The 288358-nt window shown below is 37.6% G+C and overlaps 4 protein-coding genes and 1 long non-coding RNA gene across 14 annotated transcripts; 3 read left to right on the forward strand and 2 right to left on the reverse strand.

Moving 5' to 3' along the window:
- The first annotated feature begins 212 nt into the window (after window positions 1-212).
- RCBTB2 (RCC1 and BTB domain containing protein 2) lies at window positions 213-38490 on the forward strand. 6 transcript variants are annotated; one of them, XM_068526331.1, is made up of 15 exons: window positions 213-369; window positions 8268-8367; window positions 11298-11365; window positions 12615-12665; window positions 17092-17247; window positions 17474-17624; window positions 19859-20025; window positions 20810-20968; window positions 21086-21193; window positions 22260-22402; window positions 26800-26990; window positions 27506-27632; window positions 29346-29485; window positions 33547-33677; window positions 37236-38490. In XM_068526331.1, the coding sequence occupies exons 3-15, from the start codon at window positions 11312-11314 to the stop codon at window positions 37374-37376; spliced, it is 1719 nt and encodes a 572-aa protein (XP_068382432.1). In that variant the 5' UTR covers window positions 213-369; window positions 8268-8367; window positions 11298-11311; the 3' UTR covers window positions 37377-38490. The 6 variants fall into 6 exon arrangements, with proteins under 6 accessions (XP_068382432.1, XP_068382436.1, XP_068382434.1 ...); XM_068526332.1 differs by lacking the exon at window positions 213-369 and adding an exon at window positions 787-1506; XM_068526335.1 differs by lacking the exon at window positions 11298-11365.
- Window positions 38491-40681: 2191 nt separating this feature from the next.
- On the reverse strand, window positions 40682-171994 carry RB1 (RB transcriptional corepressor 1). 4 transcript variants are annotated; one of them, XM_068526980.1, is made up of 28 exons: window positions 171546-171994; window positions 168642-168768; window positions 144575-144690; window positions 140599-140718; window positions 133459-133497; window positions 132378-132445; window positions 129906-130016; window positions 127379-127521; window positions 125123-125200; window positions 122682-122791; window positions 121654-121731; window positions 118418-118505; window positions 112644-112760; window positions 111313-111369; window positions 111201-111232; window positions 111045-111121; window positions 109805-110001; window positions 62612-62730; window positions 59615-59760; window positions 56887-57032; window positions 53981-54085; window positions 53094-53207; window positions 52832-52995; window positions 50896-50926; window positions 47937-48079; window positions 47375-47424; window positions 41989-42206; window positions 40682-41062 (listed from the first exon to the last, which is right to left on the reverse strand). In XM_068526980.1, the coding sequence occupies exons 1-27, from the start codon at window positions 171686-171688 to the stop codon at window positions 42031-42033; spliced, it is 2895 nt and encodes a 964-aa protein (XP_068383081.1). In that variant the 5' UTR covers window positions 171689-171994; the 3' UTR covers window positions 40682-41062; window positions 41989-42030. The 4 variants fall into 4 exon arrangements, 3 of the variants coding, with proteins under 3 accessions (XP_068383081.1, XP_068383082.1, XP_068383083.1); XR_011071092.1 differs by lacking the exon at window positions 40682-41062 and adding an exon at window positions 44638-45252 and having other exon boundaries at window positions 42066-42206; XM_068526981.1 differs by lacking the exons at window positions 40682-41062; window positions 41989-42206 and adding an exon at window positions 42957-45252.
- On the forward strand, window positions 84949-86860 carry LPAR6 (lysophosphatidic acid receptor 6). Its single transcript, XM_068526556.1, has one exon. The coding sequence runs from the start codon at window positions 85635-85637 to the stop codon at window positions 86667-86669; it is 1035 nt and encodes a 344-aa protein (XP_068382657.1). The 5' UTR covers window positions 84949-85634; the 3' UTR covers window positions 86670-86860.
- On the forward strand, window positions 171913-185494 carry LOC137752221 (uncharacterized). Of its 2 annotated transcripts, none has more exons than XR_011071093.1 (4): window positions 171913-172342; window positions 173294-173422; window positions 177452-177560; window positions 185193-185494. It is a non-coding gene; the product is annotated as an uncharacterized lncRNA (long non-coding RNA). The 2 variants fall into 2 exon arrangements; XR_011071094.1 differs by having other exon boundaries at window positions 185197-185494.
- Window positions 185495-214296: 28802 nt separating this feature from the next.
- Window positions 214297-238775, reverse strand: ITM2B (integral membrane protein 2B). The gene is made up of 6 exons (XM_068526983.1): window positions 238464-238775; window positions 219427-219555; window positions 217741-217947; window positions 216840-216950; window positions 216200-216350; window positions 214297-215079 (listed from the first exon to the last, which is right to left on the reverse strand). The coding sequence occupies exons 1-6, from the start codon at window positions 238578-238580 to the stop codon at window positions 214994-214996; spliced, it is 801 nt and encodes a 266-aa protein (XP_068383084.1). The 5' UTR covers window positions 238581-238775; the 3' UTR covers window positions 214297-214993.
- Between the last annotated feature and the right edge of the window lie 49583 nt (window positions 238776-288358).

Here is a 288358-nt window from a genome sequence, read left to right on the forward strand (position 1 = left end):
CTGGAGAAGGTGGGGGTTTCCCACGGCGGAATCCCCGGGGAAAGGGCGGAGATGGACCCAGCGGGAGAGCCAGTGTCCAGTCCTAGGGGTCCGATCGGAGCCGAGAGAGAGTCGGCGAGAAAGGGGCGGGGGCGGCAGGGGGCGGCAGGGGGCAGCGGAGAGGAGGGGCGAGGCGCCGTCGCCCGGCCCCCTCCCCTCCCCTCGGGCGCGCACCCCTCCTCTTTCCCTCCCCGCTCGGTCACCCGAGCGCGTCCCGCCGAGGCCGGGCTGCTTCGAGGGGAGGCGCCAACTCATCGCGGCGGCGGGCCCCCGCCGAGCAGTAACGGCGACCTGGGAGGCGGAGCGGATGTGGCTCGGGCCTGCGCTGTGGTAAGAACATAGGGGATGGCGTAGGAGGTCGGGGGGGGGGGGGGGCGCCAGGCTAGAAGCTGGCCGCTCTCAGACCCCCCCCCGCCCCCGCAAGCGGCGAGCCGCCTCTCCCCACACCGCCCCCGCCGCCCGAGCTCCGGGCGAGGTATTGGCGAGGAGTAGCCCCTGGGGCGACAACCCCTCCCGAGCCGCGAGCCCAGGCGTCTCCGCGCGTGCTCAGGTCCTCTGGCTAGGGCTGGGAGGGAGGCTCTGGGGCGACACCCTCGCCCAGGCCTAGGGCCGAGGTGTCGCCGCGCGTGCGCAAAGCCGCTGGCGGGGCCTGGGCGCGCGGCTCCGGGATTGTACCCTGACCCAGGCCGCGGGCCGAGGCGGCGCTGCGCATGCGTGAGTCGGCTGGCGGAAGTGGCGCGCCGTGCCGAGGGTTGCGTGTGGCGTCGCACCAGGGCTATTGCCTTCCTAGAGGCTTCTCCTCCTTCGGCCAGCGCTGGGGAGGCACCTGCCTCGGAGTTCCTTTCCCACTCTCCGCTCCCCGTTAGGCTGCAGTTTTTATTTATGTCGCCTAGACCCTCGGCTCCCGTCCTGTGTATCTATCTCTATTCACCCAGCTTCCGGCCCCGAACCGGCTCGCTAAACTCATTATTATGCCTTCGACATTTGGTCCTGATGTCGAGGGATAGCGCAGAAAGTTTGACTAAGCTCGGCGAAGCTGTTTTGGAACTGCTGTGGAGAGATGGGGAGAAACCACCACAAATCTTTATTTTAAACCGGAAGATACTGCCCTGCTCAGTCCCGGAAATAGGGATTTTCAGACGCTGAAAACTTTCCAAGTGCTCTGCCCTGGCGGAGAAAGAGCTTCCTGCCTGAGTTGGAAGGCTAGTTCAGAGTGAACTTTTTGCTTTTGTTCTTTGGGAAATTACATAATAAGTCGGAACAGTTGGAGCCCAGGACTGTAACAAAATGCATGTCGTAGAGCTGCCTGATGCCTCGCTTGGCGACTTAATTGGAACGACGCTCTTTCCCCCAGACTGGGAAGTGACAGTCCCTGTTTAATGTTTATTGAGCCTCCTGGCTTTGCACCCTTCTAGTACTACGTTCCTGCTTGGCTCTACACCTTCCTGGGCAGTGGTACTTAGTTAAGTAAGTTTCGTGACTCCTGGGGATGTTCTTGGAATGGTTTTTAACAATGTCATTACTGTGTGCCTTGTAATCTTATATGATGTGATGATACGGACATTTGGAGGCTAGAATAGAAGAAGCCCTTAACTATCAGAGAATCTGAGTACTCAGAGGTGAAATGTAATCTCTCTTTCCCAGGGCACTAGGCAATATACACGTTATTAAGTAGTAGGTAAAGGCAGGTGGAATGCTATATTCTTGCACACCCCACTCCTTCCACGCAGGCCTTAACTGCTGTTACTGGGTTTACCAAGCTGGCCTGCACCCTTAGGCCTGTGCATTTGCTATTTTCTCCATGCTCAAAGCTCACTTTCCCCCTCCACCCAAATCTGCATGGCACCCAACTTCATTCAGATCTCAAGTTAATTGCCATCACTTCAGAGGTGACTGCCTCATCTAAAATAGCCACTTCTGTCACTCTCCATCTCCTTATCCTGCTCTATTTGGCTTTGTAGCACTTATCACTATCTGATACTATGGATTTGTATGTGTATGTGCTGTCTCCCCCATAATGGCAGCTCAGTAGATATTTGTTAACTGTATAAATGAAATTGGTATTTGGCTCCAGAAATACTTTGAACTGAAGTCGCAATGTGCATTCATTCAGTCATTCAAAAAACATTTACTGAGTGACCACTTTGTATCAGGTTGTGTCTAGGTGTTTAGAGTATGTCATTGAACAAAATAAACAAAGATCTCTTCCCTGTGGAGCTTACATTCTAGCAAAGAATGATTAACAGTAAACATATTTAATTATTGGATTAGAAAATTATAAGTGCCATAAAATAATGAAAAAAGGAGAGCAGAGAAAGGGGACTGAGTACAGGTGTGCGTTGCAATTTTAAACAGCATGGTGATGGTGGGTCTAAAGGATAAACTGAAGGTGATGTTCATGATGGAGAACTGGTTTTTAGAATTCAGTATCTTTCTGGGAGAACTTTGTTTGTTTGTTTTACCATTCTCTGCTATGTGTTTCATGGGGCCCCATAGCATGTCCATTGTGACAAATGTAACTGTCCTTTGCAGTATATAGGTGAAAAAATATTTTTTCCAAAAAGAGTTCACTTTATTCAGGATTTTAGTTTAATGCAGCAAATCAAATGAAGAGACTGGGCTCTTGAATGGAAAAGACTAGCCAAACGAATACTACAGATGGGTTGGAGAAAAAGTGTATATTTTCTTCACGTTTTACTGTACTTTGCAGTTGCTTCTTAATGTCCCTCTGACTGTGAATGACTAGGTGAAGTTGTTTTCTAAGAGTGGTTGTTGATTTTCTTTATTTGGAACTGTGTTGAAGATTCACCTGGTGATGTCATGCTTTAAAGTACTAAACTGTTGCTCTTTGAGATTTCTGAATGAACCAGACAAGCCTAGCCAAATTGCACGCTGTAATTAAAGGATGCTTAGTGAAAGAGGCTGATAGAGAGGAACAGTTTTAGAAAGTGAAGTGTTTTTCCCTTTGGGTCCTTAAGTGGATTACAAACACTGTATTTAAATATCAAAAGCTATTAATCTAAAACTATAAATGTAGAGTACCCATGGGATTTGCTTATGACTTTAGGAGTTTGTCATATTTAATTTTGGTTTTATCACGTGGTTAAAGTGAAATTAAAATGCCCCTAAGATGCTGTTACTTTTGAGGTTTACTGGAGCTGACTTACTATAAATCAAAATTGACCAGGAAAGAGATATGAGAATCTCTTTGGAAGAGAATGGAATTATGGAATGGAATGATCAGGGTTGCAGGGTGGCATCAGGGACTCCTGTTCAAGGCTGAAAATGGAGGGCTAACTGAGGATACTTACTTAAAAGGAGCAAATAGCTTGTCTCCCTGAAAGGGATATTCATAGTGTCCTTCAATGGAAGGCTGATGTGATCCTTCTCGCTTTCATTATCCAGAAGGAACATGTGTCTAATTCACACAGTGATCTCATCTTAACGTGAAAGTCTCCAGGGAATTTAAGGTGTAATAGTTTCTTTCAGCATGACTGTGACACTGGGGTGTGTCTTCTATGTGTCTTCAGCCTTGCTAATCTAACCTGAGCTCGTATCTATTGGGTTGGCCAAAAAGTTCGTTTGGGTGTTGCTGTAACATCCTATGGAAAAACCCGAATGAACGTTTTGGCCAACCCAATAGTACCTCTGTCTCCCCTTGCAAGACATTGACAAGTACCAGTATGTGAGTAAATCATGAATTGTGACCCCATTGTAATATGTTCTGTATTACGCTGAATGTATTTGACTGAACAGTTTGAATCATAAATGGAAATGAGCCAAGACCAAGAGGGGCTACCATGTTGAATGAATATTTACACTGTGGGGCAGAGATGGTTAACAGTTAGTATTCTATTTAATAGGCATGTTAAGGGCTTTAAAAAAAATTGTATTAGATACATAAGGATCTAAAATTCAAATGGATTTACAAATGTCTCAAGTATCAGTTCATTTTAGCTAGTATAACAATCTAAAAATATTTGTATAGTTTATGTTGATTATTTTTCATATTTGAAAGTGACACTTTTGCTGCGCTTGGCCGGAAAGACCAACTTTAATGAGCTCAGTAATATTTTCAAACTAAATGCAACTTTGGTTTGGATTGAAGGTCTACTTCATCACTCTTGGCGAAGTTTGGAAACCTTTGTACAGTGAAATCATTAAAATAGTAACTATGTTTCTGTGTTCCATAAATCAGTTTGCTGTTTATCATACACATAGGGCAATACCATTCCCACTGAGGTTGTGCTTTAGTTTTAGTTCGGCTTTTAGTTTTTTAGTTTTGTCCATCCTGTTTATAATTGTCCCACGTTAGTTAGCAGCTGTGTAGGGTATCTTACCGTTATTTGTCATTGACTTATGGCAGCTCATTCAAGTGGAGGTAAATTATGCCTATCATCCTTTTTTGCAAGCGATAATTGGGATCATGTTTAATTATTTTATATTACATTTATACATATTTATATTATTTCCAGCTTTCTGATGACATACCATTTAATGACTCAGCTAAGCATATAGGTGGGAACCATCATTATCCCACTGACATGTACTTGGTCTGGAGCTCGTTAACACACTGATACTGTAAACTGTATGCTGGTGTCCTAAAAGACATTGGTTTTCCTTCATGCCTTGTTTCTTTGATTATAAAAGCATCATCAACTGTGTTGCCCAGATGAGAGAATTTGTTGAAAGCATTGAGTTCTGTATTGCAAGAAAACGTTTCTATACATTATGTGTCTCAAGCATAGCTTTAGATTTGACCTCATACTGTTAAGTTGAATTTTAAAACATACATGACATTGGACTTTCTCTGCAAAAATTCTTCTTTTTTTTCCTTCTGGGATCACTTCTAGAAAACAGATACCAGCATTTAGAAGCTTCTAGTTAATTGCAAGATAACAATTTCCATGGAAAGTGCCTTCTCTCAGATACAGTGTATCTAGTTTATTAGCTCTTGAGGCCCCTGCATACTACTGGGTTGGGGTAATATTGACACAGGCAGCTACCAGCTGGATATCCTTTTGCTCCAAGTTACTTCTATTTTTATTTTTTACGTATTTGCTTTCAATTTAGTGCCCATTGCAGGCACTAAGTCAATATTTGTTGATTGAATTAGGCAAATGAATGTCCTATAATCAGTTTAACTCATTTAGGTCAGAAGTATTATCAAGTAATACGACACATTGTCATATTAGCAGACACACTGATTAATACTGATTACTTTACCATTACTAACATGTAGAGACTGCTTATTATATGCTTTGTACAAGGAAATGAATTATTTGTTCTTCAAGAGGATTAGGGATGGGTATGTTTATCTTGTTCAGTTACTGAAAGACTGTCGTCTTGTCCACTGATCTTCAACTGTGTAGTTATTAAGAGTATAGGGAAAACTCTCAAAATACAATATGTACGAAAAGGAATTATCTGTCTCAAACAGGGATAATATGGAAATAAATTACTGAACTCTACAAGTTTAGAGAAACAGTCAAAATAGGAAATGTCATGCAAAAGATTACCTTAGTTGATATATGTTTGGTTCTGAAAATTACTCTTGTGGGAAGTCCCTGGCGGCCCAGTGGTTAGGAGTCTGTGCTTCCACTTCAGGGGGCATGGGTTCAATCTCTGGTCAGGGAGCTAAGATCCTGCATGCTGCGTGGCATGGCCAAAAAAAAAAAATCCTCTGAAGGCAGAGGTCAGTGTCAGGAGCTTCTGGCTGAAGAAGGTACCTATGCTCCCATTTCTTTTTATATTGTAAGGCAAATATCAGTACAGTAAGATTCTATAATAACATAGTTCTTTTTATTACATTTAAACAAAATGAGGAAATGCATAAGAAACTACTTTTCAAAACACGAGGCACTTTTTTTTTAAAATTAATTAATTAATTTATTTTTGGCTGTGTTGGGTCTTCGTTTCTGTGCGAGGGCTTTCTCTAGTTGCGGCGAGCGGGGGCCACTCTTCATCGCGGTGTGCGGGCCTCTCACTGTCGCGGCCTCTCTTGTTGCGGAGCACAAGCTCCAGATGCGCAGGCTCAGTAGTTGTGGGTCACGGGCCTAGTTGCTCCGCGGCATGTGGGATCTTCCCAGACCAGGGCTCGAACCCGTGTCCCCTGCATCGGCAGGCAGATTCTCAACCACTGGGCCACCAGGGAAGCCCCAAGGCACTTTTTAATGTGAGTAATTAAGTATATATATGAGCCAAGTTATGTATCCCAAAACACATGTAAGGAAAAAAAACAAAGCAACATACAGTACGTATCATATGGGATGATCTTATGCCATGACACTGTCACTATGAAGAAGAGCTTCCCAATACAAATGCCAGCCTCTGCCCTGGGTCTCCCTCCTGTGCAGAAAAGGGGGAAATTTGTAAGCAGATTAAGACAAGAAGTAAAAAACACATTCTGATACACTTTTTTCTATTTCATATCTTTCTTACATGGTATTTAAGATACTGTACTTTTTCTATGTTATTGAGTTATTATCTTCCTATGGTGTTGGTAAAATTTTATTTTACCGACGGTGAAAGAAATTGTGGTTTATGAGTTGTCATTATCAAGCCTCTATTGAATTCCTATGTTCGCAGTAAAGGCAGTATTAGAATGGTGGTATTCTTATTCTACAATTTTGTTTTCCTTAATATTGGGTAACCTTATCCTCCCATACTCAGATGATTAACTTAAGCTTAAAATCTTGAGAACTGTCTTGTCAATTGGAAAAGCCAAATCACACCAATTCATTGATAGAATTACATGGCAAATTTTGCCTTTGGCATTACCTCCGTCAAAACTTTCTTATGAAACATTTCCATCAAAGTCCAGCCATATGTATGTCAGTATCCATTACACATTAAAATAGTATTGTTTTCTGCATGTTTTAAAATTTTATCAAATAGTGTATCATATGCATCATTCTATGACTTAGTGATTTTTGATCAGAATTGTTTTGGAGACTTACCTGTGTTGATTCTAGATAATTTATTTTAATTGCTGTGTGGTATACACATTCCACAGATTATAAATTCCGTTGATGGAGCCTGTTGATCAATTCTAGCCACTATTTCTAGTGTTTTGCTATTGCAAACAATTTTGTATATGCACTAGAGCTCATCTAGGCCAATGTTTTCTAAACTACAAGACATGACTTATTAATGATATTGAAATTATCTTAGTGGGCTGAAACCAACATTGAAAAAATGAAATAGAAAAGGACAAAGTAGGGTAGGGTAGAACAGAATAATGTAAAGTAGAAAAAAATAGGAAAGAGGATATCCCTTAGCATCTCATATAGGAAGGGTAAGAATTATTTTTTGAAACTCTTGTTTCAGGTACATATAAGTATCAAAAAAGATTGAAAGACACTGCTCTGGCCTAAACATTGTTGAGTTGCTCTAAAAGTGATTGTACCAGTCTACATTCCTTGAGCTATATGAGTGTGCCTTTTGATTTTCATCCTCACAAACACTATGTATTATCTCCTTTAATTTTGCCGATCTGATTGGTGAGATCTATCTGATCGTGATTACATTTCCATGATAAATTCCATGGATATGTTTGTTAATTTCTTCTGTGAATTGCCTGTGTGTCCTTTGTCCATTTCTAAATTGGATTGTCTTTTTTGTTCTAATTTTTAGGTGTTCTTTTTATATTATGGATGCTAATTAGGTATCAGTTATATATGCTGAAAATATCTTCTCCCATTCTGTGGCATGTTTTTCCCTTTGTTCATGTTGTCTTTTATTTTGCCAAAGTTTTCATCTTTAATGTAGTAAAATTTACCAGTCTTTCCTTTGTGGTTTATGCTTGTGTGTCTCATTTAAGAAATCTTTCCCTGCCCTGAGGTCATAAAGATGTTTTCTATACTTTCTTCCAAAAATTTGAAAATTTTGCGTTTTTCCCTTTCCATATGGTTTCCCTTGCATTTTTTTATGTTGAAATACTATAGATTAAACGTTGTGGTTTTTTTGTAAGTTTCAGCGTCCAAGTTGTCGAAGCCCTTTCCCAAAACTTATAAAATATAATATCTGAAAGTTATATTTTATAATATTAATTCTTTTTATAATTGAGCACCTCTGCTGCTGACTTTCTAACAGTAAATAGAGCTGATACAATTTTTTAACTGTATTTTTCTCAGATAAATACTGGCTTGTTAAAGTTTCAAGGTGGTATATTCTTTTCCTTTTCTTTTGTTCTCTAATAGAATTTATTTATGTATTTCCATTTTCAGTCACATTAACCTTACCCTAGATGACAACTTCACAAGGATCTAGAAGGAACAGGGTTAAAGATGACTGAATACTGGGCTCCAGAAATTTAGAAACAATCAGGTACAAACATTTTTGGCGGGAATGTTCCCAAACAGTCAGTTGGGAAAACTTAAAATATCCCTGCATTACAGCGGAGGGTCCAAGAGCAAGGACTTTGGAATTAGTCCTGGCTCTGACCCTGACTGACTGGTGACTGTTAGTCAAAGTATTGAAATATGTCCATTAAACAGAGGCAGTGATTATACCGGTTTCTTTTGGCTATTGTAAAGATTAAATGAGATAATATAAGGCACTTAGTGCTTGGCACAGGGTAACTGTTTATTTTAACTGTTATTATTGTCGCTGTTGTTTAGAATTCATGTTTATCACATCATGGATGTGGTATTCTATATGCGTATTATGGATTTTTAAGAAGTATATGTTGATATATTACTATAACATTGCTATAATAACAGCCTGGTGATATCACATAGATAACAGGATGAGATAACTATAATCCTCACATATATTCTGCAAACTGTATTCTTCAAGTAGTGCAAATTGGGAAAGCTAGTTTTCTCTATTTTATTTGTATCACATTGGAATAATGTTAAAAAAAAGCCAACCAGCGAATTCCCTGGCGGTCCAGTGGTTAGAATGCCGTGATTTCACTGCCGAGATTGCAGGTTCAATCCCTGGTCGGGGAACTAAGATCCCCGCAAGCCAGCCGCGCAGCACAGCCAAAAAAGGAAAAAATAAATAAATAAAGCCAACCATTTTCCACAATGCTACAGATTTTGACATCATTTTTTTCACAGAACTGTATAATAGTAATTAATCATGAATCATTTTTAAATCTTCAAGGACATTCTGACTGACAAAAATGAAATAATGTTAATATTATATTTAGTGTTAATTGAATTTTACTGAATGATATTTCTTTGAATATGGTAATTTTCATGTGTCATACATTAATTATGTCTTAACCTGATTAGTCAAATAAACGGAATGACCTGATTTTCACCATTCTAATTTTTAAAGAGTTACTCTACTTGAAACTGATCAAAGACACTGAAAAGAGCTATTTATTTTTCTCCTTAAAAACCCAAGATATTCAGGTGTTAAAAAATTTCTATTACCTGATATAGAGTGCTCTCCAGGATACATTATTAGGTGAAAAAAAAAAAAGCTTGCAAAAGGGTATGTAAAGTATGCTATATTTTGTACAAGAAGGAATTGGGGAATAAAAACACATACATATGTCTGCTTATTTTTGCAAAAAGAAACAGAAGAAGAAACCAGAAACCAGTGAAATTGGTTACCTACAATGGTAGAGGGATGGGGTGGGGAAATGAAGCAAAACAAACCCCAGGATTACTGTTCAGTGATCTCAGCATATCAGCAAGATTTCCCTTCTGCTAGGGACACAAAGGGGTCCTAAAGTCCAGCGAGGGGCAGTCACTTCTCTAATTAGATCCCTTTTCCTTCTCTTGTTTGTTTCCTTTTTTGCCTTTGAATTCCCTTCCTCTACTCTTCTACTTTCTCTTCTCTTCCTCTTTCTTCTCTTCCCTCTCTTATCTTTTTATTTTTTATTCCAGTAAACTTGGGGCAGGTATGGAAAAGGTATTTCCAGTTAAGATGAGGCAAAAAAAGAGAAGAATCCCCAATATAGGCTGTCTGCAATCTACAAAAAGCTGTATTCAGAAGATGCTTTCAACGAATACCTTGTGTTCTACTCTGAACCAGGTGTTGTGGTAGTTATAGCAATGAATGAGTCATGGTGCTCTCTCTTAAAGAGCTTGAAAATTAATAGAGATGACAGATGATATAGGAATAACTGCCACATGAAATTATTTTTCCATGTTGGCAACCAGATCAAGTTTTAGAAATTTATAAGTGAGAAAAGTCTAAGTGATCCTTTTCACAACAAGCATATCTTTTCCAAACATTAGAAATAATGATTGGTATTAATTGCCATAGTTTGAGTAATAATTATTCTGAGTATATTATTTATTATTCCTTATATGCTGAGAGACCTTTTACAGCTGAAGAAAACAGAATTTTACCCGTATCCTCAAGTGAATATAAATCATCGATAAGGAACACTGTTAAGACTTAGCCTTGTTTTGGTTATTGTTTTTATCTATTGCAAGGCTCTAACTGCTTGTAGGTAGTATTAGATAAAATGTTCTCATGTTAGGCACTTGAAATGTGGGTTGTATTTGAGTAAATAGAAGCCAACCTAATGAATCAGAATATCAACACTATTAAACATGATTTCATTAAATTGCTTCTGAGGGGAGAGAATATTTATTCATATTTATTTTTAGTGATAACTGTGTAATGATTTAACCACAGTCCAGACATACTGCCTATTATCTGATAGGGCTGCTTCTGTTGTTACTTGTATGTGGTAGAAGGTAGTCATTGTGGAGCTGGTTTATTAAGGCAAGCACATTCAGTGCTATAGCTACATACTTGATGGCTGTTGTTTCAGATTTTTTGTTAAGGCAACAAGTCACATTTGTTCATTCATTCTTTCATCCTTTTATCCTTTTCATTCATTACCCCCCTCCCTCCCCCTTAGCAAATCATACACTCTTCAGTAGAGCTGAGAATTGATAAGTCTACTCTTCACAGTGATTTGGAACTTTCCAATCCCAGGGGAAATTTGACCAAGGTCTAAAATTTAGTTTTTCTTATCTATAGGAAGTCAACTCTGAAGTGAAAATTTTCTACTCATTCCCTAATAGATTTAAGAATATAGGTTTATCCTGGGATGATTTTTCCACACCTCAGCAGGAGGATTCTCATAGGAGAACAACAGTTAAAACATCTTTTGGGTTTTACAGCTGTTAACTCCCATGCCCCAAACTTAATTCCCTTATTTTCCCTTCACCATATTTGAGCTTAGCTTATTTTCTCTGTTAATTAGAAGTAAAGTAACTTTAACCTGCCCAGTTTCACTCGACATGTGGGATATTGATTTTACCACATACTTTTTCCCCAAGGACTGCACAGGACCATGGAAGACCATATGGAAGAAGAACTTTTCCTTCTCTATGGAAAAAGTGGCAAGGTTAGAAAAATCATGCCCTTGGAGCATGTATTTTCTGTCACATAAAACATACTTCATCAAACCTCTGTTGGTCATCCGATAGGAAGATCAGTGAGATAGTGTCTGTCTTTGAGGGGCTCTCAGTATAGTGACTAAGATGCTGGCCGATCACTGCTATGGGTGTAGAGAATGCCAGAGGGACCAGCACGGGACTCTGGGGATCATCTGAGGAGTAGAGAAAGGGTTCCCAGAGGCGGTGACGTTTGAGCTGGATGAGGAGCCACACCACCCCTACTTTCACAGAAAATGCTGTCCTGCAAAAGGGTCTGAGTTGAACAATGTTTGCTCCACTGCCAGAGATTTAAAAAAAAATTACAAAATACTTAATCTTAGATGGCATGTTCTTAATTCATCGCAGATATTCTTTATTTCGTTTCCATCACATCTGAATATTACAGTCAGACAGCTTAAGTCCGGTCAGCGTCCAATTGATGTTAAAAGTTTCACATCTCTCAGCATGCACATCGATCTCTTATCTTCTGTTGATTTTATTAAATTTACAAAATATCTGCTCTTCACTGTTGACAGCTTCATATTAACTGCCACCATTAACTTTCATTTTTCTGTTTTCCACTTTTTAAAAAATAAAATATGGTCAAAATCCAGTAAAAGATGTAAATCATCATCACAGCCAGCGTCGTGTACAAAAACAGCACAGCTTCTGAACCTGAACCATAGTATTGCCGCGTGCTGACTTGAAGTGCTCATTTGTGAGCTCCTGTAGGAAAGTAGCTTACAAAAGCAATGTATAGAACCTGAAAGGCTTATAGAATGTTCATAGAAAATTTCATTATTTTTTTCTGGGAACAGATTTTGTAAAATAAAAGACTCAAGGAATTAGCAAAGAAATTACTGTATTACATGGTGTTATGCTGCCAGGAAATTCTCAAAACGTGAGGTGTTGGCTGTTGTTCTTGAAGAATTTTTTTTTTTTTTGGTTAGGCATGCCCAACATGTGATTTTAATTCTGTGTTTATATGCGGTATTTTAAATTGAATTGTGACAACTTAATAGTTGTCCATAGTTAAATGAAGTATCATAATCCACTTGGTTCTTCATACGGATGGAGAAGCAGAGTTAATACAGGGAGCACACACTCAAAGGAATGATACAGTGCATTTTGGTCTCTAACTTTATGGAGATGTATTTCCTTAATTATGTTTTCCTTGAGCTAATATTAAAATTTTACTGCTTTGCATTTCCCAAACAGATGCCAGTGAAAGATGAGAGAGGTGGCTTGGATGTGAGCAAAGTAGCGAAGGTAAGCTGGCCTGGGGTTAATTCTCACCTATGCTGGTGACAAGTGCAGGAAGGAGGCTCCAAGCTAGGATGCAAATTCCGGGGACACGATCTTGATGACGTATGTTGCCAAGCTCTCGCTCCCTGGTAGTGCTTTTTTCCCCTACAGTTTTTTTATTGCCCACTCTTGGCTCCTACTCAGCCAGTCCCTTACTTAATAGTTGGGCCCAGAGGTAGTTGGGTGCCTTCTGCGGAGACTCCTGCTATCATGCAGGCTGGCTGTGGTGTGATTGAGGCTCCTAAAGTGTGTGCATCCTTATGTTATGTACACTCTTACTATATACAATGTATATATATACAGAGTATACATATATGCTATATATGTACATATGTATACAGTATGTACAATGTGTATAACTATATATGCTCAAGATTATGCCAGACAGAAGAATGTATTTTTCTTCTGTGAGAGAAGATACTCAATTCCTGGAGACTGATATTAAATATTTACTTCAAAAAAGTATAAACATGTGCATGTCATAAATGAAGTCATTGGTTCCCTGTGAAGAAGTTTCCCTGCAGACTTAGAAACATGAATTTTTGAAGTAAAAATCTGTACCTTCTGGCAGAGATTTAAAAAGCAATGTATTCACACCTGTTGTATTTAGGTTATATCGTAATTATTTGTTTTCTATTAAATTGTGAGCTCCATGAAGGAAGACAACCCACGGTGGGCATTACTGCCCTGTTCATGAAGGACTTCATGAGCACAACAGCCAAAGCCCTACAAATGCAAGCAAACACTAGGCCTGCCAGGAGTTAGCACTTTTTATGTGAACTTTTTACTTAGCAGCAGATGATTTGTCGAAAGAAATCTGGCTTACCCACTGAGCAGCTGGTGATCTTGGAGTATTTCTCAGTCTCTCTGGCCCTCAGGTTCCTCATATGTAAAATGACGATAGCAATGTGTATGTCCTACACTTGGGAAGATTAGAAATAATATGTAAGAACTCTTTTAACTAGCACGTTAGCACGTCTACATGAAATGTTTGATGCCACATCCCAAACATTGTTCTTTCTGAAAATTATATAGACTTAAATAGGAAAAAAATATTAAAATGAACACCTCACAGAAAATAAGATTCCTTCATAATATAAGGAGGTGGGTAATTTAAAGTAGAAGCTTAGACTAAAAGGTAACAACAAGATTCTGTCATTAGCCCCACAGTGGCCTTAGGTGCTGCTCAAAAGATAATAGAAGACATCATTCTCCAGACAGGGTCTTACAGTTTGGTGGTGTCATGGGGGGAAGTGGCCAGATTTGGCATTAAGGGAGCTTCCCCTGGTTCAGGCTATGCCACTCACTGAGGGTGATGCTGTTAGCAGTGACAAACTGCTTCCCCTCTGTGTTAGTTTCTTAGTATTAGTTTCTGCCCTGATGAAGTACCACAAACCAAGTGGTTTAAAACCACAGAAATCTATTCTCTGACAGTTCTGGAGGCCAGAAGTCTGAAATCAAGGTGTCAGCAGGGCCACGCTCTCTGAAGGCTGGAGGGAAGAAGCCTGCAGCTTCTTGCGGGCTCCCAGCATCCTTGGTGTTCCGGGACATATAGCTGCATCACTCCAGTCCCTGCCTCCATCTTCACTGTGTGTCTTCACATAGTTAGTTAACTTTACATGACAACTTGAGTGGGCCCCTGGTGCCCAGGTTAAACATCGTCTCTGGGTGTGTCTGTGAGGGTGGTTCCAGATGAGAATAGCACTGGAACTGGTGGACTCAGTAAATGGGTGGCTCTTCCTGGTGTGGGTGGGTATCATGCAATCTGTTGAGAACCTGAATGGAACAAAAGGCAGAGGAAGGAAGAATTCATCCCCTTTTTCCTGCTTCGCTGATTTACCTGGGACATCTCATTTCATCCTCTGCCCTCAGACTGGGATTTACATCATTGTCTCCTCTGGTTCTCAGGCCTTTGGATTCGGATTGAATTATTCCACCAGCTTTCCTGGGTCTCCAGTTTACAAATGCAGACATAGGACTTCTGAGCCTCCTAATCTTGTGAGCCAAGTCCTATAAATGAATGAATGAATGAATGGATAAATAAATAATTTTTTCCCCTGACTCCTAAGGTGGAAAGCACAAATATCCTTTCTAAAATAAGTAGCTAGGGGCATCCCTGGTGGCGCAGTGGTTGAGAATCTGCCTGCCAATGCAGGGGACACAGGTTCGAGCCCTGGTCCGGGAAGATCCCACATGCCGCGGAGCCACTAGGCCCGTGAGCCACAACTACTGAGCCTGCGCGTCTGGAGCCTGTGCTCCGCAACAAGAGAGGCCGCGACAGTGAGAGGGCCCGCGCACCGTGATGAAGAGTGGCCCCCGCTCGCCGCAACTAGAGAAAGCCCTCGCACAGAAATGAAGACCCAACACAGCCATAAATAAATAAATAAATAAATAAATAATTAAAAAAAAAATAAGTAGCTAGTCTGATCTGCTCTCTACTAGACATATATCTGGTAAGACTGATTTAATATCTGATGGGAAACGTAGGGCGTAGAAAATCCTTTGCTCCCTTAAATTAAGCTAGAGTTTGGTGATTATTGAGGGAAATGGCTAGACATGCCATTTGATAGGCATGTTGGCTATTTATGCATTTTATTATAATCTTAAAAATTTTTGGAAGTTGAAAAGTATGTAAGTAAAAATGTTTCCAGTGCAGCAAATAAGTAAAAGCTCTCTTTAAAACAACTTTATTGGGACTTCCCTGGTGGTGCAGTGGTTAAGAATCTGCCTGCCAATGCAGGGGACACAGGTTCGATCCTGGGTCCAGGAAGATCCCACATGCTGTGGAGCAACTAAGCCCATGTGCCACAACTACTGAGCCTGCACTCTAGAGCCCGTGAGCCACAACTACGGAGCCTGTGTGCCACAACTACTGAAGCCCACGTGCATAGAGCCCATGCTCTGCAACGAGAAGCCAACGCAATAAGAAGCCCACGCACTGCAACGAAGAGTAGCCCCTGCTTGCTGTGCACAGCAACGAAGACCCAATGCAGCCATAAAAAATAAATAAATAAAAACAGCTTTATCATGTCCACGTTGAATGCTCTTATGGGAGTGCAGATGTTCATGATCTTAATGCATCCTGTTGTGGATTTGATTGTATCCCCCCCAAATTCATATGTTGAAATCCTAACCCCCAAAGGTGATGGTATTAGAAGGTGGGGCCTTCAAGAATTGTTTAAGTCCTGAGGGGAGAAACCTCATGAATGGGATTAGTGCTTTATAAAAGGGGCTCCAGAGAGACCCTGAGCCCTTTGCAGCACGAGAGGACACAGTGAGAAGACTCCGGCTCTGAACCAGGAAGGGCACCTTCATCAGAACATGATCATGCTGGCACCTTGATCTCGGACTTCCCAGCCTCCAGAACTATAAAAAATAAATTTTTGTTGTTTATAATCCACCCAGTCTATGGTGTTTTGGTTTAGCAAATTGACTAAGATACCCCATTATTTTCGAAGGTGACCTTTTTTGGAAATGGGGTCACTGCAGATGTAAATCGTTTAGTTAAGATGAGGTCATGAGGGTGACCTAATCCAGCATGACTGGGATCCTTATAAAAAAGGGGAAATTTAGACACAGAGACAGACGCATGTGAGGGAAGATGATGTGAGAGACACAGGGAGAATTTGGCCGTCTGCAAGCGGAGGGGAGAGGCCTGACAGATCTTCCCCTTACAACCCTTAGGAGGAACCAGACCAGGTGATACCTTGACTCTGAACTTCTAGCCTCCAGAACTGTGAGAAGATAAAGTTCTGTTGTTTAAGCCACTCAATTTGTGGTACTTTGTTACAGCAGTCGTAGCAAACGAATACATGTACTTTCTGGGTGTTTTTGTCCTACCAATCCCCAAATCTGAGTGGGGGGATGAGGGAACCCACCAGTTGCTCAAACTGAATGGTCAGAACTGACCCGTGAACTGAAACCTTCTGGGACTTTTTCCTTGGTGTCACCTTTGGCATTGTTCTTTCCCAAGGACTTGTTTTGCTAAGACTTAGGCAGCAGATGAAACAGCAGTCTTCTCACTTTTTTCCTGCTTTCACAAGCAGCTTAGTTTCCAGAGCTACATTTAAGACATAACAGACACTGAAAGTGCTTGCCAGACATTCACCTCCCCAAAGTTCAGCCTTGGATGATTCCTGTGTCCTTGAGGAAAATTAATAGGTGAGATCTGATTCCATCCAGGACCTCTGGCTCTTGGTTGCAGTGAGAGTGGTCCTGAAGCAGTCAAGCTTGTAAAGGCAGTTCCCAAAATAGATAGGGTTTGTTCCTCCTCAAACCAATGCTAACTCTTCTACAGAAATGAAGGGGGCAAAGAAAATGTATTTTTTATTATTAGTCAATATATATATATATTTATTTTATTTACTTATTTTTTTAAATTCTTTTTCAGCCAGTACAGGCTACTCTGTCATCTTTGAAGATGTTAGATGTGGGAAAGTGGCCAATTTTCTCCCTTTGTTCTGAGGAAGAACTGCAGTTAGTTCGTCAGGCCTGTGTCTTTGGCAGCGCTGGCAATGAAGTTTTATATACTACAGTAAATGATGAGGTAATGTTGAAGAAAAAATTATATTTTCAGTAACGGATTTGCTGAATTGAAGATCTTGGGGGAACTAAGGAGTTAAGGAAGGAATTAAGGTAAAAAAAAAATGCACGGAGAGTAGATTCTTATTTATTAAATAATGAAGCAGTTTTCCTAGGGGAACTGTGCCTGTTTGAATGTACAGGTTTGTCAGAAATAGAACTGCTTGAACTAACTTTGGTTTTTCCCACAGATTTTTGTGCTTGGCACAAACTGCTGTGGCTGTTTGGGATTAGGTGATGTCCAGAGCACCATTGAACCTCGGAGACTGGAGTCTTTAAGTGGCAAAAAAATTGCCTGCCTCAGCTATGGGAGTGGTCCACATGTTGTCCTTGCAACAGCAGGTAACCTAGGAACACAGGGTGGAATTTTAGCCATTGCTTTCTTTGTGGAGAAACAAGACTAGGACCACCCCTTACACTGAGAACATACTTTTTGATTGGCTTTCTGACTCTGCCCTGGGAACTTGACTGTGCTTTGGACAATATGAAATATCAATATCAATATCAAAGTAAGATAATGTAGCAGATGGAATCTAGCAGTCATTGGCACTTTGGGTGTAAGAATGACAGTGCGATAAGCCCAGTAAACTCCTTTTGTTTATATGTGTAATTATTTTGCATTAGAATGCTGAACTCACTCAGGACTTTTTGAACTTGAGATTCTGGATCTATGAACAGAGCGATGAAAGCTAGATTCCAAGATCCCCTCCTCTAACTCTTGGCGTTCTGTGATGCTGACTTTAAACAGTGACTGATGGCTCTAGTTGGTATTAGTAGTATAAGGAATTAAATATTCTCATGGCTATTTCATGCATTCAGACTGATAAGACAACATAATTAAAACATACCTTAGAGTTTCCCTCAAGCTGGGTATTCATTTTATTAGTGTTCTTTAAATGGAAAATAAATTTTATAAATACTCTCGTATATTTATTTCACATTTTAAAAATAAGTTTTAGGGATTTTTGGTTGCCAGTAGTAGCAGGCTGGATTATTCACACCATTTCTGCACTGAAAACAAATACAAATTCTAGATAAAATATTTTTAAAAATTTTCTGAAAGCATCAGAACACTGATAAGGCAGAAAGGAATTATTAGACCAAATATATTTAAGAGAAAGTATGAACTAAGAAGTTAGAGGGGACCTTGAAGCTAATTTTGCCTTAAAGCCATCTGCCTGTGCACTTAAACAGTGTTGTGGTCTGATGTACTTATGAGGTGAAGGGGTCACAAGTCAAAGACCTCACATGTTAGGCTGGGACCACAAGGGGCTACACTCTTAGGGCAAGGATGAGTCATTTCTTTCATCTCTAAGGAACTCAACAGAAGAATTCCTTGGCTCTGAGCAAAGCAAGGAGAAAAAAAAGAATGAAAACCTCTCCCTGAGGTGTTGTATCCGTGGATTGGTATTCCAATTCACCTTAGATTGGATGGTCCAAGAAATCTCAAGCCTTGGATTTATTAAAGAGGTACCTTTAAAGTGCCTTAAGAACATGAGAGAAGTTAATGCAAATTCTTTCTAGATGAAAGTACCTTCATTCTAGGCCTGAAGGAATATAATGCCATCAAAAAATAATTTTTCAATGGCAATTAGTAGCACATAGTCAAAGACAACCAGGTACAAGGAAACAAGGCACCCTGAATAAGAACCTGCAAAAAAGACAGCGAAAAAACAACTACTAAATATCAGATATTAGAATTACCAGACACCACTTATAAGATGGCTGTAGTTATTATGTTTGAAAAAATAAAAAATGAGCTTGAAGATACCTGAAGAGGTCATAGAAGACTTGAAAGAGAACCAAATAAACAATATAATTATCAAAATGAAAAAATCAGTGGACAAGTTTTACAGCAGTTTGAACACAGCAAGATAAAATTAATAAACTGGAAGATAGATCAGAAGAAATTATCTGGAATATAGCACAAAGAGACAATATGGTAGAAAAATACAGATGAAAGGAGTATATACTGTATTATTCCATTTATGTTAAGTTCAAAACCAAGAAAGACTAAATCCTGTTATCCAGGATGTATATGTGGGGGTCTTTTGGGGTGATCATAAGATTATATTTCTTGACTTGAGTGGTAGTACATGGATGTGTACTTTGTAATTATTTATAAAACTGTGTATATATTTTAAGAACTTTTCTGAATATGTATTATACTGCACAATAAGTAATATAACAAAGATTCAAAAAGTTAACTTGGAGATCATTTTATAGATAAGGAAATTAAGGTTCAGAGAAGTTAAATGACCTTACAGTCTTTTGAATTTCAATCTTTTTTTTTTTTTTTTCTCTTACTCTTAGCAGCCTTTTCTCTGTTGTTTATTAAAAACCTATCTTCCAGCTAGTATAACTGCATCCATTTAAATTTCGTCTTGTTGCTTTGAGGTAGAATGTAGTTAAACTTTCCAAATGTATTCTTTTATAAAATGAGTTCTGTGGAATAGGGAAGTTGATTAGCTTTTGCATATGAAGTTTTAGTTTCCTTTTGTGGAAGTGTGTAATATATATATTTTCATATAAGAACAGACGTTTTGAAAGTTGGTTATGTTTCTTTTTCTTTTCAGAAGGAGAAGTCTTTACCTGGGGTCACAATGGTTACAGTCAGCTGGGCAATGGGACAACTAATCATGGTCTAGTGCCCTGTCATATCTCTACTAATTTGTCAAACAAACAAGTCATTGAAGTGGCCTGTGGGTCTTACCATTCTTTGGTGCTAACATCTGATGGAGAGGTGAGAATCGTTGGCATAAATCTCACTGATCATAAGATTTCAATAAGATTTTAATTTCAGTACGATTATATAGATTCCTGTAGCAGTCCTGGAAATATGATCATTTGATTAAAATAACCACCTACCTCAAATTCAGTCTTAACTCTTGTTAGCAGTTCATAGTCATGGTGTTTATATTATGAAGTATGCCTGTATGTAGTAAGGATTTCTATAACTGCGAAATTTAAAAGGATGTATTGTTACTTGTATGTTGCTATACTCAAGGGGGTTATTTGCAAAAAGAAAAATCCCAAAATGCTGGAAAATATGGCTGAAGCAAAGTAGATATAAATTTTATAAGGATTATATGCTATTTGATTATAATCATTGCTGTTTGTGTAGGTAAATGCCAGTAACCTAATTTTATAAAGTAACATGCGTTGGGACTTCCTGGGCGGTCCAGTGGTTAAGACTTTGCCTTCCAATGCAGGGGGTGCGGGTTTGATCCCTGGTCGGGGAGCTAAGATCCCACGTGCCTCGTGGCCAAAAAACCAAAACATAAAACAGAAGCAATATTGTAACAAATTCAATAAAGACTTTAAAAATGGTCCACATCAAAAAAATCTTAAAAGAAAAATAAAGTAATACATTTTGTAAGAATGCGTTCTATGAAAACCTCCCTGCCTGTGTTGTGAGCATTTATGGATATCAGGCATTTTGAGGGCAAAGATGAGGCACCGTAAGTGCCAATTGAGACACTTTATATATTAGTGTGTTTCATTTATTGATCTCTTCTTTCAAATAGGTATTTGCCTGGGGTTATAATAACTCCGGGCAGGTAGGGTCTGCATCAACAGCTAATCAGCCGATCCCTCGAAGAGTCACGGGCTGCTTACAGAATAAAGTAGTTGTGAACATAGCCTGTGGGCAGATGTGCTCCATGGCAGTGGTGAACACTGGGGAGGTAAGAAAGTTATTTCCTGTGTTGCTTAAAAAAGCCTGTCTACCTTCTCGGTGTCATACCGACATGGAATGCTTCTTTTCGTCTTTCGTGGGCATTGAGTCTCTCATCTTCTCTCAGGTCTATGTCTGGGGTTACAATGGAAACGGGCAGCTGGGACTCGGCAGCAGCGGTAACCAGCCAACCCCCTGTAGGGTAGCAGCTTTGCAAGGCATTCGTGTCCAGCGGGTACGTCCACTGTTGGTTCACGTGCTGCCTGTTTTTAAGGCTACGGGGGCAAAGATACCAATGTACTAAAAACTCAGTTATCTTAGCAGGATGAAAAGGTAAGCTGCTTGGCTATCTTGACTGAAGTAAAGGTTAAAGCTCTTTTCCTGAATTTAGTTGTAGATGTTTATCAGAAAATTTATATTTCCAGTGCACTCTCATACATAGCTGTTGGGATGTAAATTTTTATCATCTTTTCCAAGGAAACTTTGGCAGTATGTATCAAGAGGCTTAAAAATATTCATACCCTTTGATCTGTAATTCTACTTAAATTTAGGGCATTATCCTAAGGAACCAAAGAGAAAGTGACTTGCAGAAGGTATAGTAAAGATATAGCAAAAAAAAAAAAAGAAAAAAGAATTGATAACAAATAATAGTAGCACAATTTGTCTAATCAAACAGTAAGTTAATGGTTAAATAAATTAATATCAATACTAAATCTATATTAACAGAAATGATGCTTACAAAGGATTTTTAATGGTAGGGAAATAATGCTATATGCAACGTTAAGTAAAAAGAAAGATACAGGACTGCTTATACAGATATGATCATTTTTTTAAAAAGCTATCAGTGCATATCTCTATATTTATATATAAATAGAAAAAAATCCAGATCTTGAGATGACTTTCATAATTATATTTTCCTATATTTTTTTCACATTGAACATCTTTTACTTTTATAATAAAAGGAGAAAATAATTCTTAAAAAATAGAAGCGTCTATTTCTTATTCACTTCACACCCCTTGATCTCTGTGAGCATAATGAATGCCGTATTAAAGGTGAATAAACTGCACTCTTGTCACTGAAGGACTCATGTTGATCTCACTGCAGTTTTCACCACACACGGGGCCTAAGCTAGATCTGGAGGGATGTTGGTTAACTTAATGCCTGCCTCTCTGGCAGACTGCCTCTTCCCTTTTTTCTTTTCTTTTTTTTTTTTTTTTCATTTTTTGATTCTTAACGTATCTTGTGAAACATGTTTCTTTCTGTTTGTAGGCCTGAGTGGATTTGGTTTTTCTCTTTCCAGGTTGCCTGTGGCTATGCACACACATTAGTATTAACAGATGAAGGTCAAGTGTATGCTTGGGGCGCAAATTCTTATGGCCAGTTGGGCACTGGCAATAAAAGTAACCAGTCCTACCCTACTCCTGTTGTTGTGGAAAAGGACAGGTAATATATGCGTTTTCAAAATAAGTTCCGTGTTCTTTCGTGATTAAACTAAACTTAGGCATTGTATAGAATTATGGGCAATTGACTGCTAGTATTAGAATATCCTTGAACAATACCATTCATTCCTGTTTAAAATTAGCTTTAGAATTTTGGGGCAAGTTGATTGATGTTAAATATTTTGTTTTCACATACCCATATTTCATCTATACCTCCAATAGCTACTTTACACCAACTACAATGACTAATCCTCCAACAGCTTTTCCACATTATTCTTCTCACTCAAAAAAGACCTTTTCCCCCCATTCTCATTGTTTCCTATTTCACATTCTTAAGAAGAAGTTGATAACATTGGAGGTCTATCTTCTATGGTTTAGGAAGATGAAAGTATCTCAGATGGGGGTATAAAGCCATTCACGCAGCTACTCATAAAATTTGCCAGTTGAAAGGAATACGGCTGTTTCATTACTTCAACTCCCAGGCTATCACTGTGAAGCAGAGCAAAATGGTTAAAAAATTAAAACTGAGTGTGTGCACTTGTTTGCAAGGTTGTATTAAGTGAGTAGCATATCCAGAGTTTTCCCCCAGATTATCCTACTATTTTTCAAGGTCTCTTGAAGTTTCTCAAACATGGATATATCACTGCCTTTTCACTCTTCATTTCTTGACACAGGAGCATGGGACAAGAACATTTTATTATCTGTTCCATTAAGCCAGGGTTGAAATCATTGTGGAAATTAATATTGCTGTTTTCATTTTTATTTTACATATTAATTTTTGCTATATCTGATTTTAAATAAATATATGGATAAATTATTTTGCATTTGTAGCAGTTCTTTTATATGTTTCTATTGGAATATTTAACAATGAAAATGAAGAACCAGATGGTCATTTTCAGCTCCCTTGATTTTCATTTGAGTATTGTGAACCTGGCTGCTTTTATTTAACCTATGTTAAATTGGTTAAAAAACCTTTTTTTCCCCCATATCTTACAGTAAGACCCTAGACTCCTTAAGAATTGGGGAAGAGGAAAGATAGTGAAGGTCACGAGCTGGCAGGCACACAGGAGATGCAAGCAGCTGTGTTACTTTCATTTCTCTTAAAGGTGGTTCAGAGCCGCTCAGTAAAAAGAGAAGAGACAGTCTTGAGGCTTTGAACAATCACAAAAATGCCTCCGGCTAGCAAATCCAGTCAGTGGGGACTTGTAGTACTTAGACAAAATAGCGAAGAAGTGTTAAAGGATCCGAGGTAACATGGGTATAAAAACAGACTATCTGTATGGCACTTTACCATTTTTCTCGTGCTGCCACATTTAACATAAACTTGAACTCCTCTGTCTGGACTCACAGAGCCCGCTGCCATCTGCCCACCAGCGACGCGCCCCACCTTGCGCCGCTGGTCCTGACAGTACGAGAGTGAGTGCCAGGTCTTCTGACTGTGGTCACGCTGGGACAGACAGCCTGTAGGGCGGCTCAGTGGGAAAGAGCGAAAGAGGCAGAGAAGCAGGGCACGGAAGTTATGTGAGTGTCAGGGCACGTGGCACTGGAGAGTTATCTATTGCTTTCTGTCTTTTTAAAAAACTTCATAACTCAAAACATTTTTTTGAATTATATATGTAAAAAAAAGTAGAAATAGCTAAATACTTGCACACTTGGTCTTGTCCACGTAAACATGATTTTGGCTATGGATATCAGGGATGAGTTTTGAATGAGATGGTCCTGCTTTTCTCAGTTTTCCGTGCTTGAATTTCAGGTGGTGATTGCTGAGCTTGCAGGCTCTCCATTGCACAAATATTGCGAGGGAGGAACCTATAGGTTTGCTGGGACTTGTTCGGCACCTTCCCGCCCTTTTCAATGACTGAAACTTTGCAGATACGTTATGACTTATCTCTCAGGAACTCCTGACTCTTGGGGCCCATCACGGGGAGCCTTGGCTAATTAGAACAAACAGGATTGAACTTGGGGCGGGGTGGGTCGTCAGCTCTTGGTTACGTGTTCACAGAAGCGGAAAGGGGAAATCTGTCTACGTGGGATTATTTGCTCAAACAACAACCCAAGAAAAACCTGATTAAGTCTGTTTATGGTGAGGAATGCTAACACTTTATGTCACTGTTTATGTTCACATAGAAGTGATTTTAATAATTAAAATGATTCTCTTCTCTAAACCAGTCATTCCCAATCTTTCTGAATTTTCAGGACTTTGATTTACCAGCATGTCTTTAAAGTTCCCTAAAAACACAGTTTAAGTTAGATTGATCTAAAACTAACTTTGCCTTGAATTTTTGTGAATTTTGTGACTTCTTGAGGTCATTAATCATGTGTTGGCCTCTTACAGAACCAGGATTGGGAAACAGTGCTCTGGATCTTTTTATAATCATGATTTCTTCTCCATTATTCTCCTCCCTCACAAACTACCTTTTTTCTTTCCTCATTGTTTTCTGTTTTGCCTTCTGTCTCACTCTCTGCTGTTTCATTTCTAGTACTTCTCAGACATTAAGCTGTGCCATTGTTGCGGATCATTCCGTTGAGGTGACACCAAACCTATTTATTATGAACATATACTAATTTTTTTCCATTAAGAATGGCTACAAAATAAAGTGTGAAATATGCCAGACATCCTGACAGTAAAGGTTAGCGCAGTTTATAGTCATTGTCTATTGCATGTATGACTGGAAAATCTGAACTTCCACATTTGCTTCTTGGTATGAATCACATGTAAGGACAGATGACATCAGGCAAAGGCAGGGCGCCTTGGCTGATGGTCGAGTCCCAAGCTGAGACCTGAAGGTTCCCTCTAAACCTTCTCCATTCTCGTTGCTGTAGCAGCTGCTGCAGTCAGCCAAGCCTCAGCCCCACCCCTGACTTCCCGAGTGGCACTGGGTGTTCCAGGTAAATGCCCCAAGGCCATGCTCAGGGAGGGCCAGCTTTCCCAGCTTTTCTGCATCCTTAAACCCTGTGCTGTGGAAGCAGTGTCTCACCTCCTCTAATGAATGGCAAAGGCCGTTCCCCTCTCCTGGAGGCTAATGGTAAACATTTCAGAAGTGAATGTAGGAATGAAGTTGTTTTGATTTCCTGATGTTGGGTAGTTTAGCATAGAAGGACACGATTGTGTTCCAATCAGTTACATTTTTCATAGAACATTATCAGGGAAAAGAGAGGCTGTCATTGTAAGTGGTCTCCCAAAGTGCTAAAGAACATTCCTGACCAAGGGCTTTGTGCATAATGACATTGAGGGGCAGTGAGTACATCTGTTGATTGGAACAGAGAGTGTGTGGGCAAAGGTGATTTGAGAGAGTGCTGGACATAGATGGAAGGCAAATTATGGAAGGCCTTAAGGTCATGTGTCTGGATTTTTGTCTTATGGGAAGTCAACGAAGGTTTGAAGTAGTGATGAGAATGGTGTTTCAAGAGGATCGTTAACCTGCCAGCATTGTGCGATTTAGGTCGGGAGAGAAAGTCTGAGGCAGGGAGCCCTAAGAGTTGCGTTGGTCTGGGTATGGGTGTCCTTGATGAGGGTGTGGCAAATGGGAGGCACTACAAAGAAAGAATTGCTGTTATTTGTCAAGCGGATGTTCTGAACAAAGAGATACATGAGGAGGGAGAAGTCAAAGATGACCCTGAAGTTCTGAGCCTAAGTCACTGGGGATGCTGGTACCATTGCCCGAGACAGAATCAAGATGGTACTTCACTTGGGGAAATAGTTTTTTTTCTTTAAATCTGTATGGTGGCTTAGTCTGAGAGAAAATAATTATTTTCAACTCAACAAAACAGTGGTTTCCACTAGGAAGTGTTCTGAGAACTACCTGCCTGTCAATCATGAACTTAACTGAAATAGGGTCTAACATGTGGTTGATCCCAGAAAACTGCTCTCTTGGGTTCCAGATGATATAGTCCAGTGAGTCAGAACCACTGCACTTACTGTTTGCAGTGCGAGTTGAGGTGACCCACAGCATGCTTCATTTAACCCTAAAATTGGTAAAGTTTTGATGAAAATATTTATTGACCCTGGGTCAAGATGGCCCAAATCTTTCTGATCTGCTTTAGTAAGTAATGTTTTAAGAAAACAATTACATCACTTTTTTTTTTTTTTTTTTTTTTTGGTCTTTGTTTTTGGTCTCTGCTCTCTTGGATTGTATTAATACTTGAATTTCAAAACAGGATGGTACATATTTTTATGGGCGTACTGGCTGGAAGTGGTAACAAGCAGACCTTCATGATACATAAGTGCCACTGAGGCATAGCTTACATATAAATAACTGTTGGGTGCCTGACAGTTGAGAAGCTTAGGTGTCTTAAGTCTTGTTTTTGTTTTTAATCAGTTAGACCTAAGGGAAGAAAAAATCACCTTGTTTCTTCTCCTGTTTACCGTGTTTATTACTTGGTGTGTGTTTGTGGACCTAGAATTACAGAGATTGCGGCCTGCCACTCTGCCCACACGTCTGCAGCCAAGACGCAGGGAGGGCACGTGTACATGTGGGGCCAGTGCCGGGGCCAGTCGGTGACCCTGCCTCACCTCACCCACTTCTCCTCCACCGACGACGTGTTTGCCTGCTTCGCCACGCCCGCCGTCACCTGGCGCCTCCTGTCCGTGGGTGAGCTGACCGCTGTCCTTCGGGGTGGTGGCCTGCAAGCCAGGAGGAGAACTTCTGGTGTTTTCATTTTTTGATAGTGAGGACTTTGTTCAGTGCAGTGTCAGGCAATTTATGTCCCTCTAATGAGCTCCTGTGAAAGGGAACTCATTGGATCGATTCATTTTTCTCAAAAGTATTAGAAATCAGCATCTCATACCAAATTAAAAGTCCTTTGGATTGCTTTCTGATGTGACTGGGAAACTATAGCTTTTATTTTTAGCTGGTATATTTACTCAGACGTTCAAAAATTTTATTTAGTGTGGTGGTTTGGGACTTTAGTTGTTTTGCCAGATTTATAAGCAGATGTGTCTGAGGTTCTTATCCTTAATGATTGCAGCAGCGGGAATCTGTATTTGGGAAAAGAGCGCATAGCTCAGTGGGGCAGTTATTTGGGGAACTGGTGTTTTCGTGTCAGCAGAGCCGTGCTGGGCCTGCGTCCTCCTTAGAAAGCGCTGGTGTCGCCCCCCGCCCCCCAGAACCTGACGGCCACCTCACCGTGGCTGAGTCCCTGAAGAGAGAATTTGACAATCCCAGCACCGCAGACCTGAGATTTCTGGTGGATGGAAAGTACATTTATGCGCATAAAGTCCTTCTCAAAATTAGGTAAGGAATCATTTATTCCAAGAATTGAAATAAATATGTTTGTTGTTTGCTAGTTCCAAGGAACTATGTTAGGCACGTCTGTGATTCTGAAAAAAGGTAAGGCTCTCTTTGCCCTTATGAGCATGCCCTGCAGCGGGGGAAACACATTATATACGTGGCATTTCTTCTGTACTCTCTGTTTTCTTTTTTTTAATATATATCTTTATTGGAGTATAATTGCTTTACAATGGTGTGTTAGTTTCTGCTGTACAACAGAGTGAATCAGCTATACGTATACATATATCCCCATATCCCCTCCCTCTTGCATCTCCCTCCCACCCTCCCCATCCCACCCCTCTAGGTGGTCACAAAGCGCCGAGCTGATCTCCCTGTGCTATGCGGCTGCTTCCCACCAGCTATCTATTTTACATTTGCTAACACTGAGCATTTAGATGCTTGAAAAAAGAGAAGAGCAACAAGGTCGGGAGTAAAGCTAACACAGAGATTTTTAAACATCACTTTTATTGATGTATAATTTTTGAGCAACTGCATCCATTTAAAATGTGCGGTTTGAGGAGTTCTGACATTCGTATACTCGTGGGAAACCACTGCCCCAAATCAGGACACAGAACCTTTCCATCACCCCTCAAAGATCCCTGAGGCCCCAGCCCTGGGGCAAGCACCATCTTCTTTCTGTCACTATAGATTAGTTCGCATATTCTAGAAGTTTAGGTAAATGTAATTATACAATATGCATTCTTTTCTGCCTGGCTCGTTTCTCTTAGCATAGTGATTTTGAAATTCATTTCGTTGCTGTGTAACAGACATTTAAATCCTACTTCAATGAATCACAAACTCAATATGGCATTTTAGTCTCAAGTTCACTTCTTAGTAAGGTCAGGCTGTGCAGTATTTGTTCACTCTCACTGTAGCCCATAAACCTTCATAGAAGTGGGGAGGTTACGGTTTGCTAGGGCTGCTGTAACGAAGTTCTGTAGACTAATCTGTTGCAACAACAGAAATTTATTCTCTCACGGTTCTGGAGGCTAGAAATTCAAGATCAGGGCTGTGCATAGAATGAGTTCTTTCTGAGAGCTCTGAGCAGGAATCTGTTGCATGCCTCTGTCCCAGCTCCTGGTGGTTTGCTGGTAGTCTTCGGCAGCCCTTGGCTTGTGGCAGCGTAACTCCAGTCTTCACACGGCATTCTCCCCGTGTCCAAATCCCCCCTTTTGTAAGGACACCGGTCATATTGGATTAGGGTCCACCCTAATGACCTCCTTTTAACTTGATTACCTCTGTAAAGGTCCTTTCTCCAAATACTGTTATAGTGAGGTTAGGACTCCAGCCTATGAATTTGGGGGATACAATTCAACTCATAACAGGAGGAGAAGAAACAAAATTACTCAAGAGTTTATGAAAATAAACCTACCTGATTTCTGTAAGTGCTGCCCCGCGGACGTGGTGTGGGAGGGCCCCTGGGAGCTCGTGGTGGCCGCAGAGGCAGCTGCCCCGCAGCAGGTTAGCGTTTGCAGCCTCCTCGAATAAACGACCGCAGACTTCCGGCCGGCAGGGGAAGCCAGGGGCCCGGCAAGGACACGGAGTTGCGTGGTGCTGTGTTTTTCCTTTCTCCCTGTTAGTTGTTTCCCCTTTAACCGCCACGAGCACACGTTCCGCAGGAAGGTCATTGGCTCTTGCCCAGAAGCCAGGACATGACGCGCTTCTTTCTTCCTTCAGGTGTGAGCATTTTCGCTCTTCGTTGGAAGACAGCGAGGATGATATTGTAGAAATGAGTGAATTTTCATATCCTGTTTACCGAGCCTTCCTGGAGTACCTGTACACAGACAGCATCAGCCTGTCCCCCGAGGAGGCCATAGGTAATCGCCACCAGACTTGACCAAGAGATTGGCAGAAAGGTGCTTCGTGTAGAGCCTAAAAGGAAGTGGCTGTGAGGGTAGTCACGGAAGCAGTTCTCTTTTTGTGTGTTGAACCCAAATGCTTTTCCCTTGTTCCCACTTCACACAAAGGTTGACTGGATGGATAAAATGAGACATGGATGAATTATGAAACCATCAGCACTGTGGGACAGGTGCCATTCTTCCTGAATTACTAGATAACTGTACCCGACTTTTTAGCTACCACACAGCTGCTGCCTTCAAGATACTTACATTATAAAAATGATAAAATGCATGTAATAGGCAGCCCTGCTGGTCTCCATAACGGTGACTGTCCCTTTGGGACCACCCACTGTGATCTGGCGCATCACTGCACCTCAGGTTTACTGACGGTAGGAAAGCAACCCAGGGCGTCCAGCGGGCACAAGGTGAAAACATACTAAATTTCAGTTTACAGCTGTCAGCAATATTGTTGGCCCATGGGACAGAGAATTAAGGAGTTACTTCTGTAGGAACTGGAGAAAGAGTTCAGCTCTCAAATTTTTCAATTAAATATTCATTTTACATGTATAAATCCAATAACACTTTTTTACCAGATCAGCATTTAATTTTCCTTAGGTTACAAAAGTCTGATTTCTTAAGTTTTATAGTTTTCCTTCCTTTCTCCCACAATACTTGAGCGCCCGGGGCCCACTATGTGCCGTGCTCCCCTCGGCACCTATGAATGAGACAGAGCGACGCCCTGCTCCTGTGGAGCTGCTGCTCGGAGGAGGGAGGCCAGCCCTAAACAAAGAAAGAAAAGCAGTCAGCTGGGAGGTCAGGGAAGGCCTCTGTGAGGACGTGTGCTGAGCAGAGAGCTGGGGGAAGCATGCAGACGCCCAGGTGAAGAGTGTTCTAAACAAGGGAGATAGCAGGTGCAAAGGTCTGAGACAGGAACATATGTAGCACATGGAGGAGGGGGAGGGGGAGGAGGACGAGGAGGGGGAGGAAGAGGGAGGAGGGGGAGGGGGAGGAGGAAGGCCCGGGTGGTTTGGAGGGAGAGAGAGACGGGCAGTCGGAGGAACTGAGGCCAGGCAGCTGGGTCTGGGCAAGACCAGGTACAACCTTGGAGGCCACTGTGAAGGGCTCGAGTTTTATCCTTGGCGTGGTGGATAGCCTTGGAAGGTTTTGAGCACGAGGGTTGCATTATTTAGGATTTGCTTTAGCAGTAAAATGAAAAAAGGAAGTGGCTTAAGACAGTTTCTCTCTCTGTCACACAGGGATACAGTGCAAGGCATCCTTACATATGGCCCCTGCACTCATGGCCAAGACCACATGTGCATTACAGGCAGCAGGATGGAGGAAGGGACAGTGACAAGGGGCAAAGGGCAAATCCCAGTGTTGGTTAAGGAAGTCCGACTTCTTTTAAACCATGGACCAGAGATAACCAAGGCCTTAACTCAGCTGCACAGGAAGTTGGGGGGAGTGGTCATTTCTAGATGGTCATGGCTCAGCCACGTAGTCTGTGATTTTGGAAGAAAGGGAGAATGGCTTTGTGCATATGTGAAGGGAGAGGCGAGCAGCTTCTACTCCAGGGGTGAGAGGATTTGTTTTTAAAAGATCAGTAACTGTGATGGTTGAGGTATAAGATGGTGGTGCCCTGCGTTAGGGTGGTCTAGCAGTGGAGGTGTTGCAAGAGATCAGATTCTGAGTATATCTTAAATAGGGAGCTGACAGGATTTGTTGGTGGATGGGATGTGGGTTTTGAGGGAAAAAGAGAGAAGGATGATTGCTCTGCGGTATTTGGCTTGAGTGTGGAGAGCACCAGGTTTTGCTCTTGAGTTTGAAAAATCAAAGGAGTCTGAGCTGCTTTTTAGATGTCTGCGTGGCAGGTTTTTTTTTTATGGGCCCGCCCCTCAAGTTTGCAGGGCCCTGGGCAAGAGTCTAAATGGAGGCCTATGCACCATTTGTCTAAAAATTTAAAGTTATATGTCAAGCTAACAAGCTTCAGATAAAATATGTTCAATCCTCATACCTTGAAAAATATACCTTCGTCAAGAACTGAAAGGCCAGGTGGGAATTTCAGCTGGAATTTAGAGTTATAGGATGCTTGGAGTTCTGTGCGGGGACACAGTGGCACAGGAAGCACAGGCCTCTGGCCTCCAGCTTAGGACCTGCTGTCTTCCTTTACCCACCCCCAGTTATATCCTGCATCCCAGGGGTGTGTGGGCATCCCAGCCTGCATGTCCGTGTCCCAGTCAACCCCTCCGGCCACCCCTTGGGGCTGGGGGTCTGCACATGGTCTGGAGGGGAGGAAATACCGACATATGTGGCTTCAGGGCTGATTATTCAGGGAATCCCAGGGTCCCAGGAGCACAGAGTGTGGTCTAGGAGTGGGCACTTGGCTCCTTGGCCAGCCTGTGGAGAGGGGGGTGCCTAGAACGGGTGCAGAGCTGCGCCCCCTGGAGCAGAGGCTCAGGGCAGTACACGTGAGTACACGCATGCGTGAGTCTGATGCTCGGAGTGTGGGGCTGTTGATGTGAACTTGGGAGTTGTTGAGAACTGACCAGAAACAATCAGGCCATTCACGGCTCTCAAGATTTCAAAAGATTTCAGAGGGCCATAGGCCTTTCTTCTATAATTTTGATAATATTTGTCATGTTACAATGAAAGCAAGTTTCTACCAAACTTAGTAGAAATTTCTACCAAACGTACAAAACTTATTAGCAGATATAAAAACGGTTAATGTTGTAAGGTTGATGAAATCCTGGCTCTCTGTCCTTTGGGCCCTCTATGAAGTACCTTCCGTGAAAGGTTATTGTGAAGTAAACCTGACAATATTCCAGAATCAGGATTCAGCTAGCCTTTTGATCAGGTGGCAACCAGGACTGGATTAGACCCAGCGAATGTACCACTCCAAGGGTGTAGTAGGACTGCTGAGCCCATGGTGCTTGAACCCCGATCACGCAGGGGCCAAAGGCTCCCTCACAGCATCTCTAGCCAAGCCACATAACCTGAGTGCCACTCATTTCACCAGTGACAAAGTGTTTGTAGCATTCTTTATGCTAATTAACACGTCCTCCAATGAAGATTTAGGTAGCCATAACTGAAGCCCCTGACAAGGGCCTTTCAAATGCAAACTGACCATTCTTGATTAGAGTGCTTCATAGTGTCCCTTGGGGTAGATTAAAATTAACTTAAGCATCTAAATCGCTCTATGTTGAGTTATTGGAAAGCAGATGACATAATGTAACAGGAATCATCAGTTTTTACAGATGGTATTTAAAACTGAGGGGCTGGAGATCATTTAGGGAAATAAGTGAAATAAGAATCTGAACATTGAACTCTGGGGCATTCAAATACTTGGAAGTCAGGAAAAATGGTCCAGCCAGGAGACTGAAGAGTAACTCATGAAGGAGAAGAAAACACGAGCAAGTAACAAGGCATTTCGAGAAGGGGAGCCTCCTCAACGCCATCAAATTCTGTGTAAATGTTGAGTAAGATGAAATCAGAGGATAGCCCCTTGGATTTGGCACCATGGGAGCCATTAGTGACCATCACAGGTGTGGTGTCAGGGAGCAGAGGGGCTGGGCTTCTGCTTAAGGTGAGGACAGGAGGTGAGAGAACAGAGGCAGCAAACAGAGACCGCTCTCCCCAGGAGGCTCGCTCAGGAGAGGAACAGAGAAACGGGGCAGGGTCGCAGGAGGCCTGAAAGGCGTTTCTTTTCTTTTTGAAGATGGGCACTATTACAGCACGTGCGAATGCTGCTGGAGAAGATGTTGATAATTCGGGGGGAGGGCTAACTAGAGGAGCATTTCTGAGGAAGAGACGGGGGCCATTTTCACTTGCTCCTGTTTTTCCACAGCTACTTGTTTGTGTACTGCACTCGCTCAGTGCAGCTGCGTTCTCAGGTAGAGCCACATGCTCAGAGTGTAAGTAAGCCCAAGTCTCTATTTCCACAGCCCTTCACTGAGGATTGTATTCAGAATCATCTCTGACAGGCTGAGTGAGTTTAAATCAGGGTGCTTGAGATCACTCCCCTAAGAAACATCTCTTTCCACCAGGATTGCTAGATTTGGCTACATTTTACAGAGAAAATCGTTTGAAAAAACTCTGCCAACAAACTATCAAGCAAGGAATCTGTGAGGAGAACGCCATCGCGCTGCTCTCGGCCGCCGTGAAGTATGACGCTCAGGTAAGAAGGGCATCCTTTCGAGGAGCTCACCTTCTGGAAGAAATGGTTAGCTGTCTCCTTCCTGCCTTAAACTAAAAGAAAGTCTAAGTAAATTAAAGATCTAAGGTAAACAAAGTACCAGAAAAAATATAAGGGAATGTTTATATATATACAAAGTTAGGGTGGACCTCAAGGGCAGAAACCATAAAAGAAAGGATTGATAGATCTGATCTCGAAAAAACAAAAATGTTTATACACAAAAAAATAAACAGAAAAAAACAAAGTAAATGATACTCTGGGGAAAATATTTGTAATGTCACGAAGCAAGTTCACCATAGTTAATGTATAATTCTTAAAAAAAACAAAAAGAAAACATGAGCAGTTTGATGGAAAAAAATGGACCAAATGGATTTATGAACAAATGAAAAATATAAATGAAAATAAGGTATAATTTTTCAACTGTCAAACCAGGGAGTCTATTTTTAGAAATAGTTATAGGCTCAGGATAATGGGTGTTCTCCTAAACTGCTGAGGAGAATGCAAATTAGTATAACCAGTCTGGGGGGCTGTTTGGTATAATATGTATTAAAAGCTTTAAAAATGTAATTCTTTAAGGAATTCAGTTATAGAAACTTATCTTAAGGAAGTAACCATGGATTCAGACAAAGTTTTAGCTTCAAAGATGTTTCCTGCAGTGTTGTTTATAATTTTTAAAAATTGGAAAAAGTCAGTGTGAACAGGAAAGGATTGTTTAAACTAAAAAATGTTAATACTATTCAACATATATCATTGACTGAAGAACTGTGCTCCTATTTTTAAAATAAGTATATTTATTTTTATTTTTTAAATAAAAATAGTAAAATAAATTTTTTTTAAGTATAAATAGCTGAATTTAAAAAGACCAAAATTTATTATCTACATAGGAAAAAAGACTGAAAAATACAGTCAGTGGTTATCTTTGAATGGTGGGATTGTGGATGATTTTTATTTCCTTATCTTTGCTTGTTTTTCCTGAACTTTCTACAGTGACCATGTATTGTTTTGATAATAAAGAAAGGAAAGAAAACTTGTCTTAGAGTTAAATCTTTAGGAAACAGGCCATACTTTTTGGAGTCGATTTCCTTAAGGATATCCTTTCCTTTGGTCAGAAAACAGGGACGTTTTAGTCGTGGGCAGAAAAAAGGTTATAACTTCTTTTCTGCTTATATAAGTAATAATGTGCTTATTAAAGAAAATTTGTAAAATACAAAAAGTATGAGGAAGGAAATGACTCCTCAACCAGAGGACACTAACATTTTCATACAGCTCCTTCTGATTTTTTCCTAGGTTATGTATTGCGTTGGCCAAAAAGTTCGTTTGGGTTTTTCCGTAACATCCTATGGAAAAACCGGGACGAACTTTTTGGCCAACCTAATATATATTTCTAAATACTAGATTTTTTTCACTTAACATTTAAAAAAATCTTACCCACCTTGAAGCATTGACATTTACAAGCATAGTGAATGTTTGTCTTTCATCAAGGTAATAATACTTTGGGCACTTACAACACACAGAAGGCTTCATGGCCAAACAGTAACTGTGCTTTTTCAAGAGTTTGTTAAAGTCATGCTGATAATACTGGACTCTGGTGGGCTGCCTCAGATGATGAGACTGTGGGCACATAGTGTTTCCATCTGAACTAGAATTAATGTCCAAGACTTCTTCATATTCCCTGTTTATGTGAATTATTTGTATGGTTACCATTCAGCCCTGTTTTCTAGAAAGCAACCTCCCTGAGCAAATGGCAAGGACTTTGTTTTGCTCACAACCATATCCCTGGTGCCTAGGATAGTGCCTGACACATAGTATGTGCTCATTAAATATTTGTTTAATGAATGTTCAACTTTGCCTGTAGAGGCAATGTATTTTACTACAGGCTGTCTAACTGTGGTACCCTAAATTAGTATAATAGACCACAAGTAAAATAGACTCAATGTATACTTAATATAAAAGTTTTTATAAATAAAGAACAGTATATTTGAGTTGACTAGTATTGTTACTTGCTGACTCTAATAAGCAAGAAACGGACCTTTTCAGCAAATTATCCCTCATGCTTGACTACACTTAATACGTAATTAATACACACCAGGGATTATTTGAAGCACAGTTCATATCTCGTTTAGTTCTCAAAAGAACCTTATTAAGAATATATGTATTATTATTTGTTCCAGTTTACAAATGAGGAAGCTGAATCTCAGAGAGATTAAGTAAATTCTTAGTAAGCTAATAATTGTAAAGCTAGAATGCAATCCAATATTGGACAAATTTCAAAACCACACATTTTACTACAATTCTCTATTGCCCCCATATTTTAAAATCAGCAATGTTTATTCATTGATTCAACAAATATTTCCTGAGTGCCCATTAAGTGCCTGGCATGGTTCTAGGCACTAAGGGTACAGGAAGTGAACAAAACAGACCAAAATCTCTGCCTTCCTGGAACTTTCTGGTGAGGGCAATAGATGACGAATACAATATATGGTCTGTTAGGTGGTGATAAATGATATAAAATAGTAAGTTAGGGAAGGGCAGTGGGGCAGTGGGGGGCAGGCTGAGATTAAAGCTGAAGTTTTAAATCGTGGTCCGGGAAGGAAGGTCTCACTTAGAAGGAGACTTGAGCAAAGACGTTAAGGAGGCATGGCAGGAGCTGCGTCAGGAGGGCAGCATAGCCCAGGGTCGGAGGCATATCAGAGTCTCCGCAGGCTGGCCTGACTTTAGCTCTCATTTCTCTCAGACCAAAAAAGTGTCCAGCCACCTTATTTCTGATTCTCAAGTTTGCAGATCTAATCAAGAGAATCACTACAGTACTATTTTTTGGCCTGGCGTACATCACAGTAAGCCAGAAATCACCAATCTGTGGAGTTTCTCTTAGCAGAAAGTCATGATTTCTTCAAAGCATTTTCCCACTTCAGATTATTGAAGCTATGTGTGATCTGCTGAAATCTAATCATCCCAGCCTTTATCTTCTTGTAAAGGAAAAAGAGCAGTGGCCTGTTAATGACTTCAGAGAAGCATTTCCCAAGATGACTGTTTTATGGCTTAAGCTTTTCTCACAAACTCTTTACAGGTAAAACTATTTAAGCCCCTAGAAGAATATAAAAGAGGAGTGTTGGGCTCAACATAAAGAAAATCTTTTAAACAATTTACTCAATGCATTCATGCAATAAATAAATATTTATTAAACAGACAAACAAGAGGAGTGTCGTACTCTGCATAAATATTGAAAGTGGAATGAACAATACATCTAGGTGCCTATCTCTGGGAAGAAAAAGTCTCATTTTTTGCATTGGTTAGTGTGGAGGCACTTGAATGCTTTACTCTGTTATTTAAATTTTTACAAGCATAGATTCATATTAGCTATATAGTTTTACAACTATTCTTTAGGCATTGCTGTCCCAACATTTCTTTCTGCTGGCCATCAAATCCTTTTTCCTTGCCTATGTGTTTTAGGAATTTTTGTGCTACATTGCATTGCACTGGGATATGTGAATTTGTTAAAACAAATTTGTTTATTTGTTAAATTTCTGTTGTCATTCCTAGGATTTAGAAGAATTCTGCTTCAGGTTTTGCATAAACCATTTGACTGTAGTAACACAGACGTCAGGCTTTGCAGAAATGGACCATGATCTCTTGAAGAACTTTATCAGCAAAGCAAGCAGAGTTGGAGCCTTTAAAAATTAATCCTCACCTGCAGGAAAGAATTTTTAGCATTTCCATTTTCCCTGCAAAAGCCAGAGAATAATTTCTCTTTAATAGTATTTATGATGAGCTACATTTGGCTGAATACTTAATATTCTGTCAAAAGAAGGATGGTGGTCAGTCTTCCCCACCTTTTGAAATCCACAATCTAGAGAGAAGGCATTAAATGCTCTCTGAACAGATGGGACTAAGCTCAAGGGAAAAAAGTTGAAATGTCTTACTATACTTACCATTTCCTCTTTCGAGTCACTTAAGTTGGAGACTTTTGGTAGGTACATGGGTCTAAGTATATGCTATTCTGGCCGAATTTCCATATTCAACAGGCTGATACCACACAGATAGCTTGACAAGGAATGCTGTCACTAGCACACTTGCAGCATCCAGCACAGTGCCTTGCATAGAGTAAGGCACTCAGCTTATTATATAAATCTTAATTATGCCCCGAGAACAGCTTTACTTGTGGGATACTGGATGAAGGAATAACGTTCACGAAACGAATTTAAAACATCTGAGGCTCATATTCTTCTGTACCTCGTTCTGAGAAATAGCGGCTAATTTAGAGCGTTAATTGGAATTCACAAAGGGCCTTAGCAATTAAATTGTCAAAGACCCAAGGGCTAATTTTAATTCCCTCTTTACTCTGAGTCATTAATTTCTCACACGGGGTTATCGAGTAAGAAGTGTACTATCTTTGAATGAATGTTGTTTCTGGGCTCATTTGCCTTACATAATTGCATAATGTCCTTTACTTTTGTGTGAAGAGAGATTTGCCTCTGTAAGTAAAAACGATTTTGTTTTTCTTGTAGTTGACTTTTATGTCACTCACTGTAAGGTCTTTTAACTTGGCACAGTGTAATTACAAAGTACTAGCCGAAAAGGAACTATGCTTACATTTCATGGACAGCCACTAGTAAGAAAGAGATAAATTTATACTGTTTAGATCAAGTTACCCAACTACAAATGAGAAACTGGAACAGGATGTAGGATGTAGAGTCTCCTAACATGTATTTTCACAATATGATACTATGTAGAGAAAACCTCTTTTGGAAACCTTGTTCTGATGCTGAACTGTTTGTTTGATAATAAAGTGCTTATTTGCAGATAATAGAACAAATGTGTGTGTGTGTTTTAATTCTTCAGAAGCAGCAAGATTCTGTCAACCTTATGTCTCTTAGATATACACAAATCCATGTGATATAAGCTTATTTTTTAAAGCAGTTACTCGGATAAGGCATCATAGCGAAGCCTACCCTAAAACGTAAATGGCTTCTAAACAACTAATTCTAATCAACTGTTCATATGATTGCCCATGAATGTTCTTTATTGGTGAGGTCACTTTTGAATCCTTAGTTTCTTTTTGTTTATCCGTTTTTGCAGACCTTGTCTGGTAGAGGCAAAGGAGTCTGGATGCCTCCAATTCTAAATCAGAATCCCATTTTTGGAACTGTGTAGTATTTGTTATTTTATTGGGTTGGCCAAAAAGTTCGTTCTGGTTTTTTTCCGTAAGATGTTACAGCCTTACACCATTTGTCTGTATGTTTTGGTAGGTTAGCTGTTCTCTCCAGCAAAGAAACATTGAGGCCTGGGTATTAACCAGTCGCCATCAGTTCTCACAGTCAGACGTCCACAGGCTTCATTTCCAACTTGTTCTCCTCACCCCACTGTGCTCACTGTCACTGACCAAAAAGCCTTTATATTTTAGTGTCTTCCCAAACCTTGTCTTCCTCTTTCTTGCCCTTTTCTGACAGGGTCTTCTGAAGTTCCTCAATGCCTTTTTCTTTTATGAACTCATTTCATGGCAATATTGGACCACCCAAAGGGAACCACCCAAAGGTAAGTTTATTTAGGGATGAAAAATGGATTACCCTCCACGAGACTCCCCAGTGGGTCACTGCTCTGCCAGAGTACACGTTAGTAAGAAGGGGTGGGTGGAGTTTTATCTAGAGTTCCTCTAAGCTTGTTATGTGTAGGTTGCACTGCTCTGTATCTCCGTGCTGCTTATCTCTGGGCATAGAATAATCTATGAAACTTTTACAAAATATAGATTCAAGGATTCTAACTCAGTATGTTTACGAAGCTCCACAAGTAATTTTGATGTTTAGCCAAGGATGAGAATCACTGGTTTAGCTCTTAAAACCTGGGATGCCAAACAATAAGGAAGGGCTAATTTTAGACCAGTTGGAGATGACAGACGAGTCCCGTGGTTACATCTCTCTGAAAAAAACATGCTCTCTCTCTGGTCTTTGAGGATAGGCTGGCCATCAGTGCTCCTATATGAAGGATAATATCACTTTAGTTCCTTCATTTCTTTCTAACAGATGAGTGTTTGTAGAGCTCAGAAACCCTAAGTTTAGTCAGGGATATGTGAGAGGGAAGGTCCATTTTCATGATGACACTACATCAGAAGTCAGTGGCTCCGTTAAGTTCATCTTACATTTTCCATCCTTAAGTTTTGTTTCCTCTCTGCTCACACAAGAAATTCAGTGTTTTAGTGCTTCCAATATAATTTCACCCCAACTTACACACAGAGAGGTTTAGATTTTACAGGAATTAAGTAGCGTCCTCATCTGCTGAGAGAGGTTTGTGAAGATACCATTCAGTGCTTTTTAAAAAGGGTTAAATGTTTTCATCTGAGACCTGAAGAAACTGCCAGTCATTCTAGACCATAACCTGGTGAGTGTTAGATGAATTCTTGACCAGTGATAATGAAAAAGAGGCAATTACAAACTACACAGTCTTATCAATCTTATGAGTCCTCCCTGTGCTATTATCACAACAAACAGGTTGGGAGAACTGTAAAGAGAAAGGAAAAACCATACTGTACTGTCACTTTTAATTCAGTCTTTGCCAAAGCATAAGAACATAAACCATAATGATTTTCTCTCACTAAATTCAGTTAAAATCATAACATTTTCTGTTTAGAAAGTAACTGATAATTGGTCTGTGGAATAAATTTAACTTTCATAGTAAATTGTCATCATACATCAATACTAAAGTGTAAGTATAGTTCCAAGATAATGGACACAAAAAAGTATTTCTAAGAATAGATGACTATTCCAGCTTCTTATTAAAAGAGTTGTTTTAATTCCTTTCAGACATATAGTGTTACTATATTTCTATTTAAGACCCCATATTTGTGGAAATCTGCTATGTCTAGAGGCAAGGTTTCAGGTTGTCCTGTAAAACATTTATTTAGTCCAAAGGAAAATTCTACTGAATAAATCCTTGCCAATGCCATGTACGCTGTCTGGCCCAAAAATGAGGAACAAAAATATGCTTCTACAGGCAAGTTTCTAGGAAATCATCCGGACGGTAATAGAACTGATACTCCCTGCCGCCCACCATTCGTACCAGAAAACTGTAATGAATAAAGTAAATACTGAATTTGAGCTTGTCCCTTTCATTATAAAGAGCTTTAATTACTGGAATACTAAATTAATCTCCAGAAGTGATCAGTTTTCTATCATCTAAAAATTTTTAATGTTATAAAGGCTGCTTGATTTTTCCCTGACCTAAGAGACTGCATTTCATAGAAGATCCGCATCCAACATAAATTCAGTCCACTGAGGTATGCTTGCTGCTTTTCCTGCTGGAACTTCTTTATTTGCCTTTCTTCCTTCAGGGACAAACATGCTGCTGTTTCAGAAGGAGGGACTTTTACCGTCCACCTGTTTTTGAGAAATCACATTACTTAAACTCAAGATTATCCTTTGGTACCAGATGTGTTTCTTAATTTTTTTTGGAGTTTAATATGATCATATGGTACATATATTACATAATACGTGATACCTAAGCAGGGCCTAGGTTAGATCCCCCAAATCAGTGCATTAATGGTGAAACAAGAATATTCCCACTAAGTGGGATAAAGCCTCTCAGTAGCTCTATGCCAGTTTAGATACGTTTTTGATGCCATATGACTTTTGGTACCAAACACACAGAACCACTTGGTTTTAAAAGCTTTTTGGATTTCAGAACTGCAGATAAAGGACTGCAGACTTATAATATATATATATGTGAAGGATGCTTGGAAGGAAAGGCCTTTATAAACTCTGTGTTAGATGAAAAGAGATACTTGCCCCCCCGCGCCGACTCCTTTTCTTAAAACTCTCCATCTTACTGTGACATCTTACGTTTCCTCAGACACCCCTGACGTACACCCACCTCTGAGCACTGGCTTTTCCTCTCTGTGTTCTGTTTTACCCCCTCTTGTGCCTGGCTCACTCCCTCACCCTCTTCAACACTTTGCTCAAATACCACCTCGGCAAGTCTTGCCCTGGCCACTCTCCTTTAAGTGTAAAAACTCCTCTCCCTACCGGTACTCCCCGTCCTCCTCCCTGGCATGTCTTTCTCCACAGAACTTAATACAATCACATATACTATATTCCTCGTTTATTTATTCGTTTGCTCTCTTTTCCCGAAACTAGAATTAGAATGTAAGTTCCACAGAGAGGGGGAATCTTCATTTTATTTATTTGTTGTTGTATCACTTACATTTAGAATGTGCCTGAAATACAGTAGGTACTCAGTACATGGCATTTTCAAAGAGAAAGAGAATATTGTTTCTACATACTTGGAAAACATACAGGAAACATACCTTTTTTCCCCCCTACATACGGGCTTCTTCTAGATGCTAGAACTATAGTAGTAGGTAAGGCCAGCCAGGTTGATGCCGGGGTGGGTAAACAGGCAATAGGCAACCCGAGTAAGGCAGTTTCTGACGGTGATGAATGCTGTTACACTTTTGAAGGAGAGTGGCACAGTACAGAGGAAGGATTTTAGCTTGGGTGTCAAGGAAGGCCTCTGAGCTGAGCCCTGAAAGACAAGAGGAAACCAGCTAAGCAAAATCCTGGGGGAGGAGCACCCTGGACAGAAGGAACAGCAAATATAAAAGCCTGAGGTAGGGATGGGCTTGGCGTCATAAGAGAAAAAGGCCAGTGGGGATAAAGCACAGCAAGCAGGGAGAAAGTAGCCTGAGAACAGGACGGAGAAGAAGGCAGGGGCCGCTTCCCAGGCCGCGATCAGGAGTGTGAATACTTCAAGGAGAGGAGCAAAGTGAATCAATTTATATTTTAAAGGGGTCTTTAAGGAGTAGAAAGGTAAAGAGGAAAGAGAGGGAAGTAGAGACCAGTTAGAAGTCTTTAACAGTGGTCCAGACAATAGCTAATAGAAGACTCAGGTTTTTATCTTGAGTAAGTAAGTGTTTAGTAACATGGGAAAAGACTAGGGTAGAAAAGGGTGTTTTTGTTTGATTTCGGTTTATATTTTGAGAAGTTGGGTGGGGAGGAGGGGTAGGAATCAACAGTTCTGTTGGCTATGAGAGCTCTGACCTCCATGAAGAGGTCAGGGCTGGAGAAATAAATTTGGGATTCATCAGCATATAAAGCCCATTCTTAAAGGCTAAGAACGGATGAGATACTAGGAGAGAATTTAGATACCAAAGAGAACATTAGTGCACTTAATACAAAGACCACATCAGACCATTAAGACTCTTAACAACTAATTTATTTAAAAATAGACAAACTATTGTTAATTGTAGAAAATAGTAACATAGCGATTTTAAATGTACAGTTTTAACCAATACAAAAAGCAATAAAGCAATATCTGAAGCCTTATTTAAGAAATCTCAATACACGATCTCTGAAGTTCCTTAAGTTCTGACACTAATCCTAACATGAACTTATTAGCAAAAGACTCAGAAATGTGGTAAGCCCTTGACCTAAAAACTAACTGATTTGTTTGATATTCATGCAAAAATGAATGAGGAAATGAGATAAAGCTTTCTAGTGCCTTTGTTATCAAGATAACTGTCAAAAAAAATAAGTTTGCAACTTAACTGAGCACAAAATAAAGTTTTGTTTTCTAACAAATAAGACCAGGTTTCTTTTTAAAAAGAACTCTGAGTTTAGACAAAGTAATTTTCCTAAAAGCTAGTAGATGCTACCTTAAATACCACCTATTTTAAATTATACCATCTCTAAATAAGTTAATCACACAAGATATTTAAATACACCTTTAGGTGTTGGAGGGGGGAGCGCCTCTTTTCTAATGCAGCTGTTTTAAATTGAAGCTTTTGCACAAAATCAGAAACATTAATGCCTAACCCAAAGACCTTTCATTACCTGCATTTTGGATGAGAAATGATGCGGCTTTGAATATGCCAGTGTTAGACCATGCTGAATTAAGGGAAAAAAAAAAAAAAAGACAACTGCTAGTTCAAAAGATACATGGAAGACATGTACCATTCCAGAACAAACACACCCTCTTCCCGCATTCAGGAGGGCAGAGTAACTGCTGAGATGTAATTATATAACTCTCTAAGAAAAAAATTAAGGCTCCTATAGTTAACAGTCTGTTTGTGGAGTAAAATTATTTTGTATCTTGATGCTTCAGGACCCAGAAATGTTAGAAAGTGCACTTGAGATATACTGTATTAGGGTCCTCTGCAGCAAAGCTCTAGCTGAACACTTTATTTTCCAAGCACTAGATGGGTACTTCATGAATTCAGTGATCTGAACGGTATAAAAACCAAGAGTACTATTAATAACTCTTTATTTTAAAACATGAGTTGGATGAAGAAAAGAATAAATTTTTACAAGTCCTGAGGTATGAAATCTGTATCAGTAGTATGACAGTATCTCATATGTTTATACTTTGCTTTCTGTTTGCATTTAAAAACTAATATTTATAAAACAAACACACAGTACATCCATTTAGTTTCCATGAGTAAACTAAAATCTAATGTGTAAAAATTAGTAATTTTTCCCTAGTTTCTAATATATGTTTTAGCACAAGAGCTCAGGATCATTTGGGTGAATGGGGGCGGTCAGCCAAATTGCATTTGGAAGACAAGACGCATTTTCTAAGGGTGTTCATGTTAAGTTAAAAAAATAAATATAAATTAATAAAAATAAGAGCAAACATCACATACATGCCACAAGAGAAGACAAAGTACTCAGATAGGCACAGGTTGTGAGGACTCTCACTCCCAGGGGATCCTGCCACCATTTGTAAAGCAGAGCAATTGTAAGTAAAACCCCTACATACGAACGAGTTCCATTCAGAGAGTGCTTCATAAGACCAATTTGTTTGTAAGTCCAGCGAAGTTAGCCTAGGTACCCAACTAACACAATCGGCTATATAGTACTGTACTGTAATAGCTTTATAATACTTTTCACACAAATAATACATAAAAAACAAACACACAAAAAATAAAGAAAACATTTTTAATCTTACAGTACAGTACCTTGAAAAGTACAGTAGTACAGTACAACAGCTGGCACACGGGCTGGCATCGCCTGAAGAGGCAAGAAGAGTTACTGACGGGAGGAGGGAGAGGAGGTGGGAGACGGCAGAGCTGAAGGATCGTCAGCAATAGGAGACGGAGGGCAAGCTGCAGTTTCACTCACGCCTGACATTAATGGCACAGGTTCTGGTTCCTTGCTGGATTCAATTGTTCGCATCTTTGAAAGTTCATATCTTGAAGGTTCGTATGTAGGGGACTTACTGTATTTTGGAAATGGAAACATCTGCTACAGCTTTTTAAATGGCAGGACTGGCACATGATTTTCAATCTTGTACAATAACAATGCATGTTCTAGTGACTACAATGTTGCAAGTGGCTTAGGAATCCCCTGCACAAATACCCAACTGTGCTATCCACAAAAAGAGCTGAAGGTATGTATCAAATGTGGCCGTAAACAGAACCTGGGAGAGTTCTACAGTCAGATCTGTGGGAGACAATGAAGCCGGAGGTGTACAGGGTGCCCACCAAGGTCGTGAGGTCCTCACTTTTCTTCCCTGTTTGAGGTATCCGTGCTATCATTCATTTTCTGCTTTTGCATTCGTGTTCGAGTAGATGCTAAAACAAGGATGAAGAAATGTTAATAGCACTGACGGTGCTGGGTAAGCTGGTAAAGGGCTGCCACATATGTTATGCTTACGCCAAATTGATGGAGCCCAGGGCCTCGCAAAAGCAGTGGTTTCGTTTTTTAAATCATACATCCCCATCAGCAAATTTTTTTCCAAGCATGTACCACTGAAGTATGTATGTATGTATGTATGTATGTATGTACATGTGTCTAAATTATAAGACACACATACCCCAAACATTAAAATAGATGAGATAATGATAAATATTCTAATAGTCTCTTTATGTACCCCCAAAAGGTGGTCTTACACACACCCAAGTGTGCCCAACTTTGTAGACCACTGTTCTAGAGATGATACGGTTAAGTTTGGCACCTGAGCAATACAGAATTCTGGGCTGGTCTGCTGAAGTGAGTGTTATTCTTCATAAAGCCAGGAATTCCCTTGTGTTTGGAGACACGCTGCAAGTACTGCAAACACATCAGCTCACAGCTCATTTAATTTGGACGTGGACATTTAAAAATACATTATTAATTACAACACAAAAACAGAATGCTTCTCTTAAGTAATTTTAAAAATCTTAACTTGATTTTAGAGGTGGGCAAAGGCTCTTCATAAAGAAGCACAAAGAACACTCACGCTTGGTAAAGAAAGGAGTGACTCTAAGTCTCCCTTTCTGGCCCTTCCACTCTGAGCAATCTAGCACTGTGTAATGATCTTTTTCTGAATACAGTTTTTTTGAGGAAAGCTGGAGCAACCTGGAGAATTCCTTATCCTTACGGGTTAAAACTCCTGCTACCTCTCCTCAATTTTCAGCTGCACAAAGGCCCTGAACTTCAGCCTGGCAGAGGGAATTCATGGTCATAGCTAAGTGTGTCACTGCGAAATGTACTGACTACAGCAACTGAGCTCTTCTATAAGAAAATATACATGTTTTTACAGCTTTGTGCTCCTTTTAAAATGCATATTTGTGGGTTCCAAAATGCTTCCACATGTTTTTAAGGTCTGGTTTTGGTTATAAGCTTCATGTCTATTTTCATGTACTGGGGGGAAAAGCTACAACTATTTAAAAGTTGAAACAGGAGTATATTAGTTAATGTAAAATCCAAAAAGAGATCCATTTATAACCACAAAATTTAATTTAGTTTCAATAGTACTCTTCAAAATAATACACATAGAAATATGGTTTAAAAAATCAAAAGTAATTTTAAAAACACTTTATATTTCAAAGTTAGTATCTACAGAGACATATTGAGAGAAAGTCCCTTTTTAAAAAGTCACATTTTAATTGGTACTGTTCTTATTGATATGTCTTATGACCTAGGAATGACAGTTTTAATTCTTATTATCTCCTAAATATTTGTCTTCTTTCCAAGACCCAGCTCTGTTTCCTGTTAATGGGTCTGGCACCAGATTATCAGGAAATGTCACACTCACCCTCATGGCTACCTCTCTAAGACAACGCAGTAGCAGTTAGTGCACACTGATCTTTTTCTTAATGTGCTTCCCATCTACTATACTTGGGTTAATCTTTCATAGTGTCAGAGTAGCTTAGGAGAGAAGTCCATTTGCCTTAACATTCCAAACTTACGTCACTCTGTATAACTTGGAAAATGCTCTAGTGTTCTTTATCAAAATTCTGATTTCCAGTAATGGAAAACTTTTGTTTAAAATAAGTTCTAAAACTTGCAAATTAGGAAAGTTCAGTAATAGCAGAATAAAAGATTATTCTTTAAATAAGGGTGATGATGTTTATATATGCTAAGTTTATTACATTCTTGCCTACATCCAATATTCTTAAATAAAGAGTACCTCATTACAGTTCTGCTACCTAAAATATTTTCTAACCACAGCCATTCATGTTGACGATTTGGTTTCACTTCTTGGTCTTCCCACACAGATTTTAGGAAGGATGAAGATGACCTTCACTTTGCATCACACATCTAATCCATACAGGCTTGTAAATAACACATGCTTGACCGAATTATATCTTGAACGCATAAGCAAGTCACTAATTGAAGAGATTCTATAAATTTATTCTTTTATAATGTGAAAAGGCTTTCTGCAGTGTAAATGACTGTTCATTTACATAAGGTGAAATGATAAGTACTTACTCATTTCTGCCAGTTTCTGTTGAAATTTGGACTCCCCTGGGAGATGTTTACTGCAGATTTAAAAAATGCAAAATATTTCATACGTATATGTATAAATGAAAACCTCAGATTTCCAATAACTATGTTTTCAATGACTTTTTATGCTCTTATTTTAGTGAGTAGCTTTTAATTTCAAAGGTTTATAAATCGAACATCTAAAATATAAATGTCACAAATTTATGATCCTAGATATTTTTTCGGTGGTTCTTATAAAACACAGTAGCATTTTTCAAGAGTAAGCATTTAAAAATCTAATGTTAATCAAAACTAACAAAATTTTATCAATAGCTTTGTAAAAAAATGACCAGATTTTTAACATCTGATATTTTCAATGAATTTCAGTAGATTTACATGGTGCTTTTAGCTTTGGGATGCAGTCACACCTATTATTTTGAGCAATCCTCATAATTTCCAAATAAAACTGGCATGAGAAGGACTGGTGTAAGCCGGGAGTAGGGTGGGCACTCTGGGTTCTCCCGATGACCAGCTCAGCTACTGAAAGACATTCGAACACTGCTCCTACCTTCCATCTGCTTCATCCGATCCTTCAATGTCAAAGCGCAGTTTTTTCAGTGGTTTAGGAGGGTTGCTTCCTTCAGCACTTCTTTTGAGCACACGGTCGCTGTTACACACCATTTGATTTATTTTCTGGAACTTCTCAGAAGTCTGCAAATTATGGAATTCTTTATTTTAAATCATTAAATGCCACCACTTTGCAGTTAGCAACCCCTAATTGTAGGTTTGAGGTGGGTCAAAAATCAGGCAGAGGTAATATCTGCATTTTAATTTTCTGCTTTTATGGACCAAATAAGAGATATGAAAAATGTTAAAATCAGACTAACTGCACCTAACTCTGCCCCAATTAAATACCTGCTACTTTCAAACCCCCCTGTGTCTTCCCAACAACTCTGATGACTACTCCAAAAGTCCTAGTTCCTCATTTTCAGAACCTACTCACACACAAAACCAGGGCTACTTCTCAGAAGCATGCAAAGTTGGAACAGCTTCCTGGAACCTTATTTTTGACAGATTTTTTTTCTTTTTAGAGCACAGCATAACCGGAAAGAATGTCACAGGAATTTAATAAGCGATGTTTAGTGAATAATAATTTTGGACTCACTTTATGGGTATCATGTTGACAAGTCATACTATATATTTGAAGCCATTATTGATGTAGTAGTATTCGTTGATATCCTAACTCTAAAAGTTTTAAAATAAAATATTAAATAGCCAAAAAACTTAAGCATTTGAGTCCATCCAAGTATTACTAGAGATGATCTGAGATATTTATCTCCTGAGGGAGAATCCTTTCACAGCAAAGAAAGCTTTGGTAAGAAATACCAAAGGGGGCGCAATACCTTATTTTATCCAAAGGACAAACATATGGAAAAACTCTATGTCTTGTCTATCTATTTCAGAACCAGGGTGAGGTGATAATCTCAGTGATGTGTATTAACACATTTATTTGAACTCAAGAATGAAGTCAGACTTCCTGATAGAAATTAAATGTGATTTGACTGATTTGACAGTAAGCATTAGCTTTGCTAACTATGCTTTATTTTCCAAAAATTAAATGAACTAAGTTTCAAAAAAATTAAATGCAAAACCAGATTTTGATGGAAAATATAGTTAGAGCACATGTACAATATGATAGAAACAAAATTCTGGGCACCTATTAAATTTATAAGATTTTCAGTTATCAGCTTTAAAATATGGAAGTACATATAACATTTTCTCAATTCTTTTAGAGGCTATGGCAAGCAAAACAGTTTGAAGACCACTACTCTATACTTATCCAAATCCAATCCTATTTAATGTGGTCCATATCCCCTTTGTGAAGCCTGACAGCTGCAGCCTATGTTGAGCTAAATGTCACAGCATTTACTATTTGTAACAAACATTTTAACATTTGGTCTTTTAGTATACAAACATTTATGGTTCTCTAGTTATTTCATTTGGGGCAGTGCAGCAGGCAGATGCTAGAATGGCTCTCATTAATCCTCATCTCCTTGAGTGTGGGTTGGACCTGGTGGTGTCTTGCTCCTGACAAAATAATGTGGCAGGGGGCTTCCCTGGTGGCACAGTGGTTGAGAATCTGCCTGCCAATGCAGGGGACACGGGTTCGAGCCCTGGTCTGGGAAGATCCCACATGCTGCAGAGCAACTAGGCCCGTGAGCCACAACTACTGAGCCTGCGCGTCTGGAGCCTGTGCTCCACAACAAGAGAGGCCGCGACAGTGAAAAGCCCGCGCACCGCGATGAAGAGTGGCCCCCGCTTGCCACAACTAGAGAAAGCCCTTGCATAGAAACGAAGACCCAACACAGACAAAAAAATGAAATAAACAAACAAACAAACAAACAAAGTCAGGAGCTCTTTAAATGTGGCAAAAGTGATGGAAAGTCACTTCCAAGATTACAAGAAGACTGGCTTTCATTTTGCTTGTTTATCTCCCTCCTTCCCTGCCTCCCTCTCTTGGAGTCCTTGCTCTGGGAGAAGCAAGCTGCTATGTTGTGAGTAGCCTGTCACCCTACGGGAGAAGCCCACGTGTCAAGGAACTGATGGCTTGGGCCAATAGCCATCGAGGATCAGCCAACAGCCATATGAATGAGTCTGTGAGAGGTCATTCTACAGGTGAGCCCGGAGATAACTGCAGCTCCAGGTGACACACTGACTGCAGCCTTGTCCGGAGAGACCCTGGATCCTAAGCCATGCCTGCTCACTGACCCACAGAAACTGAGATGAAAAAACGTTTAAGTTACTAAATTTGTGGGTGATTTGTTATGCAGCAATAAATAACAAATACAGGCAGAGGGGTGGGTGGTATGAAACATTAATAGTAATGCACACTGAATACAGGACTGCTGATTTAGTGATGGTAATGAAAGGCCAGCTAGAGTAGTGGGTTCCCAGACTAGAATAACCATTTCAAAGCTAAGCTTTCCCCTGCATTCCTCTGGAACAAAGACCACCACAGACTCTGTCACTTATACTGGGGCATGTAACCAATTCCTAATCAATTTAACAGGGAAAGAATATCCTAGAATTTGGAGAGGAAGAAAAGCAAAAGTGTGTACATGTATAGAAGGAGACCAGTAGGTAAGGACTGGCTGGTGACATCTGGACACAGTGATTACATTTTGGAGTATCTTATTTCAAATTAGTGAATTTCAAAGCTGTTTTTTAAAACATTCCTTTGAGATTATACAATGCATATATCTGTATGTATATACATGAATGTATACACACAAATATTATATAATCTCAAAGAAATGTTTAGAAAACAACTTTGAAATTCACCAATTATGAATATGATTTAAAATTAAATCTGATTTGAAAATAAATCTGATATGTCTTCTAAATTCTACGCAACATGCCTGAATGAGGTGCTTGAATAATAGCATTTGTAAATTCAATTATAGAAATTCTCGATTTCTTTTATAGTTATAGTGCATACTACTGTATTTCACAGGAAAAATACTCACCCCAAATGATTCACCAATTGATACTAAGATTCTGTCAAGTTAATATAAAATGAAAATTAGTAATGCAAATCATATACAACTGTGCAGAGGTGAACATACACACGTCATTCTGAACTATCAGGAATACCAAATCAAAGGTTTCCTCTACCCCTAGAACCACTGACAAATTATAGTCACTAGAGACTTATTCTGGTAGTGCTAGTCTAGTCAAACACTGAGCTGGTTCCTTAGATTTTTTAAAGCAAGACCTGCATGTCTGCAAGAACATATTCTGCCATTGTTCACATTTAAAAAGGGTAAAAGAAAATTTTAAGTTTATCCATACTTAATTCTTCATAAATCAATGACTAAGTTAATTAAAATTCCTTTCACATTTTCTCATTAAAAATTCAAGTTACATTTGGTAAAAACTTATAAGTGATCATCAGAATTCTAATTAGGATCTATATATAGTATAGTAAATATATTTACTATATATAGTAAAGGCTATTTAACACATATCCTAGAATCAGAAATCTCTTATTAGTTTGTCCTTGTTTGAACCATATAATTTACGCTCCTGATAATAAAGATGAAGAACAGCATTAGCCTGACACAACAAAGATTGGATCATATGTACATGGAATCAATAAATATATGGATTTTATTGTCCTCCAATTCTTTGATAAGTGGCCATCATTCTATATATTGATATATTTGATTTAACGAAATATGCTGAATATGCAGAGTGTTAAGATGCTCTCTTAATACCTGATCAATGATTTATCAGGATTTTCAGAATGTGACTTTTTTGCTGAAGGACTCCAACCTGGAAGTGATTTAACTAAGATCAGCAAAAAGCCATCATTATCAGCATAACATGGGTTAATTATCACCATTAAAAATTTAGCTAAGTACACATTTTCATGTGTACAAATTAGACATGGTGTGGCATCTCAGCAGCTTATAATGTAAGTTGTAGATATCAGTACACAGATACTCAACTATAAGAACACCAAATAAACAGAAGATGATACAGGGGCACATGAGAGCATTTATATCATTTGCCAATTATCTTCTACTTTTTCTTCTACTGTAGAGTTTGAAATTTTTATGAGTGTGCATTATTTACACAATTAAACACACCACATGAATGTTTTCTATAGGGTTAATATATCCCCTTCTTGTTTTTCTTGCCCATTAAGTACAACTATATGGGCTAACATTTTCTGAGACTTTACAAGCTAATCTGCCTCCACTTTATTCAAATAAAGTCAGTTTTAAATAGCCCACGATAACACATAATGAGTCAACTGAAGTACTTCAAAAGCCAGAGAGCACTTGCTGTTGGATGTGGAAGATAATATACTGATTTGTAGTTGCACAGAACCTTTCATCTGAGAATTTAAAACAGTTTCACACTCATCATTTACCTGAGCCACAGCACCCTGAGACCTGCTCAAGTTAATACAAGGAGGCCACAGGCTGAATTAGGGATGGACTTCTAAAGACTTAATTTACAGTCACCTACATTTAATCAGTCATCTACATTTTTATAAGCAAGATGAACACATCCACAGAAAGAGTTCACACGACATTCAATAAACTCCAGAATAAAAATTCTTAACCAAAAGTAATCTACTTTGTTTAGCAGACTGGCTACTTACAAAAACATGAGAGTGACTTGAAACTTATCATCAAACTGGTGCTCAGACCGTTTAAAAAAGAACAGACCCCAGCAGCCAGGAAAGCTGATGACTAAATGTGCAAACCCATCTAAGTAAACAGATTACCTCCCCCCCCGACCCCCAATTCTTATCACATCACTTAATATAAATGAGGAAATTAGAGTCTCAAATCTAGCTTATTTTAGATGAAGAAAGCTTTGTGTTCTTATGCTTGGATCAAAATAAGCCCCTCTTATTCTTTACCACTTCCCTAAAAAGAAAACACAAACCTTGATCTTGGAGTCATTTTTGTTGGCATAGGCAGACCTTCTGAAATTTTATACGGATTCTTCAGGGGTGATATGTAGATGTTCCCCCCAGGAACCCGTAAAGGTGAGCTAGAAAACTTGTAAGGGCTTCGAGGAATGTGAGGAATTGGTGACAAGGTAGGGGGCTAGAGGAAAAACAAAAAAAGTAGATTACTTAACATTTTAGTGAGATCCACTGCTTTATAATTAGACTTTCCCAAACAAAGGATGTTTTTTAACATACCCTGGTGGAAGCATACTGCAAAATATTTGTTTTCAGTCTCTGCATGAAGACTGAGTTATAGAATACGATAATAGAATCATACTCCTCTTCTCTGATCAAAACACGTTTGAATGTCTGAGGAAGAAGAGCGAAAACACTTGTTAAATGAATTTGGGTATTTAACTCTTTAGATTTTCTTTCTTTTTTTTTTTTTTTTTTAAATTAATTAATTTATTTTTGGCTGCATTGGGTCTTTGTTGCTGCGTGCGGGCTTTCTCTAGCTGCGGTGAGTGGTGGCTTCTCTTGTTGCAGAGCACGGGGTCTACGCGCGCAGGCTTCAGTAGTTGTGGCACACGGGCTCAGTAGTTGTGGTGCACGGGCTTAGTTGCTCCGTGGCATGTGGGATCTTCCCAGACCAGGGCTTGAACCCATGTCCCCTGCATTGGCAGGCGGATTCTTAACCACTGCGCCACCAGGGAAGCCCTAGATTTTCTATTTTAATAGTTCATAATACTATTTAACAGTAAAAATGCATATTTTACAGGCAAAAACAATCCGAAAAAGCCATCTTAGGCTTGGATTATAGCTGTTCTACTAGCAGTGAAATGTCATAGATATATACAATATGTTTTTTATATATTTGTGTAAAAGTTTATTACAAATATCCTGCTTATTGTCAGGGATATAGTATTCCTTATTTACTTTATAATATGAATTTGAATACTAAAGTGTGTTAACTTCCCAATTACATTTTAGTTACAAATAATTAACCAACAATACGAAAGTAAAAAGTTGATACGTAAATTTATATAATACAGTCAGAACATATGATATAATTAATGACTGAAGCTATCCATATTATAGATATGTATATATCTGGAAAATTCTTACCATGGAAATTTACCTACCTCCTGAACAGCATGAGGAAGATCTTTGTATGCTGTTACAATGATTTTGAATTTAAGGTCTATATTCTTCACTTTGCATATACCATACATGGAACACATCATAATCTAGTAAATAAAATGTGATATAAAAATAGTCAGGATTTTGTTGCATGGTTGTACTCTAAAAAACACTGTTATCTTTCTTTTAGTTTCAAAAAATGGAAATTTAATTTCCTACAGAATTATCTTTTCCCATCCTGAGCTCAGTTTGAATGTACATGTAAAGTATTTAAAGAACAGAATGCAAATAGCCAACTCTCAATTATTCAGGACTGATCATCTGGTTTGTAAGTAACCCTAACTTTGGCTCCTGTTCCTTAAATGTTTCTCAGAAGAGAAAAGTTGAAAATGGAATCAATTAACTGTGTAACTAGCACTTAAAAAAAAAAAGCCAGGTGTGAAAAGGGTTCAAACTATTAGATAAAATAATATTGACTATACTCAGTGGTGGTGTTAAGGGGGATGCAGTAACTGGAAGGGGATAGGAGACAGTCTTCTGTTGACAATGTTCTGTTTCTTGATTTGCTTTCATAGATGAGTTCAGTTGATGAATTTACATTAAGATGTATCCTTATGATATATCGATTACTCTATACGCATATTACATTTAAAGAGAAGGGTATTTTAAACATAAAAATAAAATTTGAAGTAATTTTCTGTGACTTTGAAACATCGAACTTTCTTAATTTGTCTGAATTTTACTACCTGATTTAAGAACTGATATCTTCTGCAACATTCTTGCTCCCATCTACCGCCAAGAATACCTACTCAACATCCCTTGTTTAGCATCTTAAACAGCCCCAATCCTACTATTTCTCCCGTTTAGAATGCCATCCAAGTATCCTCTTTGCTAATTCACAGTTCTCCTATTTCAATACTTTACCTAAGGTGCCTCTCACAAAATCTTCTTGATTCCAGATACCTAATCTCTTTAGAAATCCTTAGCACTACTGTCTATCTTTCTATATTATCGAAAAGCAGTAGACCCATAAGGCAATAAGTGCCTACTTAGAAAAAAAATCCAACATACTAGAATTTAGAGTTCAAATATGCTCTTGAAAAATATACATATTTGTAGGTTATACCTTTATACAATAATTCATCTTTTGCTCAAAATATCATTCTTACTGGGAACAATACTACCGACCTTACCAAAATAAAAAGATTAAAAGGGAACATTATGAACAGCTGCATATCAACAAAATAGATATCTAAGATGAAACGGAAAAATTTAAAGAAAGACACAAACTACCAAAACTGACTCAAGAAGAAAAAGAAAATCTGAGCTTCTGAAGCACTAAAGCACCAAAAGCTTCAAAGGACACAATCAAGAAAGTGAAATGACAACTCAGAGAATGAGCGAAAATATTTGCAAATCATATAAGAATTTGCATGATAAGGAACTTGCATGTAGAATATATAAAAAACCCTTTCAGCTCAACAATAAAAAGACAACCCAATGAACAAATAGGTAAAGTATCTGAATAGCTATTTCTCCAAAGAAGATATACAAATGGTCAATAAGAACACAAAAAGATCCTCAATATCATTAGCCATCAGGGAAGTGCAAATCAAAACCACAAAGAGATATCACTTCATAACCACTAAGATGGCTATAATCCAAAAGGCAAGTAAGAAGTTGGTGAAGATGTGAAGAAATTGGAACCCCATACACTGCTGACAGGAATATAAAATGGGTAGCCATGCTAGTAAACAATCTGGCCATTCCTCAAAAGGTAAAACATAGAGTTACCATATGACCCAGCAATTCCACTCCTAGGTAAATACCCTAGAGAAATGAAAACATACGTCCACCCAAAAACTTGCACATGAATTTTCATTAACATTATTCATAATAGCCAAAAAGTGGAAACCAAATGTACATCAATTGATGAATAAATAAACATGATGTGGTATAGCCATACAGTGGAACATTATTTGGCAATAAAAAGGAATGAAGTACTGATACAAGCTGTAACACAGATGAACAATGAAAACATAGTAAGTGAAGGAATCCAGACACAAAAGATAACATTATACGATTCCATTTATATGTCCAGAATAGGCAAGTCTATAAAGACAGAAAGTAGATTAGCATGTTGCCTGTGGTTAGAGGGGGTAGCAGAATAGAGGCGTGCACGCTACAGGTACAGGGTTTCTTTTTGACATGATGAAAATATTTTAAAACTGATTTTGGTGATTGTTGCACAACTCTGTTAATATACTAAAAACTACTGAACTGTACACTTTAAATGGGTAATTAGCATGGTATATGAATTACATCTCAATAAAACTGTTACAAAAATATTATTATTCCATAAACAGAAGAAAGAGGAAGATATGAGAGATGGTCTTTGTAAATTAACTCATTCATTTATTCATTTGACATTGTTTTAGATCAACTATTCTATTTTAGATCTTTTTTAGATCAACTAAGATCCCCGGGGGGGTCTTAGTTCCCCAACCAGGGATCAAACCCGTGCCCCCTGCAGCCTGCAGTGGAAGCAGAGTCTTAAGCACTGGACCAGGGAAGTCCTAGATCAACTATTCTTAAGTCTCATGCTTTTTCCACACTAAATGAATTCTGGCTTACCACAACATAGAAAAAGCCTTTGATAAAGTTTCTTCAGTGAGTTTTGCAATGAGATCTTTCATGCCATTAAATAAGTAAAGTTATTGAAATATTCTCAAGCTCTAAAGTTCTCATTTGTAAGAAATATAGCAAAAATATAAAGGGTAGCAAACAAGCAAATATATATTAAGTCTACTAAATCGATGCAGCTTCTCATTTGAATCTAACCTTTTCTTAAGAAATCAGTACACAGCTAACAAGTGAGTCGAGTAGGAAAAGTGCATAATTTTCTTACCTGGTCCAAATGCCTGTCTCTCATGAGTTCATACTCATTTTGCAGTGTGTGTTGGAAAAGGGTCCAGATGATATGTTCTAGTTCTGGGTGGTCAGACAGAAGGCGTGCACACAGGGTATTTAGTCGAAGATATGCTAGTCGACACACTGGAAAAATAAGGGTAATTAATCACATTTACTCTTAATTTTGTATCACAAGTGGATTTTTTTCAAAACATTAAATTGCTATAACCAAATGCTGTTAAATAGCATTTTAACATTAACTTCATCTCTACCACTGTTTTCCTTATGAATAAATGATTTGTAGCCTTAGCACTGTCCTAGATACTAGAAGGCAAAATAATACTTTGCTGAAAGCATTATTCAGCAAAAAATAATTCTTTTGTTAAATTATTACAGCATAAAATTGAGGTAGAGGGACTTCCCTGGTGGTCCAGTGGTAAAGAATCCACTTTCCAATGCAGGGGACGCGGGTTCGATCCCTGGGCAGGGAACTAAGATCCCACATGCCGCAGGGCAACTAAGCCCGTGCGCCACAACTACTGAGCTCCCGCGCCTCAACTACAGAGCTTGCGTGCCACAAACTACAGAGCTCACACACTCTGGAACCCACATGCCACAACTACAGAGCCCACGCGCCCTGGAGCCTGCACACAACTAGAGAGAGAAAACCTGCACGCCACAACTAGAGAGAAGCCCGTGCGCCACAATGAAAGATCCCATATGCCTCAAAGACGATCCCGCGTGCCTCAACCAACACCCGACACAGCCAAAAATAAATTAAATAAATAAAATAAAATAAAGTTGAGGCGGAGGAAGAAAGATCCTAAGATCTTGTGAAATTAGACAATCCAAATAGGGTTTGTTTCAGTTCCACTGGTAATCTCTCATCACAGATGTTGAAAATTCTCACTATCAATATTCAAGAGGGTAATTATTTTTTAAAATAATGGAATTTCCAAAGTCCCTCAATTTTTCCAATCCTAAAAACAAAAAACAAATAGTGTATTTCTCTATAAAAATGCTAGACTTGTAGATTACCTAAGTGGTAATATGACTGTGATATTAAATTTAGAGAGTTTATTTAAAAATGCTAGTGGAACACAGGTTGGAGAAAAGTAATCCACAAAACTGAATTTTCCTCCATCTACTTTAAACATAATGACCCTTGGTTTAAATTTACTTTTCAAAGACTTGCATAAAGTAATCAGAATTTTTTAGTTAATAATTTATCCCAGTGGTCCTCAACTTTGGCTTATATCAGACTTGCATTGAGGGCTTGTAGAAACAATGATTTTTTTTTTTTTTTTGCCTCATCCTAGAGCTTCTGAGTAGTTCTAGGGGCGGGGCTCAAACAAAAATTCTCATTTCTACAACTTAGCAGGTGAGGTGGATTCTGCTGGTTGGGGACCACACTTTGGAACCAACGCTCTAACGTAAGGGCTTATAACATGCCTATAAAGTTCAGTATATTTCTGACTTGAATAAAAATCAGAAAAATGATTTATCACAGAGGAATGTGGCATTTTACTTTCCTTCAAAGAGCTCCAAGTGGGTGTGCACTTGCACGTATATACACATGCACAGACACCCAAATGACCTCCCCATCCCACCACATACACACACAATCAGAGAATGTGTGAGAATACAACCTGGTTACCAGGAAATGTACCTGCACTAGGCCACAACACACTGTATAATCTCAACTCACACACCTGAACAGCAAAAGTAATGTTAGGAGCAAATACTTCCAGGCATAAATTTGAAAGCGTAACAGTAGCAGTGACAATAACAACATCTAACACTTTCTGAGTGCTTACTATGGGCTAGGCACTGTTGGAAGCGTTTTATGTATTAATTCATTTAATTATCTCAAACCCCATACAAGGTAGATTATTATTATTTCCATTTTACAGATGAGAAAACAGGCATAGAGATATTGAAGTTTTTTTTTCCTTTTTTTTTTAATTGGAGTATAATTGCTTTACAATGTTGTGTTAGTTTCTGCTGTACAATGAAGTGAATCAGCTATATTTATACCTATATCCCCTCCCTCTTGGACCTCCCTCCCACCGCACCCCCATCCCACCCATCTAGGACATCACAGAGCACCGAGCTGAGCTTCCTGTGCTTTATAGCATGTTCCCGCTAGCTGTCTATTTTACGCGTGGTAGTGTATATATGTCAATCCTAATCTCCCAATTCATCCCACCCTTCCCTTCCCCACCATGTCCACATGTCCGTTCTCTACGCCTACATCTCTATTCCTACCCTGCAAATAGGTTCATCTGTACCATTTTTATAGATTCTACATATATGCGTTAATATACGATATTTGTTTCTCTCTTTCTGGCTTACTTCACTCTGTATGACAGACTCTAGGTCCATCCACTTCTCTACAAATGACCCAATTTCATTCCTTTTCATGGCTAAGTAATATTCCATTGTATATATGTGCCACATCTTCTTTATCCATTCATCTGTCGTTGGACATTTAGGTTGCTTCCATGACCTGACTAATGTAAATAGTGCTGTAATGAACATTGGGGTACATGTGTCCTTTTGAATTATGGTTTTCTCAGGGTGTATGCCCAGTAGTGGGATTGCTGGGTCATATGATATTAAAGCGACTTGCCCAAAGTCACGCCTAGTTAAGCAGAAGAGCCATGATTTGAATTCAGTCAGCCTCATTTCAGAGTCCACGCTCTTGAGAGTAATCATCTACTAACCTTTTTTGTAAAAGAGTGAAAGGGAGGTAGATTTCAATGGCTTCTGAGTCTGGAAGGCTGAGGTTGCTTGTGCCTCTGAATTTGCAGTAGAATTTACACGTGTAGTTGACCCTTTTTTCTTTGGGGATCTTACAGGAGAAAGATACCTAGATATATTCAAAGGAAAAGACTTCATTTGAAGTTTGCTAAGAATCTCTCTCTCTCTCTTGCTCACACACACACACACACACACACACACACACACACACACGGCTGTACACATGCATCCAAACACATCTTGTCTATTTAATCTACTGTTCTACACCAAATTCCTCTTTAAATACAAGTTGGAAAAGAGAGACTAATAGGAAAACTAAGCTTGTCCTTATCATTTCTAACTCTTTTTCAATAAATGGCTTTTCTTGGGAATTACTGCCTTATTTAAAAAATAGCTGCATATGTTTATATGTTCAATTCTAATAACTAAAGTGGGACTGAGTTCATAAAATGACTCCAGCTTAAAAGAACAAGCCACTGATATCAAAATATCAATTTCTCTGATTCTTCTCCTAAAAACATTTCATTGATAACTATGGTTCATATACATAGGACTTAAGTTACACATACATACTCCCTCCTAAACTATATAGTACATGATTATATGAATTAATATTTCAGGTAACATTATCAAGGCAGATTTACACCTGTATACTAAAAATATGTTAGGCATAAATCAAGGCAGAGATATTAGTAAAATTATTTCTCAATTTCTGACCTTCTACTGCTCTGTGTTGCCCTTTATTTTAGAGGATAATCCAGGTCTACTTTCTTTGTTTTTTTTCAAGAACACTTTTTATTAAGGTCACTATTAGTAAAAGGTTTACAGTCTTTTAAAAATATCCCAGAATCTACTATGAAGAGCAAGTACTAGGGAGTAAACACCAAAGCATAACTTTCTAATTTTGTTTTAGTAGCTGAGAAATCATTCTGAGCAGGAAGTAGGATTTGTACCTTACTATGGATGTTTCTAGTACATGCAATATATTTACTAGTACACTAGGAAAAGGGAATCACCATCACAACTTTTTAAGTACCAGGGTCTAGTCTATTATCACCCTTGAATTTCCCTTCAATTCACTAACTAACAATATTGTAGACTGACTTAACTTGGGTAGAAGTTAGTCTCCCTTGAATTCTAGGTGAACACATTACCTCCTGGACTTTGCTACTTGAATCTCAGACTTAAGAAGGCCAAAGTGGAGCTCTTGACTTCTTTCCCATGTCAAGAAATGGCTCCACATTACATCCAGTTTCTTAAGTTAAAAACTTAGGAGGTATTTTAAATTTTTCCCTTTTCCCAATCTTCAAACCCAATGCAAAAGAAAGTTCTATTAAATCTTCCTCTAAAATACACCCCAGATCTTTCCATTTCTTTGTATCTCTACTGACATATCTTAGACCAAGTCGTTTACATCTCTCACTTGAACTACTGAAATTTTCTCCAAACTAGTCTTTCTACTTTCTTCCTTGCCCTGTTCCTTTCCCTCCTCCAAACCCACCTGTACTTCAAATAGCAGCCAGAAACTGACTTTAAAAATACCAATTATAGCAAGCTGCACCCCTGCTTAAAACCTTAATGCTTTCCCACTGCCCTTCTAAAACGGAAACTCCTCCCTACGGCCTATGAGAACCTACAAGGTCTAGCTCCAGTTTGCCTCTCCAGCCCCATCTTGTACCATTCTCCTCTTGTTTGCTTCGGGGTTTCTTTCTGTTCCTCAGACCAGCTAAGTTTGACCACCCAGGGCCACTGCACTTAATACTGCTGTGCCTGGAATGCACATCATGCAGATTTTGCCTGGCCAGCACCCACTTGTTCTTCAAGTCTCAGGTCAAATAGCACTTCATCAGAGAAAGCTTCCCTAAACATTCTATCACTCTCTTAGCTTCTCTTTCACATCATTCTGTTTCTTTCTATTACAGAACTTATTATATTCTAAAATCACCTTATGTATTAGTTTACTTGTTCACTGTTTATTTCCTTCCTCCAGAGAGTAAGCTCTATGAGGGGAAGGACCTAGTCCATCTTATTCGCCTTTGTATTCCCAGTGCCTAGAGCACTTCCTGGCACCTAACAGACAACTGCTTATTGAATTAAAGAAAAGATAAGGCTTGACTTATTTATATTTATGTATTACCTAGCAAACAAATTTATACATGAAGGCAGACGCTCCATATGCTAGAAATACTTTGGTACAAATTATCATGGAAATGACATCTCTGGAAAACAGTCCCTGCACTAATCACAGAACTCTGTAATGTCAATTCCTATACAGAACTGAACAGGAACATAACATTAGGCACATTTCTATGAAAGGCAATGTAGCTAGACTGCTTAAGAGCATGGGCTTTGGGGTCAGATTGCTTGGGTTTGATCTCTAATTCCTTCTTCTAGATAACAGAGGCTGATAGCCGCGTCTATTATCTTACAGGGCTGTTAGGTCACTGTCCAGCACATAGTGAACGCTTAATAAATGTTAGTTATCGCCTTCTTCTTCCATCACACCTTCATGAACTAATCAACCGTTTTAGTCTCTGATCCCACACTACTCCCTCTGCCCATCCTATGCTTCACTCCAGATGCGCTGAGCTGTACTCCCTGAAAAATGTTTCCTGCTTTCCTGGCTGCTATACTTTGGGGTTCATGCTATTTCTGTCTCTTCCCTCCTCTCCAGTTTCCATGTTGAAATCCTGCTCTGCCTTTGAGGACTATCTAAATTGCCATCTCTGCATGAAAGCTGTCCTCATTACACCAAACCTGAGTGATTTCAGTAGCACTCTGTATCACTGTATACGAACTTTATTTGGGTCATGTATCTTATATTACTGATCCCTGAAAGCAGGAAAAATGTCTTATTCAAAATTCTATTCCCTACAGCTTTTGTATAACATCTTGCATTACACTATGCTCAGAATCTATTTGCAAGTTGAATGGATTGACACAACAGATATTCTACTTACATATCTGCTGCAGTGTGATTATTCTGGAGAGGAAGGCTGAGAGAACAAGCAGGTTCAAGGTGATCAGCTGGTCCTTCTCGGTCCTTTGCTTGTTTAATAAGATCAAATAAAGGTGAATCCTATATGAAACAAGACGACATTAAAACAACATTGGTAAGTATGATTCTCCAATGTATATATCAAAATCATATGGTTTGACATGGTGAGCATTATGAATTTAGTCATAATTGACAATAGCAATTTTGAAGTCAGAATAAGATTCTTTTCTCCACCTTGAAAATAATGACTGCCAATTTTTGTATTACACATAAAATAAAGAACTAGGAATATGTATAACTTCAAATGCTTATATTAGAAAAGAAATTAAAAGTTAGGGAAAGAGACACAGAAGAGACCCAAAGAAAGTAAAAGGAAGAAAATAATAAAGACATGAACAGGATTTAATGAAACTGAAAACAAAGATAAAATACATGGTTTGATCAACTAAACTAATAATTGGTTCTTTGAAATAACTAACAAAATTAAACAAAACTCCAGTCAGATTGAGAAAAAGAGAAGAGACAGATAAACAGTATTAGGAACAAAACTGGGGCCACCATTACGAAGATTAGAAAGATAATAGGGGACTGTTGTGAAAAATTTTATGTCAATTCATAGGAAAACTTAGACCAAATGGAAAATTCCTCAAAATATAAATTAACCAAACTCAATAAGAAATAAATAAACCTCAACAGTCCTATAAACTATTAAAGAATTTGGATCAGTAATTAAAAGTCTCCCCACAAAGAAAACATCAAACACCGCTGGTTTTACCAGTGAATTCCACCAAATATTCAAGGAATAGATAATTCCACTTTTGCTCCAACTCTTCGGAGAATGGAAGAAGTAAAAACATTCTCTATCTCATTTTATGAGGCTAGTACAACACTGATACTAAAAACTGTCACAAAAAGGTAAATTATAGCCCATCCTTGCTCATGAACAGAGATATAAAAATTCTGAACAAGAAATATTAGCAACCCACAACAGCAGTGTTAAAAAGAATACATCATTTACCAAGTTGAGTTTATCCAGGTTGCAAAATTAGTTCAACGTTAGAAAATCTATAATGCAATTCACCTCACTAATAAATCTAAGGTGAAAAATCTTGTCAAAATCGATGCAGAAAAAGTTCTCATTTAAAAACCCATTTGTCATTAAAAAAAAAAAGAAAACTCTTACTAAACCAGGAACAGAAGGGTACTCCAAATTTTATAAATGACATCTACAAATAAACAGAAAAACCACAGCAAACATTATATGTAGTGGTGAAACGTTAAGAGCATTCCCCTTAAAAAATCGGAGGTAAGAGAAGGTTGTCCCATTATCCTGCTTTCTATTCAGCATTATACTTAAAGTTCCAGTCTGCTCAATAAGTCAAAGAAAAAAGACTGGAAAGGAAGAAAGAACAAAAATACCACTATTCACAAATGATTTATCTGCTGATAAAGAAAATTCAAAAGGATCTACAGTGAAATTATTAGAATAAGAGAGATTAGCAAGGTTTCTGTACTGTTACGAAATCAATGTGAAAAATAATTATATTTCTATATACCAAGCAAAAAGTTTAAAAGCATAATTTTTAAAATATCATTTACAAAAAAGTAAGACCAGCAGTAAGAACCATTAAAAACCTTGATTCAAAAATTGTAACTTTCTGGAGGTGAAAGCTTGCAAGTCCATAAAAATGGGGGCCATATATATTCTATTCTTTTAGTACTTGAACTAAAGGGCAAGAAAACAGACAGATGGCCAAGATGCTAGGTTTATTTCAAAAGGAAAAGCGGTGTATCCGTAAATAAAAATACAAAACACTGTAGAATATAAGTAGATTTTGTAAAAATATGAAGATAGTCTATTCAATAAAAAGTGAAAAATTAGCTAGCAATTTGAAAAAAAATTACTACACTTTCATAATATATAGAAAATCAATTACTTATGTTAGAAAACAAAATTGAGAAAGTGTTAGAGGTATATGAGAATATCTTTATAACTTTTAAAAAAATCTTTTTTCACCTTTATTGAAGTATAATTGACAAAAATCATATATATTTAAGGTGCACAACGTGATGGCTTCATACGTTGTGAAATGATCACCACAATCAAGCTACATTAGCATTTATTACCTCACATAGTTACCTTTTTATTTTCTTTTCATCCCTTCACCACCTTCTTTATAACTTCTTTTTAAATTTTTTCATGTTATTTATTTTTTTATACAGCAGGTTCTTATTAGTCACCAATTTTATACACATCAGTGTATACATGTCAATCCCAATTGCCCATTTCAGCACACCATCATCCCCACACCCCACCCCTCTGCGGCTTTCCCCCCTTGGTGTCCATACGTTTCTTCTCTACATCTGTGTCTCAACTTCTGTCCTGCAAACCAGTTCATTTGTACCATTTTTCTAGGTTCCACATACATGCGTTAATATACAATATTTGTTTTTCTCTTTCTGACTTACTTCACTCTGTATGACAGTCTCTAGATCCATCCACGTCTCAACAAATGACTCAATTTCGTTCCTTTTTATGGCTGAGTAATATTCCATTGTATATATGGGCCACATCTTCTTTATCCATTCGTCAGTCGATGGGCATTTAGGTTGCTTCCATGACCTAGCTATTGTAAATAGTGCTGCAATGAGCATTGGGGTGCATGTGTCTTTTTGAATTATGGTTTTCTCTGGGTATATGCCCAGTAGTGGGATTGCTAGATCATATACTAATTCTATTTTTAGTTTTTTAGGGAACCTCCATACTGTTCTCCATAGTGGCTGTATCAATTTACATTCCCACCAACAGTGCAAGAGGATTCCCTTTTCTCCACACCCTCTCCAGCATTTGTTGTTTGTAGATTTTCTGATGATGCCCATTCTAACTGGTGTGAGGTGATACCTCATTGTAGTTTTGAGTTGCATTTCTCTAATAATTAGTGATGTTGAGCAGCTTTTCATGTGCTTCTTGGCCATATGTATGTCTTCTTTGGAGAAATGTCTATTTAGGTCTTCTGCCCATTTTAGGATTGGGTTGTTTGTTTCTTTAATATTGAGCTGAATGAGCTGTTTCTATATTTTGGAGATTAATCCTTTGTCTGATGATTCGTTTGCAAATATTTTCTCCCATTCTGAGGGTTGTCTTTTCGTCTTGTTTATGGTTTCCTTTGCTGTGCAAAAGCTTTGAAGTTTCATTAGATCCCATTTGTTTATTTTTGTTTTTATTTCCATTACTCTAGGAGGTGGATCAAAAAAGATCTTGTTGTGATTTATGTCAAAGAGTGTTCTTCCTATGTTTTCCTCTGAGAGTTTTATAGTGTCTTACATTTAGGTCTCGAATCCATTTTGAGTCTATTTTTGTGTATGGTGTTAGGGAGTGTTCTAATTTCATTCTTTTACATGTAGCTGTCCAGTTTTCCCAGCACCACTTATTGAAGAGACTGTCTTTTCTCCATTGTATATCCTTGCCTCCTTTGTCATAGATTAGTTGACCACAGATGCATGGGTTTACCTCTGGGCTTTCTATCTTGTTCCATTGATCAATGTTTCTGTTTTTGTGCCAGTACCATATTGTCTTGATTACTGTAGCTTTGTAGTATAATCTGAAGTCAGGGAGTCTGATTCCTCCCGCTCCGTTTTTTTTCCTCAAGACTGCTTTGGCTATTCGAGGTCTTTTGTGTCTCCATACAAATTTTAAGATGATTTGTTCTAGTTCCGTAAAAAATGCCATTGGTAATTTGATAGGGATTACATTGAATCGGTAGATTGCTTTGGGTAGTATTGTCATTTTCACAATATTGATTCTTCCAATCCAAGAACATGGTATATCTCTCCATCTGTTGGTATCATCTTTAATTTCTTTCATCAGTGCCTTATAGTTTTCTGCATACAGGTCTTTTGTCTCCCTAGATAGGTTTATTCCTAGGTACTTTATTCTTTTTGTTGCAGTGGTAAATGGGAGTGTTTCCTTAATTTGTCTTTCAGATTTTTCATCATTAGTGTATAGGAATGCAAGAGATTTCTGTGCATTAATTTGGTATCCTGCATCTTTACCAAATTCATTGATTAGCTCTAGTAGTTTTCTGGTGGCATCTTTAGGATTCTCTGTGTATAGTATCATGTCATCTGCAAACAGTGACAGTCTTACTTCTTCTTTTCCAATTTGTATTCCTTTTACTTCTTTCTCTTCTCTGATTGCCGTGGCTAGGACTTACAAAACTATGTGGAATAACAGTGGTGAGAGTGGACATCCTTGTCTTGTTCCTGATCTTAGAGGAAATGCTTTCAGTTTTTCACCGTTGAGAATGATGTTTGCTGTGGGTTTGTCGTATATGGCCTTTATTATGTTGAGGTAGGTTCCCTCTACGCCCACTTTCTGGAGAGTTTTTATCATAAATGGGTGTTGAATTTTGTCAAAAGTCTTTTCTGCATCTATTGAGATGATCATATGGTTTTTATTCATCAATTTGTTAATATGGTGTATCACATTGATTGATTTGCGTATATTGAAGAATCCTTGCATCCCTGAGATAAATACCACTTGATCATGGTGTATGATCCTTTTAATGTGTTGTTGGATTCTGTTTGCTAGTATTTTGTTGAGGATTTTTGCATCTATATTCATCAGTGATATTGGTCTGTAATTTTCTTTTTTTGTCATATCTCTGTCTGGTTTTGGTATCAGGGTGATGGTGGCCTCAAAGAATGAGTCTGGGAGTATTCCTTCCTCTGAAATTTTCTGGAAGCGTTTGAGAAGGATGGGTGTTAGCTCTTCTCTAAATGTTTGATAGAATTCACCTGTGAAGCCATCTGGTCCTGGACTTTTGTTTGTTGGAAGATATTTAATCACAGTTTCATTTTCATTACTTGTGATTGGTCTGCTCATATTTTCTATTTCTTCCTGGTTCAGTCTTGGAAGGTTATACCTTTGTAAGAATTTGTCCATTTCTTCCAGGTTGTCCATTTTATTGGCATAGAGTTGCTTGTAGTAGTCTCTAAGGATGCTTTGTATTTCTGCAGTGGCTGTTGTAACTTCTCCTTTTTCATTTCTAATTTTATTGATTTGAGTCCTCTCCCTCTTTTTCTTGATGAGTCTGGCTAATAGTTTATCAATTTTGTTTACCTTCTCAAAGAACCAGCTTTTAGTTTTATTGATCTTTGCTACTGTTTTCTTTGTTTCTATTTCATTTATTTCTGCTCTGATCTTTATGATTTCTTTCCTTCTGCTAACTTTGGGTTTTGTTTGTTCTTCTTTCTCTAGTTCCTTTAGGTGTAAGGTTAGATTGTTTATTTGAGATTTTTCTTGTTTCTTGAGGTAGGCTTGTATAGCTATAAACTTCCCTCTTAGAACTGCTTTTGCTGCATCCCATAGGTTGTGGGTCGTCGTGTTTTCATTGTCATTTGTCTCTAGGTATTTTTTGATTTCCTCTTTGATTTCTTCAGTGATCTCTTGGTTATTTAGTAACATATTGCTTAGCCTCCATGTGTTTGTGTTTTTTACGTTCTTTTCCCCTGTAATTCATTTCTAATCTCATAGCGTTGTGGTCAGAAAAGATGCTTGATATGATTTCAATTTTCTTAAATTTACTGAAGCTTGATTTGTGACCCAAGATGTGATCTATCCTGGAGAATGTTCCGTGCGCACTTGAGAAGAAAGTGTAATCTGCTGTTTTTGGATGGAATGTCCTATAAATATCAATTAAATCTATCTGGTCTATTGTGTCATTTAAAGCTTCTGTTTCCTTATTTATTTTCATTTTGGATGATCTGTCCATTGATGTAAGTGAGGTGTTGAAGTCCCCCACTATTATTGTGCTACTGTCGATTTCCTCTTTTATAGCTGTTAGCAGTTGCCTTATGTATTGAGGTGCTCCTATGTTGGGTGCATATATATTTATAATTGTTATATCTTCTCCGTGGATTGATCCCTTGATCATTATGTAGTGTCCTTCCTTGTCTCTTGTAACATTCTTTATTTTAAAGTCTATTTTATCTGATATGAGTATTGCTACTCCAGCTTTCTTTTGATTTCCGTCTGCATGGAATATCTTTTTCCATCCCCTCACTTTCAGTCTGTATGTGTCCCTAGGTCTGAAGTGGGTCTCTTGTAGACAGCATATAGATGGGTCTTGTTTTTGTATCCATTCAGCAATCCTGTGTCTTTTGGTTGGAGCATTTAATCCATTCACGTTTAAGGTAATTATCAATATGTATGTTCCTATGACCATTTTCTTAATTGTTTTGGGTTTGTTTTTGTAGGTCCTTTTCTTCTCTTGTGTTTCCCACTTACAGAAGTTCCTTTAGCATTTGTTGTAGAGCTGGTTTGGTGGTGCTGAATTCTCTTAGCTTTTGCTTGTCTGTAAAGCTTTTGATTTCTCCAACGAATCTGAATGAGATCCTTGCCGGGTAGAGTAATCTTGGTTGCAGGTTCTTCCCTTTCATCACTTTAAGTATATCATGCCAGTCCCTTCTGGCTTGAAGAGTTTCTGCTGAGAAATCAGCTGTTAACCTTATGGGAGTTCCCTTGTATGTTATTTGTCATTTTTCCCTTGTTTCAATAAGTTTTGTCTTTAATTTTTGCCAATTTGATTACTATGTGTCTCAGCATGTTTCTCCTTGGGTTTATCCTGTATGGGACTCGCTGCACTTCCTGGACTTGGGGGGCTATTTCCTTTCCCATGTTAGGGAATTTTTTGACTATAATCTCTTCAAATATTTTCTCTGGTCCTTTCTCTCTCTCTTCTCCTTCTGGGATCCCTATAATGCAAATGTTGTTGCATTTAGTGGTGTCCCAGAGGTCTCTTAGGCTGTCTTCATTTCTTTTCATTCTTTTTTCTTTATTCTGTTCCACAGCAGTGAATTCCACCATTCTGTGTTCCAGGTCACTTATCCGTTCTTCTGCCTCAGTTATTCTGCTATTGATTCCTTCTAGTGTAGTTTTCATTTCAGTTATTGTATTTTTCATCTCTGTTTGTTTGTTCTTTAATTCTTCTAGGTCTTTGTTAAACATTTCTTGCATCTTCTCGATCTTTGCCTCCATTCTTTTTCCGAGGTCCTGGATCATCTTCACTATCATTATTCGGAATTCTTTTTCTGGAAGGTTGCCTATCTCCACTTCATTTCGTTGTTTTTCTCGGGTTTTATCTTGTTCCTTCATCTGGTATAATGCCCTCCGCCTTTTCATCTTGTCTGTCTTTCTGTGAATGTGGTTTTTGTTCCACAGGCTGCAGGATTGTAGTTCTTCTTGCTTCTGCTGTCTGCCCTCTGGTGGATGAGGCTATCTAAGAGGCTTGTGTAAGTTTCTATAACTTCTTGAAAGGAAAGGACTTTTTAGGTTTGACCATAACCCAGAAGTCATAAAGGAAAAGATGAAGCAATCTGACTATACAGAACCTGAAAACTTCTGTATAACTAAAACCACAATAAACTAAGTTAAACAAAGTCTTTAAAAAATAAACAATACTGATTTATTCTACAACCACCATAATGTGCTAATTCCTATTGTCAAGGCATTCTTTCCTGTATTCATTAGGGGCACTCTGAAGTGCAATCTAAGTAATGGCTTTCATCTGCGTAAAATAATGCTAACAATTAACACCAGCTAATGCATGTATGTCACACTCAATGTTTTACATTTTCTAGTCATTGACAAACTGAATATCTTTACATATGGGATAAATGGAACAAATTCACATATATTCAGCAGGAGTCGCCTAATCCCACTCGTTTCTCAAACAAAGACATTTCAGGAGACCTTGAGACTCACAAAGATATGCAAGTAAACCTGAGCCTTTAATAGGATTTAGGTATGCTATTAATCAGGTATGTTACTTTCTCTTCAGATATGGTTTAACCCATAGGTGGTTTACCTGGTTATGCTTTAAATTAGCACAATAGGATTATACCAAAGTGAATTCCTCTTCCAAGGATGAAGGTGGCATTTTGTTCACCAACAGTCTTCATGTTTCACTCAAGTATCACTTTTATTACTCCATCTCCCCCAACCCAATTGGTCACAGAGATATATAGATATAGGCTTATGATAATGATTATGCCATGATAATAATAATGAGAAGAAGTATGGTGCAGTGGACAGAAACACAGACTCTGGAGCCACACCACAAGGGTTCAAGTCCTGACCACTTACTGGCTGCATGACCCTGGAGAAAGTTGCTTAACCTTGTTATGATTCACTTTTCTCAACTGTAAAGTGGAGATGCTAATGACAATAATGCCTAGTTATCCATGCATCCATCCACCCATTATTCGTCATATGTCTATTCTGTAACAGGAGCTTTACTAGGAAGTAGGAACATAAAGGTAAACAACCCTCCAGTTGCCAGCTACTGATAGGGTCACTTCAGAAGCATCTGTCCTCGTCCACCTTATTCAACATGTTCATTTGAAATGAACTGTAATCGTCCTCTACCACCAAAAAATTTCCACTCCTCCTCAGTTTTTCCCGTATCATTAACACTTCTTATATACAGTTGCCCAAAGCAAAAAAGAATCATGTTTATTATTCTTTGTCTCACTCTCCACTGTCCAATCCATGCAAGTCATATTGGCTCCAACTTCAAAATATACCCCAAGTCTAACTTCTTCTCCAGACGGGACTTTTAGAGAGTTCTTAAAATAAAAGCCCAGTGCCGGCGACTTCCTTAGTGACACAGTGGTTAAGAATCCGCCTGCCAATGCAGGGGACATGGGTTCCATCCCTGGTCTGGGAAGATCCCACATGCTGTGGAGCAACTAAGCCTGCGAGCCACAACTACTGAAGCCCACACGCCTAGAGCCCGTGCTCCACAACAAGAGAAGCCACCGCAATGAGAAGCATGCGCAGTGCAACGAAGAGTAGCCCCCCTGCTCACCACAACTAGAGAAAGCCCGCGTGCAGCAACAAAGACGCAATGCAGCAAAAAAAAAAAACAAAAACAAAAAACAAAAACAAAACCCAGTGCCAAGCATATAGTGGACACTCAGTAAATATTTCTAGAATGTTATATGACATAACCATACCATAGGTTTAATTAAACACAGCAAAGCACAAAGAAGAAAGTGGATGATAAGATTTGATTTCTGACACTAAATATCAACTGTGGCACCTGGCCTCCAAAATAACCCCTATAATTCCTGCCACTGGGTATTTACACCCTTATACACTGTCTTAGGGTTAGTCTGTGTGGTCAATGGCATATAGCAGAAGTGACAGCACGTCAGTTCTGAGATTAGCTTATAAAAAACCTGCAGTTTCCGTCTTAGGCGCGTGCTCGCGTGCTCGCGCGCTCTCTCTCTCTCTTTCTCTCGCATCTCTTCTTGCTCTAGGCGAAAGCAGCTGCCTTGGAGTAAGCAACCCTATGGAGAGGTCTATGTGGCAAACAAATGAAGCCTCTGGCCAACAACCAGTGAAGGAATGAGGGCTGCCAACAACCATGTGAGTGAACTTGGTAGCAGATTCTCGAATTCCAGGAAGGATTTAAGCTGACTGCAGCCTTTGTTGACAACTTGAGGAACTTTCCTGAGAGAACTGGAGCCAAAACCACATAGCTAAACCACTCCCAGATTCCCAACCTTCAGAAATTATGTGCGAAGTAAAACATTAGTTGTTTTACTAAACTGTTAAGGTTTGGGGTAATTTCTTACACAGCAATAGATAACTAATACAGAATCTGATTTTTTTTTTAATCTAAAGAAAGTATTTAATGGACTATTTGACTTCTGAAAATTTATGCATTTATATCTATAGCACTGTTCACATTCAGGACTCAGACAGAAGTTTACTCTTGGTCTCAGGCAAGCTGTCTTATGTCATTACTGATCTACTTAAATTAACTCTCAGCATAATCACTCTCTGGACATTCCACTCTATTTTGCCATTTAATCATGTGAAGGAAACCAGACTCTCTCTGTCAGCAAGTAATATGGATAGAAAAAGTTATAAGTCTACTCTACATGATCTTTCATATTAACATACATCCAAAGCAAATGTGAACTTCTCCAGAGAGTAAAGGACTTAAAGGCTATCAGGTCAAGGTGTTCCTAAAAGAGATTCTGATTATCCAAGTACGTAAGAGTTCTCCAGTGCTAGTAGAAAAATTAACAATAGGGGAAGTGGAAGACAGGAATTGCTATTGTTTTCTGGGTATTTTAAGAAATATTATTGGCCTTACATTACAGGAAATGTTTTTGTACCATCCTAAGCCAAATCATTATAAGACCATTCTACCTTGCAAAAGGAAACTAGAATACAAAACATAAAATTTTGGGCAGGCCTTGACTTTTCTGACAGTTCTTTCCCATTCAACTTCACTACTTCTTTAATATTGATATTTCTCAGGATCCTTTTGCCAATATATATGCTGGCTGAGCCACTATCATGGCTTTAGTTACATCTCTACTTATTCCTAAATCTACCTTTCTGACTAAAACTATTCTTGCAAATTCCAGATCCAGTATTTCCAACTAGATACCTTGGATCTCTACACGTATATGTGGCAAACATCTCAAATATTAACAAGTTCAAACATTAACATGAACTTATTATCCTCATCACCAATCAGCTATGACTCCTTCAATATCCTCTTTGGTTAACTGTTATCAATCACCTAATCACCCACAGTACAAATCTTAGAATTACCCTCAGTTCCATCCAGGCACCTAACCTTTTGATTCATGCTTTTACTTTTAACATATTTATGCCTTTATATTTAAAACTGGTTTCTTGTAGATAGCATAGAGTTGGGTCTTCCTTTTTTATCCACTCAGACAATCTCTGCCTTTTAATTGGGGTTTAGGCTATTTACCTTTAATGTAGTTATTGACATGGTTACTTTAAATCCTACATCTATTTGTTCCATCTGTTCTTTATTCCCTTTTGATGAAGGTGCAAAAGCAAATCAATGGAAAAAGAATGAACCTTGACCTAAATCTCAAACCTTGTACAAAAATAAATTGGAAATGGATCATGGACTTAAATATTAAATGTGCAGCTATAAAACTTTTAAAACATAGGGGAAAATCTTGGGGATCTAGAGTCCTTAGACTTGACACCAAAAGCATGATCCATAAAATAAAAAACTGATAAACAGGAGTTCATCAAAATTTAAAACTTTTGCCATGAGAAAGACATGTGAAAAGGATGAAAAAAGAAGCTAGAGACTAGGAGAAATTATTTACAAGCCACATATCCAACAAAAGACTAGTATCTAGAACATATAAAGAACTCTCAAAACTCAATGGTAAAAAACCCACAAACAATCCAATTAGAAAATGGGCAAAGACATGAAGAGACATTTCACCAGAGAGGAAATACAGATCACAAGTAAACAGAAGAAGATATTCAATACCATTAGCCATCATCCTGATGGGCAATGTAAATTATAACCTCAATGAACTATCCTCACATGATCAGAATGGCTAAAAGAAAAAATAGTGGCAATCCCAAACAATGGCAAGGATGCAGAGAAACTGGATCACCCATATATTGCTGATGGGAATTCAAAATGGTACAACCACTCTGGAAAATATCTGGCAGTCTCACAAAATAAAACACAATAACCACATGACTCTGCAATTGCACTCTTTGGGCACTTATCCCAGAATAATGAAAACTCATGCTTATATAAAACCTGTACACAAATGTTTATGGCAGCTTTACTTGTGATAGTCAAAAATATTCTTCAATATGTGTATGGTTAAAGAAACTGTAGTACATTCGTACAATGAAATATTAGTCAGCAATAAAAAGGTATGAACTATTGATACATGCAGTATCTTAAATCTCCAGAGAATTTGGCTGAGTGAGAAGAAAGATAATCCTATCTGATTTCATTTATATAATATTTTGAAATAACAAAATTTTAGAAATAAAGGGCAGAATAATAGTGGCCAGGGGTTAGGACACGCATAGTGGGGCTGGAGAGATGTGACTGTATTTCCTTCTATGATGCAACTGTTCAGTATCTTGTCTATGATGGTGGTTATGTGAATCTGCACACTGTCCCCAGGTCAGGCTGCAGGTGTCTCTTAGTTGAGGGCATTATGCTAAGTAAAATAAGTCAGACAAAGATAGAGTTGGCCTTCCATATTGTGGGAGGTGGAACCTATGGATATAAACGGCTGATTGGGCTATGCCATTTTATATAAGGGACTTGAGCATCCACGGATTTTAGTATCTGCAGGGACCCTGGAGCCAATCCCCTGCAGACACCAAGGGACAACCTCACTTATATGTGGGTTAAAAAAAAAGAAAACGAGCTTGTAGACACAGAGAATAGATTGAGGGTTGCCAGAGGCAGGGGGCGGAGGGTGGGCAAAAAGGGTGAAGGGGGTCAAAAAGTACAAACTTCTAGTTATAAAATAAATAAGTCATGGATGTAAGATACAGCACGGTGACTACAGTTAATAACACCGTAGTGCATATCTGAAAGTTGCTAAAAGATTAAAAATGTTCTCATCACAAGAAAAAAAATTATAATTATGTGTGGTGATGAACGTTAATCAGATTTATTGTGGTGACCATTTCACAATATATACAAATACTGAATCATTATGTTGTACACCCAAAACTAATATAATGTTATATGTCAATTGTATCTCAATTTAAAAAGTTTTTTAGTCTGGAAAATTATAAACAGCTGATTTATTACAGTAGTAGAGTTATATTATCTTTTTACTGCTAATTTTATTCTATTTCTCTTATTATTGCTCTTTAAGAGCCTTAATAATATCTCTCCTACAATATAAATAAACAATTTATTCCTAAAAAAAAATTTAAAAAACAAAGCTCATGGAATGATGTCACATGTGCTTAGAAAGTAATGGAGTTGAGTCAGAGAAAACTGGTCATGGTTCCAGGTACGAGTAGGGCTGGATAATGGTCATATGTCAGAAAATGAGAGTAAGGCCAGGAGTTGGCTCTGTGAAGGACAGACATGGTGACAACAATCTGAAGGTAGGCCCAAACTTAGGATACCATGTTATCAAGGAGAAAAGACAAGTGGGATAGAACTACCTTTAAGGTCCTAGATGTCCATTCAACCAGATGTAGGATAGATAATTAACAGAAGTAAAGAAAGCTGACCTAGTTGTGTCTACTTCAAAATAAAACCAAAAAAACCCACAACAAACAAAAAAACAAACGTACAATGTAAAAGCTGTGAGTCAAGTTTATTCAGTGTCTTACTGACGACTATAGCCCAGGAGATAACCCCTCAGTTGTGTGAAACTGTTCTGAAGAGGTAAGGGGAGAGGTCAGTATATATGTGATTTTGGCGAAGGTGGTACTTGCAACCAAGCACACATTTTGGTAGAAGGTTGCTGCTAGTCATGAGGAGCACATATCTTAGTTAATGGTTTCAGTGCTTTTCTAAGTATGGAAAGATGCAAGAATCCAGGTTCATAAAAAATTTCCCCTGAAAATATCTAACTATCTGAAGGACTGTTCTGCCAGTTTTCCCAGAGCACAGAGTGCCTCATTCTGCCCTGAACTCCTTTCGGGGGGTGCTAAAGGTCAACAACTACAGTGGCCAAGGACTTAATTCTTGTAGAACCTGGTGGCGAGTGACATTTTTTAACTGGCAGTTGTATCAACAAGTTAATATAGGCTGTCAGATGTCACTGCTATTGGGAAACTGAACTCAGCAGAAGAAAATTCAGTCCCTTGAGGTAATAGGGTACTAGCCAAAACATCAAGAGAAAAAGACAAACCTAATAATTGCACAGGGACACAGAAGTCAGGGTGGGATCTGACTTGAAATGCAGCTATTGACCTGGGGCTCCTTTTAATTTACGATAGTAAGTTTCCTAGAAGTATTCAGCTTGAAGAACACTGTCAAGTAGCCAAAACCAAACCAAAACAAAACTCCCAGTTTATGATGTGTCATGCAAAACAAAAATCAGAAACCGACATGCGGAATTTTATCAAATTGAAATACTATTTAGAGATTTCCAATTGCCATGAAAATCTTGGGGACATGAACCTGGTGAGTGAAGTGATGGAAGATGAGGCTGGAAATACAGATTGAGAGGAGCCTTTTATAAGACTGTTTAACAGTTAAAGGTTAATTCTCTGAGATACCCACATGATTTATTCCTTCACTTCTTTCAAGTCTTTCTTCAAGTGTCCCCTTATCAACAGGCCCTTCCTAGAACTCCCTATATAGAATACCTCCTTTTTCCTCCTGAATGTATTTTTCTTCAGAGAACTTATCACTATACGGCCAACTGTATAACTGCTTGTTTATTGATTGCCTCTCTCTCCAAAATAAAATATAAGCTCAGGAATTCTGTTTCATTTGCTGCTATACATCTATCACCTAGAAGAGCACTTGGCACACAGCTGGCACTCAGTAAATATTTGCTCTTGAATAAACAAATAAATATCGGCATACCAAAGATAAAGATAACATAAGCAGGAAAAATAACTTAAATGTGCTTATCCTATTTACCTATCCATTTAACCAGGACAACAAGCCAGCACAATTTCTTTTTTTTTTTTTTTGGTCAGCCTGAAACAGTCCACTTCTGTTTAGCTAAAAACAAGAACAACAAAAGGCTTGGCTTTAAAGGGGGCCCTTTTGTAGAGTCAGTCCTTCCGGGCTTTGTTTGTAACCTTTCTGAGGCAGCACTGGTAACATCTGGCATTGATAGGAAATCCTCAAAATTTCCAAGAGTGTGAAATCAGTTGATTAAAATGAACACACTGGCAAAACCAATAAAAAGAAGTGATCATGGAAATTTTGTTCTGGGAATGGATTACTAGTGGCTTAGAATCTTACTGATTAATTCTTCCATATGCCTTTGGGTATTAATATCTGTTAAAGAGTCAATCTTCTTCTCTGAATTCTGGCTGGGTTAAAAGCAAAACATCTACAAAAATGCTTAAACTCAGATGTGTTTCTGCTTTTAAATGTATTTGCAATAGTGTTCACGGAACTAGATCTTAAAAATCTGTCACTTGTTAAAAAAAAAAAAAAAGGAAAAAAAGAAATTGAATCAAATGTATATATTCACTCCTCTTCTAGGAATTTAGAGTGAAACTAGTTATGAGGTATCCTTGAGAGAATTGAGGAGACAGTCACTCAAATCATCTTCTGTGTTTAAGGTTGAGAAAGACATGACTATACTAGTGGGACTATACCGACATTATTACCAGGCACAGCTCTAGTCTTTAAGACTTGAAACTGGAAACTTTTATTCAACTTTAAAGGCTAGCCTTCTCTAGACATCATCTGCTCTGAAGACCTTTTAATTGACTTGGTTGACTCTCATCTCCATGCTGTACAAACATATATTGTTAGCTGTACTGCAATTATTTCTTTGTTTTTTAACCCTAACTGACTGCATGAATATGTCTTAAAAGTGAGACATTTTAACTAAGTACTGTGGGAGTACAGAAAAGGAACTGATGAGATTGAAAGGTCTCCACAGAAAAATGGGATAAGATTTTAAGAGGGGCAGATGAAGGAATGGGGAGCAGGAAGAGACAGGAAAAAAGGAGGAAGGAACAACTCAAGTGCTGACAGTGATAAACATGCTTACTCAAGTTTTAAGTCTTAAACCACATTCCTTCTTCTCTTAATTTCCTTTATCTCTTTGTTTGAACCTGCTACAACCATCATTCCCGTGCACTTTTACTTTGCTATAAACCATTATCCATTACCTTTTAAATCTTTCTTCTACTCCTACCGAACCCTACAAGCTGATTCAATGCTTTGAACTTGGGCAGATGACTCATGCTCCAGTAAAGAGTAACATAAAGTGTTAAGTGTTTGCAGTAATGACAGAAAGGTAAATCATTTTCAAACGGTATCAGTATAGTAATACTAAGTTTGTCTAGAATTTAATAAATTTTCCTGTTAGGCTAAAAGATCTTTTTATATAAAATAAACATATTCTATCAAGATAAATTATAAATATTTTCTCAAGCTGAGAAAGTTTTGTTTCTAAATCTAAACAGAAAATTTATCATTAACAGGCTTCAGAAAAATCCAAAATGAGAAAACTGTTTTCATAGGTATAAATTTGAGATGGAAAAAGGCCCTGAAGAAACACTTCTCATCAAGGCAAACATTTGCTGCATTCAAAATGAATAAAATAAATTTAGAATATTTTTCTTACATTTAAAAATTTCACTGTTCCACACTTTCTTTTAAACTTGAACATATTTATTTCACATACTTTCTCATCCAATTTTTTTGCGTATCTCATATTCTCAACGTTATTTTAGGTACAACTCCAATTATAGCCATCAAAACTTTTAATGAGAGAATACTTTAAGTTTTGAACAATTCCTCTTTGATTGATTTTATAGTAAAAGAACATAGTATCTTGTTTGTGTTTTGGAAAAGAAAGGTCTTTTAGAGAAGAATGCTATAGAAATATAAAGGAAGGGCTTTTTTTTAATGTTTAATCTTGACACCATGATAAAATATTAACAAAGTTCTTCTTATACAATGAGCCTCCTGGCTTAAGCAAAGAATAATTCTTGTACATATACAAACTGGTTTCAAAACTAGAAATCCTTAAACATAAAGAATGAAAAATGACTTCTTGATTTGTTATACCTAAGAGTGAAAAAACCCAACCTAAAAGCTTAAGCATTCAAAGAACTGGAATCAGATATACAAACAGGAAAGCACCTTTGAACAGTCCAACTCCCTCACTGTACAGCCAAGAGGCTAGAACCCTAGAAAGGTCAAGTGAATGCATATTAAGCTTCTCTGATTCTCTGCTTCTGCTCTTAACACAACACTTTCTTACTTTCCTATTTAAAATAAAAATAGAAGACTTCCCTGGTGGCGCAGTGGTTAAGAATCCGTCTGCCAATGCAGGGGACACGGGTTCAAGCCCTGGTCCGGGAAGATCCCACATGCTACGGAGCAACTAAGCCCGTGCGCCACAACTACTGAGCCTGCACTCTAGAGCCCGTGAGCCACAACTACTGAGCATGCATGCCACAACTACTGAAGCCTGTGTGCCTACAGGCCATGCTCCACAACAAGAGAAGCCACTGCAATGAGAAGCCCGAGCACGAAGAGTAACCCCCGCTCGCCGCAACTAGAGAAAGACCACGCGTAGCAACGAAGACCCAACGCAGCCAAATATAAATAAATAAAATAAATAAAAAAGAAAAAGTAAAAAGGACAGAATAACCAAATAAATAAATTAATTAATAAATACACATTAACATTTAATTGCCTACATACACACATCTTAACTTCATTTATAAAGAATCTGCATTAGCAACTAATAGTTTGAGACTCCTTTTAAGCTATCCATAGAAAAAAACTTTCAAAATGTTTCAGATTTCCAGATACCTCAGTGGAATAGCCTACAGGATTTGCTAATCCTTCATTTCTTTAGACTGTGGTTTCTTACCTGTTCTTAGTCATAATCTTGTTTGAGAATCTAATCAAAGCCATAAGACCTGTCCCCAGGAGAATGTATACAACAGGGGTTTCAGCAATTTTAAGGTCATCAGGTGAGATCCTTTGCACTATATTGTCAAATTTGCTTCAGCATAAACCAAACTACCACAAATATTTGGACTATTTTAATCTTCCAACAAATAATACATTTTCCCAGAACCACAATTTGACATTGGGTGCTTTTCCTAAATTGAGGGCCAACAAGAAATGGCACACGTTCTACCATTAGAACACAATCTGCTGTGGTTCATGTGTAAAGAAAGATTCACAATATATTTCTGAGATAAAGCAAAGCAAAGTTTTTCCCTTGACACCCTGGAACATTTTCTTTCATTAAATGAAAACTACATAATCTACTATATTTTCCTTTTCTGCCTTGTGTCAAATGCAGCAGCTCCCCTCAGCCTAGATTTTTCTGCCCTTCTCACACTGCTCCTCCCACCCTTCTCTTTCCCATGTTGTACTGACTTTTATTCTTCTACTAATGTGTTAATGAATTTGTGTTTTAAGATTTTTATTTATTGCTTTTTGCAAACATTTATTACATTCAAAATGAATAAGTTTTAGGATAATGGATATGACTAATATTTAGAATAATTTTCCTCACATTTCTCACATTTAAAAACTTTAACTGTTCCACACTGACTTTCTTTTTAAACTTCTTAAATGCAGGTATAATTTCTATAAAATTAAAATCTTAAATATTTAGTTCCATCAGTTTGGATAGTTTTAAAATTATAATCTGCTTTAAATCCTTTTTGGAAGCAAGAAAGGTATAAATCAATGAATAGTTGATTCATTCATGACTTGATCTGTGTCTGTCTGGCAGGGGAAACTGGTGGGACTAGAAGTAAGACAAGATAAGACACCATAACAACTATATAGATAAGAGCGACAGGGTTAGTCTAAAAAGATAGCAGAGAGAATAAAAAAGGGACAAGATAAAACTGGTATTACTATCAAGGCTAGAAATAACCAATATGAAAAAGAATAGAAAGGAAGAATGGCTGAGGAGCCCACTTTACACATTATTTGTTTATAACGGGTGTTCAGCAAAGCCTATTTTGTTTTGTTTTGTTTTTATGGATGCAAAATTGCCCATGTTTTATTTATTTTTTTTAACATCTTTATTGGAATATAATTGCTTTACAATGGTGTGTTAGTTTCTGCTTTATATCCAAGTGAATCAGCCATACGTATACATATATCCCCATATCCCCTCCCTCTTGCGTCTCCTTCCCACCCCTCTAGGTGGTCACAAAGCACCGAGCTGATCTCCCTGTGCTATGCGGCTGTTTCCCACTAGCTATCTATTTTACATTTGGTAGTGTATATACGTCCATACCACTCTCTCACTTTGTCCCAGCTTACCCTTCCCACTCCCCATGTCCTCAAGTCCATTCTCTACGCCTGCATCTTTATTCCTGTCCTGCCCCTAGGTTCTTCAGAACCACTTTTTTTTTTTTTTTAGATTCCATATATATGTGTTAGCATACAGTATATGTGTTTCTCTTTCTGACTTACTTCACTCTGTATGGCAAACCAAAGCCTATTTTCAATCAGGTATGAAAAAGTCAGATTTCTTGCCTTCTCAAAGCCACAGTTGTAGCAGAACTTTAGATAAGAACTCAGAAGTTACTCAAATCCTTAAACTTATAATAGTTAACAGTTTTTTTTACACACAAAATTTTTTACACACAAAAATTAGTTATACAACTAAAACACAACTATACCATTACTATAGTGATGAATAAAACATGTACTTTACAGGCTAGCTGGTTATTGACCTGGCTTCTTGATGTAATAAAAATCTGCAAAGTGATGAGTTATATAATGAGACTCATTAAATTTCAAATCAGCTGTAGTTATTTCACCCCCTAAAAAAACTCATTCAAGAAACCAACTGATTCCCAGACTTAACTTTTAGAAGTATACAAATCTCACACTAAACTGGTTTGGCCTCTATCAAATACAAAAGCAACTATTAAATATCCTTGAGTCCTTGGATTCATTTAACTCCCTTTTGTAAGTAGTTACTCTACGATTCTCAAATCTTAACCTAAGGAATTTTAAAGGTATCTAATTTCACTTTGGCTCTGTAATTAGAAGTCAAATTAAATGTCTTGAAAAATCTAGCATTCAGGGCTTCCCTGGTGGCGCAGTGGTTGAGAGTCTGCCTGCCAGTGCAGGGGACACAGGTTCGAGCCCTCGTCTGGGAAGATCCCACATGCCACGGAGCAACTAGGCCCATGAGCCACAATTGCTGAGCCTGTGCGTCTGGAGCCTGTGCTCCGCAACAAGAGAGGCCACAATAGTGAGAGGCCCGCGCACCGCGATGAAGAGTGGCCCCCGCTCGCCGCAACTGGAGAAAGCCCTAGCACAGAAACGAAGACCCAACACAGCAATCAATCAATCAATCAATCAATCAATCAATCAAATCTAGCATTCAATGATCTTCTTCCGTTAAAACAGATAGCCCTTCTGCTATTGCTCTTCCTCAGTAGAAACAACTCTCAATAAAATTCCAGTTTATCAGTATAATTCATGCCTCAGCAAACATGTGAGTATCCACTAAGGGTCAAGCATTGTGTAAAACTGGAAATACAAACATATACTAATATACTGATAATAACAAAAAGTTTAATTCAATGAACAGTGATCTATCTATTTTTAAGCACCAGTAACTCAAACATGAAAAAACTACAAATGAACAGTTAAGTGAGTATTAAGTCAAGTGAATGACATCATCAATATGTGGAAGAATATTCCAATGTAGAATTAGTACGTTTTATGGGACAATGCCATATTCAAAATGAAGGTAAAAGTAAACAAAGTCAGGGCATATAACTGCTTAAATTTCAGTATTTAATGATGACTAGAGAAGAGATTATCAATCTGAAAGTCGATTACTGAGAAACTATAACAGAAATTTTTCTCCGTGAGAACACAAGCTCATTAACCACTCTCATCATTACTGTTCACACTAGGTTTCCACCTGTCTTCTTATATCAACACACACTACCTCTTTTCCATACCAACGTGATACAAAGAAATTCAGCCCTTTAAGGTTTTAAGTTTATTGGTTGTAAGTAACACTCATATTTTTTTGTGTCACTTGATTATAGGTAAATTTCCTAGTCAAAACAACAGAAATAGATTATAATTCAGGGGGGATTCATCAACAAACAACAAAAGTTGCTAAGCATGAGAGTGAAGCCCAAATTAAAAAGGTACAAAATCAGCACAAAACACTTTACTGAAAAATATTAGTTTTAAATTAGCTAAGTAATTTATGAAAGAAAAATAAATTGCTCTTAAATTCTCAAATTTCCTTAATTGATATCCGAAAGTAAGGGCTTCAGCCCAAATGAAACCAAACTAGAAAATAATAACAGTAAACCACAACTGGATATAGCCTTTTCTGAAAAATGGTAATTTAAAACAAAAGAAACATGTATGTGTCCACAGGTTGTGACATCCTCAATTCCTGAGGAAATAACATCTACATTCAACTACCCCTTTCCCACACATACTTTCTTCTGATTTCTTTGGGCTTTAAAAAATGAGTATACTTTAAATATATAGAAAGAAACCACTCACAGGAGCTTTTAAATGAAAACAAAATCTGACCCATATTCCAATACATAGTTAATGTCATATTAAGAGGGGTAAAGGGAGGGCTGGAGGGAATTAAAATTCCAAACCTAAAACTTAGCCAAGTAGTATAACTTTTATTTTCCAAAATTTATTTCAATGAATTTAGGGAAAAAAATTTTTTGTTTAAAAAGACACAATTTTGTTCTGTAAGATTAATACCACACCAAACACAAACATTTTAAAATTTATTCTTTGATCCGCCTGCCAATGCAGGAGACATGGGTTCAAGCCCTGGCCCGGGAAGATCCCACATGCCGCGGAGCAACTAAGCCCATGCGCCACAACCACTGAGTCTGTGCTCTAGAGCCCGCGAGCCACAACTACTGAGCGCATGCGCCACAACTACTGAAGCCCGCACGCCTAGAGCCCGTGCTCCGCAACAAGAGAAGCCACCGCAATGAGAAGCACGCGCACCATGATGAAGAGTAGCCCCCAACTCGCCGCAACTAGAGAAAGCCTGCGCACAGCAATGAAGACCCAACGCAGCCAAAAATAAATAAATAAATAAATTTATAAAAAAATAAAATAAAATTTATTCTTTGGTGGGAGTGATTTAAAAAATTGGAAGTGCTATAAAATATTAATTTAATTTTATAGGAAAGAGGTAAGAATGTGAGAAAATTGTTTATCAAAAAGTAAAGAGGTCCAGGATTGGAGCCACTCACAATGATGGGAATTAAATTAAATCTTGAGGAGCAATTATGGAAAACAGAAGCCAAGAGTGGCAAAACTTGGTCTCTCAACTGAAATCCTTTTTATAACTAAAGATTCAATTTCTCTCTTTTACAGTCAGTAAACAGATTTTTTAAATGTCATATTAAGATATCACTAACAATTTCAGTTTATAAATACACATACACATTTTAGTTCCAAAAAAAAGTCATATCCCAAACACAAAAGCAATCACATACTGATTTTTGTCCTCCCTCAATTACTACTACCAAAAAGAAAGAAAGAATAAAAAGAAAAAAAAAAAAAAGAAAAGAAAGAAAACTCCCTGAGAGGTGGCCAACATTCCAGAGGCATTTCTGCATAAAAAGAGGTAATGGGCAGACTGCTCAGCTAAACAGTCAGTGGCCCTTTGCAAGCCTCCTAGGTGTATTCCCAGCAGACACGTTATCAGATTAAAGGAACTGCAAACAAACTGGGCTGAAACCTTTCTTTGTCCAAGTCCAGCCTCTTCTTCCTGTGATGTCATATTACAAATCTAGCACGGCTTTCTTTTTCTCTTCAGAGAAAGCCCATCTCACAATACAGCTGGTAACCGAGGAAAAGGCCTCGATTCGGCAAGAGCTAACACGCTTAGGAATTTATTTCGGAACCTCTGAAAGACTCCTCTGCTTACCACCATCTGGGATCCACTGCAGGAATACGGAAGAGGAAAACTTCATTTCGAAGGAGCAAGAAGTAAACGAGACCGAACTGGGAATGTTTAAGTCTCTGAAACTTTGCGTTGAAAAGCAAAATAAGATTGCTCACTTTAGCTTAAACATTCTGGAGCATAAAGAAACTTTCATTTTGGAATATTCATCTTAACAACTGAAACAGAAGTTTACCAGACGAGTAGTTTTCTTCCATCTCAGAACACAGCTTTTATTTAAAATTTATAATCCAATGGGTTGGCTTCACTGACTGCGTTTTTTAAACGTAGCCCTGGAATCACGGATTTTCTGGAGATTTGAAAATGAAAATATTTTCTTATTGAAGAACCAAGTGGAAACTTTACAGCAACAACTTTCATGTCTCTTTTGGAGGAAAAAGAAATATCTATAAAATCACGCAAAGATCCAAAGGATTTGCAAATACATTGGAGGTTATAAAGGGGTCACAATCTGAATACCAAAGGAGACTGCAGCTGACCAAAGGACTTCAACACTGTAAACTGGACGTGCCTTTATAATGGTAAGCAATAACAGCTCCCACTGCGTCTATGATGACTCCTTTAAGTACACTTTGTACGGGTGCATGTTTAGTATGGTGTTTGTGCTTGGGTTAATATCCAACTGTGTTGCCATATACATTTTCATCTGCACTCTCAAAGTGCGAAATGAAACAACAACATATATGATTAACTTGGCAATGTCAGACTTGCTTTTCGTTTTTACTTTACCCTTCAGGATATTTTACTTTGCAACACGGAATTGGCCATTTGGAGATTTACTTTGTAAAATTTCAGTGATGCTGTTTTATACCAACATGTACGGAAGCATTCTGTTCTTAACCTGTATTAGTGCCGACCGATTTCTGGCAATCGTCTACCCGTTTAAGTCAAAGACTCTAAGAACCAAACGAAATGCAAAAATCGTTTGCATTGCTGTATGGTTAACTGTGATGGGAGGAAGTGCACCAGCAGTTTTTTTTCAGTCTACCCACTCTCAGGGTAACAATACCTCAGAAGCCTGCTTTGAAAATTTCCCAGAAGCCACATGGAAAACATATCTCTCAAGGATTGTAATTTTCATCGAAATAGTGGGATTTTTTATTCCTCTAATTTTAAACGTAACTTGTTCTAGTATGGTGCTAAGAACTTTAAATAAACCTCTTACATTAAGTAGAAGCAAAATAAACAAAACTAAGGTTTTAAGAATGATTTTTGTACATTTGGTCATATTCTGTTTCTGTTTCGTGCCTTACAACATCAACCTTATTTTATATTCTCTTATGAGAACACAGACGTTTGTTAATTGCTCAGCAGCAACAGCGGTAAGGACCATGTACCCAATCACTCTCTGCATTGCTGTTTTAAACTGTTGCTTTGACCCTATAGTTTACTACTTCACGTCAGACACGATTCAGAATTCAATAAAAATGAAAAACTGGTCTACCAGGAGAAGCGACTCCAGATTCTCTGAAGTTCAAGGCACAGAGAACTTTATTCAACATAACCTACAGACCTTAAAAAATAAGATATTTGACAACGAATCTACAATATAAGCTGCCTTCAATAAAACCACCGGGACTTCACTGGGACAGAACCTCCAAGTTCCTTCAACTGTGAAAAGTGTTTTCTTGGACAACTATTTCTCCACCTCTGAAAGAAAATAAACATGTGGACATTTTAAAGTTTTTAGTTTTAAAAAAATGTATTCGATGTGTTAAGCATTAAAATGTATTCTACTCTTGTATATACTCCATTTTATGTTTCTGAGCCATTTTGACTTATACCTTCCTCTTCATTAAAAAAAAAAAAAAAATCCCTAAAGTTGTTCAAACTCTAAAAGTAACTATGATGTAAGTCATGTGGTGACCATCTGTATGGTCTTTGAATGTCTTAGTAATTTTATACTGGATAATTAACAAATATTAAAAGTTTCATTTAAGTGTTTAATACTTTTATTCAGTATATATCTAATTTTGATTTCAATCTGAATTGAATCTACTAATCATGTTTCTTAAACTATAACAACATAAATGAGAAAGAGTAATTTGAAATATTCAATAAGCGTTTTTACAGTATTTTTCAAAAAACAGTAAAGAATGTAGTGTCCTGTAGAATGACATACTGACACTATTTGAGGCTCTCAAGCAGTCACACTTAGAGATAATATTTAGGATTTTGTCTTTGTATGTATGCAATTCGTAAAAAGCAGATGCTATCCACACAGTATAGTATGTTTTAAAATTACTCTTTTGATCCATTTTCTGCATTTAACAGCAGCCAATTTAAAAATGATATATGCCACAAAAACTGAGAAGGAGGAAACTAACAAAATGTTATTTTGCTAAGTAAATTAAAAAAAAAAAACTATTACAGGTACACTTTAAAGGTATATTTATGTCACAATAAATAACTTGTATTTTAAGTATTTTAGATCAGAGAAGCAACCTAGATAGTGAGCTATAATACCTGGCACTTAGAAAGTGATCAATATATATCTTTTGACCACTGAAGCCACTGAATAGCTGAATATATTATTTCAAGTAGGCAAAATGTTACTGTATGTCAAAATAATCTATGAAGTAAGGACATAGTTCCTTCCATAAAAAGAAGCAAAACTGCAGGGCCAAATAACTAAGTACAATTACATTTTCACTTCACTAAACATAAAAAAGGTATTGCTTTGAGCTATAATTTAGATATAAAGCGCCAATTACACTGAAACTTTTTCATTTTCCAACACATTTTTTCCAAATTCAAGCAGTTTTCCAAAGTTAGCTAAAAAAATATTCTTTTTACTTGAGAAGAAAGACATAATTAAATTTAGCATTCAACATATCTGATTTTTACATTTTCAATCTTTCAAGTCCTGAATACAACTTTGGACAAACACTCTTTGTTTTAAAGATTTAAATTTGATTTTTGCTGTTCTCTGGATTTGAGCTGCAATGACTTCAAATAAATTATAGTAAGTAAGTAAGCTAAATAAGCAAACCTGTTTTCAAAAAAATAACAGTGGGGAATTTTCTTTAGAGAGCTATAACTTCCTTTAGATAAACCTAAAGCAAAATAAATCCTTAAAAAAAAAAAAAAACTAGTGAAGAAATTAAGCATAGTTCTTTATATCCCAAGAGAAGTATATATGTTGTAAACATGTTTTCTTCAATTGATGCTGAAGTGCCTTTATTTGATATTCTTCAGAAAAAACAAATACATTAAGCACTCTAAACATATATTTTTGAGTTGGAAAGCAACTAACAACTTAACGATATGGAAGAAAGGGGCAGTGAGTTTGTAACAGATTTCTCAGAACTTTCCTCGGCTTAAATATCTGTAAGCAAGATCTCAAAGCATGGATGCTATTTTTAAAATACAAGCAAAATAGTCATCAGATAGTTGTTATTACTGTGCTCACTGGAGAAATTTTTGTTGCCCACTTGTCAACAGGAAGATGAGTCAAAAGTTTTATAAGATTCTTCACAAAGTAATACATAACAGATAAATATTAGTTTTCTCATCCAGAACTTTAAATCCTGGGTAAATCTTAACTACAGGGACAGAAAGGGTACTAACGTTATTTTCCTCTGTTAGCACTGCACTTTAAAATAAATTATACATTTAGAAGGTTTTCTCTTTCCCCTTTACCCAGAAAGCCTGTATTTATGGAACTCTGAGAATTCACTTTTTCTTTCCTTAGAGTGACAATACAACCCCCCTCCCCCCTGCAGACACTGTGCCCACTGTTTTTAACATCTTTATAAAAGAGTAGATGATTTATCTAATCTTCCTTTCCATATTAACTTCCCTCAAAGGAAAAGAAGTAAGACGGAAAAAGTTTCGAGGTGTGGAAAACAGCTTTCCAGCATCCTAATGATTGGTTCTGAACTTAGAAATGATCTTTTCTAAGAAAATATCAACCAAGTAGCTAGTTTACCAAAACAATGTATGAAAATATATGTATTCTATCCATACATTAAAAGGAACTTAAGACTCTACTTTATCAAGGAGTTTTGTCTTCATATTCTACATTTGAAATACCGAAAGTAAATTTGAGGTATAAATCTTAATTATAGAATTGGTATTTAAAGAATCAGTCCCTCATTTGAGGAACATAAAATAGAAAATTGAACATCAGCAAATTTCATATACCCAACTGAGAAACATTTAATTTATGACTGGTATGCAGCTAGCAAGAATCTGAAGCAACTGCAATTTTGGACCTCTGATGAATGAGGTACCTGGTCTTTTGTCAATGTATTAAGTTACTATCGCCTTGCAGAATCTTAACTATCTCCCAACACCCAAACTTTTTAATGCCTGCATGCCAAATCCAACCGCAGATGTCACAAATGAGGGAAGATGTGACCTGGGTGCTCTTAGTTGTGAATGAACTTTTATATATAAGATTTTATAAATAGTGCTTCCTAGTGGATGAATCTTAAGGTAATCCTAAGGGAAATTGTTTTTAAAAAGCTCTTTTGAGCTATCCTGAAAACCAAATCATCCATTTATAACATGACTTCTAAGAAATAAATTCCAAATTAAAAAGAACAAATGGACAAATTTAAGGACACAGAATATATTTAAATCAACCAGATTATTTAATGATCAACAATATTTCTTAAACAGCAGCATTTTCCAGAGATCAACATATACACTGTCCTAAAAATCACTAATTCTCAAATTTCTATTTTATCTCTTTCTTCATCTTTTTTTCTTGATGTCTGCTACCCATTTTTTGACAGTCAATTTTATAAAAGTACAAAGAATACCAATTAAACAGGGCAACAGACAGGGATAATTAAAGAGTATGAAATTAACTCCAGGCAAACTTTTTTAGCAAGTCTTTCCCCTTCCTCCATCTCTCAAAGAGATTTATTCCAGGGATTTCCCTGGTGGCGCAGTGGTTAAGAATCCATCTGCCAATGCAGGGGACACGGGTTCGAGCCCTGACCCAGGAAGATCCCACATGCTGCGGAGCAACTAAGCCCGTGCACCACAACTACTGAGCCTGCGCTCTAGAGCCCGCGAGAAACAACTACTGAGACCATGAGCCACAACTACTGAAGCCCATGCGCCTAGAGTCCGTGCTCTGCAACGAGAAGCCACTGCAATGAGAAGCCCACGCACCGCAACGAAGAGTAGCCCCTACTCACCACAACTAGAGAAAGCCTGCGGGCAGCGACAAAGACCCAAGACAGACAAAAATAAATAAATAAATAAACAAATTTATTTAAAAAAAAAAAAAGATTTATTCCAGTAACTCCTTGAAAGGGTACAATATTACCAGTGCTAGAAGCAGTGGCTAAAACAGAATTCAAGATACAGGACCGCAGAAGTAGAGATAATTCATGAATTTAATAATCAGTTTTCAAACTCAAAACTTGCTTTACTCATATAGATTCAACCAATCAGATACCTTTTGAAAATAACTAAAGTTAAATAAATATTTATGGCCAACAGGAACATGAAAAGATGTTCAACATCATTAATTATTAGGGAAATGCAAATCAAAACCACAATATCACTTCACACCTGTCAGAATGACTATTCTCAAACTGTGCTAACGAGGATGTGAAGAAAAGGGAACCCTCCTACAGTGCTGGTGGAAATGTAAATTGGTGTAGCAACTATGGAAAACAGTACAGAGATTCCTCAAAAAATTAAGAATAGAACTACTATATGATCTAGCTGTTCCCCTTGTGAGTATTTATCTGAAGAATACAAAAACACTCGTTTGAAAAGATACATACACCCCTATGGTCACTGTACCATTATTTACAATAGCCAAGATATGGAAACCACCTAAAAGCCCATCAGTGGATTAATGGATAAAGAATTTGTTATATATTTGTTTGAATAAATGGTACTCAGCCATAAAAAAAAAAGTCTTGCCATTTGCGACAACATGGATGGATCTAGGAGATATTATGCTAAGTGAAATAAGTCAGATGGAGAAAGATAAATACCAAATGATTTTACTCATGTGGAATCTAAGAAAACAAAACAAATGAACAAACAAAACAAAAACAGACTTATAGATACAGAGAACAGATTGGTGATTACTAGAGAGAAAGGGCTAAGGGGTGGGTGAATTGGGTGAAGGGGATTTACTGTATGGTGATCAATGGTCACTAGATTTTTGGTGATGATCTTTTTGTAGTGTATCCAGCTGTCAAATTACAATGCTGTACATGTGAAATTTATATAATATTATATACCAATTTTACCTAAATAAAAATAGGAATACCTACCAAAAAAAAAAAAGAATGAGAAACAAATATGTGTTTTTACAGCAAAGTTATAGTTATTAGCCATAGGGTGAATGTGCTGAGTTCCATTATCTTCCTATCAAAATGAATTCTGGTAAATTCATAATTTAAAACTGAAAGAGTCTGGAGGTCATCTGATACAACTACTTCACCTCAGGTAGAAGAAACTGAAGAACTAAAAGGCTAAGTAACTTCATAAGGTCACATACAAGTTAAGGTAGAGCCAGGTAAGAATCTGGTTTTTCTGACTTGTCTATTCCTTTAATGGTGGTAAGGGGAGTAGCACATGCAAAGGCCCTGCTGGAGAGAACGTGGTATATTGAAAGGATTAAACCAAATCCAAAGTGACTGAAGATCTAGGGCTGAGATCTTACATAGGCCATGATATAGCCATGTTAAGATCTGAGGAGATGTGGGAAGCCCTGAAGGATTTCAAGTAGAAGGAGAGACATGATTACATTTGCATTTCAAAAAATCCCATCCCTCTGATTATAAGGTAGAGATGCATTTGTCTTCAGCAAAAAGAGAAGAACAATCACAATAAGAGCTATATTTATTCAATTGAAATTTAAAGAGATCCTCTTATCCTTTATTTTGATTATATCCTTTCCCCCTTATTAAAATGGACTTTCTTTTTGAAACGATGGAGATGACGGATGGGAAGAATATTTTAATGTTGTTACTTGGCAAAATTAAGTGAGCAGCCCTGTGGAGAAACTGATACATTCATACACTGCTGGTGGGAAACAAAATGGTACAACTCTAATGGATGGGAATCTGGCAATACCTAACACACACACGCACACACACACACTTATCCTTTGACCCAGCATTTCCACTTCTAGGTATTTACCCTGAAGACACACTTTCAATAATATAAAAATACACATGTACAAGGTGCAGCACTATTTGAAACTGCAAAACACTGGAAACTCCCTAGATGTCCAAGCATAGAAAATTGGTTGAATAAATTACTGCACATGTACACAATGTAGTACTATGCAGCTTTAATAAGGAATTAAAAAGAGCTCTATGAACTGATATGGAGGAGTAATTTCCAGAAAGTGTTGTTAAATGAAAAAAGTAAAGTGTAAAAGAGTACATATAGTATGCTACCTTTTTTGTAAGAAAAAGGCAGAATAAGAAAGCATACATATATCTGCTTGTTTTACAAAAAGAAACACAAGAAACCAAAAAAAAAAAAAAAAAAAAAGGAACGGGATGGGAAACAGTGTAGAAGAGATATGGAAGGTTATGACACTTATCTATGTGTAAGATTTGGGGAAGTACGTTAATATTGTACATCAGGAATCAGAAAACCTTTTCTTCAAGGGTTACACGTAAATATTTTAGGCCTGCAGGCTACACAATCCTGCTGCAACTTCTCGTCTCTGCATCACAGTGCAAGAGCAGCCACAGACAACAGAAATGAGCGAGCATGGCTGCGCTCCAATAAGACTGTACGTGCAAAGTCGAGTGGCTGGCCTGTGGGCTGTGTGTGCCACCTCCTGTGCTACAGTCAGAAAACTAAAGATAACACAGATGGGAGAGAAAGAGAAAATACCTAGAACTCCTTCTCTATTAGTGCCGGGCACATAACAGGTCTCTGCAATTCACTGCTGAATGAATAAACCTTAAAGTTCTATTAAAAGATGGACCGGAGTTCTAGTCAGGGCTTTGCTACAAACTAGTATAACTATGTTGACCCCTTCATCTCATCTAAGAGGTTTGGACTAGATAACATGTAAGGTCCATGCCATGCCTCACATACTGTTTCTCATTCTAGTCAGTTAAGACGTCCATCCATTCCTTCCTTTTAATAACCACTATCACCACTGTTCCCATGTAACACTGGGACTACTGTGGTTACTCCCTCACTCAGCCTGCTTTCTAGTTTCTTCCCTCAACCCATCCAGGACAGATCAACCAGATTCACCTATTAAATCACCACTTTATGCTGTTCACTTACTGTCCAATTTTAAAAGGTGTCAGATTCTCCATTGACTGAGAGGAAAAATTCAGCTTTAAAGTACAAGATTGTCCAAAATATGGCCCTGACCTACTCAATTTTCTGGTTTCTGTCTTCCAAACATGATTCTTCCACTGCAGGTTGGTCCCCTACTTGTCCTGTATTTATAACTCTCACTTTCTTGACTCTAGATATTTAGACACATGACACAGTACTCGTTCCTCCCCCACCCCAGTCTGCCCCCTTCTCTGATGAAACCCTTTCCATCCTACAAGGCCCAGTTCAACTCCTAAAGAAAACCTTTGATAATGAAGGTTTTTTATTGTCTTTATCAGTTATTTGGTATCTTTTTTTCTTACTGCCTTTGTTAGCTATCTTTTTACATGGGCTATGTCTTATTTTCCTAACTAGACACCTCAAGCTCCTTGAGGAAAGGGATTATGTTTTGTACTTTGTATTTTCCATAGCACATAACATAAGATTAAAATAGAGGGATCAGAGATTGAAAGGAAGGGGCTTAGAGTTAAGAACAAATTAGATGTTACTTGCCTGCCAGACTGAAGATTCATTTTTAATAACCAATATTTACCTACACAGTACCTACTCTGTATTTATCAATGTCGTTCTAATAAATGTCGCATACGTACCCACACACAAAAATGCAAAGAAACTTTTATTCCACCAAACCTATAGTTCATTCAATTCTTCAAAAACCCCAAAAAAAAAAGGCAAATTTTCCTTTGTCAATAGTACTCTGATACAAGAATTCAACTCCTGCAGTTATCACCATAACTCTTATCACTCGATTTATGAATCTTAAACTGTATCTGTTGAATCCCCACCATTTAAATGAGGTTATACAGTTGTTAAAAGAAACTATGTCGGGCTTCCCTGGTGGCGCAGTGGTTGGGAATCTGCCTGCCAATGCAGGGGACGCGAGTTCGAGCCCTGGTCTGGGAAGATCCCACATGCCGTGGAGCGGCTGGGCCCGTGAGCCACAACTACTGAGCCTGCGCGTCTGGAGCCTGTGCTCCGCAACAAGAGAGGCCGCGATAGTGAGAGGCCCACGCACCGTGATGAAGAGTGGCCCCCACTCGCCGCAACTGGAGAAAGCCCTCACACAGAAACGAAGACCCAACACAGCCAAAAATAAAAATAATAAATAAATAATAAATAAAAAATTTTAAAACAAAAACCAAAAAAAAAAAAAGAAACTATGTCTTGAAGACATTTTTCATGGAATTATCTGACTTCTCTTTTGGAATCACTATTTTGTAGGCCTGCTGCATCCTAGGATTTTTCCAGTTTTTTCCTCTCTGCACTCTTGTGACAGATTCACTCTTTCTTAGGTCTCACGATTTCTCCCTTCTAGGATTTCTTTTTTTTTTTTTTTTTTTTAATTTGCTCAAGCATATTCTCTAGTAATTTTATTTTAAAATGGATGGTTAACAGATGAACTTTCTAAGTCCTTGCATGTCTGAAAACTGTTTCACTTTACCCTCACATTTGACATGTAGGTCAGCTACAGAATTCTAGGTTATCAAGCATCCAGTATTCCCGATAAGAACTGCAATGCTGATCTGGATCTTATTCTACTGTAAATAATTTACTTCTTCTCTCTAGAAGCTTTTTATAATTTTCTCATTGCCTATGGAATTCTGAATTTTCACCAAGATGTATCCATATTTATTCATCCTGCTTGGTACTATGAGCCCTTTCCATCTGATGCCTCCCATCTCTGACTGGCTTAGAAACTTTTTTTCCATTAATTTTTTTTTTTTTTTTTTTGGCTGCATTGGGTCTTCGTTGCTGCACGCAGGTTTTCACTAGTTCAGGTGAGCGGGGGCCACTCTTTGTTGCGGTGCGCGGGCTTCTCACTGCAGTGGCTTCTTTCGCTGTGGAGCACGGGCTCTAGGCAGGCGGGCTTCAGTAGTTGCAGCATGCGGGCTCGGTAGTTGTGGCTCACGGTCTCTAGAGCACAGGCTCAGTTGTGGTGCACGGGCTTAGTTGCTCCGTGGCATGTGGGATCTTCCCGGTCCGGGGCTCGAACCCGTGTCCCCTGCACTGGCAGGCAGGTTCTTAACCACTGCGCCACCAGGGAAGTCCTTCTTCCGTTAATTTTTTAAAAATTATTATTTTGTGTCCTCCATTTTCTCTGGTCTTTCTTTTAGAGATGAATAGATAGATACTGAACTGAGGTACCCCAAAATACCAAAATAAGGGGACTATACCCTAGCAGCACGGTAGTTTTACGTATTTTCCTTTTAGGCAGAATCACCTTTCTATTTCTTTTTTTTTCTTCAGGTCTATTGTAGAAGGCTGGATTCACCAAAATTTCTGCTTCTGCTTCTCTTGCAGGCACCAGCAGGAGACCACAGCCCTGTATGTGTACACGGAAGCTGGGATAGGACCAGGCATGCATCTATATAATTTGTGCACTACACGAAAGCACGGGGCTTCACTGTAAACTCTGCATAGCAAGCCAGGGGTGGTTGCGTCCAGAGGGGCATCTTTTTCTAATTCACTAGTACAGAGGGAGGCGGTTCATTTTCCTGATTCTTATAAGCCGGCATGGCCTGAGGTGGGGGATTGGTCCAGATGTTTCATGGACCAGTGGTTCTCAAAATGTGGTGGCTAGACCAGCATTAGCATCACCTGGAAACATGTTAGAAATACAAATTCTTGGACCCTATCCTAGAACCTTTGAGGTTAGGCCCAGGAACCTGCAATCTGTCTTTTAACAAGCCCTCCAGCCTTTTGATACATGCAAAAAGTTTGAGAGCCAGTGGCAGACAGTACTTTAGAAAAACTCTGCTGATTACTGCCACACTCTCTGTACCTTCTATCAATACTTTGAACTTACAGGCTAAGAATCCCACTTCCACTGTGGGAGTCTTCGCCTACTGTATTCAGTAGTTTTCTCTACTTCGTTGTATCCATCAAACAGACACCTCTTTTACTTTTTATCCTCAAAACTGAATTAACCCCTAAACTTCCCACTTCATAGTCTTGGTACTGCTGGAATTCACTGCCATGTGGTTTTTTTCCCTTTTCTGTCACTTCTGTAGGGTTTTGGGGGAGAAAGGAGGTAAAAATGTGTGGTCATTTTGCTATCTTAAACCAGAGATAGTCTTGTTTTTAAAAGCAATTACACAGTCTTAGTTACACAAGAAAAAGTTATACTACTTAAACCCTTTCATTGTTGCTAATAAATAACATGCAAAGGGCTTTTTCATCAAAACAAAACAAATCCTTGTATTATGAACGATAAAATCTTCAATTTAATTTTCTTTAAAAAAAATGACAATTTTCCAACTGTTTAATCAATTACTAATTGTTAGCTCATATTTTAATAGGGCATAAAAATCTATGAGTCATTTTATTATAATTCTTTATTTTAAAATAAAGAAATGTATTTAATTACATGAGTTTAAAATATTTACACTGGACTAAAATTTAGGCTTTTCAGGAAAAAGGATTTTATGTATAGTACTTGATGAAAACAGAAGCAGCCATTTATTTAAATAAAAATGAATATTACTTAAAACATAGAACTAAAAAAATTACACCTTTTGGGCTTCCCTGGTGGCGCAGTGGTTGAGAATCTGCCTGCCAATGCAGGCGACACGGGTTCGAGCCCTGGTCTGGGAAGATCCCACATGCCGCGGAGCAACTAGGCCCGTGAGCCACAGCTACTGAGCCTGCGCGTCTGGAGCCTGTGCTCCGCAACAAGAGAGGCCACGATAGTGAGAGGCCCGCGCACCGCGATGAAGAGTGGTCCCCGCTTGCCGCAACTAGAGAAAGCCTTAGCACAGAAACGAAGACCCAACACAGCCAAAAATAAATAATAAATAAATAATAAATAAAAAAAAAAAAATTACACTTTTTGGTTTATATGTCACATATGTAATTTTTGCTGATGGCCAAAATAACTGATTTCAAAATTGTTGTGGAAAAATTGTTATACTTTGTGTTGTGGTCTCATGAGACTTCTTTAGACTGAAACACACATAATATAATCTTAGCTACTTAAGAGAAGGAAAAAATATGGACATGTGCTAAAAAATAAAAAAGGCCATGTATAAATAGTTTGTCTACAAGAGATTACAGAGTTGTTCCTAGAGAAATAATTAAAAAGATCAGGGATATCATTTTTGCATTATTATGGTAATTTTTACCCATCTCCATCTACTCAGGCTATTCATTCTTCATTTGAAACTGAACTGTGAAAAGGTTTATGTTCAGACAACCCTGTTTGAATACGTGAGTTAGGTTCTGGTCTAAAAGTACACAGTATTAAAAGTGTCCAGTATGCCTATTACAAAGATAATGCAAAAGCTTATATTTTCAAGAACAAGTTTATATTTTCAGGAGTTCAGTAATGGATTAGGGAATCCTATGTTCATATTTGTTTATTACTCATGTATTAGTAAAAGATAAGTCATTTTACTTTACCTCTCTCACTTTAATGTTTAAGAGAAAAAAATCAAAATGGTAAAACTTAAGTTATAAAAACTAGCATTACTTAATCTGTAAATAAAACTTTTAGACTATTAAATTATCTTAAAACATGGAAAGGGTAAGTATAATGACCAGATAGTAATAAAAATAATACTTTTTATTACTTTATTAATGAGGATAAAAATGACCAGATATTAAATTCCAAAAAGGAAATGAAACAAAAGATAGCAAGATAGACTTAACGTTAGTCTCTGAGAATTCTTAGAGTATAATCAAAATCTAAAAGACAAATGTTAGCCTTTGAGAATTCTTAAAGAGTATAATCAAAATCTAAGAGAAATTATCTGTTATAATTTAATGGAGGCAAGAAACAATGAAACTGAGCAAGAACAATAAAAAGTTTTTTTGAAAGAGTGAGACACAAATACAGCTGTTTCCTATTCTAAGTTTTTTTTAATCATGTTCTAAATCTAGCACGTACAGGAAGACACCAAAAATACTTTTGATATTTGGGTATTTCTGACAATAACAGAAAATACTAAGAACCAATATGTAAATTAATAAAACCACAAATGCAAAGGTCACTCACATGCATTTTAAAACAGACTAGGTTGTGACAGTTTAGTTTTAAAAACATGACCTAAATATCTGGAAAAGATAAATGCCAAAAAGTTGGATCTATTTTATAATTAAAGGTAACTGAACTTAGATGGTTTAAGAACAATTGCCCTACAGTGGTTCTCAAATTTTACTAAACTCACCATTAATAACAGCCTCTGATTTGGCTGGAGGAATTCAGAAAAGACATTAAATAGAATCGAGATCTCATAAGATACTTCTACTTTTTGTTTCTTGCACATCTAGATTCCAGAGTCCTTCCTCACTATTACAGTCAGGATATGATATGATACAAGCTTAGAGACTGAAAATTCTCAGACTATATTCAGGTAATTTTCTAACATCATGACCTTGTAGAAGATACTCTCTGACCAAGAGTACAAGTGCTTCCATTTCCACAGGTTAAGTACAGAGGATATTTCCAAGCTATTCTTCTACAACTGCTATCTCCCTTCTTGTCTGTACTTGAATAATGAACACCGCCCTCAGGGTAATTACTGACATGATTCATAACTAAAGCACCATAACAAATTCCAACTGCAGTATAACAGAGAACACTGCCCACATTTAACAATGCTGGAATTCAGTTACACCTCTTTCTCCCTGAACTTATTCCATTTTGAGAAGACAGTGAGGGAGGGGGAGGTGCCTCAGGAGAAGAGAAGAGTTCTACATACTTGTAGTAAGCCGGGATAAACAGATCCAATACTGTTTAACTGTGTTCTCAGTTCTCTGTTCTTAGGAAATCACTGTATAGTAAAGACAATGAACTGAAGGAAACTAACAATTAATTGCGATGTTTCTAAAATGTACCATTCTCATAAATGTCCATTTATTCCTCACAACAACTCTGATGAGTATTATCATGCCCATTTTACAGATGAGAAAATCTGAGATATAGAGGTGTAACTTGCTCAGAATCACACCAAAGCAAGTTACCTGGCATCTTTGAATGAACCTCAGCTTTTACTATCTGTAAAACAGGAACAGCAATGTTTACCTTCTGTGAAGATTAAATGAGATACGGTGACGCCAAAGCCCAGGCTCCTTCTGCTACTGCACAGTGACACAAACACAGATGAATAAAGAAACTAATCACGATAGTGCATATACCCAACAGTAAACTAATACACACCGTGAGGCAGCATAGAGTTACGAGCACAGTCTCTGGAACCAGATAGTCTGAGTTAAAGTTCTAGCTCTGCTATCAACTTAGTTTTGCGGGTAAGGGCAACAGTCTCAATTTCTCTGTACCTCAGTTTTTTCATCTATGAAGTGGTGATCTCCTTCACAGAGTTGTGCGAAATAAATGAGTTAACACATTTCAGCACTTTTAATAGTGCCTGTATCAGCATACATGCAAAAATGTTACCTATTATGACTTCTACACTGAAATGTAATATGCATAAGTGAGGGTCATTTTGATGCAGCTCTGTATGATGATCAGGAAAGATTCCAAAGATGTAAGCTAGTGATGAGCTTTTTACAAGCACTGCTTTCTAAAGCAAGTTTCTATGAGCTACCTAAGGGACATTTCTGAATTTGAGATTTTTTTTTATATCCCTGAATTTCTTTAGTCCCTTGTGCCAATTCATGAACAAGGAGAATGTATAGTATGGACAACGGGGGAGGGGGAAGGGAGACATGAACAGACAAGTCATGAATACTTCACTGTGTCCTCCACAGTGAACTCTAGCAATTTCTCATGTGTGTCAGAGTGTTCTAAAGAAAAAAGGAGACAAGTACATAGAGAAAAGAATAGACTGAGGGGTCAAACACAGGGTTCAAGACAAGATGGCACTTGAGCAAAGGTTTAGATATGGAAACGATTTTATGCTTAAAACCATAAACAGACCCGGATCAAGAACTCAGGCTCACATAAACATTCAATACAGGAGAAGACATGCAATAATTTATAACAGTTATCTATCTCAGTTTCTTTGGGTTTTCTGTTTGTTGTTTTTTAACATATGAGGAACAACATAAAAAACCATTTAATGCCTCATTGATTCTTCAATGGCTTAATTATGAAGAAGAAAGAGAGTTATTTTATTAACTTGAGCTTAGAGTCTTACAGCTTTATAAAGCAACCATCTATTCACATTTTAGTGGATAATTATTCATATGAACTAAGTAAATTACTATCCTTATTTTTGTACTTTTTCTGCGTATCTATATTTTTTTATTTCTCTCTAGACTACTTCACTGGAGAACACAAGGTCACTATTAAAAATTTTATTTCTAAGATATTGTCTTCCTTTATTTTCCCTTCTTGGGCTTTACATTTTTTCATTCTTATAGAAGACTTTAGGCATACCTGGAATCTTTCATTAAAAACTCAGAAAAGGGCTTCCCTGGTGGCGCAGTGGTTGAGAATCTGCCTGCTAATGCAGGGGACACGGGTTCGAGCCCTGGTCTGGGAAGATCCCACATGCTGCAGAGCAACTAGGCCTGTGAGCCACAACTGCTGAGCCTGCGCGTCTGGAGCCTGTGCTCCGCAACAAGAGAGGCCACGATAGTGAGAGGCCCGCGCACCGCGATGAAGAGTGGTCCCCGCTTGCCGCAACTAGAGAAAGCCTTAGCACAGAAACGAAGACCCAACATAGCAATCAATCAATCTTTTAAAAAAAAAAAAAAAACTCAGAAAAAACTCAGTTTTAAAATTTCAGTCTATGAAAAGAGACCTGGTTTTCCATTTTACCTCATTCTCACCCTTCCCTTAAATCTCCTTGAGGGTTGATCCAAATATCTAATTTTATCAACCCTAAACTATCATGGATTCTAAAAATACTTATATTATTATATTAAAATCTCATTCTAAGAGTTACCTAAACGAAACATATAGACACAGCAGTAACTCCTTTTAAAATATAGTTTGCTCTTTTTGTAAAGTCTTCTAATCTTTTCTTCCTGAGGAATCCAGTAGATCAACAGTGAGAGTGCACTACACAAAGGAGCTGGTCAACAAAGGGTAGTACCTTCCCCCCTTCCTATTACTGACTAGCTCTAGGGCAAAACACTCACCCTGTTACTCAAGATAAAAAATGTATTATACATATTTTCACTTAGAATAAAATTTTATACTGTGTCATATGCTTGACTACATGTTATAGTGGTAATAAAAACAGTGTGAATGAATAAACAGAAAAAATGTGGTACAATGAGAGGGGTACTTTACTAGACCAACGTGGAATTTGGAATCTAACCGATCTGCGTTCAAATGCCAAGTGTGTGACCTTAGACAAATTGCTTAACCTTCCTGAGCCTGTTTCCACTTTTGTAAAATGAAAATAGTATTAGTGATGTCACAGATTATTATGAGAATTAAATTAGACAAATACTTTTGGTGCACAGCACATTGCAACCGGTCAAGGAGTATTAGCTGCCTTCCATCCATTGCTAATTAGCTGCCAGGTGGGACACAAATATTCTGTGTTTCTCTTTCCTCATACGGGAAATTAGATTCATGGCTACACCTACCTTGTGGATTTAGTGTAAAGAACCAACAGAGTATTTCATTTTAAAGCCCAGTAATGTAAGGTCATCTAGAATCTGGCTCTTCTAAAGAGTGGCCCATGGGTTAGCAACGTCAGAACCATCTGGGGGCCTGTGAGAAATGCTGAATTGCAAGCCCCGCCCTAGAACCACTTGATAAGAAAGTATATTTTAGTAAGATCTCCATGGATATTAAAGTTTGAAAACTACTACTAAGAAAATAACCCTCAGCCTGGAAGTAAGAAAAGGACTTTATCAATATCATTGTGCCAAAAATCCAAAAGGACAAAGGGCATTGACAATAGTGCATATTGATTTAATTAGCTTAGGAGAGCAAGTTAGAGGCAACAGGCATCATGGTCTGGTAGAACTTGAAATAGTGAGAAATACAGAATAATTCACAAGGAAAGGGAGGGGAAAGGCAGAAAAAACTAAAACACTAGGTAAAGAGCACAGTATTTTCCATAGGCAAATGAGGAGTCTAGCCCATGAATAATATATTAATGTTTATAATGATGTCCCTGGCTCAAAAAGAAAACGTAAAATTACTTTAAATATGCTCTTTTCCAGACGAAAGCATGTATTCTATTTCAAGATTATTTCCCTCAAAAAAGTTGTGTGTGTCTACACACACACACATACACATACATTTTACTTTCAACTAGCACATAAAATTATCTGGTACATTCACTTTTGTATAATATCTCATTTATCAAGAGAGCTAGCTCTCCACTTTTCACAAGGCTAAAAACTCTAACTTTTAAGACTAAATTACTAGTCTTAAAGCAGTACTCATCTACCATTGCCAATGCTGGGCCAGAATTCTCCCCCAATGTACCTCATGCTAGGCTTTCCTACTTGTGTCCACATTTCCACACCTGTTGTTAAGTCTTTTCCCATCCACATATGATTGATCACTTCCTCCTTTGACCCTCATGGTTTATCTTACTTCACAGTATATTACAGTGAGTTACTTTTCTACTAAGTTCCAAGCCTCTTTAAGGATAGGGGCTATTTTCCATGCCCTTAGATACCTCACAGGAGAAAGTATAATTCCTTTAAAATATCTGATGTACAAATATCAGGTATGGCCCAAAGAGAATTGAGAAAAACTGAGCTAAAGGAGAATACGGAAATGAGACCTCTGTGTTACCTTTTTTTGAAAAATATTTCTTCAAAATGTTATAAATTGTGAAGCAATCTAAAAGAATATGGATCCACCTTCAGTAGTGGCAAATAATTCTCAACACTTAAACAGTTTTGTAGACTTATAAAATATTTGAGCTAGAAATATTCAAATCTTTTGGTCTGTCTCAATTTACACAGCAAGAAACTAAGACAAAGACATTAACTTGTACATGAAAGAGCTAGGCCCTAATGCCAGGTCTTCTGATTCCACATCTCACATTAGGCCGTACTCACTCTCACTAGATAAATGTGGTTTGCTCAAGAGATGAAAGAACTCTCTGCACACAGTAAGTGTCTGAGGAATAGTGGAAGGCTAGCAAGGTAAGGCAGGGCCAGATAATCACAACCAGAGTAAAGAGGCTACATTTTTCTACATGGGAATGCAGAGCTACTGTAGGTTCCTGAACAGGAGTATGGCATGAATAAGCATTTAGGAATATTAACTTAGCACCAAAGTATAAAATAGAGGGTAGTGCCTAAGCTGGGAGACCAAGCAGGAGTCTATAATAATATGTTAAATGTAAGAACGTGATGATCTGATCTAGGGAAATGTAAACGAAAATAGATCTTTAACATAATAATGAAATAAATATAAAAGACATGGTAAAGTTTTTTGGGTTTTGGTTTCTGTTTTTTTCATTACAAGACTATATCTAACTATAGAGAAAAAGAAGGAAAAAATGCTCAGTATTCAAGCCTGGATGACTTGAAAAGTAATATAAAAATATAGATATTGGGAAGCAAAGTTGTATTTAGAACAAAATAAAATAATTTCAGTTTTGAAAGGTAAAGTCAAATCTCCTAAATCACTTGAGAAGCTACTAGTTAGTTATGGGAATTAAGGGCAAGAAATTAGGAACATGTTGGGTCAGAGTGAGAAAGGTTAAAGCCTTAGTGATATTTTCAGAAAGAATCAGACTTTTTCAAAATAAATGTTCTCTTGCTGGCAAAGAGATAAATATATGGTTTTTTTAAAAAAAAAACTCATGAGGAGCTTTTAAAAACCCAACATAAAACATTTTTCATTATAGTAGCATGGCTGCTATATAAATATAGTATATGGTATCATATTACTTCACCATCCTTACCCATATTTTTAAAAACTGTTAAATATGGCTTAATCATTGTCTTACATTTCATTCACCTTCCTGAGACATAGTTCTCAGTAAAATATAACTTTTGAAAAAAATAATGTCTAATGGTAAATACTAAAACCATTGTGCAAAGTGCACCAGAGGTTAATGATCTACCATCCAAATATACAACAGATATCCTTTCTGGCTTTTTCAGAGCCACAGGCTTTTCTCCCTTTTGTGTTCATTTCCTGTCAAGTCTGACATTTCAAAGAATACCAAAGAAGCTTAAAAATTTGTTTACAAGTTTGTCATCAAATCAGGACTCTAAAAATACAAGCTATTCATTACAACTGTACTGACATGTAAAACTGGCCTTCATTTAAATTTTGGAAAAATAATAAAATGGAAACAGTTTTAATCTTTTCTTTGGTAAAAGTACTCTGGCCAAACATTTGTGCAACTGAATGAAGAAACCTGCTAATGTTTAGTGACTACAAAAAAAACAGTATGACAAAATCCAATTTAATGAGTCAGCTATATTTGACAACATTTAAAGGAGGCTCAGTTTTCTTGTGACTTACTAAAATTAAATACAACAGTTAATTACTAGTATTTCTATGCTTTCCATATAGTAAGTACCACTCCGAAACAATATTATTCAGAAGATATGATGCATTCAATACAGGAAAATAGAAAAGATACCCTAAATATTCTTTAAGTATACATACTTAAAAATACTTTATCAATCACTAAATACTATACATAACTCTTTCAGCTGTGATGAAGGAACAGAGACCAGATTTGTCTCAACTACAAAATCGAACAACATAAATGAAATAATAGTTTTCAGACAATGAACAACAAACAGTATAGGACAGTAATCTCTGAGAGAAAGAAAGCAAATGGTAAGCCCCACCTTTGCCTGGAGACAGTTCCCAGGCTACAACACAGGGAGGAGAAACTGAAATAGATCCCAGTGGTCTGCCTGGTTGGAGAAAACAGAGTTGAGAATTCAAGAATGCTAAGGCAGCTAAAATTAGCAGGACAGAATAGCAGAGCAGAGAGTTACACAGAAAGGAGAGAGCTGCAAAGAAAGAGCTCCAGGAGTCTGCAGAGGGTTACTCTCAAGTTTTCACCCTAGTACTGATCAGTGCATGAAAACTACCCAAAGCCAGAAAAAGAACCATTCCAGGAGCTGACATAGGGCCAAGAAGAGTTTTGATTGCCACCAGCCAGGGTGGAAAAACCTTGTAATATATGGGACATCAGGTAGAGTACTCAGAAGGGGACTGCCTCAACAGTGGGGAAAAATCAGTCATAGATTAAAGACTGCCCTGGCTTTGTCTATAAACAACAACAAAAGCCTTTAAAGGATCAAACTGTTTCCAAGTAACTAAACTGAGTCCCAAAACACAGCTCGAGAATAGTGAAAGGAATATAAAAATATCCAGGACCCAGTAAGGTAAAATTTACAATGTCTGGCGTCCAATAAGAAGTCATCAAGCAGGCAAAAAAAAAACAAACAAAAAAAAAAACAGAAAAACATGACCCTTAAAAGGAGAAGTATCAGTTAACAGAAACAGTCCTAAAAAGACATAGATGTTAGAATTAGTAAACGGGAACTTTAAAACAATTATTATAACTATATTCCATATGTTTAAGAAGGTAAAGGAAAGCACAAACATGTTAAAGAGAGATATGGAAGATTTAGAAAAGGATTCAAGTCAAACTTCTAGAGATGAAAAATATAGTACCTAAGATTAAAAATATAGTAGATGGAATTAATAGCAAATTAGACATTTTAGCAGAAAAAATTAATGAACTTGAAGACATAGCTATAGAAACTATTTCAAATGAAACAGAAACAAAAACATCTGGAACCAAAAAAAAAAAAAAAAAAAAGAAGGACAGAGCATCATGATGTGAGCTGTGGGACAACTTCAAGTGACCTAATACATGTGTGACTGGAATCCCTGAGGGAAGGGGTGGGAGGAGTCAACAAAAACATTTTAAGAAAATAATGGCCCCAAATGTCCAGATTTGATGAAACCTATAAGCTCACCTTTCGAAGCAGAACTCCAAACAAGAGAAACATGAAGAAAACTAAACCAAGGCACACCATAATCAAATTGCCTAAAACCAGTGATAAAGAGCTGCTGTGTAAGAAGCACAACTACTCTAAAACCAAAATGCTATAAGATGCATAGTTTCTCATATGAGAAGCCCAGAAGGATGAGATGAGGAGGGAAAAAGAAAGAAAGGAAGGGAGAGGTGAGCACATACCAAGAAGCAGCAAGGTTCCAGACTTGCGAGTTAAGAAGCAGCTTGGAAGTGGATCCCGCCTCAGACACCAGCTGATACTACATGGTCAGGGATGAACTGCCCAGTCAAGCTCTTCCCAAATCCCTGACCCACAGAATCATGAGCAAAATAAAATGATTGTTTTAGGCCACTAATGTGTCATCCAGCAATAGGTAACACTTTTGTAATGGCTCTTTTCTGTCAACATTTAATCCTTCCTTTCCCATCTTAAAAACTAATCTTCCCTCCACCTCACATACCTCCAGCTATACGTTTACTTCCCTTCTCAGACAAGACTGATGAAAGCTATCTATAATGACTGTCTCCACTTTATCTCTCACTCACATCTCATCCAAATTCCACTGCAATCTACTCCTGCCCCCACCACCGCTTGTTAACAGTCCTCGCTACCTTCACCAGTGGCTTCCTTGTTGCGGAAACTAATGAACACTCTTCAGTTCTTACTGACTGCTCCTGCAGTATCTGAAACAGCAAGCACTCACTCAGACCTTTTAGTACCCTCTCTCTGAGAGAGAGAGTATGACACCACTTCTGATACTCCTCCTGTCTCTGAGGAGGAATATCAGATTCCTCAATCTCTTTTACAGGCTTCTCTTTTCTGTCTATCCCTTAAATGTTGAAGCTCCTCAGGATTCTGTCTTTAATATTACCAGATGCATAGGTCCCCTACAAAAGGTTTTTATTTGAGGAATTGGCATAATGAGATTTGTTCTGCATTTATGAAAAAATTTCTCTGGTGGCTCTGAGAGAAATAGTATTAAGGCAGCAAGAGATGTGGGGAGATCAACAGGAAAAGTCCACAGTCACCCACAAAAAAGACCATTTAGAGAATAAAGTACCTGGTCTACTTCGGTTTACAAAGATTTTACCGAAAAGATCGGATACAGTTTGAATATACTGAAAGTAAAATATCCAAATCTCACCTCATCATCTGCTGGCATTATAAACTGCTTAGCAGGTTTAAGAGGTCTAAACATCTGGAAGTCATTCAATCTAACGCTTAGGTATGGTTTATTTTAAACCACCTCTAATCCTCCAAATTTCCAGAGAACAAGATTTCACTAGGTTTTTCAATAGATTGTTTAGCATTTTACATTCATATATTGCCTGTTAATCTCTCTGGGATCAAAAGAAACAGAAGTGTGCTTATTCCTTCTTAAAGTTATTCTGTTCTTGATTTATTATTTCTCAAGATTGTGAAATAAAGATAATGAACCCTTTTCCCATGCAACCATTAAAAATACAATGATGTTCTTTCTTTCATTAAATTATCAACAGGTAAAAGTAAGTAATATATCACTTGATGTTTCCCTAGGTAAACAACACTGAATATGTTCTTATAAATCACTACAGTTTAATGAGAGACCCTTATTATAATACAGAATCAAAAAACCATGAAAGTTTGCTCTGATTCTTGATCTGGATTTTGATATCATGGGTGTGTTCAATTGCTCTGATTCTTGATCTATTGTATATGTTGGTAATGTGGGTATATTTAATTTGTAAAAAATCCTTTGAACTAAAACTTGTGATATATTCTTTTCTGTATATATGTTATACTTCAATAAAGAAAAAAATCCTAAAGCCTGTGAAAGCTCAGATAGATCTATAGTATGTCTCTTCTCTAAAATGTCAATTATTCTCACAGGAAAAATTCACATATTGTGTTTGTGTAGGATGACTTATCTTCACAGTTACCCACTACCACTCCATTCTTTATAATTAAAACAGTAGTATGTGTTGATTTTTTAAAAATCCAAACATTAAAAATCATCTATAATTTCATCTCCTAGAAATACCACACTTAGAATTTAAATTCAGAGGCTTATTATGACTTCCACATCATCCTATTATTAAAAAATTATACCCTTTTCCAGACTTTGTGCATGTCACTTTTTCTCCAAAAATTCTCAAAAATAAAGGAATATTGTTTTGAATCCTAGAACACCAGTAACTGAACTAAACAGGCTTGAGCACAAGCAGTTGTTAAACCATACATTTCTACTATTTCCTCCACAATTTTCAGAGCCCATGTCTTTTCTATATTCTCACAATGTCTATCTCAATGCAAGGCATACAGCAGATGTGTACTGATGGAAATAAAAGTAGTTCTCTAAAAGAAATGAGAATAGTCACTTTCAGATGATACAGTGATGTCTTGATTTCAATTTCCAGGAAGAGAGGGCACAACAGCCTCTGAAAAGTACTCTATCTGCTTGTTTCATTTATTGATCTACTTATTTATTTTTGCTACTTTCATTTAACCCCCGGATTCTGAGAGTTTTCTCGTAACCACTCCTTTTCTTCTACAGTGGAAGCTCCTGTATAAAGGAGTTACCCAATTCAATCTTAGCAATACAATGTCTTTCTATCAACTTCCCATACTTCTCTCCTTTTCTATCCACTCTGTCTATACAGCAATACAAGAAAAGCACTAAGAAACAAGTTACTCTTAGCCATTACATTTTTAAAATATCAAAAAAGTAAAACTTGGTTTACATGTACAGATTAGGATTCTAATATAACTAAAGTCTTAATTTTTCTATTGCCATTTCTATATACTGATAAAAATGAAAAGATATATGCTTAGCATGCAACAGTTTCAGAAGAAACCAACTCTATATTAATCTACAAACCTGATGATTAACAAAGTATTACCCAACTATGAAGATTTAAAGAGCATAATAGAAGAACTTCATATAAATATTTTACTATTACTACATAGGAAATGTCACCTTTACTAAAATAAAGCCTTATCAATAGCTTATATGCTATACATAGACTACCTACAGAATATGCTTTGTGCCCTTATAATGTTATAAACAATAACTATAGTTGTGTAGATTTTTGGATTACCTTTAACAATGGGACAAAAAAAATCAGGTTAAATTGAACTAAAAATCTGTATTTTTAAATCATCTCAATAACATAATCTCAATTTTTTTCATCATTTTGTTGAAATTTTAAGAGCAGGCATTTAAATTTTCATACATGACACCTCTATTTTAAATAAAGTTCCCAAATACTTTAAAGAATTCTGCTTTGTTTTGAAGTGCCAAGCTTTAAGAAAAGCTATTCATAAATAAATCCCTATATCAGACAGTCTGGGGAGCTCAAAGAAAACTCCATTCTAATATTCCACTTACTTCTTGGGCTATACACTGAAACTACATTATTCATTAAATTGCATATTTGTTCTTGAGGTAAATGTTAACAAATACCTCTCACTAACAGATAACTGTTATCCATATGCATATGAGTATCTTTAACTATTTTAGCTAGTTACTTACTGAGAGCCATGCAAGGGATTCCATGATTCGATGTTCACATCGTTCTAAATGTTTAATCATTTCTCTGGTCAAGTTGGCTTCTGCTTTGATAAAACTTTCAATCACTTTGTAAAAATCAAAAGCTTTTAAATTAAGTACATTCAGAATCCAAGGGAAGGACAAATCTGTTCCAGTATCCAGATTCTGAGATGTACTTCCTAAAAATGAAAGAAAAACATAACTTAGGTATGAAATGTTAAGCCTTGAATGACATATTTTTCGGTTTGAAGGTTTTATCAAACAAAAAATTAAAACACAGTAGTAAGTCTAAACAAAAATTTTTATTTAGAACAGAATTTTTTATTCTGGGGTCCACAGACTCCTAGGAAATAGGCTTCCAAAGTTTGAGTGTCTGTGCATATATGTCTTTCCTGGATAGAAGGCTCACAGCTTATATCAAATTTTCAAAGGTTTAAACACCCTAAACTTGTATCCGGGACACGTTTAACATCTAACCAGCAATGCATTAGCATATCCATGTTAGCTGTCTCATTAATCCTTGATTAAGAGAGGAAGTGATTCTTTAAGATTTTGATAATTTGATTGGTAAGAAAATATGTTTTAATTATGTATTCCTTGGTTATAAATGAGGATTCACAGTTGTCCATATTTGTTTACTAATTTAAGTTTCTCTTTTATTATATATTTGTATCCTTAGATTTTCTTCTTTTGTTTTTTGCAAACAAAACTTTTTTTTGACATTTGCAACATTATTTGCAAAATAATACATGTTTAAAATTATATTTAAAAAAAACCCACTATTGGTGGCCTCTGTTCTGTTTATCTGGTGGATTCTTGCTCCAACCTTTAGTCTCATAACCACAGAATATATATGTAGCAGTGCTTCCATATCAGTGGAAGCTGCTCAATAGTACTCCTCAGGCATTTTACAGTCTCATAAGTCTTTGAAGGGGTTTCAATAGGTACATTTCCTGGATTCAGGATAGCCCAGAATAGGGGTCTAGTGAAACTATTCCCAAGATGACATGAAATAATTCAGGTTAATAAACCACTTTATGGTGACCACATTACGGTAACCAATTACATTCTTCAGTATATACTGATCTAAAATTTGCATTTCTTCTCCTTAACTCCTTAACTTCTCCATTCCCCCCACCACAAAAACCCATACCACACATTAGGTAAGTTTTTTTTAACTTTAAATTGAACTGAAATGTTTATTTACTAAAATTTAACTTACTGCTATATGTAGCCATTACAACCTCAAGAGCGCATGCCAACAAAGACATATGAAAGATGTTGTCATTCAGGAGTTTGCTAAAGGAAAAAAAAGAATGATTTTGTAACATTTCCTTTTAAAAAAAGAAGAGATTGTTTTACTAAAACAAAAATTTACCTAAAATTTTGAATGGATAATCGTTCTTCTTCCTAAAACAGATTAAAAAAAAATTAACTGAAGCCTTGTGTCAGCATTAAATTTTTTTTCTATTATGTTCTTTTTAACTTACTGATTTAAGCATGGATTCCATTACTCGGTAATACAATCGGACTCCAAGTTTGTATCGCTACAAAGAAAGAAAAAAAATTAGATCCCACTATTTTAGAAAACCATAACAATTACTAATTTTTTAAAAGTTTTCTCTTGAGACACATTCCTGACCCTTCTTAGGAATATGGCTACCAAGAGATCACAAAAGCTTGCTTGTCTAAAACTCAAGATTTAAGTATAAAATGACGGTTTTAACATTCCTGACAAATTTTCAAGAGGAGGGGTCCAGTATTTGGTTTTCCATCATTCCACTTCAGTCTACATCATTCAACAGATATACGTGTACTAAGAATATATTACATACCTGGTACTATTTTAACCATTTTACATACTAATGTAATACTTCTTGTGACCTAGAACACATATTTTCAAGATAGCTCTCCAGGATTAAGAGAATAGTCTCTTTCCATAAAACTGGTCAAAGGCAAAAATCAGACCTACCTGATCTTATAAGCAAAAAGTTATCAAATAACTAGTTTTCATTAGTCCAAAGAACAGTCAAATTATAGATAAATAAACACACACACACACACACCCCCCCCCCCCCAAAATCCTTCATTCCAAATTATGAGTACAAATTTCATATATAACCAAAAAGAACTTTTAAATATAATGGTTTAAAACACAGATGGAATCAAAATATAACCTCACTACACCAAAATAAATGTGTATAGTAGGTTACAGTTTTCAAATATATTTTATATATTACCTCATTAATGCCACAGAGCAAAGCAGAGCAAATATAGAAACCTGAATCTCAAGAGAAGTTAGATGACAGCTCATATATGACAGAGCCAGATATAAACCCAGGGCTCTGATCCAGAGCCCACTGGCTTACCAAATATTAGTTTTAGATTTTCTGAAATAATAATAGCAATAGTAAAAACAACATCATTTAATAATATCACTGATAAATGGCATGTATAATATGATTCCATTTGTATAAGTATATGCATACATGAATATTCATATATGTAAAAGTTAAAGAATAGACACCAAAAACTTAATGTTAGCAAGATTTTGATTTTTTTCTTACTGTGTTTTTTAAATTTTCTACAATTCTTCTAAAATTTTCTGCATGTTTACTTTTGGTTTCTGTAATGAAGTGAGGGGAGCTGTCCCATAAAGCTTTCCATAAGTAGCAGCATACACAAGCAGCTGGGATATGGTATCTGCCAATATTTTATACTATTGGACAGATACTATTACAGCATTTATACAATTGGGACAGATGTTGCATTAGAAATTATTTACTATATAGTGGCACTAATCAAAATGAACTCAAGTTACCTGTGATCCAATTTCCATACATCCCTGTCCCACAGCTTTAGCAAATTTCTCTTTAAAGATGCACCCAATATCCTTCACTCTTTTCAGGATACTTTCCTTTGGATTCACTGTGCAATTCTTTAAGAACGAAAAACATAAATTAACATTGAGAATACTGTTTAATCAGAGAATTAACATTTTCTGTTCTATAGTACATGACTTATCACTCTCAACTGTTTATACTGTGGAAACACTTCCACAATAAACTAGGTAAATACAACTACTGAAAATATGAGGAACATAAAGGATTCCATTCTGGGATAACAGTGACCAAAAAATACTAGAGTACAACTAAAAAACTCTATTATCTAAATTTTCTGCTGGCAAGTTAGAGAAGAACAGATTTGTTAGCCCTTTCCATTATCCATCAAAAACAGCCTCACAGATATTACAATTGATACCACAGAAATACAAATGATCATAAGAGACTACTATGAACAATTGAATGCCAACAAACTGGACAACCTTGAAGAAATGGATAAATTCCTAGAAACATACAACCTTCCAAGGTTGAATCATAAGGAATAGAAAATCTGAAAAGACTAATTACTAGTAAGAAGAATGAATAGGTAATCAAAAACCTCCCAATAAACAGAAGCCCAGGACCAGATGGTTTCACTGGTGAATTCTACCAAACATTCAAAGAAGAATTACTACCAATCCTTCTCAAACTATTCCAAAAAACAGAAGATGAGGGAACACTCCCAAACTCATTTTATGAGGCCAGCATTATCCTGATACCAAAACAAGGACACCACAAGGAAAGTAAATTATAGGCCAATATCCCTCCTGAATAAATGCAAAAATCCTTAACAAAATATCAGCAAACCAAATTCAAGAATACATTAAAAGGATCTTATACCATGATCTAGTGGGATTTATCCCAGTGATGGTTCCATATCTGCAAATCAATCAATGATATGCCATATTAACAAAATAAAAGATTAAAATTATGTGATCATCTCAGTAGATGCAGAAAAAGCATTTGACAAAATGCAACATCGATTTATGATAAAAACTCTTAACAAAGTGAGTATGGAGGGAATGTACCTCAACATAATAAAGGCCATACATGACAAGCCCACAGCTAACATCATACTCAACAGTGAAAAGCTGAAAGCTTTTCCTCTAAGGTCAAGAACAACACAAGGTTGCCCACTCTTGCCACTTTTATTCCACATAGTATTGGAAGTCTTAGAGCAGTTAGGCAAGAAAAAGAAATAAAAGGTATCCAAATTGGAAAGGAGGTAAAACTGTCATTATTTTCAGATGACATGATATTATATATAGAAAACCTTAGAGACTCCACAAAAAAACTGTTAGAACTAATAAAAAAAATCAGTAAAGTTGCAGGATACAAAATCAACATACAGAAATCAGTTGTATTTCTATACACTAATAACAAACTATCTGAAAGAGAAATTAAGAAAACAATCGCATGTACAGGTGTATCCAAAATAAATCTAGGAATAAATTTAACCAAGGAGGTGAAAGTTCTGTACAATGAAAACTTAAGACCCGAATGAAAGAAACGTTAAAAGACACACATAAATGCAAAGCTATTGCATGCTCATGGAGTGGAAGAATTAATATTGTTAAAATGCCCATACTACCCAAAGCAATATACAAATTCAATAAACTTCTTGTCAAAAATTCCAAGGTATTTACACAGAAATAGAACAAACAATTCAATACTGTGTGCAGAACCACAAAATACCCCAGATAGCCAAAGCAATCCTGAGAAAGAAGAACAAAGCTGGAGGCATCAAACTATATAATAAAGCTACAGTAATCAAAACAGTGTGTTACTGATATAAAAACAGAGATCAATGGAACAGAATAGAGAGCCCAAAAATAAACCCATGCACGTGATCAATTAATTTACCACAAAAGAGCCAAGAATATACAGTAAGAAAAGGACAGTCTCTTCAATAAATGTGTTGGTAAAACTGGAAAGCCAGTTTCAAAAAAATGAAATTATACCACTGTCTTACACCACACACAAAAATTAACTCAAAATGGATTAAAGACTTGAACATAAGACCTGAAACCATGAAACTCTTAGGAGAAAACATGGGTGGTAAGCTCCTTGTCATTAGTCTTGGAGATAGTATTTTGGAATTGACTCCAGAAGAAAAGGCAGCAAAAGCAAAATAAACAAGCGGGACTATTTCAAACCAAAATGCTTCTGCACAGTGAAGGAAACTATCAACAAAAAGAAAAGGCCACCTACTGGATAGGAGAAGATATTTGCAAACGATATATCTGATAAAGGGTTAATATCCAAACATACAAAGAACTCATACAACTCAACACCAAAAAAACAAACTAGCTGATTAAAAAAATGGGCAGAAGAACTGAATACACATCTTTCCAAAGAAGACATACAGATGGCCAGCAGTCACATGAGATGCTCAACATCACTAATCATCAGAGAAATGCAAATCAAAACCATAATGAGATATCACCTCACGTCTGTCTAATGGCTATTATCAAAAAGAGAACAAATAACAAGTGTTGGCGAGGGTGTGGAGAAAAGGGAACCCTCGTGTGCTGTTGGTGGGAATGTAAATTGGTGCAGCCACTGTGGAAAACAGTTTGAAGGCTCATCAAAAAATTAAAACCAGAACTACCATACAATCCAGCAATTCCACTTCTGGGTATTTATCCAAAGAAAATGAAAACACTTAATTTGAAAAGATATGCACCCCTATGTTCATTGTAGCATTATTTACAATAGCCAAGAATAGAAGCAACCTAGGTGCCCACTGATAGATGAATAGATAAAGATGTGGTATATACACACAATATTATTTGGCCATAAAGAATATTATTTGGCCATAAAGAAAAAACAAATTTTCCCATTTGTGACAACAAGAATGGACCCAGAGAGTATTATGCTAAGTGAAGTAGATCAGACAAAGAAAGCAAATACTGTATGATTTCGCTTATATGTGAAATCTAAAAAAAAAAAACAAATGAACAAACACAACAAAATAGAAACAGAGTCATAGAGATAGAGAACAAACAGGTGGTTGCCAGAAGGGAGGGATGTGGGGAAAGAGAGAAACAGATGAGAGAGATTAAGGGGTACCAACTTCTAGTTACAAAATAAATGAGTCACAGCTATGAAATGTACCGTATAGGGAATACAGTCAATAATTATATAATATCTCTGTACAGAGATAAATGGTAACTAGACTTACCGTGGTGATCATTTTGAGATGTACAGAAATATGGAATCACTATACTGTGCACCAGAAACTAACCCAGTGTTGTAGGTCAATTATACTTCAAAAAGAAACAAACAAACTCATAGAACAAAGATCAAATTTGTAGTTCTAGAGGCGGGGATGGGGTAGGGATGGGGGAACTGAATGAAGGCAGTCAAAAGGTACAAACTTCCATTTATAAGGTAAATAAGTACTAGGGATGTAATGTACAACATGATTAATATAATTAACACTGCTGTATGTTATACATGAAAGTTGTTGAGAGTAAATCCTGAGAGTTCTCTTCACAAGGAAAAAAATTTTTTTTCTATTTCTTTTACTTTGTATCCAAATGAGATAATGGATGCTCACTAAACTTATTGTGATGATAATTTCATGATGTATGTAGGTCAACCCATTATGCTGTATACCTTAAACTTATACAGAGCTGTACATCAAGCATATCTCAATAAAACTGGAAGAAAAAAATGTCTATAGCTTCTAAGATTTTACTTACACACAGAAGAAAAGATGGCATTAATTTTTAAAATGAAGACACCTGAACTAATAAAGAAGCAAATTCAAAGAAAAACTTAATGGTCTTCAAGATATGCCCACTCTGAGATAGGCCATTTGTAGTGTGCATAAAACTTTGCAGTTAAACTGTTGTGCGTCATTTAATGTTAAGCTTTAAACTGAGCTCTGGAAAATGTCTTTGAGGCAGAATTTTCTGCCCAACTGAAGTAGTTTAAAATAAAAAAGACTTCCTACATACTCCAAATGTTGGAGGAAATATTAAAAACAATATTTAAGAAGAGAGAGATTATCATTCTTTTTACTTCTACCATTATCCCTTCTAAAAGTTCTAAGTAACTGGGTAGCTATGTTTGGGAAATATTCTTGTGCTACAGATAACCCACAAATAAAAGCAACTTTATGCAAATTGGACAAACAAAAGCAGTTTTGAGCCAACACAATTATGAATATGATGACAGAAAATACTCTGTTAATTCTTGGGGGGGTGGAAATATAAACAAGAAGACAACAAAGAATATGACAAAACCACAGGCAGCTTATGATATTAAATGGAATGTTAACCACACAAAGCACTTACCGGATAAGCCAAATTTAATAAGTCTCCTAGCCTCATCCAACTGCCACAGATGAGCATGTCAGTGGCTCCCAAGCCTCACTTGATTTTAAAGGAGTAAAGGAGCAAACAAGGAATATAGACACTAGTTTTCATTCTCTCTCTTCCTCTCTCCCTTTTTTGAGGGGAGGGAGGCTAGCAGGGGTCCTTCAGATATCAAACTCAGGGTCCATCAGGAGTTGCAAACTGCAATGCACACAGGGCCACTCAAGAAATGTACATGAAAGTGGGCTAAATAAAAAAGACTGTAGAGATATGGCAAATGTCAAATCCTGTCTAATGTCACATTCAAAGAAAATATCTTAAAAGAGCCAGAGAGAAAAGATAGATTAACTACAAAGGAACAACAGATGGACTGACAGAAAACATCTTAGTAGCAACGAGAGCCTGGAAATAGTGAAGTAATATCTTCAAACTACTAAGATAAAGTAAAAGTCAGCCTAGAATTGAAGATCCAGGTAAACTACCTTACAAAAAATAAGAGTAAAGATATTTTTTTAAAAATATTTATATATGTATGTATGTATGTAATTTATTTATTTATTTATTTGGCTGTGCCGGGTCTTAGTTGTGGCATGTGAGATCTTAGTTCCCTGATCAGGGATCGAACCTGTGCCCCCTGCATTGGGAGAGCGGAGTCTTTACCACTGGACCACCAGGGAAGTCCAAGAGTAAAGATATTTTAAGACAAAAAACAAAACAAAACAAAACAAAAAGCTTGTTAAGTTCATCCCAAACTAACCCCCACTAAAGGAATGATTAAAAGATGTATCTGAAGAAAGAAGAAAATAATTATGAAAGTGAGGTCTAAGTTGTAAAAAAGAATGGTGAGCAACACAAAAAGTAAATATGAGAAAATCTAAAAATAACACTGTCTAAATAAAACAATACTACTGGGGCTTCCCTGGTGGCGCAGCGGTTGAGAATCTGCCTGCCAATGCAGGGGACACGGGTTCGAGCCCTGGTCTGGGAAGATCCCACATGCCGCGGAGCAGCTAGGCCCGTGAGCCACAACTACTGAGCCTGCGCGTCTGGAGCTTGTGCTCCGCAACAAGAGAGGCCGCGGCAGTGAGAGGCCCACGCACCGCGATGAAGAGTGGCCCCCGCTTGCCGCAACTAGAGAAAGCCCTCACACAGAAACGAAGACCCAACACAGCCAAAAATAAATATAAATAAATAAAAATTTAAAACAAACAAATAATACTACTAATAATATCTAATTTGGAGAGTTAAAAAAAGCAAGAAATAAGATAATAGACAACTACATGTTGGTTGGGAAATGGCTGTTTAAAAAAACACTCAGTATTTTAACTTCTAATTTCAAATTTATTTGCCAAGATATCATAATAAATAATGTTTCATATATGGCTTACATTAAAATAGGAAATCAGATTTTCTGACGGTTGATCACTTGCTGAATTTAAGATCATCATTAATTGCTGGATAGTATTCATGACAGTCCTAGAAAAAATAGGAAGAAGTGTTAAGCAATGAAGGAATAAAAAGAAAAAAATGATAAGTATCTATTTCATAAGTTACACGTATCCTCAATCTCACTGTCTCCTGTTTAAGAGGTTCTCTGAAATAAGATTTTATAAAAGCCTTAGTGTACTGCTGTTTATGAGGAATTACATTTTACTTAAATCTTTAAGAAAGCATATGTCCATCATCAGTAAGTTTATAATTAAAGAACTGATATGCTTATTTACTAATAGAACTAAATATCAACAAAACAATTGATGAAAGTAATGACATTATTTTAAGGATAAAACATAAACTGGCATCAAAATGGTAATATTTTAAGAAAACATTATTACAATTAAATATTAAATATTTTCAAATAAAGACGGTAAGATATTCAGTAACTCAAGTAGAGAACCAAGTGACTGTCCTTTACAGAGAACTTCAAGATGAAAGCATACATAATTTTAGAAGTCATCATCACTAAAACATAAAAGTAGGTCAATCTCTTAAGATCTCTTTAATTATATAATTGTGTGTGTGTGTGTGTGTGTGCACGTGTCTGTGTATGGTATACAGTAAATACTAATGTTCCAATTTTGGAGTAGCAGTTCATTGCTACTCTGTAGGCACTGTTTAATGATGCAAAAAACTGTAGAATGTTTATAGCCAAAGGGTTTTTAAATATTATTTAATAAAACATGTTCAGTGTTCTCAGTCAAGCCTCTCTAAACTGATATCTACACTTCCTCAACTTTTAAATATATTGCTTCTATGACGTGTACATGTACTTATCTACTTAAGCCACAATGACTAAAGCCATAAGTGACCAACTGCTAAAACCAAAAGATCTTTTTTATTTGTTCTGATACTTGATTTTCTTGAGGTATTTGACACTCTTAAACACTTGCTCTCTTCTGAAACTCCCTTCCTCCCTTGGCTTCTTTGGCTTCATTCTCTGGCCTCCCCAATCACACCTCTCATTCTCTTTAATCTAACTTCTATCTCGTCCTTAAATGCTAGCATTCTTTAGGGTTCAGCCCTTAGCCAACCGTTATTGCTATTATGCACTGTCACTTCAGGCAACCTCATCTGTTTTTCTGGTTCTTTTTTTTTTTTTTTTAATTTTATTTTATTTATTTTTTTATACTACAGGTTCTTATTAGTCATCCATTTTATACACATCAGTGTATACATGTCAATCCCAATCTCCCAATTCATCACACCACCCCCCCAACCCTGTTTTTCTGATTTTAACTCTCCCTGATGATTCCCAAATCTATAAGATCCTTATATCCTACTACTTACTACATTATCTTCTTCATATCCCATAAATGCCTTAAGAATAATATTCTAAATATGAATTCATCAACTATTTATCAAACCTGTTCTTGCTCTTTCATTCCAACTGCCTATCTCTTGGTTCAGATCTTCAGCATCTCTCAACTGAATTACTGCAGTAGAGCATTTTGAGATTTTGACTATGTCTATGGCAGCCGGGTCTAGGCATATGTACTTCGAAAAAAAAAAAAAAAACTCCTCAGGTTATCCTAATTTGCCTAACCACTGTGACAGACTGACAGGTCTCTCTATTTCTCACCACGCCCTCCTCAGTCCATCTCTTCACAAACTACTACCATGTAAACTTTCAGAAATCAAGTCTGGTTTCATCCTAGCCCTGCTTAACACCCAGGTATAGCAACAGGCCATATCCTGCACAAGCTAAAGTCCAAACTTCTGAGTATGGAATATAAGGCCTTTCATGATCTAGTACCCACCCTCCTCTCCTGCCATTTCATCTTCCCATTTAGTCCATCAATACAGAGCTGCTTATAGTTCCCCAGATGCATCATGTTGTTTCATACTTCCATGCCTTTGCACATGCTGCCAGTCTCCTGTGACACAAACTTACATGTTTCAAAATTCAGTTCAACTATCACTTCATAAAGTCCCTTCTGTGCCATCTCATTAACTTGTCCTATGTCTCTTACTATATTTAAAGAAAAATGTATTTTTATGTGTCTATGTAGTCATTTGAAAAAATTACTGATTGTTTTACTATGTACCAAGTATTGTCCTAGGTCCTAATGATTAAATGGTGAACAAGAAAGTCATGGTCCATGTGGTATGGACTTAAAGGCTATTGTGGGTATTGACAAAAACAAGCAAACACACAGATGAATTTATAATTACAAACTGTGATACATACTTTGAAGGAATAGAACAGGATGCTGTGAGAAAGAATAATAAAGGAAAATACTTCACAGAGAAATAAGTCTTCAAAAAAGTAGTATTTGTGCTGAACCTAAAAGAAGGGTAGTAGTTGGCAATTCATAGAAAAGAAGGAAGAGTTTCAAGAAGAAACAAAAGCAAATGTGAAGGTCACTGAGTACAAAAGAAGATTTTGGAGAGTTCAGAAAACTGGCTAGTACATAATGAGCAGGAAAACAAGACGAGGTTGGAGAGGTAAAAGAAGCTAGATCATATAAGGTATTGTAGGCACTGTTAAGGAATTTGCACTGTACTGCAATTGCAGTAGGAAGCAATCACAAACTTAACAGCAGGGTGAACATGATCTGATTTACATTTCTAGAATATTATTCTGGGGGCTCTCTGGAGAATATATTTGGTGATAGGGAGAGAGGGATAGTCATGAGAGTAGAAACAGCAAGATCAGTTAGTAGGCTACTGCAAAAAATCCAAGAGAAGGACAGAGATATCTTGGACAAGGGTGGGAAGAGTAGGAATGGGGAACAGCAGATGAACTCACATACTCAGGAGGCAGACTCCACAAGACTTGAAAACAGATTAGGTGTGGGGAGCAAGTGAGGAAAAGGACACTAAAAAATGGCTCCAATCTTTCTAGGTTATATACAGAGCAAATGGTGATACTTTTTTTTTCCTCTTTTTTATATACTGAAATGGAACACATTCTCATTCTAGGTTATATACCTTAAGGACAGACAGAACTACGTCTAATAATCATATCCTCAGCAACTAGTAACAACATGTCTGTCATACAAAGAGCACTCTATATATTTGCTGCATGTATATACAAATATATAATGAAACAAATGAATAAACCCGAAGCACTATAAAGTACTGAATAAATAATTATAATGAAAATCAAAAGTATGAAAATTCATACCGAACTGGAGTCTGTGGAAGAATCACATTTACCTCTTCATCAGGGTTACTTTTTCGTGGTGTTCTCTGCATTTCAAAACTAAATAATGATAAGCAAAGTCATTCAGACTGAAAACTTACAATTTGTGATTTATGAGTCAAAAAAGCAGTAAAGTACCTTCTGTTGACTCATAACATCATACAAAATGGTTAAGTAAATAATAGAAGTGATAGGAAATAGATGATCCAGAAGCTGCTTAAATAAATAAAATTTTATTTTTTTCATCATAATTTTTAAGTTGGGTTTCTTTCCACTAGGTTTACAACAAATGGTGTACCAATCACTAAGAATTTTTTTGAAAGTGCAAGTTAGATGTTTGTTTTCTCTAGAATGTTAGATGTTGAGGATATTAATAGCAAGATTGTTCAGTATCAAAAAATATCAAAACTCAAGTTTTTCAAACATTACGCCTTCCAAAAACTTTACTTTGACTTAAATAAAATCTGAAACATTTTGTGTTTAACTTCCAAATTTTATATATATACATATTTTTTTAGTTAATATTAAAAGATTTCATGCTAAAGACTTAAAATTAACCACACTTACAATCATTCAAAAATTTTTTACAGGCGTGTCTCATTTTACTGCACTTTGCTTTACTGTGCTTCACAGATACTGTGTTTTATTACATATTGAAGGTTTGTAAACTCTGCATTGTCATATGATGGTTATCATTTTTTAGAAATAATGTAGTTCTAAATTAAGGTATGTACACTGTTTTTGGGATATAATGCTATTGCACACTTAACAGACTATAGTACAGTGTAAACATAACTTTTACATGCACTGGGAAACCAAAAAGTTTGCGTGATTTGCTTTATTGCAGTGGCCTGGAACGGAACACACAATATCTCACAGGCGCCTGTAGTTACCGTCAACCATCCCTACTTTAGGATTCTATATGACAATTCAAGAGAATACAATTTTATATTAACTTTTTAAAAAATGAACCAGCATATCAACAAATAATAATATATCATGTATAATACCTGTCTGTAGGATCAGCCTGAAGAGTTTTATCATGATCCAGAAATAATCTTGCATCTATATCTTTGTTTTTAAGGTAAATTTCTTCATATTGTTTAGAGAGACTTTCCACCTCAAAGGCAAAAAATATTGATGATTATCCTTTTCATGTCATTACTTCTCAGTACACAGAAATACAGATTTAATTAAAGAATCTTCGTAAAAATATACACTTAATTTTACACTATACAGACTTCACATGGAATATAAATAAGGCATATCTAAAAGTGAAGTAAAGAAAATTGCAAATTTTTTTCAACTCAATTTTAAACCTATTTTATGCACATATCTCACATTTTATCTAGACAAGGATCACCAATGCTACAAAACAATACTGAGATGGAACTGTAAGATGAAAAGACATTATTATAACCACTTAATTGCTGAGATCCTCCATCCTATACATCACTCACTTTTAATCTTCTACTACACTTATCAATATAAAATAATTTTTCAAACACTGTAACAGACCTTTATTATGTATTCTGCCTATCTTTTCTAAATCCTTTGGTTCACTCTGACTCCCTTCAGTTACGTATCTTGGGCAAGAGTATAAGCTCAATTAATTAGCCCAATTAACATACTTGCACAATTTATTTCCAATCTTAGACACTTTTCCAAATGCTACAATCTATAATTCTTTTATCAGTTCTGATTCATAATTTTCTAATCATAATATAAAAACCAATGCCCAACAGAAAACCATTTAGCAGCCTTCTCCTGTGACTTTTAAAGCCAGAGTGTTTCCAACCTGAGAGAGTTAAAATTGCATCCTAAAATGAGTGGTAGGGAAAAATCCAGTTAAATGTAAACTTTTTGCTTGTTTGCATAAGTTTTTTAGGCCGAACAGCCATTCATGTTTGATTAGGCTTAATCGTCATTCCAGCCCTATGTCAGTTAGGTACTAATTATCAATCATTTATTGACTGGCAGCTATTAGTGCTATATAACGTAAAGTTTATCTTGAATTTTCTAATAATAACCCTGTAATCCTTTCAGAGGGAAAAAAATTATGAATGTCCAAGATTCTTTAGAGTTGTAAACAGCATATTTTTTGGTATATAAGTTGGTAACAGAACTCAGAAATACAACTTTTGGCCCCTGCTTGTTTCTTTAGTACCATGTCTTACCACTCACTCTACAGAACAGACCATACTATCACATATCACTGTGCCTTTAAACCTATAATTTCCAACCCCTGGAAATGCCACTTCTCATAAACCTTACTCAGCTCAGAAATCACATCACCTCCAAAGAATTTTCCGCAAAACCTATCTGGCCCACTTTGGATTAGGTAGCCCTCCTCTGAGATATCACAACACCCTGAGTACACATCTAGTAGACTCTTGTAGACTCCTGTTAATGTTCTACTTCTGTGTCCGTCTCTTCCACCAGCACCTTAATGACAATGACTGTGAGTTAAATCTCTGCATTGATGATATCTAGCACAATGCCTGGCATATATTAAGCACTCACTAAATAACTGTTGAATGAATAAGTTAGTTAATTCAAGGAAGACTAGCTACCAACTCAGGCCATAAAATCAGCAATCTAGCTCTCTGATTTCATGTCTTTTGGTCTTGGTGACTGATACTAGGTGTGTCTGAAACGCTGCTTCCTCAATGAGTACTTGTTCTTCATCATTTATTTAAGCATTCTTTTCTCCACACATTACCACATAAAGTTCTCAGTTGTTCTGTTCTCACTGAAGAGCAAGACATATGAGGAAAAATGTGAAAAGAAACAGATGGATGGATGGCACACCACTAAGGTAAAACGTTTCTACCATATAATCACAGTCATTTCAACCAAAGCTACATCCAATTAAGTAGCTTTTTAAAAATACTCCAAAGAGTGAATTCCCTGGCAGTCCAGTGGTTAGGACTTGGCTTTCACTGCCGGGGCCTGGGCTCCATCCTGGCGGAGGAACTAAGATCCTGCAAGCCACGCGTTGCGGCCAAAAAAAAAAGCCTCAAAAGAGTTGCTCCAAGTACAGTAATGCCAATGATGTTGATGGCACTAATCATGGCTCCTACGCTTAAAGAAGCATAGCAAAGCAAATTAGAATCAAATTTGATTATAGATATTTACTTTTATTTAAATATTTAATGGCATTTAGAAGTTCAAAAGCCTACATTCTGATTTTTGAAAAATTTTAGTACAAATCAACTTCTAGTGCAAATTTTTAAATGCTGCTTATTTATACATTTGAGCATAAATGGGTTCAAAAGGGGTTTTTTCTTACTATATAAAGTTGATTCACCACAATTCTACTTAGATTCTTTCCTTGAGTAAAAAATATTTAATATACAGTAAAGTGATCCTAAGAAATTTAGGCAACTATTCCTCCCTCGCTAAAGTCCCGAAACACATTAATTTTTTATTACGTTTTCTTTCAGATTACCTCTGGAAGTCCATTAGAAGCTACAATTCCAAGAGAATTCATAAAAGGTATAAAATTTTTGAAATAAACATTTTTCACCTGAAAAAGATAAAGTTACATGACCATTAAAATTTAAAAAAAGAACAATCTCTGTCACTATTAACAACAGAATGAAAGTGTTAACTGACATTTTGATCAATGAGTTACATTCAACCCAGTGTGATGCTTATTTATAATTAATTCAATTATTCACTTTTTAATTTATGTGAGGCAGATTTCAGGTCCTAAAATGGAGGTGCAGGGGGGAATTGTTAATGAAGTGGGATTTATAAGAAGAAAATCCATCGAAACCAACTTCAGTATCCCACATTTAACAAATGGTGAAAACACGGGGGGCTCAAAAATATTAAGCGACTTCACCAAAGTTACACAGCTGGGAAGTGGCAGAGCTGGAAGTGAAACCCAATCTGTCTAGCATCAAAGCCAAGACTCTTTTAACTTCTCTACACTGCCTCTGATTTCTCCCCAAAGCATATTTTTGGGCCACTTCACACACATTACCTAGCTTAGGGAATATCGAGTCAATTATTTTAGCGTAAATTTAGGAAAATGACCTGCTTTTATGAGAAGATGATTTCACATACAAATACCCAACAATTCTATTCAAAACCGAGTGAAAATGTTTTGGTCATTATGCAGTTTCACACAAAAAACCCTACATTTAACATGGATAATAAAGACCGTCCTTGGAAAACCTGGAGCTATACCCCTAACTAGTTTACACTGGCAAAGTGTTATGGAATTTTAAATAACTTACTTTTCTTCACTTAACTTCCTTTTCCAATTTGCAGTCCACATTTATTAAGGTAGAATAATTTAATATCTTCCTATTAATAAGTTCCTATCTTCTACTTCACAAAAATGCTTTAAGAATTAAGCTTCTGTAATACATATTAGTATTGTTTTCTAATTAATTCCCACTGAACTGGAATAATTATAAGGTGGGTAGTTCTATTTAACCAATTAGTGTGACTAACCAATAACTATATAACCATAAATGTAACTAACCAATAGTTATATAACTATAAATGCTACATGTAAATAATCAAGTGTCAAATTAATATGAATTACCCCCAAAGCTATTAATCACCTACACTTTACAAATCGTTATTACATTCTAAATTATAGAAGAATTATTTAAAATAAAAAGGAAAAACATGATTTATTCCTGATTTTTGAAATGCAATTTTATAAGTAGTTCTAAAATACAGAGAATTAACAACCAGGAATTAGAAAACTGCATTTATTCCTACTCATTATCTTGAGGGACTAAGCAACAGACTGGAGTAAAAAAAAATATTTCAACTACATTTGTCAGCTTATTAGCAAAGATAATTTGTTATTCTAGAAAAGTAAATATATTACATGTGTAAAGTTGATACAGCTATATGTCTATATCTACATATTTGTTAAAATTAACAAAAGCCACAGTGCTAAAACCCAGATATCTTGATAAATCATTCCAACACTTCTTAAACTAGATTTTGAGATCATACCCCCAATTCCTTCCCAGAGTTGACAGAGCAATTTCAAAGATGCAACATTTCACATAGCTATCTAGTGGTAGTGAATTGTGGACAATATAACAGTCTATGAGAGAAAGAGCACGGCACAGTGAAAGAAGCACTGGTAGCAGATGGTCCAAAGCATAGACTCTGTTAGTAATCAGCTATCAGTCTCTAGAAGCTTGTTTATTCATTAGTAAAAGGAGGCCAAGTACATTACTTGTAAGAGTCCTTCCAATTCTAACATTCCAGATTTTATTAACAAGATAAGCAATTCCTGGGTGTTCATGTATCCTCTACCAGTCATTAACATCTGGTGTGATATTTAGAAAAAGAGTAACTATAGAAGGCTAAACAGAAATTTAATGTTGGTATCACTTAGCACTAAACCAAAACACTAGGGTTTTCTGAGCAGGATACTTGAAAACATTAGGAGTATCAGTAACCACAGAGGAATCAAAGAACAAATACATTTGAAAACTATTGCCTTAATCATGTACATTTCAATGATTCCAGAGTGAGGGAGCTATTCTCTTTAAAATCAAAGTAACTGAATATGAAAATTAAACTTCTTATAAATATTTTGCTACTGCAAAAGAGTTGGCACTAATTACAAAAAGCAAGCTCATCATAAAAGAATTATATACTGTTAGGAAGAACTTACATCTAAATCTACTTTAACTATTTTAAAGAAATCATGAAGTTAAATTACCTCATCTATATTACATTCATGTTCTTTACAGAGAACTTCAATAATTCTTGTATCATTTTCTAGTTGTTTTGCTATCCGTGCACTCCTGTTCTGACCTCGCCTTGGTGTTCGAGGCGAACCATTAATAGGTATTACAGCTGTTTCTGTAAAAATGGTAAATTAGATAAGAACAATTGCACATTCCACTTATAAAATAATGAAGTATTCTAATTATAACTCGGAAGGTCAGAAATAATCTTGGTAACATTCTGCTACTTTTATTATTAGGCTTCATTAAAAAGCTAACAGTTTAATCTATTTATTAAATATCTACTGTAAATTATATACTGGTAATAGTTGTTGCCATCCCTATTCTCTTCTGCCCCAAACTAGCCCAAAAAAGAAATTTAAAACCCCACAGACACATAGGAAAAATGCAAGGGAAATAGCCAACTTATAAACTAATATTAAGTGTATCCTACTAGTCTGCAAGGGGAAAAAATGTTTTCTATCTTAAAAGAGTCTTAAAAATAATAAGCATGTATTTATGGATTCAATTTGTAAATACAGGATAAAAAATAAATTTTTTAAAGTTTTAGCAAATAAATTATGATGCTTTTAAAAAATTAAGCGTACAAATATACTCATGTGACACTAAATTGTAATTTAAAAAAAAAATTCCCTGGATTATTTTGAGCATTTTCAATTCAAACTGAATGTGAATTCAGCTATTAAAGAGATTACAGATGACTAAGTATAAAAAGTATTAACTGCCTCTAGGCCCAACAAACAACTTACAAGAAACTGACAGGATAGAGGAACATGTTAAGACTATACCATAGGATGCAATCACTAAAAATTAAACCATGGAAAACTCAACAGAACAAGACCACCTGATTATTTAATAAATAAATTACAAGAAAAAGAGAGAAAGATAGATGGAGGAAGAACTTTTTAAGTCTTAAAAGCATACCAACCAATCACAAAGTAGAGATCTTATTTAGATTCTGATTTAGTCAACATGTAAAATTTTTTTTAATTACTTTTATAAAACAATTGAAAATATGGACACTTACTAGATATTTGGTGAAATTAAAGAATCACTATTAATTGATTTTTAGGTGTGAGAATGGTACTGTCATTATGCTTTTTTAAAAGACTTTATCTTTCAGAGATACATACTGAAATTTATAGGGATGAAATGGTATGCAAAAGTGTGCTTCAAAATAATATAGCTGGTAGAATTGAGCAGCAGATAGGACTATGGGTTGACCATAAGTTATGCATTGAGGGCAGGTGATAGGTACATGGAGGCTTATTATACGACTTTCTTCTCTTATGCTCACTGAAATTCTTCATAATAAAAAGCTAATTACAAGTTTACCATAGCCAGTTAATTCAACATCTTACCCTGCTTTCTCTTTAACATGGCACTTACAGAATTAAATGTACATTTGAATTATCCAAAAGAACAAAAGTTGTCAACCTAAAGTTATATATCAACTTATTAAAGTTATAACATTTTTAAAAAGTGAGGAAAAGGCATATAAAGGAAATTTTTAAAGATTCAGAAATTTTTAAAATATATTGTTTTCTATTTTTTCCCCTCTGTTTTGCATGTGGTTTCTGCTAAATGACCTGCCTTTTCTGTCAAGCCATGTTCAACATCTTTTCAAAATTCTGTTTCATTTTTCCAGGAAGTTATTGTTCACGAAGATTAATTAGGCTTCAGCTTTTCAGCCACTTCAACACTTTGAGACTTCCATGTTTTGCTCTTTCCCCTATTATTTTTAGTATTACTAATACTGTCAACATTTTAGGAGCAAGGAATCAGCTAAGCCTTAGTTAAGTTTACATTTCTCTATAGTGTATTAAGTGATTTTAAATCCTACTCTGCATGCCACCAAAGGGAGCAATTCCATTCTAAGAGGAATATACTTGTCTTTGCTTAATGCTATCTAATTATTTCAGCAATAGCTATTATTTAGATACACCTCCCATCTCATCACCCACTGAAGTGGATCAATTACAGTTCATACGCAAAAAAAAAAAAAAAAAATCAGTCACATAATCATTATAGCTTCCAATAATAAAAATTTAGTTAATCCGTTCCTATAGAACGGGCTACTCTTCCCTGTGCAGTCTCATTCATATCTATGCCTCGCCTCTTGATTTTCTCTTTACTGGGAGTGCAGTCTCCCAACTTACCACAACACTCAAACCCTAACTACTCCTTCAACACTCAGTTCAAATGCCACCACTTTTTTATGATCTTCCTTGGTCTTTCCCAGCTTGGAAAACTCTCTCATCTCCTCAACTCCCCTAGTATTTGCTATATTTTGGCCCAGACTATTTTCAACCATATACTCTAATTACTTGCTTACTTATCTCTCCTTCTATATCTTATACTACTCAAGGGCAGAATCCATGTCTGATTTCTTTTTTATTATTCCCTTGGCTCTAGAACCATGTTTTGGATCTAGTGTAAGTCCATAAACAACTGTTGAATGATGAAGTAGGAGGGGCATAAATTACTTAAAATACTTACTATATGGTTCTTTGAGTAATGCAGGAGGTGAGAGTTTGATAAAATAGTCAAGGACACACAGCATTAACTGAAATGAGATCACCAGATCATCTTCCATTTGTAAAACTTGCCCTGAAAACAAAGAAGGTCCACATCTTAAGGTAGAGATTGAGGTCTTTAAGTCAGGGAAAATTGTGGGTATGGCTGTATCCATATACTCATTTATGCAACAATCACTAGAAGCATGTTAAAGATCTTTTTTTTTTTTTTTTGCAATAATTCAGTCAGATTTGCAATATATAAAAATATATAAAGTTATAAAATTATAAATGGGGACTTCCTGGTGGCACAGTGGTTAAGAATTCGCCTGCCAATGCAGGGGACACGGGTTCGAGCCCTGGTCTGGGAAGATCCCATATGCCGTGGAGCAACTAAGCCCATGCACCACAACTACAGAGCCTGTGCTCTAGAGCCCGTGAGCCACAACTACTGAGCCCGCCTGCCACAACTACTGAAGCCCATGTGCCTAGAGCCTGTGCTCCACAACAAGAGAAGCCACTGCAATGAGAAGCCAGCGCACCGCAACGAAAAGTAGTCCTCGCTCACTGCAACTAGAGAAAGCCCACACAACAAAGACCCAATGCAGCCAAAAATAAACAAATAAAATAAATAAATTTACTAAAAAAATTATAAATGAAGTATAAGTCTACCATGAGAATTTTACATTTAGGTATTATTATAATAATTCAGTCCCTATGTCTAAATTTATTTTGATTTTTCCTTCTTTAAACTCACTTCCAGTTTTGGTAAGAGTTATAAAATTTATTACCTCTGAAAATCATTCTGAAGAATGATACACGTTAGTCTTCAGTTCTATTTATTTATGAAACCTCATATATTTTCAATTTCAACCCATTCCAAAATATTAAGAAATAACCAAAGCCATTAAGAAATAATAAAAATAGTACATAATTATAAAGTCATCTATAAAGCAATTATTTAGCACAAAATCCTAAAAGTTTATATAATAAATATACAACTAAAGAGCTGTATATTTATTATAAAGAGCTGTATATAAGGAAATTAATGCATATAATAAACACCTAAGAAAAAAACAGTGTAGCTACACAAAATATACAAATCATATAGCTATGACGTATTTGCTTATGGCTCTATGTTGTGCAGTATTTTTAAAAGAGAAGTTTAATTTGATTCATTTTCTATCTTATTGGTATCTGACTGCTAAACCACTAATAATCCCAATACTGAAGGTACAGAAACTTTCTGGTTAATGTATTAAATCTCAAATTTTTAAAAAAGGAATTCTTCAAATATTCAAGGAAGAAAATGAGGGGGGGGTGGAAATTAAGCTAGTCTCAGATTTCCCAACAGCAATGTTCAATTCCAGAAAATAGTGTCCTGAGGAAAAAAAAACACGATACAAGAACAGAATACTCAACCAAGTTGTCCTTCAAGTCTAAAGACTACGGACATGGTTCATAAACATGTCAAACATAGAAAACATAGCGCCAAAAAGGCTTTTTTGAAAAACTCCGTCACGGTAAAATCTAGTCAGCTAAGGACAGACCAAAATAAAGAACTCAGAAATGGAGAAGCTATGATGATACAGGAGTGACAATAAGCTTAGAATCCGTTTTAAATGCATAAATGAGACAAAACAACGGTGATAATTATAATTACAGAACAGAATGTAAATATTATAATCTTTGGTAATGTAATGATAACAAAAAATAAGCAAATCTGAAAGTAGGGAATAGGGAGGTGACAGGAAGAGTGAGAATTCTTTCTCTTCAGAGCAGAGTAATATATATTGCTTTAACTCAAAACACAAAGTTAAATAAAGATTCTAACCTCTTAATGTTTTCATAATCTTAGAGTAATATTTTAAGAAATAATACTGATTAAGTGACAAAACATATAAATTTAAGCAATTCCTTCCATTTCTCTTATTTTCTTCTATAAAATTTGAGTAAAATTAATTTTTATATTTTAAACATAGCACAATAATATGATATTATTTTTAGAAACTTATATATATGTTTGTGAGTGCACTCATCCACCCACCTTTTTTAATCAGAATGTTATTCCAGATACATTTCTGTGCATACAACCACATAATTTTAATGATTATTTCTAGGTGGGTTTTGGGTAATTTTTCTACATTTTTCTTTCTGCTTTGCTGTATTATTTGCATTCTTTATCATGAATATATATCACTTTTATAAAAACAGTAACATTATTCTTAAAAATAGGAAAGAATGAAAAATATTAGAAAAAGAAATGAAATGAGACATTTTCAAGCTTGCCTCCAGTATCAGAATTACAAGAACTTGCAAACAGTTAAAAAGTCACACAAAGAACTAGGGGGAAGGAGGAACAATATTAAATAGAATTAAAATTTTGAGCTTACTCGAAAGAATTATCAATTATTACATTTGAAACATTAGTATGTAACAAACATAATGACTTTACCTTTAGCTAGTAAAAATGTGAGCCAAGAAACTTTTAGCGCCAACATAGAATTTATTTCCGTAGATATCCTAGTAAACAAATAGAAAGAAGAAAAAAAAAAACTCACACTGTTTTCCAACTACACCTTTTTTTTTCATTTTTTACAATTATAGACCAGAGTTGATCGCATAATAGAATACAGTCCATCTTAAATGCACAATTTACACATGAATTCAATTTGTCTCAATTCAGTTAGTGTTTTCACCATGTTATTTATATCTTCCCTGAGTAGTATACATTTTTTAAAGAAAATATTGAATATCTTCTACTGTAATCTAAAAATATGCACAGAAAGTGGTATAATATGACATACATGGTTTCCAATTAATGCTTTTCTGCTCTCTTTTCTAATTAAAATCAATTTTCTGTAAGCAGAAAAACAGAGGTTTGGGTGACTCTACCAAATTAACACTATGCCTTCATAAACATTAAGTTATTCACTTGTTGGAATTAACAAGTGGAATTAATAGAGTTAATTAATAGAGTCATTAATACACAATTTCCCTTTGTATCAATCATCTACAGCATTATTACTTCAATGGGGCAGAAAATCTCACATACTACTCGTTCTGTTTCCGAAGAAAAACTCTAGAGCTCTTACAATGGTATATACTGTTGGAACATGTATCATACATTTAAAAAGACTATTTGGAAATTTTAATATAGACGTTCATGTTTATTCTTACTCAAAAGTTATGCTCTTGAGTCTTAGTTAATAAAATGCCTATAACATACTCTGAAAAAAGATTTTGTCAATGAATTGGCATTTTTCCCAGAGCTGGTAAAATGTTGCTCTGAATTAACTTCAACCTTATTAGTTCTCCCTTGTAGTAAAAGGCATGTATTTCATACCACTTTCTTTGTGAAAAGATAAATAAGCCGTATAGGGCTTAAATCTATGAGCTTAATTTATGAAGTAGCATAGAACAGTCAATCAAACTAACCCTGAAACTATCAACGTGTTTGGGATTATTCCACAAAAATCTCTAAAAAAAAAAAAAAAACCCCAAAAGTGAAAACTAACATGCTCTGAGGTACTTACGAACTGCTGGGTTGTGACAAATATATAAGTTCACAGGTCCTGAAAGGAAGAAATAATTATGTTAACATTATGGCTTTTTTTAAAACTTACTTTTAAATTTTTTTCATAATTTAGAAATCAGTTTTATCATGCTTTATTCATCTTATTTTAAGAAGGATAAATTTTTTCTCAAGTACAGCATTATAAAACAAAGTTAAAGTAGATGTTTCCAATTTATGACATTTCACACATCACTGTAATATCTAATTACAAAAAGACTGGATTCAATATGTGCATTTCTAACTTGGAATACATTCTGTAATTGAATCTTGATCTGGTTAGAATCTCAGATCAGGTCATAAAAGCTTATTTAACTAAAAGTGTCACTGAAATAACACAACTGAAAAGTACTACAGTAAGTCCCCTATACACGAACCTTCAAGTTGCAAACATTCAAAGATGTGAACGTGCGTTCACATGTCCAATCGTGTAAGTTAGTTCACGTGTCTGGCGTACACTGTCACCTGTGTGCATCCTCTACAAGTGGTTGTGCTTTGTGTACTTTACTGTACAGTACTGTATAGAGTACAGTAGTACAGTATCTTTACTTCAAGGCCAGGATGTCTGGAAGCAAGCGTAAAAGTAGCAGTGACGTAGCTGGTACTACTGTACTTTTCAAGGTACTGTACTGTAAGATTAAAAATGTTTTCTTTATTTTTTTGTGTTTATTTTTTATGTATTATTTGTGTGAAAAGTATTATAAACCTTTTACAGTACAGTACTATGTAGCCAGTTGTGTTAGTTGGGTACCTAGGTTAACTTTGCTGGACTTCACGAACAAATTGGACTTACGAATGTGCCCTCGGAATGGAACTCATTCATATGTAGGGGACTTACTGTATAAAACCTACCTATTTAGGACAATGACTTCTGGAATGGTGGAGTAAGGTTCTCTGCAGACCTGTTTCCTAATATAATAACTACAATTGGTAAAACTATTTTTAGAAAACCATTTAAAGTCTCTGGAAATTTTCCTAAGGGCATACAACAAAAAAAAGGAAATATTTCTTCAAGAAAATCTACTAAATCTTGGTAAGAACAATGACAGTCTGTAGAATTCAAAGCAAAACTCATTTCCTCCTCCTCTCCAACTCAGCATAACAGAGCTCTACCCCTGGCAGGTGTAGCCAAGACACAGGGCTCTTCTCTCTCCAGCTCCCAGCCTAGAACTATCTCTCTGGGAAGAGTAGGCTACCAGCATTTCTCATCGCCCCCAGATCTGTGTTGCAGAAAGTCTATCCCAAGCAAGAGGAGCTGAGAGGTCTGGGGCTCCTGTCCTCCGCTTAGCCCCCACTCACAGGGTAAAGTTTTACTCCAGGCACAGAGCACATCAAAAATACTGACTTCTCTTGCTGAGCAGCTCATAGGACAGAGGTTCCAGCCAAGAAAGGCAATCTGGGAAGACCAGGGGCTATCGCCTCTTCTCAGTGCCCTACTCTTAAAACAGAGATATCACTCCAAGAAAAGAGACCACTGTCCTCATCCTGACCTCCCAAGCAGTGGCACAGAAGTGGTGCCTAGGGGAGAGGCAGGCCCTAAGAACATACAGCCTTGAGCTCTCCCCAAGGGAATTCATTTGGAATGGAGTGCGGGGATGTTCAAGAATAAGAGAACTGTTGAAAGCAATACAGACTTTGGTGGAAGCACGTAAGAGAAAGCCAACAGATCTTATGAGAGCAAAAAGCTAAATCCTAGGGGCTTCCCTGGTGGCGCAGTGGTTGAGAATCTGCCTGCCAATGCAGGGGACACGGGTTCGAGCCCTGGTCTGGGAAGATCCCACATGCCGCGGAGCAACTAGGCCCGTGCGCCACAACTACTGAGCCTGCGCGTCTGGAGCCTGTGCTCCGCAACAAGAGAGGCCGCGATAGTGAGAGGCCCACGCACCGCGATGAAGAGTGGCCCCCACTCGCCGCAACTAGAGAAAGCCCTCACACAGAAACGAAGACCCAACACAGCCAAAAATAAATAAATAAATAAATAAATTAAAAAAAAAAAAAAAAAAGCTAAATCCTAGATCATCTAGGAGAGAACCAGGGAAAGAAACAGCTAAGAATAGCTCTCCTAGTATCAAAATAAGCCTCAAGGCTAGCCTCAAATACTACTCCTGCAGAGGGAGCCAAATTTAATCGGATTAGACTGTAAAGCAATTTGTGACCCAGGGCATTGTCAAAAACAATAAAGCAGGACTTCCCTGGTGGTGCAGTGGTTAAGAATCCACCTGCCAATGCAGGCGACATGGGTTTGAGCCCTGGTCCTGTTAGATCCCACGTGCCACAGAGCAACTAAGCCTGTGCGCCACCACTACGGAGCCTGTGCTCTAGAGCCTGCGAGCCACGACTACGGAAGCCCGCGCACCTAGAGCCTGTGCTCCGCAACAAGAGAAGCCACCGCAATGAGAAGCCTAGGCACTGCAGCGAAGAGTAGACCCCACTCGCCGCAACTAGAGAAAAGCCCGCATGCAGCCACGAAGACCCAAGGCAGCCAAAAATAAATAAATACATTTATAAAAAAAAAAACAATAAAGCAATCAGTCGGCAATTAGTGAGAGGTAGCAACTAGGTGTGATATCAACAGAGGCAGTTAGCTTAAGAACAGGGAAAAGATAGTCAAAGAGAACCCAGCTAAAACCACTGTCAGCTCAGAGTGACTATGTACCTGTCCAAGGCTACACTAAGGAGCAAGATCAGAGGCTACACACTGTGGGAGAAAAAGACTTCATTGAGATAGTACAGCTAAGCCACTAAACAAATAACAAAGACAAAACAACAGCAGCAAGCCCCACGAGAGAAAAGAATCAGCTCCCAGAGTTACTAAAATGTTATCAAAAATGTCCGGTTTTCAAAAATAAATATGAAATATGCAAAGAAGCAGGAAAGTGTGACCTCTACATAGGGAAAAAAGCAGACAACAGAAATTGTATTTAAGAGAACCAAAGTGTCAGACTTAACAAAGACTTCGAAACAGCTATTATAAATATGTTCACAGAACTAACGGAAATCATGCTTAAAGAAGAAAAAAAGGTATGCTGACAATGTCTCAACCAACAGAGGGTTATCAGTAAAAAGACAGAAATTACTTCAAAAGAACCAAATGGCAATTTGAGTTGAAAAGTATAGTAACCAAAATAAAAAATTGACTAGAGGGACTCAAAAGTAGATCTGAGCTGGCAGAAAAAAAGAAGCACTAAACTTGAAGACAGATCAAAAGAGATTATGTGGTTTGCAGAACAAAGAGATAAAAGAAGAAGAAAAATGAAGAGGCTCACAGAAGAGGCTCACCAAAAAATATATTGGTGTATTTTTTGGACACCAAAAGATACACCAATATATGTGTAATGGGAGTACCAGAAAAGAATGGGGAGAAAGAGAAAAAAAAATTTTTGTAAATAATGGCTGAAAACTCCCAAGTCTACACATCCAAGAAACAGAACAAACTCCAAGTTGAATAAATGTAAAGAGATTCACACCTAGATATATCATAGGATAAATGTTGAAAGACAAAGAGAAAATCCTGAAAGCAGCAAGAGAAAAATGATCCATCATATACAAGGGAACCCAATAACATTAACAGGTGACTTCTCAACAGAAGCAATGAAGATCAGAAGGCAGTGGGGATCACATACTCAAAGAAAGAAAAAAAATGTCAACTAAGACTCATATATACAACAAAACTACCTTTCACAAGTGATGGTGAAATAGATAGTCTCAAACAAAAACAGAGAATGTGCAAACTCATCTTATAAAAAAATAGTAAAAGAAGTTCACGCTGAAAACAAATGACCCAAGACAGTAATTCACATCCACATGAATAAACAAAGAGCACTGGTAAAGGTAATTATGTTATTATGAAAGATGGTATAATTACATATTTCTTCTCCTAATTGATATAAAATACAACTGCATAACACAATATGTATATATTGTATTCTTGGGCCTCTAACATATGAAATGTAATGTGTTTGACAACAGCAGCACAAAGAGGTGGGTAGGATCAAAGCTGTATTGGAGTAAACACATGACACAAGATGATAAATCAAATCCATGGAAACAAATGAAGAGGAGATGAAATGATATATAATAAAGTTAATATAACAAACTCTATAAATATACACTTGCTCTCCTTTATACTGTCAACTACTTTAAAAGACATACAACCCAAATGACTATAAGTAGATGAATGGATAAATAAAATGTGGTATAGCCATACAATGAAATATTATTCCATAATAAATAGTAATGAAGTATTGAAACATGCTACAACATGGATGAACCATGAAAACATGCTAAGCGAAAGAAGCCAGTCACAAAAAATATGTAGATCAAAAATTTACACAGAGAAAACTACTATCTTATATAAAAAAAAAAGCAGATGGTAATCAAGAGGGAATTTTTATAATTATAGAAAATATGTTTAATGTCAGATGCATTGTTTTATATCATTTTGTAATTTAATGTAACTCAGAATAGAATGTTATCATACAGTAAAGATAATGACATGCAATATAAATCTATGCTGTCTAATACATTAACCACAAGCTCCTATGGCTACTGAACACCTGAAATGTTTTTGGCTAGTACAAATGAAGTTATGCTGTAAATGTAAATTACACACCAAAATATTAAAAAAAATACTTAGTATGAGAAAAAGAATGTAAAACTTCTCTATTGGTTTCATGTTTTCCTGTTGAAATATAATTTACCTAACACAAAATTCATCATTTTAAAGTGTATAAATTCAGTAGTTTTTAGTATATTCACTTTGTTATGTAATCATCACCATTATCTAAAATTTCCATCACCCCAAAAAGAAACCCCACATCTTTTAACAGATACGCCTCATTCCCTTCACTTCCCATTCCCTAGCAATCACTAACCTATCTTCCACCTCATGGATATGCCTGTTCTGGACATATCATATAATGAAATATGTGGCATTTTGTGTCTGGTATCTTTCACTTAGCTTAATGTTTTCAAGGTTCATCCATATTGTAGCATGTAGCAGAACTCTATTCCCTTTTATGGCTGAACAATATTCTACCATATGGATAGATCACATTTTGCTTATCCATTCATCAGCTGATGGACATTCAGGGTGTTTCCACTTTTTGGCTATTATAAATAATGCTGCCATGAACATCTGTATACAAATTTATGTGTTGAAATTTGATATTTTGGGATATATGAGTTAAATACAATGTTAAAATTAATTTCACTTGTTTCTTTTTACTTGTCACGCAACTACTAGAATATTTAAAATATATGGCTTGGGCTTCCCTGGTGGCGCAGTGGTTAAGAATCTGCCTGCCAATGCAGGGGACACAGGTTCGAGCCCTGGTCTGGGAAGACCCCACATGCCGCGGAGCAACTAAGCCCATGTGCCACAACTACTGAGCCTGCACTCTAGAGCCCGCGAGCCACAACTACTGAAGCCCACGTGCCTAGAGCCCGTGCTCCGCAACAAGAGAAGCCACCGCAATGAGAAGCGCGCGCACCACAACTAAGAGTAGCCCCCGCTCGCTGCAACTAGAGAAAGTCCATGTGCAGCAACGAAGACCCAACAGAGCCAAAAATAATAAATAAATAAATATATATATATATATGGCTTGCATTTTTATATTTCTATGTGACAGCATTAATGTAGTTAATAATAGCTTTAAAAGCTACTGTTTATTTAGCAGTTAGTATGTGCTTGGAGGTGAGCTAACCAGTAACATTATCTTACAATTACTCTGCAAGGAGAGCATTATTAGCTATATTTTACAGATTGAAATTGAGGTTTAAAGACGATAAGTATGTTTCCCTAGCTCACACAGTCAATGAATGACAAAATTATTATTAATATCTAGATCTGTTTAGCTTTTTAAAAGTTATCATAATCACTACAGCACATTGCCATATATACACATATAGTCTACCCTGAAATAAATAGGCTTTAGTATCACAGTTAATCTTCCCAACTGCTCTTTAAAAGAAGGTACATATAAGATAGAAGAAATCCTATTGATCTACCTCAAGGCCAATATACACTAAATTATCTCATATAACTAGTCAATGAAAATTCCAAATCCCTTTTGCAAAGGCCTGAGTGACCTTTTAAAGGCCAAATCTGGCTATGTCACTCCCTAGCTTAAAATCAATGACTCTCCATCTCCTGCTGGGTAAAGTCCAAGCTCACTATCAGTCTAATTCCCTCCTACCTTTTAGCCATTAGCAATATCAAAATACTTTACAGTACTGCTCTGGCTTTGCACACATGCTTATCACTCTGCCTAGGATACTCGGTCCCAGTCTCCACATATTTTGCTTGCTGAGTTTCTATCTATCCTTTAAACCCTACTCAGACATTGCCTTCTTCTATAGTTTTTTCACCCCAAAATTATTCTTACCTTTAAACATACACAGTATTTTGCCACTACATAATTTCTACTTCTTACAAATAATCCTCTACAATAGCACATTAAATGATTATTGCACTTATTTTTATTAAAAGATAGAATTTATTTATTTACTATAAGCTAATTGGTGATCATAGTATCATATGATTTTACATCCCTAGCATCTAACACATAGCGGGTACTAACAGTCACTTCATTAATGCTTGTTGTAGTTTCTTAATTTATGTGGAATAAAACAGCTGATAGCCTGAAGTTTCTTAAAGGATATTCCACAAAGAAACTACCTCTTCTAAACCGCCATGGAGAATACAAGTCATAGCTCAGTAGTATAGGTCACATACACCTTCCAGTGCCAACATGCTTTCTTTTTCTAAACATAGTTATCACCATTAGGAAGAATTTTAAATTTAGGTCACCCTTCCATTCAGAGCTACAAGTCTTCTGGCAGAGAAGGCTGAAGTGGAAACTAGCTTTAAGTTTGTTAAAAAAAAAAAAAATGAGAACCATGAGTAAAACAAGTAATTTTGGAAGAAACATTCAGAATGAATATAATTGGACAAATAAGAAAGTTAAGAATATTAAGGGGACAAATCTAAGGGGTAATACTTAATAACTTTACTAAGAACGTAACAGTTCCCAGATGGAAGCTAATCATGAACACTGATATGAAAAAGCAGGGTGTAACCCTAATAAAATTTGTACTTTACCTTTCTAATTTGCTGTAGAGTGCACACAACACATTATACTTCTTCAACAGTCTTGACATAACATTATCAACTTTGGTACTGGTATCGATTTCTTTTAGTAAGTCAAAAAATTTATAGACACTACAAAGGAAAGAATAGAAAAAAGTGAATCCATAACTTTAAAAATTCATTTTGTTTCATTTTCAAAGCATAGACATTTCAATTCAAAACACTTGTTAGCTCTACACCAAATCACTATTATATATCCTTTGGAAGGAACTTAGTTTTTGCATTTTACTAGAATTTAAAGAGGAAAAGAATCAACTAGTCTTCAACCTATACCACTATATCTATACACCTATGCCTACATCTACTTATCATCAAGAACACAGAAAAAAAATAAGGGTTATAACAGACATATACATATATTTATTTCTGTATCTATCTATATGTTTTAAAATCACAAGTTCACATCCATCTATCCAATTCCAACACAAAAACTACAGGGTTCCTTCCAGTGTTTCCCTTTCCATATTTATAACTCTTCTTTGACAGTGAGAAACCTGGGACCCACTTATCTTTAATTTACTCATTTAATCAATCCCCCTACATAAGTACCAAGCTACCCACTCCTCCACATGGGCACCCTCCTCTCCTGCTCAGACTGACTCCCCCCATCCTAGACTGCCCTCCCCCCTCCACATGGATACCGTCCTCACCCTAGTAGGGCTCTGACTCCTCACCCCAGACTGCCCTTACCTCACATGTGCCATGACTCCCTATACCAGCTGCCCGCACACCCTGCTTGGTCTCTGACATTGCACAGCAAGCAGCCCATGTCAAGAAGCCCCAGGCCCCTCGTGGATGACCTCCTCATCCCACTTTGGCTCTGGCATCCTTCTCTGGGCACCACAGTGCTCCCCACCACAGATGCACACACCTACTTTCTTCAGCCCACCAGCGGTTTTAGGACTGAATTGTTGGGGAAGGGAAAAGGGAAACTGATTAAAAATTTTAAGTTGTTTAAATAATAACTTTAAATCATTGTTTATTGTTTTCTATAAAAATTAACCTATTTGAAATATCAATACATACATTTTTGACTTCTGAAAAATAGGGCGCTACAGATAGCAATCATCAACTGCACCTCACATACTCACTTCTAATCAAGTTTGTCTAAGGAGTTATACCAAAGCAGCTAACTGAACTACAGGGTGGTCACTAGACCCATCCATAGGCTGTCTAGCAACCAGTGAGTTACAGGTTTCATTCCAAAAAGAGGGCTGTACCACTCAGACATTTATCTTGGGAACTGGAAAAATAAAAGCCTCAGCTAATCAGCAGAGGGCACAGAACACAAAAGAAGGTTATGAAAAGTTCCACTGATATAGAAGGGATTGGGGCAGCCATGACAAGCTTTGTGGGAAAGCAAATAAAGGAGGAATAGAAATGATACAGAGTAGATAATCATGATGCTGCTTAGAAAAGAAAAAGAATGGGGACTTCCCTGGCGGCGCAGTGGTTTAAGAATCCACCTGCCAACACAGGGGACATGGGTTCAAGCCTCGGTCCAGGAAGATCCCACACGCCACGGAGCACTCAAGCCCACATGCCACAACTGCTGAAGCCCGCGCATCTAGAGACCGTGCTCCACAACAAGAGAAGCCACAGCAATGAGAAGCCCGCGCACCTCAATGAAGAGTAGCCCCTGCTCGATGCAACCAGAGAAAGCCCACACGCAGCAACGAAGACAACGCAACCAAAAATAAATAGATAAATAAAAATCGATCCTTTAAAAAAAGAAAAAGAATGGAGCTAACCTGCTGAGAAAAAGAAATCAGACTTAGAACGGCATTTATTCAGGAACCACTCTCACTTCCAGTTTTGAGATATATGGCAACACCTATCCATGGAGCACCATGAAAACTGAGAATTGTTACTAAAAAGCCTTCTTTTTCTAGGGGTAACTTAAGTGAGTCTCTATTCCTTCTGTAGTCTTCCTCTGAAGGAAAGAAGTGAAGGCAGGAAGGTGAGAGGAAGGCAGGCAGACAGGCATAAAAAGCCATAATTAAAACACACAGATCTGTAGATAACTACGTATTAGGAGCAGTGCTCCATGGATTGATAATGGTCCATAAACTGTTTACCAGTCCACGATTAAGTACAGAAATTGAGGGTAAACACTTAAAAACTTTTATGGCAATTTGACATTAATTTTAATGCCTGCTGAATCCAATAATAAAAAATTTAGTCCTGTGTTTAGTATGATTTTTGTTTCGTTTTTCTAGTAATTAATTTATATTACTTATTTTTAAAACATCAGTCTATGACATACTGGGAAGAAAAGAAACTAGCCCTTCACCAGCGTACTTTTAAGAAGCAGCGGTTTAGATAACATTCCTGGATAGTTATCAGAACGCTGAGAGATGCCCCAAGAAAAAGTTGTACCAAATACATTACTATAATTATTGTAGTGATATTATTTATGATATGCCCATTTTATAAATTAGAGTTGCTCTACGAATACTCAGAGAAAACGTTTAGGAAAATCTTTTCCAGGAAAATTCTTTCACCTTATAGATAAAGGATGTAATAGACTTTCTCTGTCATATTTATTTAGCAGTCTATGGATAGCTATATAACACTGTATTGCAGTCATCTGTTTAATTTAAACTGGATGAGTTTCTTGACGTCAGACACTATATCTCACCTCTATATCATTAGAACCTAGTAGAGTAACATAGTGCCTAGCAGTTGATAAGTTTTGTTTCCTTCCCCCTTTTTGTTTGGCGGGGGGGGAAGGTAATAGGAGGAATCTACAGAAAAAAAGAGATCAAGACCTCATCAGCACCTATGGTGTTACAGGCGTTGACTCGAGAACTATTTACTTCTCTGCTCATTATAAGTTATTTAATTCTCATAATTCTATCAAGTAGTTAATAACTTTTATTTCACAGGAAAGGAAAGGAACCCGAGACTTAATAAGGATAAGCAATCTGCTCCAAGTCATATACCTTGTAAAATAAACCCAGTTTATCTTAACCCAAACATTCATTCTCTTTCTAATCACGAAACTAATCATGAATAAATCAACGTAAAATTTTATCTCTATATTTAGATTATTTTTCAGCTATATAAAAACTATTTTGATTTAGTAATTTTAGTTAATAAAGTTAAACTGTGAAATCTCTGAGAGGTAAACCAATTCTAATTCAATAAGTTAAATATGAACATACAAGGCCTTTGTTTCCACATTTTATTTAGAGGTAATAAGAAAAAGTTACTAAAACATGCAACAATTTAATTTATCTCATTTACACAAAACACCAATTATGTCTAACACTATATGGCTTTATCCAAGAGAAAACATATACTACTATCTTTTTGGTAAAATTATTTACTGTTACTTTTCATAAATATACTGCAAAAGAAATGACTGGAATTCCCAGGCTTCTCTTGACTTGTTGGAAACAGTAAACTCCTCTTATTAGGCTTAGAAACTCAACACAGACGTTAATTAAGTAATTACAGGGACAAGTATTATAATAGATATGCAACTGAACATACAGTCTCAAAACATATAATTATAATATCTATTATATTAAATAATCTTAAACTTTAATAAATCAACTAAATTCCTTTAAGATGGACTCACACTACTTTCACAAAGGTTTTAATATATAGTAAGTCTACTTCATATATCTTTGCCTTTTTTGTCCACTTTATCAACAGCTACAATTAAGAACGTTTACAGATAGTGAGAGACACAATGGAAATTTTCCCAGGACACAAACTGCTACATTTTTAAGAAAGTGTGGCATAAATACACCTTCATTAAGGGCTCCAACAGAGAACAGGAGTTCACTAGTTGACCTAAGTTTTCTACGATTTATTTAATTTTAGCATTTCCCACTAATTCCCTAAAGTCTATTAAAACGATAGTCCAGAAATAGTTTTCTTTGATGGCAGAGGCCTATATTAATATAAGAAATTTTACCTGGTTTCAATGTTTTTCTGCAGCTCAGTGAAAGTGAACGGCATCTCATCTAGGTCAACTGCTGCAATAAAGATACAGATTCCCCATAGTTCCTTTTTCTTTTGAACATAACCTTCCTGGAAACAAAACAAGACAAAACAAAACAAAACAAAAAGGTTCAAATATTTCATTAAATCATTCACACACTGGATACTGTGTTAAAACTGTATTATATGCAACTTTTTTCTTATTCAGCATAACAAAATTAGTTACTAAATCTTTACGAGGTCATATACTTGAGAGCATTTAATTCTACACTAGTAACAAACAAATTAGTTACAAAATTAGTAACTAAATTTTATACTGTAAGGCAAAAAAATTACTAGAAAGGTCAAAAAGTTAAATTACAACTTTCTATAAAAAATCTAGGGGCCAGTCAGTTCTCTGAAGTAAATATTTTCATTTTTCAGTAATCCAATATCATCAAAGCCAAGTTGAAAGATTTTAGACTCCATAAAATGGACTCCAATATCCAAAAACAGGTGAAAAGATAAACTGTGGTATATCCATTCAATGGAATGTTATTTAACAATAAAAAGGAAAAGTATAAATACATACAACATAGATAAATCTCAGTTATTACGCAGAGGAAAAAAAGCCAAATACAGAAGGGTACATGCTGTGTACCCTTTGATTTCTACAAAATTCTAGAAAAGGCAAAACTAATCTTTAATGTCAGAAAGTAGATCAGTGGCTGCCTGGGGACAGGAGTGGAGGTGTTGGGGAATGATGACAAAAGAGAATGAGACAACTTTCTGGAGTAATAAAAAATTTTTAGATCTCAATGGTTAAATAACATTTGTCAAAACCTACTGAACTGTTCACTTAAAACTGGTTGATTTAGTGTATATAAATTATACTTCAATAAATTTGACGTTGAAACTATACTTCATACATACTATTTCTGAAACTGAACAACAAAGTATATGTTGCTTGACTCTTATAATGACTATTAAGTATGTTTTAATAAAATGAATGAATATAAACTCATATACGTATATACACTTATAAGTATTTACATTACTATGGTCAATTTTTCAGGAACTACTAAGATGTAAAAGGTTGTTTGTCTCTATAATAAACAACTTCCAAACTACCATGATTTTTTAATTTTTATGCTTAATTCTTATGATTTTGGTTTGCTTCTTTGCTCTCAGGCTATCATCTGTTGAACCTAACTTCTCTCAATGTGTCTTCTTTCAGCAACTCCAATCTTTTTTTTTACTCTTTTAAAGTTGAGAAATGAAGTATTAAGCTTGTTAAAAGTGAGTATGTGTTTTATTCATTTTTTTTACATAGCAAATGTTATTAGGACATAGCAAACACGATTCAACACAAGCTCATCTGAAATGATAAAATGCCTAAATAAAATGTTGTATACATAGGTTCTGATTTTTAAGGACCTGAGGAACTTTCCTATAAGCAAAATGTGTGACCTTTATTTCAGATGATTTATAAATCTTGTTGTTTTTGTTGTTGATATTGTTGATGTTCTAGCTGCATCCCAATTAACTATATATATAGATAAAGTCTTCTTTCTTCTTCATACACAGTTATCTATGGAAGAAAAATAAATGTTCCTTCTAAACTTGAGAATATTAAGTATTTTAATCACCTATATTTGATTTAGTTCTTTAGCGGGAACCATATTACAGACGAGATCAATGTTATAAAACCAAATGATTCATGCACAAATATTTTTGTTAATCTATGTTAAGAAAATAATCAGTTTCCAATTAAGAGAGTCCTAGAAGAATTTCTAGATTAAAGTATTTAAGATTCTAGATATAGAATTATAGAGAGAGACAGAGATAGATATGGAAAGGGCTTGCATTTTAGTTGTAACCTATAACATCCACTTGGTCTGATCTTATATCTGGATGCCACCAAAATTTGCCAGAGGGAAAAAATTTACAAAGCCATGAAGATTAGAATCAACTACAAAATCCTACTTTATCATCATTTTGTTCACTTTTTAAAATAGTAGATTATACTGGAACACAAATAACATAATTTAACACAAAGTCATCTGATATGATAAATGCCTAAATGGAAAACATCAGTCTAACCACCACATTTGCAATCATTTAAAAATCATATATCTTCACATAGTTTTCTTTGCCTCTTCCAGTTTGTTTTTTTGTATCTTCCAAAATTTGATATCTCTAATAATTTTTAAAGAAATACTCATTAAAAAAAAAAGAAAAAAAAAAGAAGTACTCATTATGCAGCTGCCATGGTTTTATGACTTTGGGGATACAGTGATGAAAACAGAAACAAACAAAAAAAATTCCCTGTCTCCCTGGGACTTATACTTTCATTTATGTTAAGAACATGGATTTTGGTGTCAAACATTCAAGAGTTTGAATACTCTAGTGGTATAACTGTGAGCAACTTGCTTAAATCCAATTAGACCTCAGTTTCTACTAAAATAGGGATGATAATAATATCTAATCAGAGTCACTATGAAAATTAACAGTGAGGACGCTTTTTATTTTTATTTATTATTTTGGCCTCACATGGCGGCATGCAGGATCTTAGTTCCCCAACCAAAGGTCAAACCTGTGCCTTCTGCAGTGGAAGTGCAAATTCTTAACCACTGGAATGCCAGGGAAGTCTCTGAGGATGCACTTAAGTAATCAGCATGGTGCCCAGCATTATACTCATTGAATCACAGCTATCAATGCACTTAAGTAATCAGCATGGTGCCCGGCATTATACTCATTGAATCACAGCTATCAGCAGCAGCACTATTATCAGTGAATCTAGCACTCATTCCTCTATATCATATCTGTCTCAATACTATCCATAATCCAACCTTCTCCACACCAAAAACATCCATTCCTGGGAATGCTAAGGAATGCTGGAGGTGTGTGTGTGTGTGTGTGTGTGTGTGTGTGTGTGTGTGTGTGTGTGTGTGTGTGTGTGTGTGTGTAAGAAATCATGTTTATTGACCTCCAGCCCCTGGAAACCACTGACCTGATTTCAATTCCTTTTCCAGAATATCATACAAATGGAATTATACAGTCTGTAGCCTTTTTTGTCTGGCTTCTTTCACTTAGCATAATGCTTCTGAGAACTCATACATATTGTTGTATCTATAATATTAGTATTTATTCCTTTTAATTGCTGAGTAGCACTCCATTGTATAAATATGCCACAATTTATTTATCTATTCCAACAGCTGAATACACTGCTATGAATAAGGCTACTAACCCTAGCCTTAAATATCCAACTACAGATCTTTAAGTGGATGTATGTTTTCATTTTTCTTGGGTGAATATCTAGTTGAGGAATGCTAAGTTCTATATTAAATACAAGTTTAAGTTTATAAGAAACTATAAACTGTTTTCCAACGTGGCTGTACCATTTTGCATTCCCACCAGCAACAAATGAGAGTTCCAGTTGCTTCGCATCCTTACTAGCACTTAGTTTTTGTTTGTCTGTTCTTGCCTGTTTTTTAGCCATCCTAGTAGGGATGTAATGGTACCTTTTCCCAAGGACTAATGACACTGAGTATTTTTTCAAATCTTACTTAACATCCATGTCTCTTCTTTGGTAAAGGGTCTTTTCAAATATTTTGCCAATTTTCTATTCAGTTGTTTGTCTTATTAAGTTGTAAGAATTAGCTATACATTCTGGATTCAAATCGCTTAACAGATATGTGTTTTGCAAAAATTTTCACCCAATCTGTGGCTTTTCATTTTCTTAAATAGTGTATGTCAAAGAGCATAAGTTTTTAATTTTGATGGAGCTCAATTTATTACCTTGCTTTATAGATCATGCTTTTGGTGGTACTATCTATGAAATCTTTGCTTAACCCAAGGTCACGAGGATTTTCTCCTATGTCATCTTCTACAAGTTTAGATCTACGATTCATTTGAATTAATTTTTATAAATGGTGCAAGATATGGATTAAAGTTCATTTTTTGCATATGGACGTCCAATTGCTCCAGCATCGTTTGTTGAGAGGAATATCCTTCTTCCACTGAATTACCTTAGCACCTCTGTGGGCAAAGACTGACTATATATGTGTGAATTCTATTTCTGGATTCTCTGTTCTGTTCCACTGACCTACTTGTCTTTCTTTTTACTAGTACTACAATGTCTTGATTACTGTAGCTATGTTTTATTCTTTTTTAGTTCAGTTTGATTCAAGATTTTTAAATCTGTAAAGGACATCTGATTTACTTCTCATTGTGCAGATTAAGAAATTAAAGGCCTAGAGTGTTGAGACTTGCTCAACACAGCCAGTCGATGCCACAGACCTAAAACCCAAGTTTCTTAACACTCAATTTAGTATTGTTCCATTTATTTAAGAATATTTCCTTAATTACATTTCTACATCGATGTTCCTAACATTTTCACTACTGAAATCCTTAATCTCATCACCCTACTAAGAGTCCTGTACTCTTAACTATTTTACTATTCTGTACTCTTCATTTCTATTTTACTGAGAAGGGTAGAGAATCACAATACCAAAAGCCTCAACATTTTTCTCCACATCAATAATTTCTAAATACTATAAATTTCAGTCTTCCTCCAAATGTCTCTGCATCTTCAACTTCCTCTTCTGACTTTGACAAATGGACATTCTCCTCCACTCTCAAATTAGTATGTCTAATCCCTCCATACCTCCCACTTTGGATCACACTGCCTCTCATCTCCTTCAAGACCTAGTTTATTAATTCTTCCCTCTGTCTTGTAATTTCTCTAACAGTTCTTTCTAAACACTTATTTCCCTTTAGATAAGCTTGCACCACCTTAAAAAAAAAAAAAAAAAAACCTATCCCTGGACTTTAACAAGGTACTGGCCTAACCACACATCTAAACCTCTCACTATTCTCACTATTCACACACATACTCATCATGTACACTCTCACAGTCACACCTACTGCATCCACTGAACATATCTACTACAGAAGCACTATTCTACTGACGCTAGTCTCTAACTCTCCAAAGACCGCTCTCTTTCTAAACTGAATGGCTTTTTCTTTGGTTTCATCCACAAAACCTCTATACAACATCTAACACCACTGTAATGAAACCTTTTCCCTTAGCTTTTTAAACACTCTAACATCCTCATTCTCTTTATTTCTCCCAACTTTTTCAGTGTTTCCTAACTCCAAGGACTTTTTCCCAGAACCTTCTCTTTTCCTTCACAATCTCATCCACTGCTATAGCACCCTCATCACCTCCATACAGATGTTTCTCATATCTCATCCTGCTTTCCAGCCCTCACTGCTCTCTCAAGATCCAGGCCCTATTTTCCAATGGCAATTTACAACCTAAAATCTGTAACTGATTTGTTTTCTTGAAAATTTAGTTGAGAATTACAAAATGAGCTCAGAACAGCACCTTAAAAATTGTTAAAACAGAGGAAAAGTAATTTTTACTCAGCCAAAAGAATGACCAATAAATAAATAAATAAAAGAAGAAAAAATGGGGAAAGGGTAAGAAAAAGCATTTTGCAAAAGAAAAAACGGTAATTTCCAATAAACATATTTTGAAAATACTGAACCTCAGAATAGTGTCAATTGAAGGACAATTTGCAAATATGCATCAAGATCCTTAAGAGTTCAGTTTTATCTCTAAGAATTTATCCTATGAAAATAATTGGAGTGTTGAGTCAAGATTTAGTGTAATATATGTTCAAAGAATTATTTATAAGAGTAAAACTAGTGGGAAAAGCTTAAATATCTTTAAATAAAACAGTTTAAAAAATTATGATAGAGCTATATCATGGAATAACATAAAACTCTTAAAACATTTCAAAGATTATAAGGACATGGGAAAATACCAAAGACATGTTAAGAGAAAAAAACACCAGAATACAAAATTCTGTGTATATTTTGACTCCAATTTTGTGAAAAAATTTTAAAAGGAAGGAAAGGCAAATATATATCAAAATGTTAACTATTATCTCTAGGTGGTAGGATTACAAATGATTTTCATTTCTTCATTAACACTAGATACATTTTCTAAATTACCTAACAACTATAAAACGGGGGGAAAGTAAGTCAATTTAAAAGTATTAAATTTATATAAAGCAGGAGAGAGAAAAATTAGGAATATCCTTGAGAAAAATCTTTAAAATATTAAAACTGTAATTACATATACTATAGTTTAAATCGAAATCTACAATCAACACTTAAGAGGCTACCTATTTAAGCTGTCGTTTAATTTAGTTCACCTGAAGCACTCAATCGACAACCCCAAATTAGTGATGACTTGTACTTGCTTTATCACAAGCACTAACTTATAAAAGAGCTCCACCAAGTGGTAACATAAATCATCTTGGAAACATCTGAAAAGTAGGTTATCTTACTAGTCATGCTATCATAACCAACATGAATTCAAACTGAAATTTTAAAAGTTAAAAACACTACTCTCTCTTATCTTCCCTTTTAAAAATATCAGCCATGACCAAGATGGAAATAAGCCATAAGAAATATGCTCTTTATCTCAGGGTCAAAAAGGATACATCCTTACACTAGATTCATGAGACTGTAGTGCGTGATTAGCCATAAAGTTACAAGTTAAATGTATTAGAGAAGTAGAGGGGATAAGAGCTGCCTTTATATTCCACTCCTGGATTTCCTCCTTACCAAGGTTATATGTAGGAACAAAAGGGATAATATGCTAATATGCCAGAAAATCCTCCCTCTCACTTGCATAATATTAGCCCTCAGCAGTTAGTGTTAAGGAAATTCTTTGATGTGGTCAGAAGAAGCAAAAGGCAAGAGTACCACTGTCAAGAAGAAGAATGCCAAAGCTAACTTTCCTTGTACTCAATCATATTTTTGATACCATATTCAAGGGTGAACACCAACTGAATTAGCCATCCAGTTACACAATGCCTTTGTGGGGAGACAGTTGACTCTACTCCCAGAAAAACATGTACCTGGCAAGCTGAGATTCATCTAGCCTTCTGCCCAAGAACTGAGTATCGGGGGCTCCCTCCTTTAAGAGCTCCTACAGAACTGAATGGATAGGCCTACTTAAGCACTTAAGTAAAACTTAAGTTCAGTTTACTTATTTGCTCAATTGTCCATATCTCAACTAGTCTGTAAGCATTTTGAAGACATAATTATATCTAATACACCGCTACACCCCCAAAAACCTAGTACAATGTCCAGCACTAACTTGATGTTAAATGCACATTTTTTAAAAAAGCAGTAGCAATAGTCATCCCCCCATATAGGATAGAATGACTTTTTTGACTTTTTTTTCCTCCTAGTATGCTTAGAGAAACAAACAGCAACTGAATCATGAGTAAAAAATATAAGGTAAGAATATTGGTTCTACTAGTTTCTTTAGCTCCTGATCACACATTGATAACCTAGTGAGTATCAACAGGACTAACTCACACAAACAAATGATATTACAGACCTCATTTCCTAAACATGTGATATATAACTGACCTGGAATTTAGTTTCTAGTCAAGCTCTCTGCTTGCTTTATTGAGTCGAAGGCCCAAAAGATGATCCACCCAAGAAGATATAGCCACAGAGGAGAGAAAACTGCTGCCATAATAAAACAACGACTAATTAATTGGTTTTTCTGTAAAAGATCAATGAAACCGATGTCTACCACTCTTAGAAACAAAGATGAAAAAAACTGAGGAAGTCAACTCCTACAACTCAGATTTAATTATATGTATAAAAGGTATCTTCCAAAGTTTGCATGTCAACTCCTTCTACCAGTATCACATATAATACTTGAAAAAATAAAAACATAACTAATGAATAAATGAGTTGGCGTTAAAATGAAAGAATCTCAATTGGAAGGGAAATGAAAGGGATCATTGACCATCAAGTCCTGTGCTCTGGGAGTTTCTAGGGTTCCAAATCATAAAATGATAATCTTTGGCAAACGTGCTGAAATTTTTAAAAACGTAAGAGAACCTATATGTTTACTTTCAATAATGCCTCAGTAACTAAAGTAGCAAATACTTCACTTTTGCTAGAATTCAATTCAGCAAGGTAACACAATTTACCTTTACATTGATAAAAAAGCACTGGCTGGCAGCTTCGTATGCCTTGAAGAAAACTAGGAAAAATTATTAATTAATAAACTAAGTTTGGTAAACTTCTTAAAACAGATCCAAGGTGGGGAAAGTTTGGTGGTTTCTGACTGCAATATATTGATAATTCTGATTCAACTTACCTTAAAAAAAGTTTGTAGAATGAGAAAATCAGAGCACATATTGAAAAGAGGTAAATTAAAACAGGAAGAGAAATAGGAAATTTTGATAAAATAATTCATTTCAAAGCTCTCCTAAATATCTAGGTCTCATATAAACTTGACTATCTGTTTATAGCTGAACATGTAATAGACAGAAATAACTACCAATCAGAACATCAATAATTATGAATATCAGGCCTCTAAAACTATAATGCACATAATAAGGAAAACATTAATTCACTGATAGATCATTTACAATCATTTATTTCAAAACATCTGTTTTATCTAAATTATATTTATATAGGGCATAAAGATGTTTAAAGTACAGAAAAACAAATAGTCCTATTAAATTGAGATTGAAGATATCCTAGCAAACCTGGAAGCCTATAACAATCTCCACAGTCATTCCAATCCTTTGGAAAAGAAGATGCTATACAGTATGTGACGTATCCTTCTGGTATCTACTTCTAATATGGAGAATAAAACTTAGAGTTTGTCCCTATGTTTGCGGGGAATTGATGAGGGGGTAGTTTTTTAAAAGAAATACATTATAGCTGTTTTCAGTCATTTATATCCTAACATGTACTAGAAAGAATTTTTTTTAATCTTAGAAAACTATATAAAATAAGACCCCAAAATCCAAAATAGGTGGGTAAAGAAACTGGGCATTTTAGGAAGGATAATTTTGTACCTTATTCTCTAATTCATTTAATTTATTCAGCAAATATTTACTAAATGCCTACCAAGCACTGAGCACTATTATAACTGCTAGGAATACATCAGTAAAAAAAATAAACATTCCTGTTTCCTGGAGCTGACATTTTAGGGGGAAGAGAACGATAATAAACAAAAATCAGTATCTGTAAGTAAACTATATACTATGTTTGAAAAAGAGGCCTTCCCTGGTGGTGCAGTGGTTAAGAATCCACTTGCCAATGCAGGAGATACGGGTTCGAGCCCTCGTCCAGGAAGATCCCACATGCCACGCAGCAACTAAGCCCATGCGCCACAACTACTGAGCCTGCACTCTAGAGCCTGTGCTCTGCAACAAGAGAAGCCACCGCAATGAGAAGCCCGCGCACCACAACAAAGAGTAGCCCCCACTCGCTGCAACTAGAGAAAGCCCGTGCACAGCAACAAAGACCCAATGCAGCCAAAAATAAATAAAATTAATAAAATTAAAAAAGAAAGAGAGAAAAAAGAGCAGGGTATCGTACACTGTTGGTGGGAATGTATATTGGTGCAGACACTATGGAGAACAGTATGGAGGTTCCTTAAAAAACTAAAAATAGAGCTACCGTATGATCCTGAAATTGCACTCCTGGGCATAAATCTGGAGAAAACTCTAATTCGAAAAGATACATGCACCCCAATGTTCATAGCAGCACTATTTACAATAGCCAACACATGGAAGCAGCCAAGTGTCCATCGACAGATGAATGGATAAAGAAGATGTGGTATATATACACAACTGAATATTACTTAGCCATCAAAAAGAATGAAATAATGCCATTTGCAGCAACATGGATGGACCCAGAGACTATCATACTAAGTGAAGTAAGTCAGACAGACAAAGGCAAGTATCATATGATATCACTTACATGTGGAATCTAAAAAATGATACAAATGAACTTATGGACAAAACAGAAACAGACTCACAGACACAGAAAACAAACTTATGGTTACCAAAGGGGAAAGAGCTTGGGATTAACAGATACACACTACTATATATAAAATTATAAAATAGGTAGACTTCCCTGGCGGCACAGTGGTTATGAATCCACCTGCCAACACAGGGGACACAGGTTCGATCCCTGGTCTCGGAAGATCCCACATGCCGCAGAGCAACTAAGCCCGTACACCACAATTACTGAGCCTGTGCTCTAGAACCCACGAGCCACAATTACTGAGCCCATGTGCCACAACTACTGAAGCCCACGCACCTAGAACTCTGCAACAAGAGAAGCCACCTCAATGAGAAGCACCGCAATGAAGAGTAGCCCCTGCTGGCCACAGCTAGAGAAAGCCCACACGCAGCAACGAAGACCCAATGAAGCCAAAAAAAAAAAAAAAATTATAAAATAGGTAAACAACAATGTCCTACTGTATAGCACAGGGAACTATATTCAGTATCTTGTAACAATACACACACGCACACACACATGCGTAACTGAATCACTTTGCTGTACACTAGAAACCAACACAACATTGTAAACAACTATACTTCAATTTAAAAAAAAGCAGGGTAAAGTGAATAGAGAATTTGAGGGAGAAGAAGGGGCAGATTACAGTATTAAACAGTCTTAGGCCTCACCGGAAAAGTGAGATATCAGCAAAGATTTTATTCTATGAGCAAAGACATAATCTATTAAATTTTTAAAATGTGAATGTCTTCTGACCCAGTGGTTTCACCTCTAGGAATCTACACTACAGCAGTACTCTCATTTGTGCATTAAATGTATATAAAAAGCTATTCACTGCAGCAGTTTGTAGTATCAAATGTTCAAAAATAAACTAAATGTTTGTTAACAGGGGAATATATAAATAAACTACACATCCATACAATGGTAAATACATCCACTAAAAAGATTAAGCTAAACATAGAGGGAGAGGTGCTCTTCAAGATACATCACTACATAAAAAAAGCAAGGTGCAGAAAAATGCAAAAACTAGAAACTTTTATTAGCTGCCTACGGAGGAGAAGCAGGCAGCTTAGGGGAAAGAATGAGAGAGACTTCTCAGTGTTTACATTTTTATTTCTTTTGAATCTTGAACCATCTAAATCTACTGCCTATTTCAAACACACTGATAATAAATTGGCTAAAAAGTGTAAGTAAATAATAAGACCTCAGTGAGGTAAAATAAAAATCCTTTGTGTGTGTGGGTGTGAAAGGGGAAGTGAGGAAGGGTTGGAGGGATAGAATGAGCAAAAAATTTATCAGTGGTTATTTCTACAGAGGTGGGAATACAAAGAGAGCAATGGATATTCACTTTTCACTCTATTACTATAAAATTTTTTAAAACAAGTATATTTGAGTTTTGAATATATATGGGGGTGTGTTTATATATGAATATATATATTTTTGAAATGCTGAAAGGGAAATATAGAAATGGTGGGAAAAAATGACAAGATGTTAGTATCTGAAAAACTACATACTATGCCTTGAAAAGTGGAATTCAAAATAGTAATCAGTTATAAGAGTCATAATGACCACAAAACAAAATAAAATAAAATAGCTTCTCAGAAGAAGCCTAGCTAGTCTTCATTCAGAGATGAGAGTAAAATTCCTTCCATGGATCCTCAGAAAGAAGAAAATATACTGCAGTAAACAATACTGGCCAACAGTAAAAACTTTCATGAAGAAAAAGCAATTTTAAAAGTAGGAAGTCAAATTATATATTATAATAACAATTATATATAATTATATGTTAGATATATCTGAGTAGTTCATGATGAAAGTTCATGATGAACTTTAATAATGTTATCCAACATATATATTAAGTTTAAAACATTAAATGGTAAAAAGGATAGTAAGGAAATGGTTTGATTAAATTTTTTAGAGAATAGAAGAGAAAAAACAATAAAACCAAAGACTAGTTTTTTGAAAAAACCAACAAAATAGAGAAGCTTTTAGTTAGATTGATCAAGAAAAAAGAAAGACTCAAATTAGCTAAAATTAGGAATGAAATAAGGACATTAAGACCAACCTTACAGAAATAAAAAAAGAATTAACAGGAATGCTATGAACAACTGCATGCTGACAAATTAGATAACACAGATGAAATGGACAAATTTCTAAAAAGAAACCAACTCCAAAAGAGGTGGACCAAAACCAACTCAAAAAGAAATTGACATCTGAAAAGACCTCTAACAAGGTAAGAGGTTGGATTAGTAATTTCAAAACTTCTACACAGAGAAAAGTCCAGGCTCAGATGGTTTCACTGGTGAATTCTACCAAACATTTAAAGTAAAATTAATATCAATTCACCAAATTGCTCCATAAAAACTGAAGAGAAGGAAACATTTCCCAACTCCTTCTGTGAGAGGTCAGTACTACCCTGACACTAAAATCATACAAAGACATTACAAGGAAAGAAAATAGAGACCAAAATCTCTTATGAACATATGCATAAAAATTTTCAAAAAAGGGCTTCCCTGGTGGTGCAGTGATTAAGAATCTGCCTGCCAATGCCAGGGACACAGGTTCATGCCCTGGCCCGGGAAGATCCCACATGCCGTGGAGCAACTAAGCCCATGCACCACAACTACTGAGCCTGAGCTCTAGAACTCGCAAGCCACAACTACTGAGCCCACGTGCCACAACTATTGAAGCCTGTGCGCCTAGAGCCTGTGCTCCGCAACAAGAGAAGCCACAACAATGAGAAGCCCGTGTACTGCAACGAAGAGTAGCCCCCGCTCACCACAACTAGAGAAAGCCCGCATATAGCAACAAAGACCCAACACAGCCAAAAAAAAAACCTCAACAAAATATGAGGAAACCAAATTTACAAATATATAAAAAGAATTACAGACTATGACCAAGTGGGATTTTTAGGATAAGTCCCACTTTATCCTAAAAATGCAATGTTGGTTTAAAATCTTAAAATAATATAATACATTATATCAATAAGGAGGAAAAAAATATGATTATCTCAACAGATGCAGAAAAATCATTTGACAAAATCCAAAATCATTTGACAAAACACTCAACACAACAGGAATAAAAGGGAACATCCTCAACCTGACAAAGGCATCCACAAAAAGCCCACGTCATAAGTAATGGTAAAAGACTGAATGTTCTTCCCCCTAAGATAAGGAAAAAGACAACAATGTATTGAAGCTTCTAGCCAGGGCAATTAGGGAAGAAAAAGAAATAAAAGGCATCCAGATTATAAAGGAAGAAGTAAAACTATCTCTATTTGCAGACAATATGATCTTGTATTCAGAAAATCCTAAGGAATACACTAAAAAACTATTTGAATTAAAATATGAATTCAGCAAGTTTGCAGCATACAAAATCAACATGCAAAAAGTCAACTGTATTTCTATACACCAGAAATGAATAAACCAAAAACCAAAAATGAATTCCATTTATAATAGAATCAGTAAGAATAAAATACTTAGGAATAATATTTTAATCGCAAGACTTGTACTCTAAAAACTAAAAATACTGTTGAAAAATTAAAGAATATCTCAATAAATGGAAAGACATTTCACGCTCATGCATCTGAAGATAATATTGTTAAGATGGTAGTACTCCCCAAATTAATCTAGAGATTCAGTATAATCCCTACTGAAATCTCAACTGTCTTTCTAAAAGAAACTGACAAATTGATCCTAAAATTCATATGAAGAGAGAATTCTGGGAAGATGGCAGAGTAGGAAGCACTAGAAATCTGTCTCCCCACCTGGACAACAGTTGCACTGGCAGAATCTGTCTGATGTAACTACTCTGGAACTCTGGAGTCTATTAAAGGCTTACAACTTCCAGGGGAAGGCAAAGAAGGTAAATGATAGTTAATTTCTGTCAATTTCAGCTCTGAACACAGTAACAGGTACCCATGGCCAACTGTCACCCACCTGGCAGGCAACTATGCACATGTTCCTGGAACAGCCTGCACAGAATCTGCAGGAGCCAGGGTGGGCAGAAAGGACCCAGTCCTCCAAATTTCACAGATCTGTGCTCTGATCACTTATCACTGCTCATCACGGAGGAGCAGGCAAAGAGGTGGGGGCTACTGTTGTTGAACCTCCCCCATTGTTGCAAGCACCTCTCCCTCTAGTTGAAGTGACTGCCAGGAGATTTAAAAAGTTGGCACCTTCCCCCTACTCTTCATTTTTTTCTCCTTTTCCTCTTTTGGGAGCCAGACATTGGACTAAGACATTCAAAAGCAACCGAATACATGGAGGAAATTAGAAAGTCACAGTGCACACCCAAGAAAGGCACATAGTCAGAAAAAGACCTGAGAAGACCTTAAATTTATACTTCAGGCTGATCCCTGGCACAGACATAGCCTACAACAATCAAAACCAAACCAAACAAAAATGAAAAAACACCAAAAAAACAGCAAACTCTAGGGAAGTGGGGAGAAATGAATGAAATGAAATAAATGAAAGAATATACACAAAAGGAAATAAGAAAGGAATTTAAACATTTCAATAAAAAAGCCAGCTAAACACAAAAGAATTAGTGAAAACAGAAAATCAACAGAAAAACCAAGGAAACCAAAATCTGGTACTTTGAAAAGATCAATAAAATCAATAAGCCTATACTCAGATTAACTACAAAAAGAGAGTGAAAGAGAAGACACAAATTACTCATAACAGAAATGTATGTGACTGTTTTTCTCTTGCTGCCTTTTCTCTCTTTAACTTTTGCCATTTTAATTATGATACGTCTTGGGTTCATATTGTTTGGGACTCTCTGTGTTTCCTGCACCTGGATATCTGTTTCATTGTCTAGGTTTGGGAAGTTTTCAGCCATAATTCCAACAAATACATTTTCTACCCCTTTCTCTCTCTCTTCTCCTTCTGGGACCCCTATATTGTGAATTTTAGTGCACCTGATATTGTCCCAAAGGTTCCTTAAACTATTCTTCTCATTTTTTAAAATTTGTTTTTCTTTCTGTTGTTCTGACTGGGTGATTTCCGTTATTCTATCTTTCAGATCCCTTATGCGTTCTCCTGTATCACCTAACCTTCTGTTTATTCTCTCTAGTGTGTTTTTCATTTCAGTTATTGTGTTCTTCAGCTCTGACTGGTTTTTTTTTGTATTTCCTTGTTAAAATTCTGTGTTCATCTATTCTTTTCCCCAGTTCTGTTAGCATACTTATTACTATCACTTTGAATTCTTTATCAGGTATTTACCTCTGTTTCATTAGAGTCTGTATTTTTTCCCCCAGGGTTTTCTTCTTGCTCTTTCATTTGAGACATATTCCTGTCTTCTCATTTTGTTTAACTTTCTCTGTCGCCATGAAATTAGGTGAAGCAGTTACCTCTCCCAGTCTTGAAGGCATGTCCTCATGTGGGAATGTCTCTATGCAGTCTGCATGTGCCCAGTTGCTTCGGTAGGAGCGCTGCTGGATCTGAAGTGAGCGCAGTCTGGATCTTCCCTCAGGGTGTGCTGGCAGCCAATGCTTTGGTAGGAGATAGGGCTGAAGTTGGAGTGGCTACAGTCAGAGCTGGGGCTTCTCTGCTCAAGGGCTGTCACCGCCCTGTGAGAGGTGGGGCGGGGCTCAAGGGGCTGGAACAGGAGTCCTGAGGGAACCGGGTTTCAGCTAGGTGGGTGGCAGTCCCTGTCTTGGTTTGGGGCTCGTCCAGGGCTTGAGGGCATGGGGCTGCACTTCTGTGCTGGTTTCACTCTCCCCACCCTCTGGTACGCAAGCCTTGGTTAGAGGCTGGGTCAGGGCTTGAGGGGCTGGTACCATGCTACTGACCTGGTTTGGCTCCCTTCTAGGCGTGAGCAGGGACACACAATCCTGTGATGGCAGTCTCCACCCTAGAGCTAGTTTCGCTCCCTCTCGAGTGTGTGCAAGGAAGCCTCATTCGAGTGACAACATTCTCCGCCCGGGATCTGGTTTCGCTCCCTCCCGAGTGTACACACTGACACACATGCTGGCAATGGCTGCCTCCACACTGGTCAGAGACAGGGGCTGGGTCCAAGCAGGCTTGGATCCCTCCAAGTGTGCGCACTCTCATCAACAGCCTGCGCCTTAGTGGGGTGCAGCACCAGAGCAAGAGGCGCTGGAGCAGGAGCCCTGTGCAGGCTGGAGAGTACACTGGGGCGGTCCTGAGAAGCCGGCCAGAGCCCCAGAAAGTTTTCAATCTGCTGCCTCTGTGCTGTGACTGGGAGGAAGCAAGTCTGTGCATGCTCTTCAAGAGCGGTGTCTTGGTTTCTTATATCTCTCCAGTAAGCCCCACTGATTTTCAAACCAGTTAAGGGGGTCATCTTCCAAGCGTTGGACCCTTGGGCTAGGGTGCCTAATATGTGGCTCAAATCCCTCACTCCCCCAGGGATAATTCCCAAGCCTGTGACATCCCCTTCCTCTTCTGTGTCCCCCACTAGCGGGTACAGGTCCCGACCAGATTGCTTCTCCTCCCTTCCGACCAGCCTTCGTGTGGTTCTTCCTTTACAGCCTTGGTTGTAGAAGAGTCACCTTGCTAGTCCCGGGTCGATTTCACCAAACATCGCTCTATATGTAGTTCTGGTTTTGATGTGTTCAAGTGAGTGAAGGTGAGCCCGTGTCCTTTAATTCCATCTTGATCTCTCTCTCCTCCCTCCGTACTGTTTTTCACAGTGGCTGCACCAATATACATTCTTACCAACAGTGTACTAGGGTTCCTGTTTCTCTACATTCTCACCAACACTTGTTATTTCTTGTCTTTTTGATAATAGCCATTCTAATAGATGTGAGTGATATTTTATTGTGGCTTGATTTGCATTTTCCCGATGATTAGAGATGTTAAGCACCTTTTCATGTACCTGTAAGCCATCCATATGTCTTCTACGGAAATATGTCTATTCTGTTCCTCTGCCCAGTTTTTAACTGGATTGTTTGTTCTTTATGTATTTTTGGATATTAACCCCTTATCAGATATATGATTTGCAAATATTTTCTCCCAAATGGTAGGTTGCCTTTTCATTTTGTTGATGGTTTCCTTTCCTGTACAGAAGCTTTTTATTTTGATGTAGTCCTACTTGTTTATTTTTGCTTTTGTTGCCTTTGCTTTTGGTGTCAAATTCAAAAAATCATCGCCGAGACTGATGTCAAGGAGCTTACCACCTATGTTTTCTTCTAGGAGTTTACGGTTTCTTATGTTCAAGTCTTTAATCCACTTCAAGTTCATTTTTGTCTATGGTGTGAGACAGTGGTCCAGTTTCATTTTGTGCATGTTGCTGTCCAATTTTCCCAGCACCCTTTATTGAAGACACTGCCTTACCCCTATTGTATATTCTTGGCTCCTTCTGTCACAAATTAATTGACCATATATGTGTGTGGGTTTATTTCTGGGCTCTCTATTCTTTTCTATTGATATATGTGTCTGTTTGAATGCTAATCCCATTCCATTCTGATTAATGTAGCTTTGTAATATAGTTTGAAGTCAGGAAGTATGATAGCAATGATACTTAGATACAATACCAACCAAAGGCATGATTCAGAAAAGAATTTATAAATTGGACTTTATTAAAATTAAATACTTCTGCTCTGTGAAAGATACTGTCAAGAGAATGAGAAGTCAAGCCACAGAATGGGAGAAAATATTGGCAAAAGATATATCTGAAAAGGACTGTTACCCAAAATACATAAACTCCTCCTAAAACTCCTCCTAAAACAATGAGAAAATAAACAAAATATTTAAAAAATGGCACAAGGTGTAGACACCGCTCCAAAGAAGATGTACAGATGGCAAGTAGGCATATGTAAAGATGTTCAGCATCACATACCATTAGAGAATTGCAAATTAAAACAATGAGAGAGCACACCTATTAGAATGGCCAAAATTCAAAACACTGACAACACCAAATGCTGGGAAGAATGTGAAACAATAAGAACTTTCATTAATGATACAGCCACTCTGGATATAATCTGGACGTTTCTTACAAAAATAAACATACTCTTACCATAGGCTCTTACCACAGAATCCAGCAATCACACTCCTTGGTGTTTACTTAAAGAGTGGAAAACTGATGTCCACACAAAAACCTATACACAAATGCTCATAGCAGCTTTATTCATAATAGCTAAAACCTATAAACAGCACATCCATCTTTCAAAAGTGAATGACTAAACAAACTGTGGTCCAGCCATACCATGGAATACTACCAAAAAAAAAAAAACAACGAACAAACTATTTGCAATGGGCTGAATTGTGTTCCCCCCACAAAATTCCTATGTTGAAGCCCTAACCCCAAGTACCTGAGAATGTAACTGTATTCGGAGACAGGGTCTCAATGAGGTACAGTAAGTTAAAATGAGGACAGAAGTGTGGGCTTAACCAAATCTGACTAGCATCCTTACATGAACAGGAAATCTGACACACAAAAAGGTGCCAGGGATATGCGCACAGGAAAACCATTCCATAACATAAGGAGAAGGCAGCCATCTGCAAGCCAAGGAGGGAGGCCTCAGAAGAAACCAAACCTGCCCATATCTTATCTTGGATTTCCAGCCTCCAAAACTGTGAGAAAATACATTTCTGTTGTCTAAGCCACTGTAGTATTTTGTTACAGCAGCCTTAGCAAACTAATATATTGACATATAACATCACTGTATCTCCAGGGAATTATGCTGAATGAAAAAAGACAATCCCAAAGATTAAATACTATATGATCTCACATCCATTTCATTCTTGATGTTACAAAATACATTTGACCCTTGAAGAACATGGCTATGAACTGTGTGCATCCACTTACAGGCAGACTTTTCTTCAGTAGTAAATACTATACTACTACGTGACCTAAGGTTGGCTGAACCTTCAGACGTGAAACTGCGAAAACAGAGGAACCTTGTATACGAAGGAACTGCATATGCAGATTGTTGACTGTGTGGAGGGTTGGTGCCCCTAATCCGCACACTGTTCAAGGGTCAACTCTATGTCATACTATCATTGAGTAAAGATCTTATTAAATGTCTATGTACAGTCAAACTGGGCTATTGGTACTGTCAAGATAATACTTGAAAAGATGATTATAATCATCGGTCACCTTTACAGAATATTACAAAACAAACTCATCAGCTTGAAAACTAGTCAATAAAAGCAAAGAATAAAGCACTTATCCTACCTTTCCTGAATGATATGTACTTAATAAGAATAATTGATGGAGGAAAGTTTCCATTTACAGAAGAATTACAACTAATAACTGAATACGGAATGATAAAATTATCAGTTCACCATTTAGCAGCCCCTAATGGATCTAGTCAATGGTCATCAATAATAGCTTACATCAAAAAAAAAAAAAAGAGAGATAACAAGACATTATGTGTCTACTAATAGTCATACACAACAACATCTCTGAAGTATTTCTTCTGGAAAATATCAAACCAGGATCTGATCAGGCCTCTAGATCCATTTCTAGGAAACACAGAGAATTAGCAAATATGTTAAACAATGAAGGAGGTACAACCTGTAAAATACACACAGTAAGAAACTCCACAGGATAAACAATCCAGTTTCTTCAACAAATAAATTGAAAAAAAAAAAAAAGAAGAAAAGAAAGGAGAAGGGGGAGGGAAGGAAGACGTGAAACCAACAGATTAAAAGAGATTTAAGACACAAGTCAACCAATCATACTGTATGGACCTTATTTAAATCCTCATTAGAACATACTGAAAAAAAAAAAAGAATTTATGAAACAATCATGAAAATTTGAACACTGGATACTTGATATTAAGGAATTTTCATTAATTTTGTCAGGTGTGATGAACTGTGGTCATTTTTTTTAAGAGTTCTTATTTTTTTCCCCATACATACTGAAATATGTACAGATGAAACATCATATCTGGGATACTTCAAAATAATCTGGGGTCAGGGAGAAATAGAGTTTGGCTATGACTGATAACTGTTGAAGCTGGTTAAGAGGTATATAAGAATTCATACCATTTTCTCTATCTACTTTTATAAATATCTGCAATTCTCCATAATAAAATGTTTAAAAAAATTAATCTGAGGATTGGAAACAGAAATAAAAGAAGCTGCAAATATCCTACAACTGTAATACAAATATAACGTTCACGTACATGTTCTGAAGTGCATTTGGCTCAGCAACATCCACATACAATCAGGATACCAGCACCAACGCCAGACAGAAAGGGTACATATATTACTCACGACTAGAAAACTACAGGCAGAGACCTTTCACTACACATAATTTTAAAATAGATATTCTGCTTTCTAACGTTAGTAAGAAACCCCTTCATATTTCTGCAGTATAGCTTAAATGGAATGCCTAGTATTACTCCAATTCCAAACTATTTTTTTCAGTTATCTTTCTAAATATAATGACCTATAAAAATGCCTCTATCAAGGGCAATATATTTCAAAGCCCTTGAATATATACACACAAAAAACATACACACACACACATACACACGCAAAGCCCTAAGAAACTGACATTCAGACATCATTTCTGCTTTACAGATGAGCAAACCAAGACTGGAGAATTAACCAATTTGCCTAAAATCATATAGCTACATTACAACTACAGAGTTTTTTGCTCTGAGGTCCAAGGTCTTTTCTATTCTACCACACTGTCATTCAAGATACAGAAAGAAAACCAAAATTCCAACAACTGATTCACCATAAGTCACAGTATGAAAAGCATTCCTGGCCAATTTCTTGATGGAAAGTTCCTTATTTTATTCATATGCTATAAGCAGCACGAACACAATCTAATCTTACGACAGCAATCACCTATTACATACTTACTAAACATTTATACAAGGAGAAATTTCTAGACAAAATACCACAAACCTTTCCTTTAAAAGAATTAATATATGCTTTCATGTACGTATAAACAACTTTTTTTACTCTGAAGAACTTAAAAATGTGGATTTTAGCAAAAATACTGCATCAGAATCACTATACATCCGTTTAAAACTTCAACCATTTTAACTGATTCTTAAATTCTCCTAAAAAAATATTAATGTAAGATTTTCTGCAGTAGTTCTTTTTTTATTTATTTATTTTTTTAATTTATTTATGGCTGTGTTGGGTCTTCGTTTCTGTGCGAGGGCTTTCTCTAGTTGTGGCAAGTGGGGACCACTCTTCATCGCGGTGCGCAGGCCTCTCACTATCGCGGCCTCTCTTGTTGCGGAGCACAGGCTCCAGACGCGCAGGCTCAGCAATTGTGGCTCACGGGCCTAGTTGCTCCGCGGCATGTGGGATCTTCCCAGACCAGGGCTCGAACCCGTGTCCCCTGCATTGGCAGGCAGATTCTCAACCACTGCGCCACCAGGGAAGCCCTGCAGTAGTTCTTAAGTCAAATAATTCCGCTTGCATGACCTAATATAGGCACTCATTTACACTAATAAGTGCTTTATATGCATGAATTTATTTAATCCACAAAATAACTCCAAGTTCCAAAAATCATTGTTAGTTCCCTTTACAAATAAAAAAACTGAGGCTTGGAGATTTTAGGTAACTTTTCGAGATCACAGAGCCAGTAAATGGTAGATCTGAGACTTGAGTCAATCCAGTCTGATGACAAATCCTTGCTCTTAACCCATCCTCTATTCCAGTAAACATTATCTATTTTCAGTTGCCAAAAAGTGCCCTAAGTTACCACATTCCTCTTCTTGTTTCAAAGAAGATAGCCAATCGCAACTAGAATGGCTGCATAGGAAATAGGTTCATTTTGTCATTCATTCGCTTCTCAGCACACACTGGCTCATATTCTCCCTTAGAAATTACTGTATAAATGAAGGTTAAATTATCAGGTCAACCCTCAAAAACTTAACTATCACTTAAAATAATATTTCTATGTGAAAGTCTGGTGAATTATAACAGGACAATACAACATCATCCAGTCGTACCCAACAAAAAGGTACCCCAAATCCCAAAGGTAACATGAAATTCCTTTCTTGTCTTCCTCAGCACACAACCAGGAATGATTTCACATGTCCTAGTCCCCATCATGAGCTCCATCAGGAGATGAGTTTTAAACTGTGCCAGTTCCCATAGAAAGTAGGGACAAAGCCAGGAGGAGAAAAGGGTAGGATACAAAAGCAGGAACATTTATTCATATATATATATATATATATATATATATATATATTCAAGTCCGAAGCCCAAAACTATTAACTGCTACAGTTCAGTTAAAAAAAAAAAAAAAAAAAAGTTTTCTGTGAACCAGCCTGGAAATCTAACTACCATATTGTACTTGCAAAGAGATTTGGAACACAACCAGCTTAAAAGTTGGAAACTATCTATACTCACCAAACTCTTTATACAACTACCTCTTCTCAACTTTCTGAAAACTAAAAGCCTAGTATTTATGGAAGAAAGAGAAGTGAAGGACTCTTTAACTGCATGCACAGAAACAGCTTTGTACCTGAAGTACCCAAATCAGTGGAAATATATATTAGGTGCTTTGGGATGATACCAGTAATATCATTCATCCAAGATACTTCAAGTATTCCTTTTTAGTATGGAGTTCTAGAATATGTTCAGATCTTTGGAAATGTGAGATTTGTTTTCTCCTTTTTTTTTAATTACCAGATGCTATGGACTGAATGCTTGTGTCCCCCCAAAATTCATATGCTGAAAACCTAATACCCAATGTGATGTTATTAGGGGATGAGGCCTTCAGGAGTGATTAGGTCAGGAGGGCAGAGCCCTCATGAATGGAATTGGTGCCCTTATAAAAGAAGCCAGTAAAAGCTCCCACCCACCCTGCCAAGTGAGGCCAGTGACAACGCACTGTCTATGAACAAGTAAGTGGGCCCTCACCAGACACAGAATCTGCCAGCACCATTATCTTGGACTTCCCAGCCTCCAGAACTATGAGAAATAAATTTCTATTGTTTATAAGCTATCCAGTTTATGGTACTTGTTATAATAGTCCAAATAGACTAAGACATCAGAGATTTTTTTTAATGGTTTTAAATAGTTATTTTTACGGGCTGTACATAAGCATATTTTGTTGCATTGATCTGATCAGTAAAAAAAGACATACATGTACTCTACTACAATGCTGATGAGAAAGTAAACGCATTAAAAGTGTCTGGAGTGCAATTTAGCAATAATTACCAAGAGTTTTATACATGTTCATAGCTTTTGACTCAGTAATTCAACTTGTAAGAATGTATTCTAATAATCAGAGGTTGATTCATGAATTTAAACAAGTTATCAAAGACTTACTTTCTGCCAGGCATCACTCTTACGAATAAGGATGTTTAATCACATTATTTTACAGCTCCAAAGTTGGGGAAAAAATGTCATATAACAGTTAAGAGTTAACAAATTAAAATACATAGAATGAATAAAATATTACACTACCACTGGAAACTAGGTTATCAAATATCAAACAATATTTAATAACAGAAAATGCTCATGTTAAGAAAAAATTTTTTTAAACAAGATACAAAACTATATGTAACTACATGTAACTACATATAACTACATGTACGGGATCATACATGTAGTTATATACAGTATGCTTTAGATCTTATTAGTCAGGGTCCTTGGTAAGTTACTTAACCTCGCTCTACTTCAGTGTCTTCATCTATAAAATGAAGGTTTTACATTTTACATGTAAAATAAAGATTTTATATTTCACATCTTAATGGACTGTCAAATGGGTTCTTTGAAAAGTGGTTAAAATATTCCCCAGCACATATAAAGCATCAATAATTATTTGCTGGTGGTATACACATACAGATGCAAAGAAAAAATGGAAGAAATATTTCAAAATATTATCAAAGATCCTGAATTCTAACATACCTAATTCTAAGGCAATCAGGAAATTTGAACACTATGTATTATGAGATATTAAAAATTATTTTATAAGATATAAAAAATTATTTAAAATTATTTTATGAGGTATAAAATCATTTTATGAGGCATTTTTTGTTTTTTAAAAAGTCTTTATAGCATAGTGAAGTATTTATGAATAAAATATGATACCTAAAATTTGCTTTAAAATACTTTGGTGGGGGGCTTACATGGAGAGTTTTGGGTTTTTTTAAAATTTTTAATGTTATCAGAAGTAAATTGCCTCTGGATAACACAATTGTTACTAGCTTTGCTTTATAGTTTCCATTTTCTAAATTTTCTACAGTGATTAAAAATTATTTTTAAAATTAGAAAAATGTTTTCAAAAAAATTTAAGACAATCCTTACCAAGACTCCATCCACAGATGAAACTTTCTCCCAAGTTAACCAAGCTCTTTCTCTGACATGATCTGGTATCTTTAATTTCTGACATAATGCAGTAAAATCAGGTTCTTCAGTTTCTTCAAACTCAAGCCTACCAAATGAAAATATAATAGGCACAAACTTACAATCAAATTAATTAAGCAAATATTTGTTTCAATAGTTTGCATATAATAGCACTATCCTGAAAGACAGCATCACTAAATACTTTAGGATCTTATTTATCTTTGAAAAAAATTACACTTAGAATTTAAACATATGTTTATCTTCTTCGGTCTTTTCCAAAACAAGAATACCACACAGTGAAAAATGTTTGCTGGTCTGGTGAATCACATACTTTAGAGCAGCAAAATAGCCTTGTGAAGGAAAGTAAGTACAATAGCTAAAACTGTTTGGGAAAGCTGGGATGATACTAGCCAAGAGGAAAGCCTTAGATAATATTACAAAATCAATTCAATATCAGTAACTTTGCTAAAATACAATCAATGTTTCATTTAATCTGCCTACTAGTATTTCTTACATGATGATCAAATTCAGCCTTTTCTTCTTGATCTTTCTTAACCAAGACAGGCAGTCAAAAAATTTCTTCTTGCCTAATTCTTTTTCATTCACTTAATGTCTAGTTGACATCTAATAATAACAATAGTAGTACGAGGCATAGCTTACAGTTTTTTAGTATTTGCTATGGCCCCATACAAAGTACCCTGGATGAAGGCAGACTGAACCCCGCATCAGCCCTATTAGGTAAGTACTCTTACTATCCTTGTTTTACGGAAAAGTACCAAATCAGAGAAGTTAAAGTACTCACCTGAGATCACAGCCAGTAAATGGGAAACCCTGATATAAACCCAATAACCTAACTCTATAATCCATGCCTCTGACCACTATTCCAGACTGCCAAACGTACTTCGAAACATAATTACCTTTTGGTTATCTCAAGAATGAAGATGGTGTGCTGTTCCTAGTGATGGTTTCCCTTACAATTGTATCACTTAAGCCAGAGATAATACAATAGAAGGAAGACCTCAACTCTCAAAGTAGACATGGGCTCTGTCACTGGAAATGCAGTTGGACTGGGCCCTGAATCCATCCCAAGTAAGTTTCTCAGCTTCAGATTGCCAGGCAGTGGTTCTATCCTTGTTCAGTAGTTAACCTCTAGAGTTTGATAGCCCATGCTAAGGAAACATTTTATGGGTAAGAATAATCAAGAACAGACTGCATGGTTTTGACTTACAGGAGAAGTTTTGATAGTTCCATCATTTAAAGGTATACAAAATACAGTTTTGCAAAATAAAAGAAACAAAGTCTCTTTTCCCAGGGGATGGCCAGAACTTCAATATTTCTGGTTACCCTACAATAATCAAGAATGCTTCCAAGCTCTGTGGATAACATGGGGTTCTTCACAGTAGACTTCACTGCGCTTTACAAAGGGAAACTGGAAAGTACTGGATATATCAAAGTTTAATCAGAAACGAATGTCTTCTCCCAGAACATCCCTGGGCTTTTTTTTTTTTTTAAACTAGCGAGAATGATTTTTAATTAATACATAAGACAGTCTAAATATATGAATTTCAAAGAGCTTTTCACAAGCCATTTCCAAAGCCCATTCCAATCTTTAACAATTTGCCCCGAATTCTGTTCGTGTCTGGGGAGATAAGAGAAACTGGACTTGCTGATGGACTAGATCGGCAGGAGGGAGTACTGAGGGACAGAAAGGAGTCCCGTTCCCTTGAAACTGATGTGTAGTCTCAAAGTAGGGCTAGTGCTTACAATAATAATGGCAACTATATTCGTTCAATCTTAGGTTCTAACCATAAAGCATCACAATCAAGAAAAATAAGCTGCTGCAATATATATATCCTTGTCATATTCTACTGCATTATCATGTACTTGCTTAAATTTAGAATCCACTTAGGAGAAAAAAAAAATAATTCCATGTGAGCACAAAAACACTAATTTTGTACTCAAACAAACAAAACAAAAAAGGACACCAGGATCCTCGCTGGCTCAAAGCCAAAACGCAAAATGGAAGAAATAATGAGGCACGCTGAAGCAGACTAACATGAAAGAAGAGTTTTATGCAATGAGAAAAAAGAAAAAGTTTAGAAACTCTCAAGCTCTTGGGCTAAATGTCTCACAATATTTTTGCCCATGCACCAGTTCCTCTAAAGAGTTACGTTCCACCAGTCACTACCGATGGCTGTGAATCCTCACGTACTGAAAGCACTCTTCTAAGGGAACGCCGTAAAGCACCTCAGCCGAGTTTCCTGGGGGCAACTGACACCCAGGACCCTGCGCTTCACGTCCGATGGCATCTCTGCAGCAGCGTCCAAGGCTTTTCTGCTTGCCCTCTCCCAGGACTGGGCTTCAGATGCAGCTGCACGCCCAGAGGAAAATACTTTCCAACTGCTGCATCGCAGGAGACCAAAACAGAAAGTCAAACGACCACCGGAGGACTACAGACCTCAACAGGAGAAAAACCTCTCCACCAGGCACCAGTTAGTTTTTTTTTTTTTTTCGTTTTGCATTTGATGGGGTCTCGAAATCACCCGCCGCCTGCGAGACTCCAGTCTCGCGGAGGAAAGGCGGCACCTGTCACTTCGCTCAGCGACCCGAGCCCCACCCGCCCGACACCTGTCAAGCTGGAGCCGAGACCCCTCCCGGCCGCCCTCCCCTCGCTCCCGAACCCAGACTCCTGTCAGCCTCCTCCGGGCGCTCCGCGGCGGTGGGGCACCGGGAGGGTCCCTACTCCCGCCGGGACCTGGCCCCCGGCGGAGACGCGCCCCCGCCTAGACGCCGCGGCGCCCGCCGACGCACCCTCGGGGCGCCCTTCCTGCGCGCCGCCCGCGCGCGGCGGCTCGGCTCGCTCACCTGGCCAGAGGCAGGTCCTCGGGGCCACTGTCCTGCTCGGGGTCCTCCTCAGGAGGGGGCGGCGGGGGCGGCGGGGGCGGCGGCGGGGGCTCCGCGGCGGCGGCGGCGGCGGCTGCTGCTCTACGGGGGGTTTTGGGCGGCATGACGCCCTCGCAGGGCAGGCGCCGGCGGACGCTGGAGGAGGGCCGGGGAGGGAGGACGCGCGCACGTCGGGCACGCCCCGTCCTCTGCCGACTCCCGTTACAAAAATAATTTGAACGTCCCCTGAGAAAAACCGGACGAGCCCTCCCCCGCCCGGCAACCGAGCGCCGCGTCCAACCGCGGGAAAACGTCACTTCCGCCAGCGGCGTCACGTCCGCGAGGCTCCCGGGCCCGCCGGAGTCGGGAGAGCACTGGGGTGTCGGGCGATGCGCGGGGCGGGGGCGCGGTCGAGAGGGGAGCCCCGGCCTGGGCCCAGGCGCCCGCCCAGAGGCAGCCGCAGCCGTCTGAACCTGTCTCTTCCCGAAACTCGCCCCTCCAGGCGTGGGTTCCGGTAACGGGGCGCTACCCAGCCTGGTGGGCGAGCGCAGGCCCCATCACTATCTGCGAGTGGATCCGGAGCTACGGCGGAGGCCCCGCCGGGAGTATCTAGCGAGCGCACCCGGGGCGGGCACGCCCCTCGGCTCCGTGGGCGGCGCCCTCCCTCTCGCCCGCAGTCCTACCGCCCAATCCGTTAAGCGAAGTCGTACGAAACAAAAACAAAAACTTCTGGAACACCTCTTAGGAGCTGAATTTTGCCAACTCTTAGGAGACACCAAGTATGGGACAGTGACTGGCCTTTTGGAGTTCTTTTGGGGAAGGGGGTGGGCAAAGAACTGATGATAGGGTGCTAAATGATTTAACAGGGGTGTAAAATCAGGAAGCACCCTCGAAAAGTCTAAGGGACAGCTTCAGAGGAGCAGTGGCATTTGAATAGAAGTTTGCCCGACGGACCTAACATTTAAGGAGGACTTTGTGTACAAGGGATTGTTCTGGCCACTTTACATAATTGTCCTACTTAATACTCAGAGACAACCCTTTAAAATGAGTCGTAGTCCTATTACACTTTCCAGCTGGGAAAACAGGCTCGGAGGAGTTAATTTGCCCAATATTACAGAGCTGGTGGGTGATGCTAGGTGAGCCGACGCGGGTTGTGAAAAAAGTGACCGAAATATTAACAGGGGAAGAAAAGTTAGTTTTTATTCTCTTTCCTAGGGAGGAAAGGGGCCAAACGCATAGAGTCGCGTTGGCCCTGAAGGTTGGGCGTTTGAGTCTTTTACTAAGTCTTAAAGGGCAAGATGCAAGAAAGAGGGGATAGGTTGATATCTATTCTGGTCCACAGTTATCACCAGGCTGGCTGTGCTTCTATAGGATGTGTTTTTTCTGAGAATAGACTTGTTGTCTTCAGTAATTTTCCAGTCCTTGGGTGTCTGAAAGAGACTTGATAGTGGCCCTTGACAGGCGTTACTTTATTTTGAACAATGTTAGATGGGTTTACAGGTGGTAGAGGATTTGAACCCAGATATATTTGACTCTACTTATCATTACATCGTGTTAAAGAAAACACCAAGAGAGGGAAACAGCATGTGCAAAGGCACAAAGACATCAGAGAAGAGTTTGCTGGAACTACCACCATCAAACATTGGCTTAGAAACTGTCTCTTGTCTCTTGGTATTTACTTATAATAATAGATTGCCTAGTTTGAGTACATGTTTTTCTCTCATTGGCAGATGCTGTGGGTTGCCGATTCGGAGCCTCCCAACTGAGGTGCTGTGAATAAAATACAGCTGTGCTCTGGTGTGAACCGCCCCCGCCCCCATCCTTGGAACAGCTGAGCAAGGCTGAGGCAGCAGCCTCAGGCAAGTCATAGCTCTTGGGTTTATCCCTGTGTGTCGTACAATGGATTATCACTTTCTGTGTATGCCATGGTATATGCCAGAATGTGAAAAACGGGTGGCAGTCGTTGGCCTGCTCAACAGCTGGTTCTGCCTAAGTTCAGAAACCCTCTCTCGGGGACTAAAAGTTTATCTGGTGGTAGGGTCCATGCCCAGGCCCGGCTACAGAGAGCACATACCATCACAGTGGTAATTCCACTCACCTTGCCCAGGATTAGGGTAATCAGGAGCACAGGATCCAGTTTTGGTCTTTGCAAGATCAAATAGAGTCTGCTGGGAGCCTGCTGAAAAGAGATACAAGGATGACATAGTTCTTCTACCCCTTAACTATTTGGAGGATGTGACACTTGCAGTTGCTGCAGCCATTGTGACTTAAGACAAGCTGACCTGAGGATGAGGCAGAAATACTAAGGATGGCACAGCAGGAAAATCAGAAAATCTGGGTCCTTGGTGACATAACCGAGCCTCTGATTTGACCAACCCTGGAGGTGACCTTAACAGAGCTGGGGTTTTCAGTTGTTTCCACCAAAAAGCATCATAACTGATAATATTGCTCCAGTGAACCCCTTCAGGATAGACACCAATTACTGAGGTTGCCCTTAGTACCTAGCACGGTGTTGGGCACACAGTAAATGCTTGTTTGCTAAAACTGGGGAGGGAAGGAAAGCAGAGGAAAGTTCTAGGAACTGAAGTAAACTCTCTTCATATGACTTGCTTTATTAAACCCAACTTATCAACACCTGGGTATACTATAATTATGATAGCTCAAGAGAGATTTCTCAATTTACAAAAGGATGTGTATCTTTACCATGGATTACTTTAACTATGTTCCCTACTATAAAGTCCTCATACCAAACTCAGAAGGAACTGAGTCAATCAACATCCTTATATTCCCCCACAGCTTTCTGTTGCACCACCAAAGAAGTGTTAGAAATTCTGCAGATTCTTCGAAGAAGTTTCCCCTGATCTTCCTCTACCCGCATAGTACTTGTAAGATTACTGTAAGACAAAAAAAAAAAAAATCTTTCTTAGATTTTCTACCTGGAGATAGAACTCTCTTCAGTTTGAGGCCCCTTCAATGATATCAGAATTTTTTTTTAGTCTCCCCTAGTCTAAGAAGTCTTCCTTCGACTTTTTTTGTAGGCTACCACACTGTTTCCGTTTCTTTCCCATCTAGCTTCTTGAAAGGGTAGTCCCCACTTGTGCCCTCACTCTCCCAACTCCTAAGACTACTAGTGCTGCCTCTCTTTGGCTGCCACCACCAGCACTCCACTGAAGCCACTCTTTCAAAGGTCACCAGTGTCCTAATTGTCAACTCATGGCTTCTTTTTGGTCCTCGACCTACTTGACCTTTCTTGCAGTTAACACAGTTAAGCACTTCCTCTTTCTTAAAACTTCCCTAGTCTTCCACAAATCCATGATCTCCTTGTTCACCTCCTCTCTCCTGTTACTTCATAAGCTCCTCCACTAGCTCTCCCAGCAGTGCTATTCAAAGTGTGGTCCTTGGACCAGTGCCGGTCTGTAAACTGCTCGTGTTTAGTCCACAAGGAGGTAAGTACAGAGGTTAAGAGTAAATGCTTAGCAGCATTTATAGGAGTTTCACATTTCAGCAATATCCAAGCACGTGATCATTGGACGCCCCTCATTAAACAGAGTGTAGAGTGGTTCAGATGTTCTCCAACCTGCGTGGTGAGTTGCAGGTCAGTGGCATGATTGTGTCCTTGTCATGTGCCGTAGGACCACATTAGTGAAGGAGTGAAATTTTTAAGGTTAGTTTGTCAACTGTAACCCAAAAGTGAATACAAATCTGTGAAAATGTAAATATTTGTTTACTTTTATAACTTTGTTATTTTTACAGTCATTTTAATTTTTAATCAAGCCCGTTTTTTGAAATTCATAACTAAACTTGGGAAGTAAAATTTGTGTCATTTGTTTTTAACCCTAAATTGTAGGTGGTGAAATAAGCCTCACTGTCCTGTTTCATCAAGAAAAGGCACATCAGTAGTGGGTTAGTAATAATAGTAGTAAACCAAATAATAACCAGAGAAGTGATTCCAAGAGTTAAAGATCTGAGTGTTTGTACGAATTTTACTCAGAAATAATCCCCCATCTACTGAGCTCACAGCCATAAGTCATAGTAAAGTACTAAAATCATGAACTGACTAATGAAGCAATAAAGCCATCAAATTTCAATGGCATTTACATATAAAATATAAAGAAACTAACTATGAATGTGATAAAACATTTTGAATTTTTATTTTCCATGAAAATAAACACACGTAGGGAATTCATGGATCCAGAATCCATTTCTTTCATTGAAAGATAATTTAAATGTAACTATAACTTAATAGGATAAATCTTTGGAATGGGCTACTGATGAAGAATTGAAGATGAATTTTGAAAATAAAGCATCATTTGCTTCATTTGAGATAAAAATTAAAAGTGAATATCTGAGCTTGCAGAAATTGTTTTAAAATCTCTTCTTCCAGGGAATTCTCTGGCAGTCCAGTGGTTAGGACTCGGCGCTTTCACTGCTGGGGCCCGGGTCCATCCCTGGTTGGGGAACTAAGATCCCGCAAGCTGCATGGCCAAAATAAATAAATAAATGAAATAAAATCTCTTTTTCCATTCCCTTAAACATACCTTAAACATACCTTTGAGAGACTGATTTCTCTGCTATTAGTGTTCTCAAATACAACATAGAAACAGTTTAGATATACATTATCTCCTGCTAGTGGCATTGTCAGCAATCCAACCTAGATTAGAGGATTTAACAAGCAAGAAGCACATTCATTTGTCATGTTAAAAACTTTAAATATTGACAAACTTAAAATATTAAATACTGTCATAGTATTTAATACGAGAAATTGCCAGTTCATTACCAACCTTTTGTTTAGTTGTTATGACCATGGAATGATAGAAAATTAAGAGTGTATTAGCAATTCTCTATATTAATCACCTATATGTACACTTGCAGTGAACAAAATGCAGTTTCTGTACTTTTTTCTTTTATCCTATGTTATTTTTTGTTTTAATTCTGTTTTTTGAAATGTAATTTTATGTCTGTTTAAAATACTTAAAGCGTGAGCTTGTGTTTGGTGTGCCTTTTTTGTTTTCATTTCATTTTTCTAGTACTTTTTAAAATTTTATTTTCCAGAAGTTTATTTTTCATGAAAAATTGGAAAAGAAGGGAAAGTTCGTTCCTTCACAGATAGTGTGAGATAGCACTGGCCTAGAAGATCTTCAACTCTCTTCTCTTCTTGCTCTATTTCATTCCCATGATTTAAATCACCTCCCATATGTGTGTTCTTAAATTCTTTCTGGTTTCAGGAAACAGAGACCTACTCAGTTTACCTGAATTATTCAGGGTTTATGATTAGTTTAGGGGGAAAAAGTGAAAAAGAAAAAAAAAAAAAGAAAAAGAATCCCTGCTGCTGCATTCATGTATCTTGTCATCCATCCAACAGCAGGCAATGTGAATGTTGTTATTCTTCATCTCTTTGTACTGTTCTCCTGCCACAATGACCTACTCTCCATGCCATCAGTTCACACTCATGAGGAGAGAGAATATGATTGATTTCCCTACTAAACTGTAATTTATATTAGCAGGATCAGACAACATAATTTGCGGGGCCCAGTGGAAATGAAAATGCAGAGCCTCTTGTTCAAAAGTTATTGAGACTTTCAAGATGGTGACAGCAGAACACTAAACCAAGCGCGAGGCCCGTCTAACATGGAGTGTTATAGAACTGCACGGCTCACGTGCCTATAAAGCCAGGTCTGTCCGTGAGGGTAGATCTATGTCTGTTCTGCTGACTAGGGTGCCCCCATGCCTGGCATGTACCCAGAACACTGAGCAGTCAGTTGGGCTTGATACCAAAGGGTAGCTAGTTTAGTACTATAGTATTATATTAGTTTCCCCTCCTTCCCTGCCCACTCCCCTTTGTCTTCTCTCCTGTTTCTCTCAAATTGACCTCAGGCTCTATTTTCTAGAGAACCCAAGCTAAAAGATGTGGCATCAGGAGTGTCCTGCAGACGATCGGGATGGGATATTGGAGTTGAGTTCCTCACTGATTTTGTGGTGATAAAGACCCAGGGTATGGTAAGTAGGACCATACAGTGATATCATAACTACTAAGCTTTTCCCCTGTGGCCCATTGGGGTGCAGTGCACACAGACAGTGGGGCACTGGAACGTGTGATAGCTGTGGTGCTTGAACAGTATGGGGATAATAGGATAGAATGGATTCTGTTGGTGGAATTGTAAACCTTGCAAAAGAAAATGATACCTCAGGGCAGCCAACTGTCACCTTAAGGCACCCTGAGAAAGTGAGAGGGCCTCTATTGGCAGTTTTTTAAAAGACTGATTTCCTATAGCCTAAAGCAAACTATACTAAGAATCAGGCCTGGGACCTGATTATAAGGGCAGCAGAGCTGAAAAAGCAACTAAATGCATAGACTTGAAGGGTCTCCTATGTCCACATTTAGTCCCTGAAAGGAAAAAGACAGCTAAGACCTAGGAATGGGACATTTGAGTGGGTGACCCTGAGAATACTGAATCCCCCAATTCTTCCCTGTGGGACACTGGAAAAGATTTAGCAACTGGCTCTCAGGAGGGGGATGCAGGGAAGGGCCATATTTGTAGCATTTGCCAATTTCTGTTGAATAAACACTCTCAACTTAATCAATTTCAAGCTACCAACATAATGTCACTAAACAGAGTTGAGAAGAGATGTACACAGTTGGCTCCTGAGAGTTGATATGAGCCAGCTCGAACCCACCAGTGCCCTGAACCCTCTGGCTGGTAGAAACATCATCTCTTCTCTTGCCTGTAAATCATGCAGTGACTCCTGAAGCAAGTGGCTCTCCAAAGGGACTTGCAGCCATTTGCCAGTGTAACTATGCACTGGAAAAAAAGAAATGCCCAGAGTCTTCAAGAACTGTTAGATACAGCATCTGAGCTAACACGATACCATCCTGATTCTCCAGTTAGAATCGGGACCAATGGAATTTTGGCTCAACTCCAACTTATAGTAGGTCCAGTAGGTCTATGAACACATTCTGTGGTTAAGTCACTGAATGTATAATTAGGACAGATAACTCTTAACAAGTGGCAAAATCCTCACATCAGTTCCCTGACCTGTGGAGTACTAGCCATTATTTAGGATGGGCCATGTAGAGGTCCCTGAAACTGGCACTTATACCCCCAAGCCAGGAGAGTAATTTAGAAGGAGGACAGCATCTTAGAAAGAACTGTGAAGACTTACATCACTATCAAAGATTTAAAGGATGGAGAGATTATGATTTCCATTATATCCTCATTCAACCAATTCTTCTGTCTGACCCCTGCAAAAATGGGATCATGGCAGATGACAGTAGACTACCATAAACTTGACCAGTTGATAGCCCCATTAGAAGTTGCCATGCTTCATGTGGTATCTTCACTAGAGCAGATCAACATGGACTTTGGCATTTGGTATAGAGGTATTGATTGGTAAATGTGATTTTCCTGAGTTCCATCAGTAGGAAGGATCAAAACCACTTTGCCTTTGTATAGAAAGGAGAGGAGTACACATTTACTTTCTAGCCTCAGAGCTATTTTAACTCTGTCCTCTGTCCTGGTGAGCATGAAGGGGCAAATAATCTAGATCAATGCCTCTTAAGCTATCTGTGGTGAAGGACCCGTTTGTTTGTTTGTTTGTTTTCAATATGCTTAAAGTAGTACTTTTGGAAATTACTGAACTTGCCCGGTACATAACTTACTGCACATGCTAATCACCACATGAGTTTGACTGTAACCAAGATGATCTGTACCCTGTTCAATAAGATGAGTCTTCTGATCATGTTCTTGGAGGTCACAGCCATGTCAAATTGCTATAAAAGGCTCTAAACCTAGAATTTCAAATTTCTCAATTTATCTCACCATGAGCCAGTAACCAAGAGTTTACCATCCAGCACCAGTCTGTAGACTGCACTTTGAATAGCACAGTCTAAATGGCCTAGTAAAACACATGCATGTTGCAGAACACAAGATAGACTCTAAGGTAATCCAAGAGCTTGCCACATCAATGAAGTTTTTAGGATTCCAATGGTGTGGGAATGCTAGGAATATCACCTTTAATGTAAAGAACAAGTTGTTGCACCTCCCACCTCTTACCATTAAGAGAAAGACTCATCACTTTGCGGACCTCTTTGGAGTTCGAGGGCGGCATATACTGTCTCTGGGAATATAACTGCAACCCATTCATCAGATGACTTATAATTGCTAGTGGGTGCCCAGAGACATCTCTAGATCAGGTCCAGGCTGCAGTGCAAGATGCCCTGCTACTTGAGCTGTATAATCTAGCAGATCCAATGGGATGAGAGGTATTTGTGGTGAATAAGTGATGTATAGAGTCTCTGGCAAGCCCTAGTATCAGTTATAGCCCTAAGTTTCTGGAGCAAGGCAATGTCTTCTACAACAGAGAATTACTCTCTATTTGAAAAATCAGCTCTGTTTTTGCTCCTGGGCCCAAATGCAGACTGAATGGGAGACCAAGTGCCTAAGCAGTGGGAATAGCTCATCATGAGCTTATTATGATCCACTGAATTATAAGGTCTGGCAGGCGCAGCATCAATCTGTGGTACAATGGATACGGTACATTCAGGATCAGGCCCAAGCAGAGACCAAGAAGGCATGAGTAAGTTATGTGAACAAATAATCCTAACTCTTATATCACAAACCTCTCCCTCAGTTCAGTCCTTTGGCCTAAGCGGGTTCTCTAAGACCAACTGATGGAGGAGGAAAGATCTTGGACCTAGTTTACATGCACTGCTTAATGCCCCAAAGTACAGTGAAGATGAGAAATCCTCCCTTGGGCAGACTTGTGAACAGTACCCTTGATTACTCCTTAAGAGGAAGAAGTGGCCTGAAATGTGGATATACATGAACTTCTGGGCAGAGATGAATGGCTTGGCGAGTTGGTCAGAACCTGGAAAAAAATGATTAGAATATTAGGGACAGTTTGGTCTGGAAAGCAGAATATGGATGGATCCAAGGGAGTGAGGATAAAGTGTTTATATCTTTGTGTCTCGTGTTAATTTTCACCAGAGAGCATCTATCACAGAAGAGGTTCTCAGGCACCAGGTGAACAAGATGACTTGTCTTGTGGCATCAACTAGCAAAAAGATCCCATGATAGAGAGGTCATGGTGGCAAGGATGAAAGTCTTGCATGGGTCCAAAAATATGCACTCCTCACCAATTCTGATCTAGCTAGAATTCCCAGCTTGCTATTTGCAGAGACCAAAACTGAGCCTTTGATATGGCATTACTCTTTGAGAAGACCAGTCAGCCACTTGATGGCAGATTGGTTACATTGGACCCCTTCTACCTTAGAGGAGGCAGTGATTAATCCTTATCAGAACTAGTACCTAATCTGGTTATGAATTTGCCTTCCTTGCCCTCAGTGCCTCTGCCAGCACCACGACTCAAGAATTTATGGAAGCCTGATATATTGACATGATTTCTCTCACAACAATGGCTCAGATCAAAGGATCCATTTTATGACAAAAGAAGAGAAACAATGAACACACGACCACGGGACCCTATGGTCTTGCTGTGTGACTCATCTGTATTTGTTAGATCTTGTTGCATAACAAAACACTCCAGACTTAGTGCGTGGTTGGGCACTGCCCTACAAAATACAATATAAGCAACAAACCAACAGCTAATATATGGTGCTGTGGCCCCCAACAACTAAAATATAAAGGTGCAAGAAATAAAGAGTGGAGATAGAATTAGCCCCTTGTAGTGGATGGATGCTGTTGGTGCTTTGCTTGAATCTACTGGCACACTCATCCCCCAGCTAATGTGAGTGTTGACTGAGAATTGTCCCCAACCAAACAGGAGTTGCCTCATCTATGAAATCTATACTCCCCGACCCCCAACAAACCTTAGCCAGTGATTGACTGACATGAGGGTACAAAAGGGTAGAGGAGAGACAGATGAAGATTATCATCCTTGGTGCTATCTTTATCAGCAGGGGGTTTAGCTTGACTCAACCTTCTTGCCTTAAGTCTTTTCAGAGATTGTGGCTGGACACCATCTTGAATAGGACTCTGTGACAAAATGGACTTGTTCCTTCCCCCGTAGGAAAGAAGTGAGGGCATGAGCTTCTCACAAAAACTGATGCCCTTCTTATAGTATGGGGGTGAATATAATGGGAAGGCATGAATGAAAATGAGTGGTGCAAGAGATATATTTTATCAAACACTGCTTATGTACTCAGATGCTCTTGTGCTTGCCTCAGCAACACTTATACTAAAATCAGATGCTCTTGGCCTCACTGGCTGCAGGGCCATTAGCCACTTGGTTTGTCCCAGGCAACACTGGCAACCAACTCCTGTGGGGTATACTGCTATGGCAACAGACTTCACATGAGCACAGCCTGATGGTGGCTCACCTTATACCCAGACGATATATCTCCCATCCTCTCCTGGAGTTTTTCTTTTGGCAGTGAGGCATGAGATGCTGCAGGACCAGGCAGTACCTACACATGCACAACCCAGAAATGTGGGAGATTTAATGTCTGAGAAGAAAAGGTTTGACAAGGGGATATAGCAGATAAATTCTTTGTCTTCTTCTTCCCAGAAGTTTGTTCTGAGATTAGAGTTATTTATATTGTCTTTCGAAAGATGCTCTCATAAGACTGAGAAATTAGTTGTATATACTACCTACTGACGTCAAGTTCATAGGAGGAGCAATGAAGTGCATATACATGTAGGAAAAGGTCTCAGAGGATGAACAACAATGTGCAGACAGAGGTTATTTCTCTTCATTCACTTTATTATTATTATTATTTTTATTGGGGTATACTTGTTTTACAATGTTGTGTTAGTTTCTACTGTACAGGAGTTCCCTGTGCTATACAGCAGGTTCTCATTAGTTATGTATTTTATTTTATTTTATTTTTTAATTTAATTTTATTTATTTTTTTTATACAGCAGGTTTTTATTAGTTATCCATTTTATACATATTAGTGTATATATGTCAATCCCAATCTCCCAATTCATCCCACCCACCCCCTTTTCCCCCCTTGCTATCCATATGTTTGTTCTCTACATCTATGTCTCTATTTCTGCCTTGTAAGCCAGTTCATCTGTACCATTTTTCTAGATTCCACATATATGTGTTGATATACGATACTTGTTTTTCTCTTTCTGACTTACTTCACTCTGTATGACAGTCTCTAAGTCCATCCGTGTCTCTACAAATGACCCAGTTTTGTTCCTTTTTATGGCTGAGCAACATTCCATTGTATATATGTACCACAACTTCTTTATCCATTAATCTGTAGATGGACATTTAGGTTGCTTCCACGAGCTGGCTATTGTAAATAGTGCTGCAATGAACATTGGGGTGCATGTGTCTTTTTGAATTATGGTTTTCTCTAGGTATATGCCCAGTAGTGGGATTGCTGGGTCATATGGTAATTCTATTTTTAGTTTCCTAAGGAACCTCCATACTGTTCTCCATAGTAACTGTATCAATTTACATTCCCACCAACAGTGCAAGAGGGTTCCCTTTTCTCCACACCCTCTCCAGCATTTATTGTTTTCAGATTTTCTGATGATGCCCATTCTAACGTGTGAGGTGATACCTCATTGTAGTTTTGATTTGCATTTCTCTAATAGTTAGTGATGTTGAGCAGCTTTTCACGTGCCTCTTGGCCATCTGTATGTCTTCTTTGGAGATATGTCTACTTAGGTCTTCTGCCCATTTTTTGATTGGGTTGTTTGTTTTTTGATATTGAGCTGCATGAGCTATTTTTATATTTTGGAGATTAATCCTTTGTCCGTTGATTTGTTTGCAAATATCTTCTCCCATTCTTATGGTTGTCTTTTTGTCTTGTTTATGGTTTCCTTTGCTGTGCAAAAGCTTTTAAGTTTCATTAGGTGCCATTTGTTTATTTTTGTTTTTATTTCCATTACTCTAGGAGGTGGGTCAAAAAGGATCTTGCTGTGATTTATGTCAAAGAGTGTTCTTCTTATGTTTTCCTCTAAGGGTTTTATAGTGTCCGGTCTTACATTTAGGTCTCAAATCCATTTTGAGTTTATTTTTGTGTATGATGTTAGGGAGTGTTCTAATTTCATTCTTTGACATGTTGTTGTCCAGTTTTCCCAGCACCACTTATTGAAGAGACTGTCTTTTCTCCACTGTATATCCTTGCCTCCATTGTCATAGATTAGTTGGCCATAGGTGCAGGGGTTTATCTCCGGGCTTTGTATCCTCATTCACTTTATTTTTATACGGTAAGTTTAGATTTGTACAATTCCATGTATTGTGTTTTATAATAAGAAAAAACTATAGTTTTTAATTTAAAAATATATACAATCACTGTTGTGAGATTCTTACATTATATGTAAAGTTTTATAATATTAGTTCATCAGAGTTGCATATTATAATCACTAGAGCAACCAATCTCCAAAAAATGAAAAAAAGGCATAACTAAAATACAAATACACTCTAATTAAAAAGCAGCAAATGTCAGGCTGGATAAAAAAGGAAGACATGACGATATGCTTTTTACAAGAGATTTACTTTAAATATGAAGACACAACTAGGTTAAAGTGATGGACATAAACATGCCATGAAAACTTTAATCATAAGAAAGTTAGAGTGCCTATTTTAATATAAAAGAAAGTAGGCTTCAGAACAAGGAGTTTTACCAGAGATGAAAAGGACATTTCATGTTGATAAAAGGGTCACTCAAGAAGATACAATAGTTTTAAATATGCATATGTCAAATATAGCTTCAAATTCATGATGCAAGAATTGACAGAACTAAAGGGAGTAGTAGACAAATCCTTAATTATAGTTAGCGATAATAGTACTTCTTTCACAGGAATTGATAAAACAAATACACAAAAATAATTGAGAATTTTCCAGAGTTTTTGTATTGATCTCTAATTTCAATCTGCTAAGCTCAGAAAACATACTCTGTCTGATTTCAGTCATTTGAGATTTATTCACTCTTGTTTTATGGCCCAATCTGTGGTCTATCTTGGTGAATGTTCTATGTGCCTTTGAAAAGATGTATATTCTGCAGTTGTTGACTGTAATAGTCTATAAATATCAATTAGGTTAATTTTTATATACAGTGTGATGTGGGAGTTATGGCCCATTTTTTTCCATATAAATACGCAGTCATTTCAGTACTATTTGTGAAAATCTTTATGAACAGAATATATAAAGAACTCCTCTAACTCAATAATAAAAAGACAAACAACACAATTTTTTAAATGGGCAAAATACATGAAAAGACATTTCCCAAAGAAAGATATGTGAGTGGCCAATAGCACATGGAGAAATGTTTAGTATCATTAGACATTAGGGAAATGCAAATTAAAACCACAGTGACATACTCTACAACAACTAAAGTGCCTAAAATTAAAAAGATGGCAACACCAGATGATGGTATGGATGTTTAGCAACCAAAACTCTCATTCATTTATGGTGGGAGAATGTAGTACACACATTCTTAAGATGGCCCTCTTTGATCCCTGCCCCTTAGTATTCATGCCCTATGTGCTCCCCTCCCCTTGAATATGGTGGAACTTGTAATAGAATATGGCAATAGAATGTAGCAAAGGAGATGGGATGTACGTGAGTAAATGTATTTGATTACATGATTACATTTTATAAGATTGTACCACTCATCTTGCTGGGGTCTCTTGCTCCTTTGCTGGCTTTGAGGAAGCAGCTGGCCATTTAAGGAACCCCACGTGGTAAGGAACTACAAGCAGCCTCTAGAAACTGAGGGCAACCTCCAGCCGACAGCCAGCAAGAAATTAGAGCCCTCCAAAAGGACATCCAAAGGACATGAATTCTGCCAACAACCACATGAGTCTGGAAGCAGATCCTTTCCCAGGTGAGCCTCCATATGAGAAAGCAGTCTTGTTCAACACCTTGATTGCAGCCTCACAAAGGATAAGCTAAGTTGTTCCTGACCCATGGAAACAGGGAGATAATAAATGTGTGTTGCTTTAGGCTGTTAAGTTTGTGGCAATATTATTAAGCAACAATAGAAAACTAATACAGACTATAAAATGGTACAACCACTTTGGGAGATGGTTTGACAATTTCTTAAAACATTAAACATACACCAACCATGTGACCCAGATATTCCATACTCAAGAGAAACATTAGTTGGGAGTTCCCTGGTGGTCCAGTGGTTAGGACTTGGTGCTTTCACTGCCAGGGCCTGGGTTCAATCCCTGGTCAGGGAACTAAGACCCCGAAAGCCACACGGTGTGGCCAAAAAAAAAAATCCTAAGAAACGTAAGTCCACAAAAAAGACCCATACATAAATATTCATAACAACTTCATTCATAACAGCCAAAAATCAGAAAAAACAAATTTCCATCCATACAAGAGTAGATAAAGAAATTGTGGGGCTTCCCTGGTGGCGCAGTGGTTGAGAATCTGCCTGCCAATGCAGGGGACGTGGGTTTGAGCCCTGGTCTGGGAAGATCCCACGTGCCGCGGAGCAACTAGGCCCGTGAGCCACGATTACTGAGCCTGTGCGTCTGGAGCCTGTGCTCCACAACAAGAGAGGCCACGATAGTGAGAGGCCCGCGCACCGCGATGAAGAGTGGCCCCCGCTTGCCACAACTAGAGAAAGCCCTTGCACAGAAACGAAGACCCAACACAGCCATAAAAATAAATTAATTAATCAATTAATTAAAAAAAAAAAGAAATTGTGGTATATTGATACAATATAATGAATTCTACTCAGCAATAAAATGGAATAAACTTTTGATAGACACAAAACATGAATGAATCTCAAAAACATTATGCTAAGCTAAAGAAACCAGACACAAAAGAGTGTAAACTGTATGATTCCATTTATGTGAAGTCCTAGAACAGGCAAACCTAATCTATGGTGAAAGAAATTGAACCAGTAGCTGCCTCTGGGGATTCAAGGGCAGGCATTGACTTGAAAAGGACACGAGATAACCTTCTGCAGTGATGAACACGCTCCCTAGCTTGATGGATTACGCAGGTGTATGCATTTGTCAAAACATTTTGAACTGTACACATAAGAGCTGTGCTTATCATTATATGTAAATTATACTTTAATTTGAAAAAAATAAAAAACAAAGGACAACGGAAATACTTGTTTGGTAAATGATAGTTCATATGTCTCAAGCCAAATTACCCCAAGATGCTTGTAAAGATAAAGGGAAAAGCATAGACCATTTGCCATGTGGAGTCTGTAAGAACATAGGGTTCCAGAGGAAAAGGCACCTTCTGATTGGTTCTGCTCTCTCAGTTGACCTTTGTGCCTGGAGCTTCATGGACTCAATCCACCCAAAGAAGATTGTTCCACCCAATGAATGCTGTGAACTCTATAGCCCATATTTAATCAGTAAGTAGTCACAATATGACCTATACACAAACAAGGCTACTGAAATAACTATCATCCTTATCATGCGGTTACTTCAAACAAGATCTGACTTTCACCCATTAGCAGAGATAATACTTAATTCAAAATAATATTTGTTGTGGCACTCTGCCCAGCAATGTATGGAGATTAAATTATCAAAAGACCTAGGAGAGAAAAACTGTCAAGGACATCAAAAACAAGAAAAGTCTGAAAATCTGGCATCGTCTAAGGAGCCTAAGGAGAAATAACAACTAAATGTAATTTCATATCCTGGATGGGATCTTGGAACAGAAGGACATTCAGTTAAAAACCAAGGAAGTCTAGAGACTTCCCTAGCGGTCCAGTGGTTAAGACCTTGTCCTTCCAATGAAGGGGGTGCAGGTTCGATCCGGGTCAGGGAGTAAGATCCCACATGCTGTGCAGCGTGGTGAAAAGATTTAAAAAAAAAAAACAACAACCATGGAAGTCTAAATAAAGTATGGACTTTATTAATAATAATCAGAAAATATTGGTTCATTAATTGTAGGAAATGTCTTATACTAATGTAATATGTTAATAATAAGAGAAATCGTGTGTAGGGGTGAGAGGATATATGGGATATCTCTGTACTATTTTCTCAATTTTTCTGTAAGTATAAAACTGCACTAAAAAATAAAATCTATTTTTTTTAAAAAAGACCATGAGAACAAGCTTTTATATCACGGTAGGTAGGATCTGGGAAACAAGCAGCGTAAGAGACTTATCACATACAAAAGACTAGAGGACAGGTTTAAATCATAGGGTCAGAAGGAAAGGGGCAGCACGCCAGGAACAGAACAGTGGTTTTAAATCTGTTACTGTCTCTACGAAGTTCCTTTCCTCCAAATTGTTACTTCAGTTGTAGCCAGCTTCAACCAACCTCTCCTCTGGCAGCTGCTATTGTTTCTGTTTTCACCCCCTACCAATCTGGACATGAGACATCTACAAGTTCCCCCAAATAAATTACTGGCATAAAAATATTAACAAGAAATGTAGTCATTTTTGATGATCTTGTAGGGAAAATGGAGAAGACATTTATGTTGAACATGACAAACAATTTTTAAATCCCCTTTAAATTGGAGATTTATAAAGATGTTATTGGGACAGTTGGGGAAATTTTAATATATACAGAATGTTAGATATTGTACTGCATCAAGTTTAAGTTCCTGAGTAGGATAATTGTATTGTGGTCACATAGGAGAATGGCCTTGTTCTTAGGAGACACATACTGAAGTATTTAGTGGTGAAGTTTCATGATGTCTACCTACAATTTTCAAATGGTCAGAAAAGTATATATATATATATATATATATATATATATATACACACACATGCTTAAATTTCTCTCTGTATGTACTTTTTATCTGCTTATCTATATACAAAATGTGAATACACACACATCTATAAAAATGTACTCTTTCTCTGTCTCTATACATGTATATGCAATGGGTATACCAGTGTTCATTGTACTATTTTTGCAACTTCTCTAAAAGTTTGGTATTTTTCAAAATAAAACATTTGTGGGAATCTCCTTCAATATATCTGTTCTCCAAAATCCACAATTGACTCCCCACTACCAGGGATCTCTCTTGAATACTCTTTCCCCAGTCCTGCCCCATCTTTGATGGCTCTGGAGCTTTATACAAGATTTCTTTTTCCCTCCCACTTCAAATATGTCTCCTTGCTATTTGTACAAAGAATTTACCTCTGCTTGGCTTCTATCCTCAAATTCACAATCCTAAACTCATCAAAATTTCCAATGAAACCTAGGGGGCTCTAGTCGATAAGACCTACCCTCCCGAGAAGACAGTCTAGCAACCATCATTGCAACTGAGCATGTGTTTTTGAGATATCTTCCCTACTCCAGGTAACATAATGAAATATTCCCACCAAGCGCTACCTCAAAAGAATTCTGCGGAATGGAATTTTCATTTCATGTCACAACTGGAGGATTCCAACACTGTTCCAAATTAGGAGGACTGCTTCTATTTCTGAAGTTACTGCATGTCATCCAACCTCACTTTCAGCTTTCAGCATACTGACAAAAGTTTTCACACAGAAGTGCTAAACTTCCAGAGATGTCACAAAGGAAGAACAACTAGTTGAGCTAATAGCCAGGGGCTTTCATAGTAAGGACTCTAAGAAGGATTTCTAGTGATTGAAAGATTAACTATTGATTTCTACAGCCCCAATTACTGTTAATTTCTTACATTGAAGGCTTCAGAAGTGATTGACCTATTCCAAAACTATAAGCATAGGGCAATGTACCACATACTAACTGTCAGTAGATCTCTAAGGTAAATGAGCAAGAGACTCTGATAGGTACACATAAGTAAACAGAGTTTGACGTAATTACTAAACTTCAAGTCAGGATACCTGGGTTTGCCTCTGCTGCCCACTTAAGTCCTTCTCTCCTTTTTCTCCTCTTCTGGACCACTTTTCTCCAGTAAGCCTGATTTCTTCATGTTGAACTATCTGTTCAGAGACTCCAAAATAGCACCCTTCACCCCCCATGTGCCTTCTACACCTGTACACTTCGTTCCCCTTGTTATCTCCACCACAAAATGGTACCCCACATGGTGCAGTTTTTACCATTTACAAAGCTCTTTCATGTATATTGACTCAATTCTCTCAATAATTCAATGGTATGTATTTTATTAAACCCTTTTTACAGTTGATTTGAACCTGAAGTTTGAAGAGGTTAACAGGTTGTCCAAGAGCACACATCTATTAAATGGCAAAGCCAGAAATTCAACCCGGATTGTGATTTCAAATCTAACATTCTTTTTTTCTCACCTCAGATAAAATTCCAATTTCAGTGGTCTAGGTTAAAGTATCCTTCCTGAATATGCTAGAAAAACAGGAAATCCCATGAAGTCAGTATGAATATCATAATGAAAACAAAAGAGATGTTGGATATTCATCTATTTTCTCTTCTTTCTTCTTCCTCTTGATTCTCTCTTCCTTCTCTTCCAATTAGAAAGAGGATCCTTTCACAATGCCTCTCCTACTTCCTTTTTTCTTCCCCCAAACACCTTTTATTCTTTTGCTAGTTCAATGGAGACCCACATCCCACTCAGATCTGCTTCTCAATGGCAAAACTAGGTTAGGGGATGCTATTAATAAAAGTAATGGTTTCATTTTTAGCTCACAAAACCAGCTGTGTTAGAAATAGTAACCTTATTTTCCCCCAAATTATTTTCTATTTAGAGCCCCTACCCTCTAAGTGGCAAATATTTAAACTCAGTCAGTATACACCCAAGAGATATATCTAATTTCTGGGGTGCATGTGGAGTGTCAAAGCATTGGGAGTTGTGACATCTGGTCCTTGACTGTTATCGCCTTGGCTTCCATTTAGCCATCCATCATCTCGTTTCATATTTGTTTACTGGACATACAGGCAACATTGCCATAATCCCATTTAAAAGGCCCGTGTAGGTTTAACAACTATCCTTTCAACTTCTCTACAGACTCTGGGGTGCAAAAAACTCATTCCATCGCCAAGCTGAGTCACAGAAACTGTGGGGTGCTACCTAAAACCCCATCCACTCCTGTGGCACTCTCAGGCCACAGAACCATCCATCTGCTTCCAGGCTACACTGTGACACATGGGACTCTGTAAACTGTCCCAGACTCATACCCACCACACAGTCCTTCGGTCTCTGAGATCTTGGGTTTCCTTGGGCCTCTTTTTAAGAACACGTCTAGCTTACCTCGCCTCTTGGTTCCCACAAACTTCCCTGGTGTTTCTATCATTTCACTCCTCCCCACTGGAGCAAGATCGGTCCCCTCTTCAGTGACCCACAAGGCAAGTTCTCCCTTGTTCCATTGCCATCTGGATTTTCCCTTTCCTCTCAACCCAGAAGATCTTTGATCTGAAGTCAGGAAGCTTTTCTCTGGTTCATGATATTCTTTTACATAATTGCTTATGCTGAGTCCTCCTCGCAGGGTTTATGAAGATTCAATGAGATATCTAAAAAAGTGTTAATCAAAAATGAGTTAAGGGACATACCTGGTGGTCCAGTGGTTAAAAAAAAAATGAGTTAAATTTGGCCATAATAGAATGTTTAAGTCACAAGGACTTTTTAATCCAGAGAAGTTTGTGAATATAATTTTCCATTAAAAAGATAATTTCTGAATCTGTCGTCTTTCACTTATGACTGGAAACTTTTGTTTTCACAGTTAACGTGGCTTTTATTTCAACTAGCTAGAGTACAGCTTTACCTTCTTGTTACAGCCTTCCTTTTCCTTTGTCATAGGACATGAAATATAATTATAGAATGTACAATTTTGTAATAACTTGTTCTAGGGGTTAGTTCATTTTCTTTCCCTTTTCAATTTAATTTCTCTTTCTGAAAACAACTGAGAAAATTTGTTAGGCCCTTTTTATGCACAGATATGGGGAGAATATAATGTAGAAGACCCATAAACTCTCTCCTCAAACAGCTTATGATCTTTTTAGAAAACAAAATCTAGACATAAATGAAATGTTAAATGGCAAGATAAGGGTGTGAGTGTAAAACGTGCTGTTAGAAAATTATTCCAAGTTGTCTGAGTTTTTATTAGGATCTCTAGGAAACTAGAATTTTGAGAAATTTGGGGCTCTTAAAGAAGGGTTATATTATTTTTTGATTGACATTATTTTCTAACAGAATGAGGCCAATTAACAGATCTCACTAAATAAAGAAATGAGGAAAAAATATTTTTGTAGAATTCAAGAAGCCAGAGTTCTAAACCTACCTTTGCCCTTTGTATACTGTGTAAAAGCTGTGTGTGTGTGTGTGTGTGTGTGTGTGTGTGTCCACACTTGCCTTGGTATTTTGGGTGGACCAGAGGGGAAAAGAGAGAGGCTCAGGAGAATGAACTAGAGGAGAAGCCATTCACCCACTCCTGCAGCTGTCTAATATCTGAATGTCACATGGAAGGAAAAAATTCATAGCTGTCACAAATGTGGTGGAACTATTGAAAGTGCATGAAGTTACAGCACTACACCTGTACTCACCAGCTGGTGAAGCCTATGACAGTAACTTCCATATTTATTTTTGTTAATTTATTCATCCAGTAAATATTTACCAAGCCCCTACCACGTGGGTACTCAGGATCCAGCGGGGAGCCTTTATAGACCGAGATTCTGCCCTCATGAATCTTACAAGCTGATTGGGAGGAAGACATTAAAAATTACTCAGCTTTATAATTACAGAGTATGAAGGAATGGGATGTAGAGCTATAAAGGGTATAATGAGGAGTTCGTCTGCTCTGGGGACTCAAGGACAGCTTCCCTAAGGAAGTGACATTTGAACTGAGCTCTGAAAGATGAGTGGGAATCAATAAATTGAAGAATCAAAGAGAATGGCATGTGGAGAGGCCTCAAAGCAGGAGGGAGCATGGCATTTGAGGGACTAAAAGAAAATTGGAGCACATCACAGGAAGAAGGTGGCATGGGATAGGATCAGAGAGGTTGGAAAGGGCGTACAGGGCCTTGCAGGCCACACTGTGGGAGACAGGAAAGGATTTTAAATAAAGGAAGGACACAGTCGATTTCCTGACTGCTGTGTGGAGAGTTGAAAAGAGGAAAAGAATGGACACGAGGAGACCATTTAGGAAGCCATTTCATTACAGCCTATTGTGATAAGAGCATCCCCCTGTTCTTTCATCTGGATCTCCAAGCCCAAGGTCTACATAACAGAGGAGAAGCCCTTCAGGAGATCCCTCTGTCACCACGTCAGTCCTTGTGCTCATTGGCAGCCAGTCTTTCAGGACAATGAAGTCCCCTGGTGCACCCAAACCTCTGATGAACTGTGTGGGGCAAGAGTTCTGCATACCGATTGCAGGAAACACAGTGCCTAAGACGGAATGGCTAGAAGTAAGAGAGACAGGGATCTCTGCCTGTGGAGAGACCATTTGATAGAGACAGAGCTGAGCCTCCTCTGGGCTAATGGCGCCAGGCTGCATTCACTCACTCCTGGATGTTAGGTTTGGGGGATAGAATCCTTAGAGATGGAGGGGTAGGGATGTCAGTCTTGAGTACTTGAGAGCTGGATAAAGGAAACTTGAACTGATGTCAAACTTTCGCTCCAGCTGGTTTTATTGCCTGGTTCAGTTGGGGGAGTTGCTGCCACTGTTGTGGCTGGGATCCATGAATTACTCTTTTTATTTTTTCATTAATAATTTTTATATTTATTACATGATGAAATGATAATATTTTGGATACAGTGACTAAATAAAATACATTATTCAAACTAGATCTACCCATCCCTTTCACTCTTTTAAATGTAGCATGAATTACTCTTGAAATTAGTCACATAGTAAAGTTTGTGCCAATCTCGTTTGGTGTCCAGGAAATGAAAGTTACAGAATTGCAGTGAATGGAACCATGGACCGTTTACCAGCTCTGGTGGATCACTGAACTCCTAAAAACCCTATGTAAAGGGCTCTATCGGGGACTCTAGTTATGTTCATAGGAAGCCAACCGTCTTCATTTCACTCCAACAAAAGGCTGATTGTCTGTGAGACTTTGGTCACAGCTGTAGGATCCAGGGCCACCTGTTAGCTAAATAAAGGAATCTGGGAGTGTCAAACTGCTCAAGACTCTACATAAGGTTGGGCTGTTGGCAGATCCGCCAGGAAGCCTTGCATCAGAACTGTGGGGCCTGTGGACAAGTCCTTTCTTTGGGCCAACATGGAGTTTTTCCAGCATGTACACTGGTTAGGTATATGATTAGCTTCTCCATAATTTTACCCAGGAGAAACCTAGGAGTTGGCAGATAGCATTAGTCCTAGGAAGAAACAGGAGCTGGCAGCATGGAAGGCAGGTATCATAGACAGAGGCAAGTAGCAAGGTCAGTCTGTTGTCCAAGAAGCAGAAAAGATAGGTACTGCAGAATGCTCTGCGCAAAGGTCAAGGTCAATACTTGATGCAAAGCTACTCCACTTCTCCACAGCCCACCTTCTAGGTTCAACTGAATTAAGCACTTTAACACCAGGCATTTTGAAAAATAAAATAGATCTATTTAGTGGGTATTTGGACAAAACCCAAACTCTAGACAAGAGATCAACACCTTTCTAACATCCCACTTGTTACTTTGTTACTAGGGGCTCAATCAGATTTAAAACTAAGAAGGAGGGGTGGAATAGACAAGGCAATGACCGCTTATTTCCAATATCCTTCTCTGGGCTCCTTCAGGGGTTCTTTAGTATCCCTCAATATGCACCATATTTGACTCAGCTTCTATATCTATGTATTTATATGGCCCTTCATTCAGCTATTAAGGCAGTGCTAAATTTTAAGATTCTCTCTAATTGCTTTTTTTGACAAATGCAGAATGCCTGCAAATTTAAAAAATTTTATTTATTTATTTATTTATTTATTTATTTATTTTTGGCTCTGTTGGGTCTTCGCTGCTGTGCATGGGCTTTCTCTAGTTGCAGCGAGCAGGGACTACTCTTCGTTGCGGTGCAGTGGCTTCTCTTGTTGTGCAGCTGGGCTCTAGGCGCGTAGGCTTCAGTAGTTGTGGCTCGCGGGCTCAGTAGTTGTGGCTCACGGGCTCTAGACCGTGAGTTCAGTAGTTGTGGTGCACGAGCTCAGTTGCTCCGCGGCAGGTGGGATCCTTCCGGACCAGGGTCGAACCCATGTCCCCTGCATTGGCTGGTGGATTCCTAACCACTGTGCCACCAGGGAAGTCCTAGCCTGCAAATTTTTAATTAGAGGCTAGAGGAAGATAAGGGACCTTTAAATTTTCCCTTGCACAAAGACCATAGATTGACTTGCAGCTATATGCCTTCTGATTTCAATGACTGTCTGGACAAATAGCATAAATAAGTACATGTACTATAGTAGGAGACACTTACCAAGTCTATATTTATGAGTTTAATTTTTAGATTACACATCTGTTATTTAAAATAAATCTTAGTAGAATTAAAATAATAGCATACATTCTTTTGTTTTTGAATTTGATAAAAATTAGCCAAATTTTCCTAAATCTTCAAAGCTGTATGACAAACTGTTTATAAAATTTATATGGAAATGAAAAGGGCCAAGATTTGTTCAGACACTTTTGAAGAAGGCAAAGGTGGAAAGACTTGATCTACTAGGTGTTAAAGTTTACAAAGCAAAAATAATTTAAGCAGTGTGGTATTGGCACAGGAATGAATAAAAACACTAATGGAACAGAATAAAGAGCCCAGAAACAAATCCAAACATGTACGGATACTTGATATGTGACAGAGGTGGGACTGCTGAGCAATGAGGGAGGGAGGGGTGTGTGTGTCTGTGTCTGTGTGTGTGTGTGTGTGTGTGTGTGTGTGTGTGAGAGAGAGAGAGAGAGAGGAAGAGAGAGAGAGACTGACTTTTAAAAGCAATGTTTATAGAATAAATTATATGATATTAAAGATTTGCTTCAAAAATAATCTAAAGGAGGAAGGAAAAGAAGGTAAGACATGACCACATGTTTCATGATTGCTTAAAATGAATATTTAGCTTATGAAGATTTATTATATTGGTTTCTCTCTTTTTCATATGTTTGAAATTTTTTACAATCAAAACTTAAATAAGGAGATGATCTGAATGGCAGGGTGAGGAGTTCTACAGACCTGCTCTCCAGTGAAACAACCATAAATGGTGAAAATTATTTTTAAAAAACATTTAACAGCTCTGTAAATTGTCCTAAAGTCATACAGCAAATGAAATGTTTACTCAAGAAAATCTGCTACATCTCAGTAAGAACTGTCAGTCTATGGCACTTGAGCCACAACCCATTCCCCTCTTCCCCCATCTCTAGTTCAGTAAAAAGAAAACTCCACTCTGAGCAGCTGTGGCCAACAAGATGGAGCTCCCATTCTCCCAATTCCCAACTGAAGCAAGATTCAACTATATACTATCTACAAGACATTTTTGATTCAAGATACAAATAGGTTGAAAGGAAAAAGATGGAAAAAGATGTATCATATAAACAACCATAAGAAAGCTGGCGTGGCTATATTAGTATCAGGCAAAAGAGGCTTTAAAATTATTTACTATTGATAAAAAGAAGAATTTTATAATGACTAAAGTATCAATATATTAGGAAGATATAATAATTATAAACACGTATGCTTCTAACAACAGAGCCCCAAAATGCCTGAAGCAAAACCCAACAGAATTTAAGGGAGAAATAGTCAATTCAAAAATAATAGTTGGAGACTTCAATACCCCCCTTTCAATAAGGATAGAATAACTAGATAGAAGACTAGCATGAAGATAGAAGACTTGAAGAACTCTATAAACCAACTAGTCTTAACAGACATCTGTAGAACAACTCTACCCAACAAAAACAGAATGCACATCATTCTTCTCAAGTACACATGGAACATTCTCCAGAACAGACCATATGCTAGGCCATAGATCAAACTCAATAGATTTAAAATGATTGAAATCACACAAAGTATGTTCTCCAACCACAATTGAATGAAAGTAGAAATCAATATAGAAAGAAATTTGGGATACTAAAAATTATGTGAAAATTAAACAGCATACATCTATATCACCAGTAAAAGAAGAAATCACAAGAAAAATTAGAAAATACTTTGAAATTAATGCAAATGAAGACACAACATACCAAAATTTATGGGATGCAGCAAAAGCTGTGATTAAAGGGACATTTGTAGCTGTAAATGCCTATATTAAAAAAGAAAGATCTGAAATTAAAACTTAAACTTCCACTTTAACACATTGGAAAAAGAGAGCAAATTAAGCATAAAGCAAGCATTAGATAGGAGGGAAATACAAGTCAAAACCATAATGAGCTATCACTAGGATGGCTGTAATCAAAAAGTCAAATAATAACAAGTGTTGAGGAGGATGTGGAGAAATTTGGAACACTCACACAATGCAGGTGGGAATGTAAAATGGTCCAGCCACCTTGGAAAACATTCTAGCGGTTCCTTAAAAGTTAAACATAGAGTTACTCTATGGCTCATCAATTTCACTTCTAGGTATATACCCAAGGGAAATAAAAACATATGTTCATGCAAAAACTGTACACAAATGTTCATAGAAGCATTATTCCTAATAGGCAAAAGTGGAAACCATCCAAATGTCCATCAACTGATGAATGGCAAATGAAATCCAGTATAACCATTCAATGAAATATTATTTTGTAATAAAAAGGAATGAAGTACTAATATATACTGCAACATGGATGAACTTTGAAAACATTATGCTAAGTGAAAGAAGCCAGACACAAAACATCACATATAATATGATTCCGTTTATGTAAAATATCCAGATTAGACAAATTCACAAAGATGGAAGGTAGGTTAGTGTTTGCCTAGGGCTGGGAGGGCAGTTGGGGGAAAATGAGGACTGACTGCTAATGTGTACAGGGTTTCTTTCTGGCATAATGAAAATGTTCTAAAATGGATTGTGGCAATGGTTGCACAACTCTGTGAATATGCCAAAAACCACTGAATTTTACACTTGAAATGTGTGAATTGTATGACGTATGAATTATCCATATATCTCAACAAAGGTGTTATTTAAAAGTTAGATAAGTATAGCAATCCTAGTGAGATATACTTTAAGGACAAGGGAACGAAGAAAATATTTTATAAACTGTTTTAAATAATCTTTTTAGTCTTCTATTAATTTGAAAAATATTTTTATTTATTTTATTTTTACTTACTTGGCTGCACCAGGTCTTAGTTGCGGCATGTGGGATCTTTAGTTGCAGCATGTGGGATCTAATTCCCTGACCAGGGATCAAACCCAGTCCCCCTGCACTGGGAGTGCAAAATCTTAACCACTGGGCCACCAGGGAAGCCCTAAATAATCTTATTACTGATGGTAGTGTTTCTATTGTGATGTTGAGGCTTGTGTGTGTGTCTTATGAGAATAAAGTAAAGTATGAGAGAAAGGACTACAGATGTAACATCAGTTAAAGTTTTTCCTGTATTGGCAGTATCAGGATGAATTAATAATGTTTTGTTATCTTTTATACTGTATATATGTAATATATTGTATTTTATATTATGTATACATAAACATACATATATATACACACACACTATAAGTCCATTGAAAAGGTCTAGAAGTAATGGCCAATTCAGTAGCAATGAGCACATTTTATACCCCAAGTTTTCATCTCTAAATTTCTCAGTAAAAGGAATCAGGGATCCTCAGAAATTGGCTGATTCTTGATCTGGAGAAGAAAATATTAAAAAAAAAGCCTGGAACAGCTTATCATTACAGAAAGGAAGAAAGCTATCAAAGATTAATATAACTATTTCAAAAAAGAGGCAAGAGTCAAATTGAGGAGGCTTCCACTGAAAAAGATGGGGCAACTTGAGCACAAATAAGATTAATAAATTCATTCACAAATTAAGATTAACAAATAAGATTAATAAATTCATTAATAAAATGAATTGAGATACGTCAAACATTTTTCATGAGTTCATGATGTGCTTATAAAAAAACAAAAAAGAAAATACATTTCTCACTTTTGGAGGCTACTAGGGAAGCAACTCATTATTTTGAAAATTGTTAAATTAAAGGAAAGAATCAAATATTTATCTTATTTCTTATATGACCTCTAAACTAAGGTAATTAATTAGTTGATGAGAAGTTTCTCTGTACAGAAGTTTCCCAATAAATAAGTGAAAAGGGAATGAGAGAATTAAAATATCACTTTTTTTGTAAACTTTATGAATGAATAGATTCTAGTAATTATTTTTCAGTGGTGGTTAACATCACAACAGAAAAGACAACCAGATACTATGTGCTTCCTGATGTGCTTATATCACCTATGAAGTATTCTTGCCAAAAAAAAAAACAGAAACAAAAAAACTAGAATCAAATCACACCTTTAGAGCCAGCTACCAGCTTATAGGGAAATGCAGTGAAGCGAAACAGGGCAACCTGTTAAAGGAAACCACAAGGATGCGGTCAACAAAACCCAGTCTGCAGGTCAAGCAACCGAGTTTTTTCAACAAATAAATTGCAGGGAGGAAAATGAGAGCAGTAGGCAGAAGAGAGAAAAAGAAGAAAGTGAGAGATCTATAGATTCAAAGAGATTTAAGACTCTTACTTTACACCAAATAAAAAAATTAACTAAAAATGGATCAAAGACCTAAATGTAAGATCTAAAACTATAAAAACTCTTTGAAGAAAACATAGGGGAAAAGCTTCATGACACTGGATTTGTCAATGGTTTGCTGGATATGACACCAAAAACAAAGGCAACAAAAGTGAAAATAGATAAATTGGAATACATCAAAATTTAAAATTTCTACACATCAAAAGACACAATTAGATTGAAAATTTAACCTATGGAATGGGAAAAAATATTTGCAAATCATGTATCTGATAAGGGGTTAATATTCAGAATATATAAAGAACTCCTACAACTTAACAACAAAAAACAAACTGTTTGAAAAATGGACAAAGGCCTTGAATAGACATTTCTCCAAAGAAGATGTACAAAAGGCCAACAAGCAAATGAAAAGATGCTCATCATTAATCATTATGAAATACAAATCAAAACCACAGTGGTATACCACTTCACAACCATTAGGATGGATACTGTTTAAAACAAACAAACAAAGAAAAAAACCCCATAAAAATCAGAAAATAACAAGAGTTGCCAAGGATGTAGAGAACTTGGAACACTTGTGCACTATTGCTGGAATGTAAAAGGGTGCACCCCCTAAGGAAAATGATGGTCCCTGAAAAGAAAAAAAAAATAGAATTCCAATAAGATCCAGTAATTCTGCCTCTGGGTATATATCCAAAAGAATTTAAAGCAGGGTCTCGAAGATATTTGTACACCCATGTTCATAGAAGCATTACTCAATAGCCAAGAGGTGGAAGCAACCCAAGTGTTCATCAACAGATGAATAAACAAAACGTGGTATATACATACAATAGAATGGTATTCAGCCTTAAAAAGGAATGAAATTCTGCATACTACAACATGGATGAACTGTGAGACCATTATGCTAAGTGCAGTAAGCCAGTCACAAAAAACCAAATACTGTATGATTGCACTTATCTGAGGCATCTAGAGTAGTCAAATTCATAGAGACAGAAAGTAGAATGGTGGTTGCCAAGGGGCTAGGGGATGGGGGAGTGGGGAGTGGTTGTTTAATGGACATAGAGTTTCAGTTTTGCAAGGTGAAAAGAGTTCTGGAGACGGATGATGGTGATGGTGGCATGACAATATGAATGTACCACACTACAGAACTGAACACTTAAAATTGGTTAAGATGGTAAATTTTATGTTATGTGTATTTTACCACAATTAAAAATTTTTTTAAATTTTAATTTAAAAAATATTTAAGAAGCAGCCAATTGCAATTTATGGATCTTACTTTGATACTGATTCATACATACAAAGTTAAAAGAAAACAAAGGAAGGGGAATTCCCTGGTGGTCCAGTGGTTAGGACTCTGTGCTTTTACTGCTGGGGCCCTGGGTTTGATCCCTGGTCGGAGAACTAAGATTCCACAAGCTGCACAGCCAAAAAAAAGAAATTTCAATAGTAACTGTATGTTTAATGAATTAAATTTTTATTGTCCAATTTTTAGGTGAGATATAGTATTGTGGTTGCTTTTTAAAAAAAGAGTCCCTGTCTTGTAGAGATAAGTGCTAAAATATTTATGGATAAAATAATTTGATGTCTAGAATTTGCTTTAATATAGTCAGGGCAGGGGAATAGATGGGGGCAAAATAGATTAGCTATGAGCTGATAATTGTTGAAGTTAGTTGTTAGGTACATCAGTGTTCCTTCTACCCCATTATGTATTTTTAAAAATATTTATTTGGGTTGAAAGTTGGTGGTATTTGATATTATTGTTTACTACTAGGTACGCATATAGGAAGGATACTACATTTATGCCAGTTTATTCTCAGCCTACTATGACATGCTTGTTTTCAACCTCATCTAGCAAATCTGTTCCCTTCTGTCAAATGCTGTGGAACTAAATAGTTCCTCGCATTCCAGTTGCTTAGAAGCCAGAATAAATAGCCATATACCACATGGCACCATCAGTCCCTGTTCACAGTCCAGAAATATCATTAGAAAATGGGTAAGTAATGCACGTCTGCTGAAGGATATCCTGTGAGCCACAAAGTGTCAAAAACCTGTGGACTGATTATTGCCCTACAAACAGGACAGCACTGGAGACACTGAGACTGATTTTTAGGTTAAATTTATCCATGAAGGAAACAGAGAGGCAATGTTTATACAAAATTGTAGGAAACTGGATATGAAACACATCATCTAGCTGCTTCAAACCATTGTCCCAAGAGCTTGTTACTGAGTGAACAATTAGCTGTTTCCTGTCACTTATTTTTAACTTTCATGTTTGCATTTTGAAGTCTAGCATAGTAAAAGATTTTGCTTTAATTTTCCCTAGTGAGTTTTACATTTTTGTACTTTTCTATATTCAAGTATTTCTATTTTTTAAATTATGGTATATAATATTACAAACAAGCTTATATGCTTCTACTTTTATTTTGGAATTAAAGTGGTTCTAAAAGGCACATTTATTTAAACTTTTCCTGCAGAGGGTTAAAGAAATTAGAAAAAATATAATTGTAGCCTTATTTAAATATGTTTTCTCTCCCTGTCTGAAGTCCCTCTTTGTATCCTTTGGCCCTCAGCTTTCACAATAGTAGGAAAACATTCTTGGCACATGTTTTACAACTGTAGGACATGCTTCTGAATCCGGTAAACCCAGTGCCCTTCCTAAGTGTAATGAAAAGATTGTTTAAGCATTTCCTTCTGTTCATAGAGGGAAAAATTCTCAAAATGGGTTAAACTTACACAGTGGCGACATACAACTGAAGGTCAAAGCTGTTGAGTTCAAGTCATGCCTTGACATCAAAGCAGTTGAGTGACCTGAGGAAAGTCACTGAACCCATTGGGGTTTTAGTCTCTTTGTTATATATTAAGAATGTTCCAGAACATGAGCTTTAAAATACCCTCCAGTTCTAAAATTCTGTGCTTCTTTGAATTAACTCATGTAAGAATTGGTATGACTCAGGATTTGTAGATAGCGCCAAACCCAGTCTCCTCCATCATAGATTTTTATACACTTTTCCATTCTTTTACCTACTTTAAGTTAAAGACTCTTAACTATCACTACCACAAGAAAAGATATAAACAGTAAAGATGAAGTAGAACATAGAAAACATGCAAAACTTTTTTTTTTAATCTCTGAAAAATAGAGAACTTTCTGCACTTTGTTTTCATGCCTAAATGAGTTTGCCTTGCTAAATTAAAGATCAAATAAAATCTCTCAAGCATTTTAAGCAACGATTACATTTTTTCATGCCCATCAAGTACATTTTTAACTGACTAGATAGAATGGTCCTGTTTGATATCAGTATCACAAAATTCAGGAAGGAAATGAATGTTAGGACTTTAGATTTGAATCAGAAGTCTTCAGCACTCTGGACTCGGAGTTAAAGACTCCAGGAGGCCTGAGTGTCAATTTCCTCTTTTAGAAAATGGGACTATAATTCCTCTCTGAGAAGGTCATTGTGAAGATAAGTAAAAAATAATGTAAAAGCACTGCTACATACGGGTGCTCAAACTGCACTCTTCCTCCCTTCCTTTCTTCTTTCTAGTATCATTAATAATAATGATAATAATAATAATAATAGGCACCCCCAAATATTCGTTAACTGAAGGATTTATTGGATGATATTTAAAAGGGCAGCATAAGTCTAATAAGGGAGAGAAAGGAGAAAGTTTCAAGATTAATCAATCAAGACAGAAAAAACCTGGAAAGACATATACCAAATGTAAATGGTAGTCTTTTTTGAATTGTGGGAACATGCTTGCTTTTTATTTCCTTATTTATTGCTATCTGCATTTTCTAGTTTTTCCACAGTGAATGTAGTATATTATAATTAAGAGTTTTAAATAAAATTATAGAAACATACCTGAACCCATTGATCAAGCTATCACTTCCTACTAACATGATGCAATAGGAAGATTACAGCACAGCTAATGAAGTGTTCTTGCCAAAATAAGTAAGTAAGTAACCCTGAATTTAATTCTTTCTCCAAATCTAACTCAGTTTACAAAAAATATCGGGGATATGGGAAAATTTTAAATGACACCATGGAAATGCAATCAGAAAAATCCAGAATTTAGGAGATACTACAGGACACTTGACCCAAATTTTCAATCAATGAACGTCAGGAGGGTAGAGAAGGGGAGATGAACTCATCAATTGAAATAGATTTATAACACACCATTGTAAAGCAATTATACTCCAATAAAGATGTTAAAATAAATAAATAAATAAAATAGATTTAAAGGATATAGCAATCAAATGCAAAGTGTGGACCTTCCTTGAATCCCAATTCAAACAAACCAACTATCAAAAGCCATTTTTAAGCCAACTGAGGAAATCTGAACATAGATTTAGATATATCTTAGATGATAAAAAAATTTAATGTTAATTTTGTTCAGGATGGGGATAACAGTATTGTGATTTTTGCTAAAAAAAGAAAGATATAGTATTTACGGGTGAAATGATAATAATGTTTGAGAGTTGCTAAAATACTCCTACAGAAATAAAAATAAAATAAAATAAGGGAGAGATGGATGAAATGAAAAAGAAAATATTGCTAACAGGTAAAGCTGAGTGATGAGCTCATGAGAATTTATTATACTATTGTTTCTACTTTTGTGTCTGTATTAGAAATTTTCCATAATTAAAAGTCAAAGACGTATGCGATCTTTAAAGACAAAAAGTAGTGGTCAATAGCAAAAGTGTCTCTTCTGTTCCTGCTCTCTCCTCCTGGTCCTCTGTTCCAGTCACACAGCATGTGACTGTACAATCTGTACATCTAGGAATGGCTGGGTGGGTCAATAATATTGAAAATTGTGTTTCAAAGTCATTTCCAGGAGATCTTGGATTTCTAATAGGCATTCCAGGAAGCCTGTGACTTCTGGGTAAGGCATGACTTACAGAAGAAAGGACCTTCCATTTTCTAAGGATTGATTCTTTGTGAAATAACTAGTCAAGGGGTCGTACCTGGTCTCAAGTTCATCGTTCTAAGTGAACTGCATTGACAGTCATCAGAGTTGAAACAAGGAATTTTCTGCCAATTAACTTGTGTTTTTCTTGTGTTTTTTTTGTTTGTATGTTTTGTTTTGTTGTTTAGGGTTTTTCTGGTTTGAACTCTTTCTATCTGTGACTTTTCTGTGCTGGTTTAAATTCTCCTTACTGAGACTTCCCTGGTGGCCCAGTGGGTAAGACTCCGTGCTCCCAGTGCAGGGGACCTGGATTTGATCCCTGGTTAGGGAACTAGATCCCACATGCATGCTGCAACTAAGAAGTCTGCATGCCGCAGCGAAGATCCTGTGTGCCTCAACTACGACCCGGCACAGCCAAAATAAATAAATAAAATAATAAATAAATAAATATTTAAAAAAAAAATTCTCCTTACCTGTCTTGTTTGTGTGGCTCTGTGATCAACCACAGCTGGGCCTCCTCATCCTTGGCCAAACCCCTCTGCCTAGAGTTAATCTATTCCAGACTTGTTTAATTTAGCAAAGCCCTTCACAGGAGCCACATGAATATTTGACTTTGCACATTCAGTTTTTATGTGTACATGGCTTCTTTTTTTTTAAAATATTTATTTATTTGGCTGCATGGGGTCTTAGCTGCGGCATGCAGGATCTTTCGTTGCAGCCCACAGGCTTCTCTCTAGTTGTGGCGCAGGGCTCTAAAGCACACAGGCTCAGTAGTTGCGGCCCACGGGCTTAGTTGCTCCACGGCATGTGGGATCTTAGTTCCCCAACCAGAGATCAAACCCATGTCCTGCACATTGGAAGGCGGATTCTTGACCACTGGACCACCAGGGAAGTCCCTATACATGGCTTCTTAAAAAGCTGATTATTCCGTTTTCCATATTTATTATTTCTGACCAGAATTTGGTGTGGAATGCCCTTTTCTTACAAGAGCCGTAGTAACCATCTTCCTGACCATGGTCTTTGAGTATTTGGGGAAGATGAGTCAGATATACAAGATTCACTACCCTCCCAGGCATGAGATCCACCTTGGCTCCAAAATGAGCTGATGTAATATCAAACTGGTATTAGGTCAATATCAAATAGTCTATCAAAATCTGCAAAAGAAATTTTAGTTGTTTCTGTATTACAAAAAGAGATGATGTATAAAACAGTTTTATTAGTCAACATCTTTTCTTCCACTGGAAGCAATGAGACTTACAGGGAAAGAGAGGCAAGCTTATCATTCTCCTTTCAACCAATACCCACAGGCAGATAGAAATTGCAGACTCCTTTAGGTCAGAGCTTAGTGCTGTAATCTACACACATGGGTGCTCACTGAATGCTACTTATTGACCACCAGGGAGTTGGATTTTCTCGGTCATCTAGTAGAAAATATTTTACTATAGAGACGATGTTGACTTAAAAAAAAATAGATCACAGTCAGGATTACATATTTGAAGGGAGTATCTGATATACTAGACCTTTGATAAAATTATTTGTTGGACTGAATCAATGAGAAGCTAGAGTTTCTATTTTGAGTCTCCGTACCATTCACACTCATTCAGACCCCAAAACATTCAGATTTTTGAGCAAGCGGGACCTTTCTCAGAATGTTGCTTCCAAGAGGCCTTTTACTTGTGAACCAGTCTGAATTTCAATACATTCTTTGCCATCTTTTATTCTCCAGTGTGAATCAGCATTATCATATTCAAGAGGTCCCTAGATTAGAGGTAATTTGAACTTTAGATATTAAATAAGAAAATAAATTTTCTTATACTCCGGCTACTGAAAACCCAGTGCCCAGCTCACTTTCCTAACATGGCAGCAAAACCAGTGCCAAGTGTGAGGTGTATGCAACTTACATTCCCCTGGCCGTTCCAACCCCTAAATAACATTCTGAAACTCAAAGGAAAGAAAAAAGCAAAAAGAGAGGTTTCGTTTGATATCAACAGCCACTGAAGTGTATACAGTGATGCCAATTATTTAGGAGACTACATAGAACCACGTTAAATACATTGAACAAAATTCATTCAGTGAATATTTATTATTATGTGTCAGGTGCTATTCTAGGTACTGGGGAGGGCATACAGCGTGAACAAAAAGAGTCAAATCTCTGTTCTCATGAACTTAACATTTTACTTGGGGAGACAAGCAACAAATAGGCACAGAATAAATATATAATAGGTTGGGTGATAATAAGAATCATGGAGAAAGTAAGGCATTGTGGTAATTCATGGCCCCTAACAGGGCAGGCTAGAAAACTCTTAGACCCTACTGGAGTGCAGGCATAGATAAGGCAAGAGTGCCAAAGCCACAAGGACACCCAGGCACAAAGCCTTGATGATCTGTCTCACTTCGCAGCAGAATGATAAGGTAGTATAGGTTGTTTCTGGTTGTTGAATGGCTGGGGGGTGAGAGGAGGTGCGTGAGGCAAAGCCCACAGTTCTGTGCTCCTCTACCTAGTGGACCTCTCACTCCAAGTGGGCTGTGGAGACCACCAAATCCCAGAGAAGCCTCCATGAGAAAACAAGAGAGGCTGTGGGCAAGTGTCCCCAGTCACTTCCTTATTTATTCTTTGCATTGCTTATTAGCTGTTTCAGGAATCTTCAGTCAAGTTCTTGTCATCATTTTTGCCCATCCTCAAACTTGAAGCAGTCTTTGTGGTCTGGCCTGGGTCGGGCTAAGAATACAATACAAATAGACATTGCTGGCACTGCGGGTGGAGGTGGGATTCACTTTAGAAAAGGTGATCAGGCAAGACCTATCTAATGAAGTGACGCTGAGTAGAGACATGGATAAAGTAAGGCAGTGAGCCTTGGGCTATAGGTAGGGGCTGGAGGTCGGAGGAGTGGAATTCCTGGCCCAGAAACAGGCAGCGTAAAAGCTCTGAGGCAGGACTGCTCTTGGGAGTTCAAAGGAAAGTGAGGCAGCCATGAGACTGGAGAGGAACGAGAAAGGGGAGAGGTAGATGATGTAAGGAAAGGTCCTGGGAGGCCAGATTACTTATGGCCTTGTAGACCATCATAAGAACTTTGGCTTTTATTCTGAATGAAAATGTTTGGATTGAAGCAGAGGAGTGACTGACGTAACTGAGATGGAGAAAGGACCACTCTAGCTGCTCTGTTTAGAATAGACTCTAGGGACAAATAATAGAAGCAGGAAGACCGGTTAGGAGGCTATTTCACTAATCCAAGCAAGAGATGACAGTGGCTTTGACTAGTATGTTAGCAGTAGAGATAGTGACAAGTGGATGAATTCCTGATCATCTGTATTTTGAAGGTAGAGCACACCAGGTTTGCTAATCGACTTAGGTGCGAGGTTTATGAAAAAGAGAGGAATCGAAGATGACGCCACACTTTTAGCCTGAGCAACTGGGAAGAGAATTGAGGTGAGAATGTGGAAGGGCTAGATTTTTTTTTTTTTTTTGACAGGGGGTGGGGGATTAAGTTTGGCTTTGAATATGTTAAATCTGGTGTGCCTATTGGACAAATAAAATGAAGATGTGAAAGGATAGCAACCTATAGCTTAAGGTGAATTTAAAAGAGAAGTTATTCAAATTGCAGAAGTTTATCTGAAGGGATAAGTTACCTACTTGGCTTGGCCTTCAATTTTAAAACAATGGGAAACTAAAACTTGTAAGTTGTTTTTAGTGTTTATGACTGTAAATCTAATCATACGGGCACTGCTATATTTTCACGCCCACCCCCCCATCCAGATGTGAGGTTTACGATAAAGATACTTTCATAATGAAATCATTAAACAAAGATTTTAAAACATGAGCTATTCACAAAGAATTGTATATGAATATTCATACCAACTTTATCCATAATAGCCAAGTATTGGAAACAACAAAAGTATCCATATACAGGAGAAATAAACAAATTACAGTATATTTTTTAAAGTAAAATACTACTCAGCAATTAAAAAGGAGTACTGATTCATGCAACAATGTGGATATCATAAACGTTATGTTGAGTGAAAAAAGCCAGACTAAAAGATTACAAATTCTGATTCCATTCAAGTAAAGTTCAAGAACAGCCAAAAACTAATCTATGGTCATAGAAATCAGAAAGTAGTTGCAGCATATGGAGGAAAAATTGACTGGAAAGGGGTACAAGGGAACTCTCTGGGGTAATGAAGCTGTTCTGATGATTGTTAAAGCCAGACATACAAAATTGTCAAAATTCACTGTATTAAACACATGTACATTTTATTGTATGGAAATTTTATCTAAAATACACAACAGGTAAAGCAACTATACTCCAATAAAGATGTTAAAAAAAATAAAAAATAAAATAAAATACACAACAGAACATAAGCCAACTACTGAAAGCGCTATATACTACAGGAAAACCTAGGCTAAAAGCAATTAATCTAATTGAGCACAATGGGAGCTCTGAGTTTCCCAGCAATCAAGGCAAAAGGGAAATAAATAATTAATTTAGTCCTATTATCTAATATCAGCAAGTATGAGAAAAATTTTTTCCTAACATTAAAGAATATTTAGATAAGAGTATTTAGATTAAAAAATTACAATTTTTTTCAATAAAACCTTTATAAAAGTTGAAGAGACATTTTTGGCTCATTTTTATTTCTATCGATCCTCAACAAAAGTCAAGAGAATATCGTTGTGGTTCTATGAAGGCATTTCTATGGGGAGTTAAGAAGGCATTCAAGGTAGCTTTCTAGAGTGACAACTAGCTGCAAGGATAGAATCTAGAGACTCATTCCTGAGAAATAACTGCTTCTCACATTTCATAAGCTCACCTTCCTGGATGCCTCAGCTGGGTTTGTGACAGGAGTTGGGTATCAGATAATTAACGGTTAACTGAAGTGTAATGTTCTCTGGAGTTGGTTAAAACTAGATATGTGGGGTTCAGCTACTAAACTTGTATTTGGTTAATTATATGTTTTTTATAAGAAACGTTCTAAGAAGCTGCCATATTCATGCCCAAATGGGAAACCATGCGTGGGTCTATTTAGTCAGGTGTTAATGGATAACTTTATCTCTGGCATTCAGGAACCTCTTCTGCGACTCCTTCCATGCTTCCCAGCAGCGGTATAGTTGACAAATTAGGCAGGGCAATACTTTGTTGTGCAGGACTCCCAGCTTTTAAGACATTTAGCATCCTTGGCTCCACCTAGGAAATACAAATAGCATCCCCAGTCCTTGTGACAACCAAATAGCCCTCCTACGTTTTTAAACTTAGTATCACCCCCTTTTGGTAATCACTGGGGCTTTAAAGAATGTTGGTATCCTTTTGAATGTGGAAGAGCATCTGATCCCAAATTCAGTGGAATGACATAGCATGGACAAAGACGTAAGTTTGGTTTGAAACATTAGGGGATATATATCAGTCATCCACTTCTGTCACACAAAAACTTTAATATGACTCTCACAGAACATTTTACTTAGAATAAGGCTATGTCTTTGCACAATGAGCCTGCCAGGATGAAAGGGCCTCCAAGTAAAACCCTCACCAGCTGAATTAGTTGATCCACAAAATGTAGCTCATTCATTCAATAAATGTTAATTGAAATGTCCATTCAAATGATGAAGATTGTCTGCCAAAAATACTCTGGTTTTAATAAAGTTGATGTTAAACTTTGTTTTCTAGCTAGTTGACCAAGAAGTTAGTTTATTCCTTCATTCAATGTTAAGACCTATTACGCACCAACTAGAGAGGACACAGTGGTAAGCTTTGCTAATAGTCTAATGGAAGGTTTCGGGGAGACAGATAATAAAATAACATGGAAGTTATTAGAATTAAAGAGGTATAGTGGCTTTTTCTGAGAAAAATTTTAATCCGAGATATAAAGGATGAGTAGGAATTAACTGAATGTTTTGTTTGTGGGGAGGAAGGGGTGCAGGGAGAGAGAAAATTATTTTAGGCAGGGCCACCAGCTTATATGAAGGCCAGAACAGAAAGAAGAGATTAGGATGAAAACATAAAAGTGGTGAAGAGAAATTTCGTGAGGGCAGAATTTTAGGGCTTGGAAAGAGTTTGGATTTTTTCTTAAATGCAGCTTTATGAAAGAAAGACATGATCAGATTTATATTTAACCCAACTCACAAAGATCCAGAGTGGACAGATTTGAGAAGGCCAACGTAGATTTTGGAAGAGACATCTAGACAACTGGGAAATGGTATATTATCCATAATAAAGGCGATGGTGGTCAAGACTAGGGAATGAAGGTGGAATGGGGAAGAATGATTAATTCACCAAATAATTAAGAGCTCCAACTATGTGCCAGGCACCCTATTAAGATATTGAGGAGTCTAGTGGGGGAATTAATCAAATAAGCAACAATGACAAAATATAAAATTTTAATCATTTTCAGTGCCATGAAGGAGAAATACGTGATGCTGTGAAATCATGAAACAGAATTTTCCTAACGCTTCAGGAAAGGTTTCCTTTGAGAAGGGGAACTAAATTCTGAAGGTTGACTAGAAGCTAATGAAAGGGCATGGTGAAGAATGAATGGGAATAATTTTCAAGAGAGGGAAAATAGCATTTACCAAGAAACGGTAAGGTAGCCAGTGTGACAGACTGCGAAGAGCAAAGGGAAGTATGATTAGGACGAGGCTGCAGAGGTGGGTTAGGGCTGTATTCTGCAGCATTAAGTAATTGGCTCTTTATTCTAAGAGCCAGGGAAAGCTGTGAAAGTGTTTGAAAGCCGTGGGTGTTATAAAGAAAACATCAAATTTGTGTTTTGAAGAGACTGTGGTGGCTGCAGTATGAAGAGTGGATTGCAGGGGTAAAGTGGATGTTAAGCCATGTGTGCAGCAGAGCAGGAGGACGCTGGGAGGTGGAGGACTTGGTGACTGGGGAGAGGGTGGGGTTTCTGGCTTGGGCTTCTTGAACACACTCCCCGTTGAACACACGTAAGACCTCATCATCATCTGACCAGAGGAAGGTGTTTTCATCTTCTTACTGACTAGGGCAAGAACAAGGTCATCTAAAAATTACCCTACACAGCGAACTGTTAACAATGGTGGGAATGGGACTGGAGAAGAGGACGGTAGAAAAAAGGGGGCACTTTTTACCATCAACATTTCTATATTATATGACTTCTACAATAAAAATGTGAGTGCAAATATAAGCTTAAAACTGAATATAGAAATCCCATCAAATTATTTACAAATATACGCGAGAGTTAGGACTCTCTTGTTTCATGCCACTTAGAAATGGATTTTGAGCTCCCAAGAGCCCATTCCCACTGATCTGCTTCTCAGGACTAATCTGCAATAGAAGGCTGGAAGGATTAAGAGTCCACACTGAATAAAGGCTACAGTATATATATTTTTTTAAATCTTAAATTGTGATTAATATTTTCTCAATAAGATAAAAGCCTAACAATGATAAATAGAGAGTTGAGACTAAACCATGCTTCTTCTTCATGTAATACATGAATGAGAAAGACCCAGAGAGAAGAAAGCTAACATTGACTTTGGATGAGACATTCAACAACATGTCCTTATAAAAAGGACATGTCCCGTGTCCTTTTTATAAAGATACATATGAAGCCCTTACTGAGTCTCAAAGAGTTAAACGTGCAAAGATTGTTGTCCATCAGAGTAGGATTTACATAATTCTGGGCAACAAACTCTTCGCTAGGTGGAGAGGGGGTGTCTAGTAAACTATTAAATGTGCCCTTAGAGGAATGTTACAGATTCAGCCAGTATGACATAACCACATTCAAACGTGGAATCTGGACCCGTTCCTCCCCATAATCCATTTGCTTTCGTTATCAGCATTATTAAACTGCCTTTAAGTTTCTTTATATTCTACACCCCACTTGTGCTATTTGAGATAAATACCATTTAGAACACTGTGTTTTGTTTTGTTTTTGCATCCCACTTATTAACATGTGTGTTGAGAATCTAAAATGGATACAGGAAAAGCAGAAATTTAAAAAATATGCACTAAAAAATAAGATCAGGGTTCACAAAAAGCGTAACTGCCAACAACTGTACAGACCTGTACAAAGCACTCTCACACTTATTATTTCATTTTCTTCCACCTTTTGAGCCAGAGTCTTAGTGCTGTGTCACCGATGAATGATCATGATCAGTCCTAACAACTTGCAAAGATTTTAATCTTCTGACTTGTGTGCTCTTCTTTCAACCGTGCAATAGGGATACAATGTTCCTGGAAAGGAGCTGGATTAGAGCAATCTTAGGTAAATACGCACATACGCAAGATGGAGTGCTGCACAGAACTCAAGGGCAGGGACGCATGTACAGCTGAGTCTCGCCTAACCCACCAGGAAACCAGGCAGTCCTCTGTGCCTGCCTGATGATGTCACCTTCTCACTCACTTCCTTTGCCTTCTGATTTTCCCAAGCCCACCCGTGCCCACACCAAGACTGCAGTCTCAGGCATGGCACATGAGTTCAAAGGGTATAACCCAGAATCTCAGTTGGAGTTCCAAAACTCCTGGGCAACATCTGCCTGACCAAGCTTGGGTGAGAGGGGCACCCCTATTCAACTGACTCTAAATAAGGGATACATCTCAGCATTTTTAATGGTAAAAATGTCATACATTACTGAAACGTCCAACAAGAGAGAACTTATTAGAAAATTACAGCACATCCACAATAAATATAATGCAGCCTTTAAAATGTAGAATTTTCAATGATCTGTAAAGTGCTTATATTAAGTGGAGGAAAAGACTGTAAAACAGTAAAGACACAGAAGTCAACTGCATAGACCAAAATAACAACAAAAACTCCAGTGAGCTCTTGGTAGGGGGAATAATTTCTATTTTCCCTGTGTTTCTATATATTTTCCAAATCTGTCAAGAGTATGCTATTGTAGTAAGCTGCTATTGTAGTAAGATAATACAGTTTTAAAAACACAATTTCTTATTATGATTATTTCTGGGTGATGGAATTATGGATGATCTTTTCTCGTGAGTTTTTTCATTCATTCATTCATTCATTCGAATTGTCCATCTGTGGTAAAGACAATGCTTTGTGTTCAGCAGATCATTTTGGTCCTCCTCCTGGACACACCCGATGACTACATTTCCCCATCTCCCATCTGGCCTGGGGTCATACGGCTGAGAAGCTTCTGGCCAATGGAAATAGGGAAAAGTGATGTGTGCCTTTCAGGCCTGCCTATAAACCCCTGCAGGATTTACCACTCTAGCTCCTCCCCTTCCAGGGTAAGTTTGAGGATTCAAAGCTGGCATTGTTACAAGAGGAGCAAGTGTGAGTCCCTGGGAGCCTTCTTGCCACATTGAAGTAATGATGAAAACAGACAAAATCCTACTGTTTGAAGTCACTGAGATGTTAGGATTGTTACAGCAGTTCATCTGTCCTAACGAATACAGCATTACTATTATCCATAGGAAAACAGAAACTAAAACACAGCCTTCCAAAATATAAACCTTCAATAGCAGTCCATGATCTATTGAAGGAAGTCCTCAAGATGGCATAAAAGGTCCTCTATTACCTGGTCCCATGCACTGCACATTCCAAAAATCTCACTGTCCCTCATAAAGGCTCCCAAAGCCCTTGGACCTGTTCTTCCCCATTACAGTACCAATCACAACTGTATTGTAATTAGCTGGTTATTCATCAGTCCCTTTCACTAGACTGCGAGTTTCCACTAAGGCAGCAGTTGTCTTTCTTCTTCACAGGTGTACCTTCAGTGCTTCATGCCATGTCCCGGGCATATAAAGGATGCTCGGTAAGTATCTGCTGAATGAATTAATAATGTGCTCCTAAATGTTCATAGCCCATAAAACCTATGAAATTTCAGAGCCCTGAAGGTAAGGAAAAGCAATTCTCATTTTATTAGAATATATTCTCTTCTAAAACAAATCCTCAATCTCTGAATACCTGACTAGCCAGCCTAAACCTTTTACAGTATTACTGAAAAGAAACCAAGAGCCAGGAATCAAATAATATTCTTGTTAGACCAGAACTGGTTCCTAGACTAAATCCTTTATGGGTTTTTGATGCTTTAAAAATTCTGACTTCTTAAATTCAGAATTGGAATTTGTCTCAGGAATTTACAGTGAAATTACTCTTAGATATTTTAAATAGGGGTGGATTCTAAATTATTTCAGATAGGAAACTACCTTAGAAATATAAGAATCACCACTATAACTCAAAATGCTCCATTTGTGAGAAGACATTCTCAAGAAAGCACTTTATGTTCCTTGGAAAGTTCAGGTTTAATGACAGCCCTTCCACTAAATACAAAAGCATTATTCTAAAATGTTTAAACAGCATCTTTCAAGGTTGAGTCTTAGATGTTACTTTAATAGCATCCATGAAGAATGTAGTTACTTTAAAAGTTTTTTATTTTTTAAAAAAACTTTGACTTTACCCACTGTATATAGAGTACTGGATTTGTAAGAAATATCTCAAGATATTAAGAACCAAATTACTCTTTGGTTTTATTATGTGGGAAAAACAACACACAGTCCTTTAGTCAAACAACTTTGTGATATTTATATTCCATTGCACAGGTATAGATTATACAAATTAGTAATACAAGTTATTTCTTAAATTCCAAACATTTTCTAAAATATTATTACACCAGATGCCTAGGATATTAAAACATCGAGGTGGAAATCATACTCTAAATAGTTAAATATGACACTGAAAATACTACACATTTTAATTAGAGGAAAATTAAAATGTGTGCTCAAATGCTCTAACAAACTAAGTAGCAGGGCAACAACTACAAGTAAGTCACTGTGGTCCATTTTTACGTATGCAGATATATGATTATTAGATAACCCCTCCTCTTGAAAATGCGTAATTAAAACATAAAAATCTGGATAAATGAATTAATGAAATTTAAACTCTTCCTAAGATCTATGGTGAAGTGTACTATTACCTATGACTTCATACAACTACTAATTCAAGATAAAAGACACCACACTTGGAAAGAAAAAAAGATTTTTTAAAGATAATGGTTTTAATTGAGTTAATGAGATGAAAAACAGTGAAGCCCTGTGTTCTACTTACATGAAAGAAGATTTTAAAAAATCACTGCACAAAATACAAAGGGTGGGGTTATGCTGTGGTGTTAAATTTTTCTCCATAATGTTTTTCTTGACTGTTCAAGAACAAATTAAAGTTTCCACAGCAAATTTGTTTTCAAAATGCCGAATCATAGCACAATTGCTGACTTCGCGTTTCTGAATACCTGTTTGGAAGGGAAAATTTTTTAAATTTCGGATTCTTCAGTAATAAGTATTCATGTTAATTTTCACAGTTATTATTTAGACATATAAAAATATTTTACTCTATATTCCATTAACTTCTATAGTTTGATTTTTTTTTTTAACACTGCAGAAAATAATTTCCCTCTCTTTTCTAAACTAAGTATCTTAACAGATGCTAGTAACAATAATAATGCCATACATATAAATTTATGACCTTGAAGGTAGTGGAAATGTTCTACATCTTGACTGTGGCGGTGATTTGCTGAAACTCAAAACTACACACTAAAAAGGGTGAATTTTATTATACGTAAAATTATGACTTTAAAAAAAACTATGAACCATAAGATCATTTTAAAATGAAAGAAATCAAGCAGCAGGCTTCAGGTGACTCACCAGCCCAATGTGGGAGAACAGTATTATCAAAAGTGCTAACAAAAAGCCAGGAATGCACTTTAACTAGGTGCCACAATTTCAAAGAAATCACACCATAGTGTATCTGCATGGCACTCCTTACTTTCTAAAGCTCTATCACATGTACTTTCATTTTATTTTTACAATGATCTTGAAAAAAAATGGGGAGATAATGTCATCACGTGAGAAAACAAAGGTTAAGTGATTTGGCAAAGCTACATTAGTTGTGTCAATGCTCTTAATTCTTCAGCCAAATTCCTTTCGAACTAACCTGACTGTGGTTATCTTCAGTGTGATCCCAAAGGCAAACTCTGCTTAGAACCTAGATCCCTGAGCATACAACTGAAGAGCTACTTTAGAGACCCTCTGGATAAGCAGAACCCTTGCACAGTACAGCTCAACCAAAGGGGTAGGATGGAAACGTGGACTGAGTGGCCATATGCAAAGTGAGGTAAGAGCACCTCAAGGAAATGACATTTCACATCCGCCTATTCTATCTGAAAAGAGTGGATTTAGAATTAAGATGATTCTTCAGAAATCTAGAAATACTATACAATGTACAATATAGTTTTATTTTCTCACTCACGGCAAGCGTATTGGTAACAATGACTAGCTACATCTAAATCTAATTTAACACAATGAAGTGAAACAAACTTTTTTGGCCAACACTTTAACATTAGAAAGTATTACCTTTAATGGTTTCTCTGCGTTGCAGTTTGTAAGTTTCCTTGTCATGGCACAGTCGATAAATATAGAAACCCAGGTGATCAATGTTTTCAATGCGATCAGTGATGACCATGTGTTCGTGAATCAGATATGACTGAGGCAAATATGTCCCAGCCTACATGTGGAAAAGAATATATTACACAGATATCTCAAAACACACATTGAACAGACAAGGAAAACAGACAAAATTCTTAAGAGATTATAGTATAGAACAGAGATTGGCAAACTACTACCCACCATCTGTTTCTATAAATAAAGTTTTATTGGAATACAGTTGTGCCCATTTGTTTACATATTGTCTATGGCATCAAAATTGATTAGTTGCAACACAGATCTTATTTTTTAAAAGCCTACGATTTATTCTCTGGTCCTTTAGGAAAACTTAAATATAATTTTAGAAATTACATTTTAATTTCAAAATATAAACTACTAAAAGAAAAGAGACAAGGAAAAAACCTGAAACCACAAGTCTTAGTTCCTCGTTGTAAAATGCTTACTAGCCATACTGTCAGTAAGATGGGCTCCTATAGGGCTAATTTCTCAACAAGGAATTCCAAGATGCTGTAATAGCATAAATAATAAGAAGTATTTGAAAGTTTTATACCTTTATGTTAATAAGTAACTCCAATAGGTTCCTGGGTGGCATAACAATGGAAGTGTTCAGAGGAATCACATAGCATTTATCCAGGTTAAGATCTAAATAGGCTGTGAGTTTCTGGAAGAAAAAGATATATTTTCATTAGATTAATGTACAAATATTACCAATATACAGACAGGCAGCAACTGGATTTTTAAGAATAACTTGTACTATTAGAATGTGTAAATCACTTGCATTTCAACAAATCAAGAATTTGGTGGGGTAGGAATGGAAATAGTAATGGGAGAGGAAATTTTGCTACTAGTAGATACAGTTCTTATCAGATAACAACAAACTATTAAAATTAACTCAAATAAACTATCATCTGATTAAGAGACTTAGTCCCCAGTCCCCTCACTTATAAACCCTAATGCCCTCTAAGGCATCCATCTATTGTATATAAAAATTAACTTCTCTCCTATGCATCTAGAATAGTACTAACTAGTTACTACCATCCATAGAGAACTAAGTCAATTAAATGATTTTGTGTTCTTGCGGTTCAGATGAGAAACCTGATTGAGAAAGACTATCTCATAGGATGGTTTTGAGGATTAAAATGAGTTAAACTAAACCATGTAAACATTTAGATTTCTAAAAGCAATTTAGCAACAAAGGAAGAACAGCATATGGTGTGTATTAAGACAGACAAGGCAAGGGGAAGAAAGGTAGGTTCACTGAGGGTCTGCTTCAGAGAGCCCATCAAATGTTGGAGTTTATCTTGCAGGGCAGAAGAAACCCAAGGCCATTTTTTTTAAAAAGTAAAAAGTAAACCATAAATAGAATAAATTAACAAATACTGAAAATGAAACTACAAAAGTATCAATTAAGGAACTGGCATTCTTTTTACAGTTCAGGGCACCTGGCTCACCTTGTTAAAATCATGAACAATGTTGGCAGGATCACTATCTGCAAACTCTGGGACAGGCACGCTGATGAATTCAACCTCATCTTCCTCAAAGATCTTAATATTTTCCTCAATGGTCTGGTAGCGAGCAGCTGGGGCATCTGCAGAAGGCTCATTTAAGATGACATCATCTTTGATGTACTTTATTCCACAGTAGTAGACGTCATCTGGCTACAGAGAGTTTAAACACTATTTCAGCAATTCAGTGGAAGACAGGTTTTTAAATGTTAAGTATTACTTAAGCTGCCACCTTTACCTAAATAGCATTTTGCTTGCAAACTCTTACTTTTAGATGACAAGTCAGACAGTTTAATTACAGCGTTAACACATTCTTTAAGATCAGGTTTTAAAGTACTGTAAAAAACCAGTTTCAGAAGGAGAAAAGCAGCTGATTTCTCCTTTACTTTCTGTGTTCGACAAAAACAGAATATAAAAGCAATTATCCATCTGGTGACAAGTAAATTTGAAGAAACAGACAGGCCGATTTCTACCTGTAAGCCTTATTTTTATAAAAGAATATATTCAGAAACCAGTAATGTTTTTCTGAAAAAACATACTTTTAAAACTCTTTGATGTGATTCACTGATTACATGATTTTTCTCTTATTAGCCAAAAGAGGGATAGTTTTTCTGAAATTTCCACAGGCATACAAGTAGTTCTGATTTTTCCTTAAAATATATCACAATTAAGTGGAAAATATCAGATTATAGCAAATCATTATAAAGATTTTTTTAAAAAGTACGCATATATAATAAAGATTAGGAGCATATAAAAAAATGTTAGGTCAACAAATATCTCTGGACAGTGGAATCGCAAATGATTTCTTTTATATAAAAATACATTTCTTGTAAAAAACTGCATTAGAAAGATGACTAGTATTTCACTAACATCTATCAACATGCCATTATCTCAAAAAATATAGAAAATGAGCACAAAATTTACACATCCTCTGTAGAATATTTCATTTTCTAAATAAAATCTATTTGTCAATAGTTTCTCCAAACTCTGGTATGTTAAAAGAAGTAAACGTACTGAATTATTGTCAGAGAAATACATCACAAGACAGAGATCATAAATCATAATCATTGTAATAAGAAAAAAATGTCTTAATCCACTGGGATTACTATTCTGTAATAAATTATAAACAACTTTTATCCTAAATTACTTCAACATTATTGCTGAAATCACATTCTTAAGAGAAACCAATGACTGGGGAAGAGGCAGAGAGAAGTGGAACCACTATACTCTGGGCCCAGGAGCAAAAGGCTATTGTGGGGAAGCCCAAAATGTCTATCAAATTATAGTTTATCAATATGACATTTGAGGCTGGTGTATTTATTCAACTGGCAACTGAGAATACTGTAACTCAGCTATTAATTATGGTAGGAAAATTGAGGGTTAGTCAATTTTGAAAAATCATCCAGCTATCTATACCCTTTAGTCAGCAAAACAATGTTATTCTGCTTTTAGTGACCGTCTAATAGATTCAGCAAACTTATGCTCAGGACATTTTTTAACATAACTGTAAAATAAGACCTCCACTCTGGCTAAAGGCCACAGACAAAAAGCACAGGCTTAGAACAGGTTTGAGCCAATTTTCTAATACATGTGAAGGAAAGGCAAAAATGTCCCTAGCATTTTCCCACTTACTTGAAGTGCAAAATATTTGTACAGGTATGCTCCTCCTAGAATGACACCTGCAAGCATAAATGCTAGTCCAAAGCACATGCACCAACACCAGGCTCTTCTTTGGCCAACTGGTACCACTTCATCTGCGTCCTAAAATATGAAAAAGACTGATGATCAATATCTTATCTCCAGTCAGAATCACAGAAATGTCAAGCCTGAAAGAAACCTTAATAATTATCATTTTATAAACAAAGATATAAAGACCAAAGGAGTCAGGTCTCTAATCAAAATCCACCCAGGAATGATTAAGTGGTGGTACCAGGACCCAGCCCAATGCCTCCTGAGCTGAGACACCAGTCTTTTGGGAGAGTTCTTTCTTCTAACTTTCAATACCCCACCTGCCACCCATATCTCTAGAGCAATAAATTACATACTCCACAATTTCTATTTTCTGTGCCTAACTTTTAGTGATTAAAATATCTTCTAATATTTAAAAATTCAGAAGAGGCTACAATACAACTTTGTCGTGCAAAATTATGGTGCTGAGTCTTGTGTATTACAATGTCAGGGTCTATGAGATTATTTATAAAATTATATGTTAGCCTGCTGCAGGTAATTAATATTTCATACTAGGTACAAAGCCATTCCTAACCAAACACAAGAAAAATTAACAGGAAAACTGGGGACAGACCAAATAATATTAAACAGATTCTTTAAACAATTAGAATCTCAAAAAAGTAGGACAAATGTATTTAAAATAATCCTATAATTCCACTGCTCTACCCTAAAGAATCCCAGTTTAACAAAGTTCTTCATTTTTAAGATATCAGTAGAAGCAGTAGAAAATTGAGGAAAGATTTAGTAAGAAAAACTTATTAAGTCAAGAGACATACAACTAGCACACAATTGTTAGCATTCTGATTTTGACCCCCCTCAAGGAAATAATTTAGCACTGGAACATCATCTAGGGTCAAGACATTCAGTCAGATACACGCCTTGCCCTTCTAACTCAGGCCCTCTACTGTCGCTTCAGAGTTACAGCTAATTTCTTATTTGTGCCCATGTTCACGTGCAAAGAGCTGACAAACAAATGAGATTAGCTGCTGGTGTTATAAAACCCGTGGCTCAAGAAATAGTACAGACAGCAAAAGAAAGGCTCCAACTGACTTGAAACCAACATAATAAAAGATGATCTAGTAAGTAGTATGTGTGTACAGCCTTTCAAGTATATAACTCTACCCTTTACTTGGAAAACTCAATATGGGATGGATTAAGGGAGAAAGTAGACTTGACCTACACCTCCATAGATAAATAGGATATAACTTAAAAGTTAGGAAGAAAACCTGTATGAACAATGCTGGATACGGTTGAAGCAAGAATTCAGTGAGGAAAGAATGAAAGCTAAGGTTATGTTTTCAATTCTAAGATAAGGAATTTAAACTTGATACTACAGGGGAAAAGCCCAAGCCCAGATGTCCCAGCCAACCAAGAACAATTTAAGGCGCTTGGGTTGGTTGAGCTTAAACACAGAATTTAACACTGTAGAAAAAAATGCCATTCAATCTAAGGATTGGCTGAAACACTGTGAGAGCATCACACTTTGCTAGGCATGCCTGTCAATGTATGGTATGCATACTCAAGACAACAAGTACACTGCAAGGAAGTAGTGTGTACTGAGAATAAACCTAGAGGAATTTATCAAGCCATACAAGATACCCATCTGTGAACAGAAAGTTACAAGAATTCCACGGAGTCATAATGTATTATGAAACCTGAATGATAAAGTACATGTAGTGTTTTGCTTGAGCCCTTGTCTGAGGTAAGAAACAGTTCCTAGCATAATTAATTTTAGGGTGGAGGCAGGGTGGGGAGACGAGAATGACAGATGGAAATAGTCATTTCTAAACATTTGGTATCAGCTGCTGAGACAGTCAAATGTGTGTACAACACGCCCCTGTTTGGCAGGCTCTCTTCACGAGCAGCACTTAAAGGAATAGCCAAAGAGCACGGGCAGACACTCGCAAAAGAATATGCAGCCCCGAACGTTAATTTGATAAGTGTCCAGGCCTTTTGCTCTACCATTTTTAGCAGGTCAACAAACAATATTTTCAAGAATAAATTATAAGCGTCTACTATGTGCCAAGAGCTGTGCCAGGACTGGGCATGTAGCCTCTGCCAAGAAAGAGATCGCTCAGATCAGCCTGGAAAACAAATATACAAAAAACATAAATATGCCATAGGCTCTAACAGGAGAATGTAGAAAGCACAGAAGAAGGGCTGATTAGGAGAAGACTTCCCAGGGGAGAATACTGGGGAAGAATGAAGGATGAACACTTATTACCCATGCAGAAGACAGAGTGAAAGGGCATTATGTGTAGGGCAAAGAATGAATAAAATCATGGGGCCAGAATGCATGACATCTCCACGGGTCACATGTGGTACGGCTGGAGTGCCCAGTATGGTGGTGAGGGGTACAGGGGTGAGAATGGAGAGGTTACTGGGGCAGGTCATAGAGGGACTTTGTGTAACATGCTATGGAGTCTGAATTCTCATGTTCATTCAAAAATCACAACTCAGGACTATGACAATAAAACAAAAATTTTAAATTTCTCAAGAGAATCTAACTTATAAAATACCTCACTTACTCACAGGTCATTTGTTCAGCACCTCAACCACGTGAACCATGGCTTAGGAATCAGGAAATAAGAGTCTGAATCGCCAAATTACAGACCCAAAGTCCATGCACCACAATCATCTATTTCATAAAAGAGGTATCAGGTCTTCAAAGTCTGTCTAATCTCTTTTTTTCTCTAAATTTCTATAAGGTTAGTATGGTAGCACCAAGCCAACCGTGGCACTTAGTTGGCCCTCAACTAGTATTTGATGAGGGAGTAGAATGTAGAAAAAATTTTTAAAAGCTTGGTTATTTATTTTTTTAATGACCCCAAAGTTACGCATCAGCAGCCAGCGTGACAATGAAAGGTGGGGGCAACATAAGAATTTATGACGCACAGGAGACTGTGGCTCTTTAGCAAATAGGAGCCCTAAGCACGCAGCCCAGTTCAACATTCAGGGCCTGTTATTTGCAATGCACTGTGCTAGATCCTGTGGGAAATTCAAATGTGATTAAGACATGGTTGAAATCTTAAGCAATTCACAGTCAAAATTAACAGCATGCATGACAAATAAATGACGTTCCTTGCTACAGTCTAAGTCACAGAGAAGGGATTAAAGTATATTCAAGATAGAAATGTTGTTAACCTAAGTGATTTAAAAATGCATTTTAAATGATTAAATTTTAAAACTTGAAAGAGTATACTTAGAGAAAAAAGCCACATGTTAAGATTTAAGAAAAACCCCACATGACCATCTCAAAATATGTAGAAAATGCATTTGATAAATTGTAACTCCCATTCATAATAAAATCTCTTTGCAAACCAGAAGAGGTGAAATTCTTTAACATGAAAAAGGCTAATGATCAAAAATCTACAGCAAACCTCGTATTTAATGGTGAAACTTCAGAATTAAACCATACCCTTTCAAGTCAGGAATATGAGAATGCCCACTAAAACTGATTCTTTGTTTTCATTCAACATTGTACTAGACATCCTAGGTAGTACACAAATGATAGAACGTGAACTGATTAAAAGATTAGAAAAAAGAATACAAAGCTGTGATTATATTAAATGATATAACTGTCTATGTAGAAAATCTGAGAAAGTCACATTATTCAAACTAATTAAGAGTTCAGCAAAATTGCTGAAGATCAGTAATTAAAAATCAACTGAGTCAAAGATTTACACATAAATCGCCCTAGCATCATTATTCATAATAGCCCCAAACCAGAAACAACACAACTATCCACTAACTGATGAATGGATAAAAAGTGTGGTATATTCATACTGAATCTCAAAAACACTATAGTGAAAAAAACTCCAACACAGAAGACCACCTATGAAAAGGAAAAACTATAATGACAAAAAACAGCTTAGTGGCTGTCACGGTGAAAGGAAGATGGAAGAGGTATGAGGAAATTTTTTAGGGTGATGGAAATGTTTCATATCTTGATTATGGTGGTGGATACATGACTTTATACAATGACCATAAATTCAATCAAACTGTACACATAAAATAGGTGCATTTTACTGCATGTAAATTTTATTTTAATATGGGGAATGAGAGAAAAAAATACCAACTGATGAGTTCCTATATACCAGGCAACAAAAGAAAGTCTAACAACACCAAGTGCTGGAGAAAGTGTGGAACAATGGGAATTGAGGACTTTCGCACAGTAGACAGGAGCTGGTACAAATGTTTTGAATAACAATTTGGCAGTACCTAGTACAATTAAAGATACATATATCTTATGACCCAGTAATTCCATTCCTAATAACATAACCCTAGATAAACACTTCTGTACACAAAAAGAGGCTCAATAATGATTACTGCAGAATGGTCATTAAGAAAAAAAACTGGAAATAACCTAATGTCCACAAGTAAAGAATAAAGTATTATGGGTTCATATAATTAAAGTCTAAATGAAACCAACTAGCACTGTTGATTTTGAGATTAATCTCAGAAACATAATGCTAAAGCAAAAAAAAAGTCAAGATGGATAAAAAAACCACCATATATTGAAGACTTAAAAAACATAAAAGGAAAAAAACATATAAATGGTACTACAAATTCTTTGTTTTTGTATGCTTGGATTATTTCATAATTAACAACAAAAATCATAAAAATCATAAGAAAAAGGAAAACCACTCATGAACAAGAGCAACTTCACTGGGATATATAACTTTACTTGGCCTAATTTAAAACAAGTCATAGACATTTCCTCCCCTTGTACCGCAATAAAACTGGTGCACCTTAAATGATGCTGTTAAGGTAAACGAACTCCCACAGGTGCTGTACAATTATCACCTCATTAATCTTTCTAAAACCTCAAGTTTTTACCCCAGTTTATAAATGAAGACGCTGAAGCACACACTGGCCTATAATCACCCCTCAACAGTAGGTATAGAAAGAAGCGGCTTCAAAAGCATTCTCAACTCTTGCACTGTAGTAATTTCTGGTTCAAATAAATCTTATCATATGATAATAAAATTACTTAACCAATTATATCTTAAGCAAAATGAAGAGTAAATTCTGTTCTGGTACTTCAATTAGTTAAGAATTAGGTCACCTCAATCAGTTCCCTAAGAGGCTTCCGTAAATGTGCTTCAATTATAACTTAACTCAGACAAAATGCAAGGGTTTTCATATAATTTTTATTCTGTGCCCATACTAACAACTCACACTTCACGTCCTCTGGCATCTCTATGTGAGCCTTCTTTGTAGAATGAATGAAGAGACACTTTTTCAGAGCTCCCAGACATACTATTTTGCATTATTAGAGCAAATGCAACAACACCACTTTAGGAACCAGAATACTAAAGAGGAAAATATCTCTTAGGGTTAAAAATCATATTACAAAAAAGAAAAAGAGAAAAACAGATGGCATAAAACACTTTATATTTAAAAACAGAAATACAGAAAAGAACCAATACAATTTATTCAACTCAGAGTAGCATAAGCTACTGAACCTTCAGAAATAGACTTATTTAGAAATATGTACTTTTTAAAACACATTCAGTAATATCAATAAATAGGGGATGCACAGGCCAGCTGCCCATGGATGTGTTGTTTGGCCTGTACACTGTTTTACAAAATACAGAATTAGCTGCCAACATTAAAAATATATATAATAATTCAAATTTTCACAGATTTCTCATCCATGTTTTAGTTTTCTCAACTCCTCCCTCATCATTTTTCTTCCTAGTGAAGACCAAACATACCAAGTACTTTCCTACAGTGTTGCTTGGTTTTGAACCTTGATCTTCATATCCAGCTATGACTGGGTATGCTTCCTTCTGAGAACCTAATTTTAAACTACTTCTCCATATAAAAGGATTTTGAGTTCTGGGTTTTAGAGACTGGATTAATATGGTGAATAAAGCAGCTGAATCCTTTAAATGACAGAACAGGTATTCTTTTGCAAAGAACAAATCCAAGCATGAATGGCATAAGCAAACTAAAAATGGTGACAGAAGCTGGGACTGGAGAAGCTCAGAAAAACCACAGTCCAAGAGCTATGGGAATCAAAGATGTTCCAGACAACACCCAGTTCTCCGGACAGACAGAAACAATGAGAATGAAGGAAAACTACTCAGGGTATAATACCATCTGTATGAGGTTCTGCTAAAGGTAAACTATAGGAACAGAAAACTGGGCCAGGTGTGAGACTCAGGACTGACTACAGAGTGATATTAAAGAACATTTTGGGGTGAGGAAAATATTCTGCATCTTGACTGCAGTGATTACACAAGTGCATGTATTTGTCAAAATTAACAGAACAGTCAGTATAAAGCTAGAAAGGCTGAAAATTTCAGTATGTAACTAACACTCCAGTATATTCGAATTCCTCTCCTTTCCCAACTTATGAGGAGCAAGGAGAGTGTTTTTTCCTAAGAGCCCATTAAATGATACTGAAGAAGAAAAAGATATAAACCTTTAAGAAAGATAAGGATGAAAAGATTGATAGCAGACAAGAAATGTCAAAATTTTGGAGGATGGGAAACAGACAAGTGGTATTTTAACTTCTCTGTCTCAGTCACCTCATCATTAATGGATTAATAATAGCACCAATCTCATAGGGTTAGTGTGGGGATTAAATGAGGAAATACAAGTGAAGTATTTAGATCACTGCTTGGCACACAGTAAATAGTAAGTGCTAAATAAGTGACGGCTATTAGTATCCCCACCACCATCTGACTTAGCTGGGAAAGGTAAGCTGAAACAGGTATCTTCTGGGGGTAAAGCCAATAAAAAGCAATCTACACCTTTCGTTTTTTAATATTCTTTCTCTTTTCCTTTCATAATACTTTATTGATGCACAGAAATAAATTTAACTTGTTAAAATATACTCATTAAATTAATTAAAATTGCTTACAAATAAACTCTTAAAATATGTTCACCCTTAAAAAAACAAACAAAAAAGCTATCTACAGCAAAATACTGAAAAGGCCAATTAAAAAAGGCATTACTGGAGAGGAAAAGAAAATGACTTCCTATTCCAATAAGAACTCAAAAATAAAAACCTTGGTCATCATTTAAGATCTACTTAAAAAAATTTCCAAAATGTTCTCCTAACTATACTCTTTGAACCACAGAACTTACACAGGCAATCGCTCCAACTGATTACCATCATGTAGGATACCAGTGCCATCCATTTACCACTGGTACATGTTCGATTCAGCTGGCTTCTACATTAGTTTTCTTTTCCCAGCATGGAAAAAAGCAACAAAAAGACATGATCCAGCAACCTGTTCACCATTAATAGCATTAATTCATTACCAAATATATTCTGCTATATGTAAAACACAAAAATCTATGGCTAAGAAGCTAAAAATCTATAAAGACACCAAACATTTGTTTGCATTTTCTCTTGCTCATTTAAATCAGTAATCTGAATTTTATTTTCTCATTTGACTTTTCAGGTAAGACTGATACTATCTCAACTATGGTGAGAAAGTCCACATGAGAAATCTTATGTCTGAAATGCAAAAAGGGAGCAGCTTTCCAAGTGATTGGCATTATATGGATATTAACGTTACTGCATTATTTTACACTTGGAATAGGGACAGATTTTTAAAAAGAGAAACTAATCTAAAATTACAATGTCAGGACTTCCCTGGTGGTCTAGTGGTTAAGAATCCGTTTTGCAATGCAGGGGACGCCAGTTCGATCCCTGGTCAGGGAACTAAGATCCCACATGCCAGGGGGCAACTAAGCCCACGCCACAACTATAGAGCCTGCGCGCTCTGCAGCCCGCACACCACAACGAAAGATCCCGCATGCCGCAACCAAGACCCAACGCAGCCAAAAAATAAATAAATAAAAAATATATATATTTTTAAAAATTAAAATAAATAAATAAAATTACAATGTCTACAAAACCATTTCTCATTAATGTCCTTTTCTGTTAACAAATCCTACGATACACAAGCAGCAAAACAGGAATAAAAAAATTAAAATTTTAAAGTCATTGCATAACAGTTTAACTACTGTGAGAAATATGAAATCTGAACCAAATTACTGGCATTATATAAAATTAGCACATGCCTAGGTTTAAAAAAAAAAAATAGGCCAGAACTATAAAAAAAAATCAGGCTGTAAATGCTTTTAGTGATGGATTGTAATTTTGTAATTTAATCACTTTTTACATCATTAGGGGCAAGCAGAGTATCTGGTACATAGCAGAATATTAATATAGGAAAACCTTAAAAGTCTTCTGTTCTTTTTCCTACTTATTAACATTTTAAAAGATGACCATCATTTAAATATAGCGTTTATTCAATCTACACTGAAGAGAAGTGTACTAATGATAATACTTTATGAAATTTCATCAGGTTTTCCAATTCATATTGGTGAGATTAAACAACAGCATTATATACAAATGATATTTACTGTTAATAACAGCCTTTACTAGGGATAGATAAATTGGTCAAGATAGATTTCTTCTGCCACTGGCTGAATCATGAGTTCATATTGTTCCTAATAAGAATATCAACCGTCTTCCTAAAAATTTTAAGTATGATAGGAATGCTCTACTCTATAATTCATCATAAAATTATGTCTCAAGATTAGAGGGGGAAAAAAGCAAACCTGTTCTGGACTCATTTTTGTATAAATCTTGGATTTTAATGTCATTCAACGAGATAACTATACATTTGTATTCAAATGAGTCATTCCATGTAAAATGCAGAACTTCTGCAGAGAAAATTCCAAGTATATCTTCTAAAAACATAAAGTAATTCAAATGTAGAAAGTTACATCTCCCATCCAAGTTTAGAAATTTGAAAGTTATACAAAATGACTATTAGAAAAAATAATTCCAGTTTTTGAGATCAGAGATATTTGTCTCTCTACAGTGAACGTGTAAAAAGTGCTTTGAACCTATGCCTAGCACCAAATGCATGTACAATGAACACTCAATAGTCATTTATCTTGCTCCCTTATTCTACCACTCTCCTCACCCTTGGATCCAGGGGGTTGTTTTCATGTGAAAACAGACACAGATGTTTAAGTAGGCTGTGATTAATTTGGTTTACATGGTTGGTCTCTCTGAGTTACACCAGGGGCCTCCTGAAGGTTGAGGTGTTTAGTGAATTTTAAATCCCTAGTATATGGTCTGGCCATGCAGGAGGTGCCTCTGAATATGTGATCAGTATACTTCTCAGAAAGAAAAGCTCCTGCATGCAAGAGCCATGAAAGCTCATTTAGTCCAATACATCATTTTACAGATAAATATAATGAGGCCCAGAGAAGTTAAATAAAATTATTTGTACTGTATCACCAAATAAGGCCTGAATATCATCTGACTCCATGTGCACCTTAGGGAAGGAAAATCATGGAGCTATTAGGTCAGTGACCTACCTAAATAATAGGTTAGGCAAATTAACTCTGGTAATAAGTGAAGTGATACCATGTTACAACTGGATAACACTCATATCCAACCAGAAACGACATAGCTTAGCCTGAGTGTCTACAGATTTTTCCTATCGTAATAGGTTTACTTCAGTTGAGCCACACTCATAGTAAGCACTATGTGTTAACCATTACAACAGTAGTGTTAGTATTATTAGTATGTTGACAAAATTAATAGAATTTTTCTCTATTATTCATCAAATTACAAAGGATAGTAACAAAAAGTATTAAAATCATATGCACATGAAGGAAAAACAATAAAGAAAAATAACTCAGACACACTAGCATATAAGCATTTCAAAATCAATGAAAAAGGCAAGATATTGTTACAAAAATGAACCTAAGTTAGAGGAATAAAGCCACAAAGCAAAAACAATGAAGTTGGTAGTAAGTTGTCTCTAAAATTACTCATGAAGAAGACAATTTTGGAACATTAAAAAGGGAGACAAGAAGATGCCTCTTTTTAGGTCATCCTGTCTGACCTTAAACTGGTGTTAATAAAAACGCACATAGTTTCCATTATTATCTATTGTTATCATTAAGCCCATTTTTAATGTTAAAGAAAATATTCTAATAAATCTTAAAGCTATGAAGACAGCTGAGTTGAAAGTTCTATTATTGGTTTCCAGTTAAATGGTTATCTTTACCTCCTCCTGAAAGCTCAACGGAGTGATAGTAAAGGGATAAATAAACCTTAAGCCAGAAAATGGAAATGACAGAAAACGAAGTATGTCAGTAACAATTTTGAAAGCTGAAAGCATAAGGAAAAAAATCTCAAGCTTCTAGAGGAAAAACAAAACAAAACTGGTCATATTCAAAGAACCAGGAATCAGAATGGCATCAGACTAGAAGATAACGGAGCAATGCCATCAAAATGCTGAAAGAAAATTACTGCGAACCTAGAATTTTATGCCCAGATAAATTATCAATTAAATGTGAAGACAGAGTAAAGACTCTCAGACAAGTAAAGTTTAAAAAAAAAATTGAGCTCAGATGCTTTTTCTTGGATTTATAAAACATAAGATCCAACTTAGGATGGAGGCAAAGGCAGAACAATTCCAGGATAATAATTACTCTCAGGACATCTGTGTAGCAACATACCTAGAATACAACTAGTCTGGGTGGAAAGACTGAAGAATGACAAATGAAATATCGCCAAGAAAAATATGGAACTCGGTAAGTTATCTGGTAAGTTTGTAGATACAAAAGGCAATTATACTGCTGTCAGAGAGTATGCGGATGAATTAGCAATACATAGAAAATTAAGCAATCCTCCCCCTTGACCCAAGAAGTCAATTATCAAATTCAGGGGAAATAAAAATGGTTTTGTACAAGAAAGGAAGTAGAATAAGTTATACTACTTACTCCAGTGTAATGCAGTATAACTACATTAACTAGTAGTTATACTGCATTACTACTTACTCTGTGTTTCATGTCAATTATAATAAAACCATGGACTATCAATTTAACCAGACATTACTATAACTATTCTAGGAGAACAGATTATGTATATACCATGTAAATATACAGAAAAGGCTAAATATTCACTTTCCATATTAGGAAGCCAGTAGGTAATATCCAAAATTGCAAAAAACACAAATGAAAACAAAAACCATGAAACAGCAAGTACTTAGAGTAGAAGTTCTCCAAATGTGCTCCAGGGACACCCTTTCAGGGGATCCACAATGTCAAAACTATTTTCATCATAAAAATAAGACACTTGTTTCCTCCATTCTCATTCTCTGGGCAATGTACAGTGGAGTTTTCCAGAAGCTAAACGTGTGATAGAGCACAACAGGCTGACGGCAGAAGCTGTCTTCTATTAAGCTATTCAGTAAAGAACACTGCAAAAATGTAAAACAATGTTGCTCTTACTCTTCTTAAAATGTATTGGTTATTTGTAAATTTTTATTATTTACAAATGTTATTCAGGTTAACATGTTATAGGTTCATTATTATTTTAAATCAGTAAATATTGTTTTAATTTTGAATACAGTAAATATCAATAGATACAACCTACAAAAATCAAAAGCTCTTTGGGGTCCTCAACAATTTTTAAGAGTACAAAGGGGTCCAGAGACCAAAAAGTTTGAGAACCACTAATTTAAGAAGTAGGTTCCAAAAAAAAAAAAAGTGGGTTCCTCAGAGATAGGGCAGGACTAGTATCTGCATTTTAAAAACTAAGTTAATACTTTGATCAAACCCAAAATTAGATTTATAAAATTCTGTCAACATCTATTACATCATGAGAAATATACTTGTATACAAAAATGGACATAGCTACTGAATGCTAAGGATCTTTAAGTTGCAGGAACAGACCCTCACCAGAACACCTTGGGGAAACGGGGTGTTATTTATCAACAATCTTATTATGTAACTGACATGTGAGGTAGGGATAAGCAGTAATAAGAACACAAGAAGTAATATTCCAAAACAAGCATGATGAGGGGGGGAAAAGTGGGACTTTTAAAAGATAGGGATGGGGAAAAGCACTAACATTTAATTGAGTTTCTATGAACTAGGGACAGTTAATTCCATCACAAGAACACTATAAGGTTGGTACCACTATACTATTCTACAAATGAGGAAACTGAGGCTTGGGAGGTTTCCAGACTTGCCCAAGTTATCAGATCCAGGTAACAATATTAACTTTTGCCAGTAGGATCTAACACTATGTGAAAATAGTGTTAAGTTTGAGGTATTAGTTTATAAAAAACAATACAAAATGAATAAATGCTATGCTTCATTAATTTTCTACTTCTATCTTGAAGTCTACTTCTAGAAATCTTTAAGATGTAGTAGTGCCAAATAAAAGTTTGAATTGTTAAAAAAAAAAAAAAAGATGTAGTAGTAATAATAGCAGCTAATATCTATTCAGTCTTACTCTGTTCCAGGCATTGTGATCAATTTTTTACAGATTATCATATTTCCCAGTTAGCTGATGGAGAAACAGAGAGTTGGAATAATTTACCCAAACTAACACAGTAAGTCGTAGAGATAGTATCTAAATCCTAAAGCACAAACTGCATAGTCTGACTTCTCAATAAGTAGACAGTGTGGTTTCCTGAACTATACCCCTTTTTGGAGTGAGGGAACTAGGCCAAACGAGAGAAACTGATTATTTTCCCCCAACCATTTAAAAACATAAAAAAATCATTCTTAGATCATGGGTTATACAAAAACAGGCAGCAGGCCACAATTTGGACACCTGGGCCATAATTTGCCAGCCCTGCTCTCCACTGTAAAGGAGACTGTATAATGGTGGCCTATGTCAGTCTTCAGTGTTTCTGCCTGAAATTCTGGTATGAATTAGTTGTTAATATTGAAAAATCAAGTTTTAAATAAAAACCCTGATTGCAGCTTGCCTTTAAAAACTGGAGGATGAAGCAACACTGGATCCTTTTTTTTTTTTTTTTTTTTTTTTTGATGAAAATGAAGAATATTCTAAGTTGTTTAATACGGGGGGGAAAAAAAAAAAGCCTAGCTTCACTATATCATTTGCTTGGGCCCAGGAGCATTGAGTTTGCCGTCTCTGCTTAACATGCCTAGCACTGCCCTAGATGGGATTGGGAAATTTTTTCCTAGCACTAATATGAAAGCAAGGTAAAATAAATTGAAGAGAAAGGTATAAAATGAAAAATTTTTTAAACTGACATGGTATATATAGCAGAAAAGAAATACTAGAGAGACCGGCTGACAAAATGAATTTTAAGAAATGCAGACCTAGGGAGTTCGCTGGTGGCCTCGTGGTTAGGATTCTGGGCTTTCACTGCCGTGGTGGCCCAGGTTCAGTCCCTGCTAGGGGAACTGAGATACTGCAAGCCATGCGGCTTGGCCAAAAATAAATAAATAAATAAAATTTGTAAAAAATAAATAAAAATTGCAGACCTCGGTGGACCAACTCTTAAAGTCATTTTTCCCAGCATAAAGAGGATTCTTCTTCTGGACGTTGCAGTAAGTGATTTACTTAACAATGCAACTTACCTTTTTGGTTTTTATATTAAATAATTTTAAACATCATAATCATATTTAAAGCAGAGAAAACAATCCAAGATTTAAGCTTTATTCTTAACTCGTTATGCAAAACATTTAAGTCTTGAAAAGTAATTTTGGCATTAAAAGTTAAACATTCAAATATACAAAACTCCATTAAAACTTCTCATTTTTTAAAGTATGAAATTCAACTATGCCAAAAAAGGCTTATGCAAATATTTCAAAATCTTGAAGTATTAAATACCTAACGTCATACTTAGTGTCAATTTCCCAAATAAACTCCCTACATATTTAACTTGAAAATGTTTAGGATTTATAAACTGTGCAAATTTAATTTCAACATTAATTTCTCTTCTGACAAATATATTTTAGCTTTAAGTCATATAATTACTGCTAGAAACTTATCAACATGAAAAGATAAACATTAAATGAAAAATTAGAACATCCCTCTATCATAAAAATAGTAATTTTTTCATTTCTGAAACTCAAGATTGAAAGTCTTCTGCATAAGAATAAAAAGTCTATGTTCATTCTTACTTGCTTTTCCCCAAATGGCAGAATTATAGAAATACTTCATTAAGTTCTTTCTTTTCCTCTAATCAATTAAAGAGCTCAAAAGAAACTTCAATTGTTTAAAAACAATTTTATTCAATTGTTGGTAACATATAAAATAGAGGATTATACTGTAGATTTCTTTAAAGCTATTAAGTACACGTATCATAAATACTGATTGAAAGGGATAATCACAATTAAATGATTTTTTTAATGATGTTCTTAGTGTCATATCTACAATAAAATTTCTAATTTTCAACTTTCAGTTGCCTACCCTATAAAACTTTCATTGTTAAGTTCTGTGCAAGAAAATAAGAGACTCAAGGAAATAACTCTACACATAAGCTTCTTGAAAACATGGCTCCAGCGTTGCTACTTTCTACAGCATTTTGACAAAAACCACCACATTCAGAAGTTCAGCATTGTCAAATCCTTTATTTTAACAGGCAGCAGTTATGGCCTGAAAAGCCTTTGATGGCAAAGTCCTTAACTCCTTTAGTCTAAGCTCTAATAAAAAGTGACAAGTTTATCGAAAAGTTTAAGAGGATGCATTCACCGATGTCATTTTGAAAAGACACAAATTTTTCTGGCTCTTCCTCTACTGACACTATGACATACAAAGGAGTCCAAGAAGTTTTAGTTATACCATGAATTCAGAAAGTATTTTCCTTTTGGAAAAAAGAAAATGACTTTTAAGTAGACACTCCAGATATTTAAGTTATGGTATGGGAGAACAAATAAATAAAATGTCCCACCTTACATCAAGCTTTAGCAATACATAATGAAAACTTCTAAAGTTAAATTCTAAATCAATTTAAATAGGCCTGTACCATGTGTTTCAAGAGATATTTCTGATTAAAATAATACTTCTATTCACTTAAACCTCATATATGGCAGAGCTGATATTCCATAACGTCATACAGGTTTATGATTTTGCCAAGGATAATACACTTGCTTCTATCTAGTCCGGAGAAAATAAGTTTAAGATGACACTGGGAAGACCCCAAGCAGGTAACCTCCAACTGCACAACATGCAATTTTGTCCACCCTCTGCAGCTGCAGCAGCCCGTGAGGCGTGTGTACACAGAAGGTCCTGCCAAGTCACTTGGTAGGCACAGGGGCAATTAATTTGTCTCCCAGCACTAATCCCTCACTTCAGATATCAATATCCTCATGAAGAACTAAAATGCGGTGACTGTAAAGTTTTTGCTGGCCAATGTTTACAGACACTAAATTACACAACTAGGAAATCATATGCACTTTTGTTAAAGGGAACCAAGCTCCCCATCCCTTCTGTAAACATCAAAACATTTCAGTAAATGTCATCATATTTTATGTTCCTTCTCCCCTCTACCTCCCCAAAACCAGAAAATACAATGAACACCAACACCACCAGAAGGCAAAATTACCAGTCCTGTTTATGCAAACAGAAATGCCAGAAAGTGTAAAGAATTAGGATCCAAGTAACCATTTTGTGACGGGTAACTCAGAACTTACTGGGTTAGTAGTCTTTCACTTATGCTTCCATCCTGCCCCATCTTTTCCGCTCCACGAGCATTTTACTTTTCCTTTTAAGGAGGTCTGCAACTACAACTACGATGCACAGCAGAGAAGAGGCAACACTATTTATCAGCAAAACAACTTGCAGGGATACCTATGAAGCAAACTTGAGCTTCTTCGACGCCTGAGATCGGGAAAGGCATTTCATAATTAGGCATGACAACAGAAGGAGTTACTGACAACTACTGTTCTACAGTGAGGTAACACAAGATGAAAATTTAGTGTATTACATAATACCTCTATCTACCTCCTTTCTCTGTGACCCATGGCTACTTAATATGAGGAAGGAATGTAACATGCTGAACATGGGGAGGAACAAAGGGAACAGTCTGGTTAGGGTGAGGAGGTAGTTGTTATTTTTTCCACAGTTAAAACAATTTGATTCCTGCCAAATATAATTATGTAATTATAGCATTTTCATAGAATTTTAAAACTGGAAGAGTCCTTTACAGACCATCTGCTGCCACCCTGTCATCTTACACATAAAGACATCTAAAAACTTAAGCCCAAGATCAAGCAGTTGTGTAATGACAGAACTGGGACTTCCGACTCAGGACATAAAGTATTTTCTTTGATATTTACATATATATAACAATTTTCCAAAGTTCAAAGTAGAAACACAAACATTCATAAATGAATTGCTGCCTCTAACATAAAACACGCATATAATTTCAAATTCACCTCTATTAAACAAAACATAGGGGAAAATGTAGGGCAAGAATAATAAATAGCAAGCTAGTTGAGGTAATATAATCAACAGACATGGCTGTTGGGAATAATAGCTACTGAAAAGACAAGATTGAAAAATGGGACAATGGAGCTGTTTCCAGAGAGTCCTCACCCGGCAGTGAGAAAAGAGCTAAAGAAATAGCAAAAGACAGGAACAGTGTAAAAGTGCTGGAATGCGTGTTACATAAGCCAGCTGACTGGAGTGATAAGAATTCTTATGGCATAAGGTCTGAAGAATCTGCATTTTTAAACCAGAATCCCAGATGATATCAGGTGATCCTTAAGAGTACATTTTGAGAAACAATGGTTTTCGGGATATTGTGGTCTAGGAGAGTTAAAGATACTCAAAATTCTTGTTCAGGAGTTCTGGCCCGTAACTAGCTCAACTGGATCCTCTCCACCAACCAGGCAAGGAAATGCCCGAGGCAAACACAGGAAGGCTGATTCTGTGCAGAATCCAGGGAGTCAAACTCAGTAGTTCCCCAGCACAGTCACCCCAAGGAACCAGAGAACATTAAGGAATCACTGACCCAGCTCTAAGAGATCGTCCACAAATGTCTGTTATTAAGTAAGGTTTTCATTTACTGTTAAGTGACTGATTATAAGGATTCTACTTTTAATGTAGAGCAGTATTTTGTCACTCACTTAAGAAAAGAAGGCTTTGAGCTTATAGCTAGAAAAAGAATTAGTCATTTTGTATCTGCCAGTTCATCCATGACTGCTATGTGGTTTACAAAGGAAGACTCTGGCCCTCACAGCTTTGTTCCAGTATTTTTCTTTGGCTATGGGGATCTGAGAAAATAGAAACAGAAAACATAGCACAGAGCTGTGAATGGTTACTTTTTTTACTGCTGTTATGACCATAGTATTTGAATATGGTGAAATTGTGAGAAATTCTGAGAATCTGAAAACAGGGTCACCATTTCAGAAATGACAGTAAATGCCAAAAGTCAGATTTAAACCTGCCCAGCAAATTATTTCTGATTTTTGTCCAGAGTTTCAAATCTCCTTCACTACAGGAACAGGGAAAAGCCATCTGAAGTGACATCGTCCAATCCTTTCTCCCTCTCTCTTTTTTAATGGGAGGAGTTATATTTGTTCATAGGATTTTTTAAAAGACAAATAATAGGATTAAAATCTATCTAATCTCTATATACGTATTTCAGTCTGTTATGACTGAGTACTTGACTATCAACTTATTCTAGGTACAATGAATGTTAGATAAACATAGAGCTAAGATAATAATTTGCTGCTGGAATTATCCTCTGTGGATTCCAAACATTTTCTCTTAAGACCAAGACAGTTTACAATGGATTCAGGAAAACAATACCAATACCAAAACTCTAATTCCTTTTAGGGAATCAGTCCACTTCCTATTTCAAGGCAAGACCCTCATTTAAAAGTCAACCCCTGACGTTTGTGTTTTTAACTAGAACATTTCCAAAAAATAAGTACAGGCACGTCCAGATTAACGTTGTATTTTCAAACATTTTTTACAGTGTGTTTTCCAGTAGTAATTTTCATTAGATCATATAAAAAACAACGCTTATTACTCATACTTGCACAAATAATTAGTTTTTTTAAAGTTAGAACTAAGTTTACCCTACTCATAACAGGTCTTGAAAAATGCTAACGAAAAAATTAAAAATTACGCAACATAAATAACTTCTACAGGAGTAAATTTTTGCAGCCTAAAGAAGATCTGGTAGAAAGAGGCTGTGAGGATTTCCTTTTTATTCAACTTCCGAGACAATTACAATCATATCTTAAATGAGTATTATTGTAAACCACTAAAACTTAGCACAGTAATGGTCCCTCTCCTGATTTTTTGCTTAGCGCTAAAAGGGGGATTTTGTAAAATAAAGGACAATTTTAAAAGGGACGTAAGGCAAGTTTGTTACATTTAGTTTCACTTAGCGTAAGGGACTCTCGTTAAGATACTGATATCATTTAAAAGTCAATTGTCGGTTTTACACAGACATCCACATAGTAATTAGTGCTCTTTACCGGGAATAGTCGTTTTAATTATAAAATCAACAGCCAGAACCTACTCTGAGCAGACCGTCACCTGGCTTTCTCCTCTCGCCCGCTCCCTCGCCCCCTCTCTCCCTCCACAGACCCCACGGTGAAGTTCACCCGCCAATACCGAAGGGCCGTGGAAAAAGAGGAGGTAAAGAAGAAAATGCTTTTAAAATTAACAGGCTTTTACAGTAGCCGGAGTTAGTGCAAGGGCTGTTCAGCCTAGATACGAAAGTAGGAAGCGACAGAGGTGTAGGCTTGTAATGATGTCAGCCATTTTAGGCACATTATACTGGGAGGAAGTGCCAAACTCCGCTGTTGTTTTTGTTGTTTTGCATGCCGCCGCCGGTCTCCAGATCGACCGAACCCAGTCCTGGCCCCGCGCACATTCCCGGACTGCACCAACGACCGTGCACTCTGCACCGTTCTCCAATCCTCCTCCCCGCAGGCCTCCCAAGCTCCCTATCCCGCGGCAGCCGCCGCTTTCTGCACACGCACTTTCTTACAAAGAAGCTGCGCCGGACAAGCAAGGGGAGCGGCCCGAGAAAAAGGAGAGCTCGGCCCTCTCGGGGACTCTGTCCCGCGCCCCGCGCCGCTTCGGGCGCAGAGCCGCACCGGCCCCGCGCAGCTCTCCCGCGGGCCCAGCGCCCACTCCTCCGACCCCCTGGCCCTCGGACCTTGCAGTCCACGGCGACCGCGTTGTGGGGGATGATGAGCGCCTCCTCGCTGCTCTTGGGCTCGCCCTTCTTGGCCTCCTTCTGGGCCAGAGCCGAGTTGAACGTCACCTTCACCATGGCGCGGCCTGGGGCGCCCTCGGAGGGCGGCGGTGGGCTAGGGGCGCGGGCTGCGGGCTCCTGGCTGCGGCTGCAGCCTCCTCGGCCGGGCTCCGAGCACGGCTAAGCGGCGGCGGCGGCGGGGGATACTGCGGCACCAGCCCTGCAGCCTCGAAGCTCCCGGACGAAGGCAGAGACCGTTCCCTTTCCTCCGGGGGCGGGGCCCGAGGAGGGCGGACGGGGGTGGCGGGCAGGGGGCGGGGCCGGAGGGGGGCGGGGCGGGGTCCTACGGGCGGACCCGACGTGCAGATCGGAGCGGAGTCAGACCCTGCCCTCTCCCCTGGTCGGAGGAGAGATCTAGCCGGGAAGGGACGGGCGCTCCTGCGTGCGGGCCTGGATTTTGCAGTTTTGAATTCGCTTCCAACCAGTTTACCTCCGTGCACAATGTTGCAGCTTTGTAGCAAAATAGGGTGAACTTTACCGGTCTGTCGTGGATAATGGGTTAAGCTCCGGCCGCGCCGGGCGGACCCGTCCCTGCCAGCTGCCCGCACCTAGAACCTAAAGGCCGTGGAATTTGGGGGCCTCCACACTTCCATTTTCTAACTTTATTATGGAACCGACTCAGTGGAGCACAGAAATATTTAATGCTCTCTATCCTTGTGATCTGACTTCTTGTGATCGGACCTCACCCAAGGGCGTTACCTGACTCAGACGGGCCTTGTCTTTCTTCCCCCGGCCCCCGCCATCGCAAGGTCAACGGCTGCCCTGCCTAGTCCCAGAGCAGTTGGGAGGAAGTTTCTAGGCAGATTTGTATTTCATACAGCTCACATTTCTAAAACAGAATGTTCCCCTCCCGTGTAGACTTGGACAAAACCCACATGCACACGGGGCTGATTTGCGATTCATATTCGATGATGAATTTTAGTAGCTTTGTGCAAAATTTAAAAAAAAAAATTATGGGTAAAGCAAAATTATGTTTTGAAGAGATTTCGCTTTCACCTAATTCAAGAGAGGGTAATGGGCTGCAATGTTACTGGGTTGATGACTGTGTCAACAGATGGCCCTTTGGACAAATGGTTGATCTTGAACCCTTCTTCCACTCGGCTCTGTCCTGATTCAACCAGAGATGTGGGTGTACTCTAGAACGTTTCAGCTGCGGCAGCTCTGCCCTGAGTCAAGCATGACGAAAGTAGGTTGAGTCTGAGTTTCTGGGGAATTTGGCTCTGCTCAAGGAGGGGGTTAGGTCTCTTAGACCCTCCATAGAATCAGACCACAATTCCCTGCAAAACATCCCAAGATCTCAGAATCTTTCAGATTATATATTTCCAAGAGTCATCCTGGACTGAGGTAGAAACCCAGCCTAAACCAGGAGTCGGCTTAGGCATTCTGAAATTTGAGTGAAAATGAATTAAATGTTCAATTGAAAATAGTAAGAGTTAGGCTCCAGTCCTGGTGAGTCCTGATTCTAGCTAGCCATGTGACTTGCAGCAGCTTATTTAAACTCCCTGGGCCTCCCTGGTCCAGGGATCAACTCTGTGGGGTTGACTCTGTGAACTGGCGTAGTGTCACAGATTTCTTGAGACACTATAATTGAAGACTAAGAAATTCTGGAAGCAAGATCTAGACGATTATAAATGATTATACTATATCCTTCCTGCTTCTCTTTTTGTTATGATGGAATGGTGGGAAAATACCCAAGGCATTCTGCATTAGAATTAGTAAAGAAAACAAAATTATGAACAACACTATTAAACAAATTAGGAAACTGAGGCAAAGAAAGACCAAAGGAGTTTGACAAAACCAGAAATTAACCACCCCCCTCCCATTTCTAGTCTAAGAGACTCAGCAATAAAAGTCTACTCCTTGTTTTGTGTACCAGCAGTGAGCAACAGTTTATAATCAGTTGGCAAACAGTCTGGGAATAATCTCCTGGTTTTGTTTCTCCACTTTATGTGGTGTGTCTACGAAACTGTGTAGTACACAACAGAGGAGATAATGAAGAAGCTGGATCAGACCAAGCAAAGCAAATCCAGTCTCGTGATTTATAAAGGGTCGCCCAGTGACCCTGGAAACTGAATGGGGGAGGAGGAGAGTCAATGACCCAACCAAAGAAAGTTAAAAACATAGTCATAAGTTACCACTAACCACTAAATGTAAAGCTAGTCTTAGAAGACCTCTGTGTGTCTTTTTCACATTGATTTTGAGAGAGTAAGAAGATGGGAGGACAAACTAGAGTCAGAGAAATAAATTCAGGAATCTTAGATCATTTAGATTTGTGTGATGTGCTTGGAAAGGGATTTCTTTTTCCTGGGTTCTTTTTTTTTTTTTTTAATATTTATTTATTTACTTATTTGGCTGAGTCGGGTCTTCGTTGCCGCGTGTGGGATCTTTGTTGCGGGCATGTGGGATCTAGTTCCCTGACCAGGGATGGAACCTGGGCCCTCTGCATTGGGAGCACAGAGTCTTCACCACTGGACCACCAGGGAAGTCCCTCTCCTGGGTTCTTTTACATCTCCATACTTTCTGTGCATTCTCCTTCAGATTTAGCAGGTTAATTGGGAAAACATTTTTGCAAATATGGGACCCTTGGTGAAACAACATCCCTGAATACACCCTTTAAAATGTGCTCTTGATACCTTCCCTCCTAACCCAGTGTGTGGCTATAGGTGGGCACCTTGTGGCTTTGTCTCAACTTTTATAAAAAAAAGTGTTTCTTCTAGGCAAAAGGTGAATGCTTCTACTGAACTTGCCTCTCTTCAGACTTAAGCAAGCACTGTTTTTCTCTCTCCTTCCTACCTTCAGATAGCCTTTATTGTTTCTAAATTTCTCACCTCCTAAGTTTATATTTCTTATCACCTTCCTACCTCAATACTATATATTTTTTCCAATTATTTTATTTTATACCATGTCATTATTTTCCTTGATGAACCGACTAAAATAGTTTTTTGGGGGGTTGTAACATGCCAACCCTTTGGGAATTGTCCTGTTCATAAATGCAGTTCTCTTTTGATTGTGACATTGGGGTTTTTATTTTGTTTTGATTGTGAAAAGAGTGGATATGTTCCACTCTGGGTGCTTTAGTTTTCTAGTTGCCATCTATCGGTTGCCCTCCTCCAAAGTCCGGCTTTCTCGTGCATCCATGCTTAGGATATGAGTCTTCACGTTTTAAAGAGAGGGAGAAAGAAAGAAAAGATAAGCAAGTAAAAAAAAAAGAGAGAGAGAGAGACTGAGAGATATGACAGAAAGGCACAAAGATAGTGCCTTTCAGACAGAATCGCTCAGATCTGAACCCTAGTCTTGCTTAAATGTCACCATGCCTCAGATTTTATCGGTAATTCTCAACAAATAAACCAACTGTTCAGAGTATGACATTGGAGGCTAGAATGACCTGGAGTGGCCTGGTAAGTTTTCAAAGAGCAGACGGGGTTTTAGTTGGAGGAATGGAAAGGATTTGGATGAAGAGAAAGGAAGGGGAAGAACACGTGAGTGGAGGAAACAGCGTGAAGTACACCAAGACCATGAGACAGGACTGAGCCAGGGAAAGAGCAGCCTCTGGGAGAGGATATATGCTGAGTAACGTGGGGAATCACAGCTGCATAGGGCGGATGGAGCCATAAATCTGCGTGTCCTGTTAGAATGACTAGTGTGGAATTTTTCACTGAGGGGATTGCTGAACATTTCTGCAAATAACCTGTTTAAAAAACAAAATTTCTCTGTAAAGATTGATCTGGCATTCTGAGCAAATGAGAAAGAAGGAAACACCAAAGACAGAGAAGTTTCCAGACCATTGAAACAGCTTCCCCTCTTTTTTTTTTTTAAAATGAGGACACGTAAGTTTCTAATGCTCTTTTATTTATGTTAGAAGAAAGGATACCATATAAACCAGCAACACTAATAATAAAGTACGATAGAGAGAATGTGTATTTATAGGTCAAATAAGTTAAAAGACATGTGCACAAAGGCTGGCCAAATACCACAGAAAGCCTGCCCTACTCCAGTTAAATCTTACCAAGCGTCGTAGGGCCTTCAGCCAGGAAGGCTAAGGACTTCCAGGCAAACGGTAAAGAGGCGCCGCTGTTGTCATAACCATTATTTTGGCAACATGGATTGTGGGAGAAGGCACTAATATTTCTCAATCGTGACTGCGTATGTGCGTACCGCCACAAACACACACGCAGAGTGTGTATGTGAGAGTGTATGTGCACGTGTGTAATCTAAGCTTTTCAAGGCCTTCTATCGCCAAGCCAGCCTAATGTCCCCAGTGAGCTTTCTCTTCAGTCTATGCTGGGCAGCCTTCAGGGTGGGAATCTGTCCAACTTATATCTTTATCAAAATCATTATTCTAATTAATACACAGCAGGCAGGTCGTCTGGCGTTTTGAATCCAATTTTGGTACAGCAAAAGAGGAATATAAAATCAGTACTAAGAAATTTCTTTCCATGAGTTTCTTAGATGCTTGACTAAATTTCCAGAGAGTTAGTTCCATCTTTTCTGTGTACTTTTTAAAAATTAGACACTTATGTAGTGTCACTGACGCTTTTGAGCCCCAACAAAAGTTCTCAGGCCCAGGGTCGCTAGAGCCAACAGAACAAAACCGAGTTTGGTTCAGGAGCAAAGGAAAGATTTTTTTTCTTTCATGAAAGCACGGAGAGCAAGGTGCGAGCTCGGGCTCTAGAGCACTTGGCGCCACGGGCTGTGGGCAGGACTGCTTTCCAGGGATCCCTTCAGCGGGGAGGGGAGCAGGGTTCTGGCGGGTGGGCGCGGCTGCGCAGTTCGCGCTCGAGGTCGAAGAGCCGGCGCAGCCTCTCTGCGCACAGCCCGCCGCTGCCATCTTGAACTGAGGTGTGGAGCGTGTCTCTGCACGCGGCCCGCCCAGCTGAGGTGCCGGCACAGCCGTTTTGCACCAGGAACTCTGGTCTGAAGTGTGGAGTGCAAGTCCTCTGCACGCGGCCCTCTATGAGCAGGTGAAACTAGACTAAACACAGAGGAAACAAAGGTTAGACTTTATTTTCTATTTTTATTTCCTAGGAATTGTTAATGGGCTTGGCCGGTGACAGTAGGACATGTATGAGCACCCGAAGGCAGACTCCATCTAACACTGATTGATTGATTGATTGATTTTTAATTGCTTTATTTTACTTATTTGTTTTTGGCTGCGTTGGGTCTTCGTTGCTGCGTCCGGGCTTTCTCTAGTTGTGGCAAGCGGGGGTTACTCTTTGTTGTGGTGTGCGGGCTTCTCATCGCGGTGGCTTCTCTTGTTGCGGAGCACGGGCTCTAGGCGTGCCGGCTCAGTGGTTGTGGCACGGGGGCCCATTAGTTGTGGCTGGTGGGCTCTAGAGCACAGGCTCAGCAGTTGTGGCGCACGGGCTTAGTTGCTCCGCGGCATGTGGGATCTTCCCGGACCAGGGCTCGAACCTGTGTCCCCTGCATTGTCAGGTGGATTTTTAACCACTGAGCCACCAGGGAAGTCCCTAACACCGATTTTTAAAAATTTATTAGTTACCCTAGGATCTAATTAAAAGTCCCCATGTGATCCCTAAATATTTTTTTCTTCTTTAATTTGTAACCTTTTCCCCACAACTGAGACACAAACGATGCTAACTTCCTGTGAGTTCTGCTGAGTTATTTAACATTCTGACACTTCAATGAAATAAAGAAAGAGATATCACTTAACTCTAACTCTGAAAATATTATTTAAAGTGTAGGTGCATTCATTAGCAGAACATATGGCAACATATGTTATCTCCTGGGAATATTTTCATAAACTTAACTGCTAAATAACTTTTAAAATTAATTTGTCTAGAAGCTTTATGAGAATGGCTAAGATAGTCTAACCATGGTTTGAGATACCACATCTCTAAATATTTTTGTATATTATATCTTATATTTTATATATACTCATTAATTACATTTAAGGCATATGTGCAGTTTAAATCTAGGTCAAAATAGAAAAAAAAAGGGCTGGGCAGGAAATTTAAAAACTAACTTGGCAGGGGCTTCCCTGGTGGCGCAGTGGTTGAGAATCTGCCTGCCAATGCAGGGGACACAGGTTCGAGCCCTGGTCTGGGAAGATCCCACATGCCGCGGAGCGGCTGGGCCCGTGAGCCACAACTACTGAGCCTGCGCGTCTGGAGCCTGTGCTCCGCAACAAGAGAGGCCACGATAGTGAGAGGCCCGCGCACCGCGATGAAGAGTGGCCCCCACTTGCCGCAACTAGAGAAAGCCCTCGCACAGAAACGAAGACCCAACACAGCCATAAATAAATAAATAAATAAGTAAATAAACCCAAAGTTTAAAAAAAAAAAAAAAAAGCTGAAATATTTAAAAAAAAAAAAAAAAACAAAACTAACTTGGCTGGCTTGGGACAGACAAATTTCTGAAAACCAAAATGTGAAATCTCATGTTCTCAAACTAAGTAACCGGTGGACTTTGCCTTGTGTTCAGTGTTTTACCTAACAGAATCAAAGTCCTGGTAAAAGATTTCAAGAAGTCTTCTGATAGTTCTTTTCCTGCCTAGTCCAAGAACAGACTGCAATCCAATCTAATGGGGAGGTCATTCTTCTTTAGACACAACAAAATTACTTTCCTTATGATCATTAAAAAAAAAGTATTCAAAAATCAAAGAAAAACTTGAATTCTTTTTGTCTCCTACACAACTGCGGTCAACTGAGCTGTGGTCAAAGATCACTAAAGTGAACTTTCCAACTTGGGACCCCAAGATACATTGCATCTGACAATAGTTATTAAGCAAGAAAAACATTCATAAAGCAGCATAATTAATGGGCTAGAAGCAGTAAGGGCTTTATCCACACTTAGTCTTCATGGCTTCTAGGTGGTAGCACAACCCCTAGCCATAGATACTAATGAGGAGGCTATTTCCTATTAACGCAGATATCATTTCCTAGATCACTGTGACAGTCTATGACTAGCTAAAACTGTCCCTGTATTCCTAGCCCTTAGTAGACACAAAGACCTGGGAAAGAACTTACAATGAGTTATTGACAAATAAACCCTTAGAACCTACTGGCACAGTTAACCTGTGTTGCCCAGCTCAGACTCCTTGCTACTATACTCCTAGAGCAAGCAGAGGTAGGGCACATATTCTAGAGCTGTGGTTCTTAAACTTGGTGATAATTGCAAGATCTTTGGGCTGGTGAATGAGCTGTTTTCTTCTCTTCGGTTCTGCCCCAGTACTCTCTATTTAAAAATATTTTAAGATTGTTGGATGCCAAAAAGGAGACTTAAAAATATATATCTTTAGCGAGGTAATAGCTGTAAAACAAATTAGGAGGTTACAACCAAAGGAGCTCCAGATGAGATAAAGTATAAGAAATGAACCGTGCTGTGTGACCCATGCCAGGGACAAAAAAAGGTCTTAAAGAAGTATGTTTAAGAGCCTCCCTGTTACAGATTGCGCCCCACAAAGCACTCAGATATACAAAAGGAATTATTTTATTCCCCAGTTAGGGAATATGGGTCCCAAACCACGTGAACTGCAAAAGAATATGGGAAATGCAAATAAGCTCACCAAAGCAGGAGAAATCTACTTGGATTTTTACTTTGAATCTGGTATAATCAACTTCCTTCTGCTTTGAATCATTGCATAACAGGGAGGCCTTATACCCAAGAGAAAAATTGTTTGTACTTTGAGTCAGAGAGTATCTAAAGAGACTGTTTCTGAGTAATCTTTCATCTAGTTTTCCTCTGGCTAAATTTAAGAAAGGGGGGAAAGTTTTGATTTATGAAAACTCTAGAGAATCAAGATCCAAATATTTATTTAAAACCTCTTTTTTTTAAATATTTATAATTTCCCTTAAAGGATGTTTCAGGCAGATAAAATAGGAGAAGAGCCAGAATATGCCTTTTGAAGGCCAAGAGAAATTCAGGCATGTTAATATACCAAACACTCAAGTTTCTCCTTAGGATGTTCTCGTGGCTGGTTGATCACACTACACAGAAGGCCTATAATCCATCTTGAAAAAGTACCTGACCTAAGCCAGAAATTGCTTATTTAACTGCTATTTGCTTTAAGAGACCACACAGAGGGAAAAAATATTATAAAAGAAAATCAGATAAGATGCTAAAAGATATACTGAGGAAGTAGTCTGCCTTTGGTTTCATCAGCGACAACAGCAAAGGAATAAAAAATAGTATCTTCTTCCTCTTTCTAAGTGCTCACTCAGGGCCATTTTTTTTTAGGCATAGAAAAATTGGAGGAACAAACACAATAAGACATTCCCTGAAAGAACAAAGTCTTGGAGAACTGCAAATAAACCTCTAGTCAATAGAAAAGCAACAAAAATTACTAGTAGTTCAAGAAATACCCGTAAACTTAGGAACGTTCCTGAAGTAGTCTGGTCTCAGTGATCACCCTTTAAGTTACTAAAAGGAGAAGGGGGGTGGTGGGGAGGTGATACCTCAGTGTGGCTCTGCACTATTCGGGAGAGGACCATTTGTTCTTAACTCTTTCAACGCCTCTCAGTGCTGTGGGTCAGACCACCACCTGTGGAGCACGCTGCTACATATACACCATACCTCGTTTTTCCTTTCTTTGGGTTATTCCGTTTCCAACCTTAATTCATTTCTTTCTGAGAGTGAACTAGTTACATTTTTGCAAAGAGAAAGGTGATACTTTGGAGGCATAAAAAATTATTGTGTTATAGACATTCCCAAGAAACAGTATGGCCGTCATTCTAAGACACCAGCTTTAAGTTAATGAAAATTAGAGTGCATGTAACAGACACAAATATATGTATACTGCAGACAAGGAGTCTTAATGGCATTTAACAGAAGCAATTCAATTCAATTTTTTAAAAAGCCGTTTGCCACAGTACATACACACTTGATAAAAGTCACATCTAAAATAATGGTGAGAAAAGTCCCTTGTTAATAGCAGGTAGGTCCCTTGTTAATAGCTAGTTGATAGCAAGTTGGTTGCAGAAGACTGTGCAAAGATACAGAAATAACGGAAGAGAGAATTGAGCAAAGAGGGTGAGGTGTATGAGAAGAAAGGACACGTGTCATTAAGAACAAGTGGTTCTAAGAAGCAAGAATTTGAACTAATAAATCCTGTTGTCCAATGGAATGCATCCAAAAGGAAAATAAACAGCTGAGTTGAAGGAAGACAGATTTCCAAGGAGTCTTTCTAATGGGGTTCCCAAGGAAAGCCAATCTTTCAGAAGCTCTGGTATCCACGGTCCAAATGGTATTTTTGAACAACTGAGGAGAGAGGCAAGACTAACGCGCTTGAAGTCATGACTTAACGAAGAAGACAAGAGTGTGGAGAATTATTGCTAAACTGAAGTTAACCCTGAGCCCAAATGCACGGAACAGACAAGGTAATGTTCCCAAGGTGATGCTACTCTCATTTGGGGAACTTCTCCTGCTCAGCCGAACTGAAAAATGGTACTTAAAGCAGGCTCCCTTTGGGAGAAACCTGAGGAAAATCACACACGCACACACACACACACACACACACACACGCACACACACACACACAGAAGAGGAAGCCAAAAGAGTGTTTTTAGTCTCACACATCCTGTGCTTTTTTCAGCTGCTATTTTGAAGGATAAACATTACATTTGTGGTTGAGTTTTTCCCTAGGTTAAAGAAAAACAAAACAAAGCAGTATGGTTGTGAAAGGAAGAGACTTAAGAAGGAGCTGGTGACCTTGCAAGTGCAAGCTGCTTTCCTGGTTTTAAAAACAAAATAAAACAAAGAAACCTTAAAAAAAGAGTGAAAACCTTGCATCTCTCTCCAGTGCCCACGGGGCCCCCCCGCTGGTAACCTAAACACAAAGTCTCCATCAAGTGGGAATCTCTGTGAGCAGAGAAATGACATGATTTACCTGTATAGCTGCATTCCATTTTTAGGCTTCATTCAATTGGCATTTTATAAGGCAGGCTGTTTTGCTCAACTCCGGTTTTACTGAAGCTAGAATGTTTCCATATTCTTCCTAACTAGATAATTAAAGCCAATTTTATTTAGGAAGCTAGCAGAATTTTTTTGTGGGTGTGAAGGCATCCTGCTTTACCAGTGGGTCGCTTCCATATAATCCTTTGTTTTCAGATTAGATACCAAAGGTGGCTCTTACTACTATATCCAGGAACCCTGCTGTCATCACACAGGACACCACTAAAGGCCATAGTTTCCTGATAGATCGGAGAATTTGACAGGTGGACAGATCCTTAGAGATCAACCTATATAGAACTGGTGGGGGCAGTGGGTGGGGACAATGCTGGTCTACATATTACTGAGCCGCCTTGAAAAATGACTCAATGTGGCTGATAACATATGCATTGAAGGGTGCTGCAGAGTGGCTTCCGTAACACAGTCTGCAATGTGATTGACTTGCAGTGGTGCCATTAGCTCAGTATTGGAAGATTAAAAAGGGTTTCAGGGGACTTCCCTGGTGGTCCAGTGGTTATGACTCCGTTCAGGGGGCCTGGGTTCAATCCCTGCTCAGGGAACAAGATCGCTCATGCCGCAACTAAAGATCCCACATACCACAACGAAGATCCCGCATAGGGCAACAAAGATCCTGCGTTCCACAACTAAGTCCCGGCGCAGCCAGGTAAATAAATAAATAACTAAATAAAATATTAAAAAACAAAAAAAAGGGTTCAGGAACTCCCAGATGTATGATTCTTAAATCTCCCAATAACTGAAAAAGCATTATTGGATTGGAATCATATTCATTTCTTATGGCTGCTCTAACAAATTATCACAAATGTGATGGCTTAAAACAACAGGAATTTATTCTCTCACAGATCTGGAGGACAGAAGTCCTGAACTAGTATCACCAGACTGAGATCAAGATGTTGGCAGAGCCACACTCTGGGAGAATCCATTCATTGACTCTTCCTGCTTCTGGTGGTCCTTGACATTACTTGGCTTGTGGCCCCATCACTCAAATCTTCAAGTACAGCATCTTTAATCTTTCTCTGGTTCTTCCTCTCCTTCTCCCCCTCCTTCCCTTCTTCCTCCTTCTTCCCCTTCTTCTTCAACTTCTTTTCTCTCTTTCTCCCCACAACCCTCTCTCTCCCTCCCTCCCTTCTCCTCCCCCCACAAAAAAAATATCCCTCTGCCTCTCTCTTATAAGGGCACATGTGATGACATTTAAGGCCAACCAGATGATCCAGGATAATCTTTGTACCAAGATCCTTAACTTAATCACATTTGCAAAGACTGTTTTTCCAAATAAGGTAATATTTATAGGTTCTAGGGATTAGGACCTGTTATCTTCGGGATCATTATTCAGCCTACTATAGGCATACACTTCACGCTCTCACACACATGGTAATACACAATACCCATACTATTCTAGGAATCACCTCTGGGCTACTTGGAGAACTCTAATTAATTAATAAATACTTACTGGACTTCCCTGGTGGCACAGTGGTTAAGAATCCGCCTGCCAGTGCAGGGAACATGGGTTCGAGCCCTGGTCCGGGAAGATCCCACATGCCGTGGAACAACTAAGCCCATGTGCCACAACTACTGAGCTTGCACTCTAGAGCCCGCGAGCCACAACTACTGAAGCCTGCACGCCTAGAGCCCGTGCTCCACAACAAGAGAAGCCACTGCGATGAGAAGCCCGCACACAGCAATGAAGAGTAGCCCCCGCTCGCCACAACTAGAGAAAAGCCCATGCACAGCAACAAAGACCCAACACAGCCAAAAATAAATAAATAAATTAATTAATTAATTTAAAAAAATGAGTACTTACTGAGCACCTACTCTATGCAAAGTTGCAGCAGCAAAACAAAAAGAATGGGAGGGACTTCCCTGGTGGTCCAGTGGTTAAGACTCTGTGGTCCCAATGCAGGGGTTGTGGGTTTGATCCCTTGTCGGAGAACTAAGATCCCACATGCTGTGTGGTGCAGCTAAAAAAGAAAAAAAAAAAAAAAAAAGGAGTGTGAAACAAGATCCCTGCCTTGGAATAATAGACAAATATGGTTGGGGAGACGAGAGTAGTACACAAGTGATAAAAACAGAAACTCTGTAAGACAGAGGATATTCAAATGATACAGATTATATATGCTATAAATGTTCAAAGAAAGATGTTTATTTTATTTTTTAAATTTTAAGCAATTTAGAAGCCTGCAGTTGTTCAGAGGTAATCCATATGTTTTTCATTATTTGGGGAACTCCATATAAAATCACTTGTAATACATACAAAATACTATTGAATAGAAAACTGGATAATAAAATAACCTTAGTGGCATTACTGACTTTTGCAAAAGCTTGAAGTGGTATTCTTATATAGAATTGGTCACCTTCATTTTTAGAAAATCTGGTATTGACCACAATGATGTTGATGATACCCCACAGTGAGTACAAATTGGCTTGTAAAAGATGAATTTCTTTAAAAATGCAAATTTCAGGGGTTCATAGGCCCTCAAAGTTCCAGGAAATTAGAGTAAGAATAAAAAAATAAAATCAATAGCTATTTTTTGCTTTTCTGGCTAAAAATTGTTATTGCCATCATTATCCTCAAAACAAGAATTAGAAGGCTATCAAGAGATGGTCTGAGTTTCAGCATGTTTGTCCAAAAACAAAACTGAAATAAATGAGAGAGAGTGGAGAGAGAGGGAGAAGCAGAAGCAGAGTTACTATATGATATTAGGTAAAATAGATTTGGAACTAAAACAGTACGAGAAACAAGATTGCTATGTGATGGTAAAGCTATATTAACGCATAAAATATTAACAACATTAAATCTAAATGCCCCAAGAAATAAGGCAAACATCTAAAACAAAAGCTAATACAGAAATACAGGAGGAAATAAATAGAACTATATTTGTAAGTGAAGACATTAAAAACCCACTGTCAAAATAGCAGGTTAATTAACCAATTAATTAATTATATAGCTGAACAAAGAAACAAGGAATAATTAACAGACATGGAGAGAAATGAATAGATTTTCTCCTTGAGAAGTAAAATGAGATTTTACTTCTCATTTTACTTCTCATTAAGATGCATAATAAACACAAAAGACCATAATTCTACATGTCATTTTGTCTACAATACAAAAATAAAGGTAGAATTTAAAAGTAATCAACCACCTGGAAAGCATAGAACAGTGGGGTCAGAGAATAAATCAGAACTATTGATGAAACAGGGTATATTGTATTACCAGAAACAAGTTGTATGCCCTTGAAAGTGTTCAATGAACATTGTAGTTGACAGTCCAACACCTATCCCACTCCAATCATATTGAAGAGATTTGGTTATAAATTGGATACATACCCAGTTTTTGCCAATGGATGTAAGTCTGTGAAGAAAAGCTCTTCCTTTTATGAGAGAACCAAAAGAGGAGATGACCTGTCTTCTTCCTCTAGACTTTGCCATATCTGGATATGACTTGGGATTATTTACCTACTTTGTTACTAATAGCAAATCTAAAAGGTAAAAGGAACCTGGGTCTTTGATGGCATTATTGAAATAACATACTGACCCACTGCAGATCTTGCCTTACCTCTGATTAAGTTAGTTAAGCTATTTCCTTCTTAAGTCAGTTTTTATTGAGTTTTCTGTTACTGTACTGAAAAGAATCCTGGCTGATACCAGGTATAAAAATAAAGAAAATGTGTATCAATGCAATTAAAAAAAAAAAAAAGGAAGAAAGAAAGAAAGCAACACAATAGAGTGGCTAGCAGTTAAACAGGGTTCTCTTTTGGCTGGGCACTGAGCTAAATACTTTATATACATTAACTCATTTTATCCTCAAAATACTGCTAATGAGGCGATTGCCATCATCCTCCCATTTAACAGATGACAAGCTATCTGTTGACAATTTGTAAGTGATTGGCAGAGCCAGAATTTGATGCCAGGCAGTCTAATTCCAGAATGCTCTTATATGCTATACTGCCTCTCACTTCTCTGTGTTTCTCTATGATTTTCTTTTAAGTGGCTCTTCCAAATAAAGAGTTAAACAACTACATATCAACATTCCTAACTGCACTTGATAAGTGGTTAAAGGAGATAATGCATACTGTATCAGTTATCAATTGTTGGGTAACAAACCAGCCCCAAATTTTGTGGTTTAAAACAAAAACAATTATGGGGACTTCCCTAGTGGTCCAGTGGTTAACAATCTGCCTTCCAGTGCAGGGGATGTGGGTTTGATCCCTGGTTGGGGAGCTAAGATCCCATATGCCGTGGGGCAACTAAGCCTGTGTGCTGCAACTACTGAGCCCGTGCGCTCTGGAGCTGAGCACCACAACTAGAGGGAAGCCCACCCACTGCAACAAAAGATCCTGCGTGCCGCAACTAAGACCTGACGCAGCCAAATAAATAATTAAAAAAAAAACGAAAAAACACTCCCTATCCACCAGAATAGCTATGAAAAAGACCAAAAGAGGATGTGTGAGGGTGTGGAGCAGAGACCTTTAAAACAAAAACATTTAATTTGCTCATAAATCTTTAATTTGGGCAGCACTCAGCAGGATTGCCCTATCTCTGCTCCCCCTCACAGCGTTAGCAGGGGTGGCTAGTTTGAGAACTAGTGAGTCAAGATGACTCACTCACACGGCTAGCAAGTTGGTGCTGGCTTTGTACTGAGCTCAGCCAGCACTGTGGGTTGAGGCCCTCAGTACTGCTCTACCTGGGCCTCTTCACAGTGGCTTGAGCTTTCTCACAGCAAGATGACTCACTCCTAAGAGCAAGTATATAATTTGATATACTTACTTTGAACCCAAGCAGACACTGTATTGCATTTTTTTAACTTAGCCTTGGAGGTCACATCATGTCACTTCTGCCAGTCATAAGGCCACCCAAAATCAAGGGGAAGAGCATAGAGCTCATCTCTCAATGGGAGAAGTGTGAAAGAAGAATGTGTGGGATGGTTTGGTTTTTAAAGACAGATTAGGAAAACACAGTCTGCCACAAACACTTTTATGCCTGCGACAATACAGACAGGAAGTCATTGAGTGGGGAAAATGCAGTCACAAATGTTAAAAAAAAAAAAAAGCAAGCCAATTTAAAGACTTCCAAAAGAATAAAAAATTTTGAACCCAGTGTTTGGCAAGGCTGAAGGTGCACTGTAAATTGGCACGCGTTTTTGGAAAGCTGCTTGACAGTATTCATACTCTTTGACACGATATAAAAATATTCTTAATTCTTTTTTTTTCACAATTTTATATATATATTGGAATCTATGTTTGCCAGGATTTTAAAACAGTAATCAGAGAGCATTTTTCTTCACTGCAAATGATTAAACAAAGAAAGATTAAATGAAGATGAAATCAAAACTTCAGAGTGCATAATTCTGGAGACCACATAATCACACATACGGAAAAAAATATTCTTAATTCTTAATACTAACAAGATGTCAGTAAATATGATGGTTTCCATCCTGTATGATAATTATATGGGTAGTAAAAATGGCAACTTTGTAGACTTGGAAATATAAGTAAACACACACCCAAGACACACACACACTAATAAAACAGAACAAAAATAGTATGCATAAAATATTAGAACTATGCAATATGTATAGATATATACACTGGCAGATTAAAAGTGAATATGGAGCAATAGAAATAGAATTTAATGGCCTTTGTGGTCTTTTTTTAATAAATTTGCTTAAATGTATAGTATGGATATATAATTTTAATATAGTATGTAAATTAAATATATCACAAGCTCCAACAATCATAAATATAGTACATTAAAGAAAGAACTCACAAAAATAGAGCCATGCTACTTTATCATACATAGGCCAGTACATACTACTTATTGCAAATGTTGAGTGTTTAGTTAAGAATAATTTGCTTGCCCTTTAGAATTTAGAAGAATTCTTGGGTTATAAATTGGAAGATTGCTGGCACAACATAAAATAACGGTCTATGGACATTAATTACCACCCCAAACTTTTCTTTTAAAATCCTGGTAGAAGTCTCTCTCTAGAAGATTGACTTGAGATGAAGGACTATAAGGAAGACCTCCCTACCCACCTGCCTCAGTCCTTCAAAATTACAAAAATTATAAAGACAAAGAAAAAATGCATACTGTTGCTTAAAAATAACAAAATATGCTACCAGTTGGTCTAAATTTTTGAAGAATTCCAGAACTACTGAAAGCTTATATCGTCTGATCAATAGAGCGAATATTGGTTTAAAACCTAGTGCAGATTGTAACCAATGTTGCAATGTGGATGTGGTGTTGATGGTGGGGAGGCTACGTGTGGGCTGGGGAGGGAGTGTGTGGGAACAGTCTACTTCCTGCTTAATTTTGCTGTGAACTTAAAACTGCTCTGAAGAATGAAGTCTATTCATAAAAAAGACAACAACTAGACACCCTAGTGCATCAGAGATTCTAGAGGTAGGAATGACTCAAGTTATGTTGGAATGTTCTAAGCTCAGAGGCACTGGATGGAGGAGCAGGAGAGTTCTTTGGGCAACTGTTTTCTAAACAGAAGGCAGTAAGAGCATTTACCTCCAGGATACGTGGTGCAGAAGGACAGGGACATTCTTCAGAGTGCACATCTTCAGCTGGGGGTGTGTACAGTATTGCTGTCAGTGCAGCAAAAATTGGTTTGGGGGTGAGGGATGGGGAGAGAAGAATTAAAAAAACCCTACATATTGCAATAATTTGTGGCCCTCCAAAGGACGGAGGTGAGGTCAAGGTCATCCTACCCCCATCCCTCCCAAAAAAACCCCAAACAAAGGACAACAGTAAATAAACAGATATAGAGGACATCTGTGGTACTAAAATTCATTGGGCTTAGGCAGTGATTAGGGGAAAAAGTGTCTAAAAAAGGCTTCTTAGGAGGACAGTAATGAAAAAAGGGTTGAGAAATATTGTTCCAGAGGGTAGTGAATGGCGGGGGTAGTAGGAGAGGGCTGGAGAGATCCACAGTGACCAGAGACAGTTTCCAGGAACAGAACCAGCTCCCACAGACAGGGCTGCTCGAACACAAAGAAAAGCAGCAAACCAAGAATCACCAGGCTTTTAAGGAAAACCAACATCATGAAAGACAGGCACCAAGCCCAGTAAGTATAAGCATGAATGCCTGAGGAAACAGTTAATAGAGCAAATAAAATTTAAAATTAACTATAATCAGTAACCTCAGAGGGGACTTCCCTGGTGGCTCAGTGGTTAAGAATCCGCCTGCCAATGCAGGGGACACGGGTTCGAGCCCTGGTCCAGGAAGATCCCACATGCCGCAGAGCAACTAGGCCCGTGTGCCACAACCAGTGAGCCTGTGCTCTGGAGACCATGAGCCACAACTACTGAGCCCGCGTGCCACGACTACTGAAGCCCACGCGCCTAGAGCCCGTGCTCCGCAATAAGAGAAGCCACTGCAATGAGAAGCCAGCGCACAGTAATGAAGAGTAACCCCCGCTCGCCGCGACTAGAGAAAGCCCGCACGCAGCAACGAAGACCCAACGCAGCTAAAAATAAATAAATAAATAAATAAAAAATAACCTCAGAGATACAAGAGGATGCTACACCCGTAAGGGCAGGCAGTTATTAATTAAAGAATCAATTGTTGCTATTGAAAACAAAAAATATGATCATTGAAATAGAAGTCCTAGTAGATAAAGCAAATAGCAAAATAAACACACCCAAGTATAAACTAGTGAATTCTAAGACATAAGCCAAAAACTTCAGCCATAATAGAGTGCACCAAAGATGAAGGGTAATACACACAAAAAGGATTTAAAAAATAAATTAATGCATTTTAATCGCATTACTGTATTTCTTTGAAAAAAAATTGTATCTACATATAAATGTGGTAAACAGTTTTCTAAAATGAGCCTTAATGATCCCTGCCAGTAATGTGATCTTGAAAAGTTTTAGTTTGCTTTTCTATAAGAGGGGAACTTGATACAACAACTTTATAAAGTGCTAAATTCGTAAGATTATTGGGAGAATTATTATCACAAAATATACCTCAGTTGCACAATCATAAGATTATTGGGAGAATTATTATCACAAAATATACCTCAGTTGCACAGTTTATCAAGTAAGACCCCTTTCCTTTCCTTTCCATTGTGGTGCTATTGCCTTACCATGGCTAAGATTTTTTTTTCCATTGCACAGTGGGATATTAACATCAATAAGCAGGTTTGAAATGATGCAACAGCTTTCTCTAATTTCATTGCACAATGGTAGTGAGTAGAGCACTGAGTCAGTTGGAGAAAAAACAGCATATCTTAAGTCAGGTGAATAAGAACCACTTTAATAATAGTAGCCCTCAAACTGCGTCTTTACTGTACTATACAATGAGTAGTTAATTGTAATAAGCTAATTGTCCACATATTATAGCGTAGCAAAGTAGAAAGGCAGAAGTTGCATGACCTCCCCAAACCTGTCAAACAATAGAACAATTGGAATATCTCATAATTCCTAACTTTCTGATATTCCCTTGGACTTCTACGAGGGACTTGAGGCTCAGATAGACTTAATTAGACTCTGATAATGAAAATAGCTTAACACATATTGAGCACTATTATATTCCAGGTGCTGTGCCAAGTGCTTGATGTGTATTACCTCAGAAAATCCATCCACAGGACATCTCTGTGAGGTAAGTATTAGTATTATTATTCCCATTTTACAAGTGAGAAAACTGAGGTCCAGAGATGTTTAAGCAATGTGCTAAAGTCTTACAGCTGGTTAAGTGGCAGAGTCCAGTGTGAATTGGGCAGTTTGGCTCCAGAGCCCATGCTCTTGGCTTTATGTGTAGGGGAGACACTTTGGGGCTATGGACTGGAGGGGTGGAGAGCTTTGAAGAGTTTTTATGGGGTGGGAGTCGAGAAATGGAGGAGTTGCTGCCTGGCAGTAAATGCTGATTGTGCTTCCAACAGGTTATTATCTTACTCGATTACTCTTTGTCTTGACATCTTTTCTTCCTTTTTTTCCTGTGGATTGATATCAAGCTTAAGGAGGGGTGGCCACCAGTAACAAGCCAGCAGTCCTCATGTGCAGAACAGTGTGTACACATGGAAAAGCAGTTTAGGCATAGCAGAGGGAGGCTTACATACGGTGATCTTTCAAATTTCAAAGCAAAATATGGGGAGCATAGTTTCATTCGTTTGCCATATTGTTGTTTTTAAAATTATGTCTGTTATTGGTTTTGTTTTTGTCAAGATTTTCATAGAAAGATATATATCTGTACTATACTAACTGGTGACCATATTCTTAAAACTGTAATACTTATATAGGCTCATTGTAACAAAAAAATCAAAGAGTACAGATTGTATAGAACAAAAACTTTTCACTTGGATCAGAGACTTAAATGTAAAGATGAGCCTATAAAATAACTGGAGGAAAACATTGGTGAATTTAAATAATAATCTTGGAGGGAAGGAAGAACTCTAAGTATAAAACAATATCCTGACATGATGAGGGAAAACATCAACACATTAGATTGCATAAAACTTTTTCATGAAAAATGTACCATAAACAAACTACAATGATTAGCAAAAGCAGGAGCACAAAATTTAACACCTATAATAAACAGGTATTTGAAAAATATATACAAAGAGCTACTTCAATAAGAAAAATAAAATTAAGTAGAAAAGTAGGCAAAGAATATAGTTTACAAAAAAAAACCAACCATAAAAATGCTTTGACCTAACTCATGAATAAAATATTAATGCACTAATGAGATGTAATTTTCATCTGATTACCAAAGGTTTAAGCTTTTTATAATACCCAGTACTGGCAGGGGTGTGAAGAAAAAAGTATGCTCACATATACATAATAAGAGTGTAAATTGTTGAAACCTTTTAGAAGACAATATAGCAGTATTTATGACCATTTTAAATTCTCAGACTTATTGACCAAGCAATTCTATTAGGAATTTATCGTATGTACATATTAATTCAGACACTCCAAAATATGTGTCATTGTGCCATTGTTTTCAATAGGGAAAAGCTATAACAACCTAAATGTTCTTCCGTACAGGAAAGGATAAACTCTGACGTTTCCCTTTGACAAAATAGCATCCAGTATTTAAAATAATGAAGCAGGACTAAATGTGCTTACTTGGAAAGATGTTTAGAATACATGATTTAGTGAAAAAAAGCTATTTGCAGTACAATATCTATGAAATGATCCCATTTGGGAATGTGTGTTTTGCAGTGTATACATGTATTGGTTAGGATGCTTTTGTTGTAAGTAAACAGATAATCATGAAATTGATCAGATCCCATAATTTGAAGTGTAGAGGCTGGTTGGGTTTACAGTTTAGCTTTAGTGGCTTAATCCGCTGTCTCAGCTCTGTTTCCCTGATTCTCCTGGCTCAGCCTCCTCTGCTGACTTCTCAGACTGGTTCTAGCAGTTCTGACCCTCATCTCCAATCATGGTTCTCTTGAGAGGAACCCCCCCCCCCTCCCAGCAAATTTCCCCTTGCATCTCATTGGTCTGAACTGAATCGTAGCAGTGACTCGTGAGCCCATTCTCAGCCGGATCCCCGGGACAGGGAAATACCCTGCATGGATAGCTTAGGTCTGGCTCTCTGAATCAGGTACCAGCAAGGGAGGATTTAACATGATTGTCTGAGACCCATTAGAGTTCACCCAAGAGGTGAAGTCAAGGTCATCCTACCCCCATCCCTCCCAAAAAAACCCCCAAACAAATAAATGGCAACTGGACGTGAAATGGAATGGAAGGGAATTAGGGCTATGGGGTAGAAAGTGATTTCTTTTTTCACTTCTTAGCCTTCTACGCCATTAATTTTTTTAACATAGCTGCATGTGTCTGACTCAGGATCACAGCGGGAATCCTATGAACAGATGGCATACTCAAAAGAGTTTAACGAAGAGACTTTAATAAAGAGATGATTTACCAACGCATGGGTGAGGTTAAAGGAACAAAAAAAGGGATGGGCAAGCGTGCAGGGACTAGCCACAGCAGGAAGTTGTTCCTAGCCCTAGGCCTGCAGGGGCCAGGGGCGTGCAGTCAGAGCAGGGAACGGTGTTAGGGAGCCTGGAGTGAGCTGGTGCTGAGGGAGAGGAATGAAGAGCAGCCGCTGCCTGAGCAGTTGTGCGGCAGGAAGGGAGTGCTTGTGTGGGTGATAAATGAATACCTCATGCCCTTCAGTCTCCTGATGGTGCTTCCCGTTTGCCAACCCAGCTGCAACCAGAAACCAGAGGGCAAGGGGGAGGCAATCTGTAGAAGTCCGCCTCCTGGGACTCAGAGCAGGGAGTGGTTAGGGAATGGCTGACTAGGGGCAAGTGGAACAAACAGCCAGCACAGCATATATTACCTAATTGAAAACATAGATACTTTTTTAAAAATTAAAAAAATGTGGGAAATCCTACGCATGCTACGACATGGATGAACCTTGAGGACACTATGCTAAGTGAAATAAATCAGTCCCAAAAGGACAAATACGATTATGATTCTCCTATATGAGGTAACTAAAATAGTCAAATGCAGAGAAACAGAAAGTAGGATGGTGGTTGCCAGAGGCTGGGGGGAAGGGGAAATGCAGAGTCATTGTTCAGTGGGTTTATGGTTTCAGTTTTGCAAGATCAAAAGAGTTCTGGAGACTGGTTGCACAACAGCGTGAATATACGCAACACTACTGAACTGTACACTTAAAAATGATTATGATGGATGACGGCCATTTTAATAAGCATGAAGGGTATCTCATTGTTTTAATTTGCAACTCCTTCATAACATATTAAGTTGAGCATCTTTTCGTATGCATATCTGCCATCTATACATCTTCTTTGGTAAAGTGTCTATTCAGGTTTCTTCCCTATTTTTTGATTGGGTTGTTTGTTTTATTATTGTTGAGTTTTAAGGGTTGTTTGTATATTTTGGATAACAGTCCTTTATCAGATATATCTTTTACAAATATGTTCTCAGTCTGTGGCTTGTCTTCTCATTCTCTTGCAAATGCCTTTTGCAGAACAGAAGTTTTAAATTTTAATAAGGTCCAGTTTATCCATTCTTTCTTTCACTAACAATACCAAAAACTAGTGAGGATGTGGAGCACCAGGAATTCTCATTCGTTGCTAGTGGGATACAAAATGGTACAGCCACTTTGGAAGACAGTTTGACAGTGTCTTACAAAACTAAACATTCTTTTACCATATGATTTAGCAGTCATGCTCCTTGATTTTACCCAAATGAGTTGAAAACTCATGTTCACACAAAAACCTGCACACAGATGAGCAGCTTTATTCATAATTGCCAAAACTTGGAAGCAACCAAGATGTCCTTCAGTAGGTGAATGGCTAAATAAACTGTGGTACATCCAGACAATGTAATATTAGTGCTAAAAAGAAATGAGCTATCAAGACATGAAAAGATATGGAGGAACCTTAAAAGCATATGACTTAGTGAAAGAAGCCAATCTGAAAAGGTTACCTACTATATGATTCCAACAATACGATATTCTGGAAAAAGCAAAAGTCTGAAGACAGTGAAAAGATCAGTGGTTGTCAGGGGTTAGGAGGAAGAGAGGGATGAATAGGTGGAATACAGAGGATTTTTAGGGCAGTGAAACTAGTTGGTATGATACTATAATGGTGGCTACATGTCATTATACATTTGTCTAAACTCAAGGGATATACAACACCAAGAGTGAATCCTGATGTGAACTATGGACTCTGGGTGATGATGATGAGTCAGTGTAGGTTCATCAGTCGTAACAGATGCAACAGTCTGGTGGGAGATTTTGATATGGGAGAGGCTGTATGCACATGGAGGGGGGAAGTATATGGGAAATCTCTGTGCCTTTGACTCAGTTTTGCTGTGAACCTAATACTGCTCTAAAAAATAAAGCCTCTTTTTTTAAAATGGTTATGATAGTACATTTATGTTATGTGTTTTTGTTTGTTTGTTTGTTTTTTTAAATTAAATTTAATTTATTTATTTATGACTGTGTTGGGTCTTCGTTTCTATGCGAGGGCTTTCTCTAATTGCGGCAAGTGGGGGCCACTCCTCATCATAGTGCGCGGGCCTCTCACTGTCACGGCCTCTCTTGGGCCTCTCTTGTTGCGGAGCACAAGCTCCAGACGCGCAGGCTCAGTTATTGTGGCTCACGGGCCTAGTTGCTCCGCGGCATGTGGGATCCTCCCAGACCAGGGCTCGAACCCACGTCCCCTGCATTGGCAGGCGGATTCTCAACCACCGCGCCACCAGGGAAGCCCTGTTATGTGTTTTTAACCACAATTTTTTTAGAATGTGAGAGTCTTTTCTTTCTTCCTCACTCCCTAATCTCACCAGCAAAAAAGACCATCAAAGTGTTCATATTTTTAATCAAGTTTTAAACTTCACACTTTTATTTTCTGAAGATGATGATTTTAAAGCAATACTGTGCTCAGAGAGAGGTCCTGACTACAGAAATACAGATCTGTGAGTTACCAGCATGGGTGTGATACTTCTGTCATGGACATGGATGAAATCTCCAGGTACTATGTGCAAAGAAGGCAGGAGAGGCTGAGGAGGAACCCAGGGAAACCCAAATTAAGGAGGCAGAGAGAGAAGGAAGAGTCGGCCAAGAAGAATGAAAAATTAACAAAGAACCAATATGAAGGCAGGAACCAAGGACAGAGAGCATTTTAAGTATAAATGCATACATCAAAATCACAGTGAGATACCACTTCACACTGTTTAGGATGGCTATTATTTTTGAAAAAAGAAAAACAAGTGCTGACAAGGATGTGGAAAAAATGTACTGCTGGTGGGAATGTAAAACGTTTTAGCCATGTGGTAAACAGTTTGGCAAGGCTTCAACAAGTTAAACATAGAATTATCATATTGTAATAGGGAAGAACTTTTGTATTCTATTGTAAGTTAATCACTAAAGGGATGTTGCCTCTAAGCCTAAAGTATACATAATGGCCCATCTCTGGGAACCCTGTCTCTCAGGTAATAAGCATTAAGCTAAAACACCTTTGTTTAGCTGACAGAAAACATCCTGACCAGGCCCACCTATTGAATGACTACAGGAAAGAAGAAATTAATACATCTCCTCCTGAGTCTGGCCGGGACCAGGACTTTACCCCCTTCCCTTTTAGTATAAAAGAAGCCTGAATTCTAACTCAGGGAAGACGGTTCTTTGGGACACGAGTCCACCACCTTCTTTGTCTGCTGGCTTTCCAAATAAAGTTGCTATTCCTTGTCCCAACAACTCATCTCTTGATTTATTGGCCTGTTGTGCAGTGAGCAGTATGAGCTTGGACTAGGTAACAATATGATCCAGAAATTCCACTACTCAAAAGATTGAAAACAGGGACTCAAACAGATATTTGTATATGAGTGTTCATACAGCATTATTCACAATAGCCAAAAAGTGGAAACATCCTAAATGTCCACTTTTGGATAAACAAAATCAATAAACAAAATGTGGTATATACATACAGTGGAATATTATCATCTTAAAAGGGAATGAAGTTCTGCTACAACATGGATGAATCTTGAAAACATTATGCTAAGTGAAATGAGTCAGACACAAAAGGGCAAATAGTGTATGATTCCACTTATATAAGGTACCTACAATAGGCAAATTCATAGAGACAGAAAGTAGAATAGAGGTTACCAGGGGCTGGAGGGTAGGGAAGACTGGGGAGTTATTACTTAGTGGGTATAGAGGTTCATTTTGGAAAGATGAAAAAGTTCTGTGGATGGATGGTGGTGATGATTGCATGACAATGTGAATGTATTTATGCCACTGAACTGTACACTCAAAATGGTTAGAATGGTACATTTTATGTTATGTATATCTTACCACACAAAAAATAATAAAAGGCATGAAAGAAGCCAGACACTAAGGAGTACACACTGTATGAGTCCATTTATATGAAGTTCAAGAACAGGCAAACCTAATTGGAGGTGGGTAGAGTCTGAGCAGCAGCTACCTTAATATATGTGTGTGTAGGGGGAAGGAAATTGGAGCAAAAGAAAAACACAGTGTACATTTCAAGGAGTTTTGAAAAGGGGGCAAATCGGGTAATGCTAGCTAGGAAAGCCTGGAATGCAGTTTGTTTTTTTTTTAGGAAAAAGAAAGCCGAATGTATTTTTAGTTTAAGGAACAGATGGACAGGGAAGATTGACAAACAGAGGAGAAAGACGGATGACATTCTGAGGGATGAGGGGAGAGGATGAGGAGGGGAACGGCAGGGGCCATCCTCGGAAAAGCATAGGGCACCTCTCCCACTGTGACTATGGGACAATGGGCAAGGATGGGCAAGGATTAGCCAAGTGAGGATGTAGAAGAGAAGCATAATAAAGTTGCACGGTCTTTATTTCACTGTACTCAACGGGCTTCGCCCAGCCTGTTTAATATCACCAACATCCCTCCAAATTCTAACCATTCTCGTCGGTTGCTCTCTCTAAAACTGAGCTTGATCACTGTCCACCACCTTAAAATCATTTCTGTTGAAGTTTTCCTTGTCTGAACGTGTAGGTATTTGATGAGAAGACCTCTACGGTTTATTCAAGGCTCATGATTTTGATTTAACATGGATGTGAATTTTAGAATAAAACGGTTGGAAAATATATGTATTTTTTTAACATCTTTATTGGACTATAATTGCTTTACAATCTTGTGTTAGTTTCTGCTGTATAACAGAGTGAATCAGCTATACATATACATATATCCCTATATCCCCTCCCTCTTGCGTCTCCCTCCCACCCTCCTTATCCCACCCCTCCAGGTGGTCGAAGAGCACCGAGCTGATCTCCCTGTGCTATGCAGCTGCTTCCCACTGGCTATCTATTTTACATTTGGTAGTATATACATGTCAGTGTTACTCTCTCGCTTCGTCCCAGCTTACCCTTCCCCCTCCCTGTGTCCTCAAGTCCATTCTCTATGTCTGCGTCTTTATTACTGTCCTGCCCCTAGGTTCATCAGAACCATTCTTTTTAGATTCCACATATATGTGTTAGCATATGGTATTTGTTTTTCTCTTTCTGACTTACTTCACTCTGTATGACAGACTCTGGGTCCATCCACCTCACTACAAATAACTCAATTTTGTTTCTTTTTATGGCTGAGTAATATTCCGTTGTATATATGTGCCACATCTTCTTTATCCATTCATCAGTTGATGGACACATAGGTTGCTTCCATTTCCTGGCTATTGTAAATAGTACTGCAGTGAACATTGTGGTACCTGACTCTTTTTGAATTATGGTTTTCTCAGGGTATATGCCCAGTAGTAGGATTGCTGGGTCGTATGGTAGTTCTATTTTTAGTTTTTTAAGGAACCTCCATATTGTTGTCCATAGTGGCTGTATCAATTTACATTCCCACCAACAGTGCAAGAGGGTTCCCTTTTCTCCACACTCTCCAGAATTTATTGTTTGTAGATTTTTTGATGATGGCCATTCTGACTGGTGTGAGGTGATACCTCATTGTAGCTTTGATTTGCATTTCTCTAATGATTAGTGATGATGAGCATCTTTTCATGTGTTTGTTGGCAATCTGTATATCTTTGGAGAAATGTCTACTTAGGTCTTCTGCCCATTTTTGGATGGGGTTGTTTGTTTTTTTGATATTGAGCTGCATGAGCTGCTTGTAAATTTTGGAGATTAATCCTTTGTCAGTTGCTTCATTTGCAAATATTTTCTCCCATTCTGAGGGTTGTCTTTTCATGTTTTTTTATGGTTTCCTTTGCTGTGCAAAAGCTTTTAAGTTTCATTAGGTCCCATTTGTTTATTTTTGTTTTTATTTCCATTTTCCTAGGAGGTGGGTCAAAAAGGATCTTGCTGTGATTGATGTCATAGAGTGTTCTGCCTATGTTTTCCTCTAAGAGTTTTATAGGGTCTGGCCTTACATTTAGATCTTTAATCCATTTTGTGTTTATTTTTGTGTATGGTGTTAGGGAGTGTTCTAATTTCATTCTTTTACACGTAGCTGTCCAGTTTTCCCAGCACCACTTACTGGAGAGGCTGTCTTTTCTCCATTGTATACTCTTGCCTCCTTTATCAAAGATGAGTTGACCATATGTGTGTGGGTTTATCTCTGGGCTTTCTATCTTGTTCCATTGATCTATATTTCTCTTTTTGTGCCAGTACGATACTGTCTTGATCACTGTAGCTTTGTAGTATGGTCTGAAGTCCTGGAGCCTGATTCCTCCAGCTCCGTTTTTCTTTCTCAAGATTGCTTTGGCTATTCGGAGTCTTTTGTGTTTCCATACAAATTGTGAAATTTTTTGTTCTAGTTCTGTGAAAAATGCCATTGGTGGTTTGATAGGGATTGCATTGAATAGGTAGATTGCTTTGGGTAGTGTAGTCATTTTCACAATGTTGATTCTTCCAATCCAAGAACATAGTGTATCTCTCCATCTGTTTGTATCATCTTTAATTGTTTTCATCAGTGTCTTATAGTTTTCTGCATACAGGTCTTTTGTCTCCTTAGGTAGGTTTATTCCTAGGTATTTTATTCTTTTTGTTGCAATGGTAAATGAGAGTGTTTCCTTAATTTCTCTTTCAGATTTTTCATCATTAGTGTATAGGAATGCAAGAGATTTCTGTGCATTAACTTTGTATCCTGCTACTCTACCAAATTCATTGATTAGCTCTAGTAGTTTTCTGGTAGCATCTTTAGGATTCTCTATGTATAGTATTATATCATCTGCAAACAGTGACAGCTTTACTACTTCTTTTCTGATTTGGATTCCTTTTATTTCTTTTTCTTCTCTGATTGCTGTGGCTAAAACTTCCAAAACTACGTTGAATAAAAGTGGAGAGAGTAGGCAACCTTGTCTTGTTTCTGATCTTAGAGGAAATGGTTTCAGTTTTTCACCATTGAGAACGATGTTGGCTGTGGGTTTGTCATATATGGCCTTTATTACGTTGAGGTAGCTTCCCTCTATGCCTACTTTCTGGAGAATTTTTATCATAAATGGGTGTTGAATTTTGTCAAAAGCTTTTTCTGCATCTATTGAGATTATCATATGGTTTTTATCCTTCAGTTTGTTAATATGGTGTATCACATCGATTGATTTGCATATATTGAAGAAACCCTGCATTCCTGGGATAAACCCCACTTGATCATCGTGTATGATCCTTTTAATGTGCTGTTGGATTCTGCTTGCTGGTATTTTGTTGAGGATTTTTGCATCTATGTTCATCAGAGGTATTGGCCTGTAGTTTTCTTTCTTTGTAATATCTTTGTCTGGTTTTGGTATCAGGGTGATGGTGGCCTCATAGAATGAGTTTGGGAGTGTTCCTCCCTTTGCTATATTTTGGAAGAGTTTGAGAAGGATAGGTGTTAGCTCTTCTCTAAATGTTTGATAGAATTCACCTGTGAAGCCATCTGGTCCTGGACTTTTGTTTGTTGGAAGATTTTTAATCACAGTTTCAATTTCAGTGCTTGTGATTGATCTGTTTATCTTTTCTATTTCTTCCTGGTTCAGTCTCAGAAGGTTGTGTTTTTCTAAGAATGTGTCCATTTCTTCCAGGGTGTCCATTTCTTCCAGTTTGTCCATTTTATTGGCATATAGTTGCTTGTAGTAATCTCTCATGATCCTTTGTATTCCTGCAGTGTCAGTTGTTACTTCTCCTTTTTCATTTCTAATTCTATTGATTTGAGTCTTCTCCCTTTTTTTCTTGATGAGTCTGGCTAATGGTTCATCAATTTTGTTTATCTTCTCAAAGAAGAAGCTTTTAGTTTTATTGATCTTTGCTCTTGTTTCCTTTGTTTCTTTTTCATTTATTTCTGTTCTGATCTTTATGATTTCTTTCCTTCTGCTAACTTTGGGGTTCTTTTGTTCTTCTTTCTCTAATTGCTTTAGGTGTAAGATTAGGTTGTTTATTTGAGATGTTTCTTGTTTCTTGAGGTAAGATTGTATTGCTATAAACTTCCCTCTTAGAACTGCTTTTGCTGCATCCCATAGGTTATGGTTCATCACATTTTCATTGTCATTTGTTTCTAGGTGTTTTTTGATTTCCTCTTTGCTTTCTTCAGTGATCTCTTGGTTATTTAGTAGCATATTGTTTAGCCTCCACGTGTTTGTATTTTTTTACAGTTCTTTTCCTGTAATTGATATCTAGTCTCATAGCATTGTGGTCAGAAAAGATACTTGATATGATTTCAATTTTCTTTAATTTACCAGTGCTTGATTTGTGACCCAAGGTATGGTCTATCCTGGAGCATGTTCCATGAGCACTTGAGAAGAAAGTGTATTCTGTTGTTTTTGGATGGAATGTCCTATAAATATCAGTTAAGTCCATCTTGTTTAATGCGTCATTTAAAGCTTGTGTTTTCTTATTTATTTTCATTTTGGGTGATCTGTCTGTTGGTGGAAGTGGGGTGTTAAAGTCCCCTACTATGATTGTGTTACTGTCGATTTCCCCTTTTATGGCTGTTAGCATTTGCCTTATGTATTGAGGTGCTCCTATGTTGGGTGCATAAATATTTACAATTGTTATATCTTCTTCTTGGATTGATCCCTTGATCATTATGTAATGTCCTTCTTTGTCTCATAATAGTCTCTATTTTAAAGTCTATTTTGTCTGATATGAGAATTGCTATGCCAGCTTTCTTCTGATTTCCATTTGCGTGGAGTACCTTCTTCCATCCCCTCACTTTCAGTCTGTATGTGTCCCTAGGTCTGAAATTGGTCTCTTGTAGACAGCATATATACAGGTCTTGTTTTTGTATCCATTCAGCCCATCTGTGTCTTTTGGTTGGAACATTTAATCCACTTACATTTAAGGTAGTTATTGATATGTATGTTCCTATTACCATTTTCTTAATTGTTTTAGGTTTGTTTTTGTAGGTCTTTTCCTTCTCTTGTGTTTCCTGCCTAGAGACGTTCCTTTAGCATTTGTTGTAAAGCTGGTTTGGTGGTGCTGAATTCTCTTAACTTTTGCTTGTTTATAAAGCTTTTAATTTCTCCATCGAATCTGAATGAGATCCTTGCTGGGTAGAGTAATCTTGGTTGTAGGTTTTTCCTTTTTGTCACTTTCATTATGTCCTGCCAGTCCCTTCTGGCTTGCAGAGTTTTTGCTGAAAGATCAGCTGTTAACCTTATGGGGATTCCCTTGTATGTTATTTGTTGCTTTTCCCTTGCTGCTTTTAATATTTTTTCTTTGTATTTAATTTTTGATAGTTTGATTAACATGTGTCTTGGCGTGTTTCTCTTTGGGTTTATCCTGTATGGTACTCTCTTGTGCTTCCTGGACTTGATTGACTATTTCCTTTCCCATGTTAGGGAAGTTTTTGACTATAATGTCTTCAAATATTTTCTCAGACCCTTTCTTTTTCTCTTCTTCTTCAGGGACCCTTATAATTTGAATATTAGTATGTTTAATGGTGTCCCAGATGTCTCTGAGACTGTCCTCAATTCTTTTCATTCTTTTTTCTTTACTCTGCTCCCTGGCCGTTATTTCCACAATTTTATCTCCCAGCTCACTTATCCGTCTTCTGCCTCAGTTAATCTGTTATTGATTCCTTCTAGAATATTTTTAATTTCAGTAATTGTGTTGTTCATCCCTCTTTGTTTGCTCTCTAGTTCTTCTAGATCCTTATTAAATGTTCCTTGTATTTTCTCCATTCTGTTTCCAAGATTTTGAATCATCTTTACTATTGTTACTATGAATTCTTTTTCAGGTGTGTTGCCTATTTCGTCTTCATTTATTTGGTCTTGTAGGTTTTTACCTTGCTCCTTCGTCTGTAACATATTTTTTTGTCGTTTCTCTCTTTTTTTCTTTTTTTTTGATGGGTGGTGCTGTATTCCTGTCTTACTGGTTGTTTGGCCTGAGATGTCCAGCACTGGAGTTTGTAGGCAGTTGGATAGAGCTGGGTCTTGGTGCTGAGATGAGGACCTCCGGGAGGCCTCACTCCAATTAATATTCCCTGGGGTCTGAGGTTCTCTGTTAGTCCAGCAGTTTGGACTCAGAGCTCCCACCACAGGAGCTCGGGCCTGACCTCTGGCCTGGGAACCAAGAGCTTCGTGGTGTGGTTAAAAAAAAAAAAAGAAAGGAAAAAAAGGAGCAGTACAATATAAAAGAATAAAAAACTAAATAAAATTAAAAAGATAAAAATATATCAGGAAAAATAAAACTATAATTGAAACAACTGCAACAAGGTAAAATAAAACCACAACAGAAAAAAGAAAAAAACGAAAAGGGTTGGGGGAGTAAGCCAAAAGGAGAGAACAATAACAAAGTATAAAGAATAAAATAAAATTAGAAAAATAAAAGATTTATTAGGAAAAATAAAAATATAAAAGAACCAACAACAATGAATCAGGGCTTCCCTGGTGGCACAGTGGTTAAGAATCTGCCTGCCAGTGCAGGAGACATGGGTTCGAGCCCCGGTCTGGGAAGATCCCACATGCCGCGGAGCAACTAAGCCCATGCGCCACAACTACTGAAGCCTGCACTCTAGAGCCCATGAGCCACAACTACTGAGCCCGTGTGCCACAACTATGGAAGCCCATGTGCCTAAAGCCCGTGCTCTGCAACAAGAGAAGCCACTGCAACGAGAAGCCCATGCACCACAACAAAGAGTAGCCCCCACTCACCGCAACTAGAGAAAGCCTGCACGCAGCAATGAAGGCCCAACGCAGCCATAAATAAATAAATTTATAAAAAACAAACAAACAAAAAAACAACAATGAATCAACAAGGTAAAACAGAAACCTAATCTAAAAGAGGAAAAAAGAAAAAAGCAAGCCTTGGTTCTGGGGGTGGAGTTTGGGCGGGGGTGGAACTTAGGCATGGGTGGGGTTTAAGGTGGGGCAGGACCTAGGCAGGTGGGGGGGTGATGTTTGAGCGAGGGGGGCGCCTGGGCAGGGCCTCTGGAGTGTGGAGTTCCGGAGTTTGGAGGTAGGGCCCTGGGTGAGGGTGTGTGGGTGGGGCTTAGGCCCAGCTCGTTGGAGGGGGTCTCAGAGAGGGTCTCCGAGTGTAGAGGTAGGGCCCTGGGGGGATTGTAGGGGCGGGGCTTGGGCTCTGCGCAGCAGGAGGGAGGCTCCGAGGGCAGAGGATTAGGCCCGGGAGCCCAAGAGGCTCCCCGGTGCCCAAGTGGACAGGGAAAGCGCTGACCCCCTTTCCTTCCGTTCCTTCGTGCCCCTCCCCCACTGTCTCCCCCAGGGTCTCCTCTGCCACAGCTGGACCCCTAACGGTGGGTGGGTCCCATTGGGTGTAGGAACTCCTTCCCTCCCCCAGCCGCCCCTCAGGGGTGCTGGTCCCAGAGGTCCGACCTTTACCTTTGCTCCCCCTTCCCTCCCTCCCACTCCCTCAGGACCCCATGGCTGGAGGGGGCCTCAGCGGGCAGAGGATCAGGCCTGGGATCTCAGCAGGTTCCTGGGGGCCCAAGTGGGCAGGGGAAACCTGGCCATGCTCCCTTTTGATCCTCTGCCCTCCCAGTGGTTCCCCAATTTCCCCCTTCGGGTGTGGGATCCCTTCCCCTCCCCCAGCCACCCCTCAGGGGCGCCAGTCCTGTCCCGCCTCCACTTCTCCTCCCCCTTCGCTCTCCCCACGCCCCACGTCCTACCCAGTCACTGGGGGTTCCTCCCGTCCCCTTAGGTGCCTGGTAGGTGCCCTAGTTGTGAGGACACGCGAATTCCGTGTCCTCCTAGTACACCATTTTGACTCTCTCCCCCCCCCCCCCCCAGTATATGTATTTTTAATTTCCTCTGTGTCCTGAATTTAATAAATGCAGCTAAGAAGTAGGCACGTTTATGCCAAAATTATGTTGGAGGTAGAGAGCTATCTTCCTTCCTCACAAAAGTTTGGTTGTTTTATTATTTTTTTGAAGTGAGAACTTTCTTTTCATTCCACAAAGAAAACTGATTTCAGACTTAGATAACTAAATTAAATATATCCACATGTATTTGATGTATCAAAATTTGTTAGTAGGTGATGAATAATTGGACAAGTTTGTCTATTCAGAACTGTAAAGACTTCATTACAGTGTAGCAGCCTGTGATAAGATTCTGGGACTGCTCTAAGATGTGTGGTCTCATTAACTCAGAATAGAGGCCTCTATTGAAAGGCAGGCAATATGGCAGTAGGAGCCTGGCTAGAAGACTGCCTCCTAAAAATCATTCAGAAAAGCCCCTTTCAAAAGGCACACAGACAGTTCAAAAAGCAAAATTATAAATAGCTAATGCGTAGAGGAAAATGGAAAGCTCCATAAATTTTCAAAGGATGAAAATTTAAATGCCACTCAAGATGCCATTTCATCTTATATTAATAAGATTTGTAAAATCATACTTAAGGGTAAAGTGATGGCAAAGCTCATGGATTTCTTGTGAGAGTATAAATTGGCTTATCTTTTCAAAAAACAATAGAAGAATATGGATCAGAAGCCTTAACAATTGATTCAAATGGCCATGCCTTTTGAATCAATAATTGCAGTGCTAGGATGTCATCCTTTAAAGACTTCAGAAAAGTGGATAAAAGCTTTTTCGCACAAAGAAATTCACTGCAGTGCTAATTATGATAGAAAAAATTAGAAACACCTGAATGTCTAACAATGGGGATTTCAATTATGAAAGATATACCTGATATTACACATTTTATAGTCATTTAAAATGTTTATGAAGAAGTTTTAACTCTGTGGGGAAAATGTGACATATGGTAAGTGTTACAATATTATTTTACTGTATTGAAATATCTATGTGTATGTGTCAAAACTTAAAGTGGTTATCTCTAAGTGGCAGGGTTTTAAGTGATTGTTTTCTCCTTTTTTTATACTGCTCCCTATTTTTCACAATTGATGGGCAGCATTTTTTAAATCAGAATATAAAGTTATTTTTTAATAAAGGGAGAAAGTTACTTCTGATCATTTTTGGTAATAGTTACATACCTGTACTCCAGTAAAATGGGCCAAGATATCCAGCTGCAGTCAGCTATTCATTCAACAATATTTATTAAGCACCTATTGTGCAGCAAGCTCATGATATGTGCTGGGGATACAAGGGTAGAGAAGACACCCAGACATAGGCTGGCCCTCGCCGAGCTTACAATCTGGTGGAAGGTATAGTGCAGTAGTTTGCCAGGGTTGCCATAACAAAGGACCACAGACTGGGTGGCTTAAAAGAACATAAATTTATTTTCTCACAATTCTGGAGGCTAACAAGTCCAAGATCAAGATGTCGGAGGGTTGGCTTCTTCCAAGGTCTCTCCCCTTGGCTGGTAGATAACCATATTCTCCCTCTGTCTTCACGTCTTCAAACTGAGTGTGTCTGTGTCCAAATTTCCTCTTCTTACAAGTCATATTGGATTAAGGTCCACTCTCATGACCTCATTTCAATTTAATTACCTCTTTCAAGACGCTATCTCCATTGCCTCTCGGCCTTTTGGCTAAGAAAAAAAAAAAGACCCTGTCTCCAAATATAGTCGTCTTCTGAGGGGTCACCTGTACTGGGTTTAGGACTTCAGCATATGAATTTGGGGGAGACACAACTCAGCCCATAACATAGGCAATGGCAATAAAACAAGCAATTGCATCAGGAAGAAGAACTGGAAAAGCTGAGACCAAAGACTAGACACTATCATCGCGCTCCAAGCACTACTGGTCATTTCTAGGGAAAGCATTGTGCTTACTGTATTACAACACTTGCTGCTTTCAGTCTTCTTTTTCAGTGTGTCTGTATGTTTTGGAGCTTCTTTATTTAACAGGTTGACGGGAATGAAACAAATTTTCATCTAGTTAGGATGAAATTCAGCTGACATTTTAAATTTATCTTCTCTTCAGAGTGTCAGAAAATGAATATTTATTCTTTGATGCCTGATATTACAAAGTCATTCATTATCTTTCAGGGACCAGATTGGGTTGTGAATTGATACCTGCTGAGTTCCCAGATGAGCATATGTCATGATTCCCAAGATGGGCTTGGCTGGTTCTTAGTCTCTAGAGCTGTAAACAAACAGAGGTCTGGGGAATAAACTCTTTACTTCTCTGTGACTCATTTTCAAAATTCAGAAGAACATTTTTTTATCATATCATATATAGAGTCTGCCTAATTCACAGTCCACTTCCTATAAACCTGTATTTCTTTTGGTCTCAAATCCTTCATGGCATGTGGCAGGCTAAAAGTAAATTTATTAAATTCATTTTAAGTTCTTTAAAAATAGAACAGATTCTCGAGGCTGGATAGATAGATCACGACTGCAAAATGTTTGTTAGATTGCATTCATATATACAGCTCATGGCCCTTCCATTCCAGGAATAGACAGAATTTCACATAATCATTTGAAAAGCAGTAGAAGGTTGGTGTAGCCTAGTGGTTAAGGGCCTGGGCTCTAAGGGCAGCAGCACCACTTTCCACCCCCAGGAGGATTGTGAAGATGAAATGAACGAGCCCTTGGAGAGCCCTTGGAATCGTGTCCAGTGCACAGTGACCTGTGCAATCTGCAGGAGCTGCTATTATTAGACTTTGCAGAGCAGACTTTCTGTTTGATGGGATCTCTTTCCTACAGAGTCCAGACTTAGCTCTAGTCTGATACTCAAGATCCAACTCAGACTCAAGAGTGAATGCTCTATGACAACTTTGAGCACCTTCTGATGGTTACTTTTTTTATTTTATTTTATTTATTTATTTTTGGCTGCGTTGGGTCTTTGTTGCTGCGCGTGGGCTTTCTCTAGTTGAGGTGAGCGGGGGCTACTCTTCGTTGCGGTGTGCGGGCTTCTCATTGCAGTGGCTTCTCTTGTTGCGGAGCACGGGCTCTAGGCGCACGGACTTCAGTAGTTGTGGCTCGCGGGCTCTAGAGTGCAGGCTCAGTAGTTGTGGCACACGGGCTTAGTTGCTCCGCGGCATGTGGGATCTTCCCGGACCAGGGCTCGAACCCGTGTTCCCTGCATTTGGCAGGCGGATTCTTAACCACTGCGCCACCAGGGAAGCCCTGATGCTTACATTTTAATAAGGTAAAATTTTGACCTTTTTGAAGGTCAGCCTTTGGCTAGCTGGATCCACACAATTGCAGTGATTCCCCCTTCTATGACTAGCAACATTAAAATTCGTACAAATTTGGAAGTGTTTTGTTAGGTGCCTTTCCATGAACTTGTAAGTACTTCTTAGTCCCCTGAATTCCTCTAAGTCATCTGTGAATAGTCACCTTATAGGACAGACACTTTCATGCCTGCTTCCCCTTAAAGTTCTTGTGCAGGCTTGTGGGACTTTGTTCCAAACTCTGGGGCTCTTTTGTTGTTCTTCCCAGTTTGCAATGCCTTTGTTCTTCTTCACCAACATTATCCCTCCTTTATTTCCAAATTGGACCCCAAACCTATGGGATCTTATTTTTTTTATTCCTCTGCTTGATCCCTAATTAATACTTATATATTTTTACACTATATTATTTTGCCCTTATGAATTATTGCTTGAAAAATGTGTTTGTTTCTTATTTGTGCCTTTTGTCCCTCTGTTAGATTGTACAGTAGAATCCTTAACAATAAAGCACATGTGCTTGAATTCTTTTGTAGTTTATCCTACTGTATACTCTAAATAACACTTACTGCTTACTGTGGTCTTTTTATTACGTTTTCCTCCTAATCCCAATTACTCTTCTCTACTTTGTAACCCAGCCTTTCTAGCTGGTCTTCTTACAGTTAATGTATACCATCTAGAGGGTTTTCTATCCTCTTGGATTTTATATTGTCAAGTATCTTCTGATAACTTGTTTTACTTTTCTCTGTTGCCCAATCTATTTACACATCATACCAGTGAAATTAAAGAGTTGATATGTTTCTCAGAATATACAAAGGAAAAAAATAAGCAAAGTGCCCTGCTCCGGGTAGAAGTGAGCCCTTCCTCTTTGTGGTCCCTACAGTATTGTTTATCACACATTCTTGTGTAATAAAGAATTTTTATCTTTTCCACTTACCTCGACTAAACTCTCCAAAAGCCATGGATAATTCACCTGTCAGCTTTGGACCTAGTTTTGGGGATTGGGACAGTGAGTTTTTATCCAGATAGATTTAATTTATTCATAATTAATTTTTTTATTTTAAAAAATTTTGGGAAAAATGTACGTAACGTAAAATTTACCATTGTAACCGTTTTTAAGTGTACAGATCAGTGGCATTAAATACATTCACATTGTTGTGCAACAATCATCGCTTTCCATCTCCAGAATTCTTCTCATCTTCCAAAACTGAAACTCTGCACCTATTGAACAATTACTAACTCCTCATTCTCTTCTCACCTCAGCCCCTGGCAACCATCATCCTGCTTCCTATCTCTATGAAGTTGACTACACTAGGTCCCTCATTATATTAAGAGGATTCATATAGTATTTGGCCTTTTGTGTCTGGCTCATTTCACTTGGCATAATGTCTTCAAGGTTAATCCATGCTGTAGCATGTGTCAGAATTTCATTTGTTCTTAAGGCTGAACACAATTTTTATTTTAATAGTTGCATAATGTTCCCTTTCTATTGTGTGTGTTTAGGGATTTCCTCTTTCTTAGCAACTCTAGCTAATGAAAGTCGAGCTCTGTCTTTAAATGTACCTATGTTTTTTGAGGCCTGAAATAACAGTGGAAAATTGAAAAGAAAAATAGACAAGTCTAGTATCCAGGAAATCTCATTAAAAACATGTCTTCTTGCTTTTATCAGAAATACATATATTTTAAGATGCATTTAAGATTTTTTTTTATAAGTAGAGGAAGCCAGTCATTCAAATGTGTGACTTTCTTGTTGTGCTTCAGTAATGATTACCGCATCATCTTGGTCAATGTACTTACTGGCCATAAAAGGAGAAAAATGTGCATTTCCTTGATAATACTGAGAATGAGTTGGCAAGTGATCTCTGAGCTCTGGGATGGGCTGAAGGGTGAAAGGGAAGATGTTTTAACCTTCCAAGATTTGAGTTAAAGCCTTTAAAACTGGTTTTTTTCCCCCAATAATTGCTAAGATTATTAAATTGCAAAACTGGGTAAGGAAGCTTCTGGAATGTATTTATTTCAGACAGCAAGCTATTAAAACAGTGAGAAAAACAGTGAGACATCAGGGACATAAAAGGCAAAATTACATATAACAATCTTGGTAGTTTAAAATATATTTTTCAATATGAATGAAGGCTCTGATAACAAGCCTGGAACTTCACAGGGTACGGATGTTCTCTTTTTCTTATAGGAAAGGAAAGTTTAAATTGGATTTTATTTTATTACCCCAGGTGGAAGAAACATTTTTGTAGTCATTATTTATACCCTGCCTACTACAAAAATTATTTGAGAAAATATTAAAGGATGTATTTAAGAAATCTGAATATAAATTCTCCAAATATCTTTTCTTGTTCAGGCACTGACCTTTTCTCTGAAAAGATTAACGGAAATCTTAACGAAGAACATTAACTCTGATGACTGGGGAAATAGTCCAGCAGCCTCTCAGATGGTGTGGCTGTGTCTTGTCTATCTGGGGTCGGTTACTTCAGCCCTCTCTTGTATTAGGATTTTCTTGGCCCGTAAAGAGAGTCACCATATGTTCTAGATTTTCTGGTACGGCCCCAATTAAAAATATTCTTTCCTGTTGCTAGACCATGTGTCCAACCATGCGTCCGGATATTTTTATGGAAAATGTGGTCAGCTTACTCATAATTTTCAGTATTTCTCTAACGGGCCTTTCCTTTCATGGTACCCAGAGGCCTTTGTGCCTGGGTTGGGCTGTGCATCCGTCCTACTCAGTCTGTGAGAGTCAGCTGATGTCTCTGCATCTCTGTAGAGCCCAGCCTGCCTTTTCCAACCATCTCCAGAAACCTTCTTTCTCTCACCTCTTAAACTGTTGTTACACTCTACCTAGCATTTGATTGTATGTAGTCTTACATTTTTCTTATTATATTTGTGTTAGTCTCATCTCCTCAGCTAAATTGTACAGTCTGGAGGAAAGGCACATCACCTGACTTTCTTCCATAACCTCTACAGTGCCTCAGTCAGTGCTGGGCATGCAACAGCTCCTGTGAAAGAAAGAAAGGGAGGGAGGGAGGAAGGAAAGGAAAGGAGGAAGGAAAGAAAAGATTCATTGAATTTTTTTGTCATTCAAGACAGAGACCCCTTTGAAAAAATCTCTACCTGAACCCTGCTGTGAAGCTCTCTATAAGGCTGTTGGTTAAACCCTTACTACATTCTTATTAGAATTCACAGGTAGATTTTTAGCATCAGATTTCTATTCTAAGGCATTTGATAATAAATATAGATAACATATGTAGGGGCGGAGGGGAATAGAGACCCAGATCTTGGTTTCTCATATGTGCTAAGTACAAAAAGTAAATTTCATGACCCTATTCGGCTTCTCTTCTTTCTGTCCCCTTGATATGGGTGTCCTCCCAAGCCCTGGTGCTCTAGTCTCTAAACATTTGCTCCACGGGAGCTGCTTACAAAGGAGACACTATCCAGGTGATTGTATCAAATCAACATTTCTTGAAGGAGCTTTTCCCTGGACTCCCACCAGTGACTCACAAGCAGGCTGAGGCTGTAAAATGGGGGATTATGGGACTGGAGTGGGGGAGTGGGAAGTCTGGGGATACTTGGGCAGCATCAGGATTCAGGGAGCCTTTTCGAAATATTCGTGGTATATGAGATTGAGCAGGTCTGTGCTGGGGTTTGGGCATGTGTGTGTTGAAGGACTCCTGTGATTCTAATTTCAGAGAACCTCAGTCCCAAACCTCTTAGTCACAGTTTCTTTCTTCCTTTCTTTTTGGCCATGCTGCGCTGCTGGCAGGATCTTAGTTCCCTGACCAGGGGTTGAACCCTGGACCTTGGCAGTGAAAGAGCAGACTCCGAACCACTGGAGGGCCAGGGAAGTCCCACGTAGTACCAATTTCTTATGGCACATTTTTAAGGCCTTGTATCAGCATGCCTTTATCATACCACCTTCTCTTTCCAATTTCCCCATTTCTTTCAGTATTAACACTCTCCTTTTCTCCAAGTAAGTAAAATGCCTAAGAGAATTTAATTTGCCATATTTATGCATTTAATGCATTCGATTAATAAGGGTTGTTTAAGTACTCCGGGAAGCACTCATAAGGTTATAAATTTGCAGGCTTTTGAAACGTTTAAAATAAAAATTGACTCTATTAAATTTATAAATGCAGTTTAAAATGTTTAAGGAGATTTAATTATCCAACTTTGTACTGATTGTTTAATTTAATTTAGTTTCTTGACATGAGCAAACCAAATATTAATCAAAGAAAAGTGAGAGAATAATTTGCATAACAATATTACTAATTTAAACTCAAGGAAAAGTAGATTTTTAATTTTGTAACTTTAAAAAATAGAATATCAATTTGATATCCCAGTAAGTGTAAATAGTTTTTTTCTACTCCTAAAGATTCCCTTCCTGTCCAAGACATAAAAACAAGCAAGGAAACCTCTGTCAATATTAAAAGACACACCCTAAATATGTTTAAATGTAAATGACACCTTATTCTGCACAGTCTCTTTGCTCCTTATGGTCCTGAAATTTCTGGAATATAAATGATCCACAACAGCCTTCTTTAATCTAAGGAAGGGAATTATTAGCACTTTAAAAAATTTCTCTGCTAACTACAGTGTTCCTTCAACCATCAGGCATGGAATATGGAATATGTTTGTATTACACAATGAAATTTGCTCACTTGGTTTGTAAATGATCTGCGTTAATCCAAGCCTATTACGAAATAAATTACAAAAACTCTTCTATAGCTGGAAAAAAATCTCAGACCTGGCACCTTCTTCTCTTCTCCCCCTGCCTGCCTTAGTTTCTCTTCTTGGGGGTAATTCAAGTAAAATAAAGAATTATGACGCCAGCAGATTCAAACATAAACGCCATGACTGTCTTTGATACTGGGAGAGCTGAAACTGTTCACTGCTTTTTTTTCACTCTGGACTGCACACGTCTTGCTCCGGTGAAACTGCAACCTTAGCCACTACTATGGTGCAGGCGCGCCGCGCTTGATTAAATGCCTGGCCAGGCTGCAGAGCGTCTTTTCTGCGCTTGCTCTTCTCACACAGCGGTTTACTACGCTTTAGCAATCAGCCTACACCACGGCCCATCATGATAATCTCACACTGCAGGTGGCTATGTACTTATTTGCTTTGGAGGCTTCTGGCTATTCATATTTTTGTTAAGAAAAAAAAAATCCTGCTACACTACCTTCTGGATTAGTGTTAATTGAAGAGTGCCCTGTGATTGCAGGCCAATTGTAAAATACAAAAAACCAAAACCAAAAATTACCATATTATCAAGTACTTATCAAGTACTTGTCTCCGTAAATCATTACGTATCAGGATTTTCTTGCTATTGTAAAACCAAAATAAAATTCAGAAATAAATTGGCTGGTTGAATGCTAAAGCTAATACAAGAAGCAACTCTCTTCCATCATCTCAGAATTAAAACGTTTGTGTTTATTTAATCAACTTCCTTTATCTTTGTTTTGACATTATTATAAGCATGTTATATATTTAAAACCATAAAATAAATTGTCCTAATAAAAAGAGCACTTTTTTTTTTTTTGCTTAGTATGTTAGGATTTCACATAAGATCTCATTTTTAGAAAGGATTCCCTGCTAAGGAAAGTTTGAAAAGCCACTGATTTACATCAAGCTGATAGCTTCCTAGTTTTCCTCTAGGAGTCCAGTCCTTTCAGTCTTATGTCACACACCATCAACAGTATGCATTTCCTGAAGATTTCCTGGTATTTCTTCCCTCTTCAATAATCTATAAATGCTCCTTGTGAACTACTAAACTAAGTTCAACATTTTCAGCCTGGCTTTGCAGGCAGAAATAATCTGACCTTACTTTAGCTACCCAACTATGTTTTTTCCACGTCGCACGCAGATCCTCGAGTCTGGGAAAGGTAACGGTGGAGACCTGCCCCCCCTTCCTAACCTCCTGCTCTTGACAGACCTTGCTAATCCCCCCTGCACCGAGCCACCACCAGTCTATTAGAGTTGACGTGTGAAACGAAGCCCATTTGCCATCAGTCCTTTTCTACGCCCTGGAGTGCTCCGCATCTGGGTTCATTATATCCTTAAATCTGAGAGTTTTTCCCCTTCCCTTTCCCGTATCCTAATTCCTCCTTAACCTTCACAGTCCACACACCCATAGACTCTTTATTAACTCTCTGAGTTCATGATGATCTCTTCTTCCCACAGGTTTAGAATTTAATTTTGCCTAATAGCTTTCTTTGTTCTGTGGTCTTCCCACCAGGGTCACGGAACCTCTGTATTTCTTCACAAGCTCGTGATGACGGCAGGGATCTATTCTTGAAGGGTGGGAAGAGTTTTCAACTGCAATGACATGACCTGAATTTAGACTCAATCCTGTCTGTCACTCACTGACTGCAAGTTTAACCAAATCACTTAAACTCTCATAGTCTCACTTTTCCCTTTGTAAAATGGGGATAATAATATCTGTTGTGTTTTACAAGAGGATGGAGTGGTCTGCTGCTTGTTTTGGCTAGCTACTTTACCAGAGTCACCATGGATGTAGAAATGATTATCAACTCGTTTGGCTTCAGAAACCTGATCTTATTAACCTACCCGGAGTTGATAGGTTCTAAGAATCTGACTCATGAGATTCTCTTTGCTTCTTGTCTGCATTTTCTCCCTAGGTGACCTCTCTAATCCCAAGGCTTCAGATGCTTTTTATACACCAGAGTGCCCAGGAAAGTCCCGATCTCTCTACTAAGCCTCATTACCATATATCGAAATGGTCACTTGACACTTCCCCTGGGAGATTTCATGTCCTTCTCAAACTTCACATATTCAAACCAAACTCTTCTTCACTCCTTGACATCTACATTTCCCACCCAGAGCCACATCTAATCTAGTCCTCCTTTGTCTCTGCTCATTTTAGTGAATGGATGGCAACTCTTCAACCCAATTACTCAAGCCAGAATCCTGGAACTGCTCCTTCAATCTCCTCGCCTACGTCCAATCTATCACCAAACCCTCGTAATCCTATCTCATAAACATATCATAAATCTGTTCCCTTCTGTCTACTGCCAACACTGTCGTCCAGGTGACTATTATCCCATGACTAAACTATTGCAGAATTCTCCTACCTAGTCTCTCCATTTCCACTTTAATGCCCCCTCCAATCCATTCTTTACATAGCAACCAAAAGGATCTTTTGAAAGGACAAATGTCATCATGTCTGATGATGGCACCTTTCCAGGCTTATTTCACATGGCCCTTCTCTCCCTTCATCCTTCCAATCTGTATTGGCCTTTCAGATCCTCAAACACACCAAGCTCTTTATTACCTTCTGCCTAACAGCTTACTCTCATTACATTGTCTGGTTAACTCCTAGGTTCACTTAAAGTGTCAGTCAAGCCTGTGTTAATTATCTAGTCTAATATAGCACTTAGCACAAGATGCAGTTATGTTTTTGTTTGTGTGATTACTTACTTGTCTGTCTCCCCTCTGTACCGTAACAGGAAGGCAGGAACTACTTGCCATTAACTTACCACTGCATGGTGCCTGCCATATACTAGGGGCTCAGTAAATATGTAACGACTGAAACAATGAATACATTTATTCTTTATAGTAATTAGTATCCAATTTATTTCTTTTCCTGATACCTGCAAAACTGATCAAAGGAAAAATACTTGCTTGATGAACATGGACAACTAGAACCAAGATATTTGCAAAGTGTCAGGAGAAACTTTGTTCTGTGAATTTTTAAAAAATTAATTAATTAATTAATTTTTGGCTGCATTGGGTCTTTGTTGTTGCACGTGGGCTTTCTCTACTTGCGGTGAGCGGGGGCTTCTCTTCGTTGCTGTGTGCGGGCTTCTCATTGTGGTGGCTTCTCTTGTGGAGCACGGGTTCCAGGCGTGCGGGCTTCAGTAGTTGTGGCTCGCGGGCTCTAGAGCACAGGCTCAGTAGTTGTGGCGCACGGGCTTAGTTACTCCGTGGCATGTGGGATCTTCCCGGACCAGGAAGCCATGTCCCCTGCATTGGCAGGCAGATTCTTAACCACTGCATCACCAGGGAAGTCCCTGTTCTGTGAATTTTACCTCTCCTGTCTCACATGAGCATACCTCTTGATTGGATTGTGCTGGATAAACATTACCTATTTCTTCCTTCCCACTACAGTTCCTCTGCCCTGCTAACAGGTCCTTGTGATTATGTACTACTGATTGGGTAATAGAATTACTCTACTACTAATAACAGTAATTACAGCCACAAACATTTATATCATACTTTATGATTTTCTAAGGGCTCCTAATATGCATTATTTCATTTAATCTTGGAGTCTGGGCCTGAAGATGCATCCTGCTCCCTTGATTCATTTGGGTGGTTCCCAGAGCTTTACCTGCAGTAGCCTATATCTAGTCCATCACTGAAGGAAGGACTACTCCAGCTGAGGGCTAAACTTATGCTTTTTTATATTGACTTTTGTTAGTTCCACCTCGAGATGATGACATTTTCCTCAGCACATCCTCAAATTCTGGAGACTCTTATTGTGTATATGCCTTAATTTACTGACTATAATTCCTTCTAGGATTGTTGGGACAGATAAATAAGATAATAATAATAACTAATATTTGCTGAGTGCTTACTCTGTGCCAGACCATGTCCTAAGTGCTTTATACATACTAACTTATTCAGTCCTCATAATTGCCCCGTTATAAGAAGCAGATAGCATTCCTGTATCCACTTATAAAGATGCAAAAAGTTTATATAATTTGTGTCCTTGCTAGTAAGTGGGGAAGTTGAAGTATGAACGCAGCAGACTGATCCCAGAGTCCATATTCTTAAACAACATATATGTGAATTTTATTCTTTCAGACATTTCTCCTTTTTTGGAGTGTAATTGCTTTACAATGGTGTGTTAGTTTCTGCTGTATAACAAAGTGAATCAGCTATACATATACATACATCCCCATATCTCCTCCCTCTTGCGTCTCCCTCCCACCCTCCCTATCCCACCCCTCTAGATGGACACAAAGCACCGAGCTGATCTCCCTGTGCTAAAGACATTTCTTCTTTAATGACATTATTCTTTAATGCATTTATCAGAATTTTAAGGTGAGCTTACTGTGTGCCAGGCATTAAACTTAGTGCAGGAACATAGCTTGCCCTCTAGTAGGGAAGATGGATTTGAACAAATGATTATGAGTGTGATGTGTGTAATGAAAATGAAAGAACATTGTACTGTGAGAGCACAGGACAAGAGGACCTGGTCTAACTGGGGTCAGGGAAGGCCTCCTTGAGGAAGGGACATTTCAGCTGAGGCCTGAAGGATATGTATACATAGGCTAAACAAAGGGGAAGTGAGGGAGATCAACAGCGGGGCACACCCTTCCCTGAATGCTTGAGGAACTAAAGGAAGTCAATACAGCTGGAGTTTCTAGAGCAAAGAGGCAAATGAAGTGAGGTGATGGTGGAGAACAAACCAGTTCCTATAGTAAAGGGCCTCGGGTGCCATAATAAGGATTTGGTATTTTATTCTAAGGGCCTTGGGCAACTATTGAAAAGATTTGAAGTGCAGAGTTTTTTTTAAAAGACTGCTTCAGCTGCAGTGAGGAGAAGGGGAGATCAGTGGGAGGTTGTTGTAGTCTTCCAGGAGAGAGAGGCTGGCTGTGTGAGCAAGGAGGGGGGTGATAGGGATATAAAGAAGTGGATGGGGTCAAAACATGTCTAGGAGGTGCAATGAACAGAACTTGGTGATTGACTGGATGTGGAGGATGAGAGGGAAGGAGGAGTCAAGGTTTCTGACTTGAGTAAGGTTTTGCTAATGGAAATAGAAATGGATAATAGAAATGGGAGCAGATTTGGGTGAGGGGATTGATGGGATAAAGGATGGAATTTCAGGGGTGTTTGAACAGAGGCAGTTGTGTCCAGCAGGCAGTTGGACTCTAAGGGTCTAAAGATGAGAAAGAAGTAATGGGCTTAGAATTTAATTCTAAGACAGACATTTTTCACGTTTACCACTTCGAAAATTAGAATGGGTCTTAAAAAGTTTGTATATTAAAAATAGTGTTTTAATGGTGAACTATAACGGATGGTGTCTTAAAGCAGAGGATATTCTGTAGAATAAGAATAGTCTGTAAAACCATAACTAACTGGTATATAATGGTGTTTTGAGAAGGAAGGCCTTTAAAACACTCTTTTACCTTGAAGAAAGATTGTATTTAGTGAAAGTAAAACTCGGCTCTAGCACTGAATTTTGGCACAAATGCCAAACTGGTGAAGTTCAACTTAATGATGCTTTACCATAATTGTTAGTAAGCTTGAAGGGTTTGTTCTTTTTAAGTAAGTCCGATTCATTCCTTCCTCCATTTCTGCCTCCAACACAACTTTTCCTACACCATTAACTTGATTAGCAATCTCTGTCTCCACATTACAAAGGTATGCTTTGTCAACCTTGGATGGAATAATGTGTCTTTGAATTATAGGAACTGAAATTAATAGAGTTTTAATATGGTGTGTTTACCTTTTCCCTGAATGTAAAATGCTGAGCCTTTTCATGTAATTGTGGCAGTGTTTCACATACCCATTGCCCCCATCCTTGGCCATCTAGGTAGGAGAAGAATTAAAGAAAGAGTACACTTTGTTCAGAAGAAGAAAAGGACTCACAGACATCCCTTTCTCAAATTCTACATCATTTACTGTCTGTAAGATGTTTTTCTGGCCAATATAGTATCTTCCATTGTGAATTTAATTTTCATTACTGTGTATATAACCTTCAGCAACCATAGTTACTCCCTACAATCCTTGGTTCCAGGGTCTTTCCCTGGCTTTCTGCTCCTTTTCTACTAGATCTTTCTGGATCCTTCAACTAAGGCCCTCCAGATCTCACATAGACCACTACTTAGTATAACGAAAGCTCAAGAGAACTTTAAAAAACAGACTTGTTTCTTTTATTGTGGTAAAATATACATAACATAAAATTTGCCATCTTAACTATTCTTTTTTTTTTTTTTTAACATCTTTATTGAAGTATAATTGCTTTACAATGGTGTGTTAGTTTCTGCTTTAAAACAAAGTGAATCAGTTATACATATACATATGTTCCCATATCTCTTCCCTCTTGCATCTCCCTCCCTCCCACCCTCCCTATCCCACCCCTCTAGGTGGTCACAAAGCACCGAGCTGATCTCCCTGTGCTATGCGGCTGCTTCCCACTAGCTATCTATTTTACATTTGGTAGTGTATATATGTCCATGACACTCTCTCACCCTGTCACATCTCACCCCTCCCCCTCCCCATATCCTCAAGTCCATTCTTTAGTAGGTCTGTGTCTTTATTCCCATCTTGCCACTAGGTTCTTCATGTCCTTTTTTTTTTTTTTTCCTTAGATTCCATATATATGTGTTAGCATACTGTATTTGTTTTTCTCTTTCTGACTTACTTCACTCTGTATGACAGACTCTAACTCCATCCACCTCATTACAAGTGTAAAGTTCAGTGGTGTTAAATATATTTATAGTGTTGTGCAAACATCACCACCATCCATCTCTCAAGGGAAGTTTTAAAAATAAACCTTTACTTTCTAACTTGTTCTATGAGGCCAGCGTTACCTTAATACTGAAACCAGATAAAGACATTTAAAAAAGAAAACTACAGAATAAAAGAAAGAAAAAAGAATAGAAAACCAAAAAAGAAAAGAGAAAACTACAGACCAATATCTCTCCTGGACATAAAAGCAAAAATTCTCAACAAAATATAAGCAAATCGAATCCAACAATGTATAAAAAGAATTATATACCACAACCAAGTTGGATTTGTTCCAGATATGCAAGACTGGTTCAATATTTGAAAAATCAATCAATGTAATCCACCACATCAACAGACTAAAGAAGAAAAATCAGATGATCACGTCAATGATGCAGAAAAACATTTAACAAAATCCAACACCTATTTATGATGAAAACTCTCAGCAAATTGGGAATAAAGAGAAACTTCCTCAATTTGATAAAAGCGTCTACAACAAAACATACATCTAACAATCCACTTGGGAATTCCCTGGCAGTCTAGTGGTTAGGACCAGGTGCTTTCACTGCCAGGGCCTGGGTTCAATCCCTGGTTGAAGAACTAAGATCTTGCAAGCTGCATGGTGCAGCCATAAACAAAAAGAAAAACAAAAACAAATCCCACTTAATTGTGAGGAACTATATACTTCCTTTAAGATTGGAAAAAAGGCAAGGAGGTCCTCTGTCATCACTGCTATTCAACAACATACTGAAAGTCCTCGCTAGTGCAGTTAGGCAAGAAAAGGAAATAAAAGGTAAACAGATTGAAAAAGAACTTGGACTTCCCTGGTAGCAGAGTGGTTAAGAATCTGCCTGCCAATACAGGGGCCATGGGTTCAAGCCCTGGTCTGGGAAGATCCCACATGCCACGGAGAAACTAAGCCTGTGAGCCACAACTACTGAGCCTGCACTCTAGAGTCCACGAGCCACAACTACTGAGTCCTCGTGCCACAACTACTGAAGCCCGTGCACCTAGAGTCAGTGCTCTGCAACAAGAGAAGCCATTGCAATGAGAAGCCTGCGCACAACAAAGAGTAGTCCCTGCTCGCCACAACCAGGGAAAGCCTGCGCACAGCAGTGAAGACTCAATGTGGCCAAAAATAAATAAATTAATTAATTAAAAAAAAAAAAAGAAAAACTAAAACAAACCTTAACTGAGAAACAAAGATAGGCACCTCAAGTCCCTTTTAGAATTGGTAGACTTTCTTTATTCCATGTTTATTTTCTATTTCAAAGATTTCTACTCTTATCTGTATTATAGCCTTCCTTCTATTTCCTTTGGTATTAATTTGCTGTTCTTTTTCTAGTTTCTTAAGATGGAAGCTTAGATCATGTGGATTTTCGATCTTGCTTCTTCTCAAATATATATTTAAAGCTATGAATTTCCCTGTAAGCCCTGCATCACAAAAGTTTTGATATGTCATATTTTCATTATTATTTAGATTTAAATATTTTCTAATTTCACTGCAATTTTTTCTTAGACCTACAATCTATTTAAAAATGTATTGCTTAATTTCCAAACATTTGGAGATTTTCTAGTTTTCTTCCTGTTATTGATTTCTAGTTTGATTCCTTTGTATTGGAGAACATACTTTGTATGATTTCAGTCCTTAGAAAATTTTTGAGACTTGCTTTATGGCCTAGCATATGGTCCATTTTGATGTGTTCATATGCTTTTGAAAACATCTATAAGGCAGTTAGTTGGTAACTGTAATGTTCCATATATGTCAATTAGGTTAATTTGATTACTTGTGTTGTTCAAATCCTTTCCCTTTTCTTTCACTTTTTTTTTTTTTTACATCTTTATTGGAGTATAATTGCTTTACAATGGTGTGTTAGTTTCTGCTTTATAACAAAGTGAATCAGCTATACATATACATATATCCCCATATCTCCTTCCTCTTGCATCTCCCTCCCACCCTCCCTATCCCATCGCTCTAGGTGGTCACAAAGCACCGAGCTGATCTCCCTGTGCTATGTGGCTGCTTCCCACTAGCTATCTGTTTTACATTTGGTAGTCTACATATGTTCATGCCACTCCCTCACTTCGTTCCAGCTTACCCTTCCCCCTCCCCGTGTCCTCAAGTCCATTCTCTATGTCTGTGTCTTTATTCCTGTCCTGTCCCTAGGTTCTTCAGAACCATTTTTATTTTTTTTAGATTCCATATATATGTGTTAGCATACGGTATTTGTTTTTCTCTTTCTGACATACTTCACTCTGCGTGACAGACTCTAGGTCCATCCAACTCACTACAAATAACTCAATTTCATTTCTTTTTATGGCTGAGTAATATTCCATTGTATATATGGGCCACATCTTCTTTATCCATTCATCTGTCGATGGACACTTAGGTGGCTTCCATGTCCTGGCTATTGTAAATAGTACTGCAATGAACATTGTGGTACATGACTCTTTTTGAATTATGGTTTTCTCAGGGTATATGCCCAGTAGTGGGATTGCTGGGTCATATGG

The sequence above is a fragment of the Eschrichtius robustus genome, chromosome 18 (assembly GCF_028021215.1).
Source record: "Eschrichtius robustus isolate mEscRob2 chromosome 18, mEscRob2.pri, whole genome shotgun sequence".
NCBI classification, from domain to species: domain Eukaryota; kingdom Metazoa; phylum Chordata; class Mammalia; order Artiodactyla; family Eschrichtiidae; genus Eschrichtius; species Eschrichtius robustus.

Coding starts and splice junctions, on each gene's coding strand:
- RCBTB2 (XM_068526331.1), top strand. CDS start 11,312: ATGGAAGACCATATGGAAGAAGAACTTTTCCTTCTCTATGGAAAAAGT. Junction 20,026..20,809: donor TGCTAACATCTGATGGAGAG/GTGAGAATCGTT, acceptor TCTTTCAAATAG/GTATTTGCCTGGGGTTATAA. Junction 21,194..22,259: donor AAGGCATTCGTGTCCAGCGG/GTACGTCCACTG, acceptor TTCTCTTTCCAG/GTTGCCTGTGGCTATGCACA.
- LPAR6 (XM_068526556.1), top strand. CDS start 85,635: ATGGTAAGCAATAACAGCTCCCACTGCGTCTATGATGACTCCTTTAAG.
- RB1 (XM_068526980.1), bottom strand. CDS start 171,688: ATGCCGCCCAAAACCCCCCGTAGAGCAGCAGCCGCCGCCGCCGCCGCC. Junction 118,506..121,653: donor CTTCCACAGACTCCAGTTCG/GTATGAATTTTC, acceptor TATTTTTTCTAG/GACTGTCATGAATACTATCC. Junction 111,122..111,200: donor TTATCCATTCAAAATTTTAG/GTAAATTTTTGT, acceptor TTTTTCCTTTAG/CAAACTCCTGAATGACAACA.
- ITM2B (XM_068526983.1), bottom strand. CDS start 238,580: ATGGTGAAGGTGACGTTCAACTCGGCTCTGGCCCAGAAGGAGGCCAAG. Junction 219,556..238,463: donor CGGTCGCCGTGGACTGCAAG/GTCCGAGGGCCA, acceptor TTCATATTTTAG/GACGCAGATGAAGTGGTACC. Junction 217,948..219,426: donor ACAAATATTTTGCACTTCAA/GTAAGTGGGAAA, acceptor AACTCTCTGTAG/CCAGATGACGTCTACTACTG.